The 205032-nt window shown below is 41.0% G+C and overlaps 3 protein-coding genes and 1 non-coding gene across 5 annotated transcripts in view; 2 read left to right on the top strand and 2 right to left on the bottom strand.

Moving 5' to 3' along the window:
- Positions 1-12854: 12854 nt before the first annotated feature.
- On the bottom strand, positions 12855-156820 carry Mgam (maltase-glucoamylase). Of its 2 annotated transcripts, XM_038318489.1 has the most exons (116): positions 156690-156820; positions 154816-154951; positions 142641-142758; positions 140946-141055; positions 140279-140430; positions 139676-139847; positions 138490-138589; positions 136592-136704; positions 135822-135947; positions 133174-133305; positions 132848-132964; positions 131697-131810; positions 130775-130859; positions 124824-124941; positions 123255-123426; positions 122096-122212; positions 120870-121024; positions 119444-119528; positions 118651-118707; positions 118016-118140; positions 115135-115223; positions 114659-114708; positions 114094-114261; positions 111326-111475; positions 110801-111001; positions 108825-108979; positions 107316-107484; positions 106975-107071; positions 106539-106651; positions 105276-105401; positions 103883-104011; positions 103531-103641; positions 103151-103213; positions 101332-101466; positions 100789-100876; positions 99696-99834; positions 98801-98934; positions 98636-98670; positions 98429-98545; positions 97882-98030; positions 97195-97279; positions 96255-96311; positions 93480-93604; positions 88191-88279; positions 86592-86641; positions 86015-86182; positions 83088-83237; positions 82574-82774; positions 80287-80441; positions 78770-78938; positions 78430-78526; positions 77980-78092; positions 76700-76825; positions 75371-75499; positions 75019-75129; positions 74631-74693; positions 73044-73178; positions 72531-72618; positions 71995-72133; positions 71094-71227; positions 70929-70963; positions 70722-70838; positions 70213-70361; positions 69577-69661; positions 68638-68694; positions 65846-65970; positions 61778-61866; positions 60017-60066; positions 59465-59632; positions 56680-56829; positions 56157-56357; positions 54496-54650; positions 52984-53152; positions 52655-52751; positions 52217-52329; positions 50932-51057; positions 49604-49732; positions 49250-49360; positions 48872-48934; positions 47488-47622; positions 46952-47039; positions 45820-45958; positions 45022-45155; positions 44858-44892; positions 44651-44767; positions 43945-44093; positions 43333-43417; positions 42459-42515; positions 40918-41042; positions 39128-39216; positions 36983-37026; positions 36231-36398; positions 33213-33365; positions 32670-32870; positions 32285-32439; positions 31115-31283; positions 30772-30868; positions 29890-30002; positions 28770-28895; positions 27621-27749; positions 27260-27370; positions 26874-26936; positions 25491-25625; positions 24955-25042; positions 23883-24021; positions 23520-23653; positions 23356-23390; positions 23149-23265; positions 22638-22786; positions 21926-22010; positions 20672-20728; positions 18392-18516; positions 17360-17448; positions 16322-16362; positions 15684-15854; positions 12855-13290 (listed from the first exon to the last, which is right to left on the bottom strand). In XM_038318489.1, the coding sequence occupies exons 1-116, from the start codon at positions 156818-156820 to the stop codon at positions 13216-13218; spliced, it is 13548 nt and encodes a 4515-aa protein (XP_038174417.1). In that variant the 3' UTR covers positions 12855-13215. The 2 variants fall into 2 exon arrangements, with proteins under 2 accessions (XP_038174417.1, XP_038174418.1); XM_038318490.1 differs by lacking the exons at positions 82574-82774; positions 83088-83237; positions 86015-86182; ... (18 more) ...; positions 107316-107484; positions 108825-108979.
- On the bottom strand, positions 130185-130290 carry LOC119808621. Its single transcript, XR_005284530.1, has one exon. It is a non-coding gene; the product is annotated as a U6 spliceosomal RNA (small nuclear RNA).
- Positions 156821-180733: 23913 nt separating the features above from the next.
- Positions 180734-181729, top strand: Tas2r38 (taste 2 receptor member 38). The gene has a single exon (XM_038319406.1). It carries the CDS (start codon positions 180734-180736, stop codon positions 181727-181729), a length of 996 nt encoding a protein of 331 aa, XP_038175334.1.
- Positions 181730-204664: 22935 nt separating this feature from the next.
- Clec5a (C-type lectin domain containing 5A) overlaps positions 204665-205032 on the top strand; it is an 8029-nt gene continuing 7661 nt past the window's right edge. The window contains exon 1 of the mRNA XM_038320954.1: positions 204665-204828. Coding sequence (XP_038176882.1) covers positions 204731-204828 — 98 coding nt within the window. The 5' untranslated portion in view covers positions 204665-204730. The remainder of the gene's footprint in view (positions 204829-205032) is intronic.

Genomic DNA, 205032 nt, shown 5'->3' with positions numbered 1-205032 from the left:
CCTGGATGCTGCACAAGAGCAGGAAGCGCTTTAACAACAGCTGAGCCACATCTCTGGCTCTCTCCCTACCTCCTATTCATCCTAGATAAGCAGAGGTTATTATAGTAGAAACTGAAAACCATGAAGGCGTCAAACACCCCTGGTGGGTACTTCTGCCTTCAATGGCTCAGCACCTTTAAAAATTGATTTATGCTCAAAGAATTTCAGCCTCCCCAGTAAGGAAGGTATATTTACCACACCTTTGTTTCAGTACCAGTTAGCCTTTGTTAGGGGAAAATATATCTACATTTCAGTTCAAGTTGGGAAGATACATTGGCCAAAGTTCAAGAAAAGAGATTTATTGTTACATAAGTGTTGTAAGGAGGCCCCTTGTTGGTTCCCGGCTGCTCGGCAGCTCAGACCTGAAATAATCACACAGAAACTATATTATTTAAATCATGGCTTGGCCCGTTAGCTCTACCTTCTTATTGGCTAACTCTTACATATTAATTTAACCCATCTCCATTAATCTGTGTATCGTCACGTGGCTGAGACTTACCAGCTAAAGTTCCGGCGTCTGTCCTCAGTAGGGCTCCATGGCTTCTCTCTGAGTCTGCCTCCTTTCTCCCACCATTCAGTTTTGTTTTTCCCGCCTACCTAAGTTCTGCCCTCCTATAGTTCCAAAGCCGTTTTTTTATTCATTAACCAATAAAAGCAACACATAGACAGAAGGACCTCCCACACCACATAAGTTCCTCATATATTTTTTACTATAGTTCCTTAGCTCCCCACGTTTCATGTTTGCGACATTATTCATGTTGTAATGCTGGCACACAATCCGCACTAATCTATAATGTGTTTACTAATTACCAGTGAGCTAAATTTACCTTCCAGTTTGATGTTGGGCAGCTAGAAGATATCAGATGATAAGCTGAGTTGACTTCATGAAAACTATTAGGAACATTGTTTTTGTATGTGTGTCGGGGGGAGGGACAAGCATGGGAACTGATATATCTCCCAGCTGTCAGCTGGCAAGCAGGAAAGTTAGTATTTGGCATGGATCAAGCAGCTGTAGAAGCAAGTTGGTGGCAGGAATCATTGGGTCAGAAACTCTTCCTTCCAGAGCATCAAACCCTAAGGCCAATGCAAAACTCTCAGCAATGCAGCTATAAAGATAGGAGTGTCGAATTTTGGTGAAACTGACACTATCATTGTCCACTAAGGACAGCCCAGCTTTGTCTGTGTAGGTACATAAGACCATCAATTGCTAAGAGAAGAAATGAATTTCTTCTTTAAGTGAAAAGCTTTAGAATTTTTATTTTTTTATTTTTGACTAGCTTATTGTGATAGTGTTCATCATCAGGTTGGCAGGATGTACAATGGCCAAAGAGACAAGTCACCAAGTACCTCTTTGAGGGGATCCTAAAGGCTATAATCATGCCAGTGATATGGTGATGGGTTAACTGAGGTTGGAAAGTTCACCGGTTTCTGACACATCCTCCCTACCCCCCGCTTGGATTCTGGACTCCCTAACAAGGAAGAAAGCTGAATATAAGTGTTTTATTGTTCTCCACTTCCTGACTGTGGACACAAGGGGACTGGCTCCCCAAAGCTTGTTTTACTTTGCCTTCTCTTCCTTGATGAACTGTAGTCTTTCTCCATAAAAAAATCCTTTCTCCCTTAAGTTGATTTGATCAAAATGTTTTATCACAGAAGCAGATAAAGAAACTGAGATAGCTATTTAAAAGTAAAATTTTATGACCTTTTTTATTGATTTTATTGAGCTATATACATTTTTTTCTCTACTACACTCCCTTCCTCTCCCCTCCCCTTTAACCCTCTCCCCTGGTCCCCAAGCTCCAAATTTACTCAGTAGATCTTGTCTTTCTATACTTCCCATGTAGTTTAGATCCATGTATGTCTCTTTTAGGGTCCTCATTGTTGTCTAGGTTCTCTGGGATTATGAATTGTAAGCTGGTTTTCTTTGCTTTATGTCTAAAAGCCACCTTGAGTGAGTACATATGATAATTGTCTTTCTGGGTCTGGGTTACCTCACTCAATATGATGTTTTCTAGCTCTATCCATTTGCTTGCAATTTTCAAGACGTTGTTATTTTTTTCTTCTGTGTAGTACTCCATTTTGTAAATGTACCACATTTTCCTTGTCAATTCTTTGGTTAAGGGGCATTTAGGTTGCTTTCAGGTTCTGGCTATGACAAACAATGTTGTTATGAACAGAGTTGAGCATGTGTCCTTGTGGTACTATTGAGCATCCTTTGGATATATATCCAAAAGTGGTATTTCTGGGTCTTGAGGAAGGTTGTTTCCTAATTTTCTGAGAAATTGCCACACTGACATCCAAAGGGACTGCACCAGCTTGTGCTCCCACCAGCAATGCAGGAGTGTTCCCTTTACCCCACAACCTCTCCAGCATAAGTTGTTATCAATGTTTTTGATCTTGGCCATCCTTACAGGTCTAAGATGGAATCTCTGAGTTGTTTTGATTTGCATTTCTCTGATGACTAAGGATTTTGAGCATTTCCTTAAGTGTCTTTCAGCCATTTTAGATTCCTCTGTTGAGAGTTCTCTGTTTAGGTCTGTACCCCATTTTATAGGATTATTTGTTCTTTTGAAGCCAGGAACTCTGTAGTAGTGGATTCATACCAGTGATTTGGTGAGGAAATATGTCAAAAAGTATGATCCTAAACTTTCCTTTAATAGCTGACCAGAAACTAAAAGTGGAGGTCCGTGTTTCAGGCATGCCTTTGGGTAGCCTCAGGTAACCATAGCCCCATAGGAGAGAGTTCTCAAGTTAATATCTGGGATCCTTGAGACCTTTTCAGCTTACGTTTGAGGTAAATCGTTTCCTAAAAATTCTAAGAAAAATATTTTTCTTTTGAAGGTTTGCTATGTTTTGAATCTAAAATGGCCCTGAAAGACTTATGTTTTGAATCCCTAGTCCCAGGATTTGGGAAGTATTGTGAGGAATCCATGATTCCATGGAATCTTTGGGTGTTTGGAGCAGGCTGATGAGAGAAGGTCAGGGAAAGCAGGCCTTTGAATGTGGTCCCCACACTCTACTATATGAGGAGTCTGTTCCATGTTCATACTGTCATGAATTTGCGCTGCCTTCCCCTACTATGATGGACTTGAATGATCTCTGTAACTATGAGTGAAAGTATCCTTTCCTCCTTTGCTTTAGTCAAGCATTTTGTCAAAGAAGCAATACACTGTCCTCCCATGCATATACAGTGTCTTCATAGACTTTACCATGTAATGTCAAAATGACAGAATGGAGGTATGAGGACCCAGCAACTAAGGTAGACTTTGAAGAGATTTGCAAAAGAATAAAATAATACCATTCTTCTAATTATTTTGTTTTATAAAATTGTTTATTATTATTAACATAGTTCATTGTATAAAATATTACTGACATCTTCATATATATGTTACTGTAACATCTTCATATATATATATATATATATATTTCTCTGATATTACAAACCTATTATCCTCCTATTGTTCCCCATGACTCACTGGAGAAATATGCACAAATATAAAACCCAATCAAAAAATTTATTGATATTCTTAATAATTTTTAGGTGTGTAATTCCTAATTCCAAACTGTGGATTCATGACACATAAATAGAGACATAGGCAAAGATGTATAGATACATGCTGCGGTGGCTTGAATGGGAATAGCCCCCATAGGCTCATATGTTTGAAAACTTGAACTGTGTAACTTGGTGGTGGGCTTTGAGGTTTCAAAAGCCCATGTCATTTCCAATTAATATTTCTCTCTCTCTCTCTCTCTCTCTCTCTCTCTCTCTCTCTCTCTCTCTCTCTCTCTCTCTCTCTCTCTTTCTCTCTCTCTCTCTCTCCCCCCCTCTCTCTCTCTGTCTCTCTCTCTGTCTCTCCTTCCCTTTCTCTCTTCCCCCATGCCTACGAACTAGGTATAAGCTCTCATCTACTGCTCCAGTGCCATGCCTGCCTACTTGCTGCCATGCTCCGTGCTCTGACAGTCCTTGACTTACTCTCTAGAACTATAAACCCTATTAAATACTTTCTTCTATAAATTGACTTGGTCATGCTGTTTTGTCATAGCAATAGAAAAATAACTAATATAAATACTTATAGATCGATAGATAGATATGATTATATATAATATATAACACAACACACAAACACATAAATATTTCTTCAAATTAGTAGAGAATGCAAAACACTGTGAATCTCTCTTGCTATCTTGACCCCACCCTAAAGAACAAGAAGGATTTTGCATAACTATACAAATTCTCAGGTATCAACATCATTTTGAAAATGAAATTTGTCCCAGAAAGACAAAGTTATTTAACTAAATATCCTGAGTCCATGTTGAGATTGTCCCTCACTTAAATGAAAGAAGCGTAAAATACTCTGACTAGTGACTCGAACCCTTGTGTTTTAAGGGATGGGTGCAGGCCTTCCCAGAGAAGGACTGCTCTGTACTAGACAGAAACCAAGTACATCACAGAAGCAGCTCCTCCCCTGACATTTTCCAGAGCTGCTAAGAACACCTCTAATTTGAGAGTGAAACTTCACATGTCCTTATGAGGGAACTACTGAGGGACCAAAAATACAATTATGCTTAAACATCTCTGAGAACAAATTTTAAATATTGTCACCACAAAGAATGATAAAGATGAGACATTGTGAATATTATCTTTAGCTTTATTTGCCTATTCCATATTGCATTCAAATATCAAAATATGCTGTATTCCATAAGTCTGTACTTATTTGAAAAAAAAGTGAATTCAAGAGACAGGAGACATTGACCTTTGGGGGACTGTACATTTTTTTGTGTGCTTAATTTTATTTTTTAATTAAAATAAAATAGACATTAAAGCTCCTTTTGCTAATGTGATATGTTTGCATATCAAATTCTTTTGACCATATGTGGAAATTATTAAAATAACAGAATTTAGTAAGGTGACAGTTAATGAGATAATATTAAACTACAAATTACAATTTTGTTCCTGAAATCAACCCCATGGTTCTGTGATTTTTTTTTTATTAAAGATTTCCATCTCCTCCCCCTTCCCTCCCCTCCCTTCCACCTATACCCCCATTCCACCCCTCTCCAAGACAAAGAGCCATCAGGGTTCCCTTCACTATGTTAAGTCCAAGGTCCTCCCAGCTCCCCCTAAGTCCAGGAAGGTGAGCAACCAAACTGACAAGGCTCACAGTGAGCCCTTCCATCCTGTAGAGTTCATGTTCATTGCCGTTGTCCTTGGTTTCTCAGTCCTCCTCCACCATCAGTCACATTCAGAGAGTCCGGTTTGGTTCCCTGTTCCATCAGTCCCATTCCAACTGGACTTGGTGGTCTCCCGTTAGATCTGTCCCACCGTCTCAATGGGTAAACGCACTCCTCATGGTCCTGACTTCCTTGCTCATGATCTCCCTCGTTTTGCTCCTCATCGGGACCTTGGGATCTCAGTCCGGTGCTCCTATGTGGGGCTCTGTCATTTTCTCCATCCAGTGCCAGGTGAAGGTTCTATGGTGATATGCAAAATATTCATGAGTATGGCAATAGGATCTGTACATTTCTGGCACCCTCTCCTCAGCTGCCCAAGGACCTAGCTGGGGGCGTCTTCCTGGACACCTGGGAACCCCTCTAGAGTCAAGTCTCTGCCAACCCTAGAATGGCTCCCTTAATTAAGATATATAATTCCTTGTTCCCATATCCACTTTTCCTATATCCCAACCATCCTATTCCCCCAAGCTCTTCCCATCCTCCACTTCACACTTTTCTCTCCCCATCCCCCCTCCCCCCAACCCACCCCACCCCCATGTTCCCATTTTTTGTCCGGCAATCTTGTCTACTTCCAGTATCCAGGAGGATAACTATATGTTTTTCTTTGGGTTCACCTTCTTATATAGCTTCTCTAGGATGTTTTACAAATTATAGGCTCGATGTCCTTTATTTATGGCTAGAAACCAATTATGAGTGAGTACATCCCATGTTCATCTTTTTGGGCCTGGGTTACCTCACTCAGGATGGTGTTTTCTATTTCCATCCATTTGCATGCAAAATTCAAGATGTCATTGTTTTTTACCGCCAAGTAGTACTCTAATATGTATATATTCCACACTTTCTTCATCCACTCTTCCACTGAAGTGCATCTAGGTTGTTTCCAGGTTCTGGCTATTACAAATAATGCTGCTATAAACATAGTTGAACAAATGCTTTTGTAATATGATTGGGCATCTCTTGGGTAAATTCCCAAGAGTGGGATTGCTGGGTCCTGGGGTAGGTTGATCCCAAATTTCCTGAGAAACCTCCACACTGCTTTCCAAAGCAGTTGCACAAGTTTGCATTCCCACCAGCAATGGATGAGTGTACCCCTTACTCCACATCCTCTCCAGCAAAGACTATCATTGGTGTTTTTGATTTTAGCCATTCTGACAGGTGTAAGATGGTATCTCAACGTTGTTTTGATTTGCATTTCCCTGATTGCTAAGGAGGTTGAGCATGCCCTTAAGTGTCTTTTGGCCATCCGAACTTCGTCTGTTGAGAATTCTCTGTTCAGTTCAGTGCCCCATTTTTTAATTGGGTTCATTAGCATTTTAAAGTCTAGTCTCTTGAGTTCCTTATATATTTTGGAGATCAGACCTTTGTCTGTTGCGGGATTGGTGAAGATCTTTTCCCAGTCAGTAGGCTGTCTTTTTGTCTTAGTGACAGTGTCCTTTGCTTTACAGAAGCTGCTCAGCTTCAGGAGGTCCCATTTATTCAATGATGCCCTTAATGTCTGTGCTGCTGGGGCTATACGTAGGAAGCAGTCTCCTGTGCCCAAATGTTGTAGAGTATTTCCCACTTTCTCCTCTAACAGGTTCAGTGTGTTCAGATTGATATTGAGGTCTTTAATCCATTTGGACTTGAGTTTTGTGCATGGTGATAGACACGGATCTACTTTCATTCTTCTACAGGTTGACATCCAGTTATGCCAGCACCATTTATTGAAGATGCTTTCTTTCTTCCATTGTGTGCTTTTAGCTCCTTTATCAAAAATCAGGTGTTCATAGGTTTGTGGGTTAAGATCCGGGTCTTCTATTCGATTCCATTGGTCGACTTCTCTATTTTTATGCCAATACCAAGCTGTTTTCAATACTGTAGCTCTGTAATAGAGTTTGAAGTCAGGGATGGTAATGCCTCCAGAAGTTCCTTTATTGTATAAGATTGTTTTGGCTATCCTGGGTTTCTTGTTCTTCCATATAAAGTTGATTATTGTCCTCTCAAGATCTGTGAAGAATTTTGATGGGATCTTTAAGGGGATTGCATTAAATCTATAGATTGCCTTTGGTAGTATTGCCATTTTTACTATGTTGATCCTCCCAATCCAAGACCAAGGGAGATCCTTCCATTTTCTGGTATCCTCTTCAATTTCTTTCTTCAAAGACTTAAAGTTCTTGTCAAATAGGTCTTTCACTTCCTTGGTTAGAGTTACCCCAAGATATTTTATGCTATTTGTGGCTATCATGAAAGGTGACACTTCTCTGATTTCTTTCTCTGCTTCCTTATCCTTTATATATAGGAGGGCGACTGATTTTTTGGAGTTGATCTTGTATCCTGCCACGATACTAAAGGAGTTTATCAGCTGTAGGAGTTCTTTGGTGGAGTTTTTCGGGTCGCTTATGTACACTATCATATCATCTGCAAATAACGAAAGTTTAACTTCTTCCTTTCCAATTCGAATCCCCTTGATCCCCTTGTTTTGTCTTATTGCTATTGCTAGAACTTCAAGCACTATATTGAAGAGATAAGGAGAGAGTGGACAGCCTTGTGTTCCTGAATTTAGTGGGATGGCCTTGAGTTTCTCTCCATTTAATTTGATGTTAGCTGTCGGCTTGCTGTAAATAGCCTTTATTATATTTAGGAATGACCCCTGTATCCCTAATCTCTCCAAGACCTTTATCATAAAGGGGTGCTGAATTTTGTCAAATGCTTTTTCAAATGCATCTAATGAGATGATCATATGGTTTTAATCCTTCAGTTTATTTATATGATGGATTACATTGATAGATTTTCGTATGTTGAACCAGCCCTGCATCTCTGGGATGAAGCCTACTTGATCATAGTGGATAATTTTTCTAATGTATTCTTGGATTCTGTTTGCCAGTATTTTATTGAGAATTTTTGCATTGATGTTCATGAGTGAGATTGGCCTGTAATTCTCTTTCTTGGTTGGGTCTTTGTGTGGTTTAGGTATCAGGGTAATTGTAGCTTCATAAAAGGAATTTGGCAATGACTGTTCTGTTTCTATATTATGAAATACCTTAAGGAGTATAGGTATTAGGTCTTCTTGGAAGTTCTGGTAGAATTCTGCATTGAACCCATCAGGTCCTGGGCTCTTTTTGGTAGGGAGGTTTCTGATAACAGTTTCTAATTCTTCGCGACTAACAGGACTATTTAGAGCATTTACCTGGTCCTGGTTTAACTTTGGTATATGGTACTTATCTAAAAAAGTGTCCATTTCTTTTACATTTTCCAATTTTGTGGCATACAGGCTTTTGTAGTAAGATCTAATGATTCTCTGAATTTCCTCTGTGTCTGTGGTTATGTCCCCTTTTTCATTTCTGATCTTATTAATTTGTGTGTTCTCTCTCTGTCGTTTGATTAGTTTGGCTAGGGGTTTGTCAATCCTGTTGATTTTCTCCAAGAACCAGCTTTTTGTTTCATTGATTCTTTGGATTGTTTTCTGTGTTTCTATTTTGTTGATTTCTGCCCTCAGTTTGATAATTTCCAGTCTTATACTCCTCCTAGGTGAGTCTGCTTCTTTCTTTTCTAAAGCTTTCAGGTGTGCTGTTAAGTCTGCAATGTGTGCTTTCTCCGTTTTTTTTTTAAGTGGGCACTTAGTGCTATGAATTTTCCTCTTAGCACTGCTTTCATAGTGTCCCATAAGTTTGAGTATGTTGTGTCTTTATTTTCATTAAATTCAAGAAAGGCTTTCATTTCTTTCTTTATTTCTTCCTTGACCCAGGTGTGGTTCAGTAGTTGACTGTTCAGTTTCCATGAGTTTGTAGGCTTTCTGGGGGTAGCATTGTTGTTGAATTCTAATTTTAATCCATGGTGATCCGATAAGATGCAGGTGGTTACTAATACATTTTTGTAACTGTGGAAGTTTGCTTTGTTATCGAGTATGTGGTCAATTTTCGAAAAGGTTCCATGAGCCGCAGAGAAGAAGGTATATTCTTTCCTGTTTGGGTGGAATGTTCTATAGATGTCTGTTAAGTCCATTTGGTTCATTACATCTATTAAGTCTCTTAATTCTCTGTTAGGTTTCTGTAGAATTGACCTGTCCATTGATGAAAGAGGAGTGTTGAAGTCTCCCACTATCAGTGTGTTTGGTTTGATGGCTGTCTTGAGTTCTAGTAATGTTTCTTTTATATAAGTGGGTGCTTTTGTATTAGGGGCATAGATATAAAGGATTGAGACTTCATTCTGATAGATTTTTCCTGTAATGAGTATAAAGTGTCCCTTTCCATCTCTTCTGATTGATTTTAGTTTGAAGTCAACTTTGTTAGAAATTAGTATGGCCACACCTGCTTGTTTCTTAGGTCCATTTGCTTGATAAACCTTTTCCCAACCCTTTACTCTGAGTAGATGTCTGTCTTTGTGGTTGAGGTGTATTTCTTGTAAACAGCAGAATGTTGGATCCTGTTTTCGTATCCAATCTCTTAGCCTGTGCCTTTTTATAGGTGAATTGAGTTCATTGATATTAAGTGATATTAATGACCAGTGGATGTTAACTCCAGTTGTCATTTATTATTTGGTAGTAGAGATTGTGTGTTTCCTTTCTTTGCGATGTGCGGGTGAAGTGTCGCTAGATGTCTGAGTTATTTTGGGCAATGCTGGACTCCTTTGTTTGTGAATTTCCTTCTATTACTTTCTGTAAGGCTGAATTTGTGGCTATGTATTGTTTAAATTTGTTTTTATCCTGGAATATTTTGTTTTCTCCATTTATAGTGAATGAAAGCTTGGCTGGGTATAGTAATCTGGGCTTGCATCAATGGTCTCTTAGTTTCTGCAAAACATCTATCCAGGACCTTCTGGCTTTCATGGTTTCCATAGAGAAGTCAGGTGTTAGTCTGATAGGTTTACCTTTGTATGTTACTTGACTTTTTTCCTTTGCAGCTCTTAATATTCTTTCTTTATTCTGTATGTTTTGTGTTTTGATTATAATATGGCGAGTGGATTTTTTTTTTTTTGATCCAGTCTATTTGGTGTTCTGTAAGCTTCTTGAACCTTAATAGGAATATCTTTCTTTAGGTTTGGGAAGTTTTCTTCTATAATTTTATTAAATATATTTTCTGGACCATTGAGCTGTATTTCTTCTCCTTCTTCTATGCCTATTATTCTTAGGTTTGGTCTTTTTATTGTGTCCCAGATTTCCTGAATGTTTTGTGATGAGAATTTGTTGGATTTGCTGTTTTCTTTGATCAGTGCGTTTATTTTCTCTATGGTATCTTCAGAATCTGAGATGTTGGTTAGGCTTGTTTCTGTAGTCTCTGTTCATTTACATAGATTTTCCATATCCGGCTGGCCCTCGGGTTGTGTTTTCTTTCTTGCCTCCATTTCAGTTTTCAAGTCTTGCACTGTTTCCATTATCTGTTTGATTGTTTTTTCTTGGTATCCTAGGATATCATTTAAGGATTTACTCAATTCTTCAAACTTTTTGTTATTCTTCTCGTCCATTTCCTTAAGGGAGTTTTTCACCTCCTGTTTAAGGGACTCCATTACTTTCATAAAGTCAATTTTTTCTACTTCTTCTTGATTAGTGTGTTCAAGTCCTCCTGTTATAAGTTCGCTGGGTTCTGGTGCTTTCATGTTGTTTTTCAAATTGTTGGAGGAATTCTTGCATTGGAGCCTGCCCATTTCTTCCTCTAAATAATCCCCTTTGGGTCTTCTTTTAGAAGTTCAATTCACCCCAATGAATTCAATTCACTCACCCCAATGAATGATGGATCCTCTGGCAGACTGTCAGGTCTCCTTGCAGGCCAAGCAGCTCACTGACAAAGGGCCTACCTTGCTACAGGCAGACTAATGAAGGAAGGAGGGGACCTCCCACCGGCCTGGGTGCACTCAATTCCAGGTCCCCGGCGCCCAAACAGGCTGAGCTGTGGGATTTTGTGGCCCCAAAGACGGGAGGATGAGGAGAAGGGGAGGGGGGGTGTTCTGGGTGCAAGCTGGGAAGGGACAGGAAGAGAGAGGCAGTATCCGGGGAGAATAACCCCTGCAGGAAGAGCAGGAAGTGTGCGGGTGGTGGGGGGAGTTGGGGAATGTCGGTGGTCCCTCTCTGGGCAGCAGCTGCGGTTCAGGCACTCACTCCTCACTCACCCCAATGAATGATGGATCCTCTGGCCGACTCTCAGGTCCCCTTGCAGGCCAAGCAGCTCGCTGACAAAGGGCCTGCCTTGCTGCAGGCAGCAGGCTCGGGACTGTACATTTTTATGTGCTGTTTCTTTTGTGGTGGTTGACATTTTACTCTACACATGTAAAAACATTCCCCCAGAGTTTCCAAATGTTGGGGGGCAGTCCATAAGTCATCAGTGGGGTCCCTGGGTTGTCCAGCCAGGAAACGCCTCACTAAGGACAACGAGAGTCCAACGCATGGCCATGTATACCTGTCGGCAACACAAGATATTTCTAAAATATTATGTAAGCCAAGTCCTTGTAACTTTCTTTTATAAATCAAAGAGAGTTAATTAGGGTGAAGGGTGGTTTTTTTGCCTTTTAAATCAAATAATTCTCATGGCTACTTGCCCACATTTCTTTAGTTCACTAGTTATCTCTCAGCTCCTCATGCACGATGCCTCATTTAATAGATTATTAAGTCGACTGAATGGTATTTTGGTGCAGTGCAACAGGTGCAGATGCCTGGGCATGCATACAGCATACAGAATGGCTTTCCAGTACAGAAGGGAAGAGGGGAGGAGGTACACATATCCACATGAAACATATTGTATTTTCAAAAACCACTCAAATTAAACATGCCCATTGATCATTTTATATAATTTCTTTTCATTTTAATTTTTCACTATAATTTATTATTTTGTAGGGGGTTGTATTTGCCATGACATACATTTGGAGGTCAGAGGACAACTTTGTGGAGTCTGTTTACTCCTTCTGTCTTTATTATTTCTGAGGATTGAATTCAGATCATCAGACTTGTGTGGCAAGAGCATTTACCTACTTACTGAGTTATCTTGACAGCCTGGCTTTCATTTTTCTTTATACACATTTTAACCAATATAGTTATAATTCTTTTTGGTTTTTTTTTGTTGTTGAAATTGATATTTTACCAGGTACAGAAACTGCTTGATTCTTAAACAGTATCCAAAGCTCTTGAGAGAGTCATTATAGTGATGTTGGAGAAGGGGACTAGTTGGAAACCACAACCCATTCCTGTACTGGACTGCAGGAGCTAAGATGCTACAGGCAGGGGACAAAAGAGACAAGTTCTCAGGAGTCTTCTACTGACCCCTCTGTGAGGTCCCCACAAACACGCATCACAACATTGAGAATTCCTTGTAAATCCACTTGGTTTATTTTTCTGTGACATAAAAATCACATATGCTTGTATCACTGTTGTTATGTACATGAGATATGGTCAAGAAATAAGATTTACACATTTCAAAGCACACTTCTATGCAATTAACTTATTTTGTACATCCAATCCCTTCCTTCTGCTGTACCTACTTAAATCACTTCATTGCATTCCTGTGTGTTAAGCATTTCTTTAAGACCCCTTCTCTTTCAAATGAGTTAACTCTCCTTTCTCCTCCCTACAAGGCTACCACCCCTTAGAATGACTATTACTCTTGCTGCCCCTACCATTGCCGTGCATCTTCCCTGCTTCCTTCCTGTGTTCTTTTTCTTCCTCCTCCACCATTGGCTCAGTGTATTGTTCTCCTCCCCTTCTACCAACTCACACACACAGACAGACACAGACACACACACTTCAACACGGATCTACTTCATCTTCACATCTCAATGTCATATAATGAACCATATATACCACACTGATTACATACATTAAACTGACCCAGAGATATTATTTTGGGAGTCATACACATATACAAAAAAATTCACAAAATATTCTAGTCATACTGGGAATGAAACAATTGGTGATACATAATGATTATATAATTATAAAGTATAAGTAGTTTAAATCGTTTTGTAGTATCCTGCTCTAAAAATTTATGAAGAGTTCCATGTCAATGACTGAAAACGATGCAGGCCGATGCGACTCTCAGTCACATTAACTTTCAATATCTGTTGGAACAAACAACAAGAAAAATATTGAGAATTTGTTGTCTAGAATTTCCTGTACACAAATGAGCAGGGTGCAAGCCATTGAGCCACATGATGCTTTGATGCTAACTACTGTTTTATTTTCAGGTGTAGAGGGTGTAGAGGTTTCCTAATCCTTGGAGTAGAATGATTTTTCCGTGACAGGAATGGGCGCTCAGTGATTCAGTTCACACTGAGAACAAGTGCACAGACAAACTGAAAAGGGTACCCTGCCTTCCTCTCCTCTGTACTGCTGCTAGCGCTCCTTTGACTCCGTCTTCTGCTGTCTCCCCGGAGCACTCACCCACTGCCTGGGAAGTCTAATATTCCTTTTTCTTATGGGCAAACACTTTCAAGAGGCCTCATCATAGACCAGTTTTTAACTGTCCATAAATCATTCCACAACAGAATAGGGAAAAGTCCTTTGAGATATCTTTTTAAAGGTGGTTGACAAGAAAACCACAGTACAAGGAGACATTTTAAAATTATAAAAATGAAGAAAAACTTTTTTCTCAGGCTTAGAAATCAGAAAGCATTCACATTTAGTACACGCACACAAAGATGCACACACACACACACACACAGAGAGAGAGAGAGAGAGAGAGGTGGGGGGATTGAATGACTCCCATTTTTCACACTGTGACAGGTATTGAGACTGAAATATTATATGAACCCTAAGGTTCTAATTTTAATTTTGACAGGATGAGAGCATACTTGTAATCAACATCAAATTACTGCAAGCTGGGAACATATCTTAGCATGACTGCTATTGTCTCTACAAACAAGAACATCATTGCTAACATTAGTGTTGTGAACATATAGACTGCAAAGCATCCAAAAGGAATGAGGAACAAGATCAAGCAATAAGTGGGTTGAAAACCTTGTCTAAGATGTGTTTAGTGAGCTGAGACAAAAATTCACACAAAAGTGTTGGTGCCTGTGAGCTGCTGCACGAAAAGGTAGACTGAGTCAGCCAGGAGGAACAAGTCAGTAAGCAGCAATCCTCCATGGCCTCTCTGCATCAGTTCCTGCCTTCAGTTCCTCCCTTCCCTCTATGATGAGGGTTGTGTACTGAAATGAACCCTTTCTTAACCAAGTTTCTTTTGCCATTGTGTTTTGTCACAGCAATGGAAACCGTAGCTAAGACACTCTATTTCCCAGACACTATGGGGCAGGTGTACATGAACTCACAGATATTGTGACAACATGCACAAGACCTGCACATACTTCAGCCAGAAAAAATCCCAGGGTGGAGAAGAAAGGGGGGCATGAAGTCCCATGCCTAGCTGAGGGGCTAATGGCATTTGGTTGCTGCTGAGAGAGGAAAAGTCAGTTTCCCTCAATGATAAGGCATTGGGTATATTGACCATACTCCTGGTCAGGCGCAATGCCCAGGAGTAGTTGACCAAAACAAACTGGATTAAATGGGTTTTAAAAAAAAGAGTGAGAAAGAGAACACGATGTTGGATGTTTCGGGAGGTAGAGAAGGATCTGAGAGGAGTTGGGGACAGAAAATGAACATGGACATTAATAAAATGTTCAGTTTACCATGCTCCAATAGAAGGCCACACCTCCAAGAAAATATAGGAAGCATATATTGAGATAAGTAGGTAGGTAGATAGATATATGCATACATACATACATACATATGTAAATACACACATACATATAGAGATGCATAGATAGGACACAAAAGTTGAGTAGGTAGGGAAGGGCAGGTAGTTCTGGGAGAACTTGGGAGAAGGGATTAGTACTATAAAATTCTCAAAGAACCAATTAAAATGATACTAGGTATTCACTCATTAGGTCAAGATATTTTAAATACATATTTACATTCAAATTTACTTTGGTACAGAGTTATTGTGTATCCCTACCTAACATTTCCCTCTGTAATATCATTTCAAACACAAAAATATCGAGCTAAGTCTCTATGGGCATGGAAATTTCCGAGAGTTTCCTATAAATTTAGATGGAAAAAAAAAATGAGTGAGAGCAAAGAGTTGTTTGCTTTATCTCTGTTGTTGCTGTTGTTCCCTCACCACGACACTTTAAGTAGTGGACCAGCTCTTTGTAGGGTAGTGGATAGTGGCTGGCATTTACCAAAATATAGTCATTGAAGCTGTTTGAGAGTTTAGTTTCTGAGACAGGAGAAACAGGTGTCACTTAGGCTTTTAGACAATATGATAGATATAGAAAGTAAGCAACTAGATTTTTAGCTCCAATTGATAAACTATGGATGTTGCTTTATCTTCACACTATACACAGATGGCACTGAACACAGTGGCTGACAGTAGGGGGTGGGGGAGGGGTAACACAAAGCATTTGGTGCGGGGGCAGGAGGGTGGATACCATAGGGTTTTCCAGTAGTCACAAACCTGGGTTTCAATGTTGTAGTCATGGGGGACTGTATTACTATTGTTGTTCACAGAGATGCTCACACTGGTAATGGAAACACTGCCCAATCCCCAGATTTCAATGTAGCCTAGGTAGAAAGGTGTCGTGCCACTGATGTAATTGTTGAAAATAATTTCTGTCTGCAATGTATTCTGTCAAATTGAAAATAAAACAGAAAGAATCAAAAATCAAAATTAGTTCAATTTTGTTCCCAACTGTGTTTAATGCATATCATGAAATGAGACAGCCTGAGTCAAAATCTTATGGTCTCAATTAGTAAAAACCATGACCTCATCACCCCGTCCCCTGCTACCTTGTCCCATTCACTTTGCATGGACCGCCATCAGCCAGGATGGCCTTGAACTCTGTAAATTACCAGTCCCAAGTATCAAGAAATGTATATTCTACACATAAAAAGGTCACAGCCTGTGCAGAGTATTTAAAGTTAGCATCAGAAGGAGGGCCAGATTACACAGAAATGGTACCCTGAAAACAGTTACTAATGAGACATGGGCAGGTTCAATCAAAATCATTTCCTGGGAACATAAAAACTTTCCCTTGAGGTCTGGCGGAAAAGAAAGATGTGCAATAAAGAAATCATAGGAATAGTCGCACTCACCTGGCTGACAAAAAACCTGGCCAAGTAGTATTTTGTCATATCTGCAAACAGACAAAGGGACAGATGTGAGCTGGGCTTGTGTGATGGCTTCTAATTGCTGATTTGTCTAACTGCTGAAAGTTATTTTGGGTTATATGGGATTATTTTTATTTTATTTTTCTTCATTAAAATGAGTTCAGTTTTGCAATGGAAGTTCTCTCTATGGAAATTAGTCAGGTTCTACACCCATAGCCAAATGGACACAAATGTTTGCAATGAGTATGTAGATGCACTTGTCTGATAGCTACCGCATACAAAAATCACCCAACCCTACCATAAGTCTCTTTTTCTCATAGTCTACTAGTCCCAAAATCTCCCTAGTCACCTTGGAATTTCCAGATTCTTTTTGCTTAGAAGCATACACCCACACATGTAAATACACTGACTGCTGCCTTGCTTTATCTTGAGTGATAATAGGTGGTTTTTAATGTGATCTCCAGAAAACTTAAAAAGAAAACATCTGGAAAACCATGGTGTTTGGCAGCATGGTGTGTGGAAAAGGCAGCTTCCTCTGCCTCTTCCGTGCTGGCCTCTTTCTCATTAACTCCCCACTCCTGCTGGTACTACTGGCTTCTAGAACTGTGCTGCCCACAGCAAAAGGCACCATAAAAATCAGCTGTCTAAATTTAAATGATTATAAATTAAATAAAATAGACTTCGTTCTCCCAGATGCCCTTGTGACATTTTGAGTATTCACTGGAGCCTGTGACTACAGCTGTGTTGAGCTGCAGGAGTTCTTTGTGGCTAAAAGTCTTACTGTGTAGTAAAGAGTACTTGAGCCATCCTCCTCCTAGGAGTTTACCAACTGCTACAAACTCCTGATGGGAAATCCCCCATATAAGCATCCCACGTAGCCTGTCTCTCTGGGACAACTAATCGGGTAGTTGGAGAATGTGCATAAATCTCATGAAAGTTTATCTCAGCTAAAAGGTAGGAATTTAAGATAAGCAAGAACCTTGCCCATGGTGTTGCCAGGAATCCCAGTCAGTCCCCACTCACCAATGCTTTGCCCATCATCCCAGAATAGCCAGCCCTCAGCAAGTCCCTCGTCATTCAAGGCAACCTTAAGGCCCAGGAATTTCTGACGGCTGTGGTGGGGAGGGAGAGAGGCATTAGCTAAAAATACAGTCACAAGAACAAAGAAGCAAAATGAAGTGCTTCCTGAGGTTTAGAGTGGGTTCTCAGAAAAGCCTGAGAACTGGCTCTATATGCATGTAGAGAAGGCTGGACCTCTATATAACTATATGAATTCAGAGAAGACTGGACCCCTGCACGTCCTACATGAAGGACTTCACCAAAGCATCAAGGGAAATGTTTCAGTAAGACTCTTAAATTAAAAGCACACATCTGGCTTTCTTAATTTCCCCATCACCTAAAACACAGGGAACAAGTGGATGAAGTTTTGGGGCATTGTATCAGGCCCACATGGACTCCCATATTCTTCCTGGACTCATGACTCAGTGAATCACATAGCTTCCTAAAGCCTCCTCTTCTTCATATGTGTAATGGAGATGATCGTGATACTCAACTCAAGTGAATGTGTTTCTCTTTGATAAAGAAAGACAGAAAATCATGAAACAAAGTTCTCAATATTGGCATGGTCCTAGGCATGCAGCAAGCATTTGTTTAATGCTAGTGATTGATGATTGACATATGAACTTAGATAAAGATGTCCTAAAAGTTTTCAAGGTAAAATCGACCTCAGGTATCAGTTGTCACCTCATTAAATTTTTCCAGCAATGGCTTATTCTTAAGGAGAAGGTACAAGGTTCCAAAAATATGAATTCTGACTACCCCCATTTTGGTGTCTACTGTAAATGTCACTTCTTAAAAATGCAATTTTACACACTTCAGTCTAAAACAATGGATGAAAACTGTTCAGAATCCAGAGTGCTTAAAAAGTTTAAATACAAAAATGCAAAAAATATTCAGCAAAAATGCTTTCAGATTTCACAGTGATACTCAAGGGATCACATATGATTAAACTCATTAATATGCAAAACAGAACCCCAGTTCCCCCTCCCCATTCACCTCAATTGGGTGTTCAGGGCATGTTCCTGCCAGGGCAGGATGTAGCCCCCACGGACATGAAGATTAATGTGCTCCAGAGGGGCTGGCAAGGTCTTCCATTGGCCTCTTACATTAATATCTACACCCTGCAGGAAAAAAGAGAGAAGATAAGGGAAGCGCACATCACTGAGTAGTGCATTTAGCAGACATCCCAACCACCTCCTGGACTTGTCTCCTGATCCCCACTATTCAGCACATACCAGCAATACACTCTGCATTCACCTGCCCCATAGAAAGCATCCAAAAGACTTACGTAAGTGCTTTTATCTTTGACTGTGTCTGTCTTGTTTGACACCTTTGTCTTGCCTCATGTGGCATCTTTATCTTCCTCCTGTGGCAATCCTTATCTTACCACTTGTGAAGTTGAACCCTGTTTCATATGTGAGAGTTGCATTCTGACTTGAGTCATAAATCTCAAATCCTTCCGTATCTCAACTATGACAAGGTTTCTTGGTGTTGGTACTATTGACGGTTTTGGTCAAATAATTATTTGTTGTGAGGCTATACGGTGCTTTTTCCTACTTGGCCTGGTTTGGTCCTTTTAGGCAACTTGATGATCCTCTTCTCCAAGAAGGTAACCATACTGCTGTCAGATTTCATGGGGACATTCGATTGGTATGCACATAATAGCCCAGAATATGGACTCAAGCAACCCCTTGCCACAGCCTACCTAGAAGCTAGGGCTACAGGCTTGGGCTATGGTACTACAGTCTGGTCCTGTCCTTTTTGATGTTAAACAGCTTTGCTTTTGCCCACTAGAGGATAGTAGCACCCTATCTCCATAGTCCACAATGTGTTCCCATAAAGATTTTGAAAGGTAAATATTAGCTCATCATTCTATTGCTAGCCCCAAATGGAAAAGCACCCACCATTCCAGTACCTAGAACTCAGCAGAGAGTTTTGAACCTGGGCAAGGCTGGGACTCCAACCATGATGCCTAGGGTGCAGACTTTAAGGAAGCCCACACTCTCAAGTTGCAGAACTTTTCTCCCAGCGAGGAACCCCCCCTACCTTAATCTATGTACACTGATTGTCTCCCTGCTTAGCTCTAGTGTAAGTCCTGACACATTCAAAAGTACTGTTAAAATATTGCATAGTCAACATGCAAATTCAAGACTATGTGAAGGTCACTTAAGGAAAATAGCTGCCCTCTCCCTCCAGGGCCCTGGTGCTGGATTGAAAACACATAGCTGAATGTTAGTGTATTTCCACCCTTAAGAGAACCCAGATAGCAACCAAGAAGAGGGAAATGACTCAGTGCTCCCGGACAGAGAAGCTCCTTTGTGCTTGTTCTGTTTTCACCCAGATCAGTACAATATCCTTGGACGAGAGAGGCTTGTGTGTGGCTCTGCTTCTGGTCTTCTGGCTTTCGCCCTCCTCAGAAAGTCCAAGGAGATGGACTACTAGGACGGCAAGAACTCCCTTTCCTTTAATTCTTCCCTAATAATTAAGCTCTGTCTCATATGCGTCCTTCAAGGGATCACCTCTAAAGTGTCCTCTCCAGACCTGTCCTCCCAGCTAGGCTTCAATGATCACTATGGCCCAGATATGTGCAACAGAGAGCCCCTGTGGCTGCCTTTATCACTAAACATGAACCTTCTGGATATGAGCTTGAGAGCTTACTTATTAGGTAATTATAGGGAAGAACTGTTCTTGAGTTTCTATACCAACAGTTCACAACTTGTGGGTCACGACTCCTTTGGGAGTCATTGATCCTTTTACACAGGTCGTCTAAGACCATGAGAAAACATAGATATTTATATTAAAATTCACAACTAGCAAAATTACAATTATGAAGTAGCAAAGGAAATAATTTTATGGTTGGGGGGTTCCTACAACATGAGAAACTGTATTAAAGGGCCAAAGCACTAGGAGGGTTGAGGACCCCTGGTCTATACAATAGAAGCAGATATTTAATAAGTAGACAGAAGCAGAAACTAGTTTATGGCACCATCTCCAGAGGTGACTAGTTACCGGTGTGTATAGTAAGGACATACAGAAAGACAAAACTCCCTTGTGAAAAACATGCAGTGAGCCAGGCACTGGATGAGAGTCTTGCCACTTCCGCTCTCTGGCTTTGCTCTCACCCCACCCGGAGATGAGAAAAGAGGTCATAGGAAATCAATGGCTTGTGCAGAACAACCACACAGGGTTTCCAGGGCTTGTGGTGCAAGCTCTGTCAGATACAAGGACTTTGTTTTCTACTGTTTGACAGGCTATGCAGATGTCTAGGAAACTTACTGTGTAGTAGTCATACCAGCGGGCTCTTGGAAAGTATGCTTCTACAGTTCTGGCATTCTGAAATTAAACACAAACAAGGTGTCTGTAGTGGAACTGTTGTCTAGGACGGAGGAGTCAATGCATGCAGAAAAGAAGTTACAACAGTAGCCATAGCCTTGAGTCTCACGACCCTGAGATCAGCAATAACGGCGAGTCTACTTTCTCCTACTCTCTTTAACCAGAAAATTTCCTAACCAATGCTCCCCATAATGCCCCTTGGAATGGGCAACTTCAATTACCGTTTCCTTAGAAAAACACTCCAGTTCATTTCTAGAGATACAAACACCCTTGTTTAGCTGTGGGTGCAAAAGGACATTTTCTAGGAATAGTAAGATATGAGGAATATTAAATAGCCGATCTTTGATCAGAAATCCAATCATTCTCAAAGGAAGATTTTTTAAAAAAAAAAAAAAAAGACGTTAGCTGCTTACAGGGTCCCTTACATAAGGAAGCAAACAAAGAGCTCTCCAGCAGCAGCAAGTTGACCACACTGCTGCAAAGCAGTTGGTTCAACAAACTTGTTTTAATGGTGAAAGAATTGACAGCTTGCAATGAATTCTTTTGCTACAGTCTAACCCCCAACCCTTATACTACTAAATAAGGGAAAGATTATATCTTCAACTATATCACAGGGTTATTTATATTTTTCACTGTCCTTTGGAGAATCATGAAGATAACTTTAGATAGTCTGAGTGCGGTCACCTAAGTCGTTATTTTTACTGAGAAAGTTACTAGAATTTCAGGCTGGTTCTTCACAGTTCTAAGAAAAACTGGTGGAATAAGGGTGGGTGAAGAGAAAAGTATTTATTACAATTTTGTCCATTACTGGGGAGAGAAAATTTTTGTCTCTATCTATCCCAGATCGGTGGGGCAGTGTAAAGAAAGATGACACACTCGTGAGGAAACCTTCCTGTGAGGATTTAGCTTCGAGTCCACGTTAGCAGAACCAAGAGGTAGACCTTCCTACTATAGGAGGATACTGCGTTCTGGCCCCAGGGTATCAGGGATGACCTGGCTCCACCCCACTTGCTAGTAGAAATTTTAATGTTTCTTGGTCCAATTATAAGAAGAAAATTTTTTTTAAAAAAGTGAAATGAGGATACCTCAGGATCCTCAACACACAGGAAAGCATTCTCCTTTCCATGTTTACCTGACCTAACGGCTGGGCTTCTCCTACCCATCTATCCTCCTACCCTCTGAGGTCTCCATACTCACAGGTTGCAGCACAGGGCTGACCAGGAAGGCTGGACCCAGCAGGAACTGTTTGTCTATAGTCCAGGTCACATTGTCTGACACAAACCTACAAAGGGAAATTGAACTGTCACAATCAAATCCCAACAAGGCCCCAGCATAAGACCCTAAAGAAATCATCAAGTCCAAACTCAAACCACAAATACAGCTAAATCCTGCAACATCTTATTCTCTCTAGTTTGATCAGGTCATATAGACCACACTCCCTACGAGTCACTTCTCTCAAACTTCACAAGGTGTTTAGACATGTTGGCTCCAGAAAATGTCTGCATTCTCTTTCAGTACAGCACATTTTTAATATGAGGATGGTATCATCCCTCAAATTCCCCCTTGGAACAGCCACCTTAAAGATATTAATGCATTGAGTCTGGGTTTATGTAAACTAAAACAGATAAAATGATCTTTACCTATACAAATAAGAAATAAATTTGGTATTTTATGTTGTATCATTTAAAAAATTCTTTGTAACAAAACAAAAACAAAAAACCCTTTCCTTCCAAGAACTGTGTTGTGTATAAAATTAAGTTATAAGGAGGAATAAAGCATGCTCTCTGCTTGGAGAGCTCAGAACAAATAGAACTGATGCCTTCAATGCAAAAGAATTGTTGTAACAACTCCCACCCTGCAGGCTAAATGAGTTATTCATTGTTCAACAGGATTCCAGCTCGACACTCACTCGTGGAGAAGAGGCCGCACAACTGTGCTGCCCTCTGTGTGGGCCTTATACATCAAGGTGTAGAGATACGGCAACAGGGTGTATCTGGTCTCTAGCACACTTCTGGAAATATCCTCAAAGGTTGAATTCCAGGACACAGGGTCTTGTCTCTACAAGCAAAGAAGAAGAGTGATTAGAACCCAGATGTATTTCTCAAGGGACGGTCATGGAAAGCTTATTGTAATTGTTTCCACACAACTGGATAAACACAATGGTCTATGAAACTTTAAGGATATTCTTAGTAATTGGAAAACAAATGCAGCTTTCTCAGGAAAATGGCTTCATAAGATACTCTATATGGAACATATAGGAAAGTGCTTCCTAAATATAAAGAATTGTTAAGAATATGGTTCAGAGAGAAGATGTCCCATCATATGAAGATGACCCAGGGAACACAGGCAGCAGGATTGCTCTCAACAGCCGAGGGAGCATTTCCAGTGCCGTAATAGAGGTGAGGAAGCTGACATCCCACCTTGGTCCCAATGGTGTTGTGGTTCCTGGAGAAGGGGTAAAAGGCGCCCAGCTGCATCCAGCGAATGCACATCTCATACTCAGCATCTTGAAAGAACCCACAGATGTCTGCTCCGGTCTGAAACAACAAGGAGCAAAGTGAGCTCTTGTTGCTTTCTGAGGGATGCTGCCACCTTCCTAGGGAGGAGGAGCATGCAAGAGCACTTACATAGGAGATGCCAAAGAGACTGAACTCCATCATGCCTGCAAGGAGAGATGCAGAAGGTCAGGACAGGCATCATTCTCTGCCTCCTCTTCCCCCTTCACCAAGGGTCCTACTCAGTCCCGAGTCCACCCACAGCCAGCAGAGGGCCCTGGGCACAACCCACACACCAATGATGGATTTCCCCAGCTGGTCCCAGGCAGCTGTGTTGTCTCCCAGCCAGTGTCCTGCCCATCGTCCAGAAGTGGGGAATGTGGAGCGGGTAATGACGATCCCTCTCTCTCTTGTCACCTCCTGCACAGCTCTGATTGGGTAAACAAGAAGTGATGGTACCTTGTTTCAATCTTCCTTCCAATTATAATCAATCACAGTGTGTGGACACATGCTCATAGAATGTTTGCTTAATAAATACAAATCTCTACAAAGTTATAGTTATAGATTACTTTTCAGCCCTTAGCATGGAAAATGGAAGATAAACCATCACTGATTGTCCCTACAGTGCCATCAACTGGAGAAAGCAGAGGACCACTCACTCGTAGGTGGGTCTGGTCTGGGACCACCCATACAGATTGTGCACATCATAGTGCCGCACCCGGGAGCCATCTGGAAGGATCTGCTCGCTCTCCATGCACAGGGTCTTGCTGCTCAGGCCCCTGTCCCTGGCTTCCAAATCTGGGGGAAATAATGAAATATCAGTGAAGATTAGTCTTGATTTTTAATTCTTGACTTCCCTTTAGAAGACACTAAGACTAAAGACCTTTGTCTGAGTACCACCCCCTTCCTATGAACATAAGAACAAGAGACCTTTCTCAGTAGTAACGTGACTGAAGGCATTTTCAGTATCAAATCACTGAAGAAAATGGAGGTGGGGGAAGAAGACAGGTTGTTTAGTACTCACTGTAGGGCAGGTTCTAGTACAAGATGTACTTTATTTATTTATTTATTTATTTATTTATTTATTTATTTATTTTGTGTGTGTGTGTGAAGAGAGAAAATATGCCTGACCTGCACTAACCAGAAGAACAGAAGACATCCAATACTCTAGAGTTGGAGTTATAAGTGGTTTTGAGTCTCCTGCCATGAGTTCTTTATTAGGATAGTGTTCACTCTTAACTTTTGAACCATCCTTCCAGTCCCATAAGCTTTCAATACACAAGTTATTTCATGTCTTTCTCATCATATTTCTGTGAATGAATAGTGTTATCTGATTCTTACCCTTTAGGAAACTTAGATTTCACAATGTCTAGGAAAGGCCACACAACACAGAAAAGGCATAGTACATGGAACTAAGCTATAAATGTGCATGACTTCAAAGTCCCCCAGCTCCAGGCAAAGGGAAAGCTACTTCATTGTTCATATTGGTGGAAAAGAATTCTTTAAGCAATCACACCACAGAAACATTATCACAATTGAGTGATTTCTGGAAAAAGTCAAAAAATTTTCTAACATCTCCAGTTGGATAATATGATGTGTTTTTGACTTAGACCCTATTTAACCACAATAATGGTGAGGATGTGTCTTTGATGGTCAGGGAAACCCCAAGATGCTGAGCTCATCTTTCTTCCAGCCACTGCGCATCAAGTGAAGATATCCCACGGTCCTTACGTGGCATGTAGGGAGGATGGTTCAGAGTAGCATCGCTGCAGCCGGAAGGAACTGCCCCATTCACAAAGCTGGAAGGTTCATTCATATCCTAAAAATAGCGGGATAATGGGTTATTTTAAAAGACAATTAAGTTCTCTCAATGTAGGAACAAAGAAGGGGTCACACATTCAATATCTAGCAACCCTATAGATGCTGCACAGAGGGGAATCACGAAACACTGGAAAAGCACAGGCTAGAAATAACAAATAACCAAAGCATAACTGGCTATATTATTTCACTTCTACCATTAGGACAAACAATGGTTTAAGGAATTCCCACTAACTGTTGTGGAGGTTTCACACCAGGATTTTCAGAGAGGTTCCCATGTACTATGCAGTGGACAATCCTAAGTTTGATTCGATGATCAGCACTTTGCTTGGTCTGAAATCTTTTACTGGAAATTATTATCACCTTGCCCAATGATTTGGTTCCACAGCGCATATACACACAAACGTACCCATACTCGTGTATGCATAGACAGATCCATACACACTTACAATCCACAGGCCATCAAACTTCAAGCTCTTTTCTGGATTATTCATGTTTGTATGGAGTTCTCGAATCTCTTTCTTCCACCACTCGGCAGTTGAATTACGGAAAAAGTCTGGGAAGGCCGCATAAGCTCGGTATAGCTGTCAAGTTAAAATATGATCCATTTATTTAAATTAATATATTATACAAGAAGCAGGCATTTACCAAGAACTTAATGAATTCTTAAATTTCCACACTTTACACAGTGATAGCCTGAATAGATCCTATGTGAGATAACATTCATGACTTATTAGAAAAATATTTAGAGTAAAGATATAAAAGCACAAGTAATATTCCTACCCAGGAATTTGGAAGCCAACCTCATTGTATAAAACGGACTGGTCACACAGGTCCTTTGCTTTGTGTGAATAAAACCTAAATTTAAAACCTCTACGCTTGTGTCCAGAATGATGCCTTGCCTGAAAAATTCTTGAATTTAACAGGGTTTCTAGATCTCAGCTGTAGTTTGGAAACCACATATATGCCAGCCTCATCATTAGCTCAACCATAACACGTGTCTGGTACACTAGGATTCTCTTTCACTTCCGACGGCACATACTGAAACCTTCCAGTCCCTCAAATGACCATCGTTAAGGATAAAGGTCCAGCATATTCTGAAGTTCAAGGGCAGCTACCTCCTAACCATGTACACACTGATGAAAGGTATATCACAAAACTCAGAAAAACGAACAGGCAGACTCATTGCACTCTTTAAACTTCCTATTAAAAGGAGGGATGGTCTGATGCTTCTTCTGCCAGTTTTGTCAGCAAAGTTATTCATCCAAGCAACAAATGCAAATGAAGAGAAAAAATATTAGGGCTGAAACCTAGGCTAATTGGTTCCATTAAATAGAAAAGTCTGTTCACAGAAGAAAGCAAATTAATAATACGAGACTACTAGGAACTAAAAGGGAAAGGAAAGTCAAGAGGCCTAATGTAGGATAGGAGGGCAGTGCCGGATTAATGTGCGTGAACATAAATATACATGGGGAAAAGGATCCCATAACTGAGGACAAAGGCTGTAAACTGTCAGGGCTAGCATCCAGTTCTGAGTTCACAGCCCTTAGGAACTGATAGCTTTACATATTGTGACATAGAAAAAACTATGGGCAGGAAAATTGAGCACATTGTATCTTAAATCCTATGGTCAATAATGCCAACATCACAACTTGAAATAAAACATAGCTAACCATAAAATAATGGGTCTCATACTGACAGGAGGAGCGTTGCTGCTAAGCGAATTTTTCTCTCATGCGTCTGCCCTAAGTGTAGACACATCTAATGTCCTAGACATGGCTGCCTCTTCCTGGAAACCCTGACCACATCCAGCATCCACAGAGTGCCTTTACCTCCAGTTGAGAGTCCCAGTCTAGAGAGGAGTTCACTTCAACACCAGGGTAATCAGGCCAGACCTATGGAGAGAAAAGATTTAACAGACATGTCCTGAACAAATGTTTATACAATTAATTTCTTAGGAAACTATAAGCCAAGGATCTAGGACTAATGGTTGCCAGAGAGGCAACCATTTTCTAAAGAAAAATAGATTCCACAAAGTGCTTAAGCAGATCAGCAGATATCAGCTGGAAACCCAAAATGTAAAAAAATAAAAATAAAAAAATAAAAAATAAAAAACCCAAAACTTTGGGCACCATATGTAACAGTCCCCCAAATCAACTACTACTAACAGTGGCTCTGACCCAGTGTGAGTCTGGCTAGATCAACACAGAGTTCATACCTTTCCCCAGACAATGTCTCCATTATTGGGATATCTGATGAAGACGTTATTCTCCATACCCCGTTCGAAAGCAGGATATTCCTGTGTCTCATTGCCAGAAATGGCTGGGTCCTGAAATCAGAGCACAAGGCAGGTGGAAAATTAAGATATAAGATGATTTTTAAAAAAAGAAAAAAAAAAGAAAATGGGAAGTTTTCAGATGGAATTTTATTGTTAATTTTCTGTGACTTGCATGAAATACGCTTTTAGAAATTGACTTCTATTTTTCTCCAAGAACTGGAAAGAACAGACATTCTAAGCAATCCCCACACAATCCCATCCATTGTCTCAAATACAGTCTACACATTCACAATGGACTAACCAGAATGAGGATGACCCGCATTCCAGCTCTCTTCATGCGATCGATCAGGGCTGGAAACCCAGAGAACTTGGGGCTGAGGGTGAAGTCCAGCTGCCTCTCCATGTAGTCGATGTCTGAGTACTGCACGTCCTGGGAGGACACAAAGAAGCAATGCCTGCTCGTGGGACTAGTTCAGGCTCTAGAAGACAATGTCCCTTTGCCAGACCATACTATGTCATACTATGGGTTTGGATTCTTGGATATTTTCTGATTTCTTTCTTTCGTTTGACTTCATCCAACACCAAAACGTAGAACATAATATTTAATCCCACAACAACATCAACTACAAAAGAAGTGAGATGAGTGATAACTCCCATCTGTGAGGACTGTTATAAATATACATAAGAACTGTATGGAGTGGTTGTGGCAAGTTCCTAGCAGGTTGACCCTGGAATCAGTGGTTCTTTTCATAGAAAATGTAAACTATGAACTAATAGTGTACGGATAATAAGTCTGCTGGAAACCAATGCAAAAACAAAGCAAAACCATGCATTATCTATGGAGAAGCAATATGGAGTGCAATCAGACAAAATTTTCTCATTTGTATGATGTATCTTATGACCTATTTTGCTTTAATGAAATAATATAAAGAACAGAACACTAACTAGATAAAATAGATTAAATATGCAAAAAGAGTTCCCTAGATCAGTCCAATTGGAAGCCTCTTGCCCTCGAGTGAGGGAGGTTGGCTCCACCTGTATTCCCTCTGGAAACGAGGAGACCAGGACTCTGCATTTATCAGAGCTGTGTTTCAGGGCCCAAGGAGAGTGGGAGCCAGTGTGAACTCAAAAACAGTGCTCTTGCTAACTTGGTTTTGTTGCTCCCTAGTCAAGCATAACATACTAAAGAAATCTTTGATTCTTATGAAAAGAACTTTACGACAGATTTCCTTGAGCCAGTACTAGATCTTCACGGCTCGTCCGAGTTCCCAGTGCTCTACAATCCCTGGGACGAAGGCCACCTCCTACACTGTAGCAGTATCAGGCTGAATGATGAAATCAAGCACTTTATACACTTGCAGAACATCCCGAAAATCTCAGAAATTCACACACAGAGAGATTTTTTTTAGCTCTGAGGTTGCAAAACCAGAACACCATGACATGTACATACATAAGGGATCTGCTTAGCCACCATTTCATCATAGAGGTTGGCAATCTCAGTATCATTCTCGTATCCATAGCGACAGAGCTGGAATCCCAGGGACCAGTAAGGTACCATCACAGGCCGACCGATCAACTAGAAAACAGACAGAAAGTATTAGTGCTTCTAAGAGAAGCGGGATTGTACAGAAAGAAGAGGAATATTTGACCACCCCAAACTACACAACAAAATAAACTCTAGAAAGAAATTAGGGGGACACTGGTAGCTTACAGTTTATTTTTGAGGAATTCTGAAAAATCTTGCTTCACTCTAACTTTTAAGTGAAATCCAATGCAGCGGTTATGAGCACAAACTCCATAGGTAAAATCCCTAAGTTAGCAAAGCGCTCCAGTTCTGGCAGCTGTGGGCCACAGGGAAAGTTAATGCCTTTTTTTTTCGCTCTTGTAAATAGGGACCAGAGTAGTTTCTGTCTTGTAAGGTTTTTACGAGGAGTGAACGTGTGGATGTCTGTGAAGTGGTCTGGCATGTGGCAGTTAGCTGATGGTGTTTGTTTGGGGTACCACCATAGTTAACCTTTCCTTATCCACTGAAACACTGTCACTACCACAAATACCATCAGCATCGCTCCCTGACCGTTAGGACCCTGACCGATATCCCCGTCATCGTCAGCGCTAACGACACCATCCGCTCCAATCTCATCAATGGCGTCGCCATCACTACTGGAAGCATCAATGCAACCATCACATCCATCACCATTATCACTCTAAAAAGATTTCCACCACCGCCACTAACTCCACCACCAACATTCTCATTCCTATCTCTCTCAACATGCCCCCCCCCCCACTAACACTAAACTCACCACCATCACCACTAATGCCACAAGTATCCCTGCAACGCCATGACAGTCAGAGAAGCTGTAGTGTAATGTAATGTAATGTAATGTAATGTAGTGTAATGTAATGTAGTGTAATGGTGTTGGAATGCACGCACTGCACCCTGTTCTATGATATTCTCATTTCTGAGAAAGCCAACAATTGTAATTGCCACGTGAGAATTACACTAATGAACTCACGACTGGGAGTAGAGAGCCTGCTAACATTAATACTTGTCAATCAAATGAACTCCCTACCTCTGTGTACTGCTGAGTGACAAGCTCAGGAGTTGGCCCCAAGAACACAAAGAAGTCCAAAATGCCCCCTGTGGTGCGGTATGTCAGGGCAGGCGTGGGCTGGAATGTCACGTCTGAAAACACAGGAAAATATCAGCAAAGACGAAAGCCTTCAGGTTACCTGATTAGACTTGAAAGTCTAATTTCTCTTGCTCGCATTTTTGAACATTGATGGCAGACATCCTATACTAAAACAACATAATACCGAGGAGCAAAAGCCCTCAGCATCCCATCCCTTTAATGAGCCTTATTAGAAGCTTTAAATTGTTTTAATTTTTTAATTATCATAACTTCTATTTCATGGCAGTATAAAATTCATAAACAATATCAAAGTAGCAATAAGAATCTCAGTGGCCACCTCCCATGGCTTCCCACAATGAAACATTGTTGTCAAACTAGCAAAATTCCATTAATACAATGCTACTCATTCCACTATAAGTCACATTCATTTCATCGGCAGCTACAGTATGTATTCCCTGAACTGAATTCTATGCCCTTCTTTTATATGGCGTAAAAATATTCTCACCTTCATTCTGCCAGAGGCAGTATTCTAACCCAATAGCTTGACAGTAATTCAAGTAATATAGCCAGTTACCTCCAGCTGACCCCCAGGAATTCGGGACACACTTGGTTTGGCTACGCCTTCTTTTGTAATTGTTGCCAAATAAAAGTTTAATAAACATGGCAATAATAAGTTTCTAGACTAAAATGAGTGCTAAGCAGGAAAAAAAAACCTATTACCCACAGATGCTAGTTTCAGCTTAAGATAAAGCCAAGTCAAATAACATTCTAAAGCAAAGCAAAAATGACTGGCATATAATAAGGGACACAGGTTTGTCCTACCCATGGCATTGCTGTTCAGCAGGAAGACTCCATAGGCATTGCCGTCCTCCTCTAGCCCCATGTAGTAAGGGTGGACACCATAGGAATTCATCTTGTACTGAGAGACAAAGGAAGAAAGAGGTTAGGGGACTGTGTGCTTGGGAAAGAAACTCATCAGAAACTTGATTGCTACACTGAGTTAAGCTTCTTCTAGTAAGAGTAGGAGAGGAAAGTGGCACTTAAAAATGTGTCCATCTGCCTAGCAGTAGAAGGTAACAGTCATATGGAGTCTGTTAAAGAGAAGCACAAGACATATGGCCTGGGCAGAAAGGACAGAACCCAGACCCAAGCACCCTGCCCTTACCCCTGGGGGCTGATCCCTGGAAAACATGCCCCACGTGTGCCAGTTCAAGTCTATCTTGAAAGTTGGGTGCTCAGTTTCCCCAAAGCCATAGATGTATGTGGAGGGCAGGCGGGTGGAGATGCGGATGAACATGTCATTGAAGGTGAAGCCAAGGAGCCCAGAGTCCCAGCTGCAGAAAGAGAAGGGACATTTGCAACAGGAAATCAGCTCTCTGATTGCTTCTAGCATCAGCCTTCATGAGGACAACAGAGCTCCGGATTCTCCTCACACCATCAGAGCTAGATGACCCTCCAAACAAAGCACAAATCTCCCTGCATAAAGCAGTCACAAACGCTCCCGCTGATGGCCCAACAGTCATCCTTCACCCATCTTCCTTCCATCACTGCCTTCCTCAGGGCCCTCTCCATAAGGGGAAATCTAAGCCATTCGCACCACACCAACTGCTATAACTCGCACCTGCTCTGTCATTCCTGCTCCTTGAGGGCCCTCCTCCTGCAAGCATGCAGGACTGTGACTGAAGAAATCCCGCAGCACGGCATGGCTCTGCTCATATTCTTTGGTGACTTCTCGCCAAGCCTTTGGTGCTGCTCCTCTTCCCAAACTCACCCCCACCCCAGCTTTATCGCCAACTTTCATCCTTCAATGATTTCACCAGTTTTATTTCTTGACATGCCAACTTTCTTGGCTGTGCTTTATGCTGTTTGTCTTCCCTCTATCAAAAATGTATCTTCCCCCACCCAGAACTCCACGCTTACAACCTTAGTGCCTCCTCATCCAGGGTATATTTCAAATGACACTTCTGCCTCAGAAAGACAAATTGAGACCACAAATTGAGTATCAGAAAAAGTGACCTCCCTGTAATTTGGTCAAGCCCATGTTCTTATACAACATGATTACAGCCATATTAGCTTTCTGTGTATATCATCTGCACAATTAACACCTAAGACCCAGAAGGAAGTCCTGAAATATTTGCTGGATGTATTCCCTCAGTAACTGCCTTAGCAATCACTCACAGGATACTGAGGACTAAGAATAGACCAAGAGGAAGTTGCTTCCTCATGGATCTGGTCACGTGCACTGTGACACTAAGACAGGCTGTCTGCAACAATAATTGTCTGGTGAGGAATGTTTAAGAAAGCAGGAATCTAAGTCAGACCAGGATCCACTCACATTACAGTGCCTGTACTCTTTCTGCGAATTTCAATCCCAAATGGGTTTTTCTTGATGGAGACATCATAGAGACGGCCTTCCTCGGTGCTGATTGGGTCATCGGGGATGTTCAGAGGCACGGGGACTTCATACCGTTCATTGTTGGGATCATAGATCTAGGCCAGAGGAAACGGATTTAAAGATACAGGTGAGAAAATAAATTCTGATGTCCTGTAATACTGTTCTCCAAGGGTCTTATTTCTCTCTGGGTTTGGTCAAGTATGTAGTGTATTTTACTGTGTAAATGTAAATACAAACTTCTTTTAAGGTTCGGTAGCCTTGACTACCAAAGAGCAACAGGATTGGAAAGGCCCTGCCCACACCTGGCTGCACACACTGCACTTACCTTAAACTGCAGCATGTCATTCTTGTGGTAGATCACTCGCACCTGCAGTTGATCCACGGGGGTAGAGGGGAAGGCGTTGGTAAACGGAGAAGCCTTCAGGGAGATGTTGGCTGTGGCCCCATTTGAGCCATACTGAACATTGCTGACTGAGTACAGTTCATTGACAAAATAGCAATAAGGGACCCCAGAAGAGCTGGATTCCTGAAAAGAAAGTCAATATCCTACATCAGCAGGGATCTGGAGTTACCTCCTAGAAAGAGTTAGAAAAAGCAATTTAGAAGAAGAAAATGTGTGTGTGTGTGTGTGTGTGTGTGTGCAAGCACACATGTGTGTGATTTAATATGTAAGATATTTTAATAGTTGGTCTTCAAGAAATGCACTTATTAAAAATATCCCAGTCCTACCCCCAGTTATGGCCCAGTCTTCCCTGGATGCCCGAAGAGGTCCTTTCTCCCTATGGGTTTCTGCGTATGCAAAAGTACACCGATATGCTTATGATATTTATAAGATATCCGTGTACACGAACACCTTCAGCTGGATTACCTCCCAGATGCAGCCTCGGGCAGTGCAGCTTGCTTCAGAAGCCCCATGCTGATCTGGATAGCAGTCGATTTTTCCTTCGTCCCTTATGCTGTCGTCCCATTCCACGGTATAGGATTCTCCCAGGAGAAGCTGGATACCCGCGATGATTGCCACCTTTGGTGTGGACAGAGCACACGAAATTCATCATTAGAAACAAAGCCATTACACAACCTGAAAATACCTTTAGAACATTAAGCAGAAATGAGAACAGAGTCTCAACAATGCAAGGCATATGACCAGCTTCCAGGAAGACTTGTGTATTAGATGCTGGGGCTATCAGCAGTGACAGGGAAATGTCGGTCCCCTTACTCCATTACTATCTTCCTCATCACATTGTATAAGAATTGGGACAAATAACAGTTGCTGCGACTGTCCCTTTTCATCCCTTCCCTGACCTATCTCTCCCTTTTATTTTGTTACAAAAACTCTTTTCTTCTCTTCTAGAATTTAGTTTCTCTTCTTGGGCTTCACTCCCCAGAGCAATATCCCTGTCAGTGAGGGACACATAGAGAATATGCTGTGTCAATCACAGGCCCAGGTTCCTGTAATGGTTAGTATCGCCAACTTCACAAGCACTGGAATCACCTGGAACATGGGTCTCTGGGCATGCGTGTGGGAGATTAGGGAATGTCTTCCCACTGAGAGTGGTGTCATTTCCCAGCTAGGATGCTGGGCAGAGCAGCAGTATTCATTTATTGCTCTCTGCTTCCTGTTTGCAGATGGGATGCAACAGATGCTTAGCTCCTGACACCTTGACTTTCCCACCATGGTGGACCGTACCTTTAAACCATGAGCCAGAATAAGTGTTTCCTCCACCAGTGGCTCTTCTCAGTGTGTTGTAACAAAGCAAAAAGGAAAGAATCTGACACAGCTCCCATCCCCACATTTCTGTGAGATCTTCGACAAACTAAATGAATTTATTGACTCTCAATGTATTCGACTGGGAAACTGGTGAGTTGAGAAAAATTATCACATTTCCTTCCATACCTAACACTTATCCAAGTACATCCGTTTAAATCTTGAAAGATTCTGATATCCTGCCCATCAAATTAAATATTCAACATTTTCTCTTTTTTAAATATTTGACTCTTCTTTACCCCCTTTCACTTGTTTTAGGTGACATTTTAAAAACCGTCATGGTTCTCTCAGTCTCTTCCCTATCTGACACTTTTCCATTCTGCCAATTCCAGCCCTCCACCGCCATGTCTAACAAGGCCTTAGTTCAAGGACCATTGTAAGGCTCTTTGACAGTTGACAGATCAAGGATGACCTTTGACAGCTAGGTCAAGGGTGGCCTTTTCAGTTTAGCACCTCCAAAATCAGACCACATGCTTCCTCCAGAATAAACCAATCTCCAGTTAGAATTAAATATGCCTGATGCTACAGACACAGAATTGTCAGGATGATGCTATGTGGCTATTCTTAGTTTTTGGACTGAATGGCTTTACTTTCCTTTTATGGCAAAGTGGCGCCCATGGTGGAACACACTTCCTGTTGTCTTTTCATAAACCACGTGTCCTTCTGATGCATTTCATTTTAGAAGAGCAAAGCGTTCAGGTGATGGCTATGTTTTATTTTATGAATTATATCTCTGGCTTTGAAAAGTTAGCATCAAGTTCACAGACAGCAGTTGGGCAAGTCTTTCTTTCTCCATTCAAGGATTTCCTTCTTCAGTTTTGCCTCTGCCAACTTCTTTTTTTCTATCCTTTCTTCTTACTGATTTTGTTTTTCCTTTTTCATTTCTCCAAGAACAGGGGCATTGTGATAGATATCCACTTGCAAACATGAGAGAAGAAAGGACCTCAAGTCTTACAACCTTCAGCTGCTACTTGTATGCCAGCAACTTTTAATTTTAATTAAAATTTTAATTAATTTTAATTTCAGCAGAAGGATAAAATGATTGGGTCTTTTAACCCTTTGGGGATGTCTTGTCATATTCACCTGACACATCATCTTTAGAGGTCCTTATCACATCCTGAACAGCAAGCTGTACCTAACAATTTCACTAAGCTCTGGACACCAACAAATATAGAACCAACTACATATCACTTTGTTTCACAGTGTCTGCATCCTGAACACATGTTATCAAGACAAAACTTCACATATGATAATATGCCATTACACTAGAAGTATAAACTGACTAATTTCCCCAAAATCAGATAGCTCCTTTATACACGCCAATCCAGGAGTTCTATTAGATGTACTCAAGATTACCGGGGGAGGGTTTCTCCTTACATGAAGGCATGGAGAGGGTTTCTCCTTACATGAAGGCATGGAGGAATGCAACACAATTCTATCTGGTGGATAAGGTTGTATCACTTTCCAGTGAAGAATTATTTGTTATCATCTAATCCAATGAACAAGGATTTGGGTAAGATCTTCAAATTCTTTGTGTCAAATATGCCATGAGAATGTGTATGCGTGTTGTAATGAGAGTTTTAATACTGAAGAAAGCATGGGGAGAAAGAATCTCAACAAAGTTAAAACTTAATATATTTCAAAAAGCTAGCTCATTAGGCCTCAGCACTGGCCATAGCTCTCAGATCCCCACTCGTCCGACCTGGCCCCCACTTCCTTTCCTGTGTGTGTGTGTGTGTGTGTGTGTGTGTGTGTGTGTGTGTATGTGTGTGTGTGCATATATAACATACACACAAACAAATGGTGACTTGTTTTGTGTATAATATATATATATATTATAGTGTCTACATATGATAATAAAGTTAGTAAGATTCAGAACTCTTGAGAGACAAAGACACAAAACCTAATGAAACCATTTGCCCTTATCATCCTTGCCCCGCTCACCCTTGCCTTTGTTCATTCCAGCTCAGAAGATCTCCCAAAAGTCATCATATCTCCCCCTAGTCTGACCTTCCCATCAGGCCTCAGAGTTGCTGTCATCCTCTTGAGAACCCCAGCGACTTTGGCAAGAAGAATCAGCATCATGCCAATCTGAAAGGTCTCAAAGAAGCAAAGACTTACCTTCATGTTAGGATCATAAGTGACCTGAGGAGACATCTGGCTTATGACACCATTGTGCTTCACGATGACATTGTGAAGCACCTGTGTTCCAAAAATTTTAATCTCCTGAAATGCTAATCCATCAGGGTCCTCATAGGTTGATTCTACAGCAGTCACGTCTAAGTGGTTCTGAAATACATCAAGCATCATTATGCACAAATGAATGGGCTGAGGTTCTCTAGATCTTCAAATGCCCTATGCTAAGGCAGATGCCCCATCCTAGACCAGATGACCTACCCTGAGCCAGATGCCCCATCCTAGACCAGATGCCCCATCCTAGACAAGACACCCTATCCTAGATTATATGCCCCATTCTAGACATGATGCCCCATCCTAGACCAGTTACCCCATCCTAGACCAGAAGCCCCATCCTAGACCTGATGCCCCATCCTAGACCAGATGTCCCATTCTTGACCAGATGTTCAGCTTCTATGAAAGCCTCTGAGCCTTTTCCACTAATGAATGTTTAGGTGAAAAAAATGAGAATAAAGACACTAGCTGTATAAGACAATTCTATTAAAAATACAACTTGCTTTGATTTATGAATATTACTGCTTCCTTTCAATAACACAAATGATGAAATTACTGGGACTTAAGTCATAAATGGTGATGTGTTCATCCATAAGTAGTCCTGAAAATCTAGTCACACACATATACATGCTAATGGTCAGATAAAAGGCCACACTTCATATTATTAAAAGTAGTCTACTTACTTTAGTGATTGAAAATTTACATAGAACATTATTGGTTGTGAGATCTGAAAACAAAAGAGAGATGAGTCAGACTGGCCTGGTCACTGCAGAAGGCCACATTTTATCTCCTATCCTTAAAGTTGACAGTTGATTTTGAAAACCAAAGAAGCATATCTTTTATAATAGGTTAATGTTTCACTAAATCTAGTAACACCACCTCTTCATTCATTTATCCATCAGTGCACCCAGGCTGTTTGCGCATCTTCCCTGGTGGCAATAATACCGCATGAACATGAAGTGCAGATTCTCTTTGGGAAGCTCATTTCATAGACACACATATGTGTGTGTGTACAGAAGTGAGGTGATTGTATCATAAAGTCATTTTCTTTTTAACTTTTTGAAGAACTTTTTTTTTTGTACACTGGCTAGACCAATTTACATTTCTACCAAAGGCTATTAATAGTACCCCTGGGTTCCTGCGCTTGCAGTAACACTTGTTACAGTTAATTACTTCATACTAAAAGATGTAGATGATACCTCATTATGATGTCTTATTTAAACCTGAACTTATCGCTAGTGCTCGGTATTTTCTCTTGTACCTGTTGGCTATACGTGTCTATGTGTGGTTGTCTTCACTGAAGAAAACATCTATTGAGACAGTTTTCCTAGATTAAAACCACACTGTGTATTCACGTGCTGTCAGTTTTAAGAGTATTTTTATATATTCACATTGACTTTTTGTCAAATGCATAATTTGCACCATTTTCTCCTACTCTGTAGGTTGCCTTTGCAAACTATCAATGTTTCCTTTTCCCAGACAGAAGATGTCAAGGTTTATGTAGGGCCTATCACTGACTTTGTCTATAAAGATCAATGTCAAAGAATATTTTCCCTTTTACTTTCCTAGGAGACTTGTGCTCATTGCTTAGCTTGATGTCTAGCTCACAGTTCACAATAGTGAAGATGTGGAGAGTACCTAGACCTCCATGAGGAGATGGTGAGAAAAGAAATGGCAGAACATGTACACCACGGAGCCCTCAGTGAGAACATGGAAATACAGCATGCGACCTTGCATGACCCTAAGACACATCATATAAGGGAGGGAAGCGAGACACAAAGAGAAGCACTCAGCCGCCACAATTATATGTAAATTTGTAAAAAAGGCAGTGCATGGAGTTGCAGTTGCCAAGGGGCAGGGGAGTCCGGAAGTTGCTCAGTGGGAGAGACATTGAGCTCTAAGAGCATATTCTAGAGAGATAATGTACACTATGACTGACAATGGATGTCTTCACTGTTGATCATATTGAGGGTACTCAGTAAACAATGAATATGTTGAAGACCTCAAATATGTTCAATCTTTGTCAATTTATTATTTTTAAATAATACTAAGATTTTTTTTTTTTTTTTTTTTTTTTTTTTTTTTTCGAGACAGGGTTTCCCTGTAGTTTCTAGAGCCTGTCCTGGAACTAGCTCTTGTAGACCAGGCTGGCCTCGAACTCAGAGATCCGCCTGCCTCTGCCTCCCAAGTGCTGGGATTGCGCCACCACCACTTGGCCAAGATGTTTAAAACTGTATCTTGAGAATGACAAAAGTATGAACAATCTATAAAAGTCCAAGCCATTGCTTTGCTTTCCCCTCACTGCCATAACCCTGCAAAGATCTTTCCAGATGCTTTCAAAGCAGGCATTCCCTGGGTATCTATTTCCTAAGCTAGGGCCACAGCACCATTCCTGTACAGCAACTGATGTGTAGTACAGGGCAGCTTAAAGCTCAGGTGCCAGGAATGTGTATGCTCATTGCCTCGTTCTGGCATGAGTATGACTTTCATATCCAATGCTTGTTCTCCAGGGTTTGGGGGTCATCTATACTTCAGAGCAGATGAATAAAGCAGCAGTCATGGAAATCTGTCCTTGAGAGTCTGTTGATAAAAGTGGAAGCCTAGCCAACAGGAGCATTGAGAGAGGGTGGGGGTAAATTTGTTCTCCCTGCATTTGGGGTTCATCTCTCATGGCCTCTGACTAGTACAAACAGAAACAAATGGTTTCTCTGGGAGGATGCTCTAGGATGCCTGGTGATATCTCACTCACAGCTGAATGGCCAGCAGGGGCAAAGGGACAGAGTCAGATACTCTGTCCTGCCATGGCCACGCCCTCTCACAGCACTCACCCTTGGACTGCCCATCATCCCAGAACAGCTCTCCTCTTGCTTCTTTGTTTTCATCCAGGGCAATGAGAAGGCCAAGAGGGTTCTTCCGGCTGCGGGGAACAAGATTTACACAAGGCATTAGTCTTTATGGCTCAATGAATTTTGCCAAACATTTGCACCAAATTTCAACTGAGAACGATATGAGTCAGTCACAAGTGACTCCTTTGCTTTAGGATCAGAAAGAGCACTGTCTTCATCCAGTAATAATCTTATAAAATAAAGTGTTTTAAACATTTATGAAGGGTGCAAGCATTTAAGCCATGGAACTTTTGAACCACTGTTGTAGTTACCATTAAATCTGCAATTCTAGTCACAATATAGTTTTTTAGAGAGGAAGAAATTTTAGACAATGGTGCTACAACCCAGGGCATTTTAGATACCCTACTCCAGGGAAAGAATGACAATGGTTTGAATTAACTTACAAACTATTTATGTCAATGATGAGAAATAAGAAATGAGTAGTTAGAGAAATGGAGGTAAATGGAATAGGGATGTGCTGAGATCACAAAGTGGGAAAGCACTTATTTGCCTAACTAGTGTGTTCCACACCCTGGTCCTTAGGCCAAATGTAATAGAAACTCAAGGTCAACTATCTGTGCTGGGCAACAGCATCTTTGGGGCTTTGGAAGTCAGCTCTACTCTTAACACATTGAAAAAGATAGAGGTGATCAAAGTCAACATGGAATCACATTTCGATAGACTATGGGCATCCTATTCTTGAAGGGGTTCAGACGTCGAGTTAGAAAGCTACACAATTTTAATATTTGAAGGAGAAATTTGTTATCAGTATACAAAGTGACCCCCAAACTGGAGTTATTTGATCGAGGAGAAGGGAGGAGGGAAATGGTGGTTAGATTTAGTCATGCTTTCTTCAAAGACTGTAAGTTGAAATACTAAGAAAGTGAGGGAGGTTCAAGGAAAAGGCAGGTTTTAAGCCTCCTTAAAAGTCCCTGTCTATTGAAACCTACCGGGGCTAAACATTGAAGCCTATGAGGATGGCAACAAGTAACTCTTCTGCAGAGACAGAATTATAACTTTTATGAGAAAAAGTCAGAAACTCGGGAAGAATGGGGGAGACCTGAGCTTGTGTTGTTAAAGTTCAATTGTTAATTAAAAAGGAAAAAAAGAACTGCTCCATTATTGGTAAGGAACAGGAAACTGGGTTTGTAGGAGCATAGTGAATGGAACCCAACTCCAGATCAGAGATAGTGTGAGGCATGGGTAGACAGCTATGGATAGGTCACCAGGCCAAGTCAGGTAGGGAGAGTACCGAGCGAGATTGCTCAGAGTTGGGTTTTCTCAAGTCACGAGTCTTACAATGTGAAAATGTCTATAGCCGTGGGAAAGCCAGGGATGCCGACTACCCCAACTGTCCATTTATCCTCAAAACTAAGGTGAGGAAGGAGACCAGGAGGAAAGTCTTTCCAAGTCCAGCAGGGTCTGTTCTCTCTCTCTCTGGAGAACCTAGGGTAGAGATTGCAGCAACACCGAGAGCAGAGTATGGAGACCCCTGACAGCAACAACGCACACAGAGACCAAGCACCCCCTCTCCACGCTGTGCCTATTGTGCCAGCATCTTGGGGTCAACAGAAGCCTGCTGGAGGAAGTGGACAAAACACCAAACGTAGAGAAATGTAAGCTCAATTACATGGCTTTTGGCCTTAAGACTGATACTGGAGAGGTCGGTGACTCTCACGACAACAGAATGAGTTCAGAGGTGTGCAAAGCAGAACCATACACCCCTTATTCACCTTAAGTGAGTGTTCAGGGCAGGTTGTTGCCACGGCAGGATGTAGCCTCCACGGATGTGAAGGTTGATGTGCTCAAGAGGGGCTGGTAAGGTCCTCCACTCTCCTGTTGAATTGATAGCTTCACCCTGGTGTCCAAAAGAGGAGAAATGATGAGTGGATGCACACATTGCTCCCTGAGCAGCACATCCCACCCGCATCCCTAAACCTGCTGCTAGGTCATCGCCATTCATCACACACCCGCTCTTGTTTATTCACCTGCTGCTGTGTGAAGTCTGGCTGTGCCTCTCTAGGTCTCCAGGAGAGTCCCTGGCCTTTGCAGGATCGCATATAAATCCCAAACACCCTTACCCTACAACCTGCTGCTAAGGCACAGAGTACTTGAAGACGACACTGGACAATATCTGCATTTATTTCTTGTTGATTATAATGTAAATATCTGGTATGCAGGATATCCGATATGCGACTCCTATAAAAGGGTCATTTGACCCCAAAGGGATCGTGACCCATAAGTTGAGAACCACTGCTGTGTATGAATGGGTACATGTGCATTAGTGTGGGGGTGTGTTTGAGTGTATGTGTCTCTGTGTGTTTGTATGTGTGTGTGTTCCTATGTGGACACGGTTGTATATGAACATGTACATGTACATTAGTGTCTGTCTCTGTATGTGTATGCATGTGCACACACATGTGCGCGCACGCGCGTGTGCACACACACACACGCGGATCACTTTCATCATCATTCTCTCCATCTTGTTTCTCTTGTTTCTTTATTTGTTTGCTTATTTTTAGACAAGGGCTGTCACCGAACCTGGAGCTGCTGATTGGCTAGATGGGCTGGATCCTCTTTCTCTGCCTCTCCAGCACTAGATCACGATTTATTTGATAGCTATACTGACTTACGCCTTTCTGTTTCTATGTGACTACCAAAGTTCATGTATCTGCTTCCACAGTGCAGCATGTCATTTGGGGCAATTTGGATCCCTGATCCCAGGCCAGAGTCACTCATACTCGGCCTTGAATGAGTGACTTCACATTCTTTTGGAGTAAGATCTTTGCTTTTCATCAACGGCACTGTCTCTCACTGTCTTAGCTAATCACAGGGAACAATTCTTTAGCATCTGCGTGAAAACAGCAGACACTTAAATACAGAGGGGAAAGGGTGTCTGGGAGGGCGCGCTCACACAGAGACGGAGATCGATCCCTACTCTCTTAAGTGCTTCCTGGTGTCAGGAAAAGACCTGCCAATGTCTTCACCATCAGGAAATGGCCCGTCAATGTCTTCACCGCAAGGCTAACCGTGACATAAGGAGAGGTGTGCTCACAACACGCCAGGCACTGGACTTCTCTAAAGGAGTGGTTGGGGCTTGTCTGATCGGAATAGGAAGTGAGAAGGCAGCTTACAAGGATTGAGTGACCCATGCTACAGAGCACAGCAGGTGATTTCCAGCCTCAGGATTTGGTCTGTTACCTGCTGGGTCTACCGTACTCAGAGACTTTGAACCCTAGCACTGTCGAGTTGTATGAATAGTTAGGGGACTCACCGTATAGTAGTCATACCAGAGAGCCGTGGGGAAATACGCGCTGACACCTCGCACATTCTGAAATTAAACAAAGACCAGGTGTGGGCACTGCCTTCGGAGACAAAGTAGGCAGCCTACAATGTACCCTTGCCTAAAAGAACAGAGCTGGACTTGGATGTGTGTGCCTCAACTTCCGAAAGATCACCAAGACTGAGAACCCCTGCTTTCTTCCCGAGTTTCCAAGGGTGGAAACTGCCTAACAAAAACCAGTACCTTCACTAAGGCCCTTTGGGGGAACAGGACTTCAAAGAAATGACGAACTCCTGCTTGAAGCCTTACCCATCCTTCCTCTAAAGACACTTAGCCAAGGTTAGATATGGAGAAAAAAAATGTCTGCAAGTTCAAAAGAATTTGAAGATGATTTAATTAGCTTCTGTGTTTAGTTAAGTGCTCATCCAGGGACAGAAGACATACACACACGTACAGAAGGAAGCAAAGAGCTAGCTACCAGCAGCCACAAGGTGACACATATTGCTGCAAGCACTTTGAACATTTCAGTTAAAAATAACAGAGTCTATAAAGAGTCTTTACACTACTTCCCACACCTGACCCTATACATTTCATTTTAACCAATGAAAAAAAAATCTTATGTTCAAATAAACAATAAAGCTATTTTTGCCTTGACTTTTCTGTGAACTGTAATTACTGGGATAATATAAAGGAGGATTTGGGTGTAGAAAACCCAGGACACAGAATCCTATGCTGAAGGACCATAAGAGATGAATGTAGAATAAGAAACCCTGTCTCCAGATCTGCCTCACGTCAGACTCCCTTCTCCATGTTCCCTCCATCTACCAATTGGGACCCTCCAATTCTCAGAGGTCTCCATACTTACGAACTCTAGCACAGGGCTGACCAGGAAGGCTGGCCCCAGGAGGAACTGTTTGTCTATATTCCAGGTCTTACTGTCTGACACAAATCTGAAAAGGGAATTGAAGGTGTCACGATCAGATACAAAGACGGTTTTGGCTTACTGCTCTGAAGAAATACTTGAGTTAAAACCCATAGTAGAGCTCCTATGTGTCCTCTGTCCCCTGCACTCTCTGCACAGGATAATGGGGATTATACTCCCCACATATTCCTATATGTCATGCTTCCAAAACTCCAGAAACTGGCAGAAATGTGCTTGTGGACAAACCATTTTTATCATCACACATTTCAATGCACAAATGCTCTTTGCTCTTAAAAGTCTTTATTGAAATGCTCATGGAGGTGACCTGAAACAAATGATGGCATAGGGAGGTGACATGAAGAAAAATAATGCTATGGAATGTTGGGTCTTTTCTAATTTTTTTTTTTGTATTCAACAGGTGAACCTTCATTCAATACTTGCGGCAAGCGGAACATGAAAGGACTGATAAGGTGTGCTCCCTACCATGACAGTATTCCCACCTAACAGGTTAGATACATTTCCCACCGTCCATCCGAAATCCACCTCAACACTCACTCGTGGAGAAGAGGCCGCACAACCGTGCTGCCCTCCGTGTGGGCCTTGTACATCAAGGTGTAGAGATACGGCAACAGGGTGTATCTGGTCTCTAGCACACTTCTGGAAATGTCCTCAAAGGTTGAATTCCAGGCAACAGGGTCTTGTCTCTAAAGCAGCAGAAGAAAAAGTGTTTAAAGTCCACCAGAGACAACTAAATAATACATGGTCACTTAAGGCCTATTTGAACTGCATATCATATATCTAAGATAGCATAAACTTTAAAAAAAAAATGATGAATAGAGCCGGGCGGTGGTGGCACACGCCTTTAATCCCAGCACTCGGGAGGCAGAGGCAGGCGGATCTCTGAGTTCGAGGCCAGCCTGGTTCCAGGACAGGCTCTAGAAACTACAGGGAAACCCTGTCTCGAAAAAAAACAAAAAAAAAAAAAAAACAAAAAAGTGATGAATAGGACTCCTAGAATATTCTTAATTAACTGGTAAATATCAGCAAAATTCTAACAGAACAATATCATAAGACAATCTTCATGAAATATAGTATAAAATGATCCCTAAAGAAAAAGTCATCAAAATAATATTGAAGACTACAGTTTACAAGGAGTAATGACGCTGAAGATGTCCCAGGAGACACAGGCAGCAGGATTGCTCTCAACAGCTGAGGGAGCATTTCCAGTGCCGTAATAGAGGTGAGGAAGCTGACATCCCACCTTGGTCCCAATGGTGTTGTGGTTCCTGGAGAAGGGGTAAAAGGCGCCCAGCTGCATCCAGCGAATGCACATCTCATACTCAGCATCTTGAAAGAACCCACAGATGTCTGCTCCGGTCTGAAACAACAAGGAGCAAAGTGAGCTCTTGCTGCTTTCTGAGGGATGCTGCCACCTTCCTAGGGAGGAGGAGCATGCAAGAGCACTTACATAGGAGATGCCAAAGAGACTGAACTCCATCATGCCTGCAAGGAGAGATGCAGAGGGTCAGGACAGGCATCATTCTCTGCCTCCTCTTCCCCTTTCACCAAGGGTCCTACTCACTCCCAAGTCCACCCACAGCCAGCAGAGGGCCCTGGGCACAACCCACACACCAATGATGGATTTCCCCAGCTGGTCCCAGGCAGCTGTGTTGTCTCCCAGCCAGTGTCCTGCCCATTGTCCAGAAGTGGGGAATGTGGAGCGGGTGATGACGATCCCTCTCTGTCCTGTCACCTCCTGCACAGCTCTGATTGGGGAAACAAGGAGGAAAATTAAAGGCAGGACAGGGGAAGGATGTCAACAGATCTTCCTCCCCAGAGCCCTTGCTCTGAGGACATCATAACAAATCTGTCTTGAATGACTTGAAGAAATACAGAAATGACCCTTTAGAGGCAGTCCGGCTGGTTAACATGGATAACGGTGGTGGTAAAACCTTTACACAGCTGTTTTCAAGTATCTCACCATGTGATGATTCATTGGTTTGTGCCCAAAGAGTAAACAGTCACAGGATCTGACTCTTTATTTACTTAGATTTGAAATTGTATATTTGAAGAATATTTTTCTTTTAGCTCACATAGTGAGTAGGCCTAGCTACTTCAAGAAAATACCAACTGAGTGTCCATCATGAGTAGTCAAAAAAAAAAAAAAAAAGCCAAACAGCTAAAAAGACGACTCATTTTCAATGTAAAGGACCGAGGTTTCTAGCCCTCAGTTATCCTTTTCCTTTTGCAACTAAGGGTATCACGATACTGGCATTTGGAGAGGTTGGTTAACTAATTATAACCTGTTACATGGTTATTAAAATTACATTATATCTACCCCTGGGGATGGGAAAATAAATGCAAAAGTAGAGAAGCTCCAGCACCCATCACAAAAGTAGTACCAACTGGAGAAAGCAGAGGACCACTCACTCGTAGGTGGGTCTGGTCTGGGACCACCCGTACAGGCTGTGCACATCATAGTGCCGCACCCTGGAGCCATCTGGAAGGATCTGCTCGCTCTCCATGCACAGGGTCTTGCTGCTCAGGCCCCTGTCCCTGGCTTCCAAATCTGAGAAAAATAATGAAACTTCAGTGAATATCAGCCTTAACCCTAAATTCTTGACTTCTTTTTAGAGGGCACTAAGACTAAAGACCTCTGCCTGGATCCCACGAGCATAAGAACAAGTGACTTCTCTGAGTAGCAAAGTAGCTGCAGGCATTTTCAACATCAACTTCACTAAAGCAAATAGAAGTGGGTGAAGATACGGGTTTCCAAGTACTCACTATGGGGCAGGTTATTGTACAAGTTTCCTTAAGAGATTTACTTTTATTTATTTGTGTGTGTGTGTGTGTGTGTGTGTGTGTGTGTGTGTGTAAGAGAGAGAGAGAGAGAGAGAGAGAGAGAGAGAGAGAGAGAGAGAGAGAGAGAGAGAAAGAGAGAAAGGGGGGCTGCCTGCATCAACCATAAAAACAGGAGAAGGCACCTAATACTCTCGAGTTGGAGTTACCAGTGGTTTTTAGTCTCCTGTAATGAGTTCTCTGTTAGAATAGCAATCAATAGCTCTTAACTGCTGATCCACCCTTCCTGTCCCATAATCTTTTAATACAGATGTTATTTCATATCTTTCTTATCATATTTCTGTGAATGGATAGTGTTGTATGTATGCCTGTTATACTTTAGGACATATTGATTTTGTAATATCTCTGGAAGGCCACAGAACTCAGAAAGGGCATAGTACCTGGAACTAAGCTGTAAATGTGCATGACTTCAAAGTCTCCCAGATCTATGCAAAGGGAAAGCTACTTCATGTTCATATTGGTGGAAAGAATTCTTTAAATAATCACACCACAGAGACATTATCACAGTTGAATGATTTCTGGAAAAAGTCAAAACATTTTCTAACATCTCCAGTTGGATAATATGATGTGCTTTTGACTTAGACCCTATTTAACCACAATAATGGTGAGGCTGTGTCTTTGATGGTCAGGGAAACCCCAAGATGCTGAGCTCATCTTTCTTCCAGCCACTGCGCATCAAGTGAAGATATCCCACGGTCCTTACGTGGCATGTAGGGAGGATGGTTCAGAGTAGCATTGCTGCAGCCGGAAGGAACTGCCCCATTCACAAAGCTGGAAGGTTCATTCATATCCTAAAAATAGCAGGATTATGGGTTATATTTAAAGACAATTAAGTTCTCTCAATGTAGGAAAAAAGAAGGGGTCACACATTCAATATCTAGCAACCCTATAGATGCTGCACAGAGGGGAATCACGAAACACTGGAAAAGCACAGGCTAGAAATAACAAATAACCAAAACATAACTGGCTATATTATTTCATTTCTTCCATTAGGACAAACAATGGTTTAAGGAATTCCCACTAACTGTTGTGGAGGTTTCACACCAGGATTTTCAGAGAGGTTCCCATGTACTATGCAGTGGACAATCCTAAGTTTGATTCGATAATCAGCACTTTGCTTGGTCTGAAATCTTTTACTGGAAATTGTTATCACCTTGCCCAATGATTTGGTTCCACAGCACATATATACACAAACGTACCCATACTCGTGTATGCATAGACAGATCCATACACACTTACAATCCACAGGCCATCAAACTTCAAGCTCTTTTCTGGATTATTCATGTTTGTATGGAGTTCTCGAATCTCTTTCTTCCACCACTCGGCAGTTGAATTACGGAAAAAGTCTGGGAAGGCCGCATAAGCTCGGTATAGCTGTCAAGTTAAAATATAATCCATTTATTTAAATTAATATATTATACAAGAAGCATCCATTTACCAAGAACTTAATGAATTCTTAAATTTCCACACTTTACACAGTGATAGCCTGAATAGATCCTATGTGAGATAACACTCATGTCTTATTAGAAAAATATTTAGAGTAAAGATCAAAAAGCACAAGTAATATTCCTACCCAGGAATTTGGAAGCCAACCTCATTGTATAAAACGGACTGGTCACACAGGTCCTTTGCTTTGTGTGAATAAAACCTAAATTTAAAACCTCTATGCTTGTGTCCAGAATGATGCCTTGCCTGAAAAATTCTTGAATCTAACAGGGTTTCTAGATCTCAGCTGTACCTTGGAAACCACATATATGCCAGCCTCATCATTAGCTCAACCATAACACGTGTCTGGTATACTAGGATTCTCTTTCACTTCCGACGGCACATACTGAAACCTTCCAGTCCCTCAAATGACCATCGTTAAGGATAAAGGTCCAGCATATTCTGAAGTTCAAGGGCAGCTACCTCCTAGCCATGTACACACTGATGAAAGATATATTACAAAACTCAGAAAAACGAACACGCAGACTCATTGCACTCTTTAAACTTCCTGTCAAAAGGAGGGATGGTCTGATGCTTCTTCTGCCAGTTTTGTCAGCAAAGTTATTCATCCAAGCAACAAATGCAAATGAAGAGAAAAAATATTAGGGCTGAAACCTAGGCTAATTGGTTCCATTAAATAGAAAAGTCTGTTCACAGAAGAAAGCAAATTAATAATACGAGACTACTAGGAACTAAAAGGGAAAGGAAAGTCAAGAGGCCCAATGCAAGATGGGAGGGCAGTGCTTGATTAATGTGCATGAACATAAATATACATGGAGAAAAGGATCCCATAACTGAGGACAAAGGCTGTAAACTGTCAGGGCTAGCATCCAGTTCTGAGTTCACAGCCCTTAGGAACTGATAGCTTTACATATTGTGACATAGAAAAAACTATGGGCAGGAAAATTGAGCACATTGTATCTTAAATCCTATGGTCAATAATGCCAACATCACAACTTGAAATAAAACATAGCTAACCATAAAATAATGGGTCTCATACTGACAGGAGGAGCGTTGCTGTTAAGCGAATTTTTCTCTCATGTGTCTGCCCTAAGTGTAGACACATCTAATGTCCTAGACATGGCTGCCTCTTCCTGGAATCCCTGACCACATCCAGCATCCACAGAGTGCCTTTTACCTCCAGTTGAGAGTCCCAGTCTAGAGAGGAGTTCACTTCAACACCAGGGTAATCAGGCCAGACCTATGGAGAGAAAAGATTTAACAGACATGTCCTGAACAAATGTTTATACAATTAATTTCTTAGGAAACTATAAGCCAAGGATCTAGGACTAATAGTTGCCGGAGTAATTGCCTAAAGAAAAATGGATTCAGCAAAACACTTAAGCAGATCAGCAGATATTAACTGAAAACAAAAAAGTAAAAATAAAAAAAGAAAGAAAGAAAACCATAACTTTAGAGACCACACATAATAGGCCCAAAAATCAACATGTCCAAAGAGCACTAACAGTGGCTCTGGCCCAATGCGAGTCTGACCAAATCAACACAGAGCTCATACCTTTCCCCAGACAATGTCTCCATTATTGGGATATCTGATGAAGACGTCATTCTTTATACCCCGGTCGAAAGCAGGATACTCCTGTGTCTCATTGCCAGAAATGGCTGGGTCCTGAAATCAGAGCACAAGGCAGGTGGAAAATTAAGACAGAAGATGCCAAAATAAAGACAGGGTAGACAGAGGGAAGTCTCCAGTTGGAGTTTCACTGCAGAGTTTCTGTGACTGCCATGAAATACACTTGTAGAAACTGACTTCTATTTCTCACCAAGAACTGGAAAAGACAGACATAAGCAATCCCCACACAGTTCCATCCATTGTCCCAAGCACAGGGTACACATTCAACAAAGAACTAACCAGAATGAGGATGACCCGCATCCCAGCTTTCTTCATGCGATTGATCAGGTCTGGAAGCCCAGAGAACTTGGGGCTGAGGGTGAAGTCCAGCTGCCTCTCCATGTAGTCGATGTCTGAGTACTGCACGTCCTGGGAGGACACAGGAAAGAGTGGCTGCTGGCTGGAGAGCTCAGGCTCCAGCAGTTCCTGCAGCTTGTGCCCAGATATTCCACCCCTATGTATGCCACATTAAAGCTTTGGACATGGGAATATTTGTGGATATTTTTAAATTTTCCTCAGACACAGAAAAATAATTCATTTCAGCATCAACAAAAAACATACGATGAGTATCAATGCCTGTCTGTAAAGGCTGTTGAAAAAAAAAAAAAAAACGTGCTTTGACTTTCTCTATGAATGTGTCTTCAAGTCAATGATGACTGTCCATAGAAAACAATGTCTTTATATACTATAGATCAGAGGTCTCCCGTAAAAGAAAAAAAAAACAAAAACAAAAACTGCCCTCACTGGAGAGGACCCAGTGCTGAAGATGATGAAAACCAGTGTTCTCATTGAGACTCTCCATTACAGCTGTACTTGTCCCCTTCCTAATGTCATCCTTTAATTCAGTTCCTCATGATGTGTGAGCCACAATCATAAAATTGTTTCCACTGCTACTTCATAACTGGCTTTTGCTACTGGCATGGATTATAATGAAATTATCTGTGTTTTCAAAAGGTCCTAGATGACCCCTGTGACGGGGTCCTTTGACCACCACCAAAGAGGTCTCAACCTACATGTTGGGGACCACTATGTTACAGGAAGTACCTTGCAATAATGCCCCACAGAACAATGCACAAAGGGTTACAACATGATTTCTGGTTATTGGACCTCTGGTTTTTGAGGTGAATGTGGCTCCTTCTGTATGTGATTTCACTGCAAGCTCAATACAGGATTCCAGCATGGAGCCAGTAAGAGTTTGGGGCTCAGAGAATCGTCCTATGCCAGGCCCAGTAATGCAGTCCTCCTATGGGATTACTTCACTGAGTTTGGGTGAAGTTTCCTTAATTGAGAGAAACCAGTATTGGAATGGTGATTTATTATCATGTCAGTAAGGGCAGTATAGTTAAATATCTTGAAGTCAGTCAAGAAGCAGAGGAAAGCCTGGGACAGGAGACAGCACCCATGAACCAGTCTTAGCTGCTCCTTGTTAGTCTGAGTCACCGCTGTGATGCGGGCAGTGGTCTCCCCTGCATCACTATGGGAGGCATAAGCGCAGTATGGCCATGACACGAGATAGACGCTATGTCATACTTCAATCAGACAAACAAATCCTCAGCAGATGTACATACATAGGGGATCCGCTTGGCCACCATCTCCTCATAGAGGTTGGCGATCTCAGTATCATTCTCGTATCCATAGCGACACAGCTGGAATCCCAGGGACCAGTAAGGTACCATCACAGGCCGACCGATCAACTAGAAAACAGACAGAGAGTATTGGACTGTTAGAGGAGAAGCTGGATGGAAGCTGGATATGAAGTCAGAATATTTTAACCAAATTAGACACCAAATTCAAATCCAGACAGTAAGTGTTTAGGTGTGTGGAGCTCTGGGGACACATTACAAAAAGTCTACAGCTTTCCAGAGCACACTTTTCAGGAATTCTGTTAACCTGATTTTATTCATGTTCCTAGACATATAATTTAGAATCTAAACACACACAAGGAAGAGGGAAATAGTTAATGTGGGATACAGTCTCTAGTTCTTGCTGATTGTGAATGTGGGCAGTTATATAACATTTCTGTGCTTGTTTTATACCTGCAAATCAGAGCTAGTAGTGGGAGCTATCTCATGTGGATTTGACTGAGTAACTTAGTCTGTGTGATGCCCTCTCACATGTATTAAGTAATAGATGCAGTAGACATTTCATACATGTTTGTTGATGTTGTCACCAACAATGTTACTATTCCCTGTGACTCTGACTCCCACCACAACCACCAGCATTCTCATTATCTTTATCACCACACTGAAACCCCTGTGACAATGTCATGATGTAATATCTGTCATCATGATAACCCCCACTGTCATCATAATCACAATCACCATTACCACTAGCACTACTACCATAACATCATCATATCAACCACCCCCATCACTGTCAGGATCTTACTCTCTCAGCTCCCAATGTCAACTCCAATACTATCACTTTCATCATCAATTCATGCCCTGTCTTCCTCTCTACCATTATCACCATAACGGTCACCATCCTCAAAACCACTTTTTTCAATAGTGCTACCACTACACTCAATACCCTCCCTCCCCACAACGTCAAGATCACTACAACTGTAGCTCTCCACCACACTAGACCCAGCACTAGTTACCACAAATGCTCTGATCCACTGCAATAAGTAAAAAAAAGATAATTTAATAGTTATAGGAATATATCTACTCTCCCATATTCCATATGATAATTTGTCCTGAGAGAGATCATAAAATTCAGAAACCCAATACAGTTACATTATATAGTATAGGCAATCCTATATAGTACGACTGGAACACATTATGAGTGTATGTACACACACGGACACAAACAGAAACGCAAACACACATACTTCTTAAATGCATTCCTTCCTACCTCTGTGTACTGCTGAGTGACAAGCTCTGGAGTTGGGCCCAAGAACACAAAGAAGTCCAGAATGCCCCCTGTGGTTCTGTATGTTAGGGCAGGCAGGGGCTGGAATGTCACATCTGAAAATACAAGGAAATGTCATCATGCTGAAATTTTTCATGTTGAGAATATTAACCCTGGAATCCTGCCCTTCTCTCTCTTCAACCGTAACACACTGAAAGCAGATATTCTGGACTATGTGCAGAAAGAATTGAAGAAGTTAAAGGAAAGCTCTCACTAGTTGCATTACAAATAAAAGTTGCATAAATTATATATAATTAAATTACATTCAAAGGGTCAATGAAAGGAAAAACCAATCCAAAAGGCTATAAAGTTTTCACTAAATATATTTTAAAACAATTCAAAAGTTGTCAGTATACAATAAGGGGCACAAGATCATCCTACCCATGGCATTGCTGTTCAGCAAGAGAACTCCATAGGCTTTGCCGTCCTCCTCTAGCCCCATGTAGTAAGGGTGGACACCATAGGAATTCATCTTGTACTGAGAGACACAGGGAAAAAGAGATTAGGAGACTATGTTCATTGAAACACAATAGAAACATTGTTGAGTCAAGTTCTTCCTTTAGAAACTGAAGGGGAAAGCAGAGCTTAAAAATGTGTTCATCTGCTTAGCAGTAGAAGGTAACAGTCACATGGAGTCTGTATAAGAGAAGCACAAGACATATGGCCTGGGCAGAAAGGACAGAACCCAGACCCAAACACCCTGTCCTTACCCCCGGGGGCTGATCCCTGGAAAACATGCCCCACGTGTGCCAGTTCAAGTCTATCTTGAAAGTTGGGTGCTCAGTTTCCCCAAAGCCATAGATGTATGTGGAGGGCAGGCGGGTGGAGATGCGGATGAACATGTCATTGAAGGTGAAGCCAAGGAGCCCAGAGTCCCAGCTGCAGAAGGAGAAGAGACATTTGCAAAAGAAAATCAGCTTCTAGTGGTTTACAGCAGCTGACTTTGTGAGAACAACAGGACCCTCCATTGCACAAACCATCCCTACTGGAGTCTCTCTCAAACAAAACAAGTAAGTTAGTGCTAAATAAACAGTCACCATGGCTAAGGCCCAGGTCACCATCAGTTCTCCTGTTCTGTATCTTTGCTTCCCTTTACTTCTGTCCACAGTAGCAAATTCAATCACCTTTTTCACCTTACCACTCCAAACTCACTGTGCCTTCTGCTCCTGACCCCTGATGCCCACTTCCTCCACGTACCCAGGGTTGTGATATGAGCGCCTCACACCAGCTCACACCCCTGCCCACATGCACACTCATCTGTCCTGAGAGCATCTGAGGACCCTGCAGGGCTCTTCCTGTTCTAAATCCCATCTCCCACGCCTGCTTTGTCTACACATCAGGGGAATCTCTATTGTAAATGATGAATTCCCTCCAGTTCATGACTTATTTCATTCTATCACAGATGTTCCTTTTCCCAGAACTTCCTGCAGGACTTCTCCTAATATTGGTTCCATTTCCAACATCACCTCTTTCTCAGAGACACAAACTCAGGTTATGGTATCTAAGTTTGCAAATAATCTGATTTCCCTCTTTTATGAGCATAGCACTTGTTACTATATCAAGTTTCTCTTCATAGTATAATTTAACTTTTTTTAATGGAAGAAACAGCACCTCTGTCTATGACTGCAGCACCATATGGGAACCTAATTCAAAATAAGAATTAAATAAGTACTTGCTCAATAATTCCTATGAACCTGAACTTGCCTTGCTATCACTCTCAGAGTATTAAATGTTTCCTCTGTGGACAGAAAGTACTTCCTCATGCGATGGTTTGAGGAGCTATCCCCCATAGTCTCAGGTATTTCAATACTTGGTCCTCATTTGGGCACTATTTGGGGACTATTGGGAGCTGTGGCTTTGATACAGGAATTATGTCACTGGGGACAGGCTTCGGAGTTCACAGCTCACACAATTCCTAGTTTTCTTTCTGTTTCCTGTTTGCAGTTCAACATGTGATCTTCCACCTGTTCCTGCTGCCCTGCCAGCTGCCTGTATCCTTCACCATCATGGACTTGAACTCTCTGATGCCATAAAGTTAAATAAACTCTTCAATAATTTGTCTTGGCAATGGCTTTTTATCACAGCTGTAGGAAGTAACTAGTATATCATGGGATCTGAACGTGGGCATGCTGATGCTTTGAGCCAAGTGTCATCAGGACAATGGGCCTGGTGAGCAATGTTTAGGAAAGTAAGAACCCTGAGTCAGACCAGGATCCACTCACATTACAGTGCCTGTACTCTTCCTGCTAATTATAATCCCAAATGGGTTCTCCTTGATGGAGACATCATAGAGACGGCCTTCGTCGGTGCTTTCTGGAACAGCAGGGATGTTCAGAGGCACTGGAACTTCATACCGTTTGTTGTTGGGATCAAAGATCTAGGCCAGAGGAAATCATTTTATGAAAAGACAGACTTGTGACATTTACATCATGATTCTTCCCTAGCATACTGACAGTGATCATAATTAACAGCATTGCACAATTAACAATATAATTGCAGTATTAACAATACAATTCTGTTGTAAAAGGAGTGGCGGGCAGCTACTCCTGGGGGATGCGAGCTGACAAGAACTCTGCAGAAGGGCTTTGCCATTGCAGGGAAGGAACAGCGAGATGGTTTCATAGAAGAAATACAGGCTGAGGGAAGGGGGAGGAGATGGAAATCTTTAATAAAAAAAAAAAGCCAAAAATAAAAAAATAATAATAAAAAAAAGAAATACAGGCTGAATCTTAAAAGTTAAGCAGCAAAAAAAAAAAAAAAAAAAAAAAAAAAACCCGAACAAACATAGAGCAAGTGATTCTGGTAAAGAAACAACACAGACGAACACCCAGGGGGTAAAGTGGCCCAGAAAGTCGTGTGTGGGGGAGAGAACCAGCGCACAGCTTCATGGTTAGTGCGTGTGAGCTGAGGCTGCACACCCGACCAACTGCACTTTGGTGAGGACACAGAAAACAACATCACAGCAGAAGCCTGAGAACTCAAGTCCAGACTGAGCTCAGACTCTAAGAGTGGCCTAGGCAAAGCCAGTCTGCCCTGATCACTGCCTTGTGCTCCTCCAGCAGCAGGAGTGCTCACTGGAGAGCAGCCTCTCTGTGGGATCCCAATACCACCAGGGTGGAGGACAAACCCTTGTTTTGGGGCAGCTCCCAGTTTAATCAGGAAACAAAAAAGAAGATAGCTAGCTCACCCCTAGCCCCTTTGTTTAATTAAACCATGGAAGGAAAGAAATCACTTCCATGAGAATTTCAAAAATGTCTCCGATTATTTTGTCCAAAATCATACCCCTCCTCTTGTATCGTCAATCCCAAATCTGTTCCATTTCCTATCTCCCATTATCATCACCAACCATACACACACATTTGCAAGCTATGGACATGGTAGTCATTCCTCAGACCTATTCCCCATGTAGTTTATATGAATGACCAAGACGGTCTCAAGGTCTCAAACACATCCTCTGCTGCCCATCTCCCACCTGACCCCTACGCCAAACTCATCCATCCGTAACTGCTCAACCTTCCTAGGAGCCTCCTTTGATTCTATGTTTTGTCCTCCCAAACGGTTTCTTTATACACACTGACCTTCACATATTCAAAGTTAGGAGAGGTTCCACTACCCTGCCTGTCATCTAGTTACTCTCTTTATTAGAATGTTGCTCCACACTATTTTACTAAATAAATAAATAAATGAATAAATAAAGCTCTTTCTTTCCTTCTTTCTTTCCTTCCTTTCTTCTTTCTTTCTTTCTTTCTTTCTTTCTTTCTTTCTTTCTTTCTTTCTTTCCTTCTGTCTTTCTTTCTTTTTTGGAATGTTGTAACACACAGTTGCAAAGGGCAATGGACCTGGAAAGGCCCCGCCCACACCTGACTGCACACACTGCGCTTACCTTAAACTGCAGCATGTCATTCTTGTGGTAGATCACTTGCAATTTTAGTGGATTCACGGGTGTAGAGGGGAAGGCATTGATAGAACGAGAAGCCTTCAGGGAGATGTCGGCTGTGGCCTCATTTGAGCCAGACTGAACATTGCTGACTGAGTACAGCTCTTCTGCAAAGTAGCAATAAGGGACCCCAGGAGAGCTGGATTCCTGGAAAGAAAGTCAATATCCTAAGTCAGCAGGGATCTGGGGTTACAAAATAGAGTATAAAAGTTAATTTATACAGAGAAAGCTATTATATTATTCACTCGTGCCTATAAGAAAGTAAGCATGTATTTAAGTTCCAGGACTCCAAGACCACAGGAAAGACCTCATCTTCTGCATTACACTCTTCAATCTAAATAAGGCACATCGTGAGCTTTTTAATTCCATGGATTTTTAATAAATCTGGGGGTTACACTCTTGTGCTGAAGACATTATAGTTTGTATTCCAAGGGTATCCACTGTCCACGAACGTCCTCAGCACACTCACCTCCCAGACGCAGCCACGGGCAATGCAGTTGGCCTCAGAAGCACCCTGCTCATCTGGATAGCAGTCTATCTTCTCCTGGTCCCTCCTGATGTCCCACTCCACTGTATATGCTTCTCCCAGCACCAGACGGATATCTGTGATTGTGGCAACCTGAGGGAAAGCAACTTCATCCTCAGGACAAAGGTCTTTCAGACCTGAACCTCTTTAATTTTTTTTAACAGAAATTAAGTATAACATTCATTCTTAATCTATCTTTAGGCCTTGCTTTTCACAATTAAAGAGCACACTACAGTTGGCAAGTGTACAGCTGTGTGTATAGGTAAGAGACGGTGGCAAATAGGAGTGTTCTGTCAAAATCGTCTCTATTACACTGTAGAAAGAGGGAGGAAACAAACCTGCTATGATCACACTTTTTTTTAATTCCTTCCCTGGACCACATAACCCCTATTAACTTTGTCAAAAGGGCTTTCTCCTCCGCTTCCCAAATTAAGCTATTTTTCTCCTTCATCACCTCCCCATATCGTGACCCCTTTGGTGTGGAATGCTTTGAGAATGGGGCGATATGAGTCATGTGCCTTGGGCTGTAGCAGGTTGTTTTTTTTTTTTTTTAATCTGGAATTGTATACAAGTTTTCCCAATTATCTTGGTCCAAGATTTATCAACTAAGTGTGAGAATAGGGAATAGTACATATCCTTACATAGACTTTTATTTACAACACCCCAGTCTCATCATATCCCGAGGCCAGAAACCCACATTTGAAGGTACACATACTACATTTGCTTTCAAATGCTGCATTCCGTTCTAATTATCCTGTTCTTCTTTTATTTGAAGTTTCTTACACAGCACCTGCATGACTAATGCATCCGCGTATCTGGAGCATTCTGTCACTTCTAGGTGTCACCATCCTTTTCTCAGTGTCCTTCCAGTGGACACTGCCCTGGCTTTCCTGTCCTACCAATCTTTACCCTCTACTCCAGCCTCCAATAAGGCCTTGATTCAAGGATCACTATCAAGACCTTAGAGAATTAAATATGACATTCTTAGTTGGATGCAGGAGAACCTCTCAAATATGACAAGTTTTCTCTGACTCAAAATTCTCTGCTTCTAAGTGTGAATGAGACCTTAGCCAGGTGTGGAATTAAAGACTGGCCTGTCCAGAATAATTCAACTTGGAGAGCATCAAGACAAACACTTTCTAGGAAAACAAGGCCCTCTCTGAACACCTTACCAGCTATCTTCTTTGTATAAAATGTGTACTTATTTCTTGGTCTTTCGGGTTCAAATAATACATTCTACCTATTATTATGTGAAAGTTTAATAACTTTGGCATATTTATGGCCAGAAAAGTACATTTGAGTTCACTTGCTGGGCCAGAGTTACTTTCTGACTAGAAGGTTCTGTCCCTTCAGCTTTACCTCTGCTTTCCTCTTTAACAACTCTCTTTTCTTTATTTACTTTGTTTTTCTTTCTCACCTCTCCTAGAATAAGGGTATCGCAACTGTATCCAAGCATCCTCTACCAGTCCCTAGGCAAAACACACCCTAGTTCTGACAAAGTTCAACCTCTGAATCAATTCCAACAAGATTTCAACTTTGAACTTTTAATTGCAGAAAAACAAAGGAAAACTGTTTGCCATCTCAGACTTCTTGTCACATAAAGCTGATGAATCCAGTCTTATTTTACATGTATGGGTGTTTTGACTGCATACATTATGTGTGCTGTGTACCCACAGAGGCCAGAAGTAACATTGGATCCCCTGGAACTGGAGTTAAGGGAGTTTGTGAATCAATGTGTGTACTAGGAATCACATGTAGAATCTCTGGAAGAACAGCCAGTGATATTAAATGCTGAGTTGTGTCTCCATCTCCATGAATCCAAAAGGCTGGTATCAACTACTGCATTTCTTCAGATAAAATCAAAACAAATATTTTACCAACATTGGTTTAGATCCCTTCTTAATACTTCTGTATATTTTCATGTACATGAATTGCATCTCTCATCACCCTGGTTCAAACAATAGAGTTCTCTTTTGATGAAATCTTAACTACCTTATTTTCCATCAAGAACAAAGCTTGTTTTCACACACCCATCACTCAGATGTCTTAAACTTGGCCCTAGACACAATCAACAACTTGATTCTTTATTTGTAACTTATGTTGTAATATATGTATCCTCTTTGTATGCTGTCATGACAAAACATCAACTGTCAATAGACCAATTAGCAAGCTCAGTTGACTAAGGAAAGGTTCTGCACATTGCTGAGGAAATAGAAGTCATACAGAAAGCTTGGATATCCTTGTGTCTGCCATAATACCACTTTCTAGCCACCACCTAAGTTAGTTAATCACACCTTCAACTTTTTCACAAAATATTTCTTACAAATGTATATGATAGAGTATATTATGTCTTAATAGAGTTCAACAAATGGATAGAAACATAAAAATAGTAAATAAATAAAGGTAATTTAAATGTTTTAATACAAGACTCCTATCTCTACCTTCACCTTCAAACACAAGCCATCAACTTTCAGATCCCATCCCTTGGACCTTGTTCCCACATCCAGTTAGAGAAAACCAATCACTGAGAGTGAAGAAATAAGCATGGAAAAACTGGAGCCATGGTGCCTCAAACTATCTCTATATTTTTACCTTCTTCCTCCCTACTCTGACATGACCATTAGGCCTCAGATGGCTCTGATCCTTCAACAATTCATGTAATCTTAACAAGAAGTGATTCAACACCATGGAGGTTTGTGAAAGTAACCCTCACAGGATGAATTCTTACCTTCAGGTCTGAATTGTAGGAGATTTTTGGAGACATTTGAATGAGGACATCATTCTGTTTCACCCTGACATTGTTAATTTCCTCCGTCCCAAAGATTTTAATTTCCTGGAATGCTAAGTTATTGGGATCCTTGTAGTTTGCACTTGAAATTGTCACATCCAATTGGTTCTGAAACACAAAGCATAATGATGAACAAATAATGAACACCTGGATTCTTTAGGTCCTAAAACACCTAAAACTGTACCCTTGACCTGTTCTAAAAGTCTATCAGTTTTTTTTGCTGGTGCATGCTAATGGGTGTACAAATTTATTTTTATAATGCCCATAGAGAGAGCGAGGAAACAGACAGATATTTTATAGAATAGTCTTTTACAACACTAGCTTATTTCTTTATCACTACTGACTCTTTAATAACTAGCTGAAATAATTATGAATCAAGTCATAAATAGTGGTGCTGATATTGAAATACATATAGTTATATGCATACAGAAAAACAAAAACAGTCATCATCATATGAAATTTCACACAATATTCATAAAAATATGCACTCACTTGGGCGACAGAGAATTCACTGAAGAGGTAAACGTTGTTGGCCACAGTATCTGAAAGAAGAAAGAGTTGTCATTCTTGCCTGTGCCCACAGAAGATGAGCTTCACCTCCTCTCCTTAAAACTGACTGCTCTTTCTTCTCATGACTGAAGAACACGGCACTAGACCTGTCAATCACAACTTCTTCAGACACTGTGGCTGCTTCCAGATTCTCACTAGTACAGACAAGGCCACAGTGGACAAGAGAGATCCAGCATCTCTGTGACACACTGTTTCATTTCTTTTGATGCTACAGACCCAGACAGGGGACTTGAGTGTTATATAGTAGCTCTACTTTCAACCTGTGAAGAAGTGTCTACACTGTTCTCCATAATAACTATGCAAATTTATTTTATGATTTGTTGTCTGTTTTTGGTGTCATGTTTAAAATCACAATACCATGCCCAATATTCAAGAAGTTTCCCTCTATATTTCTTCCTAAGACATTGCTGTTAAATATGTTGTCTATTTTCTCACAAAAGCTAAGATGAAGAAATAACAAGCATATCTATCTTCGGGAGGCAGAGGCAGGCGGATCTCTGTGAGTTCGAGACCAGCCTGGTCTACAAGAGCTAGTTCCAGGACAGGCTCCAAAGCTACAGAGAAACCCTGTCTCGAAAAAACAAAAAAAAAAATAGAAGATGAATGGATAAAAGAATTAGGGTGCATATTTACGATGAAGTTTTCTTTATTTTTGAAGAAGAAGAGAGTCCTGCATGGTGAGAGCAGACATGAATCTGGTTCATATTCCACTAGGAGAAGTAGGTGAGACAGCTAAAGAGAAGCAATGTATGGTCTCTGCTTATACTTGGGATAAATAGCCGCACTCACATGAACAGAAGAAGGAACAAGATAATTCATGGTCAGGGAGGAGGGTAAATGTAGAAAACCTGTTCAAGGACTATGAACCATGATATGAACAACTTCTCGAGAGCCAATGCTGCCATTAGTGGTGATAGAAACATCAGTTAATGCTATGGGAAACATTTCACAATGCCTATATGTGTGCATAGCCTGCATAGCCACATACTTGTCCTCTCCTTAATGCTCTAAACATGAGAGCATCCTTTGTAGTCCTCCCAAGGCAGTCATCTTATGGGAATCTATTTCCCAAATTAGAGTCATGAGAATTCTTAGTACAGTAGAGATAGAAAGAAAGGTAGGGAGGGAGAGAAGGAAGGAGGGAGGAAGGAAGGAAGGAAGGAAAAGGGAAAGAAGGATGCAGGGAAGGAAGGAAGGAAGGTAGGAAAGGGAGGGAGAGAATTAAAGAGGAGAGTGTGCTAAAGCACATAAGATGCACATAATCAGGACTGTGTGTGCTCACTGCCTCCCTGCCATGGCTATGACTTCCACATTATCAACAGTTTTCCCACAAGGACTCATGAGGAAGATATTTACAATGAAAATGAATCACAGAAACAGTCTTCAAAATGTGTTCTTCAAGTGTCCTTTAACAATGAAGTTAGAGACTATTAGACATGACTAACAAAGGAGAATATTCAGAAAGAGAGACAGACAGAGAAAAAGAGAGAGACACTCTCCTCCTCATTCTTTGGTCCATCTAGCATGGTCTCTGACAAGTACAACCAGAAGTCCATGTTTTCTCTGGGAGGATGCTCTAGGATGCCTGGTGATATTGCACTCACAGCTGAATGGCCAGCAGGGGCGAAGGGACAGAGTCAGACACTCTGTCCTGCCATGGCCACGCCCTCTCGCAGCACTTACCCTTGGACTGCCCATCATCCCAGAACAGCTCTCCTCTTGCTTCTTTGTTTTCATCCAGGGCAATGAGAAGGCCAAGAGGGTTCTTCCGGCTGTGGGGGACAAGATTTACACAAGGCACAAAGCCTTAGAACTCAGAGGATTTTAGAAGATATTGCCAGCAATTTTCCCATGGGCAAAGGACGGATGGGTAAAGGACTAGTCATGGGTGACTGATGTGGGAGAGTCTTCTGTTTGTGTTGATTTCATTGGTTAATAAAGAAACTGCCTTGGCCCATTTGATAGGCCAGCCCTTAGGTGGATGGAGTAGACAGAACAGAATGCTGGGAAGAAGGGAAGTGAGGCACATGACTCAGGCAGTTGCCATGACTCTCTCTCCGAGATGGATGCAGGCTAGAATCTTCCTGGTAAGGCACCACCTCGTGGTGCTACACAGATTACTAAATATGGGTTAATCAAGATGTGAGAGTTAGTAAGAGGCTAGAGCTAATGGGCCAAGCAGTGTTTAAAAGAATACAATTTGTGCGTTGTTATTTCAGGTAAAGCTAGCCATGCAGGAGATGGGCGGGATGAAAAGCAGGCCCACAGTCTCATCACTGCAGGTGACTTCTTCCCTTCAGAGACAGGGGCAAGAATGCTAGAAGACACTTTCTCCAGTACCACTGTCACAGGGAAGAAATATCTGTAGCTCAGCAGCAAGTCAGGGTTTAAACATCAGCGACAGTGGATGCTGTGGCTACGCTGATACATAGAATGTAGACTATGAGATAGGGTAGAGGCTTAGACAGTGGTGCTGTGGCCAAGGTCACGACAGAGACCACATAATAAGGACTATATCAGCTGCTGCCAGTAGATACGTTCTCTCTACTATGGAAATTTTTACTAGGAAACACATAAAATAAGGGTTATCTATAGAATGGTAACTCTATATTGGGTGCCTTTGTTCGGGGTCATTGGTTTGTTTATTTGTTTTTGAGACAAGCTGCTCAGACTAGCTTAGTACTGGCTCCCTGGTCCAGGCTGGTTACTAATTCATGATCCCTCCTGCTTCTGCCACTCAAGTGCTAATTCTATGATACCCCATTATGCCTGCATAATTAATTTTATGTCTATTATTTTCTTTGGGAAAAAACAAAACTGAACAAAACATCTAACAGCCGTTTCATGCTTGTTTTGCATGTGCACCTGCTTCAGGTTTTCTGTTGTATTTGTTGTAGGTCATCCTTCCACTATTTAATCAGACTGCTTTCAACAAAATCGGCTGATTTCCTCAACCAGGGATTTATTTATCATTGCTAAAATGCCAATAAGTATAAATATAAATCCGCATAATCCTAAATCTCAGTAATGTGAGACACATTCAACACACTTGACAGGCACCAAAGTAGGGAGTGAAAAGTGACACAAATAAGAGATCAGAGAGTACAGAGACACTAGCACAAGTGTGATAACAATTCAGAGGACGTGCACACTAAAGAGAGTACAGAGACACTAGCACAAGTGTGATAACAATTCAGAGGATGTGCACACTAAAGAGAGTGCAGAGACACTAACACAAGTGTGATAACAATTCAGAGGACGTGCACACTAAAGAGAGTGCAGAGACACTAGCACAAGTGTGATAACAATTCAGAGGATGTGCACACTAAAGAGAGTGCAGAGACACTAGCACAAGTGTGATAGCAATTCAGAGGACGTGCACACTAAAGAGAGTGCAGAGACACTAGCACAAGTGTGATAACAATTCAGAGGGTGTGCACACTAAAGAGAGTGCACAGACACTAACACAAGTGTGATAACAATTCAGAGGACGTGCACACTAAAGAGAGTGCAGAGACACTAGCACAAGTGTGATAACAATTCAGAGGACGTGCACACTAAAGTATGGAATTTATACTACTCTGTAAAAGATTGGTAGGCTTGCAAGGGAGAAATCAATACTCATAAGAGACAGAAACAACACAGGAATACACACAGTGAGCTAAATCACAAAGATGCCCAGAAAGTCAGACATGAGAGACACCATGTTAAGCATTATAAGCTGGACATGTAATGTCATGTTTTCATTTCATATTTCCTATTATCAATAAAAACCACAAATAAACAAACAAAAAATTTGACGGATTGAAGAGGCATGATGAGAGCCTGAGATGGGTACTAACGTAGAAATACTGAAGGGTGGCAAAAAAAGGGGGCGGGGGACAACCAGTTGATGAACATGATCAATGCATTACATATGGATGGAAAGAAGTGCGTCACTGATTAATTTGTACAATTAATGTAGACTACCAATAATATGTAATAATAATTTAGTAGGAAATTGAGGGTGAAATGAACTATGGGATGGGGCAGTAAATACTTGATAGTTTGCCTCACAGACTGACCCAGCAGGAAGAGCAGTGGGAGAAGATGCCTGAATGCAGTTGCTGAGTTGGTTATATTTGCAGACTGTCATGTCTGGGACATAACTGATCTGTATGGCTATCAAGACACTGCATAATGTAAAAATGTATGGATAGAGTGATTTACTGCTACAGCTTCCATGATGAGATTTTACCCTCTCTCTATTACCTTTTTTTGTCGTTTTTCATTTTCTTTTTTTTTCCTTGTATCTATTAAATTTTATTTTGTTTTATTCTTGGGTGGGGAGGGAGATGGGTGGAATTAGAAGAATGATGAGAAAGACTCAAAGAATACAAAGAATAAATAAAAAGAGAGTTTAAAAACACGGCATGAAGAACAGGTACTCAGCTTGAAAACAGACTGGTGAGGTGCATGGACTCACTAATAAAGGATACCAGGCATCGAGGAAGAGGAAAAACAAAGTTTTCATTGTTGTGAGAGAAATTGCTATAGGAGTACACAATAGGCTGATGTTGAAAAGAGAATGAAAATACAAACTGGCATTGGATTAAACACTTTTTCAAAAAGTGTGAAATTAAATAATTAAAGCAGTGAGGGTGTGTTCAAAGAGAAAAATAGGTGTCCGCTCTCCTAATAAATCCTTGTCTGTGGTAAATAAATATGCTAATAGTTTCAGTAAAACTTTGGCACCAATATGGAACTCTTTAGTAGAAGTGAAGGCTACCATTTTGGAATAAAAAGTAACAAAGGAGAAACTGATGTACTGAACACTTGGGTTTAGGCTCCTGAATCCCATTTTGAATCACTATAAAGAAATGGCTCCGTGGGGTAGGGGTAAAAGTAGGAAACTAGAATATTAGAAGGACCCATAGGGGATACTAACCTAGAAATGAGAATGAATGGGACAAGAGTATTGAACATGGGGTAGACAGTCAGACCAGGGCAAGAGAGGAATGAGTGGACCAGCCTCAAGACGTGAGACTATCAGAACTAAAATTGCAACAGCCCCGGGAAAAGCAGGAGGCTGACCACAGGACACTCAGCATCCTGAAAACTGGAAGGGTTTACAGAGGATTAAGGAAGAAGATCTTTCCACATCCATCAGGGTATAGCTCTCAGTCTACAGATTCCAGAGAAATGACAAAAAAAAAATCCCAGGGCAGAGTGTGATCACACACACACACACACATACACACACAAAGGGAGAAGCTAGAACACACACAAGCTCATACTAACACAAAGGCAAAAGAAGCCAACACACACACACACAAAGGGAGAAGAAGCTAGAACTCACACACACATATGCACATACACACACAAAGGCAACAGAAGCCAACATACACACACACACACACACACACACACACAAAGGGAGAAGAAGCTAGAACACACATACACACACACTCACATACTCACAGAAAGGAAAAAGAGGCCAACGCACACACACACTCACACACACAAACAAAGGCAAAAGAAACCAGCATCCTTCTTCACCACATTCTCCCTGCTGCTTTAGCACACTCTGGTCACAGATATGAATAAAATGTCCTGTTGTGAAAAGGAGCAAAGCACATTCACATAGGGCAGAACAATAGATGCTTGGGAAACTGCATTTGATCTTGAGAGTCACGCTTGAGGTAAAATGGCTTTCTTCACAAAAGGATGAGATCACAGTATGCAAAGCAGAGCCCAAGACCCATCACTCACCTTAACTGTGTGTTCCTGGCATGTTGTTGCCATGGCAAGATGTAACCTCCGCGGATGTGAAGATTGATGTGCTCAAGAGGGGCAGGCAAGGTCTTCCACTCTCCTGTTGAATTAATATCTGCGCCCTGTGGCAGGAGAAGAGATGGTGAGAGAAGGAACACACACCTGCCTGAACACCCAGCAGCTCCTGAACAATCTGCTCGGTCACCATCATTCAACCTAGGTCATTATCACTCTTTGGTCCCCTCTGCTCTGTTAAGGTTTGATGGATTTAAAGCTTTAAGAGCTTATTAGAATCCCCGACCTTATGGGGAGTGGAGATATGGGGGAGAGTTACCGCACATACTAAATGAGGTCTTCCTGGGGATTCCAACCATCCTCACTGCACACAATGTTTCTAATTTGGAAGGTGGGGTGACATTGAGCAATACTGCTACTCTTTCTTAGTTCCTGAAACATTTCTGCCAAGGGCACTACTAGGCCTCCCTTTCCCCAAGAAACCACAGATTCCCATTTCTTGACACATGCACTCATAGACGTACTAGGTAACCAACACTTCTGACTTCTGCTCCCTAGAAAACCTTTGTCCAATTAAACAGTACTGTTTTCATATCCTTATCAGAATACAGCCAACTATATCTTCTCTTAACACTTTTGCAGAGTCTCTTTTGTGTGAGGTGCAGTCTGACCTGATACATAGCCTCAAACCTTCCTATACTATTTCACTCCAGCAGGGCTTCTATCTCCCTGGCTTTGCTCCATTGATATTTTGTGACAGGCAATTCCTTCTAGTGATGAGGCTGCCCTATGCCTTTCGATATAAAGTAGCAGTGTTGATGACTGTTGGCTACAAGCTACTAGCAGCTCCATTACTCATCCCACGATGACCATGAGACATTGCAGTTGTCCTCTGGCAGCTATTTGAATGCTGTTGCTTTAAGGGGTAAGGAGTATTCATGTGGGCTGTGTATGTCTGGCTGCCATCCAATAAAACATGAAGTAGGAAGTTTAAATAGGTGGCACAAGTGTTTAGCTCTCCCTGACCCCCACCCCGCAAAAAAAGAAAAGAAAAGAAAAGAAAAGAAAAGAAAAACACTTTAGATTGTGAATAATACTAAGGCAGCATTTTCTCAGCAATTTCAACCATTTAAAGTTGCTTTAATTTGACATTAATTTAAAACTACCTTCTATTTCAAAGCCATATGTAAAGTAGCTGGTCCAGGAAACTCTTGTTAGCTTTCATATTTTGCTTTTAAAATGTAACACACGTAGTCATTTGCTTCTGTGCCAGTACTTAAGATGAACAGATTTGCTTCTGTGCCAGTGCTTAAGATGAACCAACCCTGGTACTGATCACCTGCTCAGCTCAGTGTGTTTAGTGTTCCTACACCTAGTGCTCAACAAAAAGGCATTTTACGGGGTAAGATCAGCACTAGGACAGGCTGGACAGATGCCTATGGTGCAAATTTTAAGGTGGTCTATGCTCTCAAGACCATGTAAAGCCAGGGCCAGCATTACAACACAGGACATTTTTAAATTGTGTGTCCTGTGCTTCTCCCTACATAACCCTAGTCCTGGCCCTATATCAGAAACCCCCGACACACCTAAAAGGGAAGGGATAAGGCAGTCAGCATGAAATTCAGGCAACACGAGGACCACTTCTGCTGACTGTGGTCTACTAAGAAGGCAGTAGAGCATCCCACCCTAAAGGCAGCATGAGCCAAGAACAAAGCATGTGGAAGAGGGTCCAGATGCCCCCAAGACGAAGAGGAGGAAATCCACTCGCTCTTCTTTACACAGCTGTCACCCAGTCTTACTCCAATCCCCTGGGGTTGTCACCCAAGGGACTGACACATGCTCTGACTTTTGTCTGCCACTTCCTTCTCCTTTTGTTAGAGGGCAGCACACCTCTAAAACCCTGTCCTTTCAGCTGGACTCTTAGCTTGCACTAGTCCAGAAATATACCACAAAATGTTTCTTGTTGACTTCTCTCTTCAGTAAATGCATGTGAAGACCTCGGGCATCCAAGTGATGTACTGTATGTCTCTGTGTTTCTATATGTTTATATATGTCTCATAGCAATTAACCTTAGGAATTGATATAGATGAATTCCCATTAAGTTTACAAACTACACAAACTGACTTAAATTTTATCTATCTATATCTAATCTATATATATATATATATATCCCTCTCTATCTCTTTCTATCAGTATGTCTGTCTATATGTCTCTCTATTTATTTAGAGGGGTGTCTGTATGTTTGTTTGCATGTGTGTGTGTGTGTGTGTGTGTATGCAGATCAGAACACAACTCATGTTTCTTTCCTCCTTTACGTAGTGAGATCTAGGAACCTAACATCAGATACCAGGCCTATGTGCCAGCACATACACTTGTTGGGTCATGCCTCCAGCCCCAGAGAGTAGACTTCTAACAAAATGCAGAAAGGAAAATGCATCCATAATTAAGAACTTATATAAACAAAAGTGAAGCCAACAACATGATTTCAAGAGTTCACTGGTGTCTCCCCACTGGAATAATATTAAGACAAAGGTACAGACTCAAACACAAACTCCCAGAAGCCTGGCACCAGTGAGATATTTGATGTGCCTCTGCAGAGGGCTGTCTTGAAGGGTGATTGGTCAGAAGTTACGAAATGAGGCCACAAAGTATAAAGTGACAATTCAAGACCACAAAAGGTGTTTTCCAGAAGAGGCATGAGCTCGATATCTATCATCTCCAGATACTCTGTATGCTACCACTTTCTGATTGTACGAATATGAAGAAAAACTCACCGTGGGATAGTCATACCAGTGGGCTTTGGGGAAATATGCAGTGACATCTCTGGCATTCTGAAATAAGATACAGAGGAAGTGTGAGCGTAGACACACTATCTAGGACACAGTGACCAGTATACACTGGTGAGGAGTTAAAATAATAATAAGCTCAGGGAACTGACAAAATTACTCCTTCTCTCCTATGTTATCAGTGATGAAGATCCTCCCTTTCCAGCCACAGGAATGAGCCTACCAGAACAAAGTGCTTTCAAAGCCCCTCAGGCTACTAGACTCGGGAAAAACAAACACCATTCTCTTATAGAAGTGTTCATCCCCTCCCTAAAGAAATGAACAGGCAATGGTGACTACAGAGCAGAAGACAATTGTGCAGCCTCAAAAAGATGCAAGGAGTGTTAATTATCTCTTCATTTTTATCAAAAGGCATAGTATACACAGACCAAATAAATTAATCATTTTTTTTTCTAGTTTCAAGACCGTGTAGAAAAGGAAGGGGAAACTAGTTCATTTCAAAAGATGACACAAAGGGAGGGGGGGACTGTGAAATTACACGATAGCCTCAAAAATATAAGGAAAAGTTAAAGGATGAAAGAGATTTTAAAAGGATGACATAGATTGCTACACACAGTTCTCCAGTTTGTAGCTAAGAATCAAAGAAAAATAAAATCTTTACACTTCCTGCATTTGAGCCTACATACCTTACTTGGAGAAATAATTACATCCTTAAACACATGACAAGCTTATTGCTTGAAACATGAGGCTGACATTAAAGGTGTAAAGGCAGAACGCCTAAGGCATGAAACGTTGGCTCAGAAGGACCAGAGGACACAAGCGTAGAGCAGGAAACAGTGTCTCACGCTCCCTTCACACCAGACTCTGCATGACCCCAGGCACGCAGCCCTACATGGAATCCTTACTCCCTCCTGTCCCCATACTCACAGCCTCCAGCACAGGGCTGACCAGGAAGGCTGGACCCAGCAGGAACTGTCTGTCTATAGTCCATGTCTCCTGGTCTGCCAGAAACCTGGAAAAGGAAATGAAGGTGCCAATCTGACCCCAACGGGGCTTCGGAACAAGGCCTCAAGGAAGTCCTCAAGTTCAGACCCAAGTCAGAAATCCAGCTACAACCTATACCTTCTTTATATCTCACTAGACAACAAGGATCACATATAACCCATGCCTACATGCTGTATCCTTAAAACTTCAGAAATACATTATCTGACACAAAGCATCCTCCATGCCCTCACCGTGACACACTAATGCAATAATATGCTGCCCTTCAAAGTTTCATTAAAATGTACTGGTCAGGTTCCAAATAACAAAATCCCTACTGAATTTGGGAAAGACTTTGTAGGGTCACATAAGAAACAGTGATGTACTGTAATCTTTCATTTCAAATGTTCAGTAAATACCTTATACCCAACATAGGCGTGATAAAGGTACACCCTTTGGAGAGCTCAGACAAAAGGGGACTCGTCACTTCACTGTGGAAACCCACCAGTGTCTGGATGCACTTCCACCCTACATGATAAGGAAATTTCCCATTGTTCAACAGGATTCCCGTCTGACACTCACTCATGGAGAAGAGGCCGCACAACCGTGCTGCCCTCCGTGTGGGCCTTGTACATCAAGGTGTAGAGATACGGCAACAGGGTGTATCTGGTCTCTAGCACACTTCTGGAAATATCCTCAAAGGTTGAATTCCAGGCAACAGGGTCTTGTCTCTAAAGCAGCAGAAGAAAAGTGTTCAAAGTCCACCAGAGACAACTAAGGAATTCAAGAAGGTCATTAAAGTCTTAGAAAATGAATAGGAGGAACAGTATCCTAAAATATTCTTACTGGACTGGTAAATATCGGCAAAATTATAACAGAAAAAAATCATAAGAATAAGACTTCTTCATCAGATATAACAGAAAATACTCCCTAAGGAAAAAGTCATGAAAGCAATATTAAAACTACGATATAAAGGAAGAGAACAGATGGTTTCGCAGTTTTCTCCAGGGAACACAGGCAGCGGGATTGCTCGCAACAGCCGAGGGAGCATTTCCAGTAACATAATAGAGGTGAGGAAGCTGACATCCCACCTTGGTCCCAATGGTGTTGTGGTTCCTGGAGAAGGGGTAAAAGGCTCCCAGCTGCATCCAGCGAATGCACATCTCATACTCAGCATCTTGAAAGAACCCACAGATGTCTGCTCCGGTCTGAAACAACAAGGAGCAAAGTCAGCTCTTGGTGCTTTCTGAGGGATGCTGCCACCTTCCTAGGGAGGAGGAGCATGCAAGAGCACTTACATAGGAGATGCCAAAGAGACTGAACTCCATCATGCCTGCAAGGAGAGATGCAGCAGGGTCAGGACAGGCATCATTCTCTGCCTCCTCTTCCCCCTTCACCAAGGATCCTATTCACTCCCGAGTCCACCCACAGCCAGCAGAGGGCCCTGGGCACAACCCACACACCAATGATGGATTTCTTCAGCTGGTCCCAGGCAGCTGTGTTGTCTCCCAGCCAGTGTCCTGCCCATCGTCCAGAAGTGGGGAATGTGGAGCGGGTGATGACGATCCCTCTCTCTCCTGTCACCTCCTGCACAGCTCTGGTTGAGGAAACAAGAATGTATAGTAAGAAAGGGCAGGGAAAGGAAGGCAATGGAACATCTCCACACCCTTTTGTGGTGGCAAATGTGTGCCACATTATTGGAGAGAATCTGGAAGTCTGATTTGTTAGGATTCTGCTGGCAGAATGGCAGGGGACACCATTTTCATGCTGTCTTATCATTAAAAAAAATCATCACATGATGAACCCACAGGTTGTCACCAAAAGGGGAACCTGCAATAAAGGTTTACTCAATACTTAGTTTTCTGTATTTGAGAAGGAAAAATAGAAATCCCTTTCTAAAGTTTCCTAGGAGATAATTACTATTATACAATGGGCACCGGATATGGTTTCATTCAAGACAAGAAACATTGACTATCTGACGAAAGTGACAGCAATAATTAAGAAACAAACAACAATAGAATGCAGACATCTAAATGATTATCCAATTCTGAAATAACGGAGGGAGTTTCAGTCCTCCACTTTCTATCTATCTCTTCTAACTAATTCTGGCACTTGCTCTCCCCAGATGAGTGGGCCTCACGCGCTCTATTTCCCACTGATGTGAAGGTACCTTGCTTAGATCTTGCTTCCATATAATCACAGTGTGTGGACACATGCTCATAGAATGTTTGCTTAATAAATACAAATCTCTACAAAGTTATAGTTATAGATTACTTTTCAGCCCTTAGTATGGAAAATGGAAGACAAACCATCACTGACTGTCCCTACAGTGCCATCAACTGGAGAAAGCAGAGGACCACTCACTCGTAGGTGGGTCTGGTCTGGGACCACCCGTACAGGCTGTGCACATCATAGTGCCGCACCCGGGATTCATCTGGAAGGATCTGCTCGCTCTCCATGCACAGGGTCTTGCTGCTCAGGCCCCTGTCCCTGGCTTCCAAATCTAAGGAAATAATGAAACTTCAGTGAAGATCAGTATTGATTTTTAATTCCTGACTCAGAAAAGGCATTGTATATGGAGCAAAACTATAACTATGCATGACTTCAAAGTCCACCAGCTCCATGCAAAGGGAAAGCTACTTCATTGTACATCTTGGTGGAAATGAATTCTTTAAGTAACCACACCACAGAGACATTATCACATTTGAGTGATTTCTGGACAAGTTCAAGAAATTTTCTAACATCTCCAATTGGATAATATGATGTGCTTTTGCCTTAGACCCTATTAATCATAAATAATGATGGGGAAGCACCCTTTATGGTCAGGGTAACCCCAGCATGCTGAGCTCATCTTTCTTCCAGCCACTGCGCATCAAGTGAAGAGATCCCAAGGTCCTTACGTGGCATGTAGGGAGGATGGTTCAGAGTAGCATCGCTGCAGCCAGAAGGAACTGCCCCATTCACAAAGCTGGAAGGTTCATTCATATCCTACGAATAGCAGGACTATGGGTTATTTTTAAAGACACTTAAGTTCTGTCAATGCAGGAACAAAGAAGTGGTCACACATCTCTATAGATGCTGCACAGAGGGGAATCATGAAACACTGGAAAAGAACAAATAACCTCAACGTGATTGGCTAGACTACTTCATTTTTCCATTAGGACAAGCAATGCTTTAAGGACTTTTTACTGCTGCTGGGAGGTCTCACAGTAGGAACTTCAGACAGGTTCCCATGCACTATACTGAGGACAATTCTAAGTTTGATTGGATAGTCGGCACTTTGCTAGGTCTGAAATCTTTTACTGGAAATTATTATCTCCTTGCCCAATGTCATGGATCCACATGCTAAAAACAACACATACACACATCAACACTATACTCAGGCATACACAGACAAATCTATACACACTTACAATCCACAGGCCATCAAACTTCAAGCTCTTTTGTGGCTCCCGTGGGTTGGAGTAGAGTTCTTGAATCTCCTGCTTCCACCACTTGGCAGTTGAATCACGGAAAAAGTCTGGGAAGGCTACATAAGCTCGGTATAACTGTCAAATTAAAATACAACCAATTTGTTGTAAATGAATATATCATATAGGACACAAGCACATTCTTAAATTTCCAAGTTGTACAGAGTCAAGGTCTGAATAGAACCTATGTAATAAAACCTACTTGATTTATTAGAAAAAGATTTAAGAATAAAGATTAAAAAGCATAAATAATAATATCTTCCCAGCATTTAACAACCTTCTACACTGTGTGGAACAGAGTGGTCAGGCAGATCCTGGACTTTTCATGATTAAAACTTCAATTTTGAAAACTCTATGCTTGTGTCCAGATGATACCTTACATGATAAAATCTCTTTCTCCCTCCTTTCTTCTCCCCTCCCTGTCTAACTTCTCCCATGATCCTCATGCTCCCAATTTACTCAGGAAATCTTGACTTTTTCTACTTTCAAAGTAGATTAGATCCATGTATGTCTCTCTTAGGGTCCTCTTTGTTGTTTAGGTTCTCTGGGATTGTACCTGATAAATTCTTGAATCTAAAAGGGGTTCTAGATCTCAGCTGAGCCTTGAAAACCACATAGAGACCAGCTTCAACATTATCTCAACTAACACAAATTTCTGGTACACTAGGACTATCTGAGGCTTCCCAACAGCACACACTGATACAATTCCAGTTCACCAATTATTGCCATTGTTGAAGAAGAGTTAAAGGTCCAGCAAACACGGAAGACCAAGAGCAGCTACCTCCCAACACTGTACACACTGCTCGCTCACAGGTGTATCAGAAAACTCATAGAAAAATAAACAGGCTGAGTCAGTGCTTTGTATAAACATCTTAGAAAGAGGAGTGTCTGATGATTCTTGTGCTAGTTGTGTCAATGAATTTATTTATGCAAATAAATTAAAAAAATAAATGCAAATAATAAAAAATTAGGACTGAAAATTTAACCTAGGCTACTTGGTCCCATTAGATGGAAAAGCCTGTTCACAGAAGAAAGCAAAGTAATAACAAGAGAACTTAAAGGAAAAGGAAAGTCGAGAGGCCCAGTGCAGGAGGGAAGGGTGGTGCCGGAGCAACATGTGGACATGGAGCAGCCTGTGTGTGAACACAAACATACATGCTGGAAAGGATCCCATAACTGAGGACAAAGGCTGGAAACTATCAGGGCTAGCATCCAGTTCTGAGTTCACAGCCCTTAGCAACTGACAGATTTGCATTTGAAATTGCCATTGTGACATAGAAAACTATGGTCAGGAAACTAGAGCACATTGTATCTTAAACCCATTGGTCAATAATGCCAACATCACAACTTGAAGTAAAACATAGCTAACCATAAAATAATGGGTCTCAGACTGACAGGAGGAGCATGGCTCCTATGTGGGTTTTTCTACAATGTCTCTGCCCTAAGTGTAGACACATCTAATATCCTAGACATGGCTGCCTCTTCCTGGAAACCTTGACCATATCCAGCATCCACAAAGAGCCTTTTTACCTCCAGTTGAGAGTCCCAGTCTAGAGAGGAGTCCACTTCAACACCAGGGTAATCAGGCCAGACCTATGGAGAGAAAAGACTTGATAAACATGTCTTGAAGAAATGTTCATACAAATAATTTCTTAGGAAACTAGAAGTCAAGGATTTAGGGATAATAGTTGCCAAATAGGATTTCTGTAAAGAAAAATAAATTCCTCAAAGTGCTAAACAGATCAGCAGATATTAGCTGAAAACAAACAAACAAAAAAGTAAAAACAAAAGAAAGAAAGGAAGAAAACCATAACTTTAGAAACCACACATAACAGGCCCAAAAATCAACATGTCCAAAGAGCACTAACAGTGGCTCTGGCCCAATGCGAGTCTGACCAAATCAACACAGAGCTCATACCTTTCCCCAGACAATGTCTCCATTATTGGGATATCTGATGAAGACGTCATTCTTTATACCCCGGTCGAAAGCAGGATACTCCTGTGTCTCATTGCCAGAAATGGCTGGGTCCTGAAATCAGAGCACAAGGCAGGTGGAAAATTAAGACAGAAGATGCCAAAATAAAGACAGGGTAGACAAAGGGAAGTCTCCAGTTGGAGTTTCACTGTAGAGTTTCTGTGACTGCCATGAAATACATTTGTAGAAACTGACTTCTCTTTCACACCAAGAACTGGAAAGACATTCTAAGCAATTCCCACACAATCCCATCTATTGTCCCAAGCACAGGGTACACATTCAACAAAGAACTAACCAGAATGAGGATGACCCGCATCCCGGCTTCCTTCATGCGATTGATCAGGTCTGGAAGCCCAGAGAACTTGGGGCTGAGGGTGAAGTCCAGCTGCCTCTCCATGTAGTCGATGTCTGAGTACTGCACGTCCTGGGAGGACACGGGAAAGAGTGGCTGCTGGCTGGAGAGCTCAGGCTCCAGCAGTTCCTGCAGCTTGTGCCCAGATATTCCACCCCTATGTATGCCACATTAAAGCTTTGGACATGGGAATATTTGTGGATATTTTTAAATTTTCCTCAGACACAGAAAAATAATTCATTTCAGCATCAACAAAAAACATACGATGAGTATCAATGCCTGTCTGTAAAGGCTGTTGAAAAAAAAAAAAACGTGCTTTGACTTTCTCTATGAATGTGTCTTCAAGTCAATGATGACTGTCCATAGAAAACAATGTCCTTATATACTATAGATCAGAGGTCTCCCGTAAAAGAAAAAAAAAAAAAACAAAAACAAAAACTGCCCTCACTGGAGAGGACCCAGTGCTGAAGATGATGAAAACCAGTGTTCTCATTGAGACTCTCCATTACAGCTGTACTTGTCCCCTTCCTAATGTCATCTTTTAATTCAGTTCCTCATGATGTGTGAGCCACAATCATAAAATTGTTTCCACTGCTACTTCATAACTGGCTTTTGCTACTGGCATGGCTTATAATGAAATTATCTGTGTTTTCAAAAGGTCCTAGATGACCCCTGTGACGGGGTCCTTTGACCACCACCAAAGAGGTCTCAACCTACATGTTGGGGACCACTATGTTACAGGAAGTACCTTGCAATAATGCCCCACAGAACAATGCACAAAGGGTTACAACATGATTTCTGGTTATTGAACCTCTGGTTTTTTAGGTGAATGTGGCTCCTTCTGTATGTGATTTCACTGCAAGCTCAATACAGGATTCCAGCATGGAGCCAGTAAGAGTTTGGGGCTCAGAGAATCGTCCTATGCCAGGCCCAGTAATGCAGTCCTCCTATGGGATTACTTCACTGAGTTTGGGTGAAGTTTCCTTAATTGAGAGAAACCAGTATTGGAATGGTGATTTATTATCATGTCAGTAAGGGCAGTATAGTTAAATATCTTGAAGTCAGTCAAGAAGCAGAGGAAAGCCTGGGACAGGAGACAGCATGCATGAACCAGTCTTAGCTGCTCCTTGTTAGTCTGAGTCACCGCTGTGATGCGGGCAGTGGTCTCCCCTGCATCACTATGGGAGGCATAAGCGCAGTATGGCCATGACACGAGATAGACGCTATGTCATACTTAAATCAGACAAACAAATCCTCAGCAGATGTACATACATAGGGGATCTGCTTGGCCACCATCTCCTCATAGAGGTTGGCGATCTCAGTATCATTCTCGTATCCATAGCGACACAGCTGGAATCCCAGGGACCAGTAAGGTACCATCACAGGCCGACCGATCAACTAGAAAACAGACAGAGAGTATTGGACTGTTAGAAGAGAAGCTGGATGGAAGCTGGATATGAAGTCAGAATATTTTAACCAAATTAGACACCAAATTCAAATCCAGACAGTAAGTGTTTAGGTGTGTGGAGCTCTGGGGACACATTACAAAAAGCCTACAGCTTTCCAGAGCACACTTTTCAGGAATTCTGGAAACCTGATTTTATTCAGATTCCTAGACACATAATTTAGAATCTAAACACACACAAGGAAGAGGGAAATAGTTAATGTGGGATACAGTCTCTAGTTCTTGCTGATTGTGAATGTGGGCAGTTATATAACATTTCTGTGCTTGTTTTATACCTGCAAATCAGAGCTAGTAGTGGGAGCTATCTCATGTGGATTTGACTGAGTAACTTAGTCTGTGTGATGCCCTCTCACATGTATTAAGTAATAGATGCAGTAGACATTTCATACATGTTTGTTGATGTTGTCACCAACAATGTTACTATTCCCTGTGACTCTGACTCCCACCACAACCACCAGCATTCTCATTATCTTTATCACCACACTGAAACCACTGCGACAATGTCATGATGTAATATCTGTCATCATGGTAACCCCCACTGTCATCATAATCACAATCACCATTACCACTAGCACTACTACCATAACATCATCATATCAACCACCCCCATCACTGTCAGGATCTTACTCTCTCAGCTCCCAATGTCAACTCCAATACTATCACTGTCATCATCAATTCATGCCCTATCTTCCTCTCTACCATTATCACCATAACGGTCACCATCCTCAAAACCACTTTTTCCAATAGTGCTACCACTACACTCAATACCCTCCCTCCCCACAACGTCAAGATCACTACAACTGTAGCTCTCCACCACACTAGACCCAGCACTAGTTACCACAAATGCTCTGATCCACTGCAATAAGTAAAAAAAAGATAATTTAATAGTTATAGGAATATATCTACTCTCCCATATTCCATATGATAATTTGTCCTCAGAGAGACGATCAAATTTAGGAGCCAGATGACAGTTACATTATATGGCTATCCTACATAGAAGGAATGGAACACGTTTTGAGTGTATGTACACACACAGATACAAACAGAAACACAAACACACATACTTCATAAATGCATTCCTTCCTACCTCTGTGTATTGCTGAGTGACAAGCTCTGGAGTTGGGCCCAAGAACACAAAGAAGTCCAGGATGCCCCCTGTGGTTCTGTATGTTAGGGCAGGCAGGGGCTGGAATGTCACATCTGAAAATACAAGGAAATGTCATCATGCTGAAATCCTTCATGTTGAAAATACTAACCCTGGAATCCTGCCCTTCTCTCTCTTCAGCTGTAACACACTGAAAGCAGATATTCTGGACTATGTGCAGAAAGAATTGAAGAAGTTAAATGAAAGATCTCACTAGATATATTACAAATAAATTTGGGTAAATTATATATAATTTATATAATGTATATATTATATATACAAAGGGTCAATGAAGGGAAAACCTGTCCACAAAGATGATTTTTTTCACTAAGTACATTCTAAAGCAATTGAAGAATAGTTGGCATACAATAAGGGAAAAAAGGTTCATCCTACCCATGGCATTGCTGTTCAGCAAGAGAACTCCATAGGCATTGCCTTCTTCCTCTAGCCCCATGTAGTAAGGGTGGACACCATAGGAATTCATCTTGTACTGAGAGACACAGGGAAAAAAGGTTAGAGGACTGTGTCTTGGGAAAGAAACTCAACAGAAACTTTATTGCTAAATTGTGTCAAGCTTCCTCTGTTAAGAACAGGAGTAGAAAGTGGCATTTAAAAATGTGCCCATCTGCCTAGCAGTAGAAGGTTGCAATCACATGGAGTCTATAAAAGAGAAGCACAAGACCTATGGCCTGGGCAGAAAGGACAGAACCCAGACCCAACACCCTGTCCTTACCCCTGGGGGCTGATCCCTGGAAAACATGCCCCACGTGTGCCAGTTCAAGTCTATCTTGAAAGTTGGGTGCTCAGTTTCCCCAAAGCCATAGATGTATGTGGAGGGCAGGCGGGTGGAGATGCGGATGAACATGTCATTGAAGGTGAAGCCAAGGAGCCCAGAGTCCCAGCTGCAGAAGGAGAAAAACAGTTGCAAAAGAAAATCAGCTTCTAGTGGTTTACAGCAGCTGCCTTTGTGAGGACAACAGGCCCTCCATTGCACAAACCATCCCTACTGGAGTCTCTCTCAACAAAACAAGTAAGTTAGTGCTAAATAAACAGTCACCATGGCTAAGGCCCAGGTCACCATCAATTCCCCTGTTCTGTATCTTTGCTTCCCTTTCCTGCTGTCCACAGCCACAGATCCAGTGACTTTTTTCTCCTTACCATTCCAAACTCACTGTGCCTTCTGCTCCTGACCCCTGATGCCCACTTCCTCCACGTACCCAGGGTTGTGATATGAGCGCCTCACACCAGCTCACACCCCTGCCCACATGCACACTCATCTGTCCTGAGAGCATCTGAGGACCCTGCAGGGCTCTTCCTGTTCTAAATCCCATCTCCCACGCCTGCTTTGTCTACACATCAGGGGAATCTCTATTGTAAATGATGAATTCCCTCCAGTTCATGACTTATTTCATTCTATCACAGATGTTCCTTTTCCCAGAACTCTCTGTGGAATTTCTCCTAATCTAGGTTCCCTTTCAAACATCACCTCTTCCCTAGAGTTACAAACTCAGGTAATGGTGTCTAAATTAGGAAATTATCTGATTTCCCTATTTTTTGAGCATACAGTTATCAGTATATCAAATTTCTCTTCAGTGTATAATTTAACTTTGTTTATTGGAAGAAATAGCACATCTGTCTCTGACGACAGTATTATAGGTGATCCTGATATCCAGAAGAAACTCAGTAGATACTTATCCAATAATTCCTAAGAACCACTAACTGCCTTAGTAATGACTCTCAGAAAAGTAAATATTTCCTCTAAGAAGAGAAAACACTTCCTCATATGGTGATTAGAGGAGCTAACTCCCATAGTCCCAGGTATTTCAATATTTGGAAGCTCTTTGGGCACTATTTAGGGACACTTGGGAGCTATGGCCTTGGTGGCAGAAGCATGTCACTAGGGACAGCCTTTGGAACTCAAAGGCTCACACCATTCCAAGTTTACTTTCTGTTTCCTGTTTGCAGCTCAAGATGTGAAATTTCAGCTGTTCCTGCTGCCCTGCCTGCTGCCTGCATGCACTTCACCATCATAGGCTCAAACCTTCCGAAGTCGTAAACTCAAATAAACTCTTCTGTAAATTGCCTTGTCATGTTTTTTTTCTTCTTAAATCACAGTCATAGAAGGTAATGAATATATCACGGATCTCAACAAGGGTAATATGACATTTTGAGCCAGGATGTCTTCAAGGACAATGGTCCTGAGGAATGTTTCAGAGAGCAGGAATCTGAGTCAGACTAGGACCCACTCACATTACAGTGCCTGTACTCTTCCTGCGAATTTCAATCCCAAATGGGTTCTCCTTGATGGTGACATCATAGAGACGGCCTTCATTGGTGCTTTCTGGAACAGCAGGAATGTTCAGAGGCACTGGAACTTCATACCGACTGTGACTGGGATCGTAGATCTAGGCCAGAGGAAATAATATTTTTAAAGACAAAAATATGGCAAATACAGTATGATGTTCTCCTCGCAAGCTGAGAGTAATCATAATTAACAATTAATAATATAATTGCATAACTAAAAACAGAATTCAAAATAACTTGTAAACATGTTTATTTCCCACTGCTCAAAATAATAGAGGATTGAAATACCAGATATCCTAACTATACTGAATTGATTAATCTATAATATGTAAATCCATCAAAACACGACATCAGTAATGTGAATATTCACAATTAGCAGTCATTTCAAAAGAACTCTGCAGTCAAGAATTGTCCTCTAGTTATGAATGTCTCAGCACACTATTTTAGCACGGCTGACAGAGTCTAGAGCCTGTTTGTTTGGTCTCCTTTTCCCTCACAATGCAGGACTTAACCAAGACAGCAGAGAACAAGGTTTTGGTAAATAGCTTGATCTGGGTCGGGTCTCAGTATTATGTGTTCTAGAACATTCCTTCATCCATTTCAATACCACAGTTAACAAGAATAATTATTCTGAAATTGGTGTGGTATGTACAAACATACGTTCTAAGTGTGGATGTATGTGTATAGGGAGACAGGAAAACTTTGAAATTGGAAAAACCACTAAGTTTCTCTGATTTAAAATATCCCTTGTGAAAATGAAATGAAGCTGAATAAATTAAGGATCCACATACATACTACTGTTGATAAAACAGTAATCACAGTAGAGACAGGAGCTGAGAATCCAAGGTTAAGGTCACGAAAGCTCAGGGATTCATGGGAACTAGGAAAGAAGAATCCAGCACTCCGGAGGGATGCGAGCTAACATGAACTCTGCAGGAGGGCTTTGCCATTGCAGGGAAGGAACAGCAAGATGGTTTCATAGAAGAAATACAGGCTGAGGGAAGGGGGAGGAGATTGAAATCTTTAATTAAAAAAAAGCCAAAAAAATAAAAAAATCATAAAAAAAAAGAAATACAGGCTGAATCTTAAAAGTTAAGCACAAAAAAAAAAAAAAAAAAAAAAAAACCGAACAAACATAGAGCAAGTGATTCTGGTAAAGAAACAACACAGACAAAGACCCAGGGTGTAAAGTGGCCCCGAAAGACGTGTGTGGGGGAGAGAACCAGCGCACAGCTTCATGGTTAGTGCGTGTGAGCTGAGGCTGCACACCCGACCAACTGCACTTTGGTGAGGACACAGAAAACAACATCACAGCAGAAGCCTGAGAACTCAAGTCCAGACTGAGCTCAGACTCTAAGAGTGGCCTAGGCAAAGCCAGTCTGCCCCATCACCGCCTTGTGCTCCTCCAGCAGCTGGAGTGCTCACTGGAGAGCAGCCTCTCTGTGGGATCCCAATACCACCAGGGTGGAGGACAAACCCTTGTTTTGGGGCAGCTCCCAGTTTAATCAGGAAACAAAAAAGAAGATAGCTAGCTCATCCCTAGCCCCTTTGTTTAATTAAACCATGGAAGGAAAGAAATCACTTCCATGAGAATTTCAAAAATGTCTCCGATTATTTTGTCCAAAATCATACCCCTCCTCTTGTATCGTCAATCCCAAATCTGTTCCATTTCCTATCTCCCATTATCATCACCAACCATACACACACATTTGCAAGCTATGGACATGGTAGTCATTCCTCAGACCTATTCCCCATGTAGTTTATATGAATGACCAAGACGGTCTCAAGGTCTCAAACACATCCTCTGCTGCCCATCTCCCACCTGACCCCTACGCCAAACTCATCCATCCGTAACTGCTCAACCTTCCTAGGAGCCTCCTTTGATTCTATGTTTTGTCCTCCCAAACGGTTTCTTTATACACACTGACCTTCACATATTCAAAGTTAGGAGAGGTTCCACTACCCTGCCTGTCATCTAGTTACTCTCTTTATTAGAATGTTGCTCCACACTATTTTACTAAATAAATAAATAAATAAATAAATAAAGCTCTTTCTTTCCTTCTTTCTTTCCTTCCTTTCTTCTTTCTTTCTTTCTTTCTTTCTTTCTTTCTTTCTTTCTTTCTTTCTTTCCATCTGTCTTTCTTTCTTTTTTGGAATGTTGTAACACACAGTTGCAAAGGGCAATGGACCTGGAAAGGCCCCGCCCACACCTGACTGCACACACTGCGCTTACCTTAAACTGCAGCATGTCATTCTTGTGGTAGATCACTCGCACTTTTAGTGAATTCACGGGGGTAGAGGGAAAGGCGTTGTTAGAAAGAGAAGCCTTCAGGGAGATGTCGGCTGTGGCCTCATTTGAGCCAGACTGAACATTGCTGACTGAGTACAACTGATTGACAAAGTAGCAATAAGGGACCCCAGAAGAGCTGGATTCCTGCAACGAAAGGAATTGGCAGAGATCTGGGATTACCAAATAGATGAGAAAAGTCAATTTATATGGAGGAAGCCACCACTTCATTCACTCATGCCTATAACAATTAAATTAAGCACGACTCTAAATTCCTCAAGTACAAACAACACAGTAAACACCCCCTCTTACCTGCTCCACTCTTCAATCTAAATTAGTCTCTTCTAAAGTCTTTTTTCTGTAAATTTTAATAAATCTGAGGGCACAGGGCTGAACCAAAGACATTGTAGGTTGCATTCCAAGAGTTTCCTGTTTCCACGAACATCCTCAGCACACTCACCTCCCAGACACAGCCACGGGCAATGCAGTTGGCCTCAGAAGCACCCTGCTCATCTGGATAGCAGTCTATCTTCTCCTGGTCCTCCATGAAGTCCCACTCCACTGTATATGCTTCTCCCAGCACCAGACGGATATCTGTGATGGTGGCAACCTGAGGGAAAGCAACTTCATCCTCAGGACAAAGGTCTTTCAGATCTGAACCTTTTATGTTAATCTAGGATAAATCTCATTTTGAGTCTATCCATAGGCCCTGCTTTTAACAATTAAAGAATACATTACAGTTTTCAATTATACAACTGTATGTATAGAATAAGAGATTGTGGCAAAAGAAAAACACCAGTATTCTACCAAAACCTTACATCTAACATAGTAGAAAGACATAGACCAAGAAAAATCATATGATCACACTTTTTTAAATCCCTTCCCTGAACCATTTGACTCCTGTTAATTTTGTCAGAAAGGCTTTTTCCCTCTCTTCCCAAATTAAGCAATTTTTCTCTTTCATCACCTCCCCATATCATGACCCCTTTGGTGTGGAATGCTTAGAAAATGGGGCAATATGAGTCACGTGCCTTGGGATATAGCACTTTTCATGGAAACTTACACAAGTTTTCTGAATTATTTTGATCTAAGACTTATCAACTAAGTGTGAGACTGGGGAATAGGGCATATCATTATATAAATATTCATTTACAAAACACAGTCTCATCATGTCCCAAGGCCAGAAACCCACATGTGAAGCTACATATATTGCATTTGCTTTCAACTGCAGCATTCCATTCTAATTTTTCCTGTTCTTCTTTTATTTAAAGTTTCTTACACAGCACCTGCATGACTAATGCATTCACGTATCTGTCACTTTCTAGATGTCACCATCCTTTTCTCAGTGTCCTTCCAGTGGACACTGCCCAGTCTTTCCTGTCCCGCCACTCCCCGCCCTCCACTACAGACTCCAAGAAGGCCTTGATTCAAGGATCATTGTCAGGACCTTAGAGAATTGAATATGACTTCCTTAATAGGGTGCCAGAGACCCTCTCAAATAAGACAAGTTTTCTCGTACCCCAAGAACCCTATTTCTAAATATGAACGAGACCTTAGTAAGATACTGAATTAAAGACTGATAATGTTTGACTTCTGAACCATTTGACTGGCCTGTCAGGAATAGTTCAGCTTGGAGAGCATCACCAAGATGACTTCTGTCTAGGAAAACAAGGCCCTTTCTGAACACATTGGCAGCTGTCTTATTAGTTTGAAATGTGCTTTTTTGTTAAGATTCAAATATCATATTCTTCCAATTATTATATGAAATTATGATGACTGTAGCATATTCATGGCCAGAAAAGTAAATTTGAGTTCAATGTTGGACCAGGGTTTCTTTCTTTTTAGAAGGGCCTACCCCATCAGCTTTATGCTTTCTTCTTTTTCTACTTTTCTTTCTTTGCTTATTTTGTTTCCCTTTTTTATCTCTCCTAGAATTAGGACACTGTGACTGGATCCACTGTGACTGGATCCAAGCAGGCACTTCCATTCGTTAGACAAGACAGACCTTAGATCTGAAAGTTCAACTTCAAAATCAATTCCAAAAAGTTTTTAACTTTGAAGTTTTAATTACAAAAAATACTACAATCTGTTTTCGATCTCAGACTTCTTGTAAAGCTGATGCATCCAACAATATTTTATTTGCATGGGTGTTCTGCCTACATGTATATCTGTGCATTATGTGTGTGGCCACAGAAGGCAGAAGTGGCATTGGTTCCCCTAATACTGCAGTTACAGATGTTTTGTAAGCCAATGTGTGTGTGCTGGGTTTCAAACCTGCAACCTCTAGAATAGCATTCAGTGCTATCACTGACTTGAGAGATTGAATCATCTCTCAATCTCCATGAAACTCTGTCTTTCAAGGTCCTGCTCTATCCCTGCCTTCTCTGAAGTTGATCTCAAATACTGCATTAAGCCTTGAGTATCAAATAAGACCAATGCAAAATATCTTGCCAATGTGGATTTACATTTCTTCATTATTTCATATATTTTCATGTATGTGAATTGTGTCTCTGACCACTCTGATTCAAAGAATAAAGAGTTCTTTGGTGACGTGTTAACTATCTTATTTTCTATCAAGAACAAAGATTATTTTCACGAATGTATCTTCCAGCTGTCTTACACTTTGCCCCAGACACAACCAAGCACATTACTATTTATTTATAACTTCATAACACGTTTATTCTGAATACACTGTGATGGCAAAACTATCATCAATACACCATTTAGTAGAAGTCTCAGTGGACTCATTTCCCTAATTCAAAATATCCTAAAACTGTGCTGATTGAGCAGCTCCAGTTCCGTGAGGCTCCTCAGCCTAAGTCCTGACACCTGACTGGAAAAGGTTCCTCACAGTGCAGAGGAAGAGGAATTGAATACAGATCTTACAGAAAGGCTGGATCTCATCACATCTGCCAGAATCCCACTTTCTAGTCACCATCTAAGTTAGTTAGCAACACCATCATCTTCATAAACTATTTCCTGCAAATGTATGTTAGAGAACATATACTCTTCTCAACAGAGCTTAACAATGGAAAGAAACATTAAACATTAAACAAAAGTGCTTTAAACATTTTATTCATAAGCTCTCTATCTCTACTTTCACCTTGGAGCACAAGCCCTCAACTTTCAGATCCCATCCCTCAGACCTTGTCCCCACATCCAGTTAGAGAAAACCAATCATTGAGAGTGAAGAAATAAGCATGGAAAAACTGGAGCCATGGTGCCTCACGCTGTCTCTACATTTCTACCTTCTTCCTCCATACTCCGACATCACTGTCAGGCCTCAGATGGCTCTGGTTCTTCAACAACCCATGCAATCTTAGCAGGAAGTGATAGTAAGTCACCATGGAGGTTCGTGAAAGTCACCCTCCCCGGACGAATTCCTACCTTCAGGTTTGGATTGTAAGCGATTTGTGGAGACATTTGACTGAGGACACCGTCCTGTTTCACCCTGACATTGTAAATTGCCTCTGTCCCAAAGATTTTAATTTCCTGGAATGCTAAGTTATTGGGATCCTTGTAGTTTGCACTTGAAACTGTCACATTCAATTGGTTCTGAAACACATCAAGTATAAAGATGAACAAATTATAAAAACACTTGGTTTCCCCAGCTCCCCCAGTCCCCATCCTAGAATACACCCTCAACCTTCCCCAAAGGCCTCTGTTCCAATATTAAGCTAATGGGCACACAAATTTATTTTTATAATGTCAATGGAGAGAGAAAAGAAAACAGACAGTTATCTCAGAGAATTATCTTTTACAACACTAGCTCATTTTCTTTTTACTGTTGACACTTTGATAAATACAGCTGATGCAATTATTACATATGAAGCTATAAATAGCAGTGTATTCACCCACATAAATGCTGATATTTAAATAAATACAGTTAGATACACATAGTAGAACATATACAGTCATCTTCAGACAAAAATCACACACAATGTTCATAAAAATATGCACTCACTTGGGCGACAGAAAATTCACTGAAGAGGTAAGTGTTTGTGGTCACAGTATCTAAAAGAAGAAAGAGATGTCAGCCTGGCCTGTGCCCATAGAAGATGAGCTTCACCTCCTCTCCTAAAAACTGACTGCTCTTTCTTCACATGACTGAAGAACACGGCACTAGACCTGTCAATCACTTCTTCAGATACTTCGGCTGCTTCCAGATGCTCACTAGTACAGACAAAGCCAAAATGGATAGAAGAGGCCCAGCATCTCTGTGACACACTGTTTTCATATCCTTTGGATGGTGTCATTCTTAAAATTACAATACCATGTTCAATATCCAAGAAGCTGTCCCATATATTTCCTCCTAAGAGGTTGCTCTTAAGTCTAGTGTCCATTTTTCACAACAGCTAAGATGGGGAAAACAACAAGCATATCTATTAGCAGATGAATGAATAAAAGAATTACAGTGCATGTTTACAATGGAGCTTTCTGTAGTATTAAAGAAGGAAGTCCTGTGTTATGAAAACAGAGATGAATCTGGCTCATACTCCACTAGGAGAAGTTTGTGGGATAGCAAAAGAAAATCAACGTAGGGTCACTTAATCAACAGGGGCTAAATAGCTACACTCGTATAAACAGAGGAAGAAACAGGATAATTCATGGTCAGGAGGGTGGGTAAATGCGGAAAATCTGCTCAAGTCCTATGGACCATGATAGGAACAAGTTCTAGAGAGCCAATGCTACCATTAGTGGTGATGGACATCAGTTAATGCTATGGTAACCATTTCACAATGCCTATATGTGTGCATAGGCTGCATGGCCACATACTTGTCCTCTCCTTGATGCTCTAAACATGAAAGCATCCTTTGCAGTCCTCCATAGGCAATCATCTCATGGCAATCTATTTCCACAGTTAGAGTCATGAGAATTCTTAGTGCAGTAGAGACGGAAGGTGGGAGGAAGGGGGGGAGGGAGGGAGGCAGGGAGGGAGGCAGGGAGAGAGGGAGGGAGGGAGGGAGGGAGGGAGGGAGGGAGGGAGGGAGGGAGGGAGGGAGGGAGGGAGGGAGGGAGAGAAGGGAGAGAAATGAAGAAGAGATTTCCTAAAGCACATAATGTACATGATCAGGACTGTGTGTGCTCACTGCCTCCCGGCCATGGCTATGACTCCCACATTATCAACAGTCCCTCACAGTGCAGATGAAGAGGAATTGAATACAAATCTTACAGAAAGGCTGGATCTCATCACATCTGCCAGAATCCCACAAGGACTCATGAGGAAGATATTTACAATGAAAATGAATCACAGAAACAGTCTTCAAAATGTGTCATTCAGGTGTCCTTTAACAATGAAGTTAGAGACTGTTCGACATGACTAACAAAGGAGAATATTCAGAAAGAGAGACAGACAGAGAAAAAGAGAGAGACGCTCTCCTCCTCATTCTTTGGTCCATCTAGCATGGTCTCTGACAAGTACAACCAGAAGTCCATGTTTTCTCTGGGAGGATGCTCTAGGATGCCTGGTGATATTGCACTCACAGCTGAATGGCCAGCAGGGGCGAAGGGACAGAGTCAGACACTCTGTCCTGCCATGGCCACGCCCTCTCACAGCACTCACCCTTGGACTGCCCATCATCCCAGAACAGCTCTCCTCTTGCTTCTTTGTTTTCATCCAGGGCAATGAGAAGGCCAAGAGGGTTCTTCCGGCTGTGGGGGACAAGATTTACACAAGGCACAAAGCCTTAGAACTCAGAGGATTTTAGAAGATATTGCCATCAATTTTCCCATGGGCAAAGGGAAGATGGGTAAAGGACTAGTCATGGGTGACTTTTTCCCTTCAGAGACAGGGGCAAGAATGCTAAAAGACACTTTGGCGGGTATCACTGTCACACGGAAGAAATATCCCAAACCTCAGCTGCATATGTCCAAGCAGGAAGGCAGGGTTTAAACATCAGTGGCAGTGGATGCTGGGGCTGTGCTGATACACAGAATGTAGACTACGATATAGGGTGGAGCCTTGGTGCTGTGGCCAAGGTCACTACAGAGACCACACAATAAGGACTATATCAGCTGCTGCCAGTAGATATGTTTTGTTATTCTTTTGGTCCCCACCCCTTTCCATGCCCACTCCCACTACCTCTGACTTCTCATAGCCATCTTGGTTCCTTCTCTTCTCACTGTCCCCTCTGGCGTGTGCACACGTGTCTCTCTCTGTCTCTCTCTGTCTCTGTCTCTGTTCTCTCTCTCCCCCTCCCTCTCTCTCTCTGCCCTCTTTCTCCCTTTCCCCTCCATAATACCCCTAAATAAATATTGAACATAAACATATTCTGTCTGTCCATGTCTCTGACTCCTGTCCCTCTGCCCCTGCTGGCTAGCACTTCCCGCTGCTAGCTGTTTTGGACCCGCCAGGCACCCACTGTGAGCTGGCTGCCCACTTGGGTGGCTCTCCTGGGAAACTGCAAGTCTCTGCCTTGGGACTGGCTGTTCCCAGAGCTCGTTGCCTACCTACAGCTGCTCGGGACTCGCCAGCATTTCCCGCCGCGGGCATTTTTAAGAATAAAATGTTTTCTCTGCCAAGGAAATTTTTACTAGGAAACACATAAAATAAGGGTTATCTATAGAATGGTAACTCTATATTGGGTGGCTTTGTTTGGGGTCATTGGTTTGTTTGTTTTTGAGATAAGCAGCTCAGACTAGCTTAACTGGCACCCTGGTCCAGGCTGGTTACTAACTCATGATCCCTCCTGCTTCTGCCACTCAAGTGCTAATTCTATTATATTCCATTATGCCTGCTGATTAATTTTACTCAATTTAATGTCTATTATTTTCTTTTGGAATAACAAAACCAAACAAAACATCTGACAGAAGCTTCATGCTTGTTTCTCATGTACCCCTCACTGACCTCAGGTTTCCTATTGTATTTGTTCCAGGTCAAACTTCTACTACTTGATCAAACTCCACTATCAACAAAATCAGCTGATTTCCTTTATAGTTCAGAGACTGAGCTATCATTGCTAAAATGCCAATAAGTATAAATATAAATCCACACAATCCTAAATCTCAGTAATGTGAGACACATTCAACACATTTCACAGGCACCAATGTAGGGAGTGAAAAGTTACACAAATAAGAGATCAGAGAGTGCAGAGAGACACTAACACAAGTGTGATGACAATTCAGAGGACGTGCACACTAAAGAGAGTGCAGAGACACTAACACAAGTGTGATAACAATTCAGAGGACGTGCACACTAAAGAGAGTGCAGAGACACTAACACAAGTGTGGTGACAATTCAGAGGACATGAACACTAAAGAGAGTGCAGAGACACTAGCACAAGTGTGATGACAATTCAGAGGACGTGCACACTAAAGAGAGTGCAGAGACACTAGCACAAGTGTGATAACAATTCAGAGGACGTGCACACTAAAGAGAGTGCAGAGAGACACTAACACAAGTGTGATAACAATTCAGAGGACGTGCACACTAAAGAGAGTGCAGAGAGACACTAACACAAGTGTGATGACAATTCAGAGGACGTGCACACTAAAGAGAGTGCAGAGAGACACTAACACAAGTGTGATGACAATTCAGAGGACATGCACACTAAAGAGAGTGCAGAGACACTAGCACAAGTGTGATAACAATTCAGAGGGCGTGCACACTAAAGAGAGTGCAGAGACACTAGCACAAGTGTGATAACAATTCAGAGGGCATGCACACTAAAGAGAGTGCAGAGACACTAGCACAAGTGTGATAACAATTCAGAGGACGTGCACACTAAAGAGAGTGCAGAGAGACACTAACACAAGTGTGATGACAATTCAGAGGGCGTGCACACTAAAGAGAGTGCAGAGACACTAACACAAGTGTGATGACAATTCAGAGGGCGTGCACACTAAAGAGAGTGCAGAGACACTAGCACAAGTGTGATAACAATTCAGAGGACGTGCACACTAAAGAGAGTGCAGAGAGACACTAACACAAGTGTGATGACAATTCAGAGGGCGTGCACACTAAAGAGAGTGCAGAGACACTAACACAAGTGTGATGACAATTCAGAGGGCGTGCACACTAAAGAGAGTGCAGAGACACTAACACAAGTGTGATGACAATTCAGAGGGCGTGCACACTAAAGAGAGTGCAGAGACACTAGCACAAGTGTGATGACAATTCAGAGGGCGTGCACACTAAAGAGAGTGCAGAGACACTAGCACAAGTGTGATAACAATTCAGAGGACGTGCACACTAAAGAGAGTGCAGAGAGACACTAGCACAAGTGTGATGACAATTCAGAGGACGTGCACACTAAAGAGAGTGCAGAGACACTAACACAAGTGTGATGACAATTCAGAGGGCGTGCACACTAAAGAGAGTGCAGAGACACTAGCACAAGTGTGATAACAATTCAGAGGGCGTGCACACTAAAGAGAGTGCAGAGAGACACTAACACAAGTGTGATGACAATTCAGAGGACGTGCACACTAAAGAGAGTGCAGAGAGACACTAACACAAGTGTGATGACAATTCAGAGGACGTGCACACTAAAGAGAGTGCAGAGACACTAACACAAGTGTGATGACAATTCAGAGGGCGTGCACACTAAAGAGAGTGCAGAGAGACACTAACACAAGTGTGATAACAATTCAGAGGACATGCACACTAAAGAGAGTGCAGAGACACTAACACAAGTGTGATGACAATTCAGAGGACGTGCACACTAAAGAGAGTGCAGAGAGACACTAACACAAGTGTGATAACAATTCAGAGGACGTGCACACTAAAGAGAGTGCAGAGACACTAACACAAGTGTGATAACAATTCAGAGGGTGTGCACACTAAAGAGAGTGCAGAGACACTAGCACAAGTGTGATAACAATTCAGAGGACGGGCACACTAAAGAGAGTGCAGAGAGACACTAGCACAAGTGTGATAACAATTCAGAGGACGTGCACACTAAAGTATGGAATTTATACTACTCTGTAAAAGATTGGTAGGCTTGCAAGGGAGAAATCAATACTCACAATAGACAGAAACAACACAGGAATACACACAGTGAGCTAAATCACAAAGATGCCCAGAAAGTCAGACATGAGAGACACCATGTTAAGCATTATAAGCTGGACATGTAATGTCATGTTTTCATTTCATATTTCCTATTATCAATAAAAACCACAAATAAACAAGCAAAAAGTTTGACGGATTGAAGAGGCATGATGAGAGCCTGAGATGGGTACTAACGTAGAAATACTGAAGGGTGGCAAAAAAAGGGGGCGGGGGACAACCAGTTGATGAACATGATCAATGCATTACATATGGATGGAAAGAAGTGCGTCACTGATTAATTTGTACAATTAATGTAGACTACCAATAATATGTAATAATAATTTAGTAGGAAATTGAGGGTGAAATGAACTATGGGATGGGGCAGTAAATACTTGATAGTTTGCCTCACAGACTGACCCAGCATGAAGAGCAGTGGGAGAAGATGCCTGAATGCAGTTGCTGAGTTGGTTATATTTGCAGACTGTCATGTCTGGGACATAACTGATCTGTATGGCTATCAAGACACTGCATAATGTAAAAATGTATGGATAGAGGGGTTTGCTGCATGAGTGTGTCACACTGCAGCCACCATGATGAATGTTACCCTCCTCCCCCTTTTTTGTCATTTTTCATTTTCTTACTTTTTTCCTTGTATCTATTAAATTTTATTTTGTTTTATTCTTTGGTGGGGAGGGAGATGGGTAGGATTGGAGGCGTAAGGTGAGAGACAGAAAGAATAAATAAAAGGAAAGTTAAAAAAACAAAAAGCCTGCATAAAGTACAGGTACTCAACTTGAAAACACACTGGGAAAGTACAAGGACTTTGAAGGATTTTTGGACTTCAAGAACACGGAAAAATAAAATTTTCATTTTTGCAAAAGCAATTGATATGGGTGTACAGAAAAGAGAATGGCACTAGAAAGGGAATGAAGAAAGCAAACTGGCATTGAACTACACACCTTTCTTTAAAGTCGGCAATTGGAATAATTAAAGCAGTAAGGGATGTTCAAAGAAAAAGATAGGTGTCCACTCTTCTAATAAACCTGTCTGTGGTAAATAAATATGCTAATAATTTCAGGAAAACATTGGCACCAATGTGGAACTCTTTAGTAGAAGTACCATTTTGGAATGAAAGGTAACAAAGAGAAACTAGTGCTCTGGAAACATGAGTTTATGCTCTTGAATCCCATTTTGAATCACTACAAAGAATTGCCTCAGTAGGGTGGGGGTAAAACTGGTAAACTAGGATATTAGAAGGACCTATCAGGGATGCTAATCTAGAGATGGGAACAAGTGGGGTAAGAGCAGCAAACATGGGATAGACAGTCAGACCTGGACAAGAGAGGAACAAATGGACTGGCCTGGATCTTTCTCAAGACATGAGACTTTCAGAACTAAAATTGCAACAGCCCTGGGAAAAGCAGGAGAGTGAGTGCACAGCAGAAGGCTGACTGCACAGCAGGAGGCATACTGAAACTGGAAGGGTTTACAGAAGAGCAGGGAAGAAGATTTCTCCATGTCCATCAGGGTGTTGGTCTTGTCTACAGCTTCACAAGGAAAGTACAAGGAAAATCAAAAGGCAGACTGTGATCACACATGCATGCATGCACACTAACACACAAAGCCAAAAGAAGCCAGCATCCTTCCTCCCTGCATCCCACTGCTGCTTTGGCACACTCTGGTCACAGATATGAATAAAATGTCCTGTTGTGAAAAGGAGCAAAGCACATTCACATAGAGCAGAACAATAGATGCTTGGGAAACTGCATTTGACCTTGAGAGTCACGCTTGAGGTAAAATGGCTTTCTTCACAAAAGGATGAGATCACAGTATGCAAAGCAGAGCCCAAGACCCATCACTCACCTTAACTGTGTGTTCTGGGCATGTTGTTGCCATGGCAAGATGTAACCTCCACGGATGTGAAGATTGATGTGCTCAAGAGGGGCAGGCAAGGTCTTCCACTCTCCTGTTGAATTAATATCTGCGCCCTGTGGCAGGAGAAGAGATGGTGAGAGAAGGAACACACACCTGCCTGAACACCCAGCAGCTCCTGAACAATCTGCTCGGTCACCATCATTCAACCTAGGTCATTATCACTCTTTGGTCCCCTCTGCTCTGTTAAGGTTTGATGGATTTAAAGCTTTAAGAGCTTATTAGAATCCCCGACATTATGGGGAGTAGAAATATGGAGGAGAGTTACCGCACATACTAAATGAGGTCTTCCTGGGGATTCCAACCATCCTCACTGTACACGCTGTTTCTAACTTGAGACGTGGGGTGACATTGAGCAATGTTGTGACTGTTTCTTATCTCCTGAAACATTTCTGCCAAGGGCAATATTAGACCTCCCTTTCCCCCAAGAAACCACAGGTTCTCATTTCTTCACAAGCGCACTCATAGACCTACTAGGTAACTAAGTCTTTGGACTGCTGTTTCCTAGAAAACGTTTGTCCAATTAAATAGTACTGTTTTCATATTCTTATCAGAATATAGCCAACTATATATTTCGACACTATTGCCAAGTCTCTTTTGTGTAAGGTGCAGTCTAACCTGCTGCACAGCCACAAACCTTCCTATACTGCCTCAACCTCAGCAGGGCTTCTATCTCCTTGACTTTGCTCCATTGATATTTTGTGACAGGTAATTCCTTCTAGTGATGAGGCTGCCCTATGCCTTTCGATATAAAGTAGCAGTGTTGATGACTGTTGGCTACAAGCTACTAGCAGCTCCGTTACTCATCCCACGATGACCATGAGACATTGCAGTTGTCCTCTGGCAGCTATTTGAATGCTGTTGCTTTAAGGGGTAAGGAGTATTCATGTGGGCTGTGTATGTCTGGCTGCCATCCAATAAAACATGAAGTAGGAAGTTTAAATAGGTGGCACAAGTGTTTAGCTATCCCTGACCTCCACCCAAAAAAAGAAAGCAAAGAAAAGAAAAAACACTTTAGATTGTGAATAATACTAAGGCAGAATTTTCTCAGAAATTTCAACCATTTAAAGTTGCTTTAATTTGACATTAATTTAAAACTACCTTCTATTTCAAAGCCATATGTAAAGTAGCTGGTCCAGGAAATTCTTGTTAGCTTTCATATTTTGCTTTTAAAATGTGACACACATAGTCATTTACTTCTGTGCCAGTGTTTAAGATGAACAGACCCTGGTACTGATCACCTGTTCACCTCAGTGTGTTTAGTGTTCCTACACCTAGTGCTCAACAAAAAGGCATTTTACGTGGTAAGATCAGCACTAGAACAGGCTAGACAGATACCTACGGTGCAAATTTTAAGATGGTCTATGCTCTCAAGACCATGTAAAGCCAGGGCCAGCATTACAACACAGGACATTTTTAAATTGTGTGTCCTGTGCTTCTCCCTACATAACCCTAGTCCTGGCCCTATATCAGAAACCCCCGACACACCCAGAAGGGAAGGGATAAGGCAGTCAGCATGAAATTCAGGCAACACGAGGACCACTTCTGCTGACTGTGGTCTACTAAGAAGGCAGTAGAGCATCCACCCTAAAGGCAGCATGAGCCAATAACAAAGCATGTGGAGGAGGGTCCAGATGCCCCCAAGATGAAGAGGAGGAAATCCACTCGCTCTTCTTCACACAGCTGTCACCCAGTCTTACTCCAATCCCCTGGGGTTGTCACCCAAGGGACTGACACATGCTCTGACTTTTGTCTGCCACTTCCTTCTCCTTTTGTTAGAGGGCAGCACACCTCTAAAACCCTGTCCTTTCAGCTGGACTCTTAGCTTGCACTAGTCCAGAAATATACCACAAAAAGTTTCTTGTTGACTTCTCTCTTCAGTAAATGCATGTGAACACCTCGGGCTTCCAAGGGATGCACCGTATGTCTCTGTGTGTTTTATATGTTTATATAAGTCGCATAACTGTTAATCTTGGGTGTTGATATAGAGGAATTCCCCTTAAGTTTACAAAATACAGAGGCTGACTATTACATTTTATCTATCTTTCTTTCTATCGCTCTGTCTGTCTGCCGGCCTATTTATTTAGAGAGCGGGGTGTGTTCATGCACGCACGTGTTAGTGAGTGGTTGTATGTGTGTGTGTGTGTGTATGTGTGTGTGTGCATGTGTGTGTGGTTGTGTGTGTGGTTGTGTGTGTGTGTGTGTGTGTGTGTGTGTAGATCAGAGTGCCACTCGTTTCTTCCCTCCTCCACCACATGGGATCTTGAAATCTACCTCCAGACACCAGACTTATGTTCTAGCCATCCATATTTGGGGCCATTTCTCCAGCCCCAGAGAGGGAGCTTAATAAAATGGAGAGAGAAACGACCTCCATGATTAAGAACTTAAACAAAGAAAAATGAAGTCAACAGCATGATTTCCAGAGTTCACTGGTGTCTACCCCACTGTAATGATATTAAGGCAAAGCTCTAGACTCACTAACAAAGACACCCAGCAAGCCTGGCACCAGTGAGATATTTTATGTGCCACTGTAGAGCGCTGTCCTGAAGGGTAGGTCTAAAGTTAAGAAATGAGGGCACAAAGTGTGAAACAACCATTCAAACATGAAAGATGTTTTCCTGAAGAGAAATGAGTTCAATATCTATCATCTCCAGACACTCTGTATGCTACCACTTTCTGATTGTACGAATATGAAGGAAAACTCACCGTGGGATAGTCATACCAGTGGGCTTTGGGGAAATATGCAGTGACATCTCTGGCATTCTGAAATAAGATACAGAGGAAGTGTGAGCGTAGACACACTATCTAGGACACAGTGACCAGTATACACTGGTGAGGAGTTAAAATAATAATAAGCTCAGAGAACTGACAAAATTACTTCTTCTCTCCTATGTCATCAGTGATGAAGATCCTCCCTTTCCAGCCACAGAAATGAGCCTACCAGAACTAAGTGCTTTCACAAAGCCCCTCAGGCTACTAGACTCGGGAAAAACAAACACCATTCTCTTATAGAAGTGTTCATCCCCTCCCTAAAGAAATGAACAGGCAATGGTGACTACAGAGCAGAAGACAATTGTGCAGCCTCAAAAAGATGCAAGGAGTGTTAATTATCTCTTCATTTTTATCAAAAGGCATAGTATACACAGACCAAATAAATTAATCATTTTTTTTTCTAGTTTCAAGACCGTGTAGAAAAGGAAGGGGAAACTAGTTCATTTCAAAAGATGACACAAAGGGAGGGGGGACTGTGAAATTACACGATAGCCTCAAAAATATAAGGAAAAGTTAAAGGATGAAAGAGATTTTAAAAGGATGACATAGATTGCTACACACAGTTCTCCAGTTTGTAGCTAAGAATCAAAGAAAAATAAAATCTTTACACTTCCTGCATTTGACCCTACATACCTTACTTGGAGAAATAATTACATCCTTAAACACATGACAAGCTTATTGCTTGAAACATGAGGCTGACATTAAAGGTGTAAACGCAGAACGCCTAAGGCATGAAACGTTGGCTCAGAAGGACCAGAGGACACAAGCGTAGAGCAGGAAACAGTGTCTCACGCTCCCTTCACACCAGACTCTGCATGACCCCAGGCACGCAGCCCTACATGGAATCCTTACTCCCTCCTGTCCCCATACTCACAGCCTCCAGCACAGGGCTGACCAGGAAGGCTGGACCCAGCAGGAACTGTCTGTCTATAGTCCACGTCTCCTGGTCTGCCAGAAACCTGGAAAAGGAAATGAAGGTGCCAATCTGACCCCAACGGGGCCTCGGACAAGGCCTCAAGGAAGTCCTCAAGTTTGGTTCCATGTCAGAAATCCAGCTATACCCCATACCTTCCTTATATTTCTATGATGATAAGGATCACATAGACACCATTTCCTTCATGCTGTATTCTAAAAACTTCAGAAATACATTATCTGACACACAAAGCATCTTCTATTTCTTCACCGTGTCCAGTGTACTGAAATAATACACTAGTCCTTACAATCATTCCTTGGATTGTCCTCTAAAGTTACATGAAGAGGTGCTGGTCAGAGTCCAAATAATAAAATCCCCACACCGAGTTGGGAAGTCTTCGTAGGGAAAAATAGGAAGAAACTGTGGTATGATAGGAGCTTTCAATTTGCAAGTTCACTAGATACCTTATACACAACGTAAGTGTTGTATATAACACTGCACTAAAAGGAGAAATAAAGATACTCTCTCTGGAGAGCTCATGCAAAAGGGACCTGTCACTTCAATGTTCAAAAGTTGCTTGGAACCGTTTTTACCCTACATGATGAATAACTTGTTTATTATTCAACAGGATTCCACCTCAATACTCACTCGTGGAGAAGAGGCCGAACAACTGTGCTACCCTCCATGTGGGCCTTGTACATCAAGGTGTAGAGATATGGCAACAGGGTGTATCTGGTCTCTAGCACACTTCTGGAAATATCCTCAAAGGTTGAATTCCAGGCAACAGGGTCTTGTCTCTAAAGCAGCAGAAGAAAAGTGTTCAAAGTCCACCAGAGACAATAAGAAAAAGAAGAAGGTCATTAAAGGCCTATTTGAACGGCATATACATATTGAATATACCATAAACACTAGAAAATGAATAGCATGACTAAGACTCCTATAATATTCTTAATCAACAATAAAATAATATCAACAAAATTCTACAGGAAAAAAATCATAAGGCATTCTTCATCAGATATAATAAAAAATACTCTCTAAGGAAAAAGTCTTGAAAAGAATATTAAAACTATGGTATATGGGAAGTGGACTGATAGTCTCGCAGTATTCTCCAGGGAACACAGGCAGCAGCATTGCTCTCAGCAACTAAGGGAGCATTTCCAGTGACGTAATAGAGGCGGGGAAGCTGACATCCCACCTTGGTATCAATGGTGTTATGGTTCCTGGAGAAGGGGTAAAAGGCTCCCAGCTGCATCCAGCGAATGCACATCTCATACTCAGCATCTTGAAAGAACCCACAGATGTCTGCTCCGGTCTGAAACAACAAGGAGCAAAGTCAGCTCTTGGTGCTTTCTGAGGGATGCTGCCACCTTCCTAGGGAGGAGGAGCATGCAAGAGCACTTACATAGGAGATTCCAAAGAGACTGAACTCCATCATGCCTGCAAGGAGAGATGCAGCAGGGTCAGGACAGGTATCATTCTCTGCCTCCTCTTCCCCCTTCACCAAGGATCCTACTCACTCCCGAGTCCACCCACAGCCAGCAGAGGGCCCTGGGCACAACCCACACACCAATGATGGATTTCTTCAGCTGGTCCCAGGCAGCTGTGTTGTCTCCCAGCCAGTGTCCTGCCCATCGTCCAGAAGTGGGGAATGTGGAGCGGGTGATGACGATCCCTCTCTGTCCTGTCACCTCCTGCACAGCTCTGGTTGGGGAAACAAGAATGTATAGTAAAGAAGGGCAGGGAAAGGAAGGAAACGGAGCTTCTTTTTCACACCCTTTTGTGGTGGCAAATGTGTGCCACATTATTGGAGAGAATCTGGAAGTCTGATTTGTTAGGATTCTGCTGATGGGTATCACCATTTCCATGACTTTTCAGCATTAACAAAATCATCACGTGATGAACCCACAGGTGGTCACCAAAAGGGGAACCTGCAATAAAGGTTTACTCAATACTTGGTTTTCTGTATTTGAGAAGGAAAAATAGAAATCCCTTTCTAAAGTTTCCTAGGAGATAATTACTATTATACAATGGGCACCGGATATGGTTTCATTCAAGACAAGAAACGTTGACTATCTGACGAAAGTGACAGCGATAATTAAGAAACAAACAACAATAGAATGCAGACATCTAAATGATTATCCAATTCTGAAATAACGGAGGGAGTTTCAGTCCTCCACTTTCTATCTATCTCTTCTAACTAATTCTGGCACTTGCTCTCCCCAGATGAGTGGGCCTCACGGGCGCTATTTCCCACTGATGTGAAGGTACCTTGTTTAGATCTTGCTTCCATATAATCACAGTGTGTGGACACATGCTCATAGAATGTTTGCTTAATAAATACAAATCTCTACAAAGTTATAGTTATAGATTACTTTTCAGCCCTTAGTACAGAAAATGGAAGACAAACCATCACTGACTGTCCCTACAGTGCCATCAACTGGAGAATGCAGAGGATCACTCACTCGTAGGTGGGCCTGGTCTGGGACCACCCGTACAAGCTGTGCACATCATAGTGCCGCACCCGGGAGCCATCTGGAAGGATCTGCTCGCTCTCCATGCACAGGGTCTTGCTGCTCAGGCCCCTGTCCCTGGCTTCCAAATCTGGGGGGAAATAATGAAATATCAGTGAAGATTAGTCTTGATTTTTAATTCCTGATTTTTCCTTAGAAGACACTAAGACTAAAGACCTCTGCCTGGGTTCTACTCTCCTTCCCTTGAGCATTTAAGAACAAGAGACTCTCTCACTCTCTCAGTAGCAACATGATGAAGGCATTTTCAGTAACAAATTCACTAAAGAAAATGGAGGTCGGGGAAAAATACAGGTTGTCAAGTGGTCACTCTAGGGCAGGTTTTAATATAAGCTTTACTTTTATTTATTTATTTATTAGTGTGTGTGTGAGTGAGTGAGTGTGTGTGTGTGTGTGTGTGTGTGTGTGTGTGTGTGTAAGAAAGAAGGGATGTCTGCAGCAACCACAATAAGAGAAGAAGGCATCCAATACTCTCGAGTTGGAGTTCCCAGTGATTTTGAGCTTCCTGTCTTCAGTTCTCTGTTGGGATAGTAATCATTCTTAACTGCTGATCCGCCCCTCCAGTCCCATAAGCATTTAATTCAGAAGTTATTTCACATCCTTCTCATATTCCTGTGAACGGATAGTGTTGCATGCCTGTTATACTTTAGGACACATACATTTTATAACATCTCTGGAAGGTCACACATCTCGGAAAGGGCATAGTAAATGGAACTAAGCTATAAACTTTCATGATTCTAAAGTCCACCTGCTCCATGAAAAGGGGAATCCACTTCACAGTACATGTTGGTGGAAAAAGAAATTCTGTAAGTTATCACACCACAGAAACATTATCATGGTTGAGTGATTTCTGGAAAAATTCAAGAAATGTTCCCAGTTGGATAATATGATGTGCCTTTGACTTAGACCCTATTTAACCAAAATAATTATGAGGATGTGTCTTTGATGGTCAGGGTAACTACAGGATGCTGAGCTCATCTTTCTTCCATCCACTGCACATCAAGTGTGGAGATCCCACGGTCCTTACGTGGCATGTAGGGAGGATGGTTCAGAGTAGCATTGCTGCAGCCAGAAGGAACTGCCCCATTCACAAAGCTGGAAGGTTCATTCATATCCTACAAATAGCGAGAATATGGATTGTTTTTAAAGACACGTAAGTTCCATCAATTAGGAACAAGGAAGTGGTCAACAATCAATATCTAGCATCTCTATCGATGCTGCACAGAGGGGAATCAACGAACACTGAGAAAGCATAAGCTAGAAATAACAAATAACTGGAACATGACTGGCCATATTATTTCATTTTTTCCATTAAGACAAGCAATGCTTTAAGGAACTCCCAGTAATTGGTGGAGGTTTTACAGCAGGAACTTCAGACAGGTTCCCACGCACTATGCTGAGGACAATTCTAAGTTTGATTGGATGATCGGCACTTTGCTAGGTCTGAAATCTTTTTCTGAAAATGATTATCACCTTGCCCAATGTTATGGATCCACATGCTAAAAGCAGCACATATATCCACAAACACTCCCATACTCAGGCATACACAGACAAATCTATACACACTTACAATCCACAGGCCATCAAACTTCAAGCTCTTTGCTGAATCCCTTGGGTTGGAGTAGAGTTCTTGAATCTCTTTCTTCCACCACTCAGCAGTTGAATTACGGAAAAAGTCTGGGAAGGCCGCATACGCTCGGTATAACTGTCAAATTAAAATGTAATCAATGTATTATAAATGAATATATCATACAGGAAGCAGGCATGTACTAAGAAATGTATGAATTCTTATATCTCCACAGTTGTGGAGTGATGGTTTGAACAGATCCTACGTAATGGAGGAGAGTTATCTGTCTATGTTACTTTCATTGGTTAATTAATAAAGAAAACTGCCTTGGCCCTTTAAGAGAACAGAAAATTAGGTAGGCGGAGTAGACAGAACAGAATTGTGGGACAAAGAAAGCCGAGTCGGGCAGACACTTCAGGCAGTCGCCATAGTGAGTCTCCATGCTTCTCCTCTCCGAGATGGACGCAGGTTAAGATCTCTCCTGGTAAGCCACACCTCGTGGTGCTACACAGATTACTAAATATGGGTTAAAGAAAGATGTGAGAATTAGCCAATAAGAGGCTGAATCTAATGGGCCAGGCAGTGTTTAAAAGAACATAGTTTCCGTGTAATTATTTCGGGTGTAAAGCTAGCCGGCGGCCGGGTGGCAGGACGCAGCCCCGCCGCTCCCTTCTACACCTACGTAATAAAACATACTTAACTTTGTAGAAAAAGATTTAAGAGCAAAGATCAAAAAAACGTAAATAATACACCTTCCCAGAATTTGGAAACCAGCTACATTGTACGGAATGGACAGCTCTGGTGGATCATGGGATTTGTATGGTTAAAACTTAAATTGAAAACTCTGTGCTTGTGTCCAGAATGATGATATATTCTTGAATCTAACAGGGTTTCTAGATTTCAGCTGTATCTTACAAACCATATATAGGCCAGCTTCATCATCACTTCACCCATCCCACATTTCTGGTACACTATGACTATCTTACACTTCCCGACAGCACACACTGATACAATTCCAGTCCCTCAATTATGACCATTGTTAAGGAAGAGTTAAAGGTCCAGCAAACACTGAAGACCAAGAGCAGCTACCTCCCAACACTGTACACACTGCTCGCTCACAGGTGTATCAGGAAACTCATAGAGAAATAAACAGGCTGACTCAGTGCTTTGCATAAACATCTTAGGAAGAGGAGTGTCTGATGCTTCTTCTGCCAATTGTGCCTAAGCATTTATTCATACAAGACACAAAAGCAAATGAAGATGAGAAGAAAATAGGGCAGAAACCTAGGCTACTTGGTCCCATTAGATGGAAAAGCCTGTTCACAGAAGAAAGCAAAGTAATAACAAGAGAACTGAAAGGAAAAGGAAAGTCGAGAGGCCCAGTGCAGGAGGGAAGGGTGGTGCCGGAGCAACATGTGGACATGGAGCAGCCTGTGTGTGAACACAAACATACATGCTGGAAAGGATCCCATAACTGAGGACAAAGGCTGGAAACTGTCAGGGCTAGCATCCAGTTCTGAGTTCACAGCCCTTAGCAACTGACAGATTTGCATTTGAAATTGCCATTGTGACATAGAAAACTATGGTCAGGAAACTAGAGCACATTGTATCTTAAACCCATTGGTCAACAATAGCAACATCACAACTTGAAGTAAAACATAGCTAACCATAAAATAATTTATCTCAGACTGACAGGAGGAGCATGGCTCCTATGTGGTTCTTTCTCACATGTCTCTGTCCTCTGTGTAGACACATCTAATGTCCTAGACTGCCTCTTCCTGGAATCCCTGACCACATCCAGCATCCACAAAGAGCCTTTTACCTCCAGTTGAGAGTCCCAGTCTAGAGAGGAGTTCACTTCAACACCAGGGTAATCAGGCCAGACCTATGAAGAGAAAAGGTTTAACAGACATGTCCTGAACAAATGTTTATACAATTAATTTCTTAGGAAACTATAAGTCAAGGATCTAGGACTAATGGTTGCCAGAGAGGATTTGCCTAAAGAAAAATAGATTCCACAAAGCACTTGAGCAGATCAGCAGATATTAACTGAAAACAAAAAAGTAAAAATAAAAAAAGAAAGAAAGAAAACCATAACTTTAGAGACCACACATAATAGGCCCAAAAATCAACATGTCCAAAGAGCACTAACAGTGGCTCTGGCCCAATGCGAGTGTGACCAAATCAACACAGAGCTCATACCTTTCCCCAGACAATGTCTCCATTATTGGGATATCTGATGAAGACGTCATTCTCCATACCCCGTGTGAAAGCAGGATATTCCTGTGTCTCATTGCCAGAAATGGCTGGGTCCTGAAATCAGAGCACAAGGCAGGTGGAAAATTAAGACAGAAGATGCCAAAAAAAAAAGGGTAGACAAAGGGAAGTCTCCAGTTGGAATTTCACTGCAGAGTTTCTGTGACTGCCATGAAATACACTTGTAGAAACTGACTTCTATTTCTCACCAAGAACTGGAAAAGACAGACATAAGCAATCCCCACACAGTTCCATCCATTGTCCCAAGCACAGGGTACACATTCAACAAAGAACTAACCAGAATGAGGATGACCCGCATCCCAGCTTTCTTCATGCGATTGATCAGGTCTGGAAGCCCAGAGAACTTGGGGCTGAGGGTGAAGTCCAGCTGCCTCTCCATGTAGTCGATGTCTGAGTACTGCACGTCCTGGGAGGACACAGGAAAGAGTGGCTGCTGGCTGGAGAGCTCAGGCTCCAGCAGTTCCTGCAGCTTGTGCCCAGCTATTCCACCCCTATGTATGCCACATTAAAGCTTTGGACATGGGAAAATTTGTGGATATTTTTAAATTTTCCTCAGACACAGAAAAATAATTCATTTCAGCATCAACAAAAAGAGTAAGATGAGTACCAATGCCTGTGTGTAAAGGCTGCTGTAAAAAATAAATAAATAAAAACACTATAGGAAAATGTGCTTTGACTTTCTCTATGAATGTGTCCTCAAATCAGTGATGATTTTACATAGAAAACAATGTTAAACATTCAGTCCTAATAGACACAGATCATAGGTCTACTATAAAAGATTCAAAAAAAAAACCCAAAAAAAACAAAAACAACAACAAAAAAAAATCAGCCCTCACTGTAGAGGACCCAGTGTTGGGGGTTATGAAAAGCAGTGTTCTCATTGAGACTCTCCATTACAGCTGTGCTTCTTCCCTTCCTAATGTCATCCTTTAATTCAGTTCCTCATGATGTGCGAGCCACAATCATAAAATTATTTTCATTGCTACTTGTTAACTCTACTTTTGCTACTCTTAAGGATTATATGTAAATATCTGTGTTTTTCAATGGTCTTAGAAGAACCCTATAAAATGGTCCTTTGACTCCAACCAAAATTCTCAACCCACAAGTTGGGTACCTCTGTGTTACAGGAAGTGATTTGCACTAAGGCAACACAGAATAATACATACAAGAAAACCACAAAGGGTTATAAAATTATTTCCGGTTAATGGACCTCTGATTTGAGGTAAATGTGTCTGATTCTGAATGTGATTTCCACTACAAACTCAATACACGATTTTAGCATGGAGCCAGTAAGAGTTTAGGGCTCAGAGAATTGTGCTGTGCCAGGTCCAAGAAAGCAATCCTCATACGGGATTACTTCACTGAGTTTGGGTGAAGTTTCCTTAATTGAGAGAAACCAGTATTGGAATGGTGATTTATTATCATGTCAGTAAGGGCAGTATAGTTAAATATCTTGAAGTCAGTCAAGAAGCAGAGGAAAGCCTGGGACAGGAGACAGCATGCATGAACCAGTCTTAGCTGCTCCTTGTTAGTCTGAGTCACCGCTGTGATGCGGGCAGTGGTCTCCCCTGCATCACTATGGGAGGCATAAGCGCAGTATGGCCATGACACGAGATAGACGCTATGTCATACTTAAATCAGACAAACAAATCCTCAGCAGATGTACATACATAGGGGATCTGCTTGGCCACCATCTCCTCATAGAGATTGGCGATCTCAGTATCATTCTCGTATCCATAGCGACACAGCTGGAATCCCAGGGACCAGTAAGGTACCATCACAGGCCGACCGATCAACTATAAAACAGACAGAGAGTATCGGACTGTTAGAGGAGAAGCTGGATGGAAGCTGGATATGAAGTCAGAATATTTTAACCAAATTAGACACCAAATTCAAACCCAGACAGTAAGTGTTTAGGTGTGTGGAGCTCTGGGGACACATTACAAAAAGCCTACAGCTTTCCAGAGCACACTTTTCAGGAATTCTGGAAACCTCATTTTATTCAGATTCCTAGACACATAATTTAGAATCTAAACACACACAAGGAAGAGGGAAATAGTTAATGTGGGATACAGTTTCTAGCTCTTGCTGATTGTGAATGTGGGCAGTTACATAACATTTCTGTGCTTGTTTTATACCTGCAAATCAGAGCTAGTAGTGGGAGCTATCTCATGTGGATTTGACTGAGTAACTTAGTCTGTGTGATGCCCTCTCACATGTATTAATTAAGTAATAGATGCAGTAGACATTTCATACATGTTTGTTGATATTGTCACCAACGTTATCATTCCCTGTGACCATGATTCCCACCACCAGGTTCATAGGTACAGATACTGTCTCTATCACCACACTGTAACCATGTGACAATGTCATGATGTAATATCTGTCATCATGATAACCCCCACTGCTATCATAATCATAAGCACCATTACCAATAGAACGACTAGAATAACATCATCATATCAACCACCACCAACACTGTCGTGAATCCCACTCATTCAACTCCACTATAATCACTTACGGGATCACGTCTTGTCCTATCCTTCCTCTCTACCATTATCATCATTATGGTCACCATACTGACAATCAGTTTTACCAACATTACCACCACTGCATTCGATACCACCACCCCCCACCACACCATCAAGATCACTACCAGCGTAGCTCCCCATCACATTAGCCCCATGATTAGACCCCGAAAACCCTATGCTATATTGCCACAAGTGGAGAAAACATAATTTTAATAGATATAGGAATATATCCATTCTCCAATATTTCATATTATAGCTTCTCCTTTAAAAGACCATCAAATTCAGGAACCAAATGACAGTTAAATAATATGGCAATCCTATATTGCAGGGTTGAAACATATTGTGAGTGTAAATACAACATACATACAAACACACATACTTCATAAATGAATTCTATCCTACCTCTGTGTATTGCTGAGTGACAAGCTCTGGAGTTGGGCCCAAGAACACAAAGAAGTCCAGAATGCCCCCTGTGGTTCTGTATGTTAGGGCAGGCAGGGGCTGGAATGTCACATCTGAAAACACAAAGAAATGTCATCATGCTGAAATCCTTCATATTGAGAATACTAACCCTGGAATCCTGCCCTTCTCTCTCTTCATCTGTAACACACTGAAAGCAGATATTCTGAAGTAGGTGCAGAAAGAATTGAAGAAGTTAAATGAAAGCTCTCATTAGCTGCATTACAAATAAATTTGGGTAAATTATATATAATTAAAATATATACAAAGAGTCAATGAAAGGGAAAACCAATCCACAAAGATGATTTTTTTCACTAAGTACATTCTAAAGCAATTGAAGAATAGTTGGCATACAATAAGGGGAAAAGTTTCATCTTACCCATGGCATTGCTGTTCAGCAAGAGAACTCCATAGGCATTGCCTTCTTCCTCTAGCCCCATGTAGTAAGGGTGGACACCATAGGAATTCATCTTGTACTGAGAGATACAGGAAAAAGAGATTAGGAGACTGTGTTTATGAAAAATAAACTCAACAGAAACTTTATTGCTAAATTGAGTCAAGCTTCCTCTGTTAAGAACAGAAGTAGAAAGTGGCATTTAAAAATGTGCCCATCTGCCTAGCAGTAGAAGGTAGCAATCACATGGAGTCTATAAAAGAGAAGCACAAGACCTATGGCCTGGGCAGAAAGGACAGAACCCAGACCCAACACCCTGTCCTTACCCCTGGGGGCTGATCCCTGGAAAACATGCCCCACGTGTGCCAGTTCAAGTCTATCTTGAAAGTTGGGTGCTCAGTTTCCCCAAAGCCATAGATGTATGTGGAGGGCAGGCGGGTGGAGATGCGGATGAACATGTCATTGAAGGTGAAGCCAAGGAGCCCAGAGTCCCAGCTGCAGAAGGAGAAAAACATTTGCAAAAGAAAATCAGCTTCTAGTGGTTTACAGCAGCTGCCTTTGTGAGGACAACAGGGCCCTCCATTGCACAAACCATCCCAACTAGAGTCTCTCTCAAACAAAACAAGTAAGTTAGTGCTAAATAAACAGTCACCATGGCTAAGGCCCAGGTCACCATCAGTTCCCCTGTTCTGTATCTTTGCTTCCCTTTCCTGCTGTCCACAGCCACAGATCCAGCGACTTTTTTCTCCTTACCATTCCAAACTCACTGTGCCTTCTGCTCCTGACCCCTGATGCCCACTTCCTCCACGTATCCAGGGCTGTGATATGAGCACCTCACACCAGCTCACACCCCTGCCCACATGTACACTCATCTGTCCTGAGAGCATCTGAGGACCCTGCAGGGCTCTTCCTGTTCTAAATCCCATCTCCCACGCCTGCTTTGTCTACACATCAGGGGAATCTCTATTGTAAATGATGAATTCCCTCCAGTTCATGACTTATTTCATTCTATCACAGATGTTCCTTTTCCCAGAACTTCCTGCAGGACCTCTCCTAATATTGGTTCCATTTCCAACATCACCTCTTTCTCAGAGACACAAACTCAGATTATGGTATCTATTTTGCAAATAATCTGATTTCCCTCTTTTTTGAGCATAGCACTTGTTACTATATCAAGTTTCTTTTCGTAGTATAATTTAACTTTGTTTAATGGAAGAGACAGCACCTCTGTCTATGACCACAGCACCATATGGGAACCTAATTCAAAACAAGAATTAAATAAGTACTTGCTCAATAATTCCTATGAACCTGCAACTGCCTTGCTATCACTCTCAGAGTATTAAATGTTTCCTCTGTGGACAGAAAGCACTTCCTCATGTGGTGGTTAGAGGAGCTATCCCCCATAGTCGCAGGTATTTCACTACTTGGTCCTCATTTGGGCACTATTTGGGGACTATTGGGAGCTGTGGCTTTGATACAGGAAGTATGTCACTGGGGACAGGCTTCGGAGTTCACAGCTCACACAATTCCCAGTTTTCTTTCTGTTCCTGTTTGCAGTTCAACATGTGATCTTCCACCTGTTCCTGCTGCCCTGCCAGCTGCCTGTATCCTTCACCATCATGGACTTGAACTCTCTGATGCCATAAAGTTAAACAAAAATTCAATAAGTTGCCTTGGCCATGGCTTTTTCTCACAGCCATAGGAGGGAACCACTACATCATGGGTGTGAATGTGGGCAGGCTGATGCTTTGAGCCAGCGTGTCTTTAAGGACAATGAGACTAGGGAGGAATGTTTAGGAAAGTAAGAACCCTGAGTCAGACCAGGATCCACTCACATTACAGTGCCTGTACTCGTCCTGCTAATTATAATCCCAAATGGGTTCTCCTTGATGGAGACATCATAGAGACGGCCTTCGTCGGTGCTTTCTGGAACAGCAGGGATGTTCAGAGGCACTGGAACTTCATATCGTTTGTTGTTGGGATCAAAGATCTAGGCCAGAGGAAATCATTTTATGAAAAGACAAAATGTGGCATTTACACCATGATTCTTTCCTAGCATACTGACAGTGATCATAATTAACAACATTGCACAATTAACAATATAATTGCAGTATTAACAATACAATTCAAAATAACTCATAAAGATTTTTAATTCTCACCTCACAAAATAAGAGAGGCTTGAAACTTTAGATATTTTAACAGTACTGAATTGATCAATCCATCATAGGTAAATATGTTAAAACATCAATAGTTTAAATATTCAGTTAGCGGTCATTTCAAAAGAACACTGTAGCCAAGAATTGTTCTCTAGTTATAAATGCCTCAGCATACTTTTAGCATGGCTCACAGAGCCTAGAGCCTATTTGCTTGGTCTCCTTTTACCTCGCAATACAAGACTTAACCAACACAGCAGAAAACAAGGTTCTATTAAATAGCGTAATCTGGGACATATCCCAGTATTATAGGCTGTAGAACATTCGTTCATCCATTTCAAACCTGGTATTAACATGAAAAATTCATTCTGAAAATGTTACGCTATTTTTAAACATGTGACATATTGTTTTGTGTGTGGACTTATGAATGCAGGGAGATATAAGACTCGGAAATAGAAAAAACAGTTATCCACAGTGTAGCTGACACAACAGTAAAGAGTAGGGCCAGGAACTGAGAAATCCAAGGTGAAGGTCACGAAAGCTCAGGAATTCATGGGAACTAGGAAAGAAGAATCCAGCACTCCAGAGGGATGCGAGCTGACATGAACTCTGCAGGAGGGCTTTGCCATTGCAGGGAAGGAACAGCGAGATGGTTTCATAGAAGAAATACAGGCTGAATCTTAAAAGTTAAGCAGCAAAAAAAAAAAAAAAAAAAAAACAGCACAAACATAGAGCAAGTGATTCTGGTAAAGAATCAACACAGACGAACACCCAGGGGGTAAAGTGGCCCCGAATGTCGTGTGTGGGGGAGAGAACCAGCGTACAGCTTCATGGTTAGTGCGTGTGAGCTGAGGCTGCACACCCAACCAACTGTACTTTGGTGAGGACACAGAAAACAACATCACAGCAGAAGCCTGAGAACTCAAGTCCAGACTGAGCTCAGACTCTAAGAGTGGTCTAGGCAAAGCCAGTCTGCCCTGATCACTGCCTTGTGCTCCTCCAGCAGCAGGAGTGCTCACTGGAGAGCAGCCTCTCTATGGGATCCCAGTACCACCAGGGTGGAGGACAAACCCTTGTTTCAGGGCAGCTCCCAGTTTAATCAGGAAACAGCAAAGAGGATAGCTAGCTCACCCCTAGTCCCTTTGCTTAATTAAACCAAGGAAGGAAAAGAAATCACTTTTACTTTTTAAATTATATTCCTACTCATCTATTGTCAATCACAAACCTATTACCACTACCATCCATACACACAAAAAACCTAGGAACACGATGGTCATTCCTCAGGCATCTTTTTCTTGTAGCTGATATGAATGACCAAGATGGTCTCAAGGTCTCAAAAGCATCTGCTATTCCCAGCCTCCCTTATTATTCCTGGAGCAAACTCATCCACAGCTGCCCAACCTTCCTAACAGCCTCTGCTCCCTCTCCATGTTTTGTTCTCCCAAACATTCTTTTAGACACATGGATCCTCTCGAGTTCCAAATTAGGTGTTTTGCTACTCTACCTGTCATTTCATTGTTCTCTTCATGACAATGCTGTTCTAGAGAATTTTACTAAAAAAATAAAACTTGTTTTGTTTGTTTGGAATTTTGTAACACAGGATTGCAAAGGGACCTCGAAAGGCCCCGCCCACACCTAACTGCACACACTGCACTTACCTTAAACTGCAGCATGTCATTCTTGTGGTAGATCACTTGCAATTTTAGTGAATTCACAGGGGTAGAGGGAAAGGCGTTGGTAAACGGAGAAGCCTTCAGGGAGATGTTGGCTGTGGCCTCATTTGAGCCATACTGAACATTGCTGACTGAGTACAGCTCATTGGTAAAGTAGCAATAAGGGACCCCAGAAGAGCTGGATTCCTGAAAAGAAAGTCAATATCCTAAGTCAGCAGGGATATGGAGTTACCAAATAGATGAGAAAAGTCAGTTTATATGGAGGAAGCCATCACTTCATTCACTCATGCCTATAACAATTAACTTAAGCATGACTCTAAATTCCTCAAATACAAACAACACAGTAAACACCCCCTCTTAACTTCTTCCCTCCTCAATCTAAATCAGCCTCACCTAGAGCTTTTTTTTCTATGGATTTTAATAAATATGGGTATACCGGTCTGGGCTAAAGACATTGTAGGTTGCATTCCAAGAGTTTCCCGTTTCCACAAACATCCTCAGCACACTCACCTCCCAGACGCAGCCACGGGCAATGCAGTTGGCCTCAGAAGCACCCTGCTCATCTGGATAGCAGTCTATCTTCTCCTGGTCCTCCATGAAGTCCCACTCCACTGTATATGCTTCTCCCAGCACCAGACGGATATCTGTGATGGTGGCAACCTGAGGGAAAGCAACTTCATCCTCAGGACAAAGGTCTTTCAGATCTGAACCTTTTATGTTAACTAAGTATAAATGTCATTTGTAGTCTAGCCTTATGCCCTACTTTTAACAATTTAAAGAATACTTACAGTTTCAACTGTACCATTTTATGTATGGAATAAGAGATTGTGGCAAAAGAAAAATACCAGTATTCTATCAAAACCTTACTTATTACAATCGTAGAAAGAGAAAGACCAAGAAAAAACTATGATCACACTTTTTTCATCCTTTCCCTGAACCATTTGATCCCTGTTCATTTTGTCAGAAAGTGTGAAAAATTATATATATATATATATATATATATATATATATATATATATATCGCTATATAAACTTTGATTTACAACACCAAGTCTCATCATGTCCTGAGGCCAGAAACCCACATTTGAAGCTACATATATTGCATTTGCCTTTTAACTGCTGTGTTCCATTCTAATTTTCCTGTTCTTTTATTTGATGTTTCTTAAGCAGCATCTGCACGACTAATGCATCCATGTATCTGGAGCATTCTGTCACTTTCTAGGTGTCACCAACCTTTTCTCAGTGTCCTTCCAGTGGACACTGCCCTGGCTTTCCTGTCCCGACAATCCCCACCCTCCAAGAAGGCCTTGATTCAAGGATCATTGTCAGGACCTTAGAGAATTGAATATGACTTCTTTAATTGGGTGCCAGAGACACCCAATTAAATATGGGTCTCAAATATGACAAGTTTCTCTGACCCAAAACTGCTTCTTAATATGAATGAGACCTTAGTCAGCCATGGAGTTAAGGACTGATAAGGTAAGATGTCTGAAACATTTGACCTGTCAAGAATACTTTAACTTGGAGAGCATCACCAAGACAAATGTTCTCCAGGAAAACTAGGCTCTTTCTGAACACACTACCAGCTGTCTTATTAATATGAACTGTGATCTTCCTTTTTGATATTTCAGGTTCAACTATCAGATTCTCCTAATTATTATCTGAAATTTTAATAACTGTAGCATATTCATAGCCAGGAAAGAAAATTTGTGTTCATTACAGGCCTGGGTTTCTTTCTTCCTAGAAGGGCCTGCCCCATCAGCTTTATCTCTGACTTCTTCTTTTTACAACTTTCTTTTTCTTGCTTATTTTGTTTCCCCTTTTTTATCTCTTCTAGAATTAGGACATTGTGACTAATCCAAGGAGGGACTTCTAGTCATTAGACATGACAGATCTTAGCTCTAATGAAGTTCAACCTCCTAATCAATCTCAGCAAGGTCTCAATTTTGAACATCTAATTACAGAAAAAAAACCTCCAATCTGTTTGCCATCTCAGACTTCTTGTCATATAAATCTGATCAATCCAGGCTTATTTCATGTGCATGTGTGTTTTGCCTGAATGTATATCTGTGCATTGTGTGTGTGGCCAGAGAGGTCAGAAGTAGCATTGATTCTGCTGGTATTGCAGTTACAGATGTTTGTGAGCCAACATGTGTGTGCTAAGATTTAAACCTGGGACGTCTGGAAGAGCAGTCAGTGCTATTAACTGCTGAGCCATCTCTCAGTCTCCATGAAACTCTGTCTTTCAAGGTCCTGTTCTATCCATGCCTTCTCCAAAGCTAATCTCAACTGTTGCATTGAGCCTTGAGTGTCAAATAAGACCAATGCAAATATCTGGCCAATGTGGATTTACACTTCTTCACTCTTTCATATATTTTCATGTATGTGAATTGTGTCTCTGACTGCTCTGATTCAAAGAATAAAGAGTTCTTTGGTGATGTGTTAACTATCTTATTTTCCATCAAGAACAAAGATTATTTTCACTAATGCATCTTCAGCTGTCTTATACTTTGCCCCAGATATAATCAAAGACATAATCATTTATTTATAACTTCATAATGCATGTTTTTCTGTACAGAGTATGATGACAAAATATCATTAATACGCCATTTAGTAGAAGTCTCAGTGGACTCATTCCCCTAATTCAAAATATCCTAAAGCTGTGCTGATTGAGCAGCTCCAGTTCCGTGAGGCTCCTCAGCCTAAGTCCTGACACCTGACTGGAAAAGGTTCCTCACAGTGCAGAGGAAGAGGAATTGAATACAGATCTTACAGAAAGGCTGGATCTCATCACATCTGCCAGAATCCCACTCTCTAGTCACCATCTAAGTTAGTTAGCAACACCATCATCTTCATAAACTATTTCCTGCAAATGTATGTTAGAGAACATATACTCTTCTCAACAGAGCTTAACAATGGAAAGAAACATTAAACATTACATAAACAAAAGCAATTTAAACATTTTATTCATAAGCTCTCTATCTCTACTTTCAATTTGGAGCACAAGCCCTCAACTTTCAGATCCCATCCCTCAGACCTTGTCCCCACATCCAGTTAGAGAAAACCAATCACTGAGAGTGAAGAAATAAGCATGGAAAAACTGGAGCCATGGTGCCTCACGCTGTCTCTACATTTTTACCTTCTTCTTCCATACTCCGACATCACTGTCAGGCCTCAGATGGCTCTGGTTCTTCAACAACCCATGCAATCTTAGCAGGAAGTGATAGTAAGTCAGCATGGAGGTTCGTGAAAGTCACCCTCCCAGGATGAATTCCTACCTTCAGGTTTGGATTGTAAGCGATTTGTGGAGACATTTGACTGAGGACACCGTCCTGTTTCACCCTGACATTGTAAATTGCCTCCGTCCCAAAGATTTTAATTTCCTGGAATGCTAAGTTATTGGGATCCTTGTAGTTTGCACTTGAAACTGTCACATTCAATTGGTTCTGAAACACATCAAGTATAAAGATGAACAAATTATAAACACTTGGTTTCCCCAGCTCCCCCAGTCCCCATCCTAGACTACACAATCAACCTTCCACAAGTTCTAATATGTGCTAATGGGCATACCAATTTATTTTTATAATGCAAGTGGAGAGCAATGAGGAAACAGACAGACTTATTAGAGAATTATCCTTTACAACATTAGCTCATTTTCTTTTACTGTTGATACCTTGATCAATATAGCTGATGCAATTATTATGAATTAAGTCATAAATAGCGGTGCATTCACCCACATAAATGCTGATATTTAAATAAGTACAGTTAGATACACATAGTAGAACATATATAGTCATCTTCAGACAAAAAATCACACACAATATTCATAAAATATGCACTCACTTGGGTGACAGAGAATTCACTAAAGAGGTAAATGTTGTTGGCCACAGTATCTGAAAGAAGAAAGAGATGTCAGCCTGGCCTGTGCCCACAGAAGATGAGCTTCACCTCCTCTCCTAAAAACTGACTGCTCTTTCTTCTCATGACTGAAGAACACGGCACTAGACCTGTCAATCACAACTTCTTCAGATACTTTGGCTGCTTCCAGATGCTCACTAGTACAGACAAGGCCACAGTGGATAGAAGAGGCCCAGTATCTCTGTGACACATGGTTTCATTTGTTTTGATGCTACAGACCCAGACAGGGGACTTGTGTGCTATATGGTAGCTCTACTTTCAACCAGAAGTCCATGTTTTCTCTGGGAGGATGCTCTAGGATGCCTGGTGATATCTCACTCACAGCTGAATGGCCAGCAGGGGCGAAGGGACAGAGTCAGACACTCTGTCCTGCCATGGCCACGCCCTCTCACAGCACTCACCCTTGGACTGCCCATCATCCCAGAACAGCTCTCCTCTTGCTTCTTTGTTTTCATCCAGGGCAATGAGAAGGCCAAGAGGGTTCTTCCGGCTGTGGGGGACAGAAGCACAAGACCCAAGTCCTTAGGGCTCAAAGAATTTGCCAAACATTTGTATCCATTTTTAATCAGGAAAGGTTACTAGTAGCAGATATTCTGTTCTCCCTCCAATATAAGGGCAAGACTGGCAGGCCTTTCTCTCTCTAGTACCAATATGGGATGAAAATACTCTAAAGCTTAGCAATAAGTACACATGAAGGAGGTAGGAATGTGAGAGATAGAATCAACAGCTACAATAATAAAATATATGGCTGACATCAGAGAAATGCAAATCAAAATAACTCTGAGACTCCATCTTATACTTGTCAGATTTTCCATGATCAAAAACACTGATAATAGCTTATGCTGCCAAGGACGTGGGGTAAAGAGATCACTCCTCCATTGCTGGTGGGAGTACAAACATACAGCAACTTGGGAAATCAGTATGACGATTTCTCAGAAAACTGGGAACTAATCTACTTCAGGACCCAGCAATACCACTTTTGGGTATACACCCAAAGAATGTTCAATCATACCACAAGGACATGTGCTCGACTATGTTCATTGCAGCATTATCCATAATAGCTAGAACCTGGAAACAACTTAGATGCCCCTCTACCAAAGAATGGACAAAGAAAATGTGGTACATTTACACAATGGAATATTACTCAGCGGTAAAAAATAATAACATCATGAAATTTGCAGTCAAATCGATGGATCTAGACAAAACCATCCTGAGTGAGGTAACCCAGACCCAGAACGACAATATAGTATTTATTCACTCATAAGTGGCTTTTAGACATAAAAAAAAGAAAAACCAGCCTATAGTCCACAAACCCAGAGAATCTAGACAACAAAGAAAACCCTAAGAGAGACATACATGGAACATACACAGGAAGGTGAAAAGGACAAGTTCTCCTGAGTAAACTGGGAGTGTGGGGGTCATGGGACAGGGTAAAGGGGAGAGGAGAAGAAAAGAGGGGAGCAGAGAAAAATGTATGGTGCAATAAAAACAATTAAAAACTGTTGCTGAAAGTATCATTTGAAGGCAGATTAAGAGGGAGAACTCTTCCACAACAGTGCTATGGCTAGGTGTTTAGAGTCCATACCCTGAGAAGTGTCAAGTTCTAGGGAAAAGACACACTTTCTGAGAAAACAAAACTATACAGTAGGGTCATATAGAGAATGGCCACTTTCCTTATTTGATGATTTGTCATTTTGTCATGAGAGAAAAGCATATATGTCACCCAGGAATTAGGAAGTGCTAATTTTCTGCTGGAAAAGTTGGAGATAATATCTGAGTTTAGCTGGGACCTTTGAGAAAGCAGCTGGAAATGGAGAGTGGATGTAGCTCGGTGAAAAAGCGTTTTTCAAATATGCGTAGTCTTTTGCAAAGGGTAACACATGAGAAGCCTAAATGCAGCATGACAGGCGATGCTGGGGAACAAGAAGAGCAACCGTTGTCCAGGGCAAGCCTGAGCGCTAAAGGCACCCCAGCAAAACCACTGCTCAAGGAGATGGTAAGCCAGGCTGTACTGTTCCTAATCATAAAGTCAAGATTTCAAGCAGGACAGCAATAGGTCAGCACGCTCATTTTAGGAAGGTTAAGGCATAGCTAAAATAGACTGTTGGTGAGCAAATTGAGAAGGAGAAAACAGGAGCCTTTGTATTTACCTTTAAAAATGTCAGTAATTTGAAATTTTCAGATAATAGATGGATTTCAATGGAAAACACAGCTTTACAGACCTCTAAGAACTCCCAGGATATTAAAATCTCATAATCTACTACTTTCAGGGAAACGTGACAGAAAGATGCAGCTCTTCAGTGGAGTGCACATGGAGTCTACAACTGGAGTCAATGACACGCAAAGAAAAATATGAGACATTGGTGGGTGGCTGTGTGTGTGTGTATGTGTGTGTCGTATAATTTGAAATAATTTTAAAATTTAAATATACTTTGATCATATTCTCTCTCAAGCCCTTCTAGATCCTCCCCCACCACCCAATCAACTTTAAATTCTTTCTCAAAACAAACAAAAACCCAGTACAACTACAAAATCTCCCCAAATCAAAAAATAAATAAATAAAGCCACTACCACCAGCCCTCAAAGAAGAAACACCAAACCACAACCAAATAAACACACACAAAAAAAAAACCCAAAAACAACAACCTGGAATCCATCATAGGTTGGTCAACTACTCCTGAACATGAGACCTGTCCTGCTGTCCTGAAGTGGTTGATATACCTGTTTTACTCTACTGAAATAAATTGATTTTGCCTCTCGCAGCAGGTGTATGTGACAGTTTAGTTGCTAACCTTGACCTAGCAGCTGGGTCTTCCTTAGTCACAAAAAAGAAACAGCTCTGTGAGAGGAATGGAAACGAGGGTGAAGGTTGTAAGAGGTGAAGGTTATAATGAGAATTCATGAGTCAAGATTAGAGAGCCACTGACAGACACACAGGTCAAAGCAGGGAGGGAACCACGTGACCAGGCTTGCACAGCATAGTCGTCCCCAGACATGAGGCTTTCAGTGAGAAAGCTGAGCATGCACCAGGAAACCAGCAAAGCTGAGAATTCTAGTATGTTCCAACACGTTCAGAGAGTTGGGGAGGGAGTAAATTAAAATCTCTCAAAACAATCAGGGTGCAGCTCTAGGTCATAAACTTCTAGAGGAAAGGTCAGGTGACGTTCAAGGGGACATACCCAACTCCAGCACCTTTCCCACCCACAGTCTGGTCAACAGACCATCCCAGGAACGCTCCCCTTTATCAGCCATGCACCCGCTTAAAGACATCCCACGCTGTACCTGGCTGTTGTGGTTGTGCTTGGCTGTTGTGTGGGGAAGATGTAGCCTCCTCGAAGGTGAAGTCCAATTTTATCTCCGGGAAGTTCCATCTCAACGCTTTGCTTTCTCCATGTCAGTTGCGCCCCCTGCGGCAGGCAGATAAATCACACACGTTGGCCTCATAGTATGTGAACTTCCAGGGCCCACATCATACTGAGTTCTCTATAGGGCTACCTCTTTTCCGTCTAGCCATCTAGCACAACTACTCTCTACCCAGACAATCCAACAAACGGAGCTCAGACTGTAGATCAGCTCGGAGTTTGTAAAGCAGTTTTGCCATGCTGGGCCTGTTTGATGTACATTTTGTGAGCTGACACTTCTAAGATAGTCATCTGATTTGGGGCCGAGCATAAATCACCCATGAGGCTCTCTAATGCTTGCTCATGAGAAGCCCTTTGAGTCTTTACCTTATTGCTGAACAAAGTGCATGTGTGTTACGTTCCAGGCTTGCTCTACCCAGACTTTGCTGTGAAATTATAGAAAACACTACAGAGATACTCTTTTGTGCAGGAATGGGAGTTCTCAGCTCTGGAGGGGCACCTCTCTATGCAGTTGCAGCTGTAGTCGTGAGTTCAAGAAAATTTCCAGCTACTTACGGTCTCATAGTCATACCAGACGGCATCGGGCACATAGGCTTTCACTTTTACTGCACCCTAAAATTAAATTTAAAAAATATTATTCTCATGACTCAGCCTCTGGTGACATGAAATAGATGTCTTAGCAAAGGGGACTTCCCAGCTGTATTCAGAGAAGGTAGATGTAGTCTCGTTTTCTGTGTTGTTGAACTATGCCTTTCTCCTAGGACAGATAGGAAAACTATAGCCTGGCAATCTGGGGCTGGAGGATCACAAATAGGAGGGATAATAATTAGAAATAATAAAAAGGATGATGAAATACACTGGGGGACAACTCCAGCTTTCTGTGAATTATCTCACTGAGTTATCTCTATAGCTCATACATCAGATGCTGTTATGATTCCTACCTTTGAAGTTGGGAAGCCTATGCAATAAATCTCCTGAATCAGCCTTCTCACCTAGCCAGCAAAGATCATCAACCCTGATCACTTTGACTTTAGAGAGAGTGCTGATCTCTGTTTCATCCTGGTTCCACATCTCAGAGCAATAATGGTTGCTTATAATGACCTGATGAGCCAGAGGCTCATTCCCAAATCTAAGGGACCAGTTTGTGCTTTTACACTGGTTGAGAACTATAAAAAGAGGCCTCTAAAGGAGAAAACATAAATCAGATACGTTACTACAAAAAGCCCTTGGATACCCTTCCCGATTGCCCCAACCACAGGTTTTTGTAATAGAGGGGAGAGAAAATTTAGGGAGGAATGAGCAGGAACAGGAGCAGAGAATGCCTGCCTGCCTCTGTAAGAACACTTGCCTCATCCAGAACAGGAGTGATGAGGAGTCCTGGGCCCCACAGAAATTGCTGGTGTATGCCCCAAGTATTGCTGTCCTCATAGAACCTAGAAAGCAAAGAGATAGGTCAGAGAGAAGTAGACCAGTACTCCTGGAATCTCTTCCAAGTCTAACCAAAGCATATAGGCCATCTGGAAAACACCCAGTCACTGTGGGGTACCTACTCTACCCCACTTCCTTCCATCTCCTGTAGATCTGTGTCTCCACCACATGTAGCTTCCTACTCTTCCCCCAGGTGAAAGAGAAGTTTCTATTTCAATATCTATGCTAGGCTGACTTTACTGTTGTTTGCTGTATCTCCCTTTGGAAGATAAATAAAATAACCTACAAACTTTATGACTTTAGCTTATCTTCAAGGAAGATCTGAGGCTGGTCCTAGTGGCACAATGCAATCTCAGATATGTGGATATCAGAAAGATCATCGCTTCAAGTCCTGCCTGAGCTCCAGGGAAAGCTCCAGGCCCACTCGAGAAATTTAACAGATCCTGTCTTAAAATAAAATGTGGTGGCACACGCCTATAATCTCAGCACTTGGGAGGCAGTGAGAAGTGAATCTCTGTGAGTTCAAGGCCCGCCTGGTCTACAAAGCAGGTTCCAAGACAGCCAGGACTACACAGAGGAAACCCTGTCATGAAAGAACCAAAAATAAGGACTGGCTACAAGCTTAGCGGTAGAGAACTTGTGGACCATGCACAAAGCTTGAGGCTCACTTCTCAGTCTCAGCCTGTCCCAATGCACAGCAAAAGGAAAGAACTGCACCAGATCAAAACCAACATAAAATGTTTAAATTTTTGTACTTTAGGATATCTGCCTTTAAACAAGTGATTCCAGGAGGTGAAATTTTTACCCCGGAAGTGATTATGAGTGTGTGTATGTGTCTAAGGTTCTCATTGGCCATACGTGAGAGTCAGCAACATCTTAAGTAGCAAAGGTTCCTAAGAAACTACATCCTGAGCTAAATAAGAGATGCCAAGTGGCTGTCAAATAAGAGGAATGGAGTTTTAAGGATCACTTATGAGATTCTTGCTTGTTTTCAAGCTGTGGACGCATTCCTAGATACTGAACAGAGTCCTAGCATTATAGTACATATACATAGTACAGAGAGACCATCAAAGCCTTATCAGATGCTTAAAACTAAGCTAAAGGGAAGGGAGAGGTAGGTAAGTGGTAGATTTCTTGCCCAGTATAAGCAAAGCCTTGGGGTTGACCTACAGCACACACGTGCGTGCACACACACCTGAAAACCTTGCTTGGATGGCCTTGTATTTTACTTTGCTATTATCTGCTATTAATCAACATCACCAAATTTGCATTAACAAAAGTTTGCTATTATCTGCTACTAGTCAACATCACCAAGTTTGCATTAACAGAACGTTGGGAGGACTTACTCATGCACAAGGGGCCTAGCCACGGTGTCTCCCCGGCTGTGTGCACGGTAAAAAAGAGTGTACAGGTAAGGCAGCAGAGTGTATCGGATGTTAAGGTAGTGCCTAGATGAAGTCAACAGCAAGGAATTGTCTCCAAAAGAGGCAGGATCCTGGTCCTAAAAGGAAAGAAAGGTTTGCAGTTGTGGGTTGACCATGGAATAGCTGTGCATACCCAGGATGACCTCAGAGGCCATGCAGCATAGCCCAGAGTCTCATGCGACACGATCCGGAGCCTTGGTTGCACAAGGCCTCAGAGTAGCACAGCTGGAGAGTAGAACCATGACATCGAGCATGTTGCCATTGCAACTTAACAACTTAGCTGCCTCGTTCAAGCGTTAGAACTGCCCCGTTGAGAGGTTATCTTACATAATTTTGAAAGGTTTCCTCATCTTCTTTCTCATTACAAAAATAAGTGAAGCAGGTAGAGTGCACACAAGTTTTATAAACCTCACAGAGTCCCATAATTTCCATTTTTATTTTGAGATGTCTGAGATTTTTGCTTTAGTGGTGTGATCATTGTCAACTTCCTAGCATCTAACCTTCTAGTGCACAGCACTTCCCTCCCGCTGCCTTGGAAAGGGGAGGCTTCCTGCTTGGTGCTGCTGTGTGACCCCTAGAAGTATTCTACATAGCATGGAATCTATCTGCACTCCTCAATTAGGGATTTTTAAAGTCACGTTTGCTAGGTAACCCAGGCAAGTATCTATCTCCTGATCCTCCTGCTCGCGCCTCCCAAAAAGCTGTGTGACCACATCCAGGTAGAATCTTGAATGTTAAACTGTTTGCTTAAATAATGAGCTGTGCATCCTATCCAGGCTGACTCTTAATGTTATTATTTAAACATCCAGAATCTGAACCCAAGGAAGCCATCCGCAAAAATGCTCACAAAATATATATATATATATATATATATATATATATATATATATATATATATATATGTCATATATATATATGACAATAAGTGAGAGACTGAGACATTGAGACATTTTATGATCAACAGGTCCCTGTTAATGGCAAATGGGTCCCAAATCAGCATACATGAAGTATATTATAAAGTGGGCTCAGATCAGCATACATGAAGTATATTATAAAGTGGGCTCAGCAGATTTTATGGCAGGGATACAAACACATCCAGTCCTAACGCATGGCCAGTGTATGTTGATTATACTTCCCAGTTGACTTACCTTATAGCCCTGGCCATTGTGATTCCGGGAAAATGGATAAAACGCCCCCAGCTGCATCCAGCGCCTGCAGAGCTCCTCAGAGGTGTCCTCGGAGAAGCCACATATATCGGCCCCTACCTATGATTCGTGGACAGCGTGTTTATCAGACTTTTTCCACCAGGACCTTCCTAAATAAACCTTGTTCAGATCTTTTACCCAGAAGGCTAATGTGGCCTGGTCAAATCAGCATAGAGCCTGTGTCCACAACGCGGCTAGATGACTCCTTTCCTGCCATAACCTCTTCATCTTGTTAAACTGAGCACTAACTTGTTATGGACAGTAGCTGGCAATACCAATAATATTATACCACATATGTTTCTAAAACCCACTCTGCTCATGCCACTCACTTCACCAAACTCCCCACGGCTTCCTCTCTAGCCCTCCCACCAGCCCTTGAAACCTGGTTCTGATCTACCCTTCCAGACACCCTCCCGCTCCAGTTTCACCCCGATCTTAGGGGCTCATCTGTCACCCTCTTAGTGCTCCTTTTGCTTGTGTTTATTCCATGGTCTTAAAATGAGCTTCACCCCTCATTAGCCAGATTACACAGTTCAACTTAAGCAGCATCTTTTCTAAATATGAGGCTTTTGATTTATTTTACCTGACTCTCTTCCTCTTATACTCATATCAAATTAATAAAGATTTTTTTCTCAGAATCTGTCCCAATGATTAACAATTACAGCTCTATGGATATTTATCCAAATAATCATTGCCATAATTATTTGTTTACTTTTACGTCTCCATATTTTGTTACTGTGTGCCATTCTGCTTAATTTAGCACCTTGGACGCAGTAAGAGCTCAGTGAGTGTGCCTATTGAATTTGACTAAGTAATGCAAAGCCCATCCAGTACTCCATATATGGATGCATCTGGCGAAGACTGGAGGATTGGTGCAGTCTTGTACATGACGCATTAAGAATATTTCAGGAGCTATCAGGGTTGCACTTTCTATTCACATCCAGCCGTTCAGACAATGATGCTATGGTATCAGAGCCACGGTGATGGTGATGAAGAACGGACATAAAGCTTACACCATGACAGGCTTTATAGTATGAAAACTGATCAGCAGGAAGCTTCATGGGGACTGAGAGTCATAAGAGAGCTTGGGACAGAGACTCACCATTGGGATACCGAAAAGGCTGAACTCAAGCATGCCTGGAATGGACCACTGAAGGTCCTTCCACGTGGCAGTATTGTCTCCTAACCAGTGGGCTGCAAACTTGCCAGACCCCGCAAAGGTAGACCGCGTGAGGATGAAGCTTCTCTTGTCGGGGAACACGGTCTTCACGGCTCTAGGAAGGAACGGATATCGAGGGATCAGAGGGGAGCTCAGCTGGTCTCAGACCAACAACAAGAGCAAGAATATAAAACATAAACACCTCATTCCTCTCCACTCCTTTTCTCCAAAACGGGTTAGAGGTGCTGTTTAGAAGCAGTTTGGACCACGACATTCATTCATGTTTTGCTTAGCTTGGTTTATATACATACCATTAGCCTCTTAATTTCCAACAACTTCAAAAGCAGCCTTGGAAAGGTTGAAAACTAGAGGTGTAATAATTTTATTAAAAAAGAGCGAAATTTATCAGAAGTCGGGATATATTAGCCGTTCTCTCACAGGACCTCAGAGACAAAACCAAAGTGGACTTCGCAATGCTACTTTTGAAAGTTTTATGTAGAAAAACATGTGGGTAATAATTTCATAAGAAAAATACTTTAACATTAAACATAAATGTGTGTACTTTTGAAACTAACTACATTAAATAATTTTAAGTTAAAGGTCTGCATATGTACACATAACTATAAAAAAAAAACCCTGCAGGGCTGGATTTGTAGTTTGATGGTAGAGCACTTGCCTAGCAGGTAAAGCCCTGGGTTCATCTCCTTCACTGAAAAAACATTTACTGAGGAAATTTGCCATTTCTTTCAAAATGACTAAAATTACACCTGCTACCTTGCTAATCAGTGAATGTGTTCTTGGGCTAGTTTCTTGCTGTCACTGTTCCAGAAAAAAAACATATTATCACTATATTTTCGTCATTATAGAATTTAATTTCAGGCAAAGGTGAAGTAGAAGGCTTTTGGGTGTAACCTAAAACCCTAATGTGCATGGATATGTAAAGCTACTTAGCCATCTATATCCTTTATTTTTACACTCTGTAGAAAGATAAAATGTATAAGGAGAAGGGCCTTTTAGATATTTTTCTTGGATACATTTCTTAACAGTTTTCTTTGATTTTTCTATTCATTCATTTGTTATTTCATTATATATATTTGGCAAATACTTACTGATTTCTTATTCTCTACATGCCAGTTTCTTAATTCACTCAGCAATGATGGTTATATTTTTAAAATATTTGTGTCAGCTTTAAGCGTATATATGTGTGTACCTGTACACACTGGGTGTATGAACATTAAGCACAGGTAGCAGAGAGGACCAGAAGAGGGTGTCGGATTCCCTGAAACTGTAGTTACAGGCACTTGTGAGACACCCAACGTGGGTGCAGGGAAGCAATTCAGGTCCTCTAGGACAGCAGTACATGTTCTTAATTTCTAAGCCCTCTGCACAGGACCTCCCTCCCTCAAGTTTATTTTTCATTTCAACTTTTCACAAATACTACATATGAGTCACTAGGCTACTTTAAGATCCATAATTTGATCACATATAAGTTTACAGTAATAATGGACTCACTCAGCTGTGGCAATGGCCATGGAGTAGCCATACAGATTGTGGACATCATAGTGCTTGCCCCAGTGCTGAATTGCATCCATGCAGAGAGTCGTAGAGAACAACTTCCCATCCAGGATCTCTGCAAGAACAATGACAAATCACCCATCAGGGAAAACCTTGCATGCCAATTTCTTACTTCCTAACTTCCATGCAACCTGCAAAGATGGCTGCACTGTAGCCATCCTGAAAACAAACATGCTGTGTTCTTGTCCTCAGAAGACCATCGGTTGATGCAGTTTTTCTGATACAAAAAAATACATTGTGTCACCCAGACACTCCTGATTCTCAGAGGCAGAGAAGACTCTAGTTCAGCTACAATTTCAATCAGAATTTTCCAAAGCAATTGGCTCAAACTACTAAACATTGGATGAAAGTGTACTTTAACTCCTGACTTCCTTTTCTCTTGATCGTATATTGCAAAGAGTGACTTCTAGTCTTAATTTCAATCATATATTCTCTGCTCCTAAAATTGTACCACTGTGGTTCCCACAGAAATGAACTGTGTATTCTATTTATTAAAATAGTTTCTTGGTAATTTATTTACTTCTGACCTGTTTTTAAATTCATTCTACATGTTAATGCCAGATTAATGCTTCTAAAGCCAGTTGACAGTCCTACAACCTTCTATCAAAACTATAAATAGCTTCTATCACAGAAAGAATTAAGTGATGACTGTTTGGCCTCCCTTCAAATCTCTTCAACGTTTGATTCTCACCTACATCTACCTCCAGCCCCTAGTTTGCCCTCAGACTGAAGTGACCATGAGTGTTATAATCCTAGGAGTTTTGTTCTTTTCTTTTTTTTTTTCAGTTTCTTTATATGGCAGATTACATTGACAGATATTTTTTTTATGTCGAATCATCCCTGTGTTTCTGAGATGAAGCCAATTTGATTATGGTGGATGATTTTTCTGATGTGTTCTTGGATTCGGTTTGCCAGTATTTTATTGAGTATTTTTGCATCGATGTTCATGAGTGAGATTGGTCTGTAATTCTCTTTTTTAGTAATGTTTTTCTGTGGTTTGGGTATCAGGGTAATTGTAGCCTCATAAAAAGAGTTTGGCAATGTTTCCTCTGCTTCTATTGTGTGGAACCATTTGGGGAGTATTGATATTGGCTCTTTGAGAATCTTATAGAATTCTGCACTGAAACCATCTGGCCCTGGGCTTTTTTTTTTTTTTTTTTTGGTTAGGAGACTTTTGATAACAGTTTCTATTTCTTTAGCAGTTATCTGTCTATTTAATTTGTTTATCTGGTCTTGATTTAATTTCAGTAAGTGATATTTATCCAGAAAATTGGCCATTTCCTTTAAATTTTCCAATTTGTGGAGTACAGGCTTTCAAAACATGACCTAACAATTCTCTGGATTTCCTCTGTGTCTGTTGTTATATCCCTCTTTTTTATTTCTGATTTTGTTAATTTGGATATTATCTCTCTGTCTTTTGGTTAGTTTGGGTAAAGGTTTGTCTATTTTGTTGATTTTCTCAAAAAAAAAAAACCTTTGTCTCATTGATTCTCTGTATTGTTTTCTTTTGTTTCTATTTTGTTGATTTCAGCTCTCAATTTGATTATTTCCATCTAGTCCTGCTAGATGAGTTTGCATCTTTTTGTTCTAGAGTTTTCAGGTGTTCTGTTAACTCACTAGTGTAGGACTTTTTTCAGCTTCTTTATGTAGGCATTTAGTGCTATGAACTTTCTCTTAACACTGCTTTCATTGTGTCCCATAATATTGGGTATGTTTTATTGAATTTTAGTATGTCTTTAATTTATTCCTTTATTTTCTTCGTTGACCCATTGATTATTCAGGTGAGCATTGTTTGATTTCCATGTGTTTATGGGCTTTCTAAAATTAGTGTTGCTGTTGAATTGTAACTTTAACCCATGGTGATCTGATAAGATACATGGCACTATGATGTGTGATTCCCCACTATATGCTGTGATTATCATTAATGAATAAAGAAACTACTTTGTTTCTATAGCAGGACATAATGAGCTATGTGTGGAAAATTAAACTGAATGCTGAGAAGAAGAAGGCAGAGTCAGGGAGAAGCCATGAAGCCACCAGAGACAGACACATCCTCGTGGTGATGCACAGATTTATAAAGATGGATTAAATTAAGATGTAAGAGTTAGCCAATAAAAAGCTAAAGCTAATGGACCAAGCAGTGATTTAAATAATACGGTTTCTGTGTGATTATTTCAGGGCTGAGCTGCCAGGCAGCCAGGAAACAAACAGCCTATTACAACAAATTGACACCCACATGACCAACTAAAATCCACTTAAAAACCTGAGAGAGCTTGAAAAGGAATTCTAGACACAAAAATACACAGTTTAACACAGTTTCTTGCTGTTTGCTGGCAGTGTGCCACAGCTCCTTTAAGAGAGGTTTTCCTGATTCAGCAATAACAGAAAAAAAGCCACATTTTCAAAAAACGGCAGCTTCCTGGGCCATGCTGCCAGCATGAACTCTGGCTCTTTCAGGAGACCAAGTATTTTAATGGGGTTTGTAAGCAGTGTGTTATAAACTACTTAATGGCTCAATATAGACCCACTGCATACTTATAACTGGGGTGGTAAGCATGGGTCAGAGGCAGTGAACAGACCTCCTTCACCATGTTGGACTGAGTGGAGCAAGCAGACAATGCCATATATACCCTAGTATATACCCTAGTAATTTCTGCAGCTTAGGTTCTTAAGACACACTTCTGGTAAGAAAATAATTACAGATATACAATAAAGAGAAATACAGATGAAAAAGACCTGTAAATGGGACACAGTGTGTTTTAAAAATGTATGTAGAATTGGGAGAAAGAGAAGAAATAAAGTATAGAGAGTTATAAAAAGAAGTAAATGGTTTCTAAAAAAATAAAACAAAGTCTTTAAAGAGACAGAGAACAGACAACCATAGATTAAAAGGAGTAAAGAAAAATAAGTCACATAAAGATGGAAAATTCACAGAGAGTCTGGATTAGGAATATTATTGTGTTTTCTTTGAATTTTTTCACTGTGAAGGAGCTAAGTAACCAACATATATACTTTAAAGATATCTTGACTTCAGAATTTGAGTCGAAGGAATATATTACTTCAGAAAAGAGGTTCTTCTTTTGTTCCCACAGAAGATAAGAACCTGTGGAATACTTCTGGACTAATGTGGTTTGATGGACCAAGACCCCCTGAAAGGTCATCTTGAACACCCCTCAAAAATTACTTTGCCCAATAAACAGCAAGAAGCAGAATGGAGAGAACTATACCCATATCCCTAAATGATTGATTATAAATGTTTGTTTACATTTAAAAGGGAATATGCTATAGAGATTTGCATTGGTATGGATATTGGTCTATTGGTACAAATTTAAGGTCAATTTTGTTATATGTATATTCTGCTCCTGATTAAGGTATTGTATTTGTGTAACTCATTTTAAAATGCAATGTATAATTACAAAATATAGGTTAATAGACATAATAGTCTATAATAGTCAAACTTCTATTCATGTTAGTTAGGTTTTCTAGATAGATAGATGATAGATAGATAGATGGATAGATAGATAGATAGATTTCAATTACTCATTCTTCAAACCTTTCAAAGACCTACAGAATATGGTATCTAAATGTTTTAAGAATTTAGGACTTTTCGTGACAATGATACACATCTGCTCCTGGCAGCACCATTTATTTTAAGAGGAAGATGGACATCGAAGAGACTCCATATGGAGTTTGCTAGCAATTTGGGCAAGAAACTGCTCTTGCATTGACTACTTTGTGGTATGCTGTGAGAACTTGATATGAAGGACCCACAGAGAAATGACTGCTGAGGTTGCCTAAGGAAGGTAAGACAGTCCTTCAGGGTTCCTGCTTCATGAAAGAGCCTGCCACACATTCTGCAGGACATAGAAGAAAGTGGCTGCTAAACTGCCAATATAGGTTTAGAACTGTCTTTGAAATTTTCTTCTTCATGGAAAAGTCTGCCAGATACTTTGGGCCTATAGGCTGAAGATGGATGCCCCAACAATACAGAACAACCTTGGGAAACTGTCCAGGCAGAAAGATGTCTCTGTTAATTCTAGAGTATGGGAAGTTGCTTATGATGTACTTCCTGTTTACTTAGGTAATATTATATCCTTCTGGAGTCTTTGATGGAGTTGAAGAATTTATAGTTATAGTTTTCCTTAGTTATGATAAAAGATAAAGTAGATATTTATTATAACTGTAATTATTGCTTGATAACTATTTTGTTACATATAATTTTACTATTTTAAAGTTAAAACCTTCCTTTTTATTTAAACAGTAAAGGGGAGGTGATATGGGATTACCCTCTGTATGCTGTTATTACAATTAATGAATAATGGAGCTATAGCAGGGCAAAATTTAGCTAGGAGAGGAAAGCTAAACTGAATGCTGGGAGAAAGAATGTGGAGTCAGGGAGAAACCATGGAGCCACCAGAGACAGACATACCAAAACTTTGCTGGTAGGCCACAACCTCATGGTGATTCACAGATTAATGCATATAGGTTAAATTAATATGTAAGAGTTAGCCAATAAGAAGATAGAGCTAATGGGCCAAGCAATGATTTAAATAATATGGTTTCTGTGTGATTATTTCAGGTCTGAGCTGCCAGGCAGCCAGGAAACAAACAAGTGACCTATTACAACAGGGTTATTCCAATTTTTTGTATCTGTTGAGGTTTGCTTTGTTACCTAGTATGTGGTCAATTTTTGAGAAAGTCCCATGAGGTGCTGAGAAGGTTTATTCTTTTATGTTTGGATGGAATGTTCTATAGATGTCTGTTGAGTCCATTGGAGTCATAACATGTTAGTTCCCTTATTTCTCTGTTAAGTTTCTGTCTGACAGACCTGTCCAGTGGTGAGAGTGGGGAGTTGAAGTCTCCCACTATTAGTGTATGGGGTTTAATGTGAGATTTAAGCTTTAGTAGTCTTTCTTTTACATATGATGGTACCCTTGTATTTGGAGCATAGATGTTCAGTATTGAGATTTTCTATTGATGGATTTTTCCTGTGACTAAATTGAAAAGTTCTTCTTTGTCTCTTTTGATTGATCTTGTTTGAAGTCTATTTTGTTGGATATTAGGATAGCTACACCAGCTTGTTTCTTAGGTCCATTAATTGGAAATTTTTTCCCAACCCTTTACTCTGAGGTGATGTCTGTCTTTGAGGTCGAGGTGTTTTTCTCATATGCAGCAGAAGGATGAATTCTGTTTTTATATCCCATCTGTTAGCCTGTGTCTTTTTACAAGTGAATTGAGTTCATTTATACTAAGGGATATTAATGGCCAGTAATTTCTAGTTTCTGTTATTTTAGTTTTAAAAATATGGAATGCTTCACAAATTTGCATGTCATCCTTGCACAGGGGCCATGCTAATCTTCTCTGTAGAGTTCCAATTTTAGTATATGTGTTGCCAAGCAAGCACTCAAACAACAATTAATACTGTGGTTCCATAACCATATCCTCAGAGCTTGAGGTTCATTTGACTATATAGCTTATGCCCTTCTTTCAAGTTGTGGTCATTACCAGATATATGCCTCACTTGAAGGCCAAGACTACCCATCTGGTCTCTCTTGTAAGCTCTAGCCTATGAGGTTCATCTAGAAATTGACACTAGCTAATCACTAACCTCTAGATTCTACACATCATATATGTTTTGGAATTTCCCCCACAAGAACATTGACTGGACATGGAAGAACTAGATTACGCATTGGGAATTTATGACTCTTCAGAGAATTGTGAACAGTATATTGAGTTTCTTTCCTAGTTTTCTTTATGTAGTGTCCACATTCCTTTCTCTGTGAGCATTATGTGCAGACTCCTTTGTCCAATGGTTCAGATATATCCTTGTAAATTTAAAATATCACATATACCTTGCCACATCAATCAGGTTGACCATAATGACTTACTTGGTGTGAATGGAGGATAATTGAGATTGTTTGTGGCACATCCTGACAAGGAACCATCAACAAAGTTGGCGACCTCATTCATATCCTGCCAGACAGAGAGCAAAAATCTATTAGGCAGAGTAGCATGCCATGTTTTCATAATGGTGGTATTTTTTGTTTCTTAGAATCAGATAAACATCTCTACATATTTCTTTTAAAGAATGTCCCATGGTTATGGTAGAAATAGATGTTCCTGTCTTTTCTACTCACTAAAAATTTCATAAAGTTCTTAGAACTGCTTCAAAATGATGTGTGTCTGTAATCACTAAAGTAAACAATTCCCAAATACATTATCCAAAATGTTCTGTTTTATTGCTGTCATATATTTTAACCTATAATTTTATTGCCTAAATATTACCTACACCATAGGTACCTATATAAATGGACATGAATAGATAGTGAAGGGAGACAATCAATCCATGTGTCAGGGCTGTTAAACTTGAAGGTTGGGAAGGGGAAATAGCAAAACAGTAATTGTAAACATCTTTTGTTGCTATCATTTTACAGAATTTTTGCTGTCATTCTTTTAGCTGGTTGTATTATTTGAATTTTCTACAGTTCTTTTATAAATGGAAAATTTTCTACTGCAAGTCTAAATTGTATTTAATGGCAGCTGAGTTACATTCATATTCATTTGATGTTTTATGAGACATTGCTCCTTAATACAGTCAGAAGGTATTTTATACCTGGGCATTTTGGTTCTGATGAATCTGTCATCATGTCTAAATAAAAGAGCCTCAAACTGACAATTGAACAATCTGTGTACAACAAATAAGGAATATGTGACACTTGTCTTTATTTCCTTTCTCTACTCTATAGTTCAAAAACATAGTCAGAGATACACACTGTGAATGTTTGTATAAGTAAAAGTGTTACCACTCACAATCCAAATTCCATCAAACTCCACTTCATTGTGGAAAAAATCAATTTCATTTGCCCACCACTCAGCACAGTTGGGATTGGTGTAATCAGGAAACACAGTTGTTCCAGGCCAGACCTGTGGGGGAGCAAAAAGGAATGGAATGTAAAATAAACAACTTTACGTAGAAATTCTGAATATGATTGTCGAGACAGAGGAAGAAGGCACAAGTCTTCTCAGTGAAGAGTAAATCACTTGGAATATGGAGACTCAATTACTCTCAATGGAAATGAAAAGCCACCTGAGAAAATTAATCTTAAAAATGTTGACTGACTATTTAAAAGAATTTCCAATCTTCAATTCTGGTTCACATTTCCATGTTGCTTCTTGTACTAAAATCTGAAAATGGAGATACATTTTTACAAATTTAAACTGATCCATTACAATCTGTAGATTCTAACATGACTTTAACATATATTTCTTTTTGGGGGGTTTTTTGAGACAAGGTTTCCCTGTAGTTTCTAGAGCCTGTCCTGGAACTAGATCTTGTAGACCAGGCTGGCCGCGAACTCAGAGATCCACCTGCCTCTGCCTCCCGAGTGCTGGGATTAAAGGTGTGCACCACCACCGCCCGGCTTTAACATATATTTCTAAGATTTTCTCTATTCTTTATCTGTTCAGTTCCCTCAGATACTATATACTGAAGGGTTACAGAGCATATTCAAAGTTAAACAGAAGATAATACCTTCATGATAAGCAAGACAAGACAATGAAAGATTTTAGGGGGGGAAAGTGGTTAAGCATATTATTATTCATTGACAAGAAACTAAGTCAAGAGTGCCATGACTCATTTCAATTGTGTTTCCTTAGTAGGCAATAACTAGTGCCACTTTCCAAGCAGTGCCAGTGGAGCAACGTGAGATGTAGGCTTGGAGGGTCATGAGGGGACAGAGTAAGGAAGTGGGTACTTAGAGAGTGAGCTGCCATTTAATGGGATGTGGCTTGTAAAAGCAAGCAAGAGCTGGGATAGATAATAGGCATTTGGGTATGAAAAGACAAAGAAAAGTTTATCCTCAGCTTGTCCAAGTCCTTTGGAGAAGTACTAGACAACATGTTTATCTACACACACTCACCCCCCAACCAAAGCCAGAGCCACAATTTCTCCATTAAATTACCTGTCCAATGATTGGGTTTATGCCGTCAGAGCTATTCACCCAGATTTTCATTGTGGAACCCCTGTCATACGGGCCATAGGGATTACTTGGAAGGGAGTTATTGGAAATTGCTGGATCCTAAGAAAATAGAAAATACAATGAAAAAAAGTTACTTGAAGCTAAAGACTGAACCTCAATCAAGTCTCCAATAAAATATGCACATTCAAATGTAACTACTGAAGGCATTAAAATATCTTAATTTCATTAGAGGCCAAGTAGGGAGAAGGGAACATAATAAAAAGGATGAGCAACCACCTGATTTCGGAATTAAAAAAGGAAGCACATACCAAAATGATAATAAGTTTCTGCCCATTATTGTGCAACTCATTAGCAAACTCCGGGAAGCCTTTATAATTCACTGGGTCATAAGTGAAGTCCTTCCTCTGGTCCATGTAATCAATATCGGCATGCTGCACATCCTGAAAGAACAGCAGCATCTACAATTCAGTACCTGTGAATTTCCTGGCTAAAGGGAATCACCAATTATCACCTAAAGGTCTTCAAGAGCAAAACCAACTCCTGTACTGGAAGCCAAATGCGATACTATCTGTTACCAAATACATCCTCTCCCAGAGCTATTTGGAAAACAAATGCCTTCCTTATCTGCCTGAGGCTCAACTGCAATCAGATTAACTGCACAACTGACAACAAACCACTGGGGCCGTCAAAGTACAACTCAGTTTATGCTAAAGACAAAGGGAAGAAGGGGATATTTCTTCTCCCTTCTTCCTATTTCACTATCCTAAGAACTGTTTTTGTTGCCTCTTCCAGAATTTATCCATGCTTATTCTTTCCTGGTGTATGAAAATATGAAAATGAGGCCCTGGAACAAAGCTTATACTGTGCCTGTGCCCAGGAAACGATGATGAGGAGCTAACAGAATTATTCTAGAGACTTTTTTAAAATTTCCCTTTCTATGCCTTCTTGACACCTCATTTCCCATGACAGCCTCCAATATAATAGAAACAATCAAAATTAGATACTCAATGCAGAAACATTTGAATACAACAGGTCATTATGCTTTCTTCTTGAGCTTGAAGGGCTGGATGCCCATATGCAACTCTGAATTATTTTCAGTCCCATTTCTCAGTATTTCCTTTCACATCTTATTCCATGGTGCACCAGTAAACCCTATTCCTCCATTGCCCAGATTACTCAGGAAGGAAATGTCCTGATGTATGTAATAAGAATCATATAGAGTAGAAAGCCACAGTGGTGCTAGTGATCTGAACTGGCAACCCTGTTCCTGATGGAGGAGGGTCATCTGTCTATGTGTTACTTTCATTGGTTAATAAAGAAACTGCCTTGGCCCTTTAATAGGACAGAAAATTAGGTAGGCAGAGTAGACAGAACAGAATTGTGGGAGAAAGAAAGCAGAGTCAGGCAGGCGCTTCAGGCAGTCGCCATGACTCTCCTCTCAGAGACAGACGCAGGCTAAGATCCTTCCCTGTAAACCACCACCTCGTGGCGCTTCACAGATTATTAGAAATGGGTTAATCAAGATGTGAGAGTTAGCCAGTAAGAGGCTAGAGCTAATGGACCAAGCAGTGTTTAAAAGAATACAGTTTCCATGTAATTATTTTGGGTAAAGCTAGCTGGGTGGTGGGAAGTGGCCCGCTGCTCTCATTACTACACCTTCCTTCGGTTATCTACTACGAAATGTGGTTTATATCTTAACTAGGCTTAAAAATGGGATTCTGCAGCAAGTAAAAAGACACCTAACCAGTCAACGTGGGCATTCTCGTTGTCCCAATGCCTATCTTAGTTTTCTTTACCTCAGTTCTGCCTCTGCTATTTCTGTTTCCCTTTCACCCTAAGAACCAAATTCCCTGAGGGCTGGAAAACAAGAGAGACCAACCCAAATGTCTTACATAACTCTCATTTACTGCCTTCCCCTAGTCTTCCTGTGAGTTTTAAATCTCAGCTCTTTCACGTTATGGGTTTTCATTTTCTTCCCCAGTACCACAATCTACTTCAGTTCTATTTTAAATACAAAATGATCAGAGTGTGCCAGAAGACAAATTCTGCTCACTGACTAGAGAAGAGCAACCAAAATACCACTGCAGAGCAAATGCACCTCGACCTTGACATCTGATTTTGTAAATCTACTTACCTATGAATTCTGTCACCAAGAAGCCAAATGGTTATGATGAAACTACTTCCCTAATTTAGCTAGTTTCTTGCCTGTCTGGGCCAGTTTAGATTACTTGAGCTTGAACCAGTTTTGTGCATGTCTGTGCATGCGTACCTGCATGCATCTCTCTCTCTCTCTCTCTCTCTCTCTCTCTCTCTCTCTCTCTCTCTCTCTCTCTCTCTCTCTCTCTCTCTCTCTCTCCCCGTGTGTGTGTGTGTGTGTGTGTGTGTGTGTGTGTTTTGCCCTAACTCTTCGGGATCTAAGGGTTGGGAGCTGGAAAGCCTGCATTATGTGTTACCTGACTCAAAACCTGAGAATCAAGTTTTTACCAAGACCTCGAAGAAGAACTCTTATAGTAGTGTTATAGTCAATCTCTGTCATGATATTTCTGAGTCCAAACAATCCAACCCAAGACTAAATATAAGGTAATAAACCTACATGGAGAAGCATTAGCTAAAATCTGAGCTAAAGAGAGAACTAACTTAACTCAAAATTAAATTGTGTAAAAATGTAGACACGACAAGCCTAAGAAAATAGAGGCAGTAGAATGATACACAGTCAGAAGCCAGGGTGCTGCCTCATCTGTACTGCCAGTCTCCAAGGACTGCTTCCTAGTGAGAACTATAGTTCTTGGAAAACAAGGGATGGATCTGACAAACTCTCTAGTATTCTAAGTGCATAAAAAATCATTCTATTACCAAAAAGGGAACGGACTCAAAGAGGGAAAGTATGGGGAAGGTAAAGGCTGTTCCTGCTCCTCCGTGGATTTCTTTTTGGAGAATTGTGTTCAAGCTTACTTACAAAAGGGAGCTCTGCTGCACGGTTTCGATCCACAACTGTTTTCATCTTTTCTAGGGATTCATAATCATACCGGCTGAGGTGGAACCCAAGTGCCCAGTATGGAGGCAGAGCTGGCCGCCCGATGAGCTGAAAGAAACATGTGAAATGAAAGTCAGTAATGTTGTATGTGTACACATGGTTTACACAGGGCATCTTTCTGAATTGCTCTCTACCTTAGTTCTAAGGCAAGGTCTCCTATGAACTTGGAGTTCATGAATTAGTGACTGTATAAGTGACCAAGAAGCATCCCCCAAGAATTCTCCTGTCTCTGTCTCCCCATTGTGAGATTACAGATATGCACCACTGCGTCTAGCCTTTTACAGAACTGCTGGGCTTCTGAATGCAAGTGTTCATACTCATGCCGCAAACCAGCTTTTACCAATTAGCCCTTCTCATAGCACAGAACTTTTTAAAATAAAGGCTTTTTGATGCATTGGTTTGGGGTATAAAATAGATTCAATTTTTCAGTGAATTGATTCATTAACATTATAATGTTAGTTAACTTTTATACCTCCCTTTTAAGAGTAAGGGCACACTTCAGCATCTTTGTATCTTCTTACATTTTTAGAATATAAAAACTTCATAAAGAAATTTTCCTTGCATATATGAGGTCTGTCCTATGTCTTAAATGTATCATCTCAGGTGTGTCTAGCTCACACGTGTGTGTTAAATTTACATCTCTTAAATGTTTGGTACGTAGAATTCAGTCAAAGCCATGATTTCATATTTACCTCTATATATTCTTGGACAACTTGCTCAGGTGTGTCCCCCAAGAACACATAGAAGTCCAGAATTCCCCCAATGGTGCGGTATGTGATTGCTGGAGTAGGCTGAAGGGTAATCTCTTAAAAGGTTAAAATAAACAAAAACAAAAATTAGGATTTGTTCAATTGAAACAACTACAAAGATTATGGTCATAGACACTAACTACCTGAACTTTAGTAAAGTGATTTTTAACATCCCACATGTTGTAAACAAATTCTGACATACATGAGCGCCAAAATATGAATTCTGCAATAAACTTCAATGGCAGGAAACTAGAATATCCTGACTCTTGTGCCATAACCCAGGCTCTGTCCAAAGAATAACAAGGCTCACAAATGAATCCGGAATTAGTTAATGCAGCACAAAGCTTACTTGAGGCAGATGTCCTTGTTACTGAAACCCCTAGTTATCCAAGATCAGAGCCCCTCAAAATAACTCAGCTGTCACATATCCATTCCACAGAAGCAACAATGAACATCAGTAGATACTGTCACAAGAATATCACATACCCCCATCTGTTCTCAGGTCCCATGTATCTTTCCTGATACTTAATTCTCCTGCGCATGCCCATTTCACCTTGCCTGCCACTGGTGAGATTCTGCGCATGCCCATTTCACTTTGCCTACCACTGATAAGATGGTATAGAAGCTTCAAGTTGCAACCTTTTAGGTACTCCATCCTGAAAACACCTGCCTGTATATTCTTTGCATATGCAAATAAACTGTCTTTTGCTTGCTGGCATCTTTCTGGCTGTTTAGTTTTCAGGCATACAAGAATTAGATCTAAGAGGGCAGAAGAAAAAAAAAATCCCTCCGAACCCGTTGTTCTTATTCTATACCTCATTGTTACTGTAAATACACAGCCCAGGTAGACAGTCTGAGGTAGTAGCCTCAGTGAAGAAGAGTCACGGTAAAGCAGGTCAGAGACTATATTGTAAGTGTCAAGTCCCACGAAGCTCCCATCACCCTCCTCAGCAGTTGCCTCCTAGCCTTGGTCTGTGTCTAGGGACAGAGGGTCTCGGAGTCTTCTGAATGCGCTCAGGTCGCATAAGACTAAATCTCACAGAGAACCTAGGACCTTGTCGCTTTCCCATGAAATCTGACTCTTCTCATGCTTGCGATTTCTTTTAAAACCACCTGAAACTGGGCAGTATATTCTTTTTGTCTGTCCTTGGGCTGTTTGTGTTCTAGAATGATCTTGGATCACCTAGATGGCTTCTCAAATCAAAATGAAAATTGTGGTGAGGGGTTAGATCTTTCTTTCTTACTTACTCTTTAAATTATTGCAAACTGATAAGGTCTATAAAAGAACATGACATTAGTTATGAGAAGAAGACTTATGCAATCTTTGGATGTTAAATTAATGCTTAGTCTATACTCATCTTGTATAAAAGACTGTGTGGACCCCATCTTTGAATAACAAGGATCTAATCCAATGATAATCAATTTGGAAGGTAAGGCTTAATATCCTATGCCCACCAGCAACCCTGGATTTTGATCCCTCTCCTCTTCCCCTGTGCTGACTATACTAGAACTGCTGGTTGAGATCATTTAATGTAGGACTAAGGAGCAGTTATGCTCTGTGGGTAGAACCTGTCTCACAGTAGACTACAGGAAGAGTTATCCTAACTCTGTAATAACAAACAATACAAAGGAGGTCACCAGCTTCAAGAGTTGAAAAGTCAGGGGAGAATCCTTTGCACACAGATCCCATGGGTAGCCAGATAGGGATGTCACAGCTAGAGAATGCAGCCAGCCATGCTTTAAACATTGTGAAAAGGATTCATTCCTTTAACCTTAGTGCTGTAAAGGGACCCTGATACATTCTGTGCTTGTTTGTTTAGGAATCATTGTTGGTCCTTTACCCATGGCATTGCTGTTCATCAGAAACACCCCAAAGGAAAGTCCGCTATTGTCTTCAAGACACAGGAAGAATGTCTGCACACCATACAAGTTATTTCCAGCCTATAGGAATTAGAAGACAATTAAAGAACAAACATTTACAATTAAAAAATTAAACATCATGACCAATGAAGATGCCAATGAATTTTTTATGAGTTCAGATCTCTATTTAGAAGATGACGACGACAAGTGAGTTCGTGCTTTCTCAAACAATGCACCAACTCTGACCATTCATCTGTGTATAAGGAGATCTTGACTTTTTGTCAAAATCTGGGAGGCTATGAATGCTGAAACTATTGTTCATAGAATCTCTCTTCTCAAAGAGGCCTGTTTGATCCTAACTTACTTTCATCTGCAAGCGCAAGTTGCTCTATCGAGTTTTGATATAAATCAGCATCCATACAGATGTCTAAGGGGTTGAAAGTCCACACCACCCCATGGTTAAAGCTCCAGATTGGAGCCTGGCGATGGTGGCGTATGCCTTTAATCCCAGCACTCGGGAGGCAGAGGCAGACGGATCTCTGTGAGTTCGAGGCCAGCCTGGTCTACAAGAGCTAGTTCCAGGACAGGCTCTAAAAAAGCTACAGAGAAACCAACCCTGTCTCGAAAAACCAAAAAAAAAAAAAAAAAAAAAAAAGAAAAGAAAAGAAAAAAAAAAGCTCCAGAAGATTGGGTCATGATCACCAGCTGCCTCCCATAAGCTGCTCTCTCAAAACATTTTCCACCTATCTGATGGGTATTCGGGTAGCGTGTTTTTAAATGAGACAGAATAGAGATAAGATGCTGCCTCCACTGCTTGAAAAACAGTTTACCACAGGCTTTTGATTTCAGTGGGAAATTTATTGAGCATTTCCTATGTTCCATTTGTTCTTCGAGATACTTTACACGTGTTGGCCATGTAGTCCTCACTACCGCCTATGAGTGTATGAACTCCGCTTTAAGTTTCAAGCTCCACTGACTGCACTAACATTAACTGAACTAACCTGGCATTAGCCTCATTTTGTAGGTGAGAAACCAAGACCCAGAGGGGTAAAAACTTAGCAGAAGATCTCAAAAGCCAAACCAAGCAATGTCACTCTAAACTGCAATGTCATGTGAACCTCAAGACGAAGGTTCTGATATTAACAGGAGAGTGACCAGAAAGCTTACCGCAGTGGGGAAAGTGTCCCTGGCAAACAAGGCCCAGGTCTTCCAATTCATGTCATGCTGGTACTGCTGGTGTACATGTTCACCCAGACCATATACGTTAGCACTTGGCAGGCGGGTGGAGAGCTGCAGGAACTGGTCAGAAAACATGAGGGGCCCAATACTTGAGTCAAACCTAGACACGGGAAAGCACAGAAAGGAGTGAGAAGGAGAGAAGGGCACAAGGCTTAGACAAGGGCTCTTCCCAGCTCCCTGACTCCATAGTCCCTCCACACATCTTCCATAGGCACCAAGAGACAAAACATCACTAGGCCAGGTAGCATTGTGGTACGTACCTTCCGTCTATTCCTTACACACCTTACCACAAGATCAGAGCACTGACTTTAAAACTGTCATAGACATTTAATAAGTCTTGAGTGGTGCTCATGTAATTAGACAGGTGGGAGAAAGGGAAAAGAAAAATATTCAGAGAGAAGGAAGTAAAAAGAAGGAAGACTTCACAGCACTCTCACACACGTTTGGATCACAGTAAGGTCAGCAGCTTACACACTTCCCCTTATCATTACCGACCTACTCCCACCCCCAGGGTAATTTTCCAAAACTCACAGCACGCGGTTATTGCTTTTCCTGGTGACTTTGATGCTGAATGGCTGTTTCGAGACCTCCACTTGGTAGTTCAAGGAAGAAGCAGCAGTTCCGGTGAAGGGCCGCACATGTTCATGGGGCACTTCATACCTGCCCTTGGTTGAGTCAGTCAGCTGCGCAGAGAGACGAATAGAAACAAAGTCCAAATGAGTTCTTATCTATCATTCAGAACTGTCAGCGGCCTTTTCAAAACCAGTGCTTCCTATGTAGATGGTCCTGGAAATTAGACACTGATCAATCTGGCATTACGTCTAAAGGAATGTGCTTGTTATATTGCCCCTTTATATGTCTGTCTGTTGGGCGTATGTTAGTCTTTAAGTAGAGATACACTGTGATTCTGAAGACCATCTCTAGAAAATTCAAAGCTGTGGTAGCATTTTGATGCCTTCTACAATTCTCACAGTATCTAAAACAATTGAGTGGAAACTGGAAATTCATTGGCAAACTCTATATGTATTGAGGAAGTCACCACAAGGCAAGAAGGTATCAAAGGCCTTGACAAACAAAGGCCACATGACTACACCAGGGAGTGACACTTCCTTTAGCAAAATGTTCTTTGTTGCAGGAACTGCAGCTGTGAGTTATAAGAGTCCCTTTAAAGGATTTTAAAAAAGAAACAAATTACAACCTTAAAGTGGAAGCGGTTCTGTGTCTGGTACTCCGCTGTGAGCAGGATGTTTTCAATGTTGTTTCCAAACAGCGATGCAGAAGGCAAGTTTTTCAACTGGGCTGTGAATCCTAACATGTAGAAGAGAAAGGGTTTTCAGAGATGGTTCTGTACATTTGCAAATAGTGGCCACATAAAATTAAACTTCAGGTCAAAGGGGCAAATAAAAACCTTTATCCTCCAAAGAAGGAAAGATATAGATACATATCCCCTCGTACACACATCTCATCTTGGACTGGATCCTGAAGGTAATACTGTTAGTACTGTATCCAAAACTACACAACCCTCTTCTATAAGATCTGAGTGAAAACACAACCCCAAAGGGCTAACTCTTACGCTACGTGATCATGACTCATCCCGTGCGGATCAAACGCCTTTATGCTCTCGGTGGCTACTCTTTCTCAGTTATGTACTCAGAACATTACAGACCATCTTGTACACTGACGTCATCTCCTCGGTTAAACAGCACTCGGACAGAGAGATGAGGCCTTGAAGAGTCCCACCCGTTCTCTATACTAGGAGCCTTCCCACAGTGGCACCCACTGTCATCCTCACCCCAGAATGCTCATCATGATGCTTTTTTGTTTGAGGGTAGGAAGAATATTAACCCACGAAGGTTGACGTTAACTAGGTGACTTCCGAAGCATGCTTATAAAATTGCAACTGTTTCCATTTCATAAAAATTACACCAGAATAGGGTTGAAAGGAATCTTGGAGATTATTATTTTCTTACCCCACACCTTAAAAATAATGAACTTGGTAACCAAAATCATCATAATAATTATTTAATTTGTTTAAATGTAATTTGCTTCTGAGTTTCACAGATGATTAATTTTACCATTAAACTTTCAGACAACTTGCATTGTATCTACCTCCAACTAACGGAAGGCAGCATCTCAGAACTTGAAGCTAAAAACCTACCTGTTGATACAGAAACGGTATTTTATCCATTAACATCTGTTATCCTAACGGATAAAGCTGTTAGGAGATGATAGCAAAGCACCTGACTTCAGATTTCTGGAACAAATTGCTCAGCTGGTGACAAAGTCATGAAGTGCATTGAAGACTGATCTCTGCATGTGCACTGTGCTTGTGTAGTGTGGGATTTTTATTGGATTCCTAACAGTGGGAGTGAGAGTGTCCCTAACTCCTTTGCCTGCTCTTGGAACCCTTTCCCTCCTGCTGGGTTGCCTTGTCCCGCCTTGGTATAAGAATTCACGTCTACCCTTATTGTAACTTAGTATGCTAAGTTTGGATGATTTCACTGGAAGGTCTGCTCTCTTCTGAAGGAAAACGGAGGATCCGTGATCTAGGGGAGAAGGGAGTGAAAAGAGACTGGGAGGAAAGGAGAGAGGGGATTGTATGAGAGAAGAATAAAGAAAAATAAAATAAAAAATTTTGTATACAAAAAGAAAGAAAATGCATACATATTTATATTAAGAAAATGAAGCCAGAAACAGAACACTGTCTGTGTATTCCTGAAGCAGAGGGTGATTACTGCTTGATGACAAAATAGGATCTAAGCACTGATAAGAGCTATGCCCATTTCTGTCACATATATAGCGTGACAACAAGACAGTCGGTACTCTGTGCTACTGCAGGCGTCCTCTAGGATGGAGCCTAGCCTCCAGGTCTGAGGCTCCACCTTCAGCCTACCTGTACTTGAGAGCACAGGGTCACTCTCCACTTGGTAGCCATGATCCTTGGAATAGTAGCAACGTACACGATCAGCTCCCTGAGGATCCCAGCAGCAGCCACGCTGGTCACATGTGTCCTGAAACAGAGGTAAGACTATTAACTCCATTTAGTCCATTACATTTGAGGAAATACATATTAGTTCATTTGAGATTGTGATATCGGCAATTCGCTTGTAAAAATGAGACTCGACACCAAGAGGCAGAACTTCTCCTGTTCCCTTTGTCAGCACTCCACTTAAGAAGTGGTGTAGGAAACATAATGTATGTCTCACACACAAAAGCTGATACATATCCTTTAAAGTACTAAGCCATAATATACGTATATTACCAGTATTCAAAAATTATAAATGGATCCTCATGCATATTATCTTTGAATTAGAAAAATGACAGAAACATACTCTCTTCAGATACTTCCAACTCAAACTAATCTTGATTTGACTTTATTTGTTGTTTATTTATTGTGTGTACAGTGTGGGGTGTCAGCATTTGTTTGGGATCTCTGTGTGTAAACTAAAGATACTCGGGACAGCAAATGCAGAAGAAGAATGCAAGGTATAAAGTCAGGACAGATCATGTCTAAGGGTATTTCCAGGTCTACCTCCTTAGAACTTTCAGAAGGACGAGGTGGAAAGACCATACTACTTTTTAAAGGCTTGAGGAAGAATTCTATTAAGTCTATACATTACACAACTGTATATATGTTACACACATGTGACTATATGTGTGTATGTGTGTGTATATGTATGTATGTATATGAAATCTCAACTCCCCCGAAGGCAGAAAGTAATCTTTTCTTGAAAAACCAAATAGAGGATAATTTTGCCTTAAGGAAGATGCCTGCCTATATCACAATTGGTGTCTGAGTCTAATTTTAGAGAAGCGTTCAGAATAAACATTAAACAGTGCAGAGAAATCTTTCCTTGTGTGTGTGGGCTTAGGGCTAGTGTCTCCCAGCTAATAGGAAACAGTGGGATGGCACTCGCTAGATTAGACCACAGGCAGAAGGTAGCCTTGATCTCACTCACTGTCTTTCACTTTCTCTACTGGAAAAGCAAGCTGTTATATCACAGAAGGGGCCACATAGTGAAGAACTCAAGGCAGGGTTCTCAGTCCAACTCCGCAGAGCAGAGTCATGAAAATAACCCACATGGGTAAGCTAAGAGCATCAATGTGCTCTCAGAAGACTCCATCAGGGTGGGTTCCGAGAATCACAAAGGTGCAGTTACCCAGTCAAACCAATATCAACCAGACTTTCAGTAGAGAAAGCAAAAGAAAACAGACTTGTTCCTGTAAGCCATTATCTTTGGGGGTAATTTTTTGCATAGCAATAGATGAGTCATTGATATATATATATATATATATATATATATATATATATATATATATCCTGTCATTCCGCCTTACAGATAAGGAACTCAAAGTCCATAGCATGAACAGCTACAGATATGAAACCCTGCCTCGTAACAGCTGAGAAATCAAAACCACAAACTATACATTCCTTTTTTTTTTCTGTGTTCTGAGTACCGCGAGACATGGGATAATGAAAATATGTCAATGTCTGGTAGGTGGCAAGTGAAAAAAATGGTGAGATGTATGAACAAAGGCATTTAGATGAATACTAATTTTTATAATGATGGCCAATACAAATAAGTATCTGTTATTCAAAATGCTTAGAACAAGAACAAGAAATGGTTTGAATTTCAGATTTCTTTTCAGACTTATGGATTTCATATATTTATATGATAAAATTTTTTGAGAATAGAACCCTCTAAACACAGAGTTCACCTGTTTTTATATGTAATACATAAGCTGAAGGTGAAATACTTTTTGGATCTCCTCCCCCACCCCACTTTTTACGGTACTGGCGTTAAACCTAGGACTTCCTGCATACTAGGCAAGCACTCTACCACCCAACTACAACTCCAGGGTTTGTAAAATCGGCTTAAATAATTTTTCCCACGAAACAATGTTTCATTGCAGGAAGTTTTCCATGCAGCATCATGTGAGTACTCAAAACCTTTTAGATTTCGGAGCACCCAGGTCTTGGATTTCTAAAGAAGCATGTAAAATCTGTTGTGGAAAATGAAAATAAAATGGTGTCCATGAGGTTAATCTTCCTGTGGGGCCATTTTACTGCAATCTAAACTTTAATCAGTGGTTGTGATGTTGTTCAAAACTCACTCAGATGATGCCTCGGGTTGCAGTGAAAAAAGGAAAAGGTGCTGGGAAGGACTTTAAGTGGGGTGGCTTTTATGTGTAACCAGAGTTTAATAATTCTTTTCACCGAACTGTAAAGAACAAAGATCAGAAAGGCAAACGTAGCGAGAGCATAATCGGCCTCTGTTGGTCAACTCAGAAATACCGGCTACTGCAGTGGAGCTGTGCAGTAGTAAGAAGTGGGAGGAGAGACAAGGCAAGGCTCACAGGGAAGGCATGGGACACCTAGGAACAACTGCAGGGGAACATTATCATGCCAGAACAGAGACATGGAAGGACAAAGCAGACATGAAAAGAAAGCAGACTTCAGACACAAAACACCAAGTTCAAGGTGAGGATTAAAGTTTAACAGACACTGCCCAAACAGTACAGATGTGTAACTACTAATACTGCAGGGAGGGGAAACCAGGTTAGGGAGAAACCTTCGGTCCCAGTAGGGAAAGAAGGAGCCAGAGAGTGAGACACAAGCAGGAAGAAGAAATCCTTAGGAAAAGCAGTCCTGCCAGCCATCATGTGGCTTGACTACCTAGAGACATCGTGATGGGGGATGGTGCTATGGCCCACAGCCCTCATCTTAGTCCCTAGCACCACGTTCCAGGCACCATCACCTATGCTTATAATCCCAGCACTAGGGTGATGAACTAGAAAAATCAGAAATCCAAGGTCGTCCTCAGCTACAAAGAATTCAAAGCCACGCCGTGTTGGATGCACCAGACACTGCCTCAAAAATACACGGTGTAAACAAAGACACAAGACTTGCAAACGTGTTGAACATTTTCTCTTCTATGTGGAATTAATGGGGGAAAGGACATGAAAAGAAAGGAAACTCTTTAAGATGTGAAGTGGGGAGGACACAAGAGTAAAAGGACTAAGACTATATACCAAGAAAATGCCACTGTGAAGCCCTGGGCTTTGTGCAATTAATGTGCTAAACAGGAAAAGAACTGTAATTATAGTTAGAGAAACAAATCAGTAGAAAATTCCCTATAGCAGACACAGCTAAAATTTAAGCTCACAAAGTCCCCAAAGACAAGCAAGTAAGAAGAATGGTGTGTAAAAAACAGTATTCATATCAGACAAGGCTCCCCAAACTCAGTTCTGGGGGTACAGTCTCCCTGCTGATACGAAGCCTGCAGAACAAATCACAGGCCAGATACGACACATACACAAGAAAGAAGAATCACAATATGTGGGGAAAAATACTTCAAATCCCTGAATGAAATTGAGAGACGGCACATAAGGGATCGTTTTTAAGGCACTCTCCTGAGTAACTAGGAGAAAATGTAGGAAAAATGTAAAGCCATTTTACTTTTTAACACAATAGACATATATTCACTCCCATGTATCCACAAGTTTTCACATCAAAGAATTTGACCAAACTTGGATCAAAGTATTTTAAACAAGGGCATCTGTATTGAACACAGTCTTTTTTTTCTTATCATTATCCCCTAAGCCACAGAAGATAACAGTTCAGTTCTTTACCTACACTTAAATTAGAATAGACATCTCAAATTATCTAAAAATGACTAGAAGTGTTAGTAGTAAACATGGACACATGGAGGTGCTCTATAAATGGCATGCTAATTTATACAAGGCTTTCAGCATCTGCAGGCTGTTCATCCACGGGGTCCTGGGTAAGTGTTTTTAGGCTTTATCACCAACACACAGATGACTGAATGCACAGATGCAGAGAAACCAAATCCTAAAACCCCCTCTTACTTGTCTTGACATTTAAGAGTGATAGAATTCAGAACCTGGAAACAACCTAGATTGCTCTGATAGAAGCCAGAACCTGGAAACAACCTAGATGTCCCTCAGCCTAAGAATGGATAACGAAATGTGGTACATTTACACAATAAAGTACTACTCAGCGGTAAAAAGTAATGACATCTTGAAATTTGCAGGCAAATGGAAGGATCTCAAAAAAAAAAAAAAAACCATATTGAGTAAGGTAACCCAGATCCAGAAAGGCAAACATAATATTTACTCATTCATAAGTGGTTTTTAGCAAAGAAAAAAAAACAGGCTACAATCCACAACCCCAGAGAACTTAGACAACAAAGAGGACCCTAAGAGAGACATACATGGATCTAACGTACATGAGAAGTAGAAAAAGACAAGATCTCCTGAGTAAATTGGGGGTCATGGGAGAGGGTAGAAGGGAAGAGGAGAGGAAGAGAGGGGAGTGGAGAAAATGTATAGCACAATAAAATGAATAAAAAGTTAATAAAAAGAGAAAAGGGTGACAGAAGAGGAGAAATAAAGAAGTATTTAATATAACAAGTTAACTGAAAAGAAAAAGTAAAACTAGGACATAATGCTGTCAGTATTGAAAGAAGGAGGTGGAGCTCGCTCTTCCCGCTGAGTCTATCTGGCCTGTGACTCTACAATGCTGCTCCTGAGCCTGGCTAGTAAGAAGGTAGGAGGGTCGTCCCCCATCTCTTGTAGCCCTGAGTTGTCATAAAAGAAATTCAATTTCCCTACCCAATGAAGAGACCTCTAAGAGTCTCTGAGACCTCATGAAGGGGGAAACGTACTCAAATAGAAACATCCTCACATCTGTTTTGGCCAAGGTGCCAGACGCACAGGTGAACTCATCTTGAATCTCTTCACCAGCACAGATCAGTCACCAGGATGAGCCAGTAAGTTACCAAAGCCAGCAGCACTCAGGATAGAAGACATCAAATCAAACCCTGCATGGGTCTCTACTCCATAAAATCATAAATGGCAATATGATCACTGTAATTTTGTACCACTAAATAAGTCTTACTGTGTAAACATAAGGAATCTGAATCCCTCAAGCCCACAAAATAATCCAGGCACAGCCACATGCATGGATGACTCTCCAGTGTTCCAGAGACAGACAACAGGATTGTGGACTGTGTTGGTTACCAACCTGGTTTGAGGTTCCATGAGAGAACCTGTCTCCAGGGAATAAAGTGAGGTTGGTAGAACAGAGCCTGACGTCCTCTCTTGACATCTATACATATGCACCACACACAAGATTACCTAAACAGAGAGGCCGTGGTCTAAGAAAGCAGGGTTCAGGGCAATGTTAGTGACTCTTTTATGTTAAAAAGCAACCACCCCAGAGTTTGAGGGCTGCCAATGTAATGATGTTAAGAGGTGGAACCTCTGAACAGCAGTGATCAAAAATTGATGTCTCTATCTCATGAATGGGATTCAATGCTTTTTCTCTTCTCTCCCTGTGAGGAGGCAGCAAGGGAACCTGCATCAGTATGACTGTGAACTTTCCAGCCTCCAGAACTATGAGAAGTAAATTTCTGTTTATCATAATTTACTCAGTCTTGAGTATTCTATTAAAGCAATTTTTTATTTATTAAAACAATGATATTCAGTCAAACCCAGAATCTGTGTTAGTCAGAGGGCTCACGGTCATCCACACTTCACTGAATAGCTATGTCACTGAGCTAAGGGAATAGTAGACCAAGGTAACCTCAGGTCAGTGCTCTACGGTTATGGGCTTCACTTTGAAGACAGTAAATATTTCTAGAGCTAGGACAATCTGATGTTGTGAGCAAAACCATGGAATGAGTGAATCTTCATAAAGAGCAGAAGTGTCCCATTTTCTAGCCAAAGCGGGAATTTTAGAAGTTAAAGTACTCAAAAATAAAGGAATTCAAATTAATCTGTACTCTCTAAAACAATCACTGGTCATTTGTATGCCCAGCAACTTTGCAAAATAATAAATAAAAATGAACAAACAAAATCAATCTTGGGCCAGCAAGATGGCTCAACAGGTAAAAGCACTTTCTGTCAAGTCTGACAACCTAAATTCAATCCCTAGGCCCCACATGTTAGGAGGAGAGAACCAATTCTTAAAAGCTTCCCTCTGACCTCCACATGTACAAAGAAGCACATGAACACACAAACACATACACACATAAAATAAGTAAATAAACATTCAATGAAATAAATAAAATCAATCTTGAATGATGGAACTATGTTGACTATAGACTATTTTACAATATGTGCATCTTGAGTAAGGTTTTAAAAGTTAACATGGCCACTTTATTCCATGCTATGTAAGATCTGATAGCAGATATTTTAAGATTGATTGATTGATTGATTGGATTGATTATGTATACAGCGTTATGCCTACATGTATGCCTGCAGGTCAGAAGAAGGTTCATGGTCTCATTATAGATGGTCCTGAGGCACCATGTGGTTGATGGGAATTGAACTCAGGATCTCTGAAAGACCAACTAGTGCTCTTAACCTCTGAGCCATCTTTGCAGTGCCTGGTAACCAAATTTTAAAGAAATACACCTTTTCTGCCATTCCATGATTCAGACTTTCAAGTCTCCAAATCAGACTATGTGGTATTTTCAGAGAACATGACCTTTGAAATCATAATTTTACAGTTTTTAAGCAATGGGGGGAAGAGGGGGTAGGGTATAAATTTGGTAGGGAGATATGGGGAGATTCAAAAAGAGTTGGAGAGGGGAATAAATATGAAAACTATACATGTATGAAATTTTCAAAGATAAGAGAATACAGCTCAAAAACTGTTCATAATCCCAGAGGTTAATGATGTTTAATGATCACTGCTTAGTGACTATGTTTATCTGAACATACTGTCTCACTAACTGATAAGAATTTGAAATAGCAGGCAAAGAAACGTGACATCTTTTTCCACGTTCCAGTTTCTTATCAGTGTATTTACGTGATCAAGTTTTATGACTTATCAACAAAGACAGTATGTTTCTCTGATAGAATAATGAACCTCCACCTAAAAATTACTCTGGGTTTGCACAACATCAGCGCATAGCCATTAGTTGGTTCTTGGAAGAGCCGTGAGCTACAAAGTCCCAGAAAGAGATTTGAGGCTGGGTCATGTTCAGATATGGGATCTGAGGGCATTAGAGAAGTGGCATTCTTGTCTGGGTTCTTAGTCTGCTGCTGCTTTGAGGAACTCCGGCTGGACAGTATTAGTGTATATTCTATAAAACATAAGAACATTTCTGAATAGTAAAAGTTAGCCTTTCTAATATCATAAGATTATCACTACTGTTTATGGAGAATTCATGTCAATTGCTTTCAGATTAATCATCTATCACAGTGATTTAGAGTATGCAGCTTATGTTAAGCATGCAAATTCATTCTCCCATGTGATCACAAAAACTCTAACCCTAAAGAATTAAAATGTTTAAATTTATTATTCAATATCCTTTTCCTAAGCTAAATATCTGGACTTGAGCTAAATATTTCTGTTCCCTGCCATAAATAAAATCTGACACTGGGGATAAAAGGCTCACGAGAGGGGGAGAGAGATGTCCTGTTTTATAAATGATGGCCTTGAAATCTATGTCAGGATCTGTTTCTTAAGCCTGCACATGGATTACAAAGGTATAAGAAGGTTAAACGGTCTGCAATAACAGGACAAATTATTTGAACTTGACCTGATACACAGACTGAACTGATAAAAGTAGCAGTGTAGGGTATGTGCATGTGTGAGCAGAGGAGAGAAGAAATTAATTCAGAGGAGATGCGAGGGGGTCCCTGGAGAAATGGAAGTCTAGCCATGGTGCTGGGAACGGAAACACGGTGTTAAAGGAAAGCAGCCATGGAATGACTCATCGTGACGTTCTGCTAATCTCATAGACCAGGGTCATGCTCAGCCATCATCAGAAAAGCTTCCTCCTTCAGTAGATGGGAATAAGCTTAGAGACCCAGCTGGACAAGGTTCAGGAAATGAGAGAGCTTGGAACACTCTGTCCTCAGGGGATGTGTCTATCAGTTCCCTTCCCTCAGGGCTCAGGGAACCCTGGGGAAGAGAAAGCAGAAAGAGTGTAAGAGCCGGAGGGAATGCACAACACCACGAAAACAGGCCTTCGAAACACAGCAGGACCAATGCATGTGTGAACTCACAGAGACTGTGGCAGCATGCACAGGGCTTGCACAGACCTGGGCCTGATCGGGTCCTCGCTGCAGAGAGGGGAAGTGGAAACATGCCCCCATCTCTAACCCAGAAACTCTTTTCAATTGATAACCACTAACAAATGAGAATTCATTTTCTCCAATGGAGTCACACTGGGTATGTAAACTACTCTTGAGGGCACACCCCATTTCCAGCAGAAGATGCCAACATAAGAACTCTGCAGCGTTTTAGAGGTCCTTTGTTTCAAAATGCTTTCGGCGGGGGGGAGGGGGGGACTTTTTCCCCTTACATAAATACTATGATTCTAGTTTTGTGTGATTCTAGCTTTTAAGGGATTTCTATATATGTGAATGTGTGTCTCTGTATCTACATGTGTTCTTAAGCTTTTTTTTTTTTTTTTTTTTTTTTTTTTTTTTTTTTTTTTTTTTTTTTTTTTTTTTTTTGCTCTTTCTTTTTCCTGAGTGTGTTTGTTTGTTTGTTTTACCTTATTCTGGTTTGTTTGTTCTTATTTTGTCTACTTTTATTTTATTGCTTTTTATATGCTTAATAAGCGAGAGAAAGAAATGTTGTGGATTTGGCTTGGTGGGACAGTGTGGAGATTCTGGGAGGAGTTGAGGGAAGAGAAACTATAATTAGAATATATTGTATTTTAAAACATTATTTTTAATAATAAATATATCCTAACCAAAGAAAGGAGTTAAAGGAAAAGAATACATTATGAGATTCTCAAAAAATAAATGACTCATTAAAAAAGAGCCTAAGAGTCTAGCCAGGCATGGTGGCACACACCTTTAATCCCAGCACTTGGGAGGCAGAAGTAGGCGGTTCTCTGTGAGTTCGAGACCAGCCTGGTCTACAAGAGCTAGTTTCAGGACAGGCTCCAAAGCTACAGAGAAAGCCTGTCTTGAAAAACCTTTTAAAAAAGATTCGAAGAGTCTAGCCTCTTCAAAATAAAATTTTAAATAGGTATATTATATATTTTATATATAGTATATACATTTATACACATGTAATAAAAATCAATAAGAAATAAAAAAGAAACAGTTTTTTTAAATTCTCCTAAAAGGACTCAGAGTTATCTCCAGTCCCCATCACAGATATCTACTACCCCACCACCATTAAGAGCAAGAAACAAGGCCTGGAGTGGTAGCACACGCCTTTAATCGCAGCACTTGGTAGGCGAAGGCAGGTGGATCTCTGTCTGGTCTACACAGACAGGCTGACCTACACAGAGAAACCCTGTCTCCAAAAAGAAACCCCAAATAATAAATAATAATAAATAACAATAATTATAAGATTAAATAAATAAATAGCAAGAAACAAGAGCTGGGTAGGTGGCTGAGTAGATAAAGCACCAGCGCTTTTGCAGAGGACCCAGCTGTTCAGTCCCCTGCACCCACGTGGCAGGCTAACAACCATCTTGAACTCTACTCCCAGGGACTCCACCGCTGACTTCTGACTTCCCAGGGCATCATCAGGCATGTACATAATGCACACACATACTGCAACAAAACACTATACACATAAAATAAGTCTTAGAAGCACACTTTTAAAAAGAGCAAGGAACAGTTGTATCTACAACCAGAAATCATCTTCAGAGACATTTATAATGTTAATATTCTTGTCCTAAGACAGAGGAGATGAGAGGGATAAAATTAAACTACAATGGCCTCGGCAAGGGAGCCTTCCTCCCAGTCTGTCTTCTGAGTTCATCTCTGCTTCCTATCCACTTCCATACAACCCTTTAAGACATCTATCGTCCATACGTTCAGACCCTCAGCAATAACATAGACCACTAGATCAATAGACGGCGCACAGGTCACATAGCAAATGTACCACCTAAGCTTAGAAACATTTTCTGTATAGCAAAATAGCTTAGGTCACCACCTAAGCTTAGAAACATTTTCTGTGAGAAAACAGATCAGTGAATGTGGCAGTATTTCCCTCCAGCTGGGCCAAGGAGACACAAGACAACAGATGAACGTAAAGATCACAAGGTTATTCAGATGGCTGCATCATGTTGGAAAATCTAACGGTCCCTTTCTGAACAGCACCTTGACTGGAGAGAATTAAAATAAAGCATTAAAACAGCAGGATGAAACATTATTGTGGCACGGACGATGTTTGAAATTCAACGAAATCCTGCAGCATGATGAAATATAGTAAGGGTAACATAGTGAAAAAAAAAATGATCTGCTCCTGGGAGCTGCCTGGTAACACATTTCCTAGAATAATGTGACACTAACAAATTATTTGATTTGAGTCAACTTTCTACAAACCCAGTGCAAAAACAAACCAAAAAAAAAAAAATACGTTGCTTTGGCAAAACACATCTAGACCACAGCTGTCCATCCCACAACAAAGCGCATACGGACAGACAGGACTCAGTCATCAAGCTCCGACTTTCGCTGACGTCTTGGCAGTCTTCCCCAGACAACTCTTGCTTACTCTGGGCTATGCAGAATGGTTCAGTTCAACAACCTAGGCCCCCAGCCCCACCAGTGCAACTTTGATCACTGCTTCTACCTTGAATTCATCTTCAGTTCCACGGGGACAAAAGAGTAGTTTAGGTGCCTGCTGCGTGTCCCGTTCTTTCTTTCTGTCCATTAAATCCTTTCTTACTTCTCTTTAGTTTCGGGCCCATACCTAAGGTGCTTTTCTTCATTCTCCCTTCTGTGTTCTCCTTTCTCGGAGTCTCTCATCCTCTTCTTCCTATTCCATCACTATGACCTACCTTTCCTCGGCCCCGACGCCTGTTGCTAGCTATAACACATAACACGCTTCCCTTCTAACTTCTGAGTCCTGCTATGCCCTCCAAGATCTCCCCTTCTCTTTTCCTCATATCTATTCTCTTACAACATTGTTCTCCTTGCCTTCCACCAAGAGACCCCAGCCATACTCCTGTTTCCAAAGTCTATGCAACAATAAAGCACTCCTGGAAAGGTAGAATAGATGGCTATCAAAAGTCGGGCCATAAAACATCACACATGTAGGTATTTGGATGCACGTGATTTCTGGTTGACATTTTATTTCTCAGGTACCTTTATGGTTTTAGTAATTTATTTTTGCTTATTTTATGAGATAAGGGAAAGGACTGTTGTGATGCCTCTCCCTCCAGAGACACACCCACCACTATTACATCCCATCCTCTCATTAAAAGCAGCCCACTGGGGCCCAGGCGAGGGGGCAGTGACTTTCCAGAACATCGCAGATCGCTGCAGCACTGTGAGAACAGAGTGACTGTCACACGTGTCCAAGAAACACATGCCGCCAGCATCCACTGTGCAACTGATACCAATCTGTCCACTTGGGTGGACTTCGCTCAGGAGGCTGCACTCTGCTTTCATTTAGATATAGTTTTGATTCTCGGAATGTAAATGACAGATCTCGTGCAATAATGGCTTTATTGTCATAATACTCTCCCAAATTTGCATAAGCTGGGGACCTAGAAATGCCATACTAAAGTGCCACGTCCCTGCAAGCCCTTTACTCTGGCATTAATTACATTCTTCCTTCTAAAGCTTAACTCTCGAAACTTTGTCCTTATGTCAAGTCATGCTTTGTGCACGTGCATAATTTTTTTTTGTGGACTCCAGATAACCTTTTGAAATGACATAATGCCGGCAAGAAGAGAGGTGGTGAAAGTTGAGGACGGCCACGTGAAAAAGGACAAACACACTTTCACTAAGTCTAAAACCTTACATGGAACACACACCAAGATCATGGTCCTTTCTTTCTCTGATATCACTTGCTGAACCTGGCAACCCGAGGCTTTATTCTAGTTCTTCTTCCTTTGATGCTACATGACCATACAAACATGGACGCCGTTTAAGTTATGTGAGCTACTAATGCTGCCACACACACAACTTTCTGTGAAATAGAGGGAAAAAAAGAGGACAAGAGGAAGAAGAGAGGGGAGAAAGAGGGAGGCCAACAAAGAGAAGGAATATGAAGACGAGAAGAAGCTGCACCTTGTTAGGAATGATTAACTGAAAACAAGATGCACAGCACACACCTTGTCAGGGGTCTTGTCAGGGATGCAGCTTATCCGTTCCTCTTCACTTAGCACTGGGCAGTTGGGAGGGCTGAGAGTGGTTCTTGTGGTGGGAGGGCTGACAGTGGTTCTTGTGGTGGGAGGGCTGACAGTGGTTCTTGTGGTTGTAGGCTCTGGAGTGCTAGTTGTGTCAGGATCTAGGAGAGTAATATCACAAAAGTAGACACAAAAATAACTGGAATTATGACCACTGGCATTCAGGAGGACCAGGATTCTCTGCACTTCCAACGCTGTGAATTCTTCTCCTGACTGCTCTCTAGTTCCATGTGTTTAAAGTTCTACATTTTTACTTCATTACACCTTGGTTTGTTCTTGCTAACTGTGTTTACCTCTGTGTATACCAACATCATCTCCTTCTTTGGTGGAGGTTCCCTGAATTATGAAACATACAAGACAAAGTACTCCATCATTAGAAGCCTGCAAAACTGGACACCAACTTGACTTTAGGCGATGTCAGTAAATCATACCCTGTCAGTCAAATCAGGTCCAAACCTGTCTCTATAAATGAAGTATTGCTAGAGCACAAATACACTCATTTATTGGTAACTACTTTATGTTGCCATGGCAACGGTACACATGATCATAGGAACCATATGAGCCAGTCAATCTAAAGACTGACTGAAGGTCAAAGGACGGCCTGAATGACTCAGTCTTATCTTTCCACCATGTGACTTTTAGAGATTGACCTCAGATAATCAGGCTTGGTGAAAGTGCCTTTTCCTACTAAACCATCCTCTCACTAGCTCTGACAATCACTTAATCACTGACCCTTTTAGAAGAGTCTGCGGACCTCTGCGGGAGCTATACACAGAAAACACAGTACAAGTGCTGTCTTAAGCACAGAAATTTCAATTCTGTTTTCTTGGGCAACAGTCCCTTAGAACACTTCCAGATGGTGGCATTCTTTTGTAAGTATAAATGCCAAGTGACAAAAGACAAGTCTAGAAACTAACCCAGGGCTACAAAACTTTGATTTCTAATATAGAAATTACTAAAACAGAAAGAGCATTGTTATTGCACACTGAAATAGGGAAGAAGTTTTATTCACAGCACTATCTTATTAAACAATGACATTATAACAAGAAAATGTTGCTTCTAGGTGTTTTTCTTTGCACTGGAGTTTCCAGTTCGAAAACGATGCATTAAACAAATTGTGTTTGGTCCCACTTCTGCATGAGGCTTAAGCTCCTCTTCAGAATCATGAAACTATAATGCTTAATGATCTTTGAGATTCTAATCTTATTTTCTGTAAAAAGCAGAAATTGATGTAACTGGGGGTTGAATAGAATGAACCCCTCAAAAAATGGTTTGACAGTAGCCACAGGCTGGTTCTTCATTGCCTGGTTCCCACAAGAAGTGATTCCTGTGTGACGCAGATAGGGAAGCCGGGACCATTCAGCACACCCTAGCCCATGTTTTGAGATATATCATCTCAAAAAACTTTCAATAAAAAGAACGTGAGTAGGTTTTTAAGAATCAATTTGGGGCTTTAAATAGTTGAATTGATATATAGTAAATATGTACACGTATTTCCTTTTACACAGCACATTGTTTACTATCATTATTAACAGAACTATAATTATTTTATAACATTCAGAAAATACATTTCTAAGCCAACTGTGGAGCGAGATCCAGTGTACTAATTAAATGTGGAAATGAAAGTTCCAGAATTTAAACCTACTATCTATTGGCCTGCTGTGGTTTATAGATATTCAGTAAGATACCTACAATCCGCAGACATTCACATCCGCATTTATACATACATGAAGCATTATAAAGGCTTGACTTCGCTACCATAGGCGGTGAGTTTGCTCTGATTTGGGAGAGAGAGTCACTTGTTACCATTTGATTGAGTAGAATTGGCTAAGAGCACTATTAGAACCACAGCAACGATGAACAACACAAGCAGCAGGACAATGAGTACGAGCTCCAACTTGCTGAACTTTTTAAACCTTCGTATCGCCATCTGAAAAGAGAGAGAAGAGTTTTAGATTTAAAATGGGCTTAATTATAACTAGAAATTTTTAATCCCAAAACTCAAATGTACGTAAAACTTTCCACCACCTAAATTTTCAAACAAAACAAAACCCAGTTCCTGAACAATTTCCTTTTAGCATTATTCCTATTTAGTTGCTGCCCTGATCCCATACTGCTATGAGGCAAATCTCAAACTTCATCTATCTTCACCTGAAAATATTACGTTTTATCTTCAAAACACAAGAAACTTTACAAAGCAACAAGAAAAAATGCTAATTATGGGACCCATATATTTTTACAATGATTCCTTACTGTAAATAAGGAATACCTAACCAAGGTTGAAATTCACCTTTTATAAATCCTTCAAATGACTTTTATAATTTTTTAAATAAATTTTCATAAATGTTGGGTCTCACAAAGATGAAATGAGATGAGATGTATAAGTCGTCATTAATTTATATCTGAGTCACTCTAACCAAAGTGTCTGTTCTGTTGACAGGACCACACAGTTTGGATGTCATTAAGTGTATTCTCCTCATGCTAGCTAATTGAGGGGATCCAAAATTTCCCCAGATTTAGTGTTTTATGGTTTTAGCAACAAAAAAAAACCATAGATGGCAAGGCATCTTTATCAGGAAACATAAAATCTTATTTTCTTTCTTATGGTCCGAGTAGCCACTGGCTACTTAATACTTAATAGATTATCCCATTAAGAATGATAAAATAGGGCACTGCAATTCTTTAATCTGTTAATTGCTAGAAGAAATATTTTTAGAGACAGAACTATAACTTTATCTATGACTTGCGTCAGAAGCAGGCACTTCCCAAAGGGATAATGGGTCCAACGTTTAACTCCTTTATTTTCTACTTGTCAAAACCTTGCTTTCCTGACATCTTTCAAAGAGACTGAATATGCTTCTAATCATTTTCATAAATTGGTAGATTTAACACATGTAACTCTTAATAATCCATTGGTAACATTAATTCTCATGTCTTCCCATGAAGGGACCTCTTCAAGTTGGTACACTCTTAAGAATCTTTTATAGTCGTCTTCCTTCCTGGCACAATATGGCATTCTTGGTTCCTCTTACCCCTTCCCTACTCTGATCTGTAATTACATATCAACCAGGAGCCTCTGTCCCTTCTAACAGGAGCAATATTTTAGGAAGAATAGTGCAGATGAGAGCTAATAAAATTCAAACTTGAGAATTTAGAATTATAGGACTTCATGCAACACTTGGGTAGCGGTCACTTTCTAAGTAGGTCATCTGATGGGTCCCTGAGGATTTATGAGTGTAATTTATTCCAGATTTATTTTATTTTCTATGTATAAATGCTTTGCTTGCACATATGTATGTGCCCCGTGTGTGTGTGTATGTGTGTGTGTGTGTGTGTGTGTGTATGTGTGTGTGTGTGTGTGTGTGTGTGTGTGTGTGTGTGATAGATACCTGAAAAAGTCAAAAGGTTGCAGATCCCCTGGAACTGTAGTTATAGATAATTAATTGGTTGTAAGCCACCATATGGGCGCCTGGAATCTAACCCAGGTCCCTTGCAAGAACAACAATTGCTCTTAACTGCTGAGCTATGTCTCTGGCCCCAGGAATTGTTATTTTAAAAGTACAGAAATTATACATTTACTTCCGGGTATGACTTGACTATGTACATCCATCTGAAATCCTATGATGTGACCTAACCTGCGATGGTAAGGAAAGATGGCGTCTTTGAGGGAGGGGTTGTGGTGAGGGGTTTGGGTGACAGACAGAACTGCTGCACACTGTGAAGTTCTGTTCGTAGCAGCGTGCTCTGATGTGACCTCCTTATCTCATTTTTTATTTTATTGAAATAACTTCTTTCATTTGTTTTACATGTCGACCACTTTCCCTTATCTCCTCCCATCCCCTCCCCTTTTCCATCTATCTCCTTCCTCATCCACTCCTCCTCCACCTCCACATCCGGCCTCAACTTGCTGAGCCATCCTTCTTATCTTCTTAGTGTTTTATGGCCCTGTTATCTGAGACACACACAGTAAATAAGATCGGTGAGCATTGGCCTTGCTCACTCAAGGCCACTCTCCCTCCTCACCACTCCCCACTACCTTTCAGGCTGACTTATAAACTAGGCACTATTTTCTCCTATCTTCTCCCTCCGAGCTTGAGAAATAATCCTGAAATGTCCTTCCTGTCTCTTCATTCTCTACTCTACCAATGTGTTCTTATGTACCCTCTCCTCAATCAGAAGCGTGCGTAGTTCTTTGTTCAGAGACCAGATGAAAAGAGGACTTGCTTTCCATAGACTGGTAAGAGAACACAATGAGTGTAATTGACTCTTACTATAGAAAAGGAGGCGGAGCAGAAAGCCCTTCTCTCTGACAGGCCCACCTTGTGTTTTTCTACAATGATGTGCCCTGACTCTAGTGTTCCCGGTTATTATCTACAATACCTCACATTAGCAAAAGATTTACAAAAAAAAATTTCATAAGTGGTTGCCTTTCCTGTAGATTTCCACAAAGGCTAATATTTCATACTTACTATAATTAAATTAGCTAATAAGGCAAAAAGTGATCATATGTTCATTGTAGGAGAGGGGGTATTAGGATGACATTCCAAGTAGCCAGGGCTCTTTCTCTTTGGTGACTGCTTACAGCTGTGATGTGGAGGATTATTCTTTATTATTTTAAATGCTAATGTCACACACTATTTGGGAACATCTCCACATCTGAACTGTACCCACTACGGACTCCATAATATCTTGGCAAAGATTTGGTTAGAACCATAAACCAGGAGTTCAATGTGTGGTCATTTATCCCATCAACACAATTGTGTATCTGAGAATCATTGTATACACAGATGGTTTTTCCATCATGGGTACAACGTGTCTGTCCAGAAGAAGGGCACTGATCCATGAGACAAGCTAAAATTCAGTCGTATGTAAAATCATCATGATAAAGTGAGCTTTAAGCTCACAAATCCTATGACATCCTTCTGTCCTGACCCTTTGAAGCTGGGTTGCACTTACTGTAGCAGAATATGATAGATGCCTGGCTTTCAAGGCCAGGTTACAAATGGAATTGTAACTTCCTCCTGCTCTGTTGCTTGGATCTATACTAAAGAAACTGGCTGCCAGTTTCTTCATATAACTCATTGAAGTAGACCTACAGAGATTTCAGACAGCTAACATGAAATGGGGGTTTCCTGCCTTGAATCACATTAAAATGGTCTCTCCACCCCAAATAACATACTTCCCTTGACTACTGACGAGGTTCATGTCTCAGCCTGAACCCCATGAATGACCAACACGCCACCATATTTCCCACCTAGAGAGGTAATAACTTTTTACCTTTTAAGCAGAAAATTTTAGAGTAACTTTCTACCTAACAATAACCAAATGCAGACAGATAAATGTGACCTTTAAATAAAATATCACTGGTGTTTTTTTTTTTTTTGAGTTTTCTTGATTCTTGGCAAACACCTTTTTTTTGCTTCATATATTTAAATGTAGTAACTGTTCTAAAGAACCATAATATGCATTTCCCAGATACTATAAGAGAAATACTTTCTTAAGCTTATACTTTCTTAATACCTTTCCAGTATTACCTGGTTGGTTTGATTTTTATTTTCTGCATTAGTGGGACCTTGAAGGTGACACACACTAAGTCAATTAGTAATGTAATTCAAGGAAAACTAAGATTAGGCAAGAACCCATAAAAGTAAGGTGAAGGAGAGGAAATGAATGCCAACGGACAATAAAGATGTAGGAGTGGCCAAAAGGATGAGCTGGGCTGTACTTCCAGAATGGGAGAAGACACCAGGAGGATGGAAGAAGATATTATGAAGATGAGAACAAGAAGAACCTTGCCATTTTAGAGTTTCAGCCGGAAAAGAGGGTCTTTTAAAAAGAGATACAAGAAGGAAAATACTGCCCAATGTTTGTCCATATGAATCAGAATATTAATTTGATGAGCCAAAAACACACACTTGGCATTTGCGGGAAGAGGTGATTTCATTTGGAAATCATTGGTAGCTGATTGAGGTTATTCTCCCTGCTCTCCCGGGAAAGAGAACAGAAGCCATGGTCAGGGGTTCGCTAAGATCCTAATTGCCATCAGAGATACTCTATCCAGAACTGATAGAAACAGAGGCAGAGATCCACAAACGAGCCCTGAGCTGAGCTCCGAGAGTCTTGCAGGGAGGGGGGGAAAGGAAGGAGTGACTGTGTGAACCAGGTGGGTCAGGATGGGGAAAACCCAGAGACAGCTGACCTGAGCTTGTGAGACCTCGTGAACGCTGGACCAATGGTCAGGGAGCCTGAATGGAACCAACCTAGGTTCTCTTCATTTGTGTGACAGTTGGTAACCTGTTCCCCATGCTGGATTACCTTGCCCCTCCTCAATCTAAGGAGGTCCTGCCTCCTCTTAATTTGACATATTTTGTGTAAGCCTGTGAGAGGCTTGTCCCTTTCTGAGTGGAGATGGAAGAGGAGCGGAAGGGGTGGGGGGTTAGATGGGAAAAGGGACAGTAGGAGAAGACAGAGGGGAAACTGGTTGGTATGTAAAAGAAGTGGGAAAATGTTGCTTAAATAAATAAATAAATAAAATAGCGATCCTTGGGTTGCTATGGCAGGAAGAGGCCTCTTCAAGAAGAGAAGACAAGGAGGAGCCAGGGGAGTACTTTTGCCACACAGATAATGGCACATCCCTTGGTAAGAATGGCCTAGTAAAGAAAAATGTACCTGAACCAAAGGAACAAGGCTGGGAAGATTGGAAATTGAATGTTTGGAAGGAGAACTTTGAAACTTCTGACCAATAAAATTCTCAAGCAAAGTTCTATCAGGTTTTCTTTCTGAGGACTCCCTCCTGTTAGGAATGAATTTAGAAGTGCATTACCACTGTGTCCCAGAAGAAAAGAAAAAGAAAAAGAAAAAGAAAGAGCGAGGGAGGGAGGGAGGGAGGGAGGGAGGGAGAGAGGGAGAGAGGGAGTGCTGGAGTGATGTTCGTTCTATAGTTTCTCTCGTTCTCAGTCTCTTTCGTGTTCTTTCTTTCGTTCTTCCTTTCTGTCCTTGCTTCCCTTCTCCCTCCCTCCCGCCCACTCCACTCCCTCCCTCCCTACCCTCCTCCTCCCTCCCGAAGAACCTTCAATTCTAAAAATCATGAACTGGGGAAAGAATAACAGACTTTTAGAGGCTTTGTAGAAATTATAAAGACTGTTAGATCAAAAACAGGCCAGAAGTCAGACTACAGAAATAAGAAACAAAGCCACGCAGTTTCCACGGGCTGTCTATGGTGCTACGATTGAGGAAACAATACAGAATAAGAACTGGAACAGTAGAGAAGTTTGCCCCAAGAGGACTGAACACGTCTGACTGAAAATAAAGGCGGAGCCTAAAGGAGAGCAGAGAAAGAAAAGAGAGGAAAAGGGAAGACTGAGAACAAAATGGAAGGTGCACTCTAACTGCTGAAGCAATCAGAAGCTGAAGCAGGCATACTGGAGGCCGTCTAAGGAAACAGAAGCCATGGAGACAGGTCTCGGTTCAGCCAACTGGAGCATAATAGGAATTATCGAGAGACTGGGGATACGATGCCAGCGCACGATGAAATTCATATGAAGGGATGGATATGAGAAAACCAGAGAGAACAGGAAGTTCCCAGTCCGGGCAAATAACACCAAAGAGGCCTCCAGGCTAGCGTGTCCCGACCCACCTGAAGACCTGGGAGGAAAGGGTAACAAGTGTAGCTGTGATTGCTCCAGAGTCCTAAAGGCAGACTGTGGGCCTTTGTGACATTTGGAGTGACAATGTAACTATTGTCAGGGGAAAGTCATTAAAGATTATGATTCGCACAGGCAACCCTGCAGAGACAGATCTGACTGCACCTTAATCTGCTTAGAGGGTCAGGCAAACAAAGCAGGCGGAACCTGCTGCTTCTGTCTTAATTCCAAACTCTCCCCCAGCCCTCTAATGCTGGAGCTGTAAATTCTGTTACTACTTCTGCTTCTCTGCAACCTGGTACCGTAATTCTGTGACAGCCCCCACCCCCAGCCTACGAAAACTGACTCACAGAAAATATTATCTTTGTCTACAAAGAAAATAAACACACCAGAGGCCCTTTCTTTAGCCAACTTGGACTTCCAGAGCACAAGATGAGAACCAACCCCCCCCACCTCCCATGGAGAAAGACTGCCCAGCTCAGGCATTTTCCTACAGTGCTCTAACCTTCCCCAGCCCCCAGCCCTACAGAATGAAGGCTTGACACAGACAAACCTACTCTGCTTCAAGCTTGGCCTCCAGGAAGCTCATTCCTTCTCCCATTCTCTCTGTCTCCAGGCTTTGATTTTTGTTGATTTCAGGTTTTAGTTCTGTGTCTTTTGAAGCTAAGCGAAAGAAGACCTTTAGATTCTGGTAACAACTGTTCAGGTTGAATGGACAGTTAAGCTCATGTGATCATTTGTAAAATCTGCTGGTGCTGGCCTTTTCTTCCACACACTGACTTCCTCAACCTAGCTGTCCACTGGCTATTCTGATTTTACTCTCTTGCTCTCTCTCTCTCTCTCTGTCTCATCTCTCTCTGTGTGTCTCTCTCTGTCTCTGTCTCTCTCTGTGTGTGTGTCTCTCTCTGTCTCTCTCTCCCTGTCTGTCTCTCTCTGTCTCTGTCTCTCTCTCCCTGTCTGTCTCTCTCTGTCTCTGTCTCTGTCTCTGTCTCTCTCTCTCTCTCTCTCTCTCTCTCTGTGTGTGTGTGTGTGTGTGTGTGTGTGTGTGTGTCTTAGCTAAAGGGAGCCACATATCTGGAGAATTAGTAGATAAATGTAGCCCTGATGTCAAATGAGAAGACAGATGCCATTTGTGATTTGAGGTGACAACCTCTTTACACCCAGGAGACAGTTTGAGAGCCTGCCTGCCACATGTGAGACCTGGGTTTTCTCATCAGGAACACAGTTTTAATAAACTTTTTTAAATAAAAGAAAAAAGAAGAAGGGCTAGGAAATAGTACTTTTTCTGAGCACTGGGGGACTTCGAGCCGCTAAGCTATAAGATTTGCTACAATGCCAACTTGCACAGGAGTTGAAACATGAGAGGTATGCCCCAAGAGTGACTGGGGGTGCCGTTGGCATTCTTGAAGTTAAAACTAAATGCCCAGTGGAGACTTCCGACTGCCTCCAACCACAGGGCTTCTCCTGGCGCTCGGGATAGACCCTGCTGCAACGGGGGAGTCACGTTTGACTGTAATACCACCTCATGCCCCGAACTCAGCCCATTGACTGCCCTGGATTCTAATGAATCATATGATTATTGTGCCTCTTCCTAGGAGGAAAGCTAGTAATGTTCTGTCCAGAGCAGGGCTTCTGTGAAGAGAGAAACTTTTATTCCTCTCCGGAAACAGGGGTGGGGTTGTAAAGATCAAGGAAAAATGGAAAGAGACCAATTTAAAAACTCTTCTAAAAGAAAAAAAAAAGGAATGGGGGGGGGGGATTTTAACAACTGCTGCCTAGCAGTCTGTTATTATCCATTGAATAACCTTTTTGTTAAGCAAGCATATTATTTACATTTTATTGCAATGACAATCGTAGTTGACAGTGATCAAGCAAATGTTAAGAACTTTCCCTACCTCTCCTGATGTGCAGCCCTCATAGCAGCCCCTGAGAACTACAGCTAGCATCGCCAAGGTGAAGAAATTAAGCTTCGGCAGATCTCGTTACCTGCACACAACAGATGGTGGGGAGCTGGACCTGCCCTTTCAGCTGCAGAGCCAAGCTTTCCGTGGCCACTCTGTGTTCTACGCTGCTGTGCCCACAGCACACAGGGTCGTACAAGCTGGTGGGAGATTGTGTTTTTACCATGGATTCTATGGCTCTTTAGCCAGGGCTAAACTGCAGATCACTCTAGCTGGCTAAGGGCATCTCACATGCATGACTTCCTCTAGTTCTCATAACCATTGCCCAGTAGAACTTATTTTTTTTCCGTTTCACCTCTGAATTAACTGCCGTTTATAGGAACTGGATAGTTCAGAGTCTAGACCTATGACAGAGCCCAGGTGACAACAGACAACCTGAAGCCAAAGCCAGTGCCTTCAAGGCTGGCATTATACCGACACCTACTCTGTTCGACCAAGGAAGAAAAACGTGTATATCCCTGAAAAAAAAAAATAAGAGTTTCTAAATTAAGAGGTGAGATACATAAAAGAAGCTTATATCTAAAGACAGCCAGAAGGCTCACAAAAGGAAACAACTTTTCTGTTATTTCTGTCTCCGTCTTGGTGGCAGCTAGGGGATTTGTATAAGCACCTGCAAATCAATTCACTTTGAGTTTAGGGCCCACAGGGCATTCTTTGTGACTGAGGTGAGAAAAGCCGACAGGGCACCTCGGTGCTCGAATTGATTTGTCATAAGGTTAGAAAAGCTGTGGTTTAAGTGGAAGGGCAGTGCGCTTGCAGCTTATTTGCCCATTTGCCATAATTATTAAGCTCCTGCTGTGTGCAGGCATTCCTCCAGGAGTTTATTAAGCTCCTACTATGTGCAGGCATTCTTCCAGGAGTTTATTAAGCTCCTGCTGTGTGCAGGCATTCTTCCAGGAGCCAGTTGTGCTCAGAGACCAAAACATAAAAACCCCTACCTCTGTGGGACTTACATCCTTGTGAATAAAAAAGGAGACAGGCCAAATAAACAATGCAGTAGGTTACACTAAATCAGGTCTGTGGGAAATCAGGGTGGGAGGAAGAGCAGAGGAACGTGAGAGAAGATCTGCAATGTTATAAAAGGGTTGGCCAGGGAAAATCTAACAAAAATGATAAGAATTATTACCTTACATAAATCACCTAGATCCAGTAGAATTTCTCTATTCTAAATAAATAACTGTCAGGGCTCATTTTATAGCTATTTGGGCGAAGTAAATGGGTAAAAGTCATGGGGATCAAATTATTACTGTGGGCTTGTCAGTTAACTTGGAAAAGCTAGACAGCTCTTCCCTTCTCTGAAGGAAAGCGAGTTCCTGATCCAAGCTGCTCTTTTAAAACCCATTTGATAACAGGCAAGAAACCTAGTAACCTGCTGTGTGGAAACTCCACAAGCAGGGTTATTTCTCAGAAGTATTCAGCAATTTTTTTTTAGCAAGTTGGTCCATGATCTCCTGGCTAATTTGAGAATGGAAAGAGAACCATTAGCTAAGTGAAGAGATCTAATCCTACCCAGATGTGTGACCTCATGGGGGAGGGGCACATTTAACACTAGACCTCAGTCTCCCAGGAATCTTTGATGAGACTGTATCTTTCCTTATGTTACTTCAGGCCAGGATATACAAGGCTTTGTCTTCCTTATCATCCCCACCATAACAGTCTGAACCAATTTTACTTGGAAATTTCTTCTTTTAGGTCCATCTAGTCCTCAGTGCCCAGTGCTTATGAAACACATTGTTAGGTAACTTATTAGTTCATTAGGACTCTATTGGGAGAGAATGGCTGTTTAGATGATAAGCATCAGAGTGAGTGACATGGTGACAGCTTTCTTGAATTCGGGACTCTGGAGAGAATGGCATTCTACTTCCTTCTGCACCTTCCCCAGACAGTAAACCAAGAACCACTCCCTGCAGCACCTGACCTGCTTTCTTTCCCATAAATGATCTCTGTCCTCCACTATCGACACCAGACCAACAGACAGTTTCAAGATCAGGAGTTCCCCTGGCGCACGCCAGAACCACTCTTCAGACTTGCATAGGGCACACACCAGCAGCCTTTTCGAGTGAGAACGGTGGAGTTAATCCCTTCTTCTCCCCAAAGGTAACCCCTTCCTAGCTCTGTGGCCAATCAAAAAAAGAGATGCCCACAGAAGTCTAGATAGGCTCTAGCCACTTAGTAACTATTAACTGCCACCAGGAAGAAGCCAACAACAATCCATTGCCCTCTCCTCCTCCCCTGGGCACTTTCATTCTGTGTCACATGTGACTGCCTGTCCAAATATCCACGATTCACTTTGTGATTCCGCTCTAAGGCCACATGAAATCTCTTCTAACACACACCTCACATATTCATCTCAATATCATTACACGTGGAGTCACATCGCCTCGACTTCTTCCCTAAAACAACTCTGTATTCAATCGATAAAGGCACCAAACCCATAAGGATGTGATAGAGCCTCCCTTGTCCTAAGTATCCCGGGCACTGTACCCCCCACTCCTCAGTCACAGTTCCACAGAAAGACTGTCCCACATAGCTGCAATCTTTCTCCCAGAAACACCCCTTTTCCTCAATTCCCACGCCCTTCCCAGAACCTAAAAGAATTTCTGCAATCTTACCCCCAGATGCTATTCTTCACTCTTCAACACCCTCATACACAAATACACAGATTTATCTATAATCAGGCTTAAAGACGGTGCATAGACCTGGAGGAGTACAGACATAAACACACATGATACATAGACCTATCCAGGGAAAAGATAAATGAATATTAAACTTTAAGTGTGTGCATATGTAAGTTGGGTGGTTGTTTTTGTCCATACCAAGTATGAAAAGCACTTTAACCAAAGGAGGTCAGCACAAATTCATGCCAACCTGTACACAGACACACACTCACACACGAGGCTGAAACCATAAAGGAATATGCAGTTCATAGACAAACCTCATTGTCTGCTGCGTTGCTCCCAGTGGTTCTAAAGAATGGCCCAGCAATAAAGGCCGAGGAGAGCAATGCACAGGAAACAATCAGAGGGCGGGCGATTGCGTCCTGGCCAATCATGAAAATGTTAATAGTCTCTGAACGCAAATCACAGCCCAGCTCTCATTTCCAAGATCAGAACTGTTAGTTAATCAATAATCAGCCTTCCTCTAAGGCAAGGGTTCTCAATCTGTGGCTTGTAAACCCTCTAGGGGTTGAAGGACTCTTTCACAGGGGTCCCCTGAAACCATCCTATATATCAGATATACACAATTCATAACAATAGCAAAACTAAAGTTATGAAGTAAAAATGAAAGTAATTTTATGATTGGGGGTCACCACAACATGAGGGACTCTATTTAAAGATCACAACATTGAGAACCACTGCTCTAAGGAGAACATCTCTAAGACCTTAGGGCAAGATGTCACCAGTTATGACCCATTCTTTTGCTTCCACTGTGAGTGTACTTAGCTCGTGGACCTTTAAGGTGTGTGTTAAGAAAACACAGAATTAGCTCTGATGGTAGACAATAGAAAGAGAAGAAAATAACTGATCTGGAATCATAGTAGAACTCCGGTCTCTGTCAGAGAGCCTCAGGAACTCATTGGCAATAGCACAATCTGCTGATTTGTGAAGGAAAAAAATTGTCTTGAAAATTTTATCTAAGTACTTTGACCTTTTCTTAATACCATGAAAATGTTCTTAGGATTGTTTGTGCTATAGAGACCCTTTGGCAGCCTCATATCTTGATAAGCTTAGAGCTGTTTTTAAATGTATGTGTAGAATATACAAAATGTACGAAATGGTTACTTGGTTATTTTTAATTGTAATAACAATTCTAATTAATGATATTTTGACTAATGATAGAACAACAAGCACAATAATTATTGAAGTTTAAAGGTAGTGATAAGTATTAACATTCTCTCAAAATTATCTTAACCATATAAAGAATACGTCTTGAACTAAAATCACAAGTACTACTTAACATACTGTTGCATGCAGCCAAAATTTGAACTGAAAAAACCTCACTAAATCTTCTTTAGAGATTAATAAAGAGTATATAATCATTTTTCCCTTCCAAGTTCACTGAGTTCGCTGATTATATCTGAAATCCAGGTGCAGAACCCTCCCTTACCACTGAATATCTTTTCTCTAATTAGGACAGAGCCCTCCCCAATGACTGCCTCACATGGCATTTATAAACCTGGGTTACTAGTTCTGGAAGAAATAAGAACAAAAATCAAAGGCTTTGTTGACAATACAACTTTGTTGGGAGGCTTTTGTGATAATATATCTGAGTAATTTTGTCTGTTGACCTGAATAACTTTTTTAGTGAAGATGATAGTTTTAACCCTGTTTTTAAATTTTTTTCTCTGGTATTTTTAACTTTATAAAGTTCTCAGTTTATGCCATATTGCAAATTTTAAAAATTAAATCTGCTTTTTTCTGGGCATAATTTTAAAGGCCCTACCTAGTCACTCCTTTTTCTGAACACCTCCTTCTATGGACAATTAAAGAGTCAGGATGATAACTAAGATGAAAAGCATGATTATGAGCTATGAATCCAACTTGATCAAACAAAAGTCTCCATCTCTTACCCTGATCATAACAAAACAGTCGTAGCCTGGGACAATCAACAGGGAATCATTCTGTCTTTGCAATAAAACTGTTTCTCCTAAGGCTTCTCATTTCACTGGTCACCATGAAAATCTTGTCAGGAATCAGACTTTGGGAACAACAGATGTCTAGATATCTTAGAACCAAACGATTAACAGCTAAAGAGCCTTCTATTCCAATGACCTTAGAAAATGGTATGCAAGCTTCATAAAGACAAGGATTCACACAACGATGCTTTTGAGCAGGCCACTCTTGTATCTGGAAGGTGTGAACTACACACCAGTGTTTGTGAACATCATCCACTTGCACACTGTGAGTGTTTTTCTCCACAATGGTCCCTTCGGCCATTGCCTCTCTTGTCCTTCCAAGGCCCCTACTTTACTATGTAATATACTCTGTGCTCTCAATGTCTCATCTGAGTTCATACCACACAGAATACAATTACTGGGAAGAGGAATGAACACCAGAATAGGATCCCAGGAACATTATTCAAATATAAGCCCTGCATATTACAGCCGAGGAAGCCAAGATCCAGGAATGTTGTGAGGTTTCTATTGTTGCTGACTAAAAACAATCTGAGTTCAAATCCTAGGTCTGCTTGGTAATGCAGGAGCTCTGGTGAGTAAGCCTGCTTTAACTTAAATAAAGATAAAAATGGTATCTAGCCAATAACATATAAAATAAACCAGAGCAGGTAGAAGATGGTGTTGCATACATATTCAAATTGTTGGCTACAGTTATGAGACTGATGCTCTGGCAAGGTTTGGGATTATTCAACTCCATCAACCTCTTACCCAAGTGGAACTCAGGCTCCTGAGCACAGCAAGAAGAAGATAGACCATCTGTCTCATACAAGGCCTTATACACTAAGCACTGGCACGTGTGACCTGCCTGATTATAGTAATAGTAAGAGTTAGAAAATTCAGCTCCAAGTCCTTGACATAAAAAAGACAACTCAGGCAACACCAATGCCCAAGCACCAGGATGCCTTGAGTAGTTTACTGCTCAGTGACATAGTCTTCCCTTGCTTGACCATAGGGATGTCACAAAAACATGGCTCATCGGAAGCTATGAAGATCTTTAAATGTAAGGAATAACAAAGAGGATGATACGGCTTCTCCACTACCTCCACCACCACCCCTGAGTGGTCCTCGGATTCCTGTGTATAAATCAAGCACCAGCCCCTCCACTATTCCCCACTTCTAGCCACAGTAAATATAGGAATAACCCACTTCTCTACACAATGCAATTCAGGGCGTAGCTTTTATATGTACTGTAAATGAGACACGATTAGAAGTCAGCACTGATGGAGTGCCTCCTCTAACCTGCATGACACGAAATGGTTCAAACACATTCTCTCTTTCTTCCTCATACTCTACTCTGAAGTGGGTACCATTATTCCTCAAGATGAGAAACTTGAGGCACCAACAAAAGCTTGCCCAATCTTGTAAAATAACAAACCCTTTTAGTATTTAATCCAAAACATAACCTCTTCCATGCTTCCTGTTTGCCCAGATTTATCTCCATAAAGAACCCTGGAAGGTACACAATTGTAGGCCAATTGGTGTCAGCCAGTCGGCGCCGTGTTAAAGGCAACGAGGAAGAAATGAGAGGTGCATGTGAGCTTTTAGCATAATAACACTCTTTTATTTTATTTATTAATTTATTTATTTTTGATTTTTCAAGACAAGGTTTCTCTGTAGCTTTGGAGCCTGTCCTGGAACTAGCTCTTGTAGACCAGGCTGGCCTCAAACCACAAAGATCTGCCTGCCTCTGCCTCCTGAGTGCTGGGATTAAAGGCATGCCCAACCACCGCCCGGCTAATAACACTCATGACAAGCATTCCACAGTATTCATATTGTTTTTTATCATATCTCGTTTTCCTCAAAGATTTCCAGGTATGCATCCTCTTAAGTGCATAGTGGAGTCTTAGGCGCCCATCAAGACACTGCAAACTGAGTTCCTTCCAACTCCCATCATAGACCAACCCCTGCGACTGAGGCCCAGTCTGTGTGTATTCTCCTCCTTGCAGTCTCTCCTGGGCTCTCCCTTCCTGGATTAGTCCTTTTCTAAAACATTCCTCTTGTCTGTGTACCTTCTCCCAGCCATGGGCTGAGGGTGACTTACAGCAGAAGGCATCCCTGCAGTCTGAAGCTGCTGAATACAACATCTAATTAAGAACAAATCACTTTCTGAAGAGTAGTTCGATATTGCATCATTGAATGACTGTTTAGAGGTCTCCAGCTTGAATATAATGTCAGAAAAATGACGAGATTAGAAATAAAATGAGCTTATACTTAATATCAGGTTGTCGGCTTATTCTCTGTATATTTCAAGCAGTCACCCAGATTCTCTGAAACTCAGCGGTCTTACCTGTAAGCAGGTATTATGCTATAAGCACAATGTTTGGGTTCTTGTTTGTTTGTTTTTGGGCAAACTTAAGGTAATAAGTACTGGATCTCCAATCTCAATTTTCCAGCTCCTCCTTTTCCTTATCTTTTTGTGAAAATAAAATAATATCACTAAGCAGCACCAGAAGCTTAAGTTGTATTAAAAACTGTTTTTCTAGCATCTTCCTGTGGTGCACACCAGTAATCCCATTTTTCAGGAGGAACAGGAAAGAAATCACAAATTTGTTGCCAGCCCAGGCTACATAGTGAGAGCCTGTCTCAATAAGCCAAGGACTGGCCATCTAGCTCAGGGGTAGAGAATTTACTTATCGTATGCGTGGCCCTAGGTTCCAGTCCCCGTATCTTAAAACAGAACGGCTTCTCCAATTTATTAGCCCCCAAAATAGCCCCACTACACTGAGCTAGAAGAAAGTAGTCTTTCCCTTCACTGAAAACTGCATGGATCACACACTAAACAGATTCTACCGGATATTGGAAGAGAACCAAACCCAGATACCACCACTACCATCACACACACACACACACACACACACACACACACTCACACGCATGCTCCAGCCCCTTCCATCTTCTCTCTGCCTGTCGAAATGCCTTCCCTACATACTGTAAGTGGTACCTCCTTATTGAAGCTGAGTCCTTTTCCTCCTTCCTTTGTTCCACATGGAAGCTCAGCCTGTCATATCACAGGCCACCTGTGAAGAAAAGGACTTAGACTGGGAAGCAGTCTTCTCTGACCAGAAATGTTTAGAGGAAGGTGAGACTAGAAATGACACACAGCAAGGATTGCGGCACTTCCTCCCGTTGTGAAATGCCTACCGTCCCACCATTTTATACTGCTTCTCTCATTCCCCACCCCTGGGCACAGATAAGCGCACAGGCGCACGGCTATCAAGGAGAGAGGCAGTACAGTGATACATTACCTGATACTCACGTGTTCATAATAAAACTCTGCATCTGTGTGACACCTTGAGCTTTCCGGACATTTATCTACATCATCTCTCAGATAAGAGCCCTATGGGATGTGGCAAGCACTCTTAATACCCACCAATAAATTATCAGCTAAAGGTCACTCGGTGCCACAGCTGAGTTCCCACTGCCTTGGTCTTAACCTTAACCCAGGGTTCATTAGAGTCTGAGATCAGTAAATCTAAAAGTGCCTTTGAGATTAAAAACCTGGTCCTCACACTCAATGAACTCAACACGCAATTGGTACCAGGTCTCTAGAACAGAAACCCTTGGATCCTATCAGTTATAAATTCTACCTTTAGTATTCAGACATACTCTCAGATCTTAAAACTCCCACTGTGTTCTCTGTTGCCTCCTCGCCCTGCTGAGACCATCCTTGAACATTCTGCTCCTACAAGGGTAATTCAGCATAATCCTCACTTTTGATCACAACCAGCCATAGACAGATAATTCAAAACTGACAATTGGATTCTCCATACCAGAAATTTGGATTTGAGATATGGAATATGAATTGTCTTGCCGGGCACTCGGTCTGTGAGATCGTGTTGCATTATTAAGAAACAGAAAGTAAAGAGCTGAACTAAATACTTGTTGATCACCCAGAATAGATTCGCAGAGAATAGCAGGAATTCAAAATTCTGCTGTAATTTGGATATGGTTTGTCTACTTAGGGATGCTATTATGCTCTGAGAGAAAACCACGGGACCTGTAAGAAATGGAGCCTGTCGGGAGTAGGTCACTGGCCATTGTTGCCTCTGAAAAGAAACACACAGCTTGTAGGACCGCCATTAGTTCTGGTGAGGATTGTTATAGAAGCACAGGACTGACTCCTCCTTGGGCTTGCTCTCTCATACTGTGTAATTTCTCCTCCTTACAAATGCTCTGGCTATCTTCCACAGTGTGATGCAGTCAACCCTGCCCCCAGCCCTCAGCCAGACCCAGCACCACGCTACTGCTTAGACACTGAGCTTCCAAAACTGTGAGCTAAATAAATTGGCTTATTTTTAAATAACATTAACTTGCCTCAGGTATTTCATCTACCAAACTTAAAAATAAAAAGTAGTACAAAAAACAAACAAACAAAAAAAGAAAAACAGAGGGAATACCTGCCAGTGTTTTTCTAATTTCTGTGAAAACTGACACATAACCACTTCTTGTGATGCTTCTGCTTCTTCATTAAAGCCCTGCTTCACTGTGTTCTCATTTTCGACCCCACCCACTCACTCACCTACCAGTGAGTGTAGGTGTGTTTCTGTTTGCTCTGTCTGAATGTTTCTGAGCCAAGTAACTAAAAAGTCCCCGGGAGTGAGTCCTACTCGAACAGGGAACAGGTTCTAGTTATCTTCTTTTACCTGGGATAAAAAAAAAATCTTAAGTGAACCTTTATGATCTCTCCAGTTCTCCAGTTCATCCTGTGCAAGATCCAGATGGAGAGCCTCCAGCTGCCTGAGTTTTGCTGGTTTTTATGATCATCTATAATTGTAGGACCTCCAAATCTCCACGGAGGCCTATGAATTGTTTGGAATCTCCATAGACACATAAACATACATATTTAAAGTAAGAGGCATGTATCCCAAGAGGCGTATGGCAACATAAAGGGAGGTGAATAATACAATCTCATGTTGATTCAATTTTAGACTAAGACCATGGACGAAGAATGAGTAATCTCGATCTTTGAATCACAGAAAAGATAGGGTAGCAAATGCGATTATGCAAATTTATATGATTTACCTACAATGACCTTTGGTAGTTTTATGTGGTTCTGTCCAGTCTCATGCCACAGATAAATACCTAATCCAATGTAAAAGGTACACTGACTGTCTTAAGTTCACAATATCTAATAATAGCCACGTGTGGGCTCTGTCATTGTGTCCTCTTGTCTGTCCCAGCCCACTTCCCCCAAGCGCTTTCTCTCTCTGCTGCTCTCTGGGATCCCCCGTGGCCACACTGGTTTCTTCTTGAACTCTATGTCAGTTAGCCCAAAGAGCCCTCAAAGAGTGAGAGAGTGCTACGTGACATTCCCTGACCTTTTACCTTATAATCTATGAGAGACATGGGCAGGGCTGATAAACACCCAGCATACGACAGTACAATTAGTTTTCTTAAAACCTCCTCCCCTTTAGCTAATGGTTGTGGACCAAAGGGAAATTTGAAAGCAAGCCCAAGCTTCCTGTAAAGGAAGTCCCTGCCTGCAGCCCATGCCAAGAAAAGTGAGCCCGTTTATGTCCCTAACCACAAGATTCCATGTTGCTATCATTACTGACTGCACTAGAGATGAGCACCTAACCCAAAGGCACTAAGATGAAGTTTGCACCATGGGACAACTACACCACCTTCATCCTGTCTGCACATAAGACCTCAAGATAACTGGGAGAAGAATTAATTAGTAATTGTAAAAAAAAAAAAAAAAAAAAAAAGGGACAGAGGAAAAGAAGTAAGAACTAAGCAAGAGAGAGTCCTTCACCTCATGGCAAACTAGTACCACTTTGCCCACACCCCTTTGGCAAGTGTGTCATGAAGTCATATGCTGCAAAACAGGGGAACTAAAGCATCTTTCATTCCTGCTCTTGTTCTTCTTGTTCTCTGATTCAACACAACAGGCAAATTTAGGAATCAAATTTACCTCCTCATTCCATTTCCTGGACTCACAGGCTGCAATAGACAACCAGATTTCAGACACTCCTAAAACACAAATTATATCTGTCTTCTCTCCTTCCACAAATACTTCAGGAACATTTTTCCCCTCTGCTTCACCTACTTTTCTCTTTCTCCAACTCCTGCTTTCCACTCTAAATGTTTTAGTCCCAAGGGATGGATTCCATCCAGATTAGTTAATATTTGCATTCAGCTTCCAGCAATAACAACCCAAGCATCATGTCTTTAGGACACAGAATTTTCCTGTATCACGCGAAGAAAAGCCTGGAAGAAAGTCGTTGCTGATCTGGATTCAGCTACTTTAGGATCTCAGGGTGAGGGTTTGAAAGTTGTCGTTCCTGTCATGGGGGGGACTCAAGTCACAGCAGTCAAGTTTCTACACAAAAGGAAAGATACCAAGGACTTTTTAAGAAATACCACCTAATTACTTCTTGTATATTACCAGCTATTTTTTTTATTATTTTTTATTATTATTTTTTAATACCAGCTATTTTTATATGGAAGAAAAGAAATGAAACTCTTATGTTTAATGGGAAAAATTTACATATGCAATGAACAAAGGGATTGGTGGTAACGAAGTAGAGAGCTAATGTCACGTAGGCACTTGGTACTATTTCCTGCACACAGAATGGTAAATCCATGTGTGAACTCTGCCTGAGCTCCCGTCTGCTCCACGTCTAACTGCTGCTGAGTTCTGACTCTGCTCTCTTTGAAGACTGCTTCTGTTTGGACAAGAATAAAACTCACACTACATCCTCCTTCATTCTTATGTTCCTCACATGAGAGGAGACATCTAAAGAGCTCTTTAGGATCCCAAGAACTACAAAATATCTGGAAGCAATCAAAATCCTTTCATCTATAATTGAATCTATCTATCTATCTATCTATCTATCTATCTATCTATCTATCTATTTCTGAGACAGAGTCTCACTGTGCAGCTCTAGTTGGCCTAGAACTCACTAGGTAGACCAGGCTGGCCTGCACCTCAAGATATCTGTCTGTCCCTGCCTCTGCCTCTTGAAAGCTGGGATTAAAGGCATACATCACCACAGCCAGATAAAATGATTTTTATAATTATTATATTTATTTGTGCATATGTGTGTGCCTGTACAAAAAAAAAATGTCACCTGTGTGTGAGAACCCATAGAGTACAGGAAAGGGCTCTGGATCTCTTGGAGTCAGAGTGACAGGTGGTTGTGAACAACGTGGTATGAGTGTTGGGAAACACACTCGGGTGGTTTGGAAGGATAACTCGTCTTAAATGCTAAATAATCCCTCTAGTTCCTTTGGATTTCCATTTGTGCAGCGTTCAAGTAAACAGTAATTAATTCTTACTGCCGAGAAGACAACATGGATCCTGAAGAAAGGCCCCCGTGTGCAAGCCGTGTGCCAGTTCCTGCAGAGTGTGTAGTCACGGCTGAGCTCCTGGCAAAGAATGGCCCCCGTGTGCAAGCCATGTGCCAGTTCCTGCAGAGTGTGTAGTCACGGCTGAGCTCCTGGCAAAGCTCTTTTATCCATCATATCTTAGTGCATCTCAAATGTGAGTGTGCACCAGATTCTCCCAAATGGCTTCCTAAACACAGCCCGTGAATTCTAAATTCAGGTTTCTGACTCCGGAAGTCAACGTAGAGACTAACAAGTTGTGTTTCTCAAGAATTGGTGCTATTTTCTCCCCGATGGGGGACTTTGACAACCATAAGTGCTGTAAGATACAGTAAATCGATAGTGCTGGAGATCGTGTGAGTGAATCGCCTCCTTGCAGCCAAAAGCGCCTACTGAACCTAACTCTCTTCATATTGACACAGAAGCCCAAGGGCTGGAGCAGAGAACCACGTCCTCCAGAAACACGCCTACATTTCAGTGGCTGTGGTTTTGCTACGTCCAAGTTCCTTGCTCAGCTCTCACTGAAGTTGGGTGCTTTCCTAAATGTCTACACGAAAAAAAAATTCCAGCCTCCATCTTCTGACTAGAGAGAGTGCTTCAATTCCAGGAGAGAATGCAGATTCAAACAAGGTTTCCATACCGCATCTGTAAGAGGAAAAGTTAGTTAAATCATTACTTTTGTTAGCCGGTGGTGGTGCACGCCTTTAATACTAGCAGTCAGGAGGCAGAGGCAGGTAGATCTCTGTGAGTTCGAGGCCAGCTTAGTCTACAAGAGCTAGTTCCAGGACAGGCACTAAAGCTACAGAGAAACCCTGTCTTGGAAAAAAAAAAAAAAACATTATTTTTATTTTAAATCAAATAGCCCAATAAAAGAACAAAAACCTAATTTCGTGTCATTACACAATTAGGAGCAAAGAAAGAGTAAAGAGGAGGTTCTACCCTTAAAGACACACAGCTGTAAACCGGTACATTTTATCGTCTCTCTTTTCATGTAACAGGACAAGTGGCAGAGGTTTGGGGAGTGTTGAGGCAATATACCACCTTTAATCCTAGCACTCAGGAGGTAGAGGCAAGATCTTGACCAGCCTGTTTCACATAGTGAGCTCCAGGCCAGTCACAGATATATAATAAGACTTTGTCTCAAAATATAACAAAAAAAAGTTCCTCTTCAGTTCCTAACAAAAATCTGAATTCATCTATTGCGGAGCAACAGCAGTCGATGCAGGAGGTCTAGAGGGGACAATAAAAGGAGGACCTCGTCCCAGATCAGTCTGAAGGAAATCTACAGAATCTTCAGTGTCTTGATTCACCAATGCCGATGCTAACCAGGTCTGGAGACAGACATGCTCTCTCAGCAGGTCTGGTGAGATTCTCCTGCTGTTTTTTCCTTAGCCATAGTAATGGCCTCTTGAAGAGACTTGAACCTACCCAGATTCAGTTTTTCCAACTTTCCTGAGAATGGCTTCTCTCTCTCTTCCCTCCACCATGCTGAGGAGTATTCCCAGGAGCTGCTTTGCCACCTCCACAGCCTCACAATCTACACCTGAACCACTTGAATAGCCAAACAGATGCACACACACACACACACACACACACACACACAAAATGGACTAGAGTGGAAAAGATGCTACCAGGCATTCTCACCCTATCAAAGCAAGGGTATAACGGCTTCCTTCTTACCTCTGGCTCATATTTCTACACCCAAAGAAAGAATACCAATGATGAAATCCTCACTCCTCTCTTTTGAGTCTGGTAACTTTTTTTGAAGCCTCTACTGTCTCTTTAGCAAATCGGAAGTAGAAACTACAGTCTTTGCAGGAAAATTTGAGGTTAAAGGAAATTTAATGTACCATAACACATGAACTGGAGTCTAATTTCAGTTACATAAAATATATGACAAAATCATGGGCTGGGTTAAATTAAAAGGCGGAACCAGCAGGTTGGAAATTCTAGAAGTCACAGTGGTCTGGCGCCACCTTGTGGGAGTCATCAACCAATGCTAGAGGGACTTTTAGCCTAGCTCCCTGCAACACCCAACTTCCAGGCAAGGGGCAAGACTAAGGACTCTTCTTTTCTCTAGGTCCCTTTTATTTGATTATTTCCAGGATATTGTGATGAGAACAGGAGATGCCAATTAACTGGTCATTTAGGGATAGGGAAACAAAAACTGAACAGTTAGTTATTGCCCTTGGCCAGAAGCAAGAAATGTCCTTGTTTCTCAGGACAGGAATGCCTGAGGGGACTTCAGTTTCTTTTCCTAAATGAGCACCCATCCTTGGCAGTAGAACATGACCACATGACTGAGACTTCAGTCCAGACACTGACCCCTTCTAGTGAAGGACTTCAGGACTGGGACTCAGTTGTCATGGTGGGAAGGATAATGTTCATTTCCCAGTTCCAGCCATCTCCTAAAAGATCTCAGAGTTCCCTCTTCAGAGTGGAGAATGTTAAACAGGATTTGATCAGAAGTCTGTTGAAGTCTACTAAGAGAAAGCTATTTCCTCCAGGTCAGAAGAATGGAATCTACCTCTGACCTAAACTACCAAACACAAGTTCATTCAGCTAGACCCCCTGGGAAGGCTGGTTCACCTGACCTGATGCTAAAGAGGCTGCAGGAAAGATGATTTCCTTAGTAAGACCCTGTCCTTTTCCTTGCCACCTTCATGCAGTTTTGGTAGCTCATGGCGCTATGACCACGCAGCCGTGTTAAGCTTGACTCCTTTTTCTAACTTGGAAAAGAGCAACCTTTTTCTTCTTTCCTTCTCTCTTCTCTCTCTCTCTCTCTCTCTCTCTCTCTCTCTCTCTCTCTCTCTCTCTCTCTCTCTCTCTCTCTCTCTCTCTCTCTCTCTCTCTCTCTGATACTGGTTGTGGCCTGGGCACACTTTCCTGAACACTCTGGACTTGCTTAGTCTTTTCCTCTGAAGCTGTTCACCACCACCACCTCCCACCATGTGGTAAGGAAGGAAATGGTTCTCTTTGACCGTTCTACATCTTCCTCAACTGGGCAGCTTCCTGTCCTGGGGTTTTTCTTTTAACCTCTATTAAGATTCTCCTTAAGCTTTCTTCTGAGTCCATTCTTAAGTCTCTTATGAAAGAGACTAAGGTCGCCAAGAGGGAGCCCCAATTTCCCCCAATAATGTGGGGACTCTCTAAATGTCTTTGTAACATACATGCAGGAACTCCTCCTCTGTATTCACACTTGCAGAGCCTTTCTCGTGAGTGTGACACAAGCCATGTTACTAGATGCCTGGCCCTGGGAGAATGATTGATCTCCACGTATGAATGGGGGCAAGTGGGGAAGAGAACCAATCATTGGCCATTCTACCTTTTAATTCACAAAGAAACTGAAGAAGTCATCTCGGCCACCAGCATAGCCTGAACTGTCCCCTCCAATCTCACTTCTTGCTGCAACCCACCTTAGCTCCCTCTGTAAACAACCTCTACTCTCTGGAGTGCTGTTCTCTGCTTTTTGTGCTCGCCACCACGGACACCCTTCACCTTCAGAATGTTACCACCCAGTCCATTTCCTGCCAGTGTTCTAACCTGCTAGCATTGGCTATGTTTTCAATCCTTAGTCATTTGATGGTATTTTCCCTCTAAGTAAAATGACCTCTCCTAGTAAGAAATATGTTCTGTTTACATGAGCACAGTCATTTCCATTCCCAAACAGTTCCCAGCTGACTTACTTTCTCTGACCTTTATTGTGACTTTCCTGCCCTCTCTTCACCTCTGCCCTGTTGCTTTAAGTCTACATAGATTGAATCTGCTGTACATCGTACGGGGTGAGGACTAAGCATTCTCGGGTAGAACCATTCAGCGTGTGATATTAAAAGTGTACTTATGTTAGGTCAGGCCTCAGATGTGAAAAGAGAAAGGCAAATAGGAAGAGACTCCATTTCAAAGCCTAGCTCACTAAGGACACTTGTTTTGACTATAGGCAGTGTCCCTGAACCCCATAAACAAATCCTGCTCTCCTCTGTGCCCACAGGTCTGTGTGGGCATGTAAAACCAGACCCTGCCTGGTTGGGGAACTGAAACACAATCCTGTTGACATTCCTGTTGCTGCTCTGTGACTTCTGGCGGGACTGTTGGGTAGGCACACCTGGGTTCACTAAAGTTTTTGCATCATCCAAGAGGTAGAGCAAAGGAAAGATCTTGGGTCAAGAGATAGATACTCTTTCCTGCGCTAGTGGACAATATCCGAGTTTTAGGTAGTTAATCAGAGACGGGGCATCATGTTGACTCTGACTCCCGTCTTAACTGTGTCTTATGAAGCCAAGGTTTCATTTCTGCTCCTCTCATTCTTGGAGTTCACAGTGGGCATCCTGGTCAATGCATTCATTGTCTCAGTGAACTTTTGGGACATGGTAAACGGGCAGCCATTGAACAACTGTGACGTTGTTCTGCTTTGCCTCAGCATCACGCGGCTTTTCCTGCAGGGGCTCCTGCTCCTGGATGCCATTCAGCTCAGCTGCTTCCAGCAGATGAAAGATCCACTGAGCCACAACTACCAAGCCATCCTCACCTTCTGGATGATCGCAAACCAAGTGAGCCTCTGGTTTGCAGCCTGCCTCAGCCTCCTCTACTGCTCCAAGATTGCCCGCTTCCATCACACCTCCGTGCTCCACCTAGCAAGCTGGGTCTCCAGGAGATTTCGCTGGGTGCTTCTAGCTGCTCTTCTTTTCTCTTTCGTCTGCACGGCTCTCTGTTTGTGGGACTTCTTCAGCGGATCTCACTTTACGGTTACGTCCGTGTTACCCACGAACAACACAGAAATCAATTTGCAAATTGCAAAACTCAATTTCTTTCACTCGTTTATCTTCTGCAATGTGGGGTCTATCCCCCCTTCTCTGGTTTTCCTGGTTTCCTCCGGAGTGCTGTTTACCTCTCTGGGAAGTCATGTGAGGACCATGAAGTCCCGAACCAGAGACTCTCGTGACCCCGGCCTTGAGGCCCACATCAGAGCCATCATATTTCTGGTCTCCTTCCTGTGTTTCTATGTGCTGTCATTCAGTGCTGCCTTGGTCTCAGTGCCCCTGCTGGTGCTATGGCACAGTAAGGGAGGAGTGATGGTTTGTATCGGGATGATGGCGGCTTGCCCCTCTGGCCACGCCGCTGTCCTCATATCAGGCAATGCTAAGCTGAGGAGGGCCATAGAGACCATGCTGTTCTGGTTTCAAAGCAGCCAAGTGAGAAGAGTCCACAAGATGCTTCCCAGGATACTCCGATAAGTCATGCAATGGGCTCATCACAAATACACCTCTAATGCTTCATGCCATTTTATAGTTTCTTCCATAACACAGAGCTGGAATTCTTTCTACTTGACCTAAATAAACACTTTAATTGTGGAATAAATCAATTGAAACTCTGTGATCTAAGCAAATATAATAGTGTTAGCTCCTTAGACATGTTTAGTAAAATGAACAACAGCAACAACAAAAAGGCGAGGGAGTCACTGCGAGTCCTTTCCTCGCCGAAGCTCGTTGTCGATTACTGTGCGCCCTAGGAAGCCTCTTCTGAAAGAATAGAGAACCTTGACGCACTAACGCACTTGCTAAGACTCTTGTTTAAAACTGGTACTAGAATCATACATGAAAATAGTTACTACTATGGCAGTCACTCAGTGGTCGTTGAATCCCGCCGTTTCCATGGAAACATGAGGTAAGAAAAAGAAAAATTTGGAGAAACAATTATGCCATAACTTCAGCTTCACATGGGGTACTATGTAAAACCGCGAATGAGAGCCGTGACTAGGGTTCCCTTTGCAAATACGTTGAATCCAAAGTGTACTTCTGCCTGTTGGACAGAGGGAGAAGAGGTGAGGTCGCACTGGCTCTGCCAGTGTCCAGGTATTGGAACGGCTACTGCGCCTCCTGACTCTGCCCAGTCGCTGTTCTCTATCTAGGGGAAGCAGTCTTGCAGAAAAGCCCGGCTATGAGGCAGCTGTTTGAAGACCAAGACTTCGAGAGAGAAAATTCCAGGCCAGGTATTTAAATCCTTCAAAGGTGTCAGTCCACAGGTCTCCCAGGAAGGAAGGCTTTTCCTTCTGTGTGGATACTGTTAAAAAGAAATTTCTCTTCTCGGGCCTCTGTGTCTGATGGATGTAATTCTTATGTTTTTCTAAGCAAGCAAGCCTTTCTTCAGCTCCCGTGACGACAAACTTTGTGTCTTTCCTTGGTGGAGTGGACAGCTTTACATCCTTTAAAGTTTCCTTCAGAAACGCTGATCCTAACTCATGATTCCAAGTATTTAAAAAAATACCAAACAAACAAAAAACCATTATTGCCACACTTCAGGACAACAAACTGAAATGTTTGGAGATGCATCCAGATGTCATCTTTCCAGAGCTCCCTCAGTGACTAGGATGTAACTAGTATCAAGAAGCACTACTCTGGATGCCCTACTATCTGAGCTGGAAAATGTGATTCCCCCAAATTACATCATTGCTTTTGACCCCATTTCCCCCTACGGTACTTGTGGATATTGTTGGAAAGGGAAGAAGCAAAGGCTGTTCTTCTTTATTGTTCCTTCTCTTTATCTGAGTACCCTCTAAGTGAGTCTTCTTTACTTCGTATTTTCTCCGTGAATCTTTAAAGACCTCCATTTGGAGCAGTTTAGGGCCAGAGAAAAACACGTAGTTGAAATTATACAGTGTACCCTTTTGGGGCTGGCGATTTTTATTTAGTATCCCACATCTAAGGTCTCCCTGTCTTACTAAGGGTTGACAGCTCGTTTCTTTCTGTGCTAAATCATATTCTGTGGTCTGGATGCCACACTTGTCCCATCCGCTCATTAGAGAGCAGCTCGACTGTTTCTGGGCATCACTGCTCAGAATATCTATATGCAGATTTGGATAAATTTCAGTGACGTCAAACTCTGGATCACCTGGTAAGGATATGTTTAATTTTGTGAGGAACTACCAAATGTGTCCTTCAAAGTGGCTCACTGTTTTGCTTCCCCAGCACTGTGAGTGATGAGCTTATGCAGGCCTTTGCTTCTGTTCCTGCTCTGGATCCCAGCATTCGGCAACTGTGCACTGGATCTTATTGTTTTCTTTGTGGCTCCCCTGAAAACACAAGGTGTGGGTCTCTTCTTATGTGGTTGTTTTCACACAAAGTATTTTAATCATATTCCATAATAGTATGTGAATCCAATTTATCTTTTATTTAAATTGTTTTTATAGTCAATACATTTTGATCATACTCTTTCCCTTCCCCTGCTCATTCCAGATCCTCCCCACCTCCTTGCCCACCCAGCTTCATGCTCTTTCTCTCTCACACTTTCTCAAGAAGAACCATAAATGAAAGCAAAAAAAAAAGTTAAAACAAGCAAAACCAATAAGACAAAAAGTACCAAACACCAACTTACTATTCCACTATAATTGATGTTGCGCTGGTTATAGTTACCAGCGTTCATGAAGAAAATCTCTACAAGTGTAGAAAAAAAGTTTCTTGAATGCATCTTTTTGGGGACACAGCAGAAGTTGCTGTGTCAAAAAGTTGGTGCTCATTTAACTTGGCAAGAAATTGCTCAAGTCTTCAGAAGTGAGCCTGACATGCCACCACGCCCACCACGATGTGGGGAAGACAGCGACGTTCTACTCCACCTCCTGGTCCGGGTCTTTGAGGTGAGAATGAAATAGCTTTAATTAGCCTTCCTCCGACAACCGCCAGCAGGGAGCACGTTTTCATGTATTTCTTGGCCACCTTCTTATGCATTTTCTACTATAAACTACTTGCACGTTTTATACAAAGCTGTCTTTTGTTACTGATTTTAGGACTTTATAAATTTAGAAATTTTGTCTATGTATTTTATACGTGTGTATATAGTTATACAACAAATACATACAAATGCAATACACATACAATTTATAATTCTTAAGGGTTCCTTTTAATATTTAAATTTTATATATGTATACATAAATTCTACACATGTTCCATATTTGTATATATGTATAAATATTTATGAATTTACATATATATATATATATATATATTCCAGAAAACATTCATGTGCCTGATACATAGTGACCAGTATAACACAAACTTTGATTTATCTTTTCATTCTCTAGATCATATACTTATAAGCAGAAATTCTAGATTTTGATACAGTCTAATTTTTATATTTAATATTTGTGCTTTTTGTATTTCCTCTAAGACATATGTACTTACCTCTAAAAGACCTTCTTGGTCTTCTCTAAAGTTTTAGTAGTTTTCATTATTATTTTTAAAACTAAAATTCATGTTTAATTAATTTTAAAATTTGCATCATGATGTAATTTATTGAAGGAGCTGCTCAAGTTTCTTTGCATTCCATTCATGTGGCTCAGTATCACTTTCAAACATTTCATGTCTTCATTAAACCAACTCTAATGGTTACATGCAGGTGTGTGCATATATATATACATATATGTGCAATGTATATTATATATGTGTGTATACAATGTGTATATATGCATATATTTATACACACAGCTCTTACTAGGATTGTGGATGCTATTTACTATATCTGGACGTCAACTTGGAAAGAATTCACATCATAAAAATTATTTAGTCTGACCGGGTGAATGAATGAATACCTTTCTTTATTTAAATTTTTAATTTCTCCCAATGTTTTAATAGCTCTTAGTAAAATCGCTTATAAAAGTATATCTAAATATTTCATAGTTAACTTATTATATATAGAATCATAAAAAATTCTTTTTGTTTATTTTCTACATCATATAAAACCACTATATTTTACATTTATGATGTACTTTATAGATTTCCTAAATTAAGGAAGTGCTATTTTATCTATGTCTTTAATCTCATCATTAAATATTTTTACATCATTCTTGCATTGGGATTTTAATGTGTTACTTATTTTGTTCTTTGTGTCTTCTTTGCTTTTATTTATTCCATTAGGAGCAGGCACTTACAACTGGTAACGCCTTATCTCCCATTCTGTGAGTCTCTTCTTCACTTGAAAGTTTGTTTCATTAATTGTACAGAAGCATTTTAGTTTTATGGGGTCCCAGTTATCTACTGCTGACCTTGATTTCCAAGGCAAATTAAGTACTGTTCAGAAAATCCTTTCTTACACTTAAATCTTGTGGGGCACTGTCTATGGAAATGACCTAAATGTCCTTCAGCAAATGAATAGACAATGAAAATGTGGTACATATGCACAACGGAATACTATTCAACGCTGAGGGAAAATGAACTCATTAAATCTGCAAGCAAATGGATGGGCCTGAAAAAGATTACGTTAGGTGAGGCAATCCAGACACAGAAAGACAAACACCACATGTTTTCTTTCATCTGTGGTCTTTAGTTCCAAACCCTCAGATATAAGTATTGCTGCACCACCACCCATCAAAGAAACCTCTCTTTATGACAAATGGAAACTATCACAGAAAACCACAGCTAGACACAATGAAGAGATCAGTGACTCCTAAGGAGCTCGGACCCAAATGATTCATTTACATCACACCTCCTGTATCTATGGCTCCGGGAAAAAAATATCAGAAGGGGTGGAAAGATTGGAAGCCAGAATACTAGGAAGTCTACAGTAAAACAGTCTCTCCTAGAAATGGCTGAACAAACAAGACTGAACAAAGGCAATATCAATGGACACATTAACGTGGGAAGAAGACATTTTCAAGGAGTCCTGTCACTAGGCAAAGAACTGGAGGCAGCTAATGACTGCTGGGGGGAGAAGTAGCCTCTCTCGGGGATGAGCACCCTCAACGTTTATTCAATACAGAGTGGTCATCCCTTAAACCACATACACACAGAGAAAAACTGTTGTATTCACATATTTTGCATACATATACATGCATACATATTTACGTTTGTCACAATAATAACCAAAAAAACAGAGGCAATCAATTTGAGATTGGGTGGGTTGTGGAAGGAATTGGAGGGAAGGTTCCTGGAATGGGCTAGAGGAAGGAAAGGGATGGAGAAAAGTCAATGAAAAATACACTAAAAATATAAAGTGTAATAAGTAATGTTTTAAATTGTGCAAAATCATCTTGCAGAAGGATAGTAACACCGGCCCCATTCCTCATCTTTTGTGCCCTTTTTGTCATATATTTCTCAATTACACTCCTTACCAACTATACAAAATAATGCTATTATTTTGCCTCATTCATCTTGATAATTAACTCTTATGGTCTGAGGCTCTAAATCAGCCCAAGAATACGCAAGAGGTTGCTGCAAGGAAGTATTTAATGTAGGGCAACACGAAAGAAGAGAGAAGGGGAGGGGGCTGATCTATCAGGGCCACAGAACAGACCCGGGAACTAAGCTGCGACCACAAATGCCAGTTGAAGCAAATATTTAATCATAAAAATCATAAACATTTGATGCCGAGTTACAGATACAACTTTTCACCAATCAGGATCCAAAGATTAGGGGCTTCCTTGAATGTTCCATCATTGTCAACCGGTAAACAATGCAAGCCTTTCAGTGCAGCCAGTTGAATTCATTTGTTCTTTCCGTTGTTAGGAACAGCCATGATGTTTCTAGAGAACTAAAAGATGCATAACAACTATTTCTATGCTTTAGGAAGGAGGTGGGTCCGCAATTGGACAGTTCCCAGATCCCCTAGGGCTTGAGAACCTGAACTTTGTTTCACCCTACAGGCAAAATGGAGTCTGAAGTCAAGGTGCTTTTTGCCTGTTCCCAACAATTATACACACATGTTATGTACAAGATGTTGTATTGAAATAGGTGTATATTGTAGAATGGCTAAATTAAGCTAACCATTATTAATTACCCTAGGTGTTCATTTTTTTGTGATGTGAATATTTAAATTCTACTTCATAATTTTCAAAAATATAATACATTGTTTTTAATCATATTCTCTATATATTAAATTCAGGCTCCTGATTTTTCTTCTCCCTGCATTTCACTAAATATTTGTTCCCTTGATTGATATTCCTCATTCCTGCCCCTTCTCTTGTCCCCGGTAACAATCAATCAATCTCTACTACTGTGAGTTCACTTTTTAAAAGCCCACATGTGATTTTCACCTAAAATAATCAGTTATTTTTCAGAGAATGAAAGGTAAGGAACAAATTAAAGTTATTTGCAAGTATCCACATACTAAGCATACATGATGTGCCTCCGTTCTTCCTGCTACTTACACGTGTCCACATACTAAGCGTGCCTGATGTGCTTAGTTCTTGGTGGTATTTACATGTGTTCACATACTAAGCATGCCTGATGTGCTCAGTTCTTCCTGCTATTTACAGGTGTCCACATAATAAACATCCTGACGTGCTTTGGTTTTCTTTTGTGTCATTTTTACTTCTGTCTGAAAAGAACCACAATTTTTTGTTTGTTTGTTTGTTTTTCAAGACAGGGTTTCGCTGTCCTGGAACTAGCTCTTGTAGACCAGGCTGGCCTCGAACTCACAGAGAAGAACCACAATTTTTATTTAACATTTTAGTCAAGTATGTTGACTATAAAAGCTCTCATTTTTGTATGCATACATAAGAATATTTATTGTATCCTCAATATAGAAGGCTATTTTATTTGCAAAATTACAAAGTAAAGTGTTTATATTTATAGTTATAGGGTAACATTGTTATATTTATAGAATTACAAGTTAGCATGCTTTATTGCCCTTTCTTCATCTCTATGAAGTCATCTTTTCATTGTATTATAGCCTAGAGTACTTTTGGTAACAAGATAGTCATAATTTTCTGTCTTCTTATTTATAATATGACAGTTTTATATAGTTGTCTTCAAAATATTTAGTTTCCAGAAATCTAGCCATGATGTGTGTGGATGTGAGTTTCTGTGTACAAATTCCATTGACAGTTTGATAACCTTCTTGGTTCTACAACCCGAGTCATTAAAGGACTGAGGATCAAACACAGGACCTCAGCTGGGCTGTGGAAACATTTTATTTCTGAAATATATATCTAACCCCTTAGCTTGGCATTTTTCATTTGAGAAAGGAAATTAATATATACAATTATTGTTTCATATGAACTCCCTGGATCTGTATGCAAGAGAAACACATTTCTGATTACCTATAACATAAGCAAATTATCTCAAACATTACATAGTGGTTCAACAAATACTACAGGGTGATTCAAAAGAATGGACTCTTCTTCAAGCCTTAAGGAAAAAATGACAGAGTAAAACACCAGCATCCCCTCTCAGAAAGGGTTTATATATCAGGACTCTGTACCTCACCAGGTACTTTATCCAAGAGCATGGCCACTCTTACACCAGGGAAAGGGCTGTACCAGACACAGCTCCAAAATTTCCATCTGCAGAAGTCACTTCTTGTGTGTACAAGACTCCAAGAAGCAAGGCTCCTTCCCTATCACACTTTCTAAACTCATTACTTCGTCCCACAAGTTACACCCAGAAGTCTTATGACATCGCTGGGCGAAAGGGTAAAAGAGGAAGCTAATGTAAGTCATTTGTGAATTTTCGTTATTTTATGTCTCCCTGAATATTTCAGGAGAGTTAATAGGACTGTGATATTTAACCCAGATCTGAAAAGGAAGTCTAAATTTGATATATATGTTAGCCAATTCAGTAAAAAACGTCTTAATGTCTGGGCAGAACCAACCTCAAAGATTTCTCTCTCTGATGATTTTCTCATTCTATGAGTCTAGGCCATCCTCTCAAGCACAGGCTCTTATACCCCTGGTCTCATCTTGCTCATCAATTCAGTCAAGGATCAGAACTGAGTTTTCCAAAGTCGCCATTTGTAAAGATGGCTCCACTGGACTCACCTCCTGTTTCACCCTTTGACCCATCAATCACAGTGGCTCTTGGCCATCAAACTTGCTTTTCCTAGGCCTCTTTTTTGTTGTTGTTTTTTGTTTGTTTGTTTGTTTTGTTTTGTTTTGTTTTCAAGACAGGATTTCTCTGTGTAGCTTTGGAGCCTATCCTGGAACTCACTCTGTAGACCAAGCTGGCCTCAAATTTATGGAGATCTGCATGCCTCTTCCTCCTGACTGCTGAGATTAAAGGCATGCTCCGCCACCGCCCAGCTCTTTCAAGGATTCTTAAGAGAAAACTTCTCAGCAAGTTCCCACCTTAAGTTTTATATCATCAGGCGTTTGTAAGAGAAACCTAAAGTAAGGGGTGATGTAGACCAGCAGCAGAATTGCACCTGAGTGGGCTGAGGAGCTTCTTTTTGGCTCTCAGTAGGCACAGAGAATAATAAAACTTGCATTACTTGAAAAATATATTCATGTATATAGACAACAATAAAAATAATGATACGGTGCATTTAATCAGGGATCCAAATATTGTCATAAGCAAAAGGTGTGACCATGGTTTGAATCAGAATTTAAGTACATGATATGAACAAAGGCTTAGAGAAATGAGCTGAGCCAAGTTTTAACTGTGACCTCCATGTTCCTGGTTATGACAGAACCTAAAATAAGGAGGTGACATGATCATAACAATGATTTTATAAAGACTCCGATGACAACGTTTTGTGGGATTATTTTGAAAGAGGAAAGGCAAAGTGTTTGGGTAATTTGCACCCGAATCATAATCAAAAGAGACTCGTTTCAGGGTGTGGTGGTGGAAATAGAGAAGCTGGAATAGGTCAAAGGATGCTTTGGAAACACATCATCACCTAGAGTCTGGATTAGTGGTCAGTAGAGACGGAAGAATGGAGGCTGATTCAGAGTGGAGTGGTGTTCTGATGTAATCACTGGAAAGAAACAAAGAAGTTGAGGGAAGGAGCTGGTTCCAGCTTTAAGGAAATGCTAGGTCAACTTAGGATTCAGTGCAATGGGGCTGACAACAGATCACTGGCAGAGTTTTGGAAATGAGAACTAGAATTCACATTAGACGTCAGATCTAAAATTGGACTCATAATCAAAAGAGAAGCTTGTCTTATAAAATGTGACTTTGGGGTTGCGTTTTAGAAATGTAAATAGGCTGTAAAGGCAGAAGGAAAATGTTGGCAAGCTTGGAGGAGGCCATAAACCCTTGAGAGGAGCATATGGGAGAGACATAGCAAGGATTGCTGAATTAGAATGCATGTTTCTTTCTTTTCTTTCTTTCTTTTGTTCCTCTTCTATTTTCCTTTTCCAGCACATCTTACCTAGCGGTAGCTGTTCGTCCTTACATACCACCAAGATGTTTTCTAAGATCCTGCCCCTTGCCATATTTAACGACTCATTCTAGACCCATAGATGCCCATCCCTGGGTCCTGTCTAGTTTAATCTAAGAAAAATGTACAATTCTGAAATCTCACAGTTTCTTATGTCCATGTTCCCTGCCAAAATGGTTAGCATACATGGGGGATGAGCAGAGACAAGAGGCAGAGAGCAAAACCTAGCTGTATTTGCCTCCTATGCACCAGAGGCCCAGCTGTATGTTAACCCACTTTAGTCTGATGGTTTGTTTTGCTGTTCTGTTTGGTTTTGCTATGGTGCTGGGGACTGACCCTTGAACCTCACACATGTTTATCCATATGACTCATCACAGAGCCACATCTCCAGCTGCATCCTCGCCCAGACTGGTTTGCACTGTATTCTTATTTTTTCCCTTTTTGGTGGTGCTGAAGGTTGAACCCAGAGCATGTTAGATGAGGCACATCCCAGCTGCTTCTTTATCCTATTTAAATTTATGGCCACTTAAACTCCATGAATCAATACTTCCCTGTCCCTTAAATTTTCGTGAAGCTCTAACACTTGCTGTCAATGATCTTTGACATAGCAAGTGGTACAAAACCATTTAAGTGGGACTGTTAAGTTCATGGACAGACAAACAGGGAAGGAATAAACATGCAAGTCCATTGTGGACTAAGAAAACAAGCACTATTTAAGAGTTAGAATGACCTAGCTCAGAGTTAAGAGGAAATCTAAATAATGGAGGATTAACCTCAGAAAAACAATAACAGAAAGATGAACAACCAAATGACCACAGAAGATCCAGGGAGAGGGTTATTGATACAATCTCTTCAGGGTATGTTTTATTGTCTTTGATCTATTTTGTTTGCAAAGCATATGTCACTCAATGTGTCTGTGGTCAGACTTAAAGAAGGTTTATTTAGTCATACTTTTAAATTCTGCTTGAGAAGGTGATATGTTTTTAAAGAGTACAAACAATACAATGGTATTCAGTAATTGTGGAAAAAGAAATCCTATCACAACACAGATAAACCTGGAAGATATTATGCCAACTAAAATAATTTAGCACAAAAAATTAAATGCTATTTGATTTCCCTCAATTGTGTAAACACCACCATTGTACTCATAAAGAATAAATTGGTCATTACCAGAGAATGAGATCAGAGAAAATAAAAAGAAAACTGGTTTAGGAGTTACAAAGCTATAATTAGATAGGAGGAACTGGGTCTGTTACACGGTCAAGTAAGTAATGTTTGTATCATATATTTCCAAACAGCTAGAAAAGATTATTTTGAATGTTTGGAGTGATGGAAATAGTAACCACACTGATTTGATCATTATATATTATAGGGAAATACCAAAACAACACATTGTACCAGCCTTGTACCTGGCCAGTTTGCTTCTGTGTTGCTAATAAAACACTAACCAAAGCAATTTGGAGGAAAGAAATTATTTGGCTTATAAATTAGAGTCCATCACTAAAGGACATCAAGTCAGAAACTCAGCACGGGAACCTAAGGGCAGGAACTGAAGCAGATACTGTGTAGGAAGGCTTCTTGCTGGTTTTCTACCAGGATCACTTTCAGTTTCCTTCTGATAAAGCCTAATCCCACCTCTCTAGAGGTGGTCTGGGCCCCCCTACATCTATTAGCAACTAAAAAAATGCCCTATATTGGTTGGTTACTCCCATAAACTTTTTACCACCATTGTTCTAACATATTTTGCTGGCAGAACAGAATGTAGGTAAAGTTTTAGTGGCTGGGTTGGTGGTTATGTTTCTTTTTTAGTAACCTACATAGTATATTCCCATACCAAATACATAGGGGTGAAGGTTCTATGTAGGCACCAGGTCACCCTCTCCAGTGTCTAATTTGACACAAGACCCACTCTATGAGATAGAACCCATATTCTATACTGCTTGGGTAACCAAGAACCAGAGACTAGATAGCCCAGAGCTAGGGTAAAATAAAATACTTCTAATTTTAAAAAATAAAAATAAAATGACTTCTGACGATATTATGCTATACGCATAGATTGTTGCATTAATCGGTCAGCATCAGAGAAGCTTCCTCCTGCAGCAAATGGGAATACAGAGACCTACAGCCAGACTACCCGGAGAGAGAAATCTTGGGACACACAGCTCAGAGTCTCCATCAAATCCCTCCCCTCAGAGCTCAGGGATCCCCACAGAAGAGGAGGCAGAAAGAGTATAAGAGACATACGGGATGGAGGATAACAGAACTAGGCCCTCTGAATCAAGCAAAAGTCATAAGAACTCACGGAGGCAGAAGCATCAAGCACAGGACCTACATGGGTCTGCACTAGGTCCTCTACATACATATCACAAATTCACTTTAGTATTTTTATAAACTCCTAAATGCGTAAATGAGTGTGTCTCTGATTCTTGTGACTTCTGTTGGTTTTCTTCATCCAATTTCAATGGAAGGGTTTTTGTTTTCTTATTAAATTTTATTTTGTTATGTCAAAAAATAGGTTACTTCAAAGCGATCAGTTTAGCATACAAAAAAAAAAGAAACTGAAGCAAAGCAAAATAAAAAGACAAGGAAAAGAAGAAAAAGAAGCTACCCCCTCAGAAATGCAATGGGCCAATCTGTTCAACTGTGCTTCCTTTTCTGCTGCGGGAACTCCTTCAGCCAACAGCCTTTACAATACCAGCCCACTTTGGATACAGTCTCATGTGCTATAAATGCAGACCAAAAACATGTGTGAGGTCTCTTGACTGTTGGATTTGGTTCCAGTTCCCAGCACACACAGAGGACTGCAGATCACTACCGTTTCTGTGAGTTTATCTCCAAATAAATAAACTTTTGTTATACTCCATTTCCGGCTATTGTGGAACTCTTTTTGTTTGCCAACAAATTGATGCCCAATGTGGCCTGAGTCCACACCATTGCCAGGCCCTGCCCATACCTCCACCTGCAACCTTCTCCCACCCCTCCTCAGCTGAACTACCCCTCTGGCATGCAGCTGTGCACAATATGGCTTGACTGGCCCACCGTGGTGATATGGCAATTTCCAGCCGGCAGCTCCCACCTGGCTTGGTCCTGCCTAAGTAGCTGAGTTACTCAAACCTCTGTAAGCAGGTGTGCTGCTCTTGAGTAATTAACTAAATTTGTTAATAAAGTCTAAGTCTCAGGTAATTCAGGTACTGATCTAGGACCTGCCTTACTGCGGCAACTGTGACCAACTTGCTGGCCAACTACTGTAGGGAGAGAGCCTGCTTGTTCCTCCCAGCTGCCTGGCTAGCTTAGCCCCGAAATACCCACACAGAAATTGTATTAATTGAAACATTGCTTGGCCCATTATCTCTAGCCTCTTGTTGGCTAACACTCACATCTTGATTTAACTCATTTCTATTAATCTGTGTATCACCACGTGGCAGTGGTTTACCAGGTAAAATTCCCAGCATCCGTCTCTGGTGGATCTATGATGTATCTCTCCTTGACTCTGCCTTCTTCCTCCCAGAATTCAGTTCTGTCTTCCCTGACTACCTAAGTTCTGCTCTATCAACAGCCCAAAGCAATTTCTTTATTATCCAATGAAAGCAATGCAAAGACAGAAGGACCTCCTACAGCCAACCTTGATTGTTACACCTACAACAATTTTCTGAAAATTATAACAGAGGTAAGTTAATTTGATTAATGACTAAATAAATAAATTTGAAAATTGTAAACCAATCCCAAGATAATTGCAGATAATATCACCATCTAGGAATTTAACAACCTTTTTGTCTCTACTATGGATGGAATTCTGCAAGAACTGTTTGACCTACCTTGTACATATATTTTGTGGTTATGGCAGCTATTATCTTTGTTCTTCATATTATATCCTTAAAGAAATGGTTTGATAACAGAGTCAAGAATGAGAAACTTTTAGAAATGATACAGTTTTTAGCTGAAAGGATTCATAATATTGAAAATGATAACTTTAATTTGACAGGCAAAATTTAATCCATGTCAATGGGTTATAAAACTTAAAAATGGTACTAAGAGATTATCTGAAAGGATTCATACTGCTGAAATTGACAATAAAAATCTTTTAAGAAGTTATGATAAGCTAGCAAATTGAACATCCCTCCAGGAAGGCAATCTACACACCATTCAAATAATATCTAAAGGTAAGAAGATATCATTAATGAAAAATTTTGAAACATTTAAATCATAAATGCAGAATGAGAACCAGAAATTAATTGATAAAATCATTAGAAATATTCACAGGTCAAGAGATTCAGGTTTTACAAAAGACAGTGGTAAAAAGATTTGAATCAATTGAGGAACTTGTCAGAACTAATAACCAAGGAGAGGAGGTATAGGCAAAAGATTTTGCATTGCTAATACCTCTCAGAATCAGAGATGACTTGCCAAGTCCTACTATTATCCTACTATTAACACTGAAAAGCCAGAAAATACTCAGTAGCTAAATAGTTTCACAGAATGTAAATGGAAACCTATAGATATGAAAGATCTAAAAGAAATTAAGCGAGAAGTAATATCTTGTGGCATACATTTACCATTTGATAGGGAAATGGTAAAGACTTGGGCTAGAAGATAGGACACAGTTATAGTGGAAGTGCTATTGGAGAGAGGAGGCTACAGTTCTAGAATGCCAAGGTAGAGTCAAAGGATTTGAGGTTTCCCAAGATTAAATTCTTGGTGAGGGCTGTTATACTGATCCACAGAATCAAGTTATTTACAATGAACACACCTTGTCCCTATGCTATTCAGCAGCCTTGAGTGCTTGGGGCAGGTTCAAGAACTAGAAAGAATTGAATCATATATTAAGGTCATACAAGGCCCAAGAGAACACTTTAGTTACTTTTTACAGAGATTAACTAAAGCTGTTAATTAACAAATAGGAGTAACATGTCCAGAAACTAGATAATTAACAAATAGGAGTAACATGTCCAGAAACTAGATAAAGACTTATTGAATTTCTGGCTTTTGAAAATGCCAATTCAGAATGCAAAAATATATTTGGGCCTTTAAAGGTCAGATCAGCACAATTGATGAATGGATCCTGCACACAGCCAATGTTGAGTCATTTGGCTGTAATACTGAGGCTTAAGTAGGCAAAATAATTTCCAAAGGCATGAAGAGACATCAAAATCCAACATCCTTAGTCATCAGAGAAATACAAATCAAAACAACTCTGAGATTCCATCTTATACTTGTAAGAATGGCCAAGATCAAAAACACTGATGACAACTTATGCTAGAGAGGTTGTGGAGAAAAGGGAACACTTCTGCATTGCTGGTGGGAATGCAAGGTGATACAACCCCTTTGGATGTCAGTGTGGTGATTTCTCAGAAAATTAGGAAACAACCTTCCTCAAGACCCAGTAATACCACTTTTGGGTATATATCCAAAGGATGCTCAATCGTGCCACAAGCACATGTGCTCAACTCTGTTCATAGCAGCATTGATTTTCACAGCCAGAACCTGGAAACAACCTAAATGCCCCTCGAACAAAGAATGGATAAGGAAAATGTGGTACATTTCCACAATGGAGTACTCCACAGCAGAAAAAATAATAACATCTTGAATTTTGCAGGAAAATAGAAGAAGCTAGAAAACATTATTTTGAGTGAGGTAACCCAGACACAGAAAGATAATTATCACATGTACTCACTCATAGGTAGTTTTTGAACATAAAGCAAAGAAAACCAGCCTACAAACCACAATCCTAGAGAATCTAGACAACAATGAGGACACTAGGAGAGACTTACATAGATCTAACCTACATGGGAAGTAGAAAAAGACAATATCTCCTGAGTAAATTGGGAGCATGGGGACCTTGGGGAAAGGTTGAAAGGGGGGAGAGGCAGGGAGGGAAGCAGTGAAAAATGTAGACCTCAATAAAAAAAAATTAGAAAGCATCTTGTCAATAGCAAAGGTTTAAAATTGAGTTTTCTACTAAATGGCAACAAACTAAGGAGATTATAAGGTATCCTTACTTGTTCTTTATATAACCAAACACCACTACCTGCAGGAAGTAACCCAAAGGGTACTCAAAGAAATGAAATCTGGCAGATGAATGTAGAATTCAGAAAATTAAAACATGTACACCACACCTACTCAGGTTTCAATGGGCAAATGGTTTGAGTTCAGAAATCACACATTTACTAGAAGTTATGGCTGTTGTGGGTATACCTGCACAAATAAAGAGAGACAATGGTCCAGCATATGTCTCTAATAAACTGAAACCATTTTTGCTTATTATAATATAAAGCATGTTGCATGCATAACCACACAATCCTACAGGTCAGGAAGTTATAAAAATATCAAATTGAACTATAAAGGTTATGTTAAACACACAGAAAGGGATGAAAAAGACCACAGAAATTTATTGTTTAATGCTTTGTTAATCTGGAATTTTCTTAATATCGATGAGAAAGGAACAATGGTAGCAGAGAAACATTGGATAATAGAAAAATTATGAATTAAATCAGCCAGTATATTTCAAGGATGTATTGACCTCAGAATGGAAAGCAGAAGATGTCCTATGTTGTGAAAGGGGTTTCACTCTTGTTTCAACAGGAGAAGAAAAGCTATGGATATCATCAAAATATATTAAGATTTGGTTTGAAAAGGAGAAATCTCTTGATAAAGAGAAATGACAACTCATCCACAGAGGTGACAATCCTATAGGTTGCAAGGAAACCTCATAAGGGTTAGGACAGGGTTCTGTTCTTGTTTTTGCAGGAAAATACCCATCTCTGAAAAGTAAAGAGACCTTGGACATCTAGATGCTTAAAGAAAAAAAGAGCTAGCCAGAAAGAATCACCAAGCCCCCCAAAAATCTGATGTATGATACCAATATCCTTTACAAGGCAAGATATTATTAACATACATATCATAGTAGCTGCCATTTATTTAAAAATCAAAGCTCTTTTGGGGGTTGAACTGTGGCTGTCCTTTTCTAAATCCAAGCATGTTGTTAAAAGAAAAATTCAAAGTTTCTGTCTCATATCATCAGTCACCTAATATAGGAAAGAAGTAAGATAAAATTTAGGCACTACTATTATCAAAGCTCAGCTTTCAAAAAGTTTTACTTCTCCCCATACCTATTTTTGTCTCTATTATACCTTTTGTTGAATAATGTTTAAATTTTCCACAATGAACAATAAATTTTCCAGCAGTAATCTTTGAAGTTTCCAGGAAGAAGGTGGGGCTCCACAACAATGATTCCACCTGGTTGATATGATGTGATTATGTACCACTTTAAGAGTGGTTTGGGGTTACAAACTACTCAAGATGATTCCATCTTTGCTAGCTGAGATGGTGTACCTTCTTACAATGTTTGGGCCAGAACTTTAAATAAGAACTTCAGAAAAACCCTACTGACTACTCAGAGACTACCTAAAATTATACCAGACAGTAATCTTGAAACTTAACTATCATTTATTTTTTACAGGAGCCCATAGAAATAACATTGCTTCATGATAGTTGGAAATAATTCTAGAAAATAATGTCCCTTCTCCCAACAAAGTTTTTCCTCAGGGCTAAGGATATTATTAAGTGTTGGTTACAACTGGTATAGGGTGGTGGGTAGAAATAAAGTAGACTCAGGGATCTCTCTTGAAAAAAAGGGGACAGGGTGAATAGATGGGATGGAATAATTGGCAGAATTATTAATTATTAAACTATTAATTTAAATTAAATTAAATAATTAAATTATTAATTAAACTCACACTAATAATAATAATGAGATTACTTGTGAGCTATTATTTTTGGACAATTTACATTTGTATAGATTCTTATATCTTGATACAACTCAAATTATATTTGTTCTATTGAATATGCTCCTATTTCTGTTTACAATATTTGTGCACCTATGCAGTTGCTTTGTCACATCGTTTCTACCTCTGCTTAAGGTATTTTTGTATGTTGATGCAATTTTAGGATATATTTATCATATTGTACTATACATTTCTACTTCTGATCAATATAGTTATGTATTGTTTACATTTTGAGGTCATTGTCCTCATTTGCTGCACAGGTGTTTAAAGATTGTTTAATATTCTAATATGAAGTCTTAGTCTTTAAGTTATATAGGTATTAAGAATTGTAGGTAATAGTCATCCATGTTTGTCATAGTTATAGTTAGATTAATCAGGTTCTTTAGATGCACAGAGATAAGTTATATAGGTATTAAGAATTATAGGTAATAATCATCCATGTTTGTCATACTTATAGTTAGATTAATCAGGTTCTATGCATAGAGATTGTATTCTGAATAGATAGGTAATCTTCAGACACTTCAAAGAACTGTAGACTTGGCATTTAAATAACTTAGGATTCTGTTGATGCGGGAACACAATTGCTCCTGGCAGCACTGATCTATTCCTGAGAGAATGTTGGGCACCAAAGACACTCCACTTGGAGCTTGTTTTCTTCTTGGCAAAACTGGCCTTTGAACAAAGAACTGCCCCTACCTTGACCACTGACAAAATGAATGATATCCAGGATAGACAAGCAAGATACAAGCAAAAAAAACTTACAAACCTTGCCAAGACAGGATAAGATGGGTTTTTCGAATTTTCTTGCCTCGGAAAATGGTCTGTTGGATACTCTAAGCCTTAGCCAAAGTTGTTTGCCCCAACGTTGCAAATGAGACTCTGAGTGGTTGCACAGGGAGCCGGTTATCTCTGTCATTTCTTGTGCTTTTGAAAGTTGCTTGATTGTACTTCCTGTCCAGAATATTATTTCCCTTCTCATATATTTGATGGGGTTGAAGGCTAGATAGTCATATTTACTCTCCTCTCATGACTTAGCCAAGCCATTTTTAATATAAAACTTAGACTCCATACATTAGGACAACTACTGAAACGTTTAGCATGGTTCCTTCTTGATGTTGTTCATGCTAGCTATAATTCCAATTTTTATGTATATTGGTTCTTATTGTATATAGTTTCATATTAGGCTTAGAATTCTCTTATTTAGACAAAAGGGGGAGATGCTGTGGGAACTCCTTCAAGCAATAGCCTTTAAGATACTGGGCCACTTTGGGCGTGGTCTCATGTACTATATATACAGATCAAAAGCATGCACAGGTTTTTTTTGGCTGCTGGATTTGGTTTCAGTTCCCAGTGCATGTAGAAGATTGTGGAATGGTACCACTCTATGAGTTTATACCTAAACAAATAAACCTTTGTTATACTCCATTCTGGGCTATTGTGGAACTCTTTTGTATGCCAACACTTTTCCCAAATCACTCCAGGCTGGAATGAAGTTAACAGCTGGAAGTATGACAAGCACCCATAAATATGTATATGATTTTTAAAAATTCTTATGGGATTTTACACTTAAGCTTCACATAAAAATTGCTACTTATGAAAATCAGTTTCTTGCAACTTATGCCTAAAAAATTTTCCAGAAGTCTTAGGATAAATTTTTAAGGTTATTTCAGGTCTTCTTCTGTTTCTTGTGTCAATCTTCTGACAATCTTGTGTCAGTAATATTTATATAGATATAACATGTTTCATGGAGTTTAAAATTGTGATAATTTTAATTTATAGTATTCTTCTCTATTTATTTATTTTATTGTATTGGTGTCTCACCTTCCTGTGTGTCTACGTGGGGGTGTCAGATCCCTTAGAACTGGACTTACAGACAGCTGTGAGCTGCCATGTGGATGCTAGGAATTGAACCAGGGTCTGCTGGAAGAGCGGTCAGTGTTTTTAATCACAAAGCCATCTCTCCAGCCTACATGGTATTTTTTGTTATTATATTTCAAAGGATCTAAGATGGCATCAATGGAATGATCCCTCGTTATATTACATACCACTAAGGAATAAAAATTAATATATCATGAAGAGTCAGCCATCTGTATAAATGAGTTTTGCATTTGTGAGCTAAACTGTCAAGCAAAAATCATTTTAAAATTTACATTTCTAAAAATCTAAAGATTATTAAAGTATATTTGCAAAATAATATCTTTTGCATAAGAACCTTAAACACCGTGAGATTTAAAATACAAAGTTTAGGAGAGGTGGTCCTAGGTGACCATATTGCAATGTTTTGACCAGACTTTAATTGCTGTGATAAAATACATGATGTAAACAACTTAAAGGAGGAAAATTTAGTTTTGGTTCCTGGTTTCAGAGAATTCAGTCCATGGTTAGATGGCTCCATTGATTGGGGACCATGATAAGAGAAAGTATTAGGGTAAAGGGGTGCAACAGAACAGAGCTGCTCACCTGATGATGGCCAGAACATTAAAAAAAGACAGGAAAGGGAGGGCCAAAGCAGGCCAAGCAATAACATTCAAGGACATCCTCCCCACCTCCCATTGATCTACTTCTAGCAACTAAGACCACCTTCCATAGTCCTACAACCTATTAATTGTCTACTCAAAATTTAAAATATTTGATGGATTAAGTCATTGATGAAGACAGAGCCCTTATGGTCCAGTCACTTCTCAGAAACCCTTCTTCTGTGTGTTGTTTTCATCAGGGACCAAGCCTTCATACATAAGCCACCGGGGGAAATATTCCATATCCTACTTATAACACATGCAATGCCTTCTTTCCATTTGATAGGAGATATCCTGAGTGACTGAGTGAATCTTAGAGTCAATGAATATGATCTCTCTTAAATCTCTTGTACACACACATGCACACACACACATTTCCTGTTCATTCTAATGTTGATAAAAAAAAATAATTGTGCCGTAAAGACAATTCACCATGCAAAGCCCTAGGAATTTTATGACTCCAGACACTGAGACCTGAGTATCACCTAGCCTTAGTTACTACATTCATGAACATGTTAGCACAATGTATTTCCTGATAAATGGTGCAGTAAACAGATTTAAATCCTTTGTCGTTGGGAAAGGTGGTCACAGTAGTTTTAGTTCACTGCTAAGCATGACCTTCAGATGTTCCTCAGAGAACTTCTATCTAATCATGCTTACCAATTTGAACTTTCCACAGTAAAACAGCAAGACTTTTTGTAGTCATGAAAATAAGTCATGTTTGGATATTTTACATGTCATTGGCTAATTCATAGTATAAAAGTTTTTTGTGAATACTACAAATCAATAACTCTAGCTACCCATGATTGTTATTTATATTACTTTGCCTGCTAAGGTCTCAGCCATATTAAATATCTTCAGTTAACTGTGTATAGAGCTAGGACAGATTTTTCACATTTTGTCTTTATTGAAATGATATATTTTTTGCATTCCATAAACATCCTTTGGGGAACAAACCATATAAGAAAGAGAAAAAGAGAGAGAGAGAGAGAGAGAGAGAGAGAGAGAGAGAGAGAGAGAGCGACAGAGACAGAGACAGAGACAGAGACAGAGACAGAGACAGAGAGAGAGAGACAGAGAAAGACAGAGACAGAGAAATTTTTTACAATAACATCATTAATTTATTTGCAATGGAAATTCTAGTTCTCTTTTTTCAGTTAGTTTGGGTTTGATCATTACATTTTATAGAGAAAAGTTATTCTTTCATTCAATTCATAATGGTATCTCTAGTTGTATTTTCGTTGGATTTAACACTGACATCTCTATATTTGTTCTCTGTCTTTTTCCTTTTACTCTGACTTCTGAATTGCTCTCAGTGATATCTTCGGATTTTCCTCACTTTTCCTATGTATTAGTATCTAAGATACTATTCAGGTTCCTTCATCCTACTTTGTTGTTTTGTTTTTAATCACCAATTAAATCTTCAAGTGGCTCTTGTCTATTTAATGGCATTGTCCTTTACAAAGTCAATGTTCTCTAACATCTTTTTAAAAAAGCATGATGTGGTCTAATATTTCCTACTTCATAAAGCTTTTGACTCATAGATGAGAAATAGATCTGTCTTTTCAAATGCCTAATTTATTTAAATAATTTATTTTGAGTTATATTCATATGTTCATTTTTTTTCTTTTTCTTAAGCTCTTTTGGATGGAGGGGGTATTCTGAGACAGGATTTATTTATGTATCTCTGGCTGTCCTGGAACTCACTCTATAGACCATGCTAGCATCAAGCACAGAGATCTGCCTGCCTCTGCCTCCTAAGTGCTGGGGCTTAAAGGTATGACCACCACACCCAGCCCCCTTTTTGTTAAAGATATAAGAAAGCTTTATCCATATTCATACCTGTGATAGCTACTGACAGACACCAGTTGAGTCTTAGATCCTACAAGACTCAAGGAAGAAAGATGGAGGTTGGTTTTTAGTGACTAATTCTGGTTTTTGTTAAAGATATGTGTATAGGAAGTCTGTCTTCTGAGTGTCACGCTAACTCAGTCTGGAAATGATACATCTTGATATTAATAAGGGTGTGTCTTCAGCATCCAACTGCCATGACTCCCCTCTACAGTAGAACTTCTGGTTAATGAATGAGTCACTAGAATAAGTGGGAGCCAAGTGTGTTTCCTTGGTAGCTCTGTTCCTGGTAGGCTTCAGAATCTGGGAACCTTGCACAGGCTTTAAACCACCCTGTCCAGGCCCCACAGTTTCTCCTCACCTCCATTTCCTAGCCCATCAGTTGAGTATATCATAGAGTTCTATTACAGAGCACTTCTACTTATTAAAAACTGGGTTTTTCTATGAACTCTGAGTTGCTATACAAACTAAGTGGCAATTTATGTTAAAACAACATACCACTGGTAATATAAATCACTTTATAAGTTAGCTTTGTTTACAAATAAGAGAACGACTAGTTATCTTTCAAATTCCTGTCACTGCGTTCTGTTGTACATGCTAGCATGCTAGCTGTTTGGATGATGAATTCAAGCAGGAATCTGTTTCTTTGGAAATGGTCTAACATCTATGTTATCTTTGAAAACAATGACAACCAGTTTATCAATTTCTATAAGTAGTGTCACACAAAAATTAATTGATCAGAAATATTTATTTTGTCTGTCTAATGATACCTAGGTCTACAAATAAAGGTTTGAACTATAAACCAAATGACATTTTTCAATGACAGTGCTCCAAGGGCTATGTTTGTTCCAGGTCTACAGTAGTGAAAGAATAAAGAGCTTCAACCTTCATCGTAGGCGGGGGCTGCTTGTCCATTCCCAGCTGCCCAGACCCGAATAACACAGAAATTCTATTAATTACGACACTGCTTGGCCAATAGCATAGGCTTCTTACTAACTAACTCTTATATCTTAAATTAACCCAATCCTATTATTCTACATTTTACCACGAGGCTCCTGGTTTACTGGTAAAGTTCCAGGGGCACCTGTCTTCTTTGGCAGCTACATGGCCTCTCCTTGATTCCACCTACTCTCCCGATAGATCTCTGTTCAGATTTCCTGCCTGGCTATATTCTGCCCTACCATAGGCCTAAAGCAGCTTCTTTATTAACCAATGGGAATAAAACATTTTCACAACATACACGGGGAATCCCACATCACTTCACAGCTTCAGAGTATGGGAATAACAGTGCAGACATAATCATGCAAGAATTGTTCCCAAGGAACACCCAGTATCATGGTACTAGGTAAGGGATACCTAAACCCAAGTGAGACAAATGAGTGGAGGATTTGGAAAAGAGTTTTCCTAAAGGAAATGATGTCTAAAGGATGCATTAGAATTATCTAGTCAATAAGAACATAGAAAAGTCTACTGTGTATCTGAGCTAGAACAGGTGGTACTATTAGTGCTGTGTGGTTATGTGGCCAACAAAAGTCTGTCATGTGGCTATGGATGAGAAAATTTATTAAAAATTTTCACTTCAGTAGTATTGGTGGCAGATAAGACTAGGGCAGATTTAGTGGTAGTAAGATATACAGAACTACCACACACATCCCAGGCACTAAGAGAATGCCTAGCACATGGTTGAGCACCTAGAATACATGAGATAAGGAATATGCAAGATCTGTATACTACATTAAGCAGTCACACCTCGTCCTAAGAGCAATAGAAAGTCAGAAGATGAAGGGGGAGTCTGTGCTGAGGCATGTGGTTTCTCACATCCGTCTAGAAAGGTTTCCCTGATAGGAACCTTCCTCCTGCAGACCTAGAAGTTCCCTTCCCCTCTTTGCGCTGCCTGCTCCTTTGCCAAGAGCACTGAACAGAAAGAGGTGTTTGCTTGAAAATGCAGCTGGCACAGTGAGGTTGTGGACAAGGATGGTACCCATTGCCTGAGCAGGAGCCTATGCTCAGGAGACAAGGAACCCTGCTCACTGCACAAGTATTAGCTGATCACAAAGGCTCCTATCTGTATGCCAAGCCAGACTTCCAAAGAGAGATCAGGTAAGTCTGTCTGTCTGTCTGTCTGTCTGCCTTCCTGCCTGCCGTCTCGTTCATCTGTCACAAACCCCTGACACTTCACTTAAGGCTTCTATAAGTGAGATAAGCATTTCCAAAATGGTAAGCTTATAAGCAAGGGTCATTTTTAAGACTATACGTTGTTGAATTACAGGAGATTTACATATTGGACAGGGTTTTCGAAACCAC

The sequence above is a fragment of the Arvicola amphibius genome, chromosome 2 (assembly GCF_903992535.2).
Source record: "Arvicola amphibius chromosome 2, mArvAmp1.2, whole genome shotgun sequence".
Classification (NCBI taxonomy): domain Eukaryota; kingdom Metazoa; phylum Chordata; class Mammalia; order Rodentia; family Cricetidae; genus Arvicola; species Arvicola amphibius.
The sequence above is the reverse complement of the archived record's forward strand: the minus strand, read 5'-3'. Positions and strand labels throughout refer to the sequence as shown.

Coding starts and splice junctions, on each gene's coding strand:
- Mgam (XM_038318489.1), bottom strand. CDS start 156,820: ATGGCGATACGAAGGTTTAAAAAGTTCAGCAAGTTGGAGCTCGTACTC. Junction 20,729..21,925: donor TCAGCCCTGTGCTGCAACCT/GTGAGTATGGAG, acceptor GTTTAATTTCAG/AATGCCAGAACTGTAGAAGC. Junction 13,291..15,683: donor ACTACAACATTGAAACCCAG/GTTTGTGACTAC, acceptor TTGTTCCAACAG/ATATTGAAAGTTAATGTGAC.
- Tas2r38 (XM_038319406.1), top strand. CDS start 180,734: ATGTTGACTCTGACTCCCGTCTTAACTGTGTCTTATGAAGCCAAGGTT.